This window comes from Eulemur rufifrons, chromosome 30 (assembly GCF_041146395.1).
Source record: "Eulemur rufifrons isolate Redbay chromosome 30, OSU_ERuf_1, whole genome shotgun sequence".
In the NCBI taxonomy this organism is placed as follows: domain Eukaryota; kingdom Metazoa; phylum Chordata; class Mammalia; order Primates; family Lemuridae; genus Eulemur; species Eulemur rufifrons.
The window spans coordinates 116,092,982-116,381,339 of record NC_091012.1 but is presented as its reverse complement, the minus strand read 5'-3'; the positions used below and the strand labels follow the sequence as shown (position 1 = coordinate 116,381,339).

Below are 288,358 nucleotides of genomic sequence, written 5' to 3'. Positions count from 1 at the left end.
TATTAAAGTCCCCTGAGTTATTAATAGTTACAACAAATATAATTACCAATTTGACAGGAAGAAACATCAGCAGAGATGACTTAGTTTGATCACTTAGCTATTTTATTGGCGGCAAAACCTTCATTTGGAATTACTTAATCCGCATTCTCACAACAACATTCTCCTACCCCTAATTTCCAATGTTGTAGGCTATTTCCCATGAACATGCTATATAACTGGAAAAAGTCATAAGTACAATTGACCAGCTGAAATGATAAGGACATTGCTCATTGCATTTGCTACTTCTTTCTGTGTCTATTTTTATTCTTTTTTCCCATTTCTTAACCACTCTATCTCCATTTTGCTTATTTTTTTGCAAAAAACGTACATATGTATCTTTTGTTTTGCCTTAGAGTAAAGTTATAAGCTTCCCTTTCTTTCTTTTCATTCTGGGATGGATTACAGTCATTTTAAGACCTCCCTTGTAAGCAATTTTCCTCCTTTTTATAGCCATTCTTCAGCATTTTTACTGGTACTCATAACAGTTCCCCTTTCCTTGCTAGCTTCCAGCACTGGTTTGTTGCTATTTCTTGTTCTTTGATGTTTCCCATATCTAACTGTTCCCTTTCTCACCATTGCTTTCTGCCACATTTATCCCTCTGCTAATATTTTTTCCCATTTGGAAGGCTGGCAACTCAGGGGACAGTTTCATTCCTCAATGTGTTTCTCCAGCTTACTCATGAAATCACCAGCAGCCTCCTTCACATATAAAATGTCTAGTCTGAGTTGGAAGATGAATAGCCATTAGGGGAGTATATACTTTAGAAACCTCTGGACTCTCAGCTTTTTCATGTGCTTATCAGCCTTAAGGGATAGTGGTTCTGTTTGACTTTTTAAAAGGGCAGAATAAAAGCCTTATATATTATATTAATATTATATCATGCTCCTGCCATCAATACTTCAAAGCTTTTTCTCTGAATTAAAGGTATCATGGATACATTCTTGAGTCAGGAGTCAGTTCATTTCATTAATTAGATCTTGGGACAGTGTTCTACAAATGCTGTTTAATGTCTATGAATTTCAAGTGGGTTGCCCAGCAAGCATATTACCAGTATGTATGCTAAGTAGGTAATTTGCCTTTAACCTTATACATGTTATTCTCAATATTTTAGATCATTTTTATAAGGGACAGTGTGCAGTTTGGGCTTTTGTCTTAGAGGCTGAAAAAGGAAGAAGGGAGTTTTCCAACATCCTTTCTAGGTTTTTCTGAATAGTACAAAGATGTTCAAGAGGGGAAAAAATGCTGCTATTCTAAATGGAATATTTTAGACACTTAGATGTTAAATTTTATGGAAATAGCTCAGGATTTATGTAGCTACTTGAATATTTTCCTCATCTCAGACAATAACTATTACCTGGGACAAATTGATCCATTTTCTGAGTCACCATTTTTTCATCTATAAAATAAGGGGGTTGGACTAGATAGTTTTTAAGGTTCCAAATAGCTTTAGAACTCACTCTATGAATTTTAGCCATTTACTTATACAACACTGCCCCTGAGAATCATATATTCATACAATTACAGGGATGAACACTGAGGACTCTACATATTTTCCTGTTACAACCACTGTACTGTACTGTTAACAGGAAATTTCTCCTGATATAAGTAAGCTATCCTGCAAATGCTAATGGAAGTGACCCCAAAAGGTCTTCCAACAGAAATTAAAGAAACTTGTCAAAAACAAACAAACAAAAAACCCAGCAAAAACTAGCTTTGGCATACAGAAGCAGTATATCTATACCAAGTTATAATTTGCTAGTGATTCCCCATGTAAAATTATTCACATATATGTATATGTGTATATATAATAAATGTTAGGTATCATCCAATAATCACTACATGTTGTACATATTTTAAATTAATGATATAAATATTTCCAGCAAAACTGAAAAGTAAGTACTGTTATTATCCTCATTTTCACAATAAAGAAAGGCAGAAAGAAGCTAAGCAACTTGCTCAAGACCACAGTTATCAAATAGCAGCACTGAGATTCAAACCCAGCAGTCAGCCTGGTTCCAGAATCCATGCACCTAATAATCACCTCTTATAATATGGTTGTTTTCATCTATTTTCTGGTTTGCCTATTTACTGTGAGATCACCAGAATGATTTCCTTAGAAGGCCTACTAGAGTAGGGAATATAGCCCTAGGTCGCAGAGTACAGGACATTTCAGTAGCCTAAAACTGCACTCGATTCTCATGAGCAGTATTTTCAGTGTGACTTTACTACTGGTCAAACGTTTTAAATGAGTGGTTACAGACTTTTTGATGCTCACTGCAAATATTAATATATGCCTTGCTATGCATATGAACCAAAGGAATTGACTTGTGTACTCAAATTGAAAAAATATATAAATATTGAGTATAAATGGAGATTGTCCATAGAATATGAAAATTCATTTTTTTAATACTTAGATTTCAGAAGTTAGAAAGAACTTCAATGATATTCAGTATGATCGGCGAGTCTGGATAGTGCAAACTTTATTAAGGAAACTAGATAGAACCTCAGCAGACAGAGTTTTCATTGGTTGCATGATACTGCTTTCATATTCTTTGCAATCATCATCCAAGTAAAATTTTATAGGTTCCACAAACTCCACATACATCTAATTGCTCTCTAGGGTAGTAAAACAACCAAGCAGTGAATCCACCAAATCAGTTCAGTGAGTTTCATTTAAACCATGCATATACTCTCAAAAAGTGACTCAAGGCATGGGAAATTAATTTACTAGCTATGAAAACACAACTCTTAGTGAACCAATACTGGTACCTAAAATTTCGTGTTGTGTACACATACGTATTTGCATACACTTGAGAACACATTTTATAGAAACAACATAAATATTTCAAACTGAAATGCCTAAATAATCCTTTTTGGGGGGTGATATAGGCTTTATTAGCTCTTTTGTTCCTAGTTTGTACAGAGTTTTTTGTTTTGTTTTGTTTTTCTTTGCCAATTTTTATTTTTTTTTTATTTCAGCATATTATGGGGGTACAAAAGTTTAGGTTACGTATATTGCCCTTGTCTCCTTCCCCCACCCCTAGTCAGAGCTTCAAGCCTGTCCATCCCCTAGATGGTGCGCATCACACTCATTATGTATGTATACACTCATCCCCTCCCCCCCAAGTAATTCTTAAATATAGGTCTTGTCAAGCTGAAATCTGGTCAGAAAATGAAAGTCCAGGCCTTTAAATCGGTGAAAATGCCAACTAGTCAATTTTTGCTTTGAATAATCAGAACTGAAGTGATTCAAGTAGTGACTCATCACCCAATGTTGTCTAGCACAGCAATAGAGATTTTGTGTGAAACAGACCAAAGGAATGGTTTGGGATTTCTTTTATTGTATAATTGACTAATTCTTGGACATTCCCCTCCCTCAACCACAGATCCATTATCTAAATTGTTCACAGAATCCCCAAAAGAAATGAAAGTGGCAGCCTCTGCACTCCTTAATTTGCCACGTTTCAAAGATAAGGTTAATGGAGTTAAGTTAACCATAAAGATTATCGTAAATTGCACATTGTATTCTTAGATGTCTGAGGTAATTTAATGCATTTCAAAAAATATGATGTTGGGAAACATAAAAAGGAAAATTTATGGTACTAATTTAAATGGTATCTTTCTATATCTCTTGTGCACGCTACAGTATAGCCTTTCATGTTTGTCAACTCACAAATATTATTGCAGAGAAGAGACAGGCGTCCCAACTTGTTTAAAGAATGTGGAGTCAAATGCTCCATATATTGGGAACGGCGATGTGAAATGAAATAGTCATTTCAAAGTAATTCATCTAGGAAATATTTTAAATGTCAATAGAGGAAAAGTACATAAATGGAAATTAATCATGAGTAACCAAATAGTGATTATTTTTATTATCATAACCATCAAGATTAAGTTTACAGACCAAAACAAATGGTTTTCTATGGTGGTTTAGCCAGTATTTTAACAGTTATATGTGTTCGAATTTTTCTTTCAATTTTTATTTTATTCATTTAACTAGAACACAATATAAACTGGATTTTTGTATTATAATTACATTTTGCAAATCATTAACATTACAATTTTTATAAAGAAACAGTGATTGTGATGATTGTTATATTATCAATATTGTGCATCATAGAAACTGTGCTAAATATTTTTCTCATAGCATTGTTTAAAGTACTTATTATTATAATCATTTTATGTGTAAGGAAATTGAACCTTAGAAAGGTTAAGTAGGTAGTATAAGGCCATCCTGCTAGAAAATGAGTGATAAATTTAAACTTAGACTATTTTAAAGCTGATTCTAAGCTTATCCTTTTAACTGCAGCATTGTATTATCTTCCTTTAGCTAGAGAATAATATAAAACAATGTCCAAAAGTTAGAAATAGTTTTATTCCTTAGGTTTAAGGTGGAGGGCTGATGATAACTTTAGCGGGAAAACTATTGTCAAAGTCCTTATTGTTGATGGTTTTAATAAAAGAGAAAATGTCTTCAATATTTCCCTTTTATGTGGTATGTGGTACTAGGCCTATATCCATGATTTATATAGAGCATCCTAGAAAATTAACCATATGATAAAAAGTTTATTTTTATGGCATTAACTCCTCCTAACTTTGTACACATTTCCCTGCATAATTTGAAGAATTAGAAGAGAGAAAATAAACACAAATAATACACACAGAAAAGAGAATACAAGTTACAAAAAAAAAAGCAAGGAAATGCAATTTGATGCCCAAACCAATTAATATGAAGACCAGGGAAAATCTGATATCCAAAGATTTGGAATCTAAAGGAAATGATGAAGATATTAGTAACTTGTTTTCTAGTAAATGAATTCTTCTTTGTTACCTTTGCACAAAGCATACATTCAAAAAATGTCAAATCTCAACTGTGTCTTGTTTTATTGGCAGTGATGCGAAGGGTAAGGTATTCAAATAATTTGAGTAAATTTTAGAAATAAGAGATTATCCTATCAAAACATAGCTTAGTAAGACAAATAGTATATATTCTCACTCATATGTGGGAGCTAAAAATTGAGTTCATGGAGATATATGAGAGTAAAATGGTGATTACCAGAGGCTGGGAAAGGTGTTGGGGAGGGGGAAACGGAGAGGTTGGTTGATGGGTACAAAAATACAGTTAGATAAAAGGAATAAGATCTAGTGTTCGGTAGCACAATTGTTAACAATAATTCACTGCATATTTCAAAATAGCTAGAGGAGTGGATTTAGATTGTTCCCAACACAAAGAAATGATAATTGCTTGAGGTGATGGATATTCCAACTACCCTGATTTGTTCATTCAAATTGTATGCTTGTATCAAAATATCACATCCTCCATAAAAACATACAACTATTATATACCCATAATGATTAAAAATAAAAAAAGAGGAAAAGAATCAGGTTAGAACATGAGGTAGCTTGATAGATGGATTAATAGGGTATGTATTACATCACTGGAGAGTAGACTGTGGTCCATAAAAGGAAAATCAAGGTTTTCCCAGAGAGCAAAGATGGAACCTTTGTATGATTCCAACCTGCCTTTGAACTCTCTAGCTATATATATATATATATATATATATATACACACATACACACACACATACACACACACACATACACATGCTTGGTACCTTGGCTTCTCTTACCTCATCAGCTCACGGGTTCCCTTTAATTTCAGTGCCAGTGGAAAACCTACCATTTGTTTTCTCATAAATTAAGAAAGTATAGTTCATGTATAGGAATTACATTCATCGGGCATCAGGCAGATGGGAGGGGGGAGGAGGGGGTGGGTATATACATACATAATGAGTGGGATGCGCACTGTCTGGGGGATGGACACGCTTCAAGCTCTGACTCGGGGAGGGCAAGGGCAACATAAGTAACCTAAACAATTGTATTCCCATAATATGCAGATAATAAAAAAGTATAGATTTCCCTGAAGCCCCCAAAGTACCATTGTTAATGGTTTTAATCTGCTGTCTATTTCCCATGCCTATGATTGTGCCAGTCTAAGCATAACAAACTGTTATCAATTTGAAACATGTTCACTGAGGTTCTTTTTTCCTAGTACCTGTATAGAATAGATCTATGCTGATGATTTAATGGGGTAGCAATATTTTTAAAATACTAACCATGGGTTAGATACTATACTAGGTATTATTCATATATTTTAAAAACTGTACAACAATCCTCCATGTTATGTATAATTATTCATTTTATATATGAAAAAATTTGGAAAGGCTCCTTCCAGGCTAACTCGCTATCACCCTACCCCTCTCCCATATTCTTCACTACATTTCATGGCCTACTTAAACACAGAAATTCAATCATGTTTCTGGGTCTTTGAAATGGCTATTCCTTCCTTCCAGAATGTTCTTTCCCAGTCTTCACATGACTGGTTCCTTCTAGAAACACACATCAGCTGACATAGCTCCTCAGCAAAGCTCTTTACTATGAAAGCTAGAGTAACCACCTAATCAGTCACTATCTCAACACTTTTTATCCTCAATGCAGCACTTATTATTATCTGATATGTTTCTTGTTTATTTATAACAAGAAAGTTTCTTTTTCAAAAATGTAAGCTCAGGGAAAGATATGTAAGATCCAATTATAGCTCAACAATAGACAAATCACTTATTTAAGTTCTAAGTTTCATCATCTATAAAATGAGATAGTATTTATTAGATGTGGGCTGTTACATAATGCATATATATATATATATATAGAGAGAGAGAGAGAGAGAGAGAGAGAGAATGTGTGTGTATGTGCGTGTGTATCTTGTAATGTCTAGTAGAAAGTGTGCTTAGTAAATAGTAGGTGTTTTGTAAACATATTATAAAAATGCTATTCGAAAATATACCTGTATCACCATCCTTCTCATTTGATTTTATAACATTTTATTGAGATATAATTCACAATACCATAACATTCACTCTGGTAAAGTATAAGATTTGGTGATATATAGTATACTCAGTGTGCAACTATCACCACTAATATAAAACATTTTTATCAGCCCACAAAAGAAACCCCATACCCATTATGAATCACTCTCCCTTCCTGACCTCCCCAGACCCTACTAATTTTTTTTCTCTCTGTATTGATTTGCCTATTCTGGACATTTTATATACATCTCATAATTCAAAAAAACTCAGTATTTTCAAATTTTCATAAATTAAAGGTATTGGGTTAATAATAAAAATATCTAATACTTATTGAGTGCTAACTAAGGGTTAGCTGACTTCCAAAGCATTTTTCATACATTAGCTCATATAATCCTTATAACAAACATAGAGAGTAGGTACTATTACTATGCTTCTATGGATGCAGATGGAAAAATTGAGGCATATGAGTTTAAGAAACTCCCAGGATCACAAAGTTAAAAGTATAAGAGTTAGGATTTAAAGCTAGGGCCTCATAGCAGTTATAATTGGTTTGTCATTTTGTGTCTCTCAGCTCTCACCTGAGTAGTGTTTTAGAAGTAGAGTGATGTGCTCACAGCAGCCTCTACTAAAGGTATTTGGACATAGATAATGAACATTATTTCCACCAACAGAAACAGTCCTAGCACTCCATGAGCAAGGAATCAAGGGAAGGGCACTGCAGAGTCATTATTTCATTGAACACAAATTAATAAAATGTAAAGCATTCCTCTTTCTGCTCTCATTTCTTTTATCTGTTACATCCCTGGTTGTCTATGGTGAAGTACTGTTGTCTCATATCGGAACCAGGAAAAGTGAGAAGAAGTTGCATTTTGATTTAAATACAGAACTTCTAATAATAACAGTTATTTTAAATGTATAGAGGTATCAAAATGTATATAAATCAACACTGAATCATTTGATTTAGCCTTACATTTGATTCATTGCATGCATTTTACTCTGCTGGCAATCAAGATTAGTTCAAAAGGAAGGTCCAAAATTATTTGGCACATTCCCCTATTCAATAGCCCTGATGATATTTATATTTATGAACCGAATAAATTTTATTGGGATAGTAAATATTTAATCATATTTAGAGAAATGATGAACAAACTATTTTAAGCATTTTTTGTACTAACTTTACAACCAACAAATATGCAATTTTCTAAGTAGAATAACACACACCAGGGAGTAATATTTGAAAAGATTGTGAATTTTGGTCTCTGGATGTTCTTGGCCTTTGCTCATATGATTCACCACACCTTCTAGGCATGCAATTATCTCTTAACACCTCACAACCTGTCATGCAGTATGTCATTCCTTAAATGAGAATTGGACTCAAGTATCATTATATACTTAGATCTTAATAATATTAATAGAAGCCTCAACCAGTAATATCTGAGGGGCACAAAGTATAAATTTTACCACTTAAATATATTTTTCTTTCTCTAACAAAACTCAACTTCTTTTATTCTTTTCATAACTAGAATGATCCTTTAAGATCATTTAACTCCTATAATTAAATTGCTCAAGTTGAAATATGTGCAACTTAAAATTCAACCTAAAATTCAAAGCTGTGTTTTAAAAGTTTGTGTTGCATTTGTCTTACTGCATCTGCCAGAGAATGCACCACAAAATCCTTTATAGATATTCAGATGAATCTCTCTACTAGAAATGAAGAAGGAATGCAGCTAATCTTGGGCTTTCATTGGTATGATTGCCATTTCAACTCTAAATGGCTGGATGATAATTAGTGGGTGTGGAATAACCAGTACTGCTCAAGAAGCAATTGCTTTTACTGAAAAACAAAGTTTTGAAAGAAGCACAGTAAACTCCAAGAGACAATCAAGTCAGACTTACACACCTCCCTGCCATAATTTTAAATGGAGCAGATGTGCTAAAAAGCCAGCGAGAAGATGGTTAATATTTCTTAGGGTTCAAAAAGAAATAGACTCTCCAACACTTGACTGCTCATATTTTTCACAATGATTTATTGCAGTGTATAATCTACACAAGCATCCCAATTTGGGAATTTTTCATATCAGTCAAGTATTTAAAGCCTTAAAGTATACTTAAATTAAATAAAAAAGAAGGGATGAGTTTTATTAAAATTTAGAGAGAACAAACAACAATATTTACTAGGTATTAAGTAAATGCATTTATAATTATCCTATGTTTAGATGGATGTACATTTCTATATGAATACTAAACCTTTATGATTTTAGAGGTCATTGGCCAGAAACACTACCAATAATTAAAAATTAGAAAAATGTGAAATAAAAAGAATGAATGGAATTATAGTAGAATCTATTTTAATAGACCTCCTTTTAACTAAATCATTGGATTAACCAAAACTTTTCATTCCCTCTGTTAGATTCACTGATGGATCAAGATGAACTGCTAAAAGATCTTACTAGAAATCTACTCTCTATTAGAGTTGAACTGTATACTTTGATGGGTTAAGGATAGCTGCAGAATTTTTTGACACTCCTGCACTGGCGAAGTGAAGTCTTCGTTTCCTCCCTTGAATTTGGGTGGGCTCTGTGACTGCTTTGACTAACAGAATGTGGTGGAAGTGATGTTGTGCAATAGATAACCAGAACATATGCTTACTAAGAATCAGCTGTGATTGACTCCATTCCTGCTCATGTAATGACCTAATTATATACAACAAAATTAGATGATATATGAGTGTAAAATAACAGTATGTGTTCTTCCTATAAAATCCAATTGAATTCATGGAAAAAAAAACTCAGTAAAAGTGAGCTGAAGAAAAAACAAGGCGTGTGGGTGAGGGATATGGAAAGTATTGAAGAAATCTCCTCTCAGATAGTTTTTAAATTCCTCTATGTTCTTTCTCCATTACACAGAAACCAAAACGTACAAGAATGTGTACCTAAAACACCCTTAATTTTATTATCTCCTACTACTTTCTATCTTGTAATAATCACAGTCTTCATTGTTATTTCTTGAATGTATGCCCACCTGAAAGCGTTTTGTTCACTCGTTGCCTTTACCTGGGACAATTTTCCCTCAGACATGTAGCTAGCTTCAAGACTTGTTCAAATATCATTTGCTGAATGAAACCCATCCTGACACTTTATTTTATGCTCTTTTCCAGGCCCTGGCACTCTTGAGTTCCCTTACCCTACTATTTTATTTTCCATAACAATCATATCCTGCTAGCATACAACATACTTTATTAACCTGCAAAATTATTACTGTCCTGATTTCAGGGAATAAGAGAGCTTCCTCTCTGAAGCAAATCACAGAAGAGAAATAGTTTTGAAGCACAGCTTTGAGAGATCACACAAAGCAGTGAAAAAACACCAAGGCTTTTAAACTATACTCCAGACTATTAAGAAGGAAAACTCAAGGTAATCAGCAAGGGCAGTGACAAGGAGATGTTAGTATGCTTTGCTGTGTTATGCTGCCCTCTGATATGGAATTTCAATGGGCCAAGATGAAGCCCTGTTCCTGTATTTATGAAAGGACAGACAAAACCCCTATAGATGAGTACAGCATTTGTTTTTTCAGCTATATGCTCTTAGGTAACCAAAAGCTTCTCCTGTCTGAAACATATAAGTTATTATAAGTCGGACCCGGAGTTAGATCTAGATGCTGGGATCAGCAAGTATAAGGCAAAAAGTATGCATTTCATTTTTTCTTGTGTCTCCAAACATCCAATACCTTTTAGCTGGTAACTGACTTTTCAACACTGTATTTATACAAAATATTGCTCCTGTTATTTTTTTTTTTAATTTTAGCTACAGGAACTGAATCTTGACATTTGCTATCAAATTTTCATAATGTCTTTTCTTTAAAAGACACAAAAGGAATTCAATATATCCATTAAATCTGAAGAATGATAAGATTTTATTTGTCTAAATACTAGGAATGCAAATCATGGACTCGACCCTCAGGCTGCTTATGGTCTTGGATATAAAGATTGGGGTCAAATCCTTGCTCTGCCACTTACTTGTAATCTTAGGCAAGTTACTCAATTTTTCTGAACCTCAATTACATTGCCTATAAAAGGGAATTGGTTTATATGGCAATCATATGTCAATAAAGCAATTTTAAAAATAAAAGAATAAATTATTTCTGAAAAAAGTATTGTCAAGAACTCCCTTATAGGACTGATAACAAGAATCTATTTAGAACTCAGGAAAATCAGTAAGAAAAAATCAAACAACCCTATCAAAAAGTGGGCAAAGGACAGGAATAGAAATTTTTCAAAAGAAGATATAAGAATGGCTAACAAACATATGAAAAAATGTTCAACATCCCTAATCATCAGGGAAATGCAAATCAAAACCACAATGAGATATCACTTAACTCCAGTGAGAATGGCCTTTATCAAAAAGTCCCAAAACAATACATGTTGGCGTGGATGTGGAGAGACAGGAACACTCATACACTGCTGGTGGGACTGTAAACTAGTGCAACCCCTGTGGAAAGCAATATGGAGATACCTTAAACAGATTCAAGTAGACCTACCATTCGATCCAGCAATCCCATTACTGGGCATCTACCCAGAAGAACAAAAGTCATTCTATAAAAAAGACACCTGCACCCAAATGTTTATAGCAGCACAATTCACAATTGCAAAGATGTGGAAACAACCCAAATGCCCATTAATTCATGAATGGATTAGTAAAATGTGGTATATGTATACCATGGAGTATTACTCAGCTATAAGAAATAACGGTGATATGGCATCTCTTTGGTTCTCCTGGAGAGAGTTGGAACCCATTCTATTAAGTGAAGTATCCCAAGAATGGAAAAATAAGCACCACATGTACTCACCAGCAAATTGGTTTCCCTGATCATCACCTAAGTGTACATTTGGGAATAACACCAATAAGGTATCGGACAGAGGTGGGGGCTGGGGGAAGGGGATGGGTGTATACCTACGTGATGAGTGCGATGCACACTGTCTAGGGAATGGACACGCTTGAAGCTCAGACTCGGGGGGATGGGGGGGCATGGGCAATATATATAACTTGAACTTTTGTACCCCCATAATAAGCTGAAATTAAAAAAAAGAACTCCCTTATATTGTGCAATAATTAAATGACAAAAAACCAAAACAAAGTGTAATGTGTGGGGCATGGTCCATATTAGGAGGTAAGAGGAGTATATTGCTGTTTTTATTTTCCTGAAATGCAACATTATTTCCAGAAGATAAAATGAGAGAAAGAATAAAAACAATGAAAATATTTTCTTTTAACAATACACAATGCTTTAAAATTATCAAACATTTGAAAACAAAATTTTGAAGAAAATGATCAAATAGATATTTTGTACTATGGACTACATATGGTCTTTATGTCTATGTGTTTTTGTCTTGTTTTTTTATTTTTTTAAGTATTATTAGGCTTTCTTTAAAAAATTAGGTAGAGAATTGTAGAGTTACTTGTTTTACTATTTTACTAATGAGAAAATGGTAGTAGCTTGTTGAGAACCACACAGGGAGTTTGTGACGGATTTGTTTTTCCTCTCAGGAAATGTTCCCTTTATATTGTATGTATGTGTGTATGTATATATGTATGTATTAAAGTGTGTTGAAGCCCTCTGGAGATTTTTACATGTGGAATATTACTATAGGGTATCCCAAAAGTCACCATACATAGGGAAAATGAGAAATTGTAGCTAAATATACCTTTACTTACAAAATATTCATTACAAAATTTTACAAAATTTTTCCTTTGTATGGAGACTTTGGGGCACCCTGTAGTTATTTAGTATTTCTCTGTAGGAAAGAGGTAAGTTCACATACAGAAAACCATTAAGATGCACTGCTGTAACATAGGGAAGGGTATTACTAGTAAATGTTTTGCCATTTTATGATCATTCCAAACATTAAAAGCTGCTTTATTCCAGCAATCATATTACTATCATAATTTACCAGAAAACCTACTCTCTTTTTCCCTCCAATACACAGTCACTTAAAACAAATGTACAAAAAAAAAAATACACAATGGGATATGGTTTAGGAATAATGAAAATTAAAAAGCAGTGATCCCATTGAGAAGACATAAGGCAATACATTTATAAAACTGCACATTATGGCAAGAAAAATTCTAGCAATTTTTAAATGAGTTCCATGTTGTTTCAATTAACAAATGTAGATGGTGCTGCATTTACTACATACACTTGATTCAGACGTAAATTTTTGGGCTACAGATCATTTACATTTCAGAAAAAGCAATACAGTAAAAAATAACTGTATCTCCCACTAGAGACACTAAACTCTTTTTGTTTTATTTACTACAATAATGCTATGCAATTTTTCAAAATGGAATGCAATCCTGTAGACTTAAAAAAATTCTAAAATGTATAAAAACAGGAATACATCAATTAGCTTAATGGAGGTATTCCTAAAAGCCATTTAAAATTTAAAATTGAAACATATAATTGGTAAAAAAAAATACACTAAGAAAATTACTGTATAAAGGAATTCTGTTAAAAGCTATGTGCCACATTATGAAGTTAATACTTCTTTACCTTTGTTATAAAATTAAACTCTGTCAAATTCCATCAATCAAGATTCATCTAGACTCTTGACAATTCAAATCCACAGGTGTCTCTAAAAGGTAGCATAGGTATTTTCTTTCTCTTTTAATAGATGAAAAAGAACTGCAGAAAGGCACAAAGCTCTTCATACTAAATAGTTCATAATATACAAACAATGCAGCTAATTGATGAAAAAGAAAAGGTAATCTTGACATATTGCTCCTGACTAGTTTATTTCTAAAGCTATAGCCAAGAAACTTGCTTAAAATATCAGTTGTGTTACTGTCATTTCATGTATTTCTTTCAAGCATTCTATTTTTAAAAACTTAAGTTTCCTTTGAGCATTAATAACTTCAGAAGAAAAAGAATACTTAAAAAAGCTCTAAGCAAAATCTTAGTAGCAATGATCAAAGTGGAGTCTGAGAGCTTCTGGTGCTTCTAAATGAGGGGTATCTCCACAGTCTTTGAATTCACCCTAAATAAGTTTATAAACAATAATTCTGAATATTTCTAACCCCTGCCACGAAGAGAGAATGTTTCACACATACACACACACACACACAACCCAAAACAAGGAGGCAGAAACATGTTATATCTTCCCCGACCCTATTTTTCCTCCTTAAATCTTGCTACCAGTTACATTGACCTTTGGTTGTAGGCATTTCTTTGTATTTGTTTGTTCCTTTGTACATTAACTCCTTTCATGGGGTCTTTTGCAAACTCATTATATTATCCTTTTAGAATATGGTCAAAGGCAAGCCCGTATTACAATCCAATTATAATTTCTAAGAGGATGTTGCAATTGTTCATGTACAGTTTAAAAGGATATCTTCCCTCACCTTTCACTTATCAAAAGAAAGTGAAAACAATGACATTCTTATTTTAATGATTTAATTACATTTCCCTAACCACGTGATTTTCCTCAACAAATTTAACAAAATTATCAAAGTCATGGCCTGATTACATATCATTTTTTTTCTTATTCCAGAAGTACAATTCAAAAGCTAACCTTGATTTCTGTTTATATTCTAAGATTCTCCCCACAGATTCACACATGTGTATCCTGGCTTACGGCTAAAAACAGCAACTTCAACTTTTCCATTCTTTTAAAGAAACTGATATTTTTCTTTCCTTTTCTTAAAAATGAGTAGGAAAGGCAAAAACCTCATTTGATTTTTACCTTCCCCTTAAGTTGATCAAAGCTATTATTAATCTTCACAATATCAATCGTTGTTGCAATTTAGGGACAGACTATAAGCATTTCAAATCCAGATGCTACCACAAGAGGGTCTAAAAGAAATGCAGACACTTGGAACCAATGCTGTCCTTCAAGTCTTTGAGCCTCTCTATAGTATTAAGTTAAAACCCTGGTGAATAAATATACTACCTAGTAGCAAGAATAATTGGCTGCCAATGGCTGAATGCTTTATTATTTTCACTTTTATATTCCTTTTTAATAGAAGATTTGGGGCAAACCAAGGCATTAATCAAATGAATAACAATAATAATGACAACAGCAAGCATCCATTATGTTCATAAAATCATAAACTTGTACATATACATAAAACTGAAAAGAATCTCTTTTAATTTCTGAGAATAGCCCCAGATGTGTCCCTCTTAGCATCAATGGAAAGGGAATCCATCTATTTTCATGCTCTTTATTAAAAGGAAGTCTTCATTAGCAGTCAGAAAAGCTAAAGAGTGTACTTACATAACTGTCAGAGTTTGTGCTAGTGGCTAAGATATCTTAACACTCCCCCAGGGCTCAAATATTTTAGGGCTCTGGAATTCCAAGATGAATAAAATAGGGTCCATGTCTTCAAGGAGTTCACACATAACTTCCATGTATACGGTATGTGCTAGAGTGGGTGACAGAAGAGTTTCACTTAGCTTTAACCATGGCAGGAAGATTAATTGGGGGAGATAATGCTTTTTAAAGTATAAGCAAATGAGCCCGATTCTTTAAAAAAATGAATTTGGGGAGGATGGGTGTTTTAAGATGAAGAACAAGTATAAATAATATATCCTTGGTGATGGTTAATTCTCTGTGTATTTTCATACCTCTATTTATCAATACCTATTTTTTCTCACAGTACATCTAAATGTACTTTTATCTGACTCTTCCAGGTCAGTTTACATCATCAAATATACAATAAGAAATCTATTGAGAAGATTCATTTCTTTAAGTGCACAGAATTTTATTGTGAGAAACTACTAGTATTGGTCTGATCTACAATTCAAACTTTTGGGTAACTTCATTAAATTATTCCTTCTTTTTTAATGTCCTTTGAAATTATTACTCTAGTGAAGCATTATATGGTATAAGGTACATAAAACTGATGTCCAGTGCAAGAGTAGTTCTGGCAGTTAAAATTCTTTATAGATAATATAATATTTAAATAATTTTCCATGGTGTATTAGTTTCTGGGGCTGCTGTAACAAAGTACCATAAACTGGGTGGTTTTTACAAAACCAGAAATATATTTTCTTTCTGTTCTGAAGGCTAGAAATCCCAAATAAAGGTGTTGGCAGGGCCATGCTCTCACTGAATGCTCTAAGGGAAGAATTTGTTCCATGCTTTTCTCTTAGCTTCTGGCATTGCCAGCAATCTATGGAATTTTTTTGGCTTATACACACATCACTTAAGTCTCTGTCTCTGTCATGGCATTCTCCTTGTGTGTCTTTTTCCTCTGTATCTCTTTTCTTCTTCTTATAAAGAGACCAGCTATGTTAGATAAAGGGCCTAGTCTGCCCCTGTATGACATCAACCTAACTAGTTACATCTGCAAAGACCCTGTTTGCAAACAAACCCACGTTTTTCAGGTTTCAAAAAGAACATGAATTTTACTGGGGTTCTATCCAACCCAGTACAATGGTAACACAGTCCTCAATAAATTGGCTCCCGTCAATCTCTCAGTTTTCAACTTCACTTCCCAACTCCCACATCCAGCTTAGCAGGCAAACAAATATATTTATTGAATGAAAAGAAGTCCCCCAGTTGATAAAAGTAGAGTGCAAGCCAAAGAGGAAATAAGTAACGATTTGTTGGACAAAGAAATTATGTTCAGGCATAAAGCTCTAAAAATACACAGACATCAAACATAATTCATTTAGATCAAGCATAATCATGATAATAAAAAGTCATTATCTTATGGCCTCATGCAAAATTATTGCCTATGTATTTCTGTTCTGGTTATTCATAATGCTTGGATTTACCTGTGAAATTTTATATTTCCATTTCATGTTTTAAATGCTCTGTAGTGCACTGATTATTTGCTTACCTCATGTAGACTACAACTCTCTAGCCTGTTAGTTCCAGTCATGCGACAACATAAACAACCTGAGGGATTTAGGAAGTCTCAAAGGAGAAGCCTGTAGTGGCTACTTTCACTGGGAACGGGCTCTGGTCTCTAGCCATGCTCTTTCTTTGTTCCTTATGACTCATTCTCTGCCTTGCACTTCAATAAGTTGTATTCCTATTTGGTCCCCTCAAGCCTGAACTCCCAGCTGGAAAGAATTCTCTTTATTTGCTGTACGTAGACTTCTACTGACCCTCCACTGGCCACGCTTAGAACAGGAAATTTGCCATAATAGATAATCCTGACGCTCTCTTCTATTTCTTCACATTACTTGCTACACTAAGATCCTGAGGCCTTCATCAACTGCTGTTTTTTACATAATATGTTGTCATTTTTATAAAGAAAAAATAATATATATTTGTAAACTTATTTAACCATATAAACTTACATATAGAAAAGTTTGGAAGAATACACAAGAAAGGTAACAGTGGTTCCCAGGATGGGAACTGGGTGACTAGGGAACAGAAGTGAAAGGGAGACTTTCCCCTTTATGGTCTTTTCTATATTTGGATTTTTTTTTTAGTTTTTATTAAAGTATGATATACATACAGAAAAATTGCAAATATAAACAACTGTTCTTGAATGTCATGTCTACCTACCTATTACCTGTTATGGCACAGGCCTGTTGGTGACCAAGGCAGCATAACCTTCCACCTGTTGCTCAAATCTCAAACCCTATTGCCCCAATTAATTGTTCTACCCTTGGTCTATCCAGTCTCCAGAACCCAGTCATCATTTCTTTGGTCTGTATATAAACCAAATCTCATTTAAATCCCATTCATCTACCCAAGACTCTCATTTGTCAATCAAACTGACATTTTAAAAATCACATGAGTTATGGCATAACACTTGAGTGATCATGACAACATATTCCCTCATATTTAGGAGATGAACTATCTGCTTACATCAATATTTTTAAACACTGAAGGAAGCAAGTGTCATAGTGTGGAAATTAATGATAGAATTTATCACTTGAATATTTTGCATGCCTAAAAGATAGAAGTCACATCTCCAATAATACCCACCTTTTGGGAACTTATTATAATCACAAAAAATGACAGCTAACATTCACTATGCATATATCATATAACAAACATTTTAGAAATATTGTCTCATATAATATTCATATCACTGTTATTTTTCCACTTCACAGACAGAGGCTCACTGAGGTTCCAGAACTCTTTCAGCACTACAATGGAAACTATCTCTCATTCAGGAAAATAGTGCCTTTGCTCTATCCCTTTCCATTTCATACCTTGATTTTTAATTACAATTTGAAAAATATAATCAATATTTCATTTATATAACTTCAGTATTTTGTACTTTTCACTTTTCAAATTCTGTTCATATTTCTGTATGTATTGATCAGCCTGACCAACAATGGCCCACAGCCCAGCACTAGGTACTTGCGTGCAGGCCTGCAGAGGCAGCAGCATCCACATGCTTCCACAGAAGCACCCTGTGTATGTTCAGACTTAAAAGACAGCTTCTCAGACTTTCCCACAAACTTACCTTTTCTACCTATGCCCACTTGGGGCTGACAGCAACACTGACTCCCTTCTTTCAAACTTCAATTCTCAACCTTTAAATCCCACATTGAACCTTATTATTTCCATACCATCTGTAATGCCTTTTTTTGACTGAACTGTTCACTTCCTATTCCTGGAAAACTTAACTTGTAAAGTTCACTTTAACGAACTTTTTTTTATTAAAACAACAACAGCAGTCCCACCTCTAAATTATATACAACCAGTTTCTGAGATACAGTGGCTCCATTTACAATAGTTTGACTTTACAAAGGTGTGAATAAAATACATGTTCAGTGGAAATCATACTTCCAGTATGCATACAACCATTCTGTTTTTTACTTTCAGTACAGTAGTCAATAAATGAGACATTCAGCACTTTACTATAAAATAGGCTTTGTGTTAGATGATTTTGCTCAGCTGTAGGCTAATGTCAATGTTCTGAGCATGTTTAAAGTAGGCTAGGCTAAGCTATGATGCTCAGCAGGTTAGGTGTATTAAATGCATTTTCAACTTGTGCTGGGTTTTTCAGGAAATAAGGCCATTGTAAGCAGGGAACATTTGTAACAACTTTGGGAGAAATAGAGGAAAGGTGCCCCTGCGGTGAACTCAGCCACTGGGGCCACAGCCTGCCCAGGGACAGACAGTACATTTATGTGAAGAAAGACTCTACTTCTTCAAGACAGATGCACCTCCATGCTAGGGAGCATGGCTTGCATGCCTTCACAAAGGGCTGCATTTCAGTTTTCACCAGCCCCCTCAGCTGAGCATGCCTGGGCAGTGCAACAGTAGCACAATGGGACATGGCATCCTTAAATACATTCCATTAAAATAAAAATAAATAAATTTGGTAGGGCAAAGTCAAATTTAGAAATCTATTATTCAAAAGTCAGAAAGGATTCTAAAGTCCTTCAGCGATCTTAGATTTTGCCCTCTTGAAGAAGACATTAAATATAATATCAGTATCTGACATCATTATCAAGGGGAAATGTGAGTTTCTCTCAAAGGATGTTGAATAGATATCAAGAATTTAATATCTCTAACAAACAGGACTCATTCTATAAAATACAGATGATAACATTTATCTTGCCTGCCAGTGATGATCTAGTAAACTAATAGAGAAAGCTGATTTTTAGAAGATTTAAGGTGGTATGATAAAATTTAAAGACAAAACTAAATTTTTTTATATGTTTTATCCTATCTGTATTAGAACTATATAAATGAATTAAATGTCCAACCTAGGTGTTAAAAAGTCTCTTTTACTTTAATAATTGTAACAGATTTTATATTACAGAATACTTTGCATTGCCATAGCATCTTATTACATACAAAGCACTTTATATATCTCATTTAATATTAAAGCAAAACATTAAAGGGGAAATGACTGACCTAGTCCTACAGATGAAGAAAGTGAGTTTCAGCACCCTTAGATAACCTTTCTCTGGGGAACACAGAACATTTGACTTTATCAGTTAGCCACATCATTGACTTCATTTATTGAGCACTGTTCCTAAGAGCATTATACATGGTGGCTCTTTTAATCCTCAACAGTCCAACAAGGTGTAGGTACTATTATTTTTCCCATTGTTACAGAATAGATTGAGGAACAGAGATGTTAAGTGACATGTACAAGGTCATGTTGGGAGAGAATAAAACTATTTGCTATTTATGAGTACCAATTACACAAAACTCTTTATATACATTATCTCATGTAAGTGTTTCAGTAACCAGAAAGGAGTTTTTTATTTTCATTTTATTGTCAAGAAATCTGAGCTTGAGAAAGGTTAAACAACACAACCAAGCTTACATCACTAATGAGTGACAACCAGAATCTAGAATTCCTGCCCACTTTTTGCTATTTCCAAAATATGTATTCTTGCAATGATATCCTTTAATTTCTCATTGAAGATCATCCAATTCCTCCTTCCCATTTCACAAAACCTATTCAGAACTCTGTCTACCACTGATATGTCCAAGAATGTAGAGAATTTATCTCATAAAGTTTTGCTGTCTATTCCTTTTCCTTAATTTTGCCATATTATATTCCTTTCATTTCCTTAGTCAACAACATTTAATTTACTCTTTCTACACTGCTCTGAAGGTATTCAGTTACTAAGTTATTTTCCATTCATATTTCCAAAATTAAATTTTAAGGTTCTTCTCTCATCATGGAGGAATTAGAGCTGGAAATGAGCCATGACATACTAAACCTTTGGATGGGGAATCTGGAAGCACATGATTTGGACAGTGAGAGGTGGATAAAGAAGGAACCCTCTCAGGAGAGACTGACCTTGGGGAAAGCATTGTTTTACAATCTGAGGATATGAGTCCATGTTCCACAGCTAACACCTGGTAGATTTGTAACTTGTGAATAAATTGCAAAATTTCAGAGTGTTACATTCCTCTTTGATAAGAAATAGGTAATAAAAACTACCTGTCACACATGGTTTTGTAGAAAATCCACTTACTATGGAGAAACAATGAAATTATCAAGTGTCATTCAAATATCAAATACCATTTTAATAATTAGCCTGTGATCAAATGGTTGGTGACTTTGCCAAATATATACTCAAATCAATGCAGTGTAGGCTTTAGAGTAAAGCCAAGACATGATTTCAAATACATTTTAAGAAAAGTAATCTAATAGGATTCTTTGAAAGGAAAAGAAAGAATTAGTAAGAAAATGGAGATGAAGCCCTAGACTAGGATAATAGCACTTAGAAAAAGAAAACAGGGAATCAGATATGTCAAATACAGATTTAATAGGAAATGACAAAAAAGGAAGGAAGAATATTTGAAACTGACTCCAAGATTTTGAATCTGAGGAATTGGAAGAGTCAGGACACTGCTGTTGGAATAGTGGAAGCAAATGACAGAATCAGAAAATACACACACAGACATACATGCACACATATACACATACACACATAAACCCCCCAAAAAACATTGTTTGGTTTTATGTATTTTGAGAGGTATGACCTAAAAGATATAGACTGTTCTATGTTGAATTATCAAAGTTACTTTCTGACCTCAGTTTTTTATGCTTTTTTTTGTTTTGTGTTTGGCATTTTCAAATTCTTACTTATTTAACACCCTGTAAAATTGTTATTGCTTATAAGCTTGTGTAAGAAATTCATATCATGGGATTGTGCTACCAAAATTTTTAGTAGCATAATGTTTTACTGCTCCTGAGAATGACCTGCAACATTAGGTTATTATTTGTTATATTAGATCTAAAACAGTATAAACTATTGACTGAAGTTTGACATTTAAAAATTCTCTAATAAACTGGAGTAAAGTCCATTTCTGCTGGAACTCTGCAGTGCACAGAGAGCAAATAGACTTTGTCATCTTCCCTAGGCTTCACTTAATATAAATTTGAAAATATATGCAATTTAAAAAGGAACCCATAACATTTCTATCTTCACATACAACACTGTGATATGTCAGACCAATAACAGTTATGAAAATGATAGAATCAAATCCTCACAGAATCGATCTTTATAGCAGACTCCTTCAGTAAAGAGGCCTTTTAAAAATACATACAAATTTTGGGAAAAGTGTGTTCAGGATTGCATTCCCTTCTTATTCATAATGATAATAGGATCCTGTAACTTAAAGAGTATTGTATAAGAGGTTAAAAGTTCTTCAAAGTAAAAATATTCTCAACTTCCAAAACACAAAGTGTAATTGACCTACTCATGTGTTTTCCAAGCTAAAAACTTAGAAAGTTGTTGTCAAGTCCTCATGAGCCTCTGCTACCCACAGTCAATCTGTTGCTAAATGTTGTGAGTTCTTTTTTTGTTGTATTGTATGTCTTAATAATTTTTAGCCAAAATGAAATCCATATGTTTTTTTCTCTACATGATTCTCCAATAAAGACTATAACTACTTTCCCTGCCTATTTTTATATATTGAATAGATTTTCATACAATAATTAAAAAATCACTTTGTCTTTTTGAAGTTACAAATTATTACAGACCAAGGCTGGTTCATGTCCTTAAAGATTGTTTAATTAATTTAATTTGATAAGATAGAGTATTCCACACACATAAAAGTAGATAGAATATTCACAAAACACATTTTTCACAAAAAGTAGGCAAAATCATATGCCAAATTCATCTGTGTAGCAGCTAGAAATAAAGATTTTAAAAATATGCTTATTTCTTAATTTTTAAAAAAAATTGGTTATTTCTGAGCTTTATGCTATCATTGGAGACTTTGCAATTTGAGTATTTATCTACTTGCATCTACTTTCTCAACATAATTGGGCTGTTTAATTGAAATCATCAGCCTTAACAATTTAGAGCTTAATGAATTAACCTCTAGATTATCAACAATAGACACACATGATAAAATTTAACAATATAGCAATCAAAAAAAAAAAAAACCTGGTTTCCTTTCTAAAAGCAGATAACCAGAGTTATAAAAGAAGAATCATGTACCTATAGTTTAGAGGCATAAACTCTTTTTAGGGGTAACTATTACTATACTATTTTACAGTATACCTTTAATAAGGTATCAAAAATAAAGTAGGATAGATCATAAAATAAGTGGTTCAATTAAAAATTGACAAAGCTGAAATGAAAACCTTAAGTGCTAAAAATGTTCGGGCACAATAGGGTCCACAGACACTCAGCAATCCTGCCCTCTTCCTTCTTGTGGGCTGACAGCAAGCATGGCTAATAGATCATTGCACTCTCCTACCGAGGCCATATGGGACCTTCTCAACATTTTAGTTCAAGAAGATACTACCAATTAATTAGAGTTGGCACTTGAGGTTATTATTTGCTTTGATTTACTTTCTTTTTTTTTTTCTTTTCTTTTCCTTTTTGCATCCAGACTTAGTTAAATTAAAATCATATTAAACATTTCCTTTAATGTGATATTGGGAAATTTTTAGAAGTGATTATTTAAATCTGCAGATTTTGAGCTATAAGGGACTTAAAGTTATGAATTAAATTTAAACTTGATTAATAGTGTATAGTTTTCTAGTTCAGCCTAATAAACACACTGAATTTAATAAGTAATTCTCAAGACAACATGTCCTTACCATCCTCACAAACCCACAGAACTTCTGTTCCTTCCTCCTACATGTCAGTTTGGGTTTCAACATTGCATGACAAAAATCTCAATTTTCTTTCTGTGTTACAAGTTCATAATTGGAAGTGTGAATAAAAAGTTAGGGTAAAAATTTCTTAAACTTCTTCAACAGGAAAAGATCATCTTTTATGTCTGCTTAGTTTTAGAGCATCCGATAAACAAGAATACCCACCAAAGACTACTTCTGTGGCCTGAGGAAATATGGAGAATGCATGCTAGCCTTCTTGTAAAATGTTTGATAATACATGTCTATCTAGTATAAATATGATTCATAACATTAACTAAACAATTTATAATTTCAACTTTTTCAGTTAAACTAGACAGAGGTGCATTCAGAATACAAGCAAAAATAGGCGGTATGAAAAAAATGCATTCAGAGAAAGACAAATAATAAAGTTCAGGAACAAAATGTTTCTCAGCTCAGGGACAAGATAGGATCACAATGCATCTAGGTGTTTTTTCTCCCAGTTGCTCTGTGTAGTTATTTATACAAACATATTAAAATAAGTACCAGAACCAAATAAGTAGTAAACAAATGGGGGAAGAGATGATTTTGTAATTTGCAATGCTGTGTCATACACAGAAAAGAAAATGAAGGAAGTCATAGCATAAAAAGAAAACAAGGGCATCAGGTAAGAAGAGGATTAAATAAAAACACACAGGACAAGATGTGATGTTAAAAGTCAAAACAAGAAAGCTATAGGGGAGCAGCAATTAAGGATAAGGTAAGCTCTGAGGTCTTGATGTATAGGAAGAAAAGAAAGTAACTGAAAGTGATTAATGATGCTGTTTCAACAACAGAATAGCAGATTAAGGGCAGCTTTCTGAACTGATTGGAAAGGATGCAGAAGAAAGGAAAAGTGCTCAGTGTGGGAATTGGGAGATGGTGAGATACAGGAATACCAGGTCAGCAGAGATCTCAGCAGTGGAGTTCAGATTTTAAAAATATGAGTGGGTGATTGATACAGTTTGGATAGTAGTCTGGGTGTTAGAAAGAGACACATCTCAAAATTATCATTATCAGTCACCACAGAGAAAAGGCAAGGAATAATTTAACAGGAATGATAAGTTTGCAGGAAATTAAAAGTGAAATAAGATATATGAGAAGATGTGAGAAAGAGGTTAGCAAAAGATTTTTCTTTAAAACATGGAAGTAAATTTGAGAAATATTTCCCTTCCCAAACAGTAATCAATACTCCTAAAGTAAATCAAAACTTCTAGTGAAATAATATAGCATGATTTCCTATATGCAGATGAATTCAATAAGGAGAAAAACTCAATTTCTTGAATTTGAGAGCATGGAATTATTTTGATTTATGAAATTTTCAGGTCACTCCTCTATTAAATATTTCAGTAAATTTGCTTCCTACTTTCTTAGGCATAATGAAGTATGCATCCAGCAAATTGTGTTACCTGATTTGTACATTCACGTCTACTTTTAAACAAATTGCTTTTCCTATAATTTCCTTCTTTACAGTTTAACTAATGGAATAGAGTGCAAAGAACATTTCACTAAAAGTTGTGGCTGGGCTTTATTTCTGAATATATATGTATGGGTTTATACATATACACACACTTTGTATATATTTTTTCAGTATGCATTCATTGAGTGAACTTGAACAAGTCATTTAAACTGCCTAGGTTGTCTTTTACCAGTCCATCAACTAATTAATTTAAATTAATTTATACCCAAATAAATCTAGGTTATTAATGGAATATTAACACACATCAAAGTAGTTTAAAGTAGAAAAAGTACCATCATCATCTATGCATTGTTCACTGATTTGCTTATCCATTCCACAAATTAAGTAACTACTATGGACCAGGTGTTGTCTTGGTTCTGGGGTTATGTCGGTGAATGAGACTATCATTGTCCCTAACCTCCTATCAGGTAATGGTATTATTAACAACTGACATATTTCTTAAAGGTCCTGAGCATTATTCCTGTGGTAGGAAACAATGCTTGAATAATTTCTGCTGAAGAATATTTAAAAACATGATTATGGAAGCTGGAGGGTAATCCAGAGTATTGTCTTTTGTTCAGTTTATTTTTCTATTGTTATTCTTTTATATCTTTAATGTAAAGGAAACAACTTTACTTTAGGTATTCCTCATTGCACAACCTTAGGGAGCACTGTTTATAGAAAATATAACTTAAATATTGTGCCCTTGAATTTATGCATTAAGTGGTACTGCTCCAATTTCTATTCTTCAATTTTACTAGCAATTCTTTGACATATTTTCAACTTTATAGCTTAAAAGAAATTCAGACTTACATGAAAGTTGCAAAAATTGAATCATATATTCCTGTATATCCTTCATATCTAATTTTTTTAAAGTTTACTTCACCTTAAATATAATTATTTTGTCAGTATTTTAGGGCAAATTTCTACTCAGAGGAACAACTGTATAATGAAAACCTGTTAAAATGTATGTGGCACACAAAAATGATATGGAGAGTAAAGTTTGAGTATGGAAAGGAAGACTTAATTATTATATTTATCTTCAAGCATGCAGGACCAAAATTTCACTCAGCAATACCACGTATGGAAAAAACAAGGCAAAGAATTAAAAACTTGGAATTTGGAACAAGATGGCCCCAGGGCAGTTCCCATTTGCTACCATGAGCATGTTCATCAATCATCTAGTGTCTTAATTCCCTTGTCTATGTTGTGAGAATAATACTATGTATCTTTTTAAGGTTTCATGTAGATTAAATGAGTTAATATTTACAAAGCACTTAGAAAAGTGTCTGGCACACAGTAAGTACCATTAATGGATTAATAAAAATAATTTGACAGGTAAACAACCAATACGCACTCTATTTTGTAATGTAAGATCATGGTTACACTTGAACTCTAAAATAATAGGAAAGAATGGTGATATGGGGGAGGAACGTGTGTGTGTGTGTGTGTGTGTGTGTGTGTATACCTATGTGTCTAAATATTTTATCTATGTTTCCAGAGTTCTGAATAATGTAGTGAAATGAAATTGTCTGGTTAAATCAAGCTTATGGTTAAAGGCAATCATACATAAAATGTGGCAGTTACAACTGCCAAAGTATTACTGAATAATAAAAAATAGAACTAACTTTATTCATTAAACACATTTTTTAACATGAGAAGGAACTTTGGGATCCTGCAATACTGCCAAATCTTAATTTTGACCTAAGGCTATAGTGGGTTCAGATGTTTGGTTGATCTTTGGATCATAAGTCATAATCTGAAAGTTGGTTTTGAAATTAAATCCTAGAAAATTTGTGATCTGTAGATGATTTCTTATAAACTTGAATTCAAATAATTTAGGTCTTAAGATAAATTTGAATTTATATTTGGAAACATCAGGGTAAGTTAACCCATTGAAGAGATACTGGTATCACATATACAAACTATATACATGAACTCTCTTCAGGAAGAAGACAAAACAGGTAAATTGAAGGTAGAAAAAATGCCATTGTAGAAAACAAAAAGCAAGGAAGTGAAAATTATCAAAATAGTTACAGGATCCAATGTAGTACACTGAGATCTACTGAAGATGACTTGAGTGCAGCTGGGGTTTTGCCAGGATTGCTGATGGGGAGAAATCTTTGATGGTAATGGAGACAAAATCACCTTTTGCAACAATCTGGATGGAACTGGAGACTATTCTCCTCAGTGAAGTATCTCAAGAATGGAAAAATAAACACCGCATGTACTCACTATTAAATTGGAACTAACCGACAAACACACATGTGCACAGAGGTAAGTAAAACTCATTGTAAATCGAGCATGGGGGAGAGGGCAAGAGGGGATGGAACAGAAACCTACCTAATGGGTACAATGAGCACTATTTTGGTGATAGGCACAACCATAGCTGGGACTCAAGCATTATAAAAGTGATTCATGTAACCTAAAACATTTGTACCCCTTTAATATTTTGAAGTTAAAAAAATAAAAACAATTTAAAAAAAAAACAAAAACACAAAATCAAAGGGAAGGGATGAAGGATACAGTTAGCTTCCCTAAGTGAAATAATTAATATTAGGACTGATCATTTCAAATAAAAGGCAATATAGAAAAGGGTTTATTATATAAGCAACACAACTAACCTAGAACACAGAAACGCCTGAATATGTTTTGAAATTCCAGGTAAGACTCCTGTCAAGTCTCTAGAAGATAGTTACTTTTTCAGACTCTATTGATTCTCTTACATTCACAAAAACCTTTTGAACATTTGTTTCTCATCAAAACTGCCTCTAACATTATCAGGGCCTCCTAATTACATAAATGCTTATATTATCCAATGAACAAAAAACCAAATCACTATTCATATCATTTCAAGTGAATGCAAGCTTATTTAAAGCTCTCCCAGAATTCTCAATTCTGTATATTTACAAAAATCAATGGCGAGAAAATGTAACATTCATCGAGTGTCGGGCAGGTGGGAGAGGGTGGAGGGGATGGGTAAATTCACACCTAATGGGTGCAGTGCACACTTTCTCGGGGATGGGCATGCTTGTAGCTCTGACTCAGGTGGTGCAAAGGCAATATACGTAACCAAAATGTTTGTACTCCTGTAATATTCTGGAATAATAAAAATAGAAAATGTAATTGTAAAGAAAACTGCTTTTGTTACTATTTATTAGAATAAATTTACTAGACATTAAGGCCACTGAAACAATATAAGTGATCTTTATGCACTAGAGCTGCCAATTTATTGATAATAGCAGCAATCTTTGGATAATAGCAGCTTACTTCTCTTCTGAATCCAGCCTAAGGATCCTATTAAATATATTTCTAAATGACAACAAAAATGTCTCAGTGAGAGTATAAAGTGATGTCAGGTGTTGACATCAAAGGATCAAACAGAGATAGATGCTTCCTTCTAGGTAATGAGTAAGACATCGAATCAAACATTGAAGTCAATAGTCATGATATACCAGGTTTGGCTGATCTGCCCTGGATGTGGCATTGACTGGTTTAAAATTTGAATTAATGTTCTTAAAAATATTTTTTTCATCAGATGATTTATGTATTATTTATTATTTACCAATTACTGGCATATGTGCTAATAAGTAAAAATTCTTGATGAATTAAAAGTCTAGGAATAGAGTAAGAAAAGCAATAAGTCAATATGACAAAATATAGGGAAGATCTCTGAACAGACCTCCATGTAACCCATGCCTACTTAATACCAATTTTCTAGATTAACAAACACTGCATTCCATCTGAAAAGTATGCTGGCTAATGCCTAAGGCAAGATGGATAATTTTAGATAATACTCAATTCTCTGGTAAGCCCGCAAGATTTTGCTCCAACTAGTTGAGTATGTATCCAAGCCAACTTAGTAAAGCCAGTTATTTCTATAGTTATGCAGGTTAAGAATATCAACTAAAAAATATAATCTCCATGAAGACAAGGGCTTTATCATTCCAAAGTAACAAAAATAGATCCTGCTCAATATTTACTCTGTAAGTGATATAATTACAAAATAGTTTTTACTTATGCAAAATCTAAATTGAATGCTTTAGAAATAATAAATATGGTTGTAAAATAATTTGAATATTTGGTCAGACAAATGTAAAACTTTCAGGAAAATAATAAAAATATTTAGTTCTATATGCAGATTGCTTCACAGGTATCTTTTATTTTTCATTCAAATATAAAGAAATGGAAACCAGAAATTATAGACTAGACTATTTCTGATCAATAGAAATATGATGCAAACAACATGTGCAACTTTAAATTGTCTAGTACTCACATTAAAAATAAAGAGAAACAGGTAAAATTAATACATTTTATTTAACAAGACATATCCCAAATATTATCATTTAAAGATATAATCCATAAAAAATTATTATAAGATATTTCACATTTTTATACTAAGTCTTCAAAGTTGAGTGTGTAGCATACATTTATAATACATCTCAATTTATACTACCTACATTTTAATTGCTCAATGGCCACACATGGCAAGTGGCCACCATATTGAACATCACAGAAATAGACAATATGGATGTGATTTCCATTAGAAAGGGAAAAACAATCTCACTCTAACCTGTGAATTTTTGTACTACATTATGAGGTCTAGGTCTAAATAATTTTATTTACCTATGGAAGTCCCATTTTTCTAGCACCATTTGTTGAAAATACTATCCTTCCTCCAGTGAACTGATTTTAAACCTTTGTCAAAAATTGGTTGGGCATATTGGTATGGTGTATTTCTGGGCTCTTTATTCTGTTCCATTGATGTATGTGTCTATCCTCCTGCCAATATAACACAATCTTGGTTGCTGTGGCTACACAGTTCGTCTTAAAATCAGATCTTATTGTATAAGCTTAACAACATCTAATGTTACTAAAATAACTTTGGTAATTTTGGAAAACCCAGACCAGATGGATTGAACACTCTTTCTTTAAACTATCTCTCTCAGCTGTCTAAATGCCTCAAAATGGAAATACAACAGATGAGACCTGCTTATTGGGGAAGGGGAAGTAGTAGGGGAATTTATTTTGACCCTCTCTCTGGTTTGAAACCTCTGGGGATTTAAGAGAAAAGGAGACTCAAGATATGGCTTAGTTTTAATGTTAATGCTATGGTACAGCTGGGACTTGTCCTACATTTACCGAGAACTCTAATTTACAAAAACTAGATCCCAGCATTTTGAAAGCAGATTTGAGACCTCTAAAGCTACTTCTTTTACAGTTTTTTCCACCTTTGCTTGCAGTCTATCATATTGTCCTGATTCTGTTTTTACCTACTCATAGGTTATTCTTAATCCCTTGAAACCGACAACTTCTAGGTATGTGATTTTTGCCTCCCCTCACAGATCCCCTAAATGCCCTGTCTCGTGCTTCTTGTAAATCATGCAAGATAATAAGAAATGGTCATACAATTTAATGCTGCACATTATCAAATTATAATGGTCAGATATACTTTTTTTCTGATAAAGATTTGTATTTTTCCCCCTGAAACAGAAGAGAAAGCAAAAATTTCCAAGAAGGAAAATATGGCAGAAGGTGACAGGGAAATGAACTAACATTTATGTAGTGCCACATTATATTGATGATGCTATGCTTCTGAACCAATGTTCTAATTCAGGTCATCCTGACTTGGAATTCCAGATGTTTTCCTCCTGCATCTTGAGACAAACCAAAATGTACTAAATGTATCACTGAAGACTACTCAAAGGAAAAAAAATGTACTGAGTATACAATTACAAATATGAGTAACTTGAAATTTTGGAGGAAAAGGATAGGAAAAGACTAAGAAAGAATGTTAAACAAATTTATTCAACACATCTTCATTGAATGTCCACTATATGTCAGGCACTGTTTTAGCCACTGGAGGTATGGTACCTTGGAAAATGCTATCAACATATATTATAATCTTTTCTGTATGATTCCCTGCAGTAATTTTCTTTCCTTTCTATTCACAGTTCTCCTTAAAACCATTTATTGAGTTAAAGCCTAAAGCAGGGACTGGTAACCTTTCAAAGGTAGCACCATAAGTCTTCATTTACTCATTTCTGTAGGAAGGACTGTTTGGATGCTGGCCATAAACAAGGGTTAAAATTCTGTCCATCTTTCCATTTCCACTGATAGATGTATGGAATTGCAATGAAGTTAACTGACTAGGCCTCTTGATAGAGGCTGAAGATCTCTCAGGAATAAACAACCAACAATAGATAATGGAGAAGAATTGGAACAAAGGTAAGGAGTGTTTTGGTCCTCTCCATTCCCTGTCCACCACCCCCAAACATACCTATATAACTCTGCTCACTCAAACAGCCTAAATGAATCAACTTTCATGAAATAAACACTATTAGGAGAGATTACACTCACAAGGTAGTATCAAGTAAGATCTTATCCTGCATTTAACATGTTAGTAGGAAGTATACCAGGAACTAAGCACATGATTGGTCTAAAATTAGCTGTTTCTATCAAAACAATGTAATCACATAATACACATACAAATAATGTTTTTTTTTTCAGATCAAACACAAAAATAATAAAACAGATAAAGGACAAAGTGACAGAGTATGAACATTTAGATACTTTCCATATGGTGAAACTGATCGGCACTATTCTTCAAGGGTATAAAGGCTTAATTTACTTAGAAGGGGCTTTAGAAACTACTATTTGAAATATATTACTTAACAGATTTTTTTATATTAGAAAAATTCAGGATTTGATAAATTCTCATGTCACTGTTAGTAAAATAATGTCAATGAGCCCAAAACATTTTTTAAATAATTATATTATTGAAATATAAACATTATATTTTTCTGTAATTCAGTCAATAACTCAGTTTAGTTACATTTTTCTATAACTTAGTTTCTAAGTTCACTTAGGGAAAAAAATTCTGAACTTGTAGCCTAGAGATCTTTGAATCTCTTAAAGCATATATAAAATTGTGTGTGTGTGTGTGTTTGTGTATGTGATTATTTGAAGTATCACACACTGTGTTGATATTTAATTTTTAAAAGAATATATGATCACTCATCAATTAAAAATCACTAATATATAGTTTTAAATTTAAAAATTTCCCAAATGCCTATGATTAAGTGTTTTGGTCAAAAGTATAGTTGTTTGTGTTTTATTTCCCTGAGTCTATGACTTGATGAATCAAAACCTTTATGCTGAATCAAAAATGTATACAATTTCAACAGAGATATGGATTAGAAAATAAAATGAAAAATTTCAGTTTAAAGTATCCTCTCAGTGGTAGAATAAGTGTTTTCATTACTTTTGCTTCTTCCAGACATTAAAGTGCATAATCTTATCTCATAAATGGTACTCCATTTCTACTGTCTTACTAGGATATCAGCTAAGAATGATAAGCTTGATGAAATAACATTATTAGATACTGGAATTCTCAGAAGAATTTGTCAATCCAAGCAAGAGAATTAATATCAATAAAATATTCCAGAATAAAGAAAAAGTCAAGATTTATTGTAGTCTATTTAGATTTATATTATTATGTCATATAATACAAGTTCTCATAATCCATACAGTTTGTTCTACATTTCAGCAAATCTTCACTGAATGCCTAAAGTGCTAAAAATTGAAAATACTATATTGGAAAATGAAAGCAGAGAGAAAGGACCTACAATGATGAATAATAATTACCTCTGATTTATAAGGACCTTAAAATCTGGTTGTTGAACAATCAATACACAGAAAAATTATTGTAGATATATAACAAGATTGGTAACTACAAATAAAAACAAATAAGAATCCCTAACGCCTGCAGAATTGGGAGTGATAGGGAATGACAGGAGTTCTTATACCTGACAATCACAGGGAAATCAAGGAGAGCAGAAAACATCCCACTCTTCTCAAAGACACTACTACCTGTTTTGAGGATCACCTGTCATGAGTGCATCTTCTGTGAATATGCAGAGTGGTCAGGGAAAACAAAGTTACTAAAATAAAGGATGGTGTTGAGGAATGGTGAGTTTCTGGGGCATTGTAAAATGAAAGTCTCCTATGAATTTGAGGAAGAGAGAGAAGAATACTGTAATAAATGTTGCTGTGAATTTCTTCATATCTACTTTCAAAATTTTTGAGAAATTTAAGTGCTTGATTACAAAATTCATTTTTGTAATTGTTTTCTTCAATGTGGCATTTGCCTAAAATTAGACTCTATAAGGTTTATATTTGCATACATTAACTTAATGCAATACATAACAACCAGATGAACAATAAAGACGAGAAGTTCAGGGGAAAGAGACTACAGTTTGTACTGGGATAGATAAAGAGAAATTAATTAAGGAATTAAGAAAAGCTCAGTTATGAAATTAGGGTAAGCTTCAAGTAAGGAAAAAAAAACAATAAAGAATGGGTTGAAATTAGGGAAAGATTCAAATAAGAAAAAGAAAAGGAACAGATATTAGGTATAATCACTTAAATGAAAACATAAAGTTGAAAATATCCTGTCAAGGAATTTATGCATGAAATTATATCATGCCTATTGACTTGTTAAATATAATAGCCTCAAGTATTCTCAAATTGCCATGCTTTGAATCATGTGGCCACCAAGGTAATCATATCCCAAAGGGAGCTAAATAAAGTAGGAGTCTAGATGTCTATTGCAATGCAGTTCTTCCAAATTGGCACCCATAAAGTACCACTGATAATTTGATGACTTCCTTCAGGGTTAGCTTAGTTTTCTGCCACAAACCCCAAAAGCTATCAAGTATCCCACCTAGTTCTTTGAGGCTATTGGTCTGTTGTCAGAGGCGTTGCAAAGGAGATGTATATCTAGTTTCTATATCAGACATATTTCCTCTTGGGTCATTAGAACAATCAAAGAACCCATCTGATTATGGGAGGAGAGACTGACATTAATTGTGCTCATTCCCTTCTTGTGACTGTTGTGAGACTTTGACTCTCTGCATGCAGGATTAACTAAGAGCAATCTTCCTTCTGTGGCTTTGAAATCCTTCCATGTAGGGACATCTGAAGGGCCCGTGATTGTTGGAAGAGCTAAGCAACAGTTTAAGGAGAGCTAGATTTGGTACCAAAATCAAAATGACTGCCTAAAAATCAACATAAAGGCCTACTTAATTCTACTATGTCTAAGGCACTTGGCTGGTAACACAGGGGCTAAAAAAAGAAGGAGCAACTATTTCTTGCCTAGGGAAGTTGGAAAAGGAATAATTTATTGAATAACTATTATATGCTATGCATTTTATGTCATCCAATTCTCAAAGAATTATGATTTATGGAATATTATTCTCACTCTACAGGGAAGGAGTGCCATGAATTGGAAATAACATCGACTTTAGAGTTAGATATACCTGAGTTTGAAGTGTGGAATAGCCCCTTAATAGTTCTGAGAAAGGCATTTATACTCTTTTAGGCTCAGTTTCCTCACTGATAAAACAGGGAAACATTACATAGTGAATGAGCAAATACTGGTTCTGCTCTGCTTTGTAGTTAACTTTCATATGAAAGGTGTAAAGGTAATAAGTAAATTTGTTATTTTATTTAATTCATATGATGTGCCAGACTTTATTATATGCTAGACTTTTCCATATGTTATCTCATTTAATCCTCATAGCAACCAGGTGGGGAAGGCCCAGTTTTTTCTCCAGTATTTTCCAGGTGAGGAAACTAAAACTCAGAGATAGAGATAAACCTGTCTAAGACCATAAAAAGATTAAGTGGTTGTACTGGCACCAGCCATACAATACTATCATCCCGGACAGCCCTTCACATAGGCATCTGAGAAAGAACAAAGGATAACAACAACAGTTTATGTTTCGTGAGTGTTTCTGTCAGATTCTATTATAAGTAGTTTATTTTAAGGGCCCCATCTATTTCATACACTAAATTTATGAGAAAGATACAGTGATTATCTTTATTTTACAGATGTGCAAACTGAGGTGTATTTATATCATGTAATAAATTAATGATGGAGCTGGAATTTGAACTCTAGAGCCCTTCACTACTACTGTATGCTGGGTTTGGTCCTATTCTGTCATTAACAGTTATGAGACCATGGGCATGTCACTTAACATCTCCTAGGCCTCAGTTTCATTATCCATGAAATACTGGTATGGACTACATAATTTTAAGAGCTGAGACCTCTAATTTTATTAGGTTACATTTATAAACTTGATACACTCTCTGCTTAATGCTGTTCACATATGCAGCTCTTCCACAGCAGCCACCCTTCACGCTTGTGTTTTACTCTTGCCATCCAATCATTTAAAATTAATCATTTTCTCCCTCTCATTAGCCATTCATCTACTACTTCCTGAACGGCAGCTGGGAGCAAGATGCAAGCTGCAATGCTGTGTCTCCGTCTGCAAAGACTTTGACCCTCCTGATTTTCAACTATTTATTCCAAGCCACCCGCTTCCCCACACCCACTTCAATCCTTGCCAAGATTTTGTGTATGAGTAATTTTGTTACCTAGTCTTGTTTTGTATGAATCCATGTCACACCCTGTTCCTCTTCAGTATTTTTTTAGCTCCAGGATTTCTAATCTGGAGGTTTCTGTTTCTGAATTAGACCTGAACTAATTCAGGCTGTCAAGAGGTTTGCGTCCTGAAAATTCCCCTGCGTCAGAACAACAAATATTATGTATAAATAGAAGCTCAGATGAAATAGGGTACAGAGTTAGTGTAAACAACAAGAATGCAGACAATTTTACCTGTCAAGTTTTGAAAATAAAAAAAATAAAATAACGCAGTTTTATACATGGGATTCAGAAATTCACCAGAGAGCAGATTCACAAGCACTGAAAATGAGCAGAGAAGTGTGTGTATATGTGTATGTTGTGTGCATGTGAGCACAAGAACACACTCCAGCTGTTGATGGAATGTAGAATTTGTGAGTGACGGATGACTATTAGGAGAGGAATAATACCAGAAACAACTATCATTCCTTTTCATTTGCTATGGCATTGATAATTTTGATAAGATTATGATTTCTGATACATTCTCTATCAAAATACTATTTTTCGTCATTCTATATTATCCATATCCAACACATTCTTTCCATTACACCACCTGTCCATACAAATAAATCAATAACCTAGGACCTCTAACTGAATTCTCCAGGTCATATTCTTCATAGATACATATACTTACACATGTACCATACATATGATGGCTCATGCAGTTTTTGTCTTTCTTTTCTGTAACTCCATGTAATTTCTTTTAACTCTGAATGGAGATATTTGCAGATCTATTGAGAGGTTATCAACGAAGGAACATATAACTTTTAATAGATCAATTTCAAATAATGGATATATTTCAAGCATTTCCTCTATGCAAGTTTTTATGGCAAAAACTATGTGTGAAGTTATTACTTTCCAGAAAGCTATTTGGTATGTACAAAACAGACTGTACAATCACAGTTATTTAAAATCAGAAGAAAACATCAGGCTTTCCAAAGGTAGAAAAGTTAAAATGGTAATGTAGAAATAATATCTCCTCCTGAGATGTCCATAATCCTCCTGAATGGTTTTAACTGTACTAAAATCTCTCTCACCTCTCTCCTTTTAAGCTAAATTGAAGTTCTAAGTTTATCATACATTAAATGACAAGTATATTTGGGCAATTTGGGTTTCTTAGTAAACTTCTATCTTAGGTCAGAATTTCTACAAGCAGAGATGAATGAAGACAGAGGTGCTTGCAAAAGTGATATACTGAAGAAGTGATCAAAAGAGAGTGTACAGGTGACAGTTTAGGGGAGAGGGAAAACTAACCAAGAATGTGATTCCACTTAGAGACTGATTTCAGCCTGATCCCAGAGAGCTCTGGAGGACAAATTGCACAACAGAATTGGTCTCAATCTTGTTGCAAAGGGGCTGGACTCTTGAGCTCCCACATCCGTCAGTCATTGGCTTCAAGCTAACCTGGGGTGGGGAAAATGTGGTCTTTCAGGCTCCTGGCTTCCTTCAGAGTAATGGCAATGCTCCAGAAAAGGAGGCAGCTGTGGGCAGCCAGCACTTCCAGCAACCAGGGAATGGGTGCTCTGACCTGGTGAAGGGGACTTAAGAGGAATAGACCAGCACCTACTGGAGTCAGCAAAGAGAAGCAATTTGATTTTGAAGATGGTATAGAAAGAGAATTTTTTTAAATTTAATTTTATTGTAGTAAGAAGACTTAACATGAGATCTACTGTCTTAAATTTGTAAGTGTACAATACAGTATTGTTAACTACACGCATAGTGTTTTGCAGCAGATATTTAGAATTCACTCATCTTGCATAACTGAAACTTTATACCCATTGACAAAGGAAAACATTTTACATTTTCTTTAGTCTCATGGTATTAAAAATTTATCTGAATTTATAGTTGATTAGATAAAACACTCTTATGGATTATTGGGCAAAATGTGAACAGATGTCTCAACTTCTCCAAGTGTTCCAGATTGAAATTTCATAAAACTTGAGTTAAAATTCGTGCATATTTAGTAGCAACCTAGTGACATGGATTTATGCCCCCCAAAGAATGGGAATCAGAATCAAAATATCGTTTCTAGGGATTTAAACAAAGCTTTCGACACCAATTGCTGTAACAGAAGCAATTAGACTATTTTGACACAGTCCACTACAAGGGAAAGTAAACAGAGGTATTCAATGGGATTTGGAGGAAAGCAGTTTAAAGGGAGTCCACAAAGCTTAGACAAAACTCTTTTACTCTGCTGAATTCCTTCTTCCTGCCACCTGGAAAGAGGCTGGAGGTCCAGCAGCCATATTAGACAATGAGGTAACAGTGAAGTTAGAAAGTGCCAGGTCGCCAGGTCCCTGACCACCATGGCCCTGATCTGCCAGCAATGTACTTCTTACAACTGGACTTCTTTCATGTGACAGGGCAATAAATATCTCTTATTTAACACACTCCTATTTCTGGATTTCTGATACATGCAGCCAAACCCCAATCCTAACTGATGCAGTCATTTTTTTAATACTCAGAATATAAACTGCTTACCATTATCACTTTTTGTGTACCTCAAATTGTCCTATACAATAGCTAAAACACATTGTTAAAACATATCATTACTTTTAAAACAAAGGGTATATAAATATCTGAAATTCAAACTAGACAAAGGCTCATAAATTAATGCAAATCTCTGGAACAGTTTCATCACCCAAGTGAAAATTAAATTGAACTACTCTGCCATAATAAAGACCCATTTGCTTACTTGGAAATGAAAAGCATCATGTAACTTTTACTGCTCCATTTCTTTGAACAGTACCAAATCTCTTTTCTAAGTTGCTCTAGTCCTTTTGAATGTAAGGTATTCATTACCACTGGGATAAAAACAGAATGTTTAGGGTCACATGATGCAGCCAGCTGGGATTTCAACTCAAGGTCAGTCACTGGACCCTCAGGCAGCCAAATAATTTTTATTGCCAAATTGACTGAAGCCTGTAGCCTTAAAATAAGGAGTACCGACTGAGATTAAATTTTGTCCTTAAGAGAAATGTCATACTCTAATACATAGGCTATACCTCATTAAAAATGTAACAGAGTAAGAAAAGCTGATTTCAGAAATAGTTAAGAAAAATTGGAATACAGCCTGAAGTTATCTAAAATAATCAGCATGGAACTATGCAGATGTGAAATAAGATGGTAAACATGTACTTTCAAAGAATGAGCATTTTAAAAGAGTAAATCTCATCAGTTGTTAAATAGGTGATTTAATGGAACTATCAGAATAATCAGTGTTAGATACTGAAATATGAAAAATTTCATTTGGCCTTTAGAATTACAAACTTAACAAAAAGGCAGGTCACTCTAGAAATGTTACCTTAGAATTCCTACATGTATATGCCTAATTTAGAAACTGAATAAAAGATAGTAGGTAATGCAAAGTTTCTAAAACAAAGGATTCAATAGCCAAAAAATAAAGCAAATCAATATATCAAAACTATTAGGATCTTAGAAATCCATTAGGACCTCAGAAAAGTACACATTATGTTTCCCTATTGTTAATTATTCTGAAGGAGGCACATCACCTGTTTAAACATCTAAATAATAAACAAACTTTCTGGGATGATCACATTTATCACATACATTTTAAGGGAAAACAAGCATGGTTTTATTTATACAAATGTATTCTACTCTAAATATCTACTTTATGAACAAAATACTTTCTTATATTCCTGGGCTACAGAAATCATTAGCAACAGAAGGTTATTTATTTGTAATTACTGGCAGCACAATATTTGTTGTGTATTTTCTAGGGTTATTGAGTACACATTCACACATACAGAGTTTGAAGCATACAAGTCATTGTAGTTTATTATGCCTGCTATCCATTTCACCTTCTTCTCTTTTACTGTGTTTATCTTGGCCTACCCATCCCTGCTTTTCTCTGATGGTTTTGAGTAGAATTTACCTGGCTATGGCTCCAGGAGTAGGCCTGTGATGAAACCTGCCCAATCAGAACACTGCATTCCAGGACTATGTTGACTGATTCAGAAATGTGTAGGTGATTTCATCATATTCAATCAGAGCCAATCCCAGGTCTTCTGTTGGAGTGAATGGTATTTTTATTTTCTGTTGAAATTGACACACAATGATGTAAGTCCAATACTAATCATGGATGCCATATTGAAAGATAATGCCTTAGAAAAGCCTTTGAAAACACAGTGGACAAAGAATGAGAGAGCTATTGGGCTAGGTGACATCACTTGAGCTCCAGAATCCAATAGTGTCTATAGTAAGTCCTACTTCTTCTCATTTTAGTTATATGAGCTAGTAAAACTCCTTGTTCTTCTTTTTTTAGCTTAATCTGGTTGTTAGATTTTTGTCACTTAGAAATAATCCTGACTTACACTTATGTATGTATGTATATGTTGGTTGAGATTAATAAATAGAGATCTAGATTCTAATAATGTGATTAACTAAAAATAAAATTGACCCAAGTATTTAAAGTTTCAGCCTTTCAGTTTCTTCTTTGAACAATGAGGAAGTTTTATTACATAACTGATAGGTTTTGTCTACATCTAAAATCACTGGATTAAATTGTTTTTGATAAATGAACAAAGACATTTAAATCTGGAAGGAAGTTGGATTTACTTAGAATCTTTATAACCTCAGGCCAGAGAAAACTGTCAAAAACATGCCTGGTCTCTATATCAGTCAATGTGTACCATTCCATAGCCAATTCATTTCAGGAACAAAACAATTATAACATAGGTAACTATAGGACAAGCCGGTAAACCTCCTTGTAGGTAATCACTGAGCCCAGAGAGGTAGCATGCTATGGTGGATAACAGCAAGGGCTGGGAAGCAGGAAGTCTGGATTTTGAAGTGTAGCTCTAACTCAGAATTCCTCATCTGTAAAATGGGAATAATAATAGCTCCCTCACAGGTTTGTCCTAAGTATTTACAAATATATATCAAGCTCTCATCACAGTATGTGGCACAAAGGAAGTGCTCAAAATTTGCTATATGTCATTATTAGCTGCAGAGCTATTATAATGATCAAACTGCTTGAAAAAATGTTTCCCTTGGGCATGAGTATTAATTTACAGATGTTTTGAAAAATACTATGTGGAAGTCATTAATAAAAGAAACAAACAAAAACCTCTCAGCACATTTGTTCCATTCAACCTTTGTAAGATCCTGCTTTTGATTGCCAACCCAATGTTTTATAAACTTTCTCACATACTGCCTGTTATTTCTGACCAGGAAAATAAATAAATAAATAAATACTTGCCCATCTGGCAAAATATTTCTCCACCTATATATGAACCAGAAAAAATACCAATTGTTTCTAATGTGTATTCCCCAGATGCAATAATTATCCTCTATTTACAGCTAAACCACTGATTACTGTGGAAAATATTGTCAGCAAACCATACCCCAAAATATATTGCTGCAAAAGAAAAAAAAATAATCACAAAACAAAACCCAGAACACAATCCAAAACAGAAGTACATCTTTGATAGATTCACAGAAAGAGAAGACTGTACTTATTTTTATTTGTTAAGATATACTGCTTTTTTTTACAGTAAAAATGTTGAAAACTAGTTCTCTTGATTTCTGATTCTTAGTCAAATTGGCAAATTTATGAAGCAGTGATTAAATCGCATGCCAATATTAGCAATAAAAAAGGGAGAATAGGAAAAAATAACTTTGCAACTGATATTACAGAATGAATATTTTTAAAAATTTGCATAAAGATATCATCAGTTCTACCCTAACACATTTACAAGATGAAACAATTAACTAATATTTACATTTTAATTCATATGACCAGTTTGTAAGAAAAATAACCTTATTAAGAAAAATAAGCCTATAGAAAACTAATTTTTGTGATTAAAATAATTTTATAAGGCTAACGACAAGCATCTAAAGAAGGACTACAATTTGAACCTTCAACATAAATCCAGTTTTTAATTTATACTGTTTTTAAAAGAAATTAAGAATGAGCTTTTCTTAAAAAATGTATGCAATGAAATTCTAGTTTAAATCTGAATATTCTGGCTGGACACAGTGGCTCACGGCTATAATCCTAGCACTCTGGGAGGCCAAGGTGGAAGGATCACTTGAGGTCAGGGGTTCGAGATCAACCTAAGCAAGAGTAAGACCCCGTCTCTACTAAAAATAGAAAAAATTAGCTGAGCAACTAAAAATAGAAAAAATTAGCTGGGTGTTGTGGTATCTGCCAGTAGTCCCAGCTACTCAGGAGGCTGAGGCAGGAGGATCTCTTGAGCCCAGGAGTTTGAGGTTGCTGTGAGCTAGGCTGATGCCACGGCACACTAGCCTGGGCAACAGAGTGAGCCTCCATCTCATAAATAAATAAAACCTGAATATCTTATAATCTACCAAATGAAGAGATGACATTTTTATATAGTGATGTAAGGGACAAGAGTGTATCTTCATATTTGTAGGAACGAAATTATTATTTCCTGAGTAATTTGAAAAGTATATGATACATCTTTTAAATTCTATTACATTTAATAAGGAAATAAAATTCTAGTTAGCCACTTAAGTATGGAGTTTATTACTTTGATAATATTTTAAAAATTGCCTTTGGTGTCAATCACTAAAAGGGCTAGAGAAATACATATGTATGTATATACACTCATGGGCAAGGATGGGTGCTTAAGAAAAGAGAAAAATTTCCTAGGGTCTGGTGAGTCATTGGAATGAAAGTATGAAATTACCTTGGGCAGTGTTGACAACTAAACTCAGCACTTGCTGTCTCGACAGGTGCACACTCAAGCTCACCATCTCTTAGCTATTTGTCAAAGCTAAGGAAAAAGTTAGCCAGTCCCCACACAGCTGCGCCTCTGGCTCCCACTACAAAAGAATGAAGCTTGGCTATTTTTAGGTTTGGGGTAGGCAATTATCCAAAACTCAGCAGCACCAAGAGCATATGCTGAGATAACTGAGACTAGAGATGCACTAGGGCTCCACCAGCATCCCAAATGCCTGCCTAGACACCCAACCCTATTTTCTGTTTTCTGTGGTCACCAGACTGCCTATGGCTTTCATCCTTCTGCTCAGCGTCTACATTTGTGTGCCTTTCCCTGTTCCTCTTTTAGTACAACTTTTATGTTTCATTTAGCTATAGACCTTGAAGCCATGAGATTTTCCTTATTAGTACTTACACTGAAAAAGGAAAAAAAAAATAGAAACACTCTGCCGCTGCTTCTATACAGAAAACAGTGGATTTAATTTGTTCATAATCTGTCCTTCAATTCATTAAGCCTGTAAGTCATGGCCACGGCTACCAATGCGCTGGAAAAAACAAAACAAAAAAAATAAAAAAGGGAAAAATGCTTATAATATGAAGAGTGTCAGGTAAAACAATTGATGTACAATGTACAAAGGAGGAAAAGAAAGACTTTTGATAGTTTTGATAGTTCAAAGGAAGCCAGAAAAGGGAGCTAGGGAGTCTGATTTTCAATGGTGTGCATTATTTTACCTTTGTTGAATATTGATATAGAAGGTTAATATGTCTCAGAGTGTACTTGTATGAAGTTTCCCTCTGTGCTAGCCTAATCTCACTGGGTTTGTGTCATTTCCAGGTAGAAAGCTGGGATTTAATGGAATAAATTATTGTACATTATATCCTGCTTTCTCTTCATAGCTCTTTCTAATTTGTAAACCAAAGTACATGCACATATTTACATTATACTCTTAGGTACTGCTATCAAAACAGTAATAAAAGAAGACACTGTTCTTTTTAAAATGATGTTTTGTTGTGAACTGACATGAGCTTTTATATATGAAATCTGATTTTGAAATATATGGTACATTTATTATAAAATTAATAAGGAATCTAGATCAAATAAAAGCAAAACCAAACCTTACTTTTATAGAACTGTTTTACCTCTACATGAAGTCATTTGCAATAAATGCTTAAATTTTGTGACATATTTACCTTGAAAATGCATTTCAATGTGTTTTATAAATGTGATTTTATATATCTAAAGTGCAAAATAATTAAAAAAACAGAAGAAAATTGATATTTTATTTTGTATTTTAATTTTATCTTCAATATTCCAAACCAAATTCAGTATAGCACATGTAATTGCAAGGGCTCATTTTTAGGAAACCAGAATTGTTCAGAGATAAGCCTGGTTTAGGATGAAGCATCTCCCATGAATGAGGGCACTGTTTGCCAAAAATAATGCATTGGATCTTTCTCTCTGGCCAGTAATTAAAAATGTATTATACTCCAAAGAAAGACATAAATAAAAAAGGTAGTCTTATAAAGTTATATGGTTATTGTGCCTATACAAAAATATTTTTTAATATTGTAAAAATGAATTATTTACTTATAGGAGGGCTGTCTGGAAAGTATCCAGCCATGTAATATGAAAAATATATTAACACTGGCTAGATACTGTCTGGACAGCCCTCATATATGCGGAAGCACTCAAACTCAGGAGCAAGTTTTAGAGTAGGGCTCAGAATCTCATGTCTGCCACTGATTGGTTACATGACCTTGAGACAGTTACTTAAACTCTTTGCTTTAGTTTTTTTTTTTTCCCATTTCAAAAATGGGAATGATTCTTTCCTCACGATCAGGTTATGAAAATTAAATGAGGCACACACATTCACACTTCCCCAAGGCTCTCTAATGCTTTCACTGATAGTATATTCCCTCCCTTAGGAATCTTGTTCTCTTCAATAATTTCAACTATCATCTCCATGTGGATGATTCCCAAGTATTTCTTCCTAGGTCTAAATCTTTAACCTCGGCCCTCTATCACAAAAGCCTGTACTGTACACCCACCTGCATAGCTCATTAACAATTCTAAGTTAATATCTCAAAACAAATGACCCTCTTCCCATTGCTCTCCAATTTTGATCCTATTCCTGGTTTCTCTGCTTCTGTTAATGTTATCATCACCCCACCAACTATTCAGGCCGATTAGCTATTTTTAAGAGTTGCAAAATATACTTCATAAAACTTTAGATAAATAGGCTTTTATTGGCATATGTAAAAGAAGTTCCATGGTGAAATGAATTTGGAAAACTAGGTTAAAAAGCTAAGCACTTATTTTTATTGCAGGATTCCAAAGCACCTTGAATATGCAATACACTGTGAAACTTTAAGAAAAAGATTTAGTAAGCAGCATTCCACTAAGTTATGTGACTACAGAAATCATTTTTCTGTAGTCACAGAAAAAAAAGAGGGAGGAGGCATAGGGAGAAATTGGGGCGGTGTCACATTAAATAACTAATGTTTCATAGAACTCTCGTTGGGAACTACTACCATGGTGTCTGCTATCACTATTTCCTTTTCCTCATCTCCTACAACTTACCAGCCACATATTACCAAATAATTTTTATTCTCCTTGTCGAATCCCTGGCTCATTCCAAACTAAGGCCTCTATAAGTCTGGCCTGGACTACATATAGACTTTTCTTCCAATATCTTTCCTTATTCTGTCATCTCAAACTCTCAATTAAATATCTTCTATAGAATTTGAATCTATTTTCCTCTAAGAGATACACAGGTGTATAAGACATGATCTTTATTGTCATGCAATTTGTAGGTGATGGGAATAGGCCAGCAGAGTTCAAACATATATATACTCAATACCACAAGTATACACATACCACATAAATGTGGTATACCAAGAAATAGCATTCAATGCTTATATGGGAAAGGTTAAGTCAGGTTTTTTAAGGAAGTGGGACTACAAACTTTTAAATGAAATATTTAAAATTATTGGTCTACACTGAAGTCTATTTCTCATCTTAAACTAAAAGTAAATTTAAAATGTAATTAATATTTTCATAATAGAATGCTCACTGGAGAACCTTTGAAAAAACACAAATGTATAAATAAGAATTTTAAAGTAATGCAGGGTATAATCTTACCCTAGATACATCCACTGCTAATAATTGCTAAAATTTTATTTTGGCTATCTGACTTGCCTATAAGTCAACAATTCCAAGGATTTGTCTTCCAGAGCTAAAGTTTTCAAAGAATAATGTTAAAGAAATATTTCAAAAGTTTAATAAAAAAGAAGATATGATGACTAAGTTTTTAAAATCTTATCACCTGCTGTTCACATTTTGATTTTCATTTCCATATATCTTTAACATGCAACTGAAAGCTATGTGAGTGTTGTAAGTTGTTAAACTGAGCTTAACAAAGTATAATTTATGTAAGGAAAAACTCATTAAAATGGAATCTATTTCTTAATTTCTAAAACAGTCATCTATATGAATTGAACATTTATTTAATATCATTAGATATTTAATCCCCATACACATGATAGAACATTTCTAGGATTTACATTGCTTATATCACAGACTATTCTCCAATATTATTCTGAGAGTAAAGATATGACTCAAAAGCATCAATATTTATTTCAGTAAGTGTAAAGCTCTATATTAATTACAATAATCTTTTCATAAACATTTCTTGCTCAACATTGCACCAACATTTCTTGTTATCCAACTGTTTACATTGTGCCTTCTGTGAATAGGAATATGATAGGAAATGGTAATAATTGATACTAAATAAGTAATTTCTACAATAGGGTAACTTCTATTCTAGAGATATGTGCAAGGTTCCAATGACACTAGACTCTGTCCAAGTCAGGCCATAGGTCTTTAAAGAAAAATTTAGGAATTTACTGAGCCAAAAGAAGGGGAAAGGGAAAACAAAAGGGGAATTTATAAATGCAGAAATGTGAAGGAAGATGGCCTTTTCTAGAAAATTAAGATAGTTTAGCATAGTCAGAACGTGTGGAACATGGGTGGGGCAAAAGATAAGGTAAAAAGCACAATGGGAATGGAAAATCAGACAACATATGTTCTCACTAATAAGTGGGTGCTAAAGGATGGGTACACATAGGCATAAAGATCAAAAGGACATTAGAAACCAAGAAGCAGGGAAGCTGGAAGGGGTGTTGTGAGATAAAAACTTACCTATTGGACACATGAACACTATTCTGGTGATAGACACACCAAAAGCCCTGACTTCCATGTAACAAAATCATTTGTACCCCTTTAATATTTTGAAGTAAAAAAAAAAAAAGGACAAATACTGTACCAGTCATGAAGAACTTTTGAAAAATTATCTATTTTAAGTCTGGGAGTGATGGTTTTGACTTATTCTTTTCCTAACCTGCTCTAATACTGTTTGTTGTTATTGTTGTTTTTTGCATATATAGAAAATTGGTAGGTAGATGATTACTAGAGGGATAATTTTTTGTTATAAACAGATGTGATGTTCATAAATATATATAAATGTATACATATGTGTTTATATGTACATCACTCTCTATTTACATATTCATGTATAATTACATATATGCATATATAATTGTTGAATAATTAAGCTGCAATCAAGTGAATTTATCATTTTGTATGATGTTGTGGGAATTATGGAAGCATTGTGAGGTACTACCTTGGCTCTCTTATGCCACAGAGTTTTTCTAACTCCACAGTTATAGAGCAGCATGGTATGATATGAAAGTCACCTACTGGAAACCAGCAGGGTCTTAGTTTTGTATCTAAACATAAGAACTTGAGTCTCACTTTCCGTATCTGTGAAATGAGTGGATGAAAAATATTCTCCATGTCCTTTCCAGTTGATGGCCTATGACCTTGTTATTCACTAGAGGGTGTTGAGTTGTTGCAATAGCAAAACTGTAGACTAAATGTCAGCTTTCTTTTAGCCATATTTATCTGTTTATCCAGCTTTTAAAATCTTTACTCTTCTTAATGCATACCTTAATTTCTCCTTTTTCACACCCCTCCAGCCCCTTGTTATTTTCTGATCACTTTCTCTTTACTATCCCATAGTTCTTTTGCTTTCTGGCTCTTTGTGGTTACAAATTGCTATCCTACTTCACACAAAGGATCAATTTGCACTACAATCACACTATCAGCAGTCCTTATTAATTCAAGGGAAAAAAAAGAAACAGACGCTCAAATTACCAAATCCTAGTAGTGGTGGGAATGGTAAAACCATTTCCCAGGGATCCAACTGGGTGAAAGGAAGTGTGGGAAAGCCCTGAGTTATTTTCCTCTTCCTCATATTCTGCTCAGATTCTAATTTCTTTTGCTCAATTTCCTGTTGCTCAAAACTGTTTTTTTGACATGGCTCCTAGTTATGTGCTGAATTTTGTCCCCCCAAAATTAATTTGTTGAAGTCCTAACCCCCACTACCTCAGAATGTGACTGTATTTGTAAATAGGGTCTTTAAAGAGGTAATTAAGGTTAAATGAGGTCATTCTGATTGGCTCTAATCCAATCTGACCAGTGTGCTTATAAGAAGAAGAGATTAGAAAACAGGCGCAGAGAAAAGACACATGCAGGAGGCATCCAAGGAGAGAGGCCTCAGAAGAAATCAACCCTGATGATACCCTGATCCTGGCCTTCCAGCCTCCAGAACTGTGAGAAAATAAATTTCTGTTGCTGAAGACACCCAATATGCTGTGGTACTTTGTTATAGCAACACTAGCAAAATAATATCATCTTTATCCTCCATTTGTAATGTTTTGTATTTGAATTGAAAATATTCTCATTTTTTTCTTTTGGAAAAACAAAATACACACGCACACACACATATAATTTTTTTGCTACTAGAATAATTAAAAAAAGATAATTAAGTGTAATCATAGTGTTTAAATGACCTTTTTTCCTTACATGCCTTTAGATATTTATTTGTTTATTCTAAATAACTTTATGTGCTAAGCCCTGTGCTCATCTCTAGGTATAGGGCAGAGGTGGGAAGCATGACAATAAAATAAAACTACCACCTTACTATTGATATACCAAACATACCATGGTATTTGTATTCTAACATTAAAATAAATTAATTAACAAAATATAGTGAAATACATTGTGCATTTGGCTGGAGTTATACCATGGCAACACTTTGAAATGGTATCTAACCTTCTTTGGTGGAGTGAACAGAGATGGAGAAGAGAGTTTTGGAAACGATTTCTTTGGAGATGAAGTGGAAACAAGGCTCTCATAAAGTGATTTGTAAAGGAGAAGAGGGGTAAAGGGAAGACCATTTCAGGAACATTCCTGACAACACAAAAACATAGTAGTTTGGGGGCCTAAATGTAGGACACTTTAGCTAAAATAATGGGAGTAGGGGGTGAGGAGATGGGTGAGAGAAGAGGTAGCAGCAATAAGCTGGGTCTAGATAACACATGACCTTGCATGTAACATGGAGTTGACATCAGTCTATAGCAGGAAAAAGTGTTTTCCAATTTGTAAGTTAAAGGTAATTTTAAATGTGTCACCTGTAGTAATCTCTTTGAATGAATTAAATTTTCTTATATTCATTTGTAGTAATCAGTGTCTTTCGGTGCAAGGAATTTCTAAGTGAATGTGAATTTTACCCAACTTCTAATTTCCTTTAGGAATCTAAACTCATTCAATATTTTCACAAGATGATAACTATAATCAAGGCAGAGAGCTTTATTTCAGCCAACAAAGAATAGTCCTTTACAAAGGAATTGCAAATATTCTAATTAATGATTATTCTAATTGTTTTTCCCTGTTGGAGGACACTACTTCCTGTTCCATTTTTAGCCATAATAAACAAATTATGGTATCTCTATCCTTTTAGTCCAGGAAATGGGCTGTTTTACATAGATGAAATATTATTATAAAGTCTGTCTTACATTTCAAACCCAGCCTGCAGACTGATTTTATAATGAACGTCCCATGCTAGATATCACACTATGATGTGGTATGTATGTATGCTGTATTTCTGTGAGCTCAATTCATAACTATACAACCCTCCTAAAACATAACCTTGGCTACATCAAGATTGCAACAGATTAGGTCTAATGTTTGTCTTTAAACTTAAATTATAAATTTAGATTACTAATCTTAAATAATTCACTGGACCTTTGGAAAGGTAGCATGTGTGTATATGTGTGTATATATATATATATATATGTATGTGTATATGTGTGTATATATATGTATGTATAATGTGTGTGCATATATAGAGAGAGAGTATAAACCTATATCTGCCCTAATCAGAAATCAGGGAGTCAACAGTGATGATTTTCTCTCCAGTACTTTTCCGTCTTTCTTCATTACCTGGCCAATTCTATTACTAAATTTTACCAATTACATATCTGAATATTTCTTGTTACATTCTGTCTTTTCCATTCCTAATGCCAAGTATGGATCTTATTTAGGATATAACCACAATCTTCTTACACCTACCTTTAGAACAGTAGCTCGCAACACAATCTGCACCTGGTGTGCTTTTAAGTTCTGATTTAATTGGTCTGGAATCAGGGCCCTAGATATACGTAATTGTAAAAGTTCCCTGTGTGATTATAATTTTCAGCCTAGAACCATTGCTCTAAGACAGGGGATCTGGATATGTGGTCCTTGAACCAGGGATATCAGCATCACCTTGGGAACTTGTAAGAATGCAAATTATTGGACCTCACTCTTCTCTGATCTAGTGAGGGTGGAGCCCAGGAATCCGTTTTGATAATCATCAGGTAATTGCCATAAAAGCTCAGGTTTGAGAACTACTGCAAGGGATTTGTACTCCCACTTCCTCTCTAATTCACAATCCATCAATATGGCATTAGAGTCCTCTCTATATCTTAAGGCCTAAAACACAAATATTGAATTGTATTAATTCCTTGATCAGCCCAATCCATTCCACCTTTTTAAAGTCTTGACTCTCCTCCCAGACTAGGAGGAGTCTACATGCTGCCATTGACACTTATATAAACCGACATCATAGCAATCTCCTAATGTCCTGGATGTGTTATTTGAATAATTTTCTCCTTCTCTTTTGGGGAGATAGGAATTGTATTTTCTTCAACTTTTTATCTTGAACATTTACTGTGATACCTGAAATTCAGTATGTGTTTGTGAATGTGTCTATATATGAATGAATGAAGATGCTCCTAAATATTTTGAAAAAATGTTGCTAGATCATATGATGTGTCTTCTGAGTGAGAGAGTTGGACCACATACAGAAGCACAGATCTTAATGAAGCAAGAAGGCAGTGAGTTTTTCTTCATGGAAAATCCCTTATATTTTCACAGTACTTTATAACATGCAATAATTTTCATAGATAATATAATTCACCTAGGAAAGAGGTATGAATCTTCTTTAAAATTTTCAGAATGCAAAAATACTGTTTGACAACACATATTTTGTTTTATTGTTTTATCTCCCTCTCTGTCTAAGCTACTACTAGGTATAGGGTAGATGCTAAAAACCTATTTGAATATACTGCTCCGAGCTAGCCACTTCTCTTTCTTCCCACCATTCATAGGACAATCAGAACCAAATGGGGATAACATCAGAGGTCAGCCATGCTAAGATCCATTCATTCAGTTATCATTTATTAATCATCAATCACTAGGGACTTAGGACATGTGATGTATAAATAACAGTAGTCACTGTGTAAGTAAACTCACAGCCTATTGTGAGAAACAGAACTATAAACAGTGGATACGGGACAAGAATTAAGTACAATAAAAATTCACACCAATTGGGTATTGGACAGAGGTCGGGGCTGGGTGGAAGGGATGGGTGTATACCTACTTGATGAGTGCGATGAGCACTGCCTGGGGAATGGACACGTTTGAAGTTCTCTCTGGGGGGGATGGGGTGGGGGGAGGGGAGGAGTGCACACCTATATGATGAGAGTGATGTGCACTGTCTAGGGAATGGACACAACTAAAGCTCAGACTCGGGGGGATGGGGAGGCATGGGCAATGTATATAGCTTGATCTTTTGTACCCCCTTAATGAGCTGAAAAACAAACAAAAAATAAAAATAAAAACAAAAAAGAAAAAAAAATCAGGCACAATAGTCTGGGAATTAAGAGGAAGGAATGCCAATCTACCCAGTTTGCCTACATCTAAAGAAGGCTTTATTTCTTGTTCAACAAAATACCTATGTTGTAACTAGCATGAAAGATGGCATTTTACCTTCTTTGGCCTTTTTACGCTTTTGTTTACAATAAGATTCTTGATTCAAGGCTCAACAGACATGTTTGATTTTATTCTATGAGTAAATTCATTAAGAATGTGAAAGCATTCCCATTCATTCCAATTAGCATTAAATGACACTCTCCCAATCAATAAGATGTCAAAAATCATGCTAGTAATTGCAGTCAATGAAATGAATGCTCTGCTCTCGGGCTGCATTCACATTTGTTCTCATCAGTTGAGTGCTAATAACAAGAAATACACACCTAACTGAGAACTGAGGAAGTAGCAGATGCTATGATATTTCTGACTAATGCTTAGTAATATGTGGAAATTTAATTTCAAATATTGAACTTCTTGGCCCTGCAAATCATATACACAGGTTTTACAGCCAATGAGCATTGTTTAGACATATTAAGTGTGCTGAGATTAAAATTTCACAAGTTTTTAAGTTTAAACTAGAGGGGAAATATAGCCTAATGCTTTGAAAACTGTCCCTTTAAATTCTAGTTTATGTAACAATGATCTTGCTTACTTTAAAATTATTTATAAGCAATATATTATTTTTTTCTTTTAGAGACAAATATTATAATAATAAATTCAAAGGATTAAGATATACCCATTAACAAAAACCAATTCGCATCTCCAAAGTTAACTACACAGTTGAACAATATCTTTATCTTACAACTCATGCTATTAGATCCCTGTGTTCATCTTTCTATACATCATACAAACATACAGGCACACAAACAGACACACTCACATATACACTACAAAGGTTGAGTTTCATCTTAAAGAAAAAAAGTCTCTCAAATGGGTCCAAATTAATTCTAACTGTAGAATTAAAAGCCACGTGTTCTTTTCTACCTCTATGCACAAATAATCTTATTCCCTTTTTCCCCAATCAGAATTTAAATTTGGAACTAATCTGAAGCTAATGTAACCATAGCAGATACATAAATATTTGAATATTTATAGCAATTGATTTTATTATAGTATCTTATATAAAAGACAATACAGTGTATGTATACAAATTTAATGGTTTCCTGCAATTGGAAAGATAACTGGCAAATGCTTCATGTAGTATAATGTTTATTAAAAAGGCTATGTTTTTGTTTACTATAAGTACTCAATGGGTACAAAGTATGTTATTTGGGTGATGCGTACCCTAAAAGCCCTGATTTGACTGCTTCAAAATCTATGCATGTAACAAAATTTCACCTGTACTCCATAAATTTATACAAATTAAAACAAGATTCCAAATGGAATTTATATCTGGGAATATGTTTCAATATGAACAATTGAAACACACATGCAAAATTCAAATGGATTGTATACCTGCCTGGGCTGTAGGTTGAATCAATAGCATATGTCATTTGTAGAACTCTGGGTATATGTGTTAATAATTCTATTTTTTGAGGTTCCCTGATGTTCTTTCTATACCATATTATTTTTTAAATTATTTATTTTTAATTATCATGTGTACATAATAGTTGTATATATTTATAGGTTATATGTGATGTTTTGATATAGGCATAAAATATGTAACAATTAAATCTGGGTAATTGGGGTATTTATCAACTCAAGCATTTATCATATCTACACCAAATCATTTCCAAAAAATTAGATGTCATTATCATATAGTTTGAAACAAAAGAAATTTAGAGATAACTATTCTTTCTATCACTTTTTGATGTTAATTAATCCAACACACCTTTTTTGAACTGCTTTCTAGTACAAGGTAATATTCTAAAATCTGTGAGAATACAAACACATATAAGATGTAATCTAGTAATAGAGATAATATAATTGATAAAATTATATCATATTTCAAATAATATAGACTTAGTTACCTCAGTCATCAAATGGAAATAGTAATGTATTTATTTGACACAGTTGTTATAAGACAAATTATATATATGAAATGTTATTCTTATGGTCATTATCATTATTGATCACTATAAAAGATAATGGATATATGTAAATTAATTGCTCAATGGTAGAATTTGTTTTCTAGCTGTCACAGATTAGAACTCAACTCTCTTCCATTTCTCATTTAGAGTCTGTATTTTCAATTTTAAACATTGCACATCACATTTCTATAATATGAGCCCCAGGCAGAAGAATTCCTATAAGCTTAATCTAGGCTCAATGTGTTATATAAGGCCTGGATTGTTTTCTAACTGGGTGGTTCTTTGTTTTTGGTATACGAAGATAAAAATTGGTTATATAATGTATTTTAGTTTAAGACAATACAATAATATGCACCTTCATTAAAAATAATTTAATTATGGAGCGATCATCATAAAAAATTATCATGGAGAAAAACAGAGTATATCATGTCTTTTATTTGGTTAAAATTTTACAACTCAAAATAGATCGTCATGATGTCACATAAAAACCTTTATAACAAATGTACTCAAAGACAAAACATTAAAGAAAAAGGTACTACAGTTATATTGGTTTGCAAAAACTTAATTTCATTTTAAAATTGGGTCAGGGGCCTACTACTTCAGTAAATCAATATTATCAAACTAGTTTTTCTCATAAAATGCCTATGCATAAAAGATCTATGGATTTCTGTAATGCTCTGGAAATTGGAAAGATTCAAGACACAAATATTTGAAAATTCATTATTACATGAATAGTATATTAACATAATGCACAAAATATAGTTCATATTCACTGCTCTATAAAATGCTTATATACATTTTAGTGCAAAAATAATAAATACGAATAAGTATAAATAGGCTGTTAGATTGAATCTGTAGATCTTAATTTTGTTTTAAAAGACCCTTCAATTCTATGTTTGAGTCATTCAATAAACATTTCTCACTTTGAGTTTGAGCATGTATGTAGTGGGGCTCCATGCTTGTGCACACATACTTAACCAGCAACTAACTTTCTTTTTATAAATGAGCCCTATCCCAAATTAAACAGATGAAAGATTTTCAATCATTGTGGCCAACCCTCAGGGTGGAAAATGAGCTCAGGAAGGCAGCTATCTGAAACTGAATACTCTTTGCAGTGGACATTCCGTTCTAAGTTCCCTCAGGAAACCTCCAACAATAGCCCAACTTGAAGCAAACACTTGTCTTCAAGTTAGTCCAAGCCAACCATTCACTTTCTTAAGAATCTGTTCTCAGACGCCCACTGGACTTAGAGTTCCTGTGCCCACATCAAAGGACAGCAGGTCCAGGACGCATACACTGTATGAATGGAAGAGAATCTCCCAATTTCTACCCTCTTTGCCACTCTACCACTTCTTATCAATTTGACATCTCCAAAGATATCTCAATTTTGTAGCCCCTCAAAGGAGTCCCCACAAGTTAGTGTTCCTTTTTAACTCTGGCATTTGTTTTGAAACTAAGAAAGAAATAGAGAAATGAAATTACTCAGGTAAACCAAAAAAAAAAAAAAACACTGATTACATGAATGATCTAGATTAAACAACCAATATTTAAGTCTGAGATTTATAAGTTTTACAATACACTGACCACTGAAAATAAAAAAAAAATGTACTTAGGATTATCCCATTCTGTTCCATTAGTGAGTGTGTGTGTGTGTATGTGTGTGTGTAAAATAATACATGCCGGTATTCACTGTTAGACATAAAACATTTTTAATCTGGATGCTGCCAGAGTTTCAAATACGTACATAGTGATTTAATGACTAAATTATAGTCAGATTTTTGCTGTGGTAGTTAGACATTCATTTGTGTATCTGCAAGCTGTTAGGCACAAGGAATTCATAGATAACAAACACAAGCCCTCCCCCTCAAAGAGCAAGGGAGTCAGAAGCTGAGAAGGAAACTGACAGGGACAATAGAGGATATAATTGCTTGCAGAGAATTATCTATATGAATTTGCAATAAGAACACATACTAATGACACCAAATTCTGACCTAGGTTAGTGAGAAATATTGTTTTTAACAACATTCTATGAGCAAATACAAAAATAATACTATTAATAGTTATTGGTGGAAAGGACATGGTAATAGTAGGTTTTGTGAAAATATTCCAAGATGTGGAAACAAGTCATAGGTATGGAATTACATGACTTATTAATATTTGCAGAATAACAAGTAATTTTATGCCTAAAGAGAAGTGTTTCTGATGGGGAATAGCAGATAAAGAGGTGAGAGACACGAGCAGATGCTTTCCTGTGAAGGATCTTGGGTAAGGCCTTGGATTTTTTACCCTGTAGCTAGAAGATTCTCTAAAGGATATGTTAGAGGTACATAATCTGATTTGTTTTAGAAACATGACTGGGGCAGCAATTACAAGGATGGATTTATTTAATACCAGTTTAAATGCAAAGAGATCATTCACATCCTCACAAAAACATACAATCAGGGATTGTTTTTTGATCTATGTATCTGATTATAGAACTCGATGTCTGAACATATTATCTTTTGGAGTTATATTAATTAGCTATGTACTACTAATAATATTTAAAATAATACAAAGAACAAAAAATATTTTCAACACTTTCACACTCACCAAGCAATCTCAGATAACCCCTTTTTAATGCCAATAATAAGTAACCTTGTGAAGCAGCATTATTTTTCCTAATTTACTTTTGAGGGCAGTCAGTAGTAGACACACTCATCTCAGTGCCAGACATATGGTAAGTACTCAATCAATATTACTTAAATAAATGTTAGCTTGTCCAGTATTATTTGCCTTGGTAGGTAGAGTTAGGTTTAAAATCCAAGTAGTTTCAGGCTTTGTCAAGTTACCACACCCATGGACCACCATAATTTCTAGAACACCAGCCCTTCCCATTTAGGCTTTTTGGTCATAAACAACCTGAAACACAATATCTTACAAAGTGGGACACATAGAACACAGCCTAAATCATCATGACACTTTGTTCAATAAGTGATGCATGTTCCCATATAATAGAAATGGATTGCATTCCAGTGGATTAGCATTAAACCATCCTTTGTACCTTGAGTGATGGACTTATTAATTTACAAGACTTATCCCTTGATTAGGTCTGGTGATGATGCACTGGCCTTCAGGACACTGAGGGCTTGTTAAGGTGTAATGCTACATTTTCAAAATTTTATTTTTTTAATAGTTACAGATTTATAGGAAGTTGCAAAGAAATATGCAGAGATTTCTTGTGTAAACTTCCCCCTGCCTTCCCCAGTGTTGACACCATGTATAACTATAGTACAATATCAAAACTGGGAAATTGTCAGTTTAATTCACAGAGCTATTCAGATTTTACCAGATATACATGCATTCACTTGTGTGCCTCTGAGTGTGTGTATCTATGTGTAGCTATGCAACTTTATCCATGTAGCTTTGTGCAACAAACACCTCAATCAAGATATAGAACAGGTCCATCACCAAAAGGCTACCTTTTGGCACCACTATATAGATCACCCCCTTCCCCATTCCTAACCTCTGGCAACCAAAAATCTGTTCTTAATATCTATAATTTTATTTCAATAACACTATATAAAAGGAATGACACAGTATGTAACCTTTTGGGATTTTTCACTCAGCATATTGTCCTTGAGATCCATTGGAGTTGTCAATATGGAGCATCAATAGTTCACTCCTTTTTATTGCTAAGTAGTATTTCATGGCATGAATAGATCACAGTTTGTTTAATATTCACCCATTGATGGACATTTGAGTTGTTTCCAATTTCTGGTTATTACATTCATATACAGGTTTTTGGGTGAGTACATATTTCCATTTTGTCTAGGAATATGCCCAAGAGTACAATTGCTAGGTCATATGGTGATGACATGTTTGATTTTAGAAGAAACTCCCAAACTGTTTTCTAGAATGACTGTACCATTTTATATTCTCACCAGCAATATATGAGAGACACAGTTTTTCTGCAATATTTTCAGCTTCTAGTGTTGTCACTGTTATTTTTTTCTTTTTTAACTTAAGTCATTCTGATAGATATATAGTGAAAACTCATTGTAGTTTTAATTTTAATTTCTCTACTAACGTTGAATATCTTTTTATGTGCTTATTTGCCATCCATATATACTCTTCAGTGAAGTATCCATTCAGATCTTTCCATCGTTTTATAATAGGATCATTTGTGTTTTTAGTGTTGGGTGTTGAGTAATCTCTATATATTCTAGATACTAGTTCTTTGAGATTTTAAGGAGATAGATGAAGGAAAGAAAAATGTTAAAAACAGTAAAAAACAAAACCAAGAACCAAGCCTCTATGGTGAAAGGGAGTATAGAAAATAAAAAAAAGGTAATAGAATACAATTACATAAAGCAACTCTTTATTATTTCTTTATATATATTAAGTTTCAACAACAACTAAAGTGCTTTTGTTGTCATATGAAGTTTTCATAAAATGTGGTCAAATTATCATTATTATAACATGTTACTATATGTAAATGTCTATAATTATATTTTTCATTAAATTCTTAAATACCAATTAACTTATTCAAAAATATTGATTGTGAAATCTTATAATGTGTCTGGTTCTGGGGAAACCATGATGAACAAGAACAATTGAGGTACCTGGGTTCGTGGACCTTACCTCATAGTATGAGTGGTAAGTATTAATTAGTCACTTACATACATATGGAATCATAACAGTGCTATGTGTTATGGAGGGATGTAACGTGGTAGGAAAATTTGATTAACTCAGTGAATTCTGACATCTATCCAGAGGTAAGCTTGTAAGTAGAAAATGGTGCTATCAAGGTGAAAAGGGAGGGGTGGGTTCTAGAAAACTAGAAAAGCATGTGCAAAAGTCCTGTGGCAGAAAGAAGCAATGCCTATTCAAGGAACAGAAAGAAAGCCAGTAAGATTGTGAAGCAGGGAAAGCATTATGGAAGAGGAGATAGGAGAGATAGGCAGTGTGTAGGCCTTTTTGTTTTTTTTTAATTTGTTTGTTTTTTCTGTTTTCCTTTCCTAGCAGCCAATGGAAACCACTAACGTGATTAAATGGGTGGTAGTATCTCCAAATTTAACTGACCAGATGAATTTTATTTTTTTATTTCTTGTATTTACTTTTTTATTGACAAGTAATAATTGTACATATTTATGGGGGTATAGTGTGATGTTTGGATATATGTATACAATGCAAAATGATCAATCCAAAGTAATTAGCATATCCATCACCTCAAACATTTGTCATTTCTTTGTATTGGGAACATTCAAAATCCTCTTTTAGCTGTTTGAAACTATATAATATATTATTATTAACTATAGTCATCCTACAGTGCTATAGAACACTAGAACTTATTCCTCCTATCTAGCTGTAAGTTTGTATCTGTTGACCAACCTGTCCCTATCCCCTCTCTCACCTCCTCATCCCATCTTCTGGTAACCACTATTCTACTCTCTACTTCTATGAGATCGATTTCTTTAGCTCCCACATATGAGTGAGAATATGCGGTATTTGTCTTTCTGCATGTGACTTATTTTGCTTAACATAATGTCCTCCAAGGTTATCCATGTTGCCGCAAATGATAGGATTTTATTCTTTTGTAATGGCTGAATAATATTCCATTGTGTATGTGTACTACATTTTCTTTATCCATTCATTTGCTGATGGACACTTGAATTTTAAAGAATGGGTTAGAGGGAATAAGGAAGAGAGGATGCAAAGAAACCAGAAAGGAAAGCAAGAAAGTATATTGGGCTACGGTAATGGTAGAAGAGATGAAGAGAAGTGGATGAAAATGTATTGGAGGATAAAACCCACAGTGATTGGAAATGGTTTAGACATAAGTGGTAAGAGTTTTAAGAATGAAAATAGGTTTCTGGTTTGTGAAACTGGATGAATGGTAACATCATTCAGTGATAAGAAGTACAATGAGAAGGGAGCAGGTTTTTTAGGGTGAAGGGAAAGTTCTGTTTGGGATATTAAGAGTGGCGGTATCTTTGTCACATATGAATGGAGATGTCAACCAGGCAGTGAAATTACAATTCTGGAATTCACTGGAGAAATCTGAGCTAGAGGAATAACATGGTTAGTTAACTGCCAATAGGTGGTAAATAAAGCCGTGAACATGGATGCAATGACCAAGGATGAGATTATAGAGTGAGATTATACAGAATTATGCTAGGACTCAGCTGTGAAGATTTCTAGTATTTAAAAACTGAGAAGAGAGGATCAGCCTGCAACACAGACTGCACAGAAATACCCCCCAAAATGTGAACAAAATCAGGATAGTGCCATGCATAAATCTCAAAGAAGACAATGTTTTTAAGAAGGGAGAAAATGTTCAACATTGATCACTGCTGCAAGTTCAAGAAAGATGAAGAAATATTGTGAATTTTTTTAGAGACATTAAGTTATTTGCTTCACTTGAATTCAGCAAGGTGAAGCTTGAATAGAAAAACTGTGAAAGAATAAAATTTTAAGAAAAAAAGGAGAATCTCAATAACTATTCCAACAAAGTCATATAAAGAATAGAATAAAGATGATATCTTGCTTTTTGCATTTTTTACCATAATATAATTTATAATACAATTTTCTTAAAAAATCAAAAAAGAAACCACTAATACAGTTATTTCTAAAGTTTAATATTGAAATGATATGACTACTCTCTTCTTAGGGAATAAATAACATACTAAACTACAATTGTTTATTATAATTAGGGAATGTGACTTGGATATAATAAATTTTTTTCTCCTTTTATAGTTTTCTTTATATTTTCCAAATAGAATTGATTTCAGCGTTTAGTCATAATTTTACTGATTTTATAAATATTAGTAAAGCCAAATACGTTCATACATAAACCACTTAATTTCTATGTAATGTGTATGTATGTATGTATGTATGTGATGTGTGTGTGTTTATGTGTGACAGAGAGAGAGAGAGATCTATGCACTCTAGTAATATTGAAAGAAATGAGCTAATTTATTTCATTCACCATACTAAGCCATAGACTTTTTTCTCCAAGCAAAATGGTAACTCATACAACTTCAACTAATCCCATACACTAGAAAAACATAATAAAGGAGATGCAGGGTTGATTAAAATGAAAAAAAACATATCATAATAATTCCCTATTTTTATATCATCATACATCTTAGTGACATAGCAGTAAATTATTTTTAAAAAGTGATTTGTGTATTTAATATTATAGAGTAGTGTTACATTTGGTTGAACCCAATTTCCATTGTTTGACTGGAAGTCAACATACTGGATCTCTGAAGTATATTTCTGATGGAAGATTTATTTCTAGAGCTTATCCAGAGATGAATGACCTTACAGTTAAGAAGTAGAGACACGTTTTAAATAAGAGTTAAAATTTATATTATCCTGATATTTTTATTTGCTGGTCAGTTATTAAATAATACTAAACAATCAGTACCATGGAAACAGACATGATATCATCAATAGAGTTTTTATCTTAAGGTAAATTATTGGGCGGGTATTTCTGATTCTGACTTCCTCTTACCTCTCACTCTCATCCATACATCTTGAATCATTCTGCTCTATCATTATCTCTGGATTTTTATCTTTTAATGTATAGATATGTGTGCATTCATACTTATTTATGAGATGAGAAGGAAATTGTTTATGAAGTCAAAGAAACACTTGATATTATTTCTGATTATGGATATGGGAAAGCCAAAGTTTACAATGTTGTGCAGGGTGCACATGCTTAACTCCAGGAGTGTCATTTACTTCATAGCCTGATATTCACAATGCATGTTTCTAGTATACTCTAGAATTGTACTGTATACTTTATATACATATATATATAACTATATGTTAATACATCAACACTGTGGATAATTAACATGAAGTAAAGATAAAAGAAAATTAGTTTGTCTATGTAAAAAAGCAGTAACAATTATAGTAATTTAAATAAACTAATGTTTAGGCCAAATACTATTCAGAATATTATCATTATGTCATATTAATCTATGTAAATTATTTTGTTTATAGTATTAAACCTTGTTCATGTGAGCCCAGTTCTCAGTTTTCTGTTCATGTAGCACAGTTGCCTGTGCATGACTGAAATAAAAAAAACAACAACTAGTGATATCACTCTGAGGAAGCTAGCTGTAGATTATGCAGATTATTACGAACAGAGCAGGGCCATGTTAGTTCTGTTTTAGTGGGGTTTTTTTTATCTTTTTCATGTTCACATAGTAAGAAGATTGAGATAGAAATAAAATAGTGAAGCAAGTTAACAATTATAGATGTCATCATAGACAGCTCCCTATGTAGGTCCAGAGGATAGATGTGGATTATTCAGGACATCTCATTTTTTATTTAAGAAAGTATAATGTGCCGAGGTCTATTCTCTTTGAGTAAACAACAAAAAGTTTAATGAGTTTAATTTTTAAAGAGCATTCTCAATGGAACATGTTTAGGTCTTTTTAGAAGATATTATTATTTCTACCATTTTATGTTTTGTTCTATCTTCTCTAGAATTTTATTAAAATCTGAGAGGTCATGGCAACTGACTGGTTAAGAATCTTTAATCCTACTGTCACTGTACCACCTTTCAAATCCTGACTCCACCACATACCATCTGAGCTCCCTTAGGCAAACTACTTGACCTCCCTGTACCTCTATATGTTCATCTATTAAATATGGATAATTATATTCTCCCACCTCGTAGAGTTATTTATGGGAGTTAACTTAGATACATGTAATGTACTCAAAGAAGTGCCTGGTACAGGCACTTCTTGTACAGGCTTGATACATGGCATGTACAGTGTTATCATTGATGATTAGGTGAAGCTAGAATACTCCTATGCACACACAAGATGCTGTCAATAGCTGTATATGTAGAAGAAAGCAATGCCTCATGAATTCTTGTCTTTGCATCACTGCTCCTTCCAACCATTTTGTAATTCATGTCTCCATATGCCAATACTCTAAGGCCTATTTATAAAAGTAGATTCTTCAATGAAATTTTCCACAATCATGTCATTCATAAGGAATCATTTATGGTTGATTTATACCATATTTTACAACTTTCTTGACATCTTATCATAGTTGTATACATATACATATGTGTGTGTGTTCTTTTCTGACTTATAGAGTTGCAATCTCATAAAAGGGAGAACATAGCAGGTGTTCAACAATGTTTAGTTACAAGCAACTAAAAATGTTGCTCAATATTATATTAATATTCTATCTAGTTTTACTTCCCCCCAAATTAACACATTACACTCATCCATGACTAAATTTCAGTTACTCAAATGTCTTCTATCTCTTCATTACAACTCTAGTTTTATTTAAACTGAATTGTCAGTGTTTTCTAAGTATTTTTGCAGATTTAAGAATAGTCAATTTTACTAATGGTTCTTAAGATTTTTTAGACATTTCTCCAATAAGCATCTATAGTAACTAAAATAGCATTAAATAAAGTGCAAACTTACCTTGTCATATCTATGCAAGTCTGTGTTCTCTAAAGGATGATTTTTCATATTACTTAACAACTCTGACTGAGCAATTGAAATTCAGACTATGATAAATGTTTTACACTGAAGGCTCATTTCATTATACAGTAGTCAGTTGAAATGGGGTTTCCAAAGAAGGTATTTTTAGGAAGTGCAGAGTACAGGAAAAAGCTGAATACATTAAACAATTTAAATATTTATTGAAGCTTTTCTACTAAGGCAACATTTTGGTGATATCTCACAGAAATAGCAATATGGGAGAGAGGAAATTAGAGGTAAATAGATGGCAGAGACCATGGAAACAAAGACACCTGGTGCCGAAAGTGAGATTCTCATTCACAAAGTCATTAAATTGGAGATTGAAAGGAACAACCTTCTTTACAAAAATATTATTTTCCTTAGAATTTCAACACTTTATCTAAATGCTTCTTATCTGATTTTTTGAGTGCTTTGTCTTCCCTATTGAATTCTTGACTTCCTCTTGTCATACTCTATGATCTTTCTAGCTGGTCTCATCCATTCCATGGGCCACATATTTAAATCACCCAAAATTACTTCATTTCTAGGCATCAGATCCCCATAGCCACAGTACTTGCACTCTCCCCAAAAACCTTAGCATCCACACCCAAAATCGATTCCATCATTCCACTTCTAATCTCCTTGTAAATTTCACCATTAACCATCCAATCGTGCATGTCATGGAAAACTCTGAATGCATTTCAACACCAATTCCTATTAATTCTATCTCATAAGTAACTATACTTCTCCAGTGTCACCATTCTAGTCAAAACCAACTTCTTCTGCACCTAGAGAAGCTTCACAATAGCATCAGATTGGTAGTCCTTCATCTACTCTTAACATTTTCTAATCCATTCTTTACAAAACAGAGTGATATTCTTAAAAAAAATATATATATATATATATATATTCATATCATTACTCTAACTGGAACCCATAAAAGGCTATCTATTGATCTTACTATAAAGACAAAAATGAATCCTATGACCTTCAAGGCTCTGAATGATTGGACTCCAGCCTGCCACTTCAGCTGCAGGCTTGTTCTACACTTTCCCTCACTCACTGTACTCTAGGAAAGCAGAGCTTCTTTTAGTTCTTTCTCCATACCAAGTTCCACCTTCACAAATGTTGTTCCCTTTGACTGAAACATTTTGCTCTCTCTCTCTCTCTCTTTTTTTTTTTTTTTGGACAAATATGTCCTAACGCCATTGTTTTGTCTTACTTTGAATATAGTTTTCTTAGGACTACCTCCTCAATTTCTAAGACTGGTACAAATCTTACTATTATACCTTCTTATGACAATGTGTGTTTTATTCAATAACTCTTATCCCAAATGCAATTTAAATAGTGTGTGCATATTTAATATGCACATCCTCCCTTAAATGTTAATCTCTATGAGTTCACTTGTTTAGAATATTATCTCCAGAGCACAGCACAGTACCTGGCAAAAGGTTGACACTCAATTTGTTGCATGGATAAATGAATGAGTGAACCTATGAATAAAAAATCATCAGTTATAAGTTCTTTCTTTAAACAATGGTCACCCAAAAAAAAAATCACACGATGCAAATTTTAGGGAGTCACTTATTTTCATAATTTCATTTCTGGATTTATTTTGAGATTCAATCTATTTCCAGACATTTAAAGTAAAACACTGAAAAAGCCATAGGCTTGAGCAAAGTGAACCTCTGTGATAACACTTGGTGCTCTAACATAGCCCATTAAAGACAGGGTGTGTACACCTAATCCAAAGGAATCCTCTAGCTCTTCAGCAGCTGTTCACATGGCTCCTGCCCTGCCCTTCAGCCTCCACTAAATCAGGATTCCCCAGCTGGCTCAGCTTCCCGTAAGCTCTTTCATTTAACCACCTACAAGCCAGCATTGCTTGCATCTGATTACGCCCTTTTAAAGTCTAATTTCCCCTTTTCCTTCCTAGGTATTTTCTAACATGTGAGAGATATTTGGATTCATCACTTTCACAGATTATTTTTTCACTTTTTCAACTATTTTGATCATATTTTGTCCAGTCACCAATTTATTTCTAATACTTCCCTCTTAAGCATCAGCATAAAAATAAATTACTCAACTTGCCTTTGATGAAAATACTTGGGCAGTTCTGACTCTGTGATTTTTCTCTTTCTCATTCTTTGAACTTTTCCTCATAACAGTTTGCAAAGCTAAAATTTGCACTTTTAACAGTGTGATGACTCTCCTGCCCTTTAAGTCAGCACTTAATTCAAGCTAAGGTGCTATTGCTACAGTAATCTGATAAAGGAGGAGGCAAGTTGTGTGCAAATAAAGATGAGTGCCAGGAATGAGCAAAAAGCTACTGATGTTTATGCCCTTTTATAGTCCTGCTTCTGTGACAGCCTTAGCCAAAAACAGAGTGGGAGAAGGGAAAGCTATTTAAAACAAAACAAAAGCCAAGGAGAAGGTGAAAACCTTTAATGTGTAACTCCTTTATTTGTCCATAATTGGGAATAATATGGGACACTATAACGCCAACTGTGCTCAATACTGGCCTTTTTTAAAAATAAATTTTTTTTCATGAGGGTGAAGGAATAAACATCTAAAAGTTGAAGATAAATTGGCAAAGACTTCATTTTATTTTGGCATATGTGAATTCCTCACTACTATTATGCCCATGTATGGTTTTAGTATTTATTAAATACAAACTGAAAGAATGGCAATTCTAACATCTGATTTTTAAAAGTTTCTTTAAAATTATGTTAACTCTATTCATAACCCATGTAAGCAGCTATTTACATTCTCACTTTATTACATGGATAAGCATTGGGTTTAACAATACATTTTAAAATCCCTTCTATTAATTAAAGTTACCACATTTTTCTACTAAAATAAAGAAGTAATGAACTAAACTAAAATGAATAATAAACAAAAATAAAGGCAAAGCTCTCCCAGAGATTCTTTTACTTGAACAGTAATATAAGACTAAATATTTTAACTAGCCTTCAATATATTCTAGCTTTTGAAATTGAGATAATAATTTATTTTTCAAAATTTTAAATTTATGGAAAATTATTTCATTAAAATTATATGGAAGTAATATGCGAAATTAACCATTCTGGAAGAGTCATTTAAGAACAACAGAAACAACAACAGCAACAACATTTCATCAGCATAGCAAAGAGGTGATGGTTCCATTCCAGCTAAAGGATAATTGTCGATTCTCCCCTTCTTTTTATTACTGAAGAATGGGGAGCATAATGACAGAGTAAAAGTGAGGCATTGAGGCAGAAGGCAAAAGATAATAAAGGAAACCAGAAAGAAATTGTTTTTAAAACTGAATCCAGGCTGCTAGGAACACTTGTTTTCCCAGGGCTTAATATCATTACGTATACTATGCAAAGTCACCTTTAGAGATTGTAGGGCTCCAGAAAATTGCTCTGTGTGTTCCTTCACCTACTGAAGTTCCCAAGTATTTTGAATGAGTGATATCACATTAAAATAAAGATTGAGCTCAGAGTTGAATGTAAATTATCTCTTAAAATGGCAGCCTAAGTGGAAGATGTGAAGTACAGGAGAGGGAATACTGCCTTATGGGTTTTTAACGGGCATGAGGTGCAGGTTGTGTGGTCATGAGATGAAGATTCTTAAGTGAGCCATTTTCTTTCCTCATCCTCATCTGCCTGCTGCCTATCAGAATGATGGTTGAGAAATTTCAGATACTCTTAAAACACTGGAGCCAAGGTTTTCCTGTTTTTTGTTTTTTTTTCTTTTTTGTTTGTTTTATTGTCTTTTGGGGGGGGGCCACATTCAAGCAGTTATCTTGAATGGGGAAAGAGAAAGGCGATACCCTGGGTGTTAAAAGTGTTTTCAAATCTTTAGGGAAAGCCATCTGACTTATATTCTGTAATATATGGGGAAAATAAACTTTTCATAGCATAAATTTCAGGAAAAAGTAAACCTGTTAATCTTGGAACTATATTTTGCATATGAATGATTCACGAATAGTAGAGTGACTCTTCTATTCTAAGGCATTATTAGATGTCTGGAAGACACATTCACTTTTATCAAGTAGAGGGAGTTTGAAATTCTACAAAGATTTTTAGGGGCAATTCTATGTATGTCATAAATAGAAAAAAACGTTCCAAAACTGGTAAAATAATAAATTACACTATGGCATTGCCATTTTAACTTTCATATCTATATTAAAATGAAACTTTGAAAATGCAAACATGTGTCAATATTTTATTGTGTGTAACATCAAGGAAGTTTAACTAATAGATGTTTTAAGTGGGGAAAACATAAAGACTACAAAACACATATTCGCTTGTTTGTTTGTTGAAGATCAGTACACTGCAAGGATTATATTCTTCAAAGAGAAATATTTTCATGAAATTCTGCTATGCAAACTGGTTGCATTTAATAAAAAAAAGTCTTATTTCTCATATTGCAACCCATGACCTTCCCCACAAAATATTCCAATATGAACCAACTGCCTTGGTAACGGAACACAAACCTCTTAGGACTACAGCAGGACTTTTTGAGAAAGAAAACCATTGCCTCTCTCTGAATCCAATCAAAACCTGAATGTACTGTATAAAAATAAACCAAGGTCATCATTATTCCTTGTCATTGTGATTTGGCTTGCCTTCAAATTGCATACCCTGTATATCTGAAATAACTGCACCGCCTCCATTAACTGAGTTTGACATCACTTTAATCAATGTATCTTTTCAGAATGAAAGGCAGAAATGTCAAATTCCTACCATTATAAATTCTTTTAACTCTCTAATCTGCATTAAATAAAAGGCTGTCTTTGAGAAATAATATATGCTTTAAAGAAATATAACTAGCATCAATTTCATTTTAAAATCTAACTGGGAAAACATTCCACCTCAACGAATCTCTTCATACAGGAGTGATTTCCCATAAAACTATTAAAGCCTCATGTACATGGGCCCTTCCCAAGGCCCTATCTCATTTTGTATTCATAATTTTGCATTATTTTTCTTAAAAGTTCCCCCCAATTGTATAACCTCATTCTCCATAAATCCTGGGCTTGCTCTTTCCTTCATGGTTTGTTATGTTTTATTGGACAGAGGACCTATATTAGTATTGTCAATTCCTTAAATAAATGTGTTTTTAAAATAGAAAATATAAAAACATAAACAAAAGATAATCTTTAAAGAAAGATTAATTTTCAATTAGACTTTTAGGAGACTTAGTGTCCTGTGATTTAAATGTATATGTGTATATAAAAACATATATATTCAAACCAAATGCTTGTATTTGCAATGAAATAAAGAATTGTTTGCCAAAAAACATGATAAATCATTTTTAATAAGTTAGGAAAATATTACAGTAGAGGTGGAAGGGAAAAGAAAGTTTGGGGAATCACTTTGTTTTTCTCTTGAGATAAAGCCATGATGAAAGATAAAGTAGAATTTTAAAAAACACCTGATGTTTCCAGGACAATGATTTTAATCTATTTTATTAAATCACACAAGTGGTTAAAACCCTGACAATTTGTTTCACATGTAGCAAATGACTTGGACTACGAGGATTTCAAAGGAATACTATAGGACTAAAGATGAAGCTGGATTAATATATCTGCCCAAATTATGAATTTTCATTTCAGTACTGTCTAGCTGGAATAGTGTCAACCAACACCTTTTTTTCTGCTTAAATAATGTAAATATGCATAAAACAGTTTGTAGTCTTTTCTTAAAGGTTAGAGGAACATCTACATGACACACTCTATTGTATTTTTTATAATGTTATGTCATGTAAGAGACACCAAAAGCTTCTTATTAAATTAAAAAGTATATCATCAATTTAGATCAGCAATCTCTTTTTCATAGTTAAGATGACCTTTAAAGATTCTGCAAATGAAATTCTGAAAGTTGACTTTATTAGATGTCAAGATGATTTGCATCATTTAAAATATTCAAATGAAATGTCTATTTGCAATGAATTATTTGAATAATTCTTTACAATGCATTATTTGAGGAATTCTTTTTCTAACAATACAATATATCTGTTAATACAGTGATCTCTTTTAAAGGGTAACTATTTTGGTTAAGAAACAACAAAATGTACTCTTTTAAATTTTCCAAACTAAGGCAAATTTTAAAACTAGATTCAAATTTCAAACATTTGAATCCAAATAGTAGTATATTGTCAAACAGTAAAAATGTAATGTATAATATAACCCTTAGGATATTTCTATCTTCTCTTAACAAACTTATTTTAATGTGGCATAAGTATCACTTGATGGTTTTAAAATTTAGTCTAATAAAATTCTACAGGGCATGTCTCAGAAAGGTTAGCATTCTTCAAATTCTAAGAATTTAAAGTTATTTGAATATCTATGACAAAACAGAGAATAGATTTGCTTTCCTTCATTCCAGAATTACATCTTTGCTATTCTTTCAAAATTGCTCTATACACTGGTGTATGATTTTAATTTTATGGAGTATATACATATATAAAATCACTAGTCAATATTTTGATAGTATTTATAAGTTAATTATATCAAAGAAATGGAAATAGTAAATGAAAAATATGTGTGTATTACAAAGAACATATATATTATATTTTGTAATAGTAGTAAATATATTTTCCAATCAGAAAGCAATAGTGATGTTTAGCAAAGAAATTTATGATGTAAAGAAAAATATATATAAAAAAGAAATAATATAAATGTTATAATATGAAATCAGATAGAATCTAATGTGAATAAATTGACAATGCTAAATTATTTCCACAAATTTCTGTAAGAGGCAAAACCCCTGACTCTTTTGGAGGAGTTTTAAAGCATTACTTATTTGGAGAGATTTATTTTTTCATTCTTAATTATAGGTATTACCCTCATATCTATTTTGGAATGACTATAATCTACAAGTCAAAGACAGGGAGAAAAATAATCTCCTTCATCCATCTCTTTGAGACACACAGTCCTCATCATATATTATTTCTATAGTTTTGCCACAATTTTTAAAGTCTTCTTTAGTCATTACAACTTTCTTAAAAAGAAACAAATAGTTGCATTTTATATAAAAGCCAAATAAAAAGCTTTATTGAAAAGCTAGGTCATCATAGACATGAAACATCATGGTGACTTTATTGTGAAATATGATTGGAAGTTCCTCAAGTTTTTATGTTGTTTTCTTAAGAAGAGACTGGTCATTTGCCAGCACAGATCACATCATTATTTGAAAGAAATCTCATGATATGCTACAGAAGAAAGCATTCAAGATAGTAAATATAATATGAGAAAGAAAGGTTGAAATTAAGTATTTATCAATACTTTTCACACCCACCATTTATCTATCTCAACTTTTAATCTTTCTTTTCCTCATGATATGCGAGATAAAAATTTTTCTAAACTTTAGGCCTCCATGTCATTCCCATACGGCATTTAGTTCAACTGAGATTATATGTCAGGTCACTACCCTACATATAACTATTATTAAATAAAGAGGTATCAACTAATTAAAATAATAACTCAGATATACAAACTATTTCAGAGCAATCAAAATGGCCTGTTACAAATATTTGAAGCCAATTATGCATAGGGTATTACTTCAGTGGTTTCTTAAACATGAAAGAATGCATTTGATATTATTACAAAGAAAAAATTTTAAATTCTACCTTGTTTCCGTTGAAAATTTTTCCCAATAAGAAACATATACACCTGCGTATATACATATATATGCAATACATATAACATTTATGTTTATTCACAAACTACTGTAATAATTTAAAATCAATCTGCCTAATCAGTGAGCTTGTTACAAACTAAATATCATGCTACAGTAAAATATATTTTTAGTTGCTTTGTACTTACAACAGTCCTCTGCTTCTTCCCACCAAAGCATTTGGAAAAAAAAAAGAGTATATCACGGCAGTGATAAAAATCTTGGCAAAAATTTCTTCTAACTTTATTGCTCCAGTAGGCTTAAAAACGATGATAAACCCACAAATTTCAGCAGCCTTAAAAAAATAACACTTCAGTTTTTCTCTGAAGGTAATTGCCTCTAAGATTTGAGTCTTGTAGGGGAAAAGTGAGTGATCCCAACACTGAGTGAGTCAACATAGTAACTGATGCCAGGATTCTGTAGAGGCCCCTGGATATTTCAAATTCCAGGACCTGCGCACAAGCAAGTGACCCGCCTTTTCTCTCAAGTTGGTTTCCCATAATAGGACTGCCCATGGACACTACATATAAGGTTGTGCTTCCAGCATGGCAAGCCCTGTGAATTCAAATAATGCTCAACTGTGTTCTGATTAATACCCAAACCAGAATAGCACAGTGGACAGAGAACTTGCTCTCAAAGACTTCTAAATGTAAAAACTCTTCAGGACAAAACTGTAACAATATTTTCTGTAACTTTAATGTAAATTTCTAAAATAGAGCAGAAAATTCTGATCTAAAATTGACCTTTAAATGCCCTTTTCCCCTCCTCTCAAAAAACCCCAAAATTTCACTCTACTGAACAAAAAGAAATGCCCAGAATAATGTATGCATTTGTTATGTATCCACTGTCTACCAAAGCTATTTTTTTTACCCTTGGGATCCAGTCAAAAGTCATGTATTGATGATGCCAACAGTCTGAATAAGAGAGGCAAGAGCATGATGTAGCAGCTGAGTTCTGAAGGCAGAATGTGTGTAGGTCTCATTGGACAAGTTTTTTGCTAAAATAAAGAACACTCTTATGACGGAACAAAGAAATCCTCCTAAAATGCTAAATTTCAGTTGTGTGTTATAATAAAACTTCTTTACTAACAAATTAGTCTTTCTTCAACTTCTTTGGTGCCAGTTATTAAGACACTATTCTCTTAGCATTGAGTTAATGATCATTTGATTCTCAATAGAGGCTTTTTTTCTGTATTAAATGAACACAGTTGTATTATTTCATTCAGCATATTTGTAAATCATTATTTGCCAATAAAAGGCTTCTTCATCTTCTCCCTTATTTTCTATGCAACAGGTGAGCAAATATCGATAGGAAACATTGGTAACACTTTTTAGAAAGATAATTCCTTTCACAATTATAACAATGACTACTAAAATTAAGCATTTTAATAGTACCATTTGTTAAAGTGACAGATTCATTTTTCTATGTCAAACATTCAACTGTGTGGCAAATAAATCAATAATAGATAAAAATAGAAAAATTGACATATTGAGTCAGACTATAATATTTACCTTAATAGTTAATTATACATTTTATATTTTAAATATCATTATAATATTACTATCCACTATTTTCTGCAACAAAACCTATATGAAATAAAACATAAAGCCTAATTTTAATTTCAGGTAATTGTATTTAAATTACTATCATCCAAAATAGATTTAAAATGTTCTTTTCCATAGGTTACCTCCTTCCGTCTCTTTAATGTGGTTGTCTAAATAAGCATATAAGCAAAAATTTCATAAAATAAAATGAAAAAAAGCATTTGGGATTGACTTGGCTCTAACCCTGCATGTTAAGATCAACACCCGCCCCCAGGCTGTGAGGTACATTATTTCCCAGAGTATATGTCCCTTTGTATTTTGTACTTCTAGTTTTCTAAAGACATAAACCCATGTTTCAGCCAAGGAATATATACAGTTTATCAGTCCTCCAACAAGCAGCATCAATATCACAAGGGAACTTCTGAGAAATGCAAGTATACAAGAGGCCTAGAAAATCAGAAATTCTGGGGATGGGACTCAGCACTCTGTGTTTTACAGATGATTCTAACCCATGATCAACATTTAGAAACTCTAAAGTATGTTTCTAAAAACACCTGTACTTCCAAATATATCTAAAACATGTCCTGGGTAATATCCAAAGCACCAAACACTGTTAGACCAGAACACGCTCAGGCATATTTTAATTGTCATTCAGCCTTAGTCAATAATCAGAATTTATTTATCACTTATAACAAATTCTACATTGTGTGGAATGCATTCATATCCCTTAAGCTTTATAATCCAGTGAAAAGACATGCTTTAGATAACTGGAAAAAGTGGAAAGCATGTAAAATAAAATTTAGCCCAACAGAATAAATTTCCAGTTCATACTTTAACACTACAATATTTTCCTCTGGCCTTTAGTCACCTCTCTCATTTATTACTCACAATAACTGCATTGGGTAGGTCTTACTAGTCCCATTCTAAAGGTGACTGGTCAAGGAACTTGCTCAAGTTTCTAGTGTTAATAACCGGCAGGGAATTTTTTAAATTTTAGCTTTTCATTTTGAAATACTTATAGATTTGCAGGAAGCTACAAAGATAGTACAGAGAAATTGCATGTACACTTCACTCAGTTTTTCCCAAAGGTTACATCTTACATTAACCATAATTCAATATTAAAACCAGGAAACTGATATTGATATGTGTATATATATAAAATACACACTTGTCATTTTATCACAAGTGTAGATTTGTGTAACCACAACCTCAGTGAAGATAAAGAACTGTTCTATCACCACAGAGATTTTCCTCATGCTACCCTTTCATAGGCACAATAACCACTCTTCCCAATCATCCCTAAAGACCAGCACCCACTGATATGTTCTTCATTGCTATAATTTTGTCATTTCAAAAATGTTAGATAAATGGCATCATTCCATATGTGAACTTTTGAGACTGGCTTTTTTTCACTCAGCATTATGTCCTTGAAATCCATTCATGTTGTTATCGATAGCTTGTTTCCCTTTATTCTTGAGTAGTATTACATGGTAGAGATGTTCTTTTTTTTTTTTTTTTTTTTGAGACAGAGTCTCACTCTGTTGCCCAGGCTAGAGTGAGTGCCGTGGCGTCAGCCTAGCTCACAGCAACCTCAAACTCCTGAGCTCAACCTATCCTCCTGTCTCAGCCTCCCGAGTAGCTGGGACTACAGGCACGCACCACCATGCCCGGCTAATTTTTTCTATATATATTTTTAGCTGTCCATATAATTTCTTTCTATTTTTAGTAGAGATGGGGTCTCACTCTTGCTCAGGCTGGTCGCGAACTCCTGAGCTCAAACGATACGCCCACCTCGGCCTCCCAGAGTGCTAGGATTACAGGCGTGAGCCACCGCGCCCGGCCAAGATGTTCTATAGTTAGTGTAACTCTTCATCTACTGTAGAACATTTTAGTTGTTTCTAGGTATTGGCCACTACAAACAAAAATGCAAAACAATAACATAGTTTTTAAAAAATATCTTTATTATATTTACTTATTAATTATTTGGGATTAATGCCCAAGCATGTAATTACTGAGACTTATGGCAAGTGTAAGTTTGTTTGTTTGTTTGTTTTTTTGAGAAACTTCCAAAATATTTTGCAAAATGCCTATACTATTTTTAATATCCACCAGGAATATATGGGTAATCCAGTTTCTCCAAATCCTCACCAGCATTTGGTGTTCTCAATTTTATATTTTCTTTTTTTAGTCCTAAACATGTAGAGATATTTCATAGTGGTCTTAATTTAAATTTCCCTAATTGTTAAATGACATTGAACATCTTTCTGTGTGCTTAGTTGCAGTCTGAATATGCTTTTTAAAATTGCACTTTATTGTGGTATGAATACCTAACAAGAAATCTACTCTTTTAACAATTTTTAAATGTACAATACAAATGTTATATAGTAGAACTCTAGAATTTATTCACTTTGCTTAAATGAAACTTTATTCCCCTTAATTAGTAATTCCCCATTTCCCTCTTCATCCTAAATACTCTTCAGTGAAATTTCTGTTCATATCTTTTGCTCACTTTTTAATTGAACAGTTTGTTTGTTTTTTTCCAGCTGAGTTTTAAGAGTTCTTTATATATTCTAGGTATGAGTACTTTGCTAGATATGTAATTTACAAATATTTTCTCTTAACGGTATTGGAAAAGCAAAAGTGTTTAATTTTGATAAAGTCTACTCTATTATTTTTTTTTCTTTTATGGATGGTGCTTTTGGTGTCAGTTCTAAGAACTGTTCACCAAGCCGTAAGCCATAAAGATCTTCTGCAATTTTTTCTTCTAACACATTTATTATTTTCTATTTACATTTAAATCTATGATTTGTTTTAAGTTAATTTTTGTATAAGGTGTAGGATTTAGGCTGAAGATGTTTTTTTCTTATAGATGTCCAATTGCTCCAACACCATTTGTTAAAGACTATCCTTCCTCCATTGAATTATTTTTGAACCTTTGTCAAAAATCAGTTGGGCATATCTGTGTGGATTTATTTCTGGGATAGCAGTTCTGTTCTACTGATTTATGTGTCCATCCTACTGCCAATCCAACACCTTGTTAATGCCTAAGCATTAAGTACAGATATTGATCCTACTTTATTATTCTTTTTCAAAATTGTTTTAGAGATTCCAGGTTCTGTGTATTACCATATAAATTTTAGAATATGTTTATCTGCAAATAAGCCTACAGATCTGTCTACAAAATATCTTTCTGGTAGTGTTTTGACAGGAATTGCATTAAACTTATGGATCAATTTTGGGATCATTGACATTTTTACCACATTGAGTTATCTCAATCATCAACACAGTTCTAATATTTAGGGCATCTTTAACTTATTTCCTCATGCTGTGCTTTTTTTACCGGCACTTTGTATCATGAATACATTGTGTTTTCATATTTATAATATACCTATAATGGTATTACTGTCTGTTATGCATGTGATTGTACAAAGAAAAATAGCAGAGGTTCCCAAACCAGTTTTGAATAAAAAATACTTTTAGAAATGTCAATAATTAAATATGCGCATATGTGCATGCTATTAAAATAATTTTTAAAAAGATTTTAATTGTTTACACATGATTTAATCAGACCTATACTTTTTCAAGAATGCGAAGCATATTTTTATTACATTGAAGTGATACATAAGCATTTTAATTACTTTTTTGCCTACTATTATATGATACATGTTTTAAAATGAAGACTTGTCCTTGCTTATACTCCAATGTTAACCATTAATATTTGTATCATAAAATTGATGGCATGTTGGGCGCGGTGGCTCACGCCTGTAATCCTAGCACTCTGGGAGGCCGAGGTGGGCGGATCGTTTGAGCTCAGGAGTTCGAGACCAGCCTGAGCAAGAGCGAGACCCCACCTCTACTAAAAATAGAAAGAAATTATATGGACAGCTAAAAATATATAGAGAAAAAATTAGCCGGGCATGGTGGCGCATGCCTGTAGTCCCAGCTACTCGGGAGGCTGAGACAGGAGGATAGCTTGAGCTCAGGAGTTTGAGGTTGCTGTGAGCTAGGCTGACGCCACGGCACTCACTCTAGCCTGGGCAACAGAGTGACACTCTGTCTCAAAAAAAAAAAAAATTGATGGCATGTTAATTAGAAAGAACTGAATATGATAAACTTAAAAGTGAAAAAGGAGTGAATTCTTAAGTAATTGAAAACTCTAAAGACATTATTTTATATTAATTTGGAAGGGCAGGGTCATTTTCCCAACTTATTCAATTATTTAACATAGTTTCAAGCATTATGATTAATACAGCTTCACACAATAAGCTGGAAAGAAAACAGACTTGATAGGTAAAATATTTATGTAAAGTTCATAAATTTATTGATTTAGAAAAAAAATATTCTGTGCTGTCTCTGCTTCCCTTCTTTACAGCAGTCTCTATTGGTTGAAATGTTACATATACTATAAAGGCATATATTTCTTAGGTGTTTAAAAAAATCTCAGTTTAGGTAAGTCTAATGGTAAAATGTGCTAGTTTATGGGCTAGTTTATAGGCACTGGGCCAGAAAAAATAAGATCATTAGGATTCAGGCAATTTGGTGATTGCCCCCCAAAACAAATAATTTTACCAATGTTTTGATAGGAACATCATTAAAACCACAGATTAATTTGGGAAGAATTGACATATTTGCTATATCTCCCAATTCCATGAACACAGTATTTACCTCCATTTATTTAGGTATTTAATTTATTTCATCAGTTTTTTAGTTTGTAGCATATGAATTCTATACATGTTTTATTAGAATCATAAGTATTTTACTTTTTTGAGTAACTGTAAGATATTACATTAAAAATTTTAGCTTACAGTTCATTGCTTGTATACAAAAATACAATCAATTTTTAAGAAGTTATTTCATTGTGGTAAGAATATTTACCATGAGATCTATTCACTTAATAGATTTTTAAGTGCATAATGCACTATTATTATCTATAGATACAATGTTGTACAGATCTCTAGAACTTATTCATCTTGCATAACTGAAACTTTATATCCATTTATTAGCAATTGTTTTTGTATGTTGATCTGAGACCTTGCTAAACTCATTATTTCCAAAAGTAATTTGTAGAATATGTGGCATTTTCTCATAGACCATCACAACATCTGCAAACAGGGGCAGTTTATCTCTTCCTTCCTGATTTGTATGTTTTTATTTACTTTTCTTACATTTTTCACTGGCTAGAACTTCCAGTACTATGAATAGTAGGGCTAAAAAAGCAGATGTGTTTGCCTTGATCCTAATATTAGGAAGAAAGCTTTAAAATCTTTCACCATTATTATGATGCTATATAATTTTCTTTAGATGTTCTTTATCAAGTTGAGGAAGTCCTCCTCGATTCCTAGTTTTCTGAGTTTTATCATGAGTGTCGAATTTTGCCACATCTTTTCTCCCTGTATCACTTGATATGATCAAGTGATTGATCAAGTGATTATTCTTTAGCCTCTTATCACGATGTGTCAAATTTTGTTGAGGTTTTTTTTTTTTTTTTTTGTCTCTATATCCATGAGCGATCATGGTCTGAAGTTTGTTAACTTTGTACTGTGCTTGTCTGCTTTTGATATCAGAGTGCTTCTTGCCTCATAAAATATATTTGGAAGTGTTGCGTCCTCTTCTGTTTTCTGGAATATAAGAGTTCTTTTCTTTCACCACAAGTAAAATACCATGCCACTTCCTTCTGGCTTCCATGGTTTCACATAAGAAATCCTCTGTCATTTGAATTTCTTTTGCTTATACAAAAAATATCCTTTCTCTTTCACTGCTTTCAAGATTTATTTATTTTTATCACTAGTTTTCAGATGTTTGACTATGATGGTTCTAAGAATGGGGTTCTTTGCATTTATTCTATTTGTTCCCTCAGCTCTTTGATCTGTAAGGTTTTGTCTTTTAACAAATTTGGTATTGTTTATTCAGCATTTCTTTGAGTATTTGTTCAGCAACACCCTCTGTTTTTCTCTCCTTTTAGAGAGAAAAACATCTCCTTTTAGAACTCTGATGCCATTTATAATAGATCTTTTATTATAAACAGGTCACGGAGGGTCTATTTATTTTTTATCATTTTATTTTCTTTCTTATTGATACTATGTAATTTCTATTGCCCTATCTTCTTGTGCACAGATTTTCCCCTCGGGTCCCTCCCCCCAAATTCTGTTGAGATCATATATTGAATTTTATGTTGATTACTATATTTTTAATTTCCAAAATTTTATGTTGTTATATATGTATTCTATTTATTTCTGAGATTTTCTATTTTTTATTTCTTACGGGGAAGTTTGTAATTGTTTGTTGAATAATTTCCATAATGGCTACTTTAATATCCTTGCCAAATTATTCTATCAGCTGTGTCATGTCGGGATAGGTGAGTATTGATTGTTTTTTTTTCCTTTGAGTTAAGATTTTCCTTTATGGCATTTGGGATATTTTGTTATCAGATTGTGGATCTATTTCAATCTCTTTTAGCTGCCCCCCTCTGACTTCTCTGGTTGAAGATAGAGGTAGTAGGGTGCTACCTTATTGTTCCCAGGTGGGTGTAGAAGTCCAGGTTTCCCATTCAATCTATGTTGATAGCTGAGATTATTTTTTCTGTGTGTGTGTGTATAATTAAATTAAGTAAACTCAAAACTAATTTACCTACAATATGAAAATAATGGCTACCTAATTTGTATATTGATTCCCTACCATTTATTGAGATAAATGTTTAGGAATTAATTAAGGCTTTTAAAGATCTCTGAATGAAACAAAGGTATTATGAGTACAAAAAATTAAATGTATTGATGTCAGTCAGGTGAGAATTGGTAACATTATTTAACAGTTACATCTTTTATTATGTATTAGTGAAGATCCTGGTAGAAAATAAGTGGCAGATTAAAAAGCATTTAACAAAATAATTTGAATAAAGAACTATGGACAAATGGATAGGCAGGTTGATGCGAACAAATAAGGGATGGTGAGTCACCCAGGAAGTAGCAAAAGGGAATTTATTTCCAGCTCTAGGCCTGAAATGTCAAGGTGAAGGAGTACTGTAGGTGGAATAGCAAGAGAAAAGCACAGTCAATATGAGTACCTTAGTGAGGCTTGTAGGAAGTGAGAAATATTAAGTAATTAAATATGTAATGTCCAATTTCAAATCAAAAGTGCAATATGTTACATCTCAAACAAGAAGCAGTACAACTAATCAAGGTAAGCACCTAAACTATCAACACAGTTTTGTCATCTTAAGAGTAGCTTGTTTATTACAGCAGTGAAGAAGCCTAGAAACAAAGTGGTGATGAAATTGTGAAAGGCCTTTTCCACAGCTTGTTGAGGAATTGAATATTTTTCCTTGCAAAAAGTGTTCATCAGTTGGTACAAGGTCTGGTAAATATGGTGGAAGACAAAGAGTTTCCAGGTCCAGACTCTGTAGTTTGAGCAGCCTGGTTTGCATGACACATGCTTGAGTGTTGTCATGCAAGAGGATTGGTCTGTCTCTGTTGACCAACCTCAACTGCTTAATCTTTTATTTTATTTCAGCATATTATGGGAGTACAAATGTTTAGGTTACATATATTGCCTTTGACACACCTGATTCAGAGCTTCAGGTGTGTCCATCCCCCAGACCATGCACACCACATACATTAGGTGTGAATATACCCATCCTCTCCTCCCCGCTCCCACCTGCCTGACACCCCATGAATGTTACTAGATATGTGCACACAAGTGTTCATCAATAAGTACTAATTTAATGGTGAGTACATGTGGTGCTTGTTTTTCCATTCTCATGATACTTCACTTAGCAGAATGGGCTCCGGCTCTATCCAGTATAATACAAGAGGTGCTAGTTCACCATTATTTTTTTGTGGCTGAGTAGAACTCCATGGTATACATACACATATTTTATTAATATACTCATGTATTGATGGACACTTGCATTGTTTCCACATCTTTGCAATTATGAATTGTGCTGATATAAATATTCTAGTCCAGATGTCTTTTTTATAGAATGTCTTTTTTTCCTTTGGGTAGATACCCAGTAATGGGACTGGTGGATCAAATGGTAGTTCTACTTTTAGCTCTTTGAGTTATCTCCACAGTGCTTTCCACAGAGGTTGTACTAGTTTGCAGTTCCACTAGCAGTGTGAGTGTTCCTATCTCTCTGCATCCACGCCAACATTTATTGTTTTGGGACTTTTTGATAAAAGTCATTCTCACTGTAGTTAAGTGATATCTCATTGTGGTTTTGATTTGCATTTTCCTGATGATTAGAGATGTTGAGCATTTTTTTCATATGTTGTTGGCCTTCAGTCTGTCTTCTTTTGAAAACTTTTTGTTCATGTGCTTTTCCCACTTTTTAATGGGGTTGTTTAATTTTTTCTTGTCGATTTTGCTGAGTTCTGTATAGATTCTAGTTATCAGCCCTTTATCAGATGTGTAGCATGTGAATATTATCTCCCATTCTGTAGTTTTCTTGGCTGTGCAGAAGCTTTTTAAATTGAGCTTCTTGTACCTGGATCAATGTTTCTCTGTCTCGGGGTTTGCCCTGCTCTGCTGGAGTCACAGGGCAAGCAGCACTAGGGAGGGCTGGCAGGTAGGGAGCTCACAGTCCATGTACCCCTCAGTCCCTTGCAGGGTCCCAGAAGGAAAGGTCCCATTTCCTGTGGATGCCTCCAGGTGGTGGTTAAATTGTCTCTCTCAGCAGCCACGGTTAGGGGAGTAGAAGGGGAGAAAGAAGCAATATGGCAGCAGCTGTCTCTGGGCTGGTGTCAGCAGATCTCTCCAGCTGCCTGGGAGCCCACCAGCAGTCTGAGATGCAAAGGAGGGGAAATTTAACCTCTCCACCTACCCTTGTTGCTGGTCTCCAAGCGTCTAGGGGTTTAGACCTTGCCAATGCCTTTCTCCTTCCAGTTCTGTTCCACAACCTCTTCCCGTGGAGTCTCCTGTAGGTTCAGGCACCCTTCCTTCTGACCCTCATTTGATCTGTTTGTCTGCCTGTTTGTTTTTTTCAGTTTCATCTAAAATCTTTTCTTCTTGCAGAGACCTGCTGGCTAGAGATGTTTCTTGTGCACCATCTTGCGCCACACTCCTCAGCTGCTTAATCACAACCATCCTCATCATTTCATCTAATTGGTTGCAGTAGACATCCGCTGTAATCGATTGACCAGGTTTCATGAAGCTGTAGTGGATAATACCAGCACTGGACCACGAGACAGACACCATTAGAGTTTTTTCATGAATATTTGGTTTTGGACTCTGTTTTGGCACTTCATCTTTGTCTAGCCATTGTGCAGAATGCTTGTGATTGTCAAAAAGAATCCATTTTTCATCACACGTAACAATATGGGGTAGAAATGGTTCACTTTTATATTGTAAAGGCAATGAAACGCAAGCTTCAGGGTGATTTCTCCTTTGATGCTTGTTTAATTCATGCAATACCCATCTATCCATTTTCTTTACCTTGCTGATTTGTTTCAAATGGTCCAATATTGCTGGAATAGTAACGTCAAACCTTGCTGCTAATGCATCCATAGGTTGAGATGGATTTGCAGGAAGAAAGTAAATCTGACCATAAAAGGACAATATTAGGGATCCTTGTGGTGACAAAAGTATTCTGTATTTGACTGTACTAATGTTAATATCCTTGTGATATAGTACTATATAGTTTTGTGATATTTTACCATTGGGAGAAACTGTGTGAAATGGTACATGGGATCTTTCTGCATTATTTCTTATAGCTGCATATGAATTTATAGTTATATAAGAGTAAAAATAAAAGTTTATTTTAAAAATGATGGAAGGGAATGGTTAGCCCATGAGCCAAAGTTTGCAGACCTCTCATAAAGGATATTGACATATATGCATACAAAGAAATATAAGGTAAAACCACATTGTAAAGCCTAAATGAGATTATGTAGCATTAATGTCATATTTACAATTGTTGCACTGCTCCTTTTAGTTAAAAGTCTACTGTGACTAGGTTATATAATATAACACAGTTAAAAGTTATGATTTTTCTCTAATTCAGGAATATTCTAAACCTGCAAATTAGAATTCTAGATATCTTTTAAATAAAATATTTAGAATGTCAGAAAAACAGACTCTCCATGCCACTTTGCTATTACTTAATATTCAGAATCATTTCATAAGTTTATTTATTGAAAGCCTGGACCAAATTATTATTGTGCAAGAAAGAATAACAGAAACAATATAAATCTGTGTGGATGACATTTAGATTAAAACTTCAGCAAACTTCGAGGCTCAAATTAAAATCCTTTCCTAATTTATTTCTTTAAAAAGGTTAAAAAAAATCCCCTACCTGTTAGAATACTTTGCTCTTAACACCACCAATTTTTTGTCAATAGCAAGGCTAAGTTTTTATCCTGATAAGGTTTTTGTGAATGTTGAGTGTGTCATCCTAAGAAACAAGTGATGAGAACAGAACTTCATCCAGCAATTTCAGTGCCTAAAATTTAAGGACCTTCTTAGTTCTACATATTTTTAAGCACATGATTATGTGAAAGTGCTGCAAGTATTTTTAAAGAGTTTTATGAAATGGAGAGGCCCTAAAAAGCTTCATTCACATCCTGACAATTTGTTTAGAAAGAAGAGAAGGTTTGAGAGGATTTGTGTGGCAGATGAAGCTGCACGTTCTATTGTAGTATATATTTATATATGCTAGAAAGAGAAATAGAGTCTTTGATTGAGTGACATACTATTTTCAATATCTTACTATAGAACACATGAAAAAGAAATGAAAAAATGCACAAATAATTATCATTTATAATTTGGTTCAAAAATTTTCCTGAGCCCCATAAACTATATACTTACTCACTAAAGCCTGAACGTGAGAGCCTGTTAATGGAAACCAGAGAAAATCTTTTGTTTGACTTTAAGTGAGGTCCATTTATCTTATTTTTTCTGGCTACTGTACCCCTGAAATAGCCCATAAGCTAGCTTATTTCTCACAATACTTAACTAAAGAGATACTTTAAAAATATTAAGAAATTATGACTAAAGTCATGACTTTATAGAGATTATAAAACTTCAACAAATATGGATCATTGTAGGGAGGGGAGGGAAAAATGGCCAAAACCATTTTTTCTCATCTCATTAAAGTTGAGAACTTTATATAAATATGTTAGCTATCAAGCCTGTTAATTGACATCTTATTAAATATGAAGCTGTATTATTTGAATATTTGAAATTATATTAAATAATTGAATAAGTGGGGAAAATAACCCAGCACTTCCAAATTTATCTAAGATCATTCCTTTAGGGTTTTCAGTTACTTAAGAATTCATTCCTTGTTCACTTCTAAATTTAGCACAATTGGTTCTTCCTAAGAATTTGTCATCTGTTTTATGATACAAGGGTTACTGGCCAATATTGGAATATAAGCAAAGACCAGTCTTCATTTTACAACATGTATCATAAAACTGTAGGCTAAAGAAAAGCAATTAAAAAACACACCGATGCATGACTTTAATGTAATTAAAATATGTTTTGCATTCATGAAAAATTGTAGGTCTCTATCAATCCCTCTATAAACAATTATAATCTATCAGTTAAAATTATTTCAACATCATACTTGTATAGTGTATATTTAGCCATAGTCATTTAATTTTTTAAAACGGGCTTCCCTTTCAAAAGTGTAATCTTAGAACTTTTGTTATGTTTTCTTTGTGTAGTCACATACATAGTAGACAATAACACCCTTATAGGTGTATTAGAAATATGAAACACAATCTAATCTCAATGCAAAGCACTGTTGTAAAACAATGTGAAGAAAAAAATCAAAGAAGGCCTTATAAGTGGAGAGATATCCTGTGCTAACGGATTGGAACACTCAACATGGCAAAGATGTCAATTCTTTCCAACTTGATCTACAGGTTTAATGCAATTCCTGCTAAAATACCAACAAGGTCTTTTTTTGTAGGCTTAGATAAGCTTATTCTAAGATTTATCTAGAAAAACACAAGCCCTATAACAGCTAAAGCAATCTTGACAAGGAAGAATACAGTGGAAAGAATCACTCCACTCAGTATTAAAGCTTACTGTATAGCTATGGTAATCAAGATGGTATGGAATTGATGGAGGGAGAGATTATAGTTAGAAGCTACAGAACACAGAACCTGGAAATAGACCCGCACAAATATGGCCAACTGATTTTTGAAAAAGTAAAATAAATCCCAAGGATGAATTTTAATAACCTTTCAATTTCCATAGCCTTTTTTTTTAACAAATTGGTATTTGAGCAAGTGGACATCCAAAGACAAAAAATAAAGAAATAAAAAGGCTGGACTTAAGTTTCACACCTTATGCAAAATTACCTCAAATGTTTAAAGTAAAACATAAAACTATAAACCTTTTAGAAAAACGTGTATAAGAAAATTTTGTGACCTTGGGAAAGAATTTTTATGCTTGACACAAAAAGTATAATCCATAAAAATAAAAACTGATAAATTGCACTTCATCAAAATTAAAACTTTGTTGTGCAAAGGACTCTGTTAAAAAGATGAAATACAAAGTACAGAATTGGAGAAAACATTTGCATATCACTTGTATATAAAAGGACCAGAATCTAGAATATATAAAGAACTTGTAAAACTCAAAAGTAAAAAAACAAATAATTCAATACAGAATGGACAAAAAACATAAAAAGACATTTTACTGAAGAATAAAAACAGATGACAAACATATGAAAAAAAATTCAATATCACTGCCATTAGGGAAATGCAAATTAGAAACACAGGGAGAGAAAAACTATACAACTAGCAGCACAGTTAAAAGAAAAAATAGAGACAACAAATGTTGGCAAGGATGGGGAGAAACTGGATCACTCATACATTGCTGGAAAGAATGTAAAATGCTATAGTCACCCTGGAAAATACTCTGTCAATTTCTTAAAAATAAACGGACCGGGCGCGGTGGCTCACGCCTGTAATCCTAGCACTCTGGGAGGCCGAGGTGGGCGGATCGTTTGAGCTCAGGAGTTCGAGACCAGCCTGAGCAAGAGCGAGACCCCATCTCTACTAAAAATAGAAAGAAATTATATGGACAGCTAAAAATATATATAGAAAAAATTAGCCGGGCATGGTGGTGCATGCCTGTAGTCCCAGCTACTCAGGAGGCTGAGACAGGAGGATCCCTTGAGCTCAGGAGTTTGAGGTTGCTGTGAGCTAGGCTGATGCCACGGCACTCACTCTAGCATGGGCAACAGAGTGAGACTCTGTCTCAAAAAAAAAAATAAATAAATAAATAAACGACCATTGTGTATATATGCCACATTTTTATTATCTATTCATCTGATGATGGACAGAATCTAAAAATTTGAACTCATAGATGTAGAAAGTAGAATGATGGTGACCAGAGGCTGGGAGAGGGGGTGGATGGAAAAAAGGGAGATGCTAACCAAAAAGTACAAAGTTTCAGTTAGGGGGAATAAGCTTTACTGATCTATTACATAGAATGATGACTATAATGTATAATGCATCATATATTTCAATATTGCGTAAAGATTAGATTTTAAATGTTTTTACCACACAGAAATAAGTACGTGAGGTGATGGATTTGTTAATTAGCCTGATTTAATCCTTACACATTGTAAACATATATCAAAGTATCACGCTGTACCCTATAAATATATAGTTATTATTTGTCAATTAAAAAAAGTTTTTATTTATTTCATTTCAGCATATTTAGAAAATGAACAAACAACAAAATATGCAACTATCGTACAGTCTAGAAATTGCACTTCTGGGCATTTATCCCAGAGAAATGAAAACTTAAGTCTACACCCAAACCTGTACACAGTGTTCACAGGAGTTTTTTTAGTAACACCCCCAAACTGTAAATAACAATAATGTCTCTCAACCAGGGAATAGTTAAACAAACTATGGGATGCCCATAACAATAAATGAATCAGCAATACATGTTAGCAATAGAATGTGACAAACTATAGCCATGTGCAATATTTAAATGGATCTTAAGAGAATTATGCCAAGTGAAAAAGTCAATTCTAAAGGATTAAACACTGTATCATTCCATTTGCATAATATTCTTGAAATGACAAAATTATAGACATGTAGAATAGATTAATGGTTACCAGAGGTTAGGGATGGGATAGATTGACAAGACAGAGTTCAATGTTGTTATAAAAGGCCAACAAGAGGGATCCCTATGATCATGAAACTGGTCTATATTTTGACTATCATGGTGGATGCACTAATCCACGTGTTAAAATTGCATTGAACTAAACACACACACATATACACCCATGAGTACAAGTAAAACTTGGGAAATCTGAATTAGATGGGTTGATTGTATCAATATCCTCGTTATGATGTTATAATTTGCAAGATATTACCACTGGAGATAACTGGGTAAAAGTCACACATTATTTTTTATAACTACACATAATTCTACAATTATTTGAAAATAAGATGTTTAATTAAAAAAATTCCTTAAGCTCACTCAGCTTGTGCCATAGCTCAGAGTCAAATGCAGGTACAAGGCCAATGCCCTTGCTTCTTGTCATTGCTCTATACTGGCAACAGAAGCCGCTGGATGCAGAAAGGTAGACTAGAATTGGACTAAATGTACATTTCAACTACCATACAGATTTCCTAATTCTAAGCTACTATCAAGTTTTAAAGGTGCCATTGGTTTAGAATCAGCTTTTGGGAAGGAACACAGATACCATGGTCTTGTCAAATAGTATGAGAATGTAATAATTAGGATAATGCTGCTCACTTCTGTCACATAATAGGTAGGGTGTTTTTTTTTTGTTTGTGTGTGTGCGTGTGTGTGTGTCTGTATCTGCATGTCTGTGTCTATGAAAACCTGACACCTTGGAAAAGTAACTTTTCTATGCTTCAGTTTCCTCAACTGTTAAATGTGGGATAATAAATTGTACTTAACTTACTGAGTTACAAATGTGTTAATACTGGTAATGCACTTAAAATAGCACCTGGAACATAGTAAGGTATATGTGTTAGCTATTATCATCATCATCATTATTATTACTATTATTGTATATTCTAATTTCAAAAAAAGAAGATAGACTAATGACCAAGAAACATATGAAAAAAATTCTCAGCATCTCTAATCATCAGGGAAATGCAAATCAAAACCACAGTGAGATATCATTTAACTCCAGTAAGAATGGCTTATATCAAAAAGTCCCAAAACATGGGACTGCAAACTAGTACAACCTCTGTGGAAAGCAATGTGGAGATACCTCAAAGAACTAAAAGAATTACCATTTGATCCAGGAATCCCATTACTGGGCATCTACCCAAAGAACAAAAGACATTCTATAAAAAAGTCATCTGCATTAGAATGTTTACAGCAGCACATTCACAATTGCAAAGATATGGAAACAACCCAAGTGCCCATCAATACATGAGTGGATTAATAAAATGTGGTATACATATATCATGGAGTTCTACTCAGCCACAAAAAACAATGGTGATACAGCACCTCTTGTATTATCCTGGATAGAGCTGGAACCCATTCTATTAAGTGAAGTATCCCAAGAATGGAAAGACAAGCACCACATTTACTCACGATCAGATTGGTATTGACTGATTAACGTTTAAGTGCACATATAGTAGTAGCATTAATCAGGTGTTGGGCAGATGGGAGGGGGGAGGAGGGGACGCATATGTACACACCTAATGAGTGTGGTGCGTACCATCTGTCTGGGGGATGGACACGCTTGAAGCTCTGACTTGGGTGGTGCAAAGCAATATACATAACCTAAATATTTGTACCCCCATAATATGTTGAAATAAAAAAAATTAAAAAAAAATAGAAAAAAAGTCCCAAAACAACAAATGTTGGCATGGATGTAGAGAGATAGGAACACTCATATACTGCCAGTGGGACTGCAAATTGGTACAACCTCTATGGAAAGCAATATGGAGATACCTCAAAGAACTAAAAGTAGAAACACCATTTGATCCAGCAATCCCACTACTAGGTGTCTATCCAAAGGGAAAAAAAGACATTCTATAATAAAGATATCTGCACTCGAATATTTATAGCAGCACAATTCATAATTGCAAAGATGTGGAAACAACCAAAGTGCCCATCCATACATGAATGCATGAATGGATCAATAAAGTGTGGTGTATGTATACCACAGAGTACTACTCAGCCACAAAAAAACAATGGTGATCTAGCACCTCTTGTATTATCCTGGATGGTGCTGGAGCCCATTCTTCTAAATGAAGTATCACAAGATTGGAAAAACAAGCACCACTTGTACTCACTATCAAATTGTTACTAATTGATCAACACTTAAGTGCATATATTCAAGTAGCATTCATTGGGTGTCGGGCAGGAGTGAGGGGGGAGGAGGGGATGGGAATATTCATACCTAATGGGTTTGACACCCACTGTCTGGGCATGGGCACATTTGTAGCTGTGATTCAAATGGTTCAAAGGCAAAATATATAACCTCAATGCTTGTACTCCCATAATCTTTTGAAATAAAAAAAAGAAAAAAGAAATTATAAAACAAGAAAAAATGTGGACTTTTTAGAAGTGAAGAAATATGGCAAAGGCACTGACATGATTTAATGAACACCAGTCTAGATTGTGTATGTTGTCTTATAATTTTATTGTCTTTGTGACCTAAGTATTAGCTACCTCTGCCATCTCAAGAGTCACCTTTTTCTAAAACTCTTGCAAAAAGATTTTGTCTCTCACATTTATTCCCACATCAGGAGTCTACTGAGTAGTCACTTCTCTAAATTTAGTTTCTGTCTGGCCACTCTCAGCAATTCCACCACCCAGGCCACTGCTCACTGAGCTTGTTACCACATGGGGCTAAAGTACAATGGCCTTTTTTGGTGTGGTGCTGCCCCTCTGCCTGGGCTTCAATACCACACTGAACATGGAGCAGGCCTTCCTTTCCTTACTACTCACCCTTGTACTCTCCAAAACATTATCACAGAATTCTGTAGGAATATTGGCCTTTACTGGAGGATTAATATTGCAAGTAAATAAGAGAATTAGACTGAGGGAGGGAGGAATGCAAAACTCTACACCAAATGGGTCTTTTTGTTATGAAACAGAAATGCAGAAAAAAATTAATCCCTACCCTATCGTCCTTTTGGAGCATGCCCCAACTCCCAGCCTTGCTCTTTCCTATTGAAGCCTATGGTCTTCCCTTCTCAAAGGCCTCCATTTTCAAGGTAGAAATTACTACCTTCTTTTAGGGAAATTCTAGCCCATAATAGGAAACATTGAACACTTAACCATATACCAAGCATTGATCTAAGAATCTAATCATAATCTAATTAACTACTGTGCATAATCAACTCTGAGATGGCATATTTCACATTTTAACATTTCTCAGATCAAGTTGTGTCTTAAAACCATTCGTGTGTAGGGTTTAGGGGGAAAATGGTTTTTGTTTCTATTTTAGTGCTACACAAAACAATGGCCTATCTTATAATTGATGGTTTCTTACATTCAATGAAATGCAGCAATTTAATACTCACAACAACCTCATCATGTAGGGATTGATTTTTATCAACATTTTATAGATGACATAATTGAGTCTCAGAGATGTTACATCTCAATGTTGCTTAAGGTCACACAACTAGTCAATGACAGATTTAAACGTAGGCAGCCTGAGCCAAGAGCCTGTACCCTTAGCATATAATCTGTTCCTCCTGGATTAGCACATTTCCTGTGGGTTCCCATTAATTATTAAGGACAGTCTACTCTAATTCACAATGAAGAAGAGAAACATTTTCCAAAGTTTGCAAATCCTACCCAGCTGGCCAACTTACATCATTAAGCAAAGCAAATGCCAGCATGTTTCTTTTTCCTCTTTCAGACTCTTTCCTGGGTGTGGGTTGCAGGGGGATGGTTGCCTAGAGGCATAAAAAGTGGGCCCTTTACAGAGCCACCTACCACAAGAATGGCCATACTTTGCCTACACTAAAAGTTGGCAGAGCATATTTTTTCTTTATTTTGGAGGCCTGATCAAACACCAGGGCAGGATGGTCTCCTGCAATCTCTGAGAAGGTAGGCTAAATGCAGATTAACCATTTTTCTGTTCTAGCAAAACTCCCTGAATTGTGAGCCTGGGGGGAAGAACAGGGTGGGGGATTTATTGTTCTTCCAGTTACATATATTTGTGATATTATTCAATGTATCTTATCTATTAATTACATGTATTTTACCATCTCATTCCCCATTGATCAATGTCAGAAAGAGGAAAGTTTGACACAAAAAGCAGTGATTAAATCTCTCTCAATATGTTCACCTATCAAGTAAGCAAAAACCCAGACTACTTCAAAGTAAGGGTAGAATATGTTAGCTCCATGACCAAAAATTTGAGGGAAATAGTTGTACAATAAGAAAGCATTTGAGTTTGGGAGCAGTTAAATATAAGTTTTCCAAATGCTACAAAATTGCTGTAGCCTTTTTTTTTTCTTTTTCTTTTTTTGCTACACAGACCTTTTCGAGGTAGGATTTTAATATCACTAGGCAATAACAACCAAATATAAAAATAAACTTAATGCTTTACTGACATGAGGATTATGACATTTCATTTCTAATGTGAAGTGAGCATAGATATTTAAAAAAAGAACATCTCACTGTTCTCATTTTAAAATGTTTCATGATACATGGTATGTTTTGTATAAAATGAAAATATAGGTTGCTTTATCTTGATATATTATGTGCTTTTTATTGTCAATTAAAATAACTTAATTTCTCTCTTTAAAAATTAAGTAATAAATACCAGTTGAGCATTTAACCCCCCACACACACACACAAAAGGATGCATGGTATCTATAATTAGCCTATAGAGTTCTTTTAATTTAAACATAGCGGTTACTAAAAAGAATTCATAGTTCTTGAATTGATTTAAAATTAACCTGCCAGCCAGTTTCAAACGAATTTCCATTCCTATAACATGAAAATTGTCCCATGACAAAACTTTCAGCAGGAACAAATTCAGTTCTTCTTGAGTCTATCATTTGCAAAGCACTATGGTGTGTCACTTAGAAAGGGATCTAAATTAGAATTTTTCCCAAAAGCCGAAACCAGGTGTATAAAATATAGCATTTTAAAGTATAATAATGAATTCACCTTGATGCCCGTCCTTGCTTGAACCCATACATTTTACAACTTTGAAGACCACCCTCTTTTTGGTTCTAGCTCACACGCATGCTCTAGCATTGAAGATCCTCTAGATCAGAAAAATAAAGTACCTGTGTATACACATATGCGCGTGCACACACACACACACACACACAGATGATAATACCTACATAGTACTGGGTTGATGGTTTATTAAACCACAAGAAGCATCTATAATTCCCTATAACTATCATGTAAATTTAGAAATACCAGATTCATTCTACGTACCCCATGGATTCTTTATATTGTACTCTCTCCCCATTGTCCCCCCAACCCTGTGTCTGTAGATGTATAGATGGAATCTGGTATTTCTAAATCTGCATAGTAGTTGTGGGGTATTTTTGATGCTTCTTGTGCTTTAATAAACAATAAACCCAGTATTATGTAGGTATAGCCATTCACGTTTTACAGATAAAAACACAGATTCAGTGAGTTAAGTAATCTGTCCAAAGTTAGACCTAAGATGTATGTATCCTCTTATTGTCAACTCTAAACTCTATACCTTTTACTATCATAAACTTCATGAGTTACCATATGACACAAAAAATATGCTGAATTAAGAATTGGGCAAAAATCACCCAAATTATTTATTGCTATCTAGGTTTAAGTGAGGACTTCCATCAACTCTGAGAAAACTCTGTCTACATGCACCTCTTCTACTCACTAACAGCAGCATATGGAAGATTGTTAAAGATGTTGAATCTCAGGCAAACCCCAAAACTACTGAATAAGAAACAAAAATTCACATGAAACCCAGGTGATATGAACTCACATTAAAGTTTGAGAACCACTTATAAATATGCAACTGTTATTCTCCAGTTGTAGCAAGGGACAGATAAGTAACTGATAACCAACTGAATATTTTATAAGAAAAAAATGAAGAGAAATACCTAAATACCTTCATATATTCCTTTATTACTTCAGAAGAGATGCTACAATGATCTGCTAAGTTCTGTTAGGCCTGATCAAATATATGCCTGAGTTTAAGTAAAAAAATTCCAGAAGTAAAATCAAATTATGTTTACTTACTTTTAAAAATTTATTTATTTTTTAATTGCTAAATTAAATTGTATGCATTTATCGTGAACAACATGATGTTTCGAAATATATATATATATAGTGTAATGGTTCAATCTAGCTAATTAGCATTTATTAATAATCTATGCATTACCCTCCATAGTTGCCATTTTTGCAGTGAGAATACATAAATCTACTCTTAACATTTTTCAAGAATACAACATACAAATTTTAAGATTTTTTTCTATTTCTGTTAAAAATGTCATTGTATTTTGATAGACATTGCATTGAATCTGTGGATAAGTTTGGGTAGTATAGACATTCTATTTAATAACAATATTAGTTCTTCTAACCCATGAACACAGAACCTCTATTTATTTATATCTTCTTTAATTTCTTTCATCAATGTTTTATAGTTTTCAGTGTAAATATCTTTCCCTTCCTTGGTTAAATTTATTCCTAAGTATTTTTGTAGCTACTATAAATGAGATTGGCTTCTTTATTTCTTTTTCAATTAGAACACTATTAGTATATAGAAATTCTTCTGATATTTGCATGTTAATTTTGTGTCCTGCAACTTTACTGAGTTCATTTATTAGTTCTAACAGTTTTTGGTGGATTCTTTAGGGTTTTCTATAAGATTATGCCATTTACAAACAGAGAAAATTTAACTTCTTCCTTTCTAGTTTGGATTTTTTGTTTTATTTCTTTCTCTTGTCTAATTGCTTAGATTAGGACTTCCAGTACCATGTTGAATAGGAGTAGAGAGAGTAGGCATCATTCTCTTGTTTCAGATCTTAGAGAAAAAGTTTTCAACTTTGTTTTCCTCAGTACAATTCTTCTTCTTGTTTTTTAAGATGTCATACTTCTGTTAACCACCGGTATGAATAGTTGAGCACATAAGTTGTATCTTATGAATGAGTGAGATGGTCAGCAAAATTAAAGGTTTGTTGCTTCTTTTATAATTTTAAAGCATCTGAAAAAATACAATTATCATAAAATCTGAAAGAAGTACTTGGACACAGATGCCAGTTTGTCTAAAACTGCCTAAGTATGGAGTCAGGTTAATTTGTTTGAACACAAGTAAATAACAGTAAAAGAGAAAAATAAATATTTTTTAAAACTTTGAGTTCAGCTCAAGCTATTTCTACTCTCAGTTTACAAGTTTGCTCATTTGATTTAAAATGATACTTTAGCTTGGTTTGATTTTCCCTGAAATGGTCAATTGTGAAATAAATGTTTGATTTGATTAGTAATTTTGTAACTGAGTAGGCAAAGTCTCAGAATTTACTTTTTTCAAAGACTAATAATGAAGACATCAGTATCCATCCTGTTTACAAGAACACAACTTCTTTAGTACAACTAAGCTTAATCAAATGCTATAGAAACAAAATGAAGTGAAAGGAGGTATAAGGTTTGAGTGTATTTTAATGTGACCAAACAAAATTCAAATGAAGCTTCATTTTATAATTTGCTACACAATTAAATATATTGGCAAGCCATAGTGTCTTCAAGCGAGGCATAAAATGCTTTCAAAACAAATTATCAGCATGTTCTTATGAGTTAAATAACTTTTCCAAATGTTTCACAAGAAATGGGGCTAAACACAACTTTTTGACCTATTTTTCCTGCCACCACACAGAAAAGTACATAATTTGTGTGTTTTGTTTTCAGATATGTGATTTTTTCCATTCATTATTTAATTCATTATATTTTTAACATAAGAGAAACTACCTTAATTTTTATAATATAAATTTTTTTGGAGTTAGGTTTTAAATACAGACCTCTTTGTTTATTCATCATTGTTTTAAAATAATGCATTTCAATAAGACTAGCTTATTATATACATTGTACTGATAATTAGGCTAAGTGTGAATGGCTATTTTTCAGGGCTCTGGAAAGTGAGAAAGAACAAAAAGAATCAATGCTTTAAATATAGTTTTTAGACAAAAGCTAGCAGTGAATTAGAAAGTGAATAGAAACACTCACTCTGAATAGTCAAAACCAATTAAATTAATAAAACTGCCTGTGATGCATTTATTTATCTTCTTTGTTGATAATCATTCACTAAAACTATAATTTTTCTATTATTCACTGACTGAAACATAAAATGAAAATTTAGAAGATGAACCGGATCTATTCCATGTAGTCTAATACTAATATTCTCACTTTGTTCTCCTTACTTTTGAAGTTTTGAATAGTTTGTGGTGAGGTCCAAGTATGGGCACATCAGTCTAGAGAGCTGGCTGGCCAAAACTGCTAAGAATTTTAACAGAATTGCTTGCAAGTATTAGAATCTCAGTTTAAGTGAGTACAGAGTGACTCTATATCACAGAGATAATATTTGTAATTTTCCAAATTTATTGTTGCATTTTGGGTGATTCCAACATATTCAGGAAAATTCACAAAGTCTAGCATATTTCTGTAATACATGAAGAACACAACAAAGATTTTTAGTGAGAATGTGGCCTTTGTTGTTATTGGGAAGACCAAAACCCAAGGCTAAATATATATTTTTTTTTTGTTAAAAAAAGCAATTAAGAAAGATTATAAGTCTCCCTTTTGCAACTAGAAACACTGGAACACAAACTGTAGAATTTCTAATTTCAGGGCTGATGAAGGAATACTCTTCTATACTAATGTGTTATATTATTCTAGGAATTGATGTTAGAAGTATACCTACATGATGGTTGCAACGCGCACTATCTGGGGATCAGACACGCCTGGAGCTCTGACTTGGGGGGAAAGGCGGTACATGGGCAATGTATGTAACCTGCAATTCTGTATCACCCATAACAATAAGATGAAATAAAAATAAAAAAATTAAAAAAAAAAGTGATTTTTCCAGCCAAACAAAGTGGAATACAAAAACGAGCTAAAAAAATTGTGGAAGGGAAGTTATAAAAGAACAGGCAGTCAACATTATAAGTAGTGACAAATAGAACCATATAAATTCTAATCTTATTTATCTAGAGTACTACACTCCCACTCCTTATTTTTTATCACATTCAATTAATTTTCTTTCTAAAACTGTCTATTTTTAAAGATGTTTATGATTATTAGATTAGTCTCCACTAAATTGCAAGGGCCATGAGGACAAGAAGTATATCTTTTCTTTACTACTTTATAGTCAAAGCCATGTTCATTGTGTCAAAATGTATGCACCCAGTGTATATTTACTGAATTAATTAATTTATTGACTTCTAACTAATGGCAAGGGAAAGTGAAATTGTACTTCTAAAGAGCATAAATAAATGTGCCATTAACCCCCTCCCAAAAAAAGAAGTATTTCAATGAATAACCAATGTGTTAATTAAATGTAGTAGCTATCCACAATTTGTTGTGACCCAATAGCTTTTGATATACATATATATATTTATGTATATGTGTGTCTGTGTATGTATATATATATTGAATGTAATATATGTATATTACATTTATATTACAATATATACATTACATAACATTACAATATATACACTTGATAGATGCTCAATTGTGAATTCTGCTTTGTTAAGATAGAATACCCGGCAAACTGGTTTCACGGATCCAATGCCCTGATGTGATACTAAGATGCAGCACCTAAAAAGCCTGAGGCCATGAGCATTTACTCTAATCTTCTGGACAGTGTAGAACACATCTGGGTCTCCTGGGGTTTCTGTGGTTGATATTCTGCCATCTAGTCCTGACAATTAATTATGGTCAATGAACTAACAATGGCAGCAAAGTTGTTTCAGTTACAATGATCCACTGATATTGCTGCCTTTCTGGCTGTGTTGTGCTTCCAATGTTGCTCCTGGCTCTTTGCCACCATTTCTAAGTCTCCTGCTCTCCCAGAAATTCTTTGAGATATTCATATTTTTAGTGTATCCCTTACTGCTTACTCTAGAGATAGTGGATTCTGTTATTTCCAGTTAAGAACGCTGATGAAAAAAACAAAGTACAATTATATCAATATCTAGAAGTAGTCATTTAAAAATATACATATAATAGTCATTCTCTCAGATACTAAATGATATTAGAGAAATTATCCCAATCTTAAAACTTTGTTTCAGTGCTTAAATAATGCCTTAAACTACCCTCTGGACACTGAATGATAAATGAATTATTCTATGTAGAAAATGAACTTTTATCAATCTTAGTTAAATATGTTTTTTTCCTAACTTGAACCCAATTAAAACTAGCCTGGGGACAATATTCACCTCACATCACATGGAGTTAAACTTTTATATTCTGAATAAATCCTGTATGTAAGACAGCCAGGGGTTGATAAGCGAAAGAAAATCCTATCTATAACATCGAAGACAAGAAAACAGTCATAGGAAGTCAATCTATATCAAAATTTCATGTGTACTGGTAATTGGTAATACATAAAATGTGTTTCTCCTGAATAAAAACATCTGTGCATCATGTCCTAACAGATATCTAAATTTCCTTATATATTTTGATTCTTGTATTTTTAGATTTTAGTAACAAATATTTGCTCATTTAATATTTGTCTATTGATGATATATCATATTTAGCTTTGGGAAAATTTTTTATTCTAAGATGAAATATAAAATTAAATATCTGAACAATCCTTAGAATATATTCAACTCTTATATGCTATATATCTTTAGGAGATTTTAAATATATTAAAATTATACTTTATAGCTGTTCTATAAAATCAATTATAGATATTAACGGATGGATTATTATTATTGTTATTGAATCCCCAAATGATCTATTTAATGTAGCTGAACTTTATTATAGAATTTTTAAAAAGATATTTTGTTTTCAGCTTTTTGTGCTAATTACTTGTGATATTTAAAAATATATATGATTCATCCTGAATAGTGGTTTTATGGATTGCTGTAGATGCGAATAGAGTATAATTATTAACCACCAAAAGTTATAAGAATTTTTATGTTGGTTAAGATTGGGTTGCATGAAGCTTGCATTTAATTGATAAAAAAACAATTATCAACTGCCCTAAAATAATTTACATATCCTACTATGAATGACAATTGATGTTGAAATTTACTCTTAAGTCAGTTATTCATAATAGTCATTTTTGTGGCTATTTTGTATAAATAACCCTGATTGTCACACTGTAAGATATATGCTCACAATAGAGAAGAAAAAGTATTTTCTATATATTTTATAAGAAAGTTAACTTTTAATTTTTCTTTTTTAAATTTCAAAATATTAAGGGTGTGCAAATGTTTTTGTTACATGGACACCTTGTATAATGCTTAAGTTGTGTATTTTAGTGAGCCCATCACCAGAATAGTGTTCATTGTACCCGATACATAAGTTTAGACCCCTTACCCCTCCTACCCTGACCCCTTCTTGGATTCCAATGACCTTTATATCTCTTTGTGCCCACATGCGCCCATCATTTAGTTCCTAATTATTAGAGTACAGTTGGTGTTTGTTTTACCATTCCTGAGATACTTAGCTTAGGATAATAGTGTCCAGTTCCATCCAAGTTGTTGCCAAAGACATTGTTTCATTTCTTTTTATGGTTGAATATTACTCCATGGTGTATGTTTGTGTGTGGCGGGTGTGTGTGTGTGTGGACACACCCCACACACATATTCTTAATCCACTCATGAATTATTGGGCATTTAGGTTGATTCCACATCTTTGTGATTATGAATCGTGCTACCATAACATTTGAGTGCAGGTGTCTTTTTGATATAATGGTTTCTTTTTCTTTGGGTGGATACCCAGTAGTGGGATTGCTGGATTGAATGGTAAGGCTACATTTAATTCTTTGAGGAATCCCCATACTGTTTTCCATACAAGTTGTACTAATTTGTAGTCCCACTGACAGTATATAAGCGTTCCTTTCTCTCTACATCCTTGCCAGCATCTACTGTTTAACTTTTTAAGAATGACCATTCTGACTGGGGTAAGGTGGTATCTCACTGTGGTTTTAATTTGCTTTTCCCCAGTGATTAATGATGTTGAGTATTTTTTCATATGTTTGTTGACTATTTGTCTATCTGCTTTTGAAAAACTTCTGTTCATGTCTTTTGACCACTTTTTGAAGGGGTAGTTCATTTTTTTCTTGCCGATTTTGTTGAGTTCTTTGTAAACTCTAGATATTAGCCCTTTGTTGTATGCATAGTTTGCAAATATTTTCTCCTATTCTGTAAGTTGTCTATGTACTCTGTGGATTATTTCCTTTGCTGTGCAGAAGCCTTTTAATTTAATTAAGTCATATTTATTTCTTTTTATTAATGCTATATTTGTCTTTGGGTTCTTAGTAATAAATTCTTTGCCTAGGCTGATGTCTAGACAAGTTTTTCCTGTGTTTTCTTCTAGAATTTTTATGGTTTCATGCCTTACATTTAAGTCTTTTATCCACCATGAATTAATTTTTGTATATGGCAAGATATAGGGGTCTTGTAGCACTCTTCTGCATATGGCTATCCTGTTTATCCAGCACCATTTATTGAATAGGGCTTCCTTTCCAAAGTGTATGTTGTCGTCTGCTTTGTCAAAGATCAGTTGGTTGTAGGTAGATGGTTTTACTTCTGAATTTTCTATTCTGTTCCATTGGTCTATATCTCTACCTTGATACCAGTACTATGCTGTTTTGGTTACTATAGCCTTATAGTATAATTTGAAGTTAGGTAATGTGGTGCCTTCAGATTTGTTCTTTTTGCTTAATTTTTCACCTCAAAATCTTAATTTCCTATTTTTTCTATGAGAAAGTTATTATTATCTTTTTATTTAAAAAAGTAATTTTCAAATATGGGTGTATGTTCCATTTTTATTTTCACATTTTATTTTTAATGAGAAAAACTGTCATTCTTTTTTATAGACAGAAACTTTGAAAATTAGAAAATGACATTCATGAATGTAGTCAGTTTAAAAAATACTCTACATCTTTCACAGGAATAAATGCTAGAAGTATGCTTATTTATGGCATAATTATTAAAAAGGAAATTATTCTATAAATTGAAATTTTTCTACTATACAAAATGAAGAGACAATAATTCCCCAGTATATAATAAACCTATAGATAATAATTTATAACTTTAACCTCACGTATACTTTCTAAGCTTGTAGCTGTAACCAACCCAGAAATGAACAACAGATTAATCTAGGGTCATGACAGGATTAGATAGATGTTTGGCACCAACATAAAAAAACAACAATTTGAAAATTTAAATTATATGTACCACGTTAGGTGCCAAACACAGTACTAAACATAAAGCCAATAAATTCTATGCAGCATGTGAAAATATAACCTTGGATTTGGGATACTACAGAATGCAGAGGGTTGTATTTATCACTTTTTATTCTTCTACAATCTTATTATTAATAAAAGTTTACATGTGTAGAAAGTTACATTAAAGTGGGTAACTTTCTACAGAAACCACAGCTATCCTTTATTATTGTTCTAATCTAAAACCAAATTATGTAGCCATTATGCTCCATATATCATTATTGTACTTACATCATAATACATACATACTTATATATAATTGATTTGATTGGGACATTGCTTATATTATGTTGAAGACACATTGTTCTGGTCTGCCCCTCACTCATTCAGTTAATTATTAGAGGATACACAAACAGATATATACATAGACATATATTCACAAATCACACACACACAGACACATATATATACACAAACACACATATTGCACTTTTTTATTTAATATATTTTTGGGAAACTCAAAGCAATTCTTTCTTAACAACTGTATTTATTTAAATATATGGAAATTTCCCTCCAAATACCAATTTTGTTAAACAGTAGAAAAAAGAAAATAACTAATCATGTCAAACCATATCAGATAGAAATATAATTATAAGAACTCTGATATATTCTAAATATTATGTATTCTTTCTTTATGCAGAAGAATGCAGTTGTGAAGAAAAATAAATTTATCCTTTGAAATGGTGCATAAAAGATATCATATCTTGAGAGATACAAAATAGTACTAGAAAAAAGATGCTTAGATAACCCTAAGAATGAGAGTAATCACATATTATACGTAAGGCTAAGCCAGTTCAAAGATATATTTTGTGGCTGACTAATGAGCAACGGTAAAGATCAAGTTTTACATAAATGCTTTGGAATCATAGTGCTTACTTGTTATTTCTACTAACTAAACCTGGACTTTGGAATTGTACATTACTGTATTTGGTTGTATACCCTCTTGAAAGTATTTACACATGTAGCAAAAATAAAAATCGATGAATTAATTAATAAAATAAAATAAAACTAATGATATAAGATTAAGAAAATTAACAGAAACTGAGACACTGACCTAATTCAGTACACAGTATAACAATACCTATTTATTTCTACATCTAGGTCTAATAATGCACAATTCAAATAAAAATAATCTTTAGAACTGTCCATACAGTTTCCTCATAATCTTTGCCAACAGAACTCCAATTCTGTTCAGATATCAAGGGGCACTGTGCTCAGGGAATGAACCCATCCCAAAGAACAAATAACAAATTATGATTGGCCCAGGCTAATCATGTTGATCCTATTCTTTTTCTGAAGTGATTGGACAGAACAGTCACATTAACATGCCTAAACCAATGACAAACAATCTACCTCTGGCCCCCTTACTACATGCGATAATTCGCCATTTTTCAAAACTACATTTACTTAGTATTCAGGTATATGGAGTTATATGCAATAGATGTATGACCAATCTAGTTTCTCTACAGAATAGTATATTAGCAGATAATTTTGATAATACCCAAGGCTTCTTCTCCACTGAGATACTGACTGAGAAAATCTGCGGTTGGCAATGCAGGTGGTTTGTGGGTCACATTTTGAGAACATAATGTATTAAAGTAATTCCAAAGAAATAAATAAAATAAATAAAAATTGGTACTTTAACTTGTAAAGGAAGAAGCAAACTTTAATGTGTGAGATAAGAACTTTCTTTTTTTTTTATCATCTTATCTTCCCTTCTAGATAAGATTTAATAAAATCTTTTTTTTTTTCAGAATCTTTTTTTTTTTTTTATTTATTTATTTTTTTTGGGAAATATTCATGATAAATTATTAAGTGAACAGTGCAAGTTAAAAACAATAGTTTCATATTTTTTTCCCCACCCCCCCTTTCCCGAGTCAGCACCTTCAAGTGTTACCACTCCCCAAACAGTGCGCAATGCACTCATTGTGTAGGCATACCCCCATCCCCTCCCCCACCCCCCACCTCAGTCTGATGTCCAATTGGTGTCGTTTCCAGATTTGTATTTAGGTGATGATCAAGGAAACCAATTTTCTGGTGAGTACATGTGATGCTTGTTTTTCCATTCTTGGGATACTTCACTTAATATAATGGGTTCCAACTCTCTCCAGGAGAACCATCATGGATGCCCTTAGAGCATAGTTTGAATTTACTGATGACTCAAATAAGTCCAGCTGAAATAGAAAGCAACTTATCGTCAATGCTTAAACTACTAAAGTATTTGGAAAGTGTTACTAAAATGTTAGTTCATAATCTCTAAGGTAGCCTGGAAAAAGGGTTTCAGGTTTCTTTTAACAAATAGAAACAAATAACTTGAAGCTGAAGCTAGATACAGCATTTTCTAGTACTTAAAAGGCATAGTATTTTTTTTTTGTTTTTGAGACAGAGTCTCACTCTGTTGTCTGGGCTAGAATGCCATGGCATCAGCCGAGCTCACAGCAACCTCAAACTCCTGGGCTCAAGCGATCCTCCTGCCTCAGCCTCTCGAGTAGCTGGGACTACAGGCATGCGCCACCATGCCCAGCTAATTTTTTTCTATATATTTTTAGCTGTCCATATAACTTCTTTCTATTTTTAGTAGAGATGGGGTCTCACTCTTGCTCAGGCTGGTCTCGAACTCTTGACCTCAAGTGATCCTCCCGCCTCGGCCTCCCAGAGTGCTAGGATTACAGGCTCGAGCCACCGCGCCCAGCCCAAAGGCATAGTATTGAGAAACTATTTATGGGAGTAGATGAATGGAAGACAAGATAATGGTAGGCCATTTTGAGATTATTTACAGGAAATCATAAAACACACCAAAAAAACAAAAATCAAGGTGGCTTCCAAAGAGAGGCATTGACAGTTTTTCTCAAGTATTACTCATTTTTTTTCTTTTCATTATATCTGCCCATCTCACTCACTTTCTTCAGCTTAAGTTGCATTCCCTTGAACACAATTTGCCTTTACCCCTCTTTTCCTTAAAAACTACTCATCTGATCTCTGCTCTCCACAGCTCTTTCTATGTTTCTCATACTTGCAAAGGGACAATTAACTAATCTCATTAATGAATAAGACATTTCAAAACTGGTGTTCTACATCCTTCACTTTAAAACATGGCATTCAATGGGCCTTGGTAAGAAGGAGTCCTCCCTGAGAATTCAGGGAAATTTGGAGCTAAATGGAAGGTAAAAGGAGACTGAAGATGGGTTAGAGAGGAGATATCTAATGGCTCATTTGTCTTCAGTTTGCTATTCACAAAGTCATCCTGAGAATTTAGTTACTTAAAAAAAGAATTATATAACATCTGAAATTTTCATTAAAGCAACATGCAAACGTTTAAAAGGCTATCATGTAAATAGGTACTTATTAATAAGTTATTGTTATTTAGGTATTTTCTCATAAGGTAAATAACCCATGATTAGCCAATTATATTCATATATAAAATGTGAAATAAAACAGTTGCATGTTTGTATTTGGACAAGAACAATGCTAAATTTTTTTATTCATTTTAGCCAATAATAGGTTCTCTCTATTATGATTTAGTTGGATAATTCTGAATTATGAGTCAGTTTGAAATGAGGACATGACAAAAATAAAATCAATGTAAAACTAAAAATATTGAACATGAAGACATGGTCCATCACCTAAATATTTTAGGTGATGTATATCCCAATTACTCTGATTTGATCATTATACATTATATGGCTGTATCAAAATATTACACGGACCCTAAAAATATGTACAACTCTTAAGTATCAACAAAAAAGAGCATCCATATCCTATGGAGAAACTATACTCATACCCATTTTAGTATGTACATGCCTAGTACATTCTGCAAGCAATAATTAATTGGAAGTTTGTTATAGGTCAAGAATAATGAATGGGAATTTATCTACAAGTTTATTTAGATATATGAGGCCCTTCATAACAATTCTTTAATAATAAAGACATGAACTATTTCTTTCAATTTAATAGAACTAAAAAAATCATGGAAAGACAAACTATAAAGAATTTGAAGAATTGATTACAGAGTTAAAACCTCATTTCATTATTGCTAAAATATATGTTTATCACTTCAGACTGAACAAAGAAATTTCAATGAGTGAATTTTAAACTACTGGGTACTAAGGAGATATTGAAAGTTTAACTGAAAAAAATAAGTTTAGCTCTACCTCTGATCCATAAAACAGAACAAGTTTGCTTGGCAAAAGAATAGCTGAAACAATTTTAAGTCCCTCATCTAAGTGCCAAAATTCCAATGGAATCTTGACATTTCACAGCCATTGTCCGTGGTCATAACGAAAAAATATCAGCTTCACAAATGTTTCTCTAATGATGGAAACCAATAAATCCATAAAGTGCTAATGACATTTTTTCAAATTCTATTCAAATTTGCATTCTTATTTACTAACTTTTGTTAGTGTAATAGTAATTTATTCACAGAGACAACCATAAAATCCCATCAGTAATTAGCTATGGCTCTTGATTAATATTTTAATATATTAATAGTTTTCAAACTAAAATTTTTATGTACCTATTTTCCCTTTAATAAGAAGCTATCCATTAAAAGAAAACATCTCATATTCCTTTCCATATGAATACATATTATTTTGTAATCAATAGAAAATTTCACTATTAAAAATAAAATATTTTCCATTTTTGCATTCAAATATCAGATAATATGTTCCTGGTATTCTTGATAGTTTATAAATCTGATTTTCAGCAGTACTAGTACTTAATTATATACAAATTCACTTTATTTCCCTTCACATAGGTTTATTTGTCTGGAGCTTACACTATTGTTTACATTACATTTCTTTCATTTTTGTTATAATTTAGGTAATTTTAAAGTGGACTTTAAATATTTTCTCTTAGGATAATAAAAAATCAAAGACTTGAACAAAGTTGTGATACATCAGATTATAAAAATTACATTAACAAATTCTAAGAAGTTTATCATTATCCTAAAAATTTGGGGGGCTCGGGCAGATTAGATATATGCAAAAATAGTTATCAAGTTTTTTCATGTGTCTTAGGAAAGAACATTTTCAGTTCTTCCCTTAGGCTTTTTTCCCTTATATTTGATGCAGATTTGATAATGTACTTCTTTTTTTAGTGAGAAGATGATAACACACATTTGAAATCAGTTTTAATATTCAACAATTTTAAGGTTCATTATTTGATGTGATGCTTCATAAAAGGAATAAATCAGAGAAAAACAGTTATCAGCATGCTAAAATATAAATCATATACAGAAAGGTTGCTTTGGTGAGTAGATAAAATAATACAGCTTATTAAAATTTGGCTGGAAAAATCCAAAATTTGAACAAGATTGGAGGAACAAAGTTGGCTTTGGATAAAGGTTTTGACTTCATAAAAAAATTTGTCTTGTTTTCTTTCTTGTTTCAAATCAAACCTTGATTTGATTATTATACATCATATCCCTGTATCTAAATATCACATGTACCCCATAAATATATACAACTATTATGTACCCAACAAGATCTAATATTTGATGGCACAACAGGGTGACTATAGTTAACAATAAGGTATTGTATATTTTAAAATAACTAAAAGAGTGAAACTGAAATATTTCCAACACAAAGAAAAGAATCTGCTTTTTTATTTTTACTGCTGACAGCTTAATCATGTGTTTGACTGACACTTTAGATTTTGTGGAAATTTTAGTTTTTGATACTCTCATCAATTGTGTTTTATAATATTTATATTCACAATCAAGAAAGTCTTTTTATATATTTATGTACTAAACTATACATATTATGTTTTCTGAATTGTCTATTTTCCTTGTGCATACATAAGCTAGCATCCTATATCATAAAGATATTGACACAAATTTCTTGCCAGATATTTTCAAACTAGTTTAAAATATGAACAAATATATTAAGTACAATTGAGGACAAAACATTAAGTAGTCATTATATAATAGAATATGATAGATATTACCTAATGTTTAAAAATTAATTTTCTATTGCCATAGACCGAGAGGAAATTATATTATAGTTTGGTGGTAACACTACCCAAGCCTCAAGCATGGGTATATTTCTCTAAATATTTTTCCTAGAAAAGTATGGCTTCTAGATTATTTGATTAATAAAAATCATTCAAGATCTTTTCATTCTGTTCTAGGATGAGAGGAAATATAATATTTATATTTTAAATTAATCATAAGCTACATACTAATCTTGATTTAAAATAAAAACTGACTTTTCAACTGAGAATGTATATGTCATCTCAAAAGAAAACAATATTCGTATTTTAATTTTATATATTAGATATAAACATTTACTAAATTCCCTGTTTTTCTTTCACCTGAACTAATGTGGTTTGAGGAATACATTTGAGAAAAATTAATAGTAAATATACCTTACTCAAAATTATTCACTCTAGATTTTCTCAGTTATTAAATGACAAGGGCAATGTTTCATTTTTTAAATAAAGGACAGAGCATTATGATATTGTGACTCTACAGACCACTATTCATTTTCCTGTTACTTATAAATGAGTTTCTTCTTGGGTATTAATAAAATGTTACATCTAGAGCTTTTCAGCCCCTTTATAACCATATAACTGAGAAATACATCTTGAACAATTCTTAGTCATCAATTTATAGTATATGCAAAAATTCAGATATTTTAAATATAACATACCCACAATTTTTCTATTTTCCAAAAAGCATACCCGCTCTCTTGGTGTGATCAAGGGGTTTCTGGAGATCAAGATGGGAAAAGGTATCCATTTCTAAGAAACACTGCAGGAAAAAAAGGTGCTATTTGCATTTAATATAAATACCACATTTATTCTCTTTAATTAAAACAAAATAGAAAAATCTTCTGTATTCCAAACATAAAAAATAAAAGTTTCTTCTCAATATGGTAGTTGATTGCAAAAGACCATTCAGTGTGTAGAGATGGTCCTTCCGCCAATTATTTTTAGCATCATGCTATTTTCATTTAGAAAGGTCAGATGAGTTCTTTGCTGAAACCAATGTGATTTTCCTAATAAGCTCACCACGCTAAGTGATCCAACAGAATTGCTCTGTACGTTAATAAGGAGAGTAAATGGCATTACTTGACGGAACTGTTCTTTCAGTAGTGGTTCATTCCAAGAGAATAATTTAGCCTTACTTGTCCAGTGTCACATACACACTATTAAATATGCAATGTAGCATCCTTCTCATTCAATTCTTATACTTTGCTGTTTTTAATATTCGGAAACAAAATATATTACCCCATTACTAATCATGATGATGAAATTATGTCATACCATATTAGAAGAAAGTCCAAGTTATTAGAGATTCATGTACAACTTATTTTACAAAATGTTGAGGTAAAACTCCATTGTACACAAACATTATTCTTCCAGGCCTTTGCCCTCCTTCACATTTAGTTAGCAATCAATTCACTATCAGGGGAATGTGATTGTTTTTTTTCTGGTGGGCACTGAGGATGAGTAAAACAGGATCACCCTATCACTAAAGATGCCAAAGCCTCAAACACCCTACTCATTTACAGAGATTCCCAGCAGCAAAAAAGATCAAACTATTGTATCTACAGATGCACCCTTTCGAATATCAGATCCTTCCTGCAGTAGTTCTTCCTGTAACCAAAAGAGTCATAGGAAACTATTGTTTCCTATGGTTATTAGACTTTTGGGTCCTAATGACATTATGAATACACAACTCACTATTGTTTCAGCACAATGTTTTATGCATGATATTTTAAGAACTGTACAAAACACAACATTAAAATTCTAAAGTGAAAAATAATAGCATTATGGCTCATTACATTCTATATTGTGGTAGTCTCAACTGTGAGTAACTGTACTGTCATCCTGTCAACTCACTTTAGAAGATCTGCTATAATGTTTTACACAATGTCATTTATTTCACAGATATAACCATACCAATGTGTTCCAGTTTGGAAGCATAGTGTAAATGTCTAAAAATATTTCCACACAGTCACCTGAGAAATAGTTGCACTGAAAACTAATCATTAATTACCACAACACCAACAAAAGTCCTGCTGCTAAGAATAGTTTTGATTAAGCACAAGACATTATTACTACTTTCTTAATTGTTCTTAGAGGCAGACTTTCAAAAAGGACCTAAAAAATTGGAGGAAGATGATGGAAACATTTATCTAAAAATAATGCTTTTATGATAAAATGACTGGCAACTAAATGACAGCAGATAGCCTTAGAAATGCCTTTCTCTACTTTAGCCTGTGATGTCCTTAGAGCCCTTATATTATTATATCACATTATATTCCAAGGCCTTTTGCTGTCATTATTTCATTATCTTTACATAGTCACTCCCACAGAGGCTTTCCTCATAGCTAAAGGATCATCTGCCATTGATAATTTGTTCTGAATTTAATTCTATTATGTAGTACATATTCAATTATAACACATGCTGGAGCAGGAATCTCTTGACTTTTGTAACTGCTTATTAAATAGCCAAAATGTTGTATAAGGAACAAGTGACAAATTAACAAACATGTATGAGACTTTGAATAACAGCCAGAGTAATACCAGGCTGAATTAATTACCATGTTAAATATATGCAGAAAGGGGAAATAAAATACCTGCTATTATATGGATAAAACTTATTTAAATATACACAGTTGAAAATAAGCACTTCCAAAGGAATCACTGTACATTCATGAGCATATGGTACTATGTGAAGTATGTTTTAAAATTTGTGCTTTAAAAACATATTTTGTCCTAATAAATACTCTAGTTTAAATAGACCTTTATTTTTTCAAGGAGTTTTAGGTTCATAGAAAGATTGAGTGGAAGGTAGGAAGATTTCCCATATACACCCTAGCTCTACATACGCTCAACTTACCCCATTATCAAAATGTCATATCACAGTGGTATCTTTGTTACAACTGATGAGCCTACATTCATACATCATCACCCAAAATCCATAGGTTACATTAGAGCTCACTCTTCATGTTGTACATTCTATGGGTTTGAAGAAATAAATATGTAAAGACATGTATTCACCATTATAGTATCATACAGGTTGACTATACCAAATCCAAACATCTGAAATCCAAAATGCTTCAAAATCCAAATTTTTTTGAGTGCTGACATAATGCTAAAAGGAAATGCTCATTGGAGCATTTCAGATTTTCAGATTTGGGATGCTTGACCGGTAAATATAATGCAAATATTACAAAATCCAGAAAAGTCCCAAATTCAAAGTAGTTCTTGTCCTAAGAATTTCAGATAAGGAATATTCAACTTGTACTAAGAAGTTTCACTGCTCTAAAAATCTTCTACACTCCAGCTATTCATTTTTCCCCCCAACAACTCCTGGCAACCACAGAAACCACTCATCCTTTTACTGTCTTCATAGTTTTGTCTTGTCCAGAATGTCATATAGTTGAAATTCAACAATATGTAGCCTTTTCAGATTGGCTTCTTCCACTTAGTAATATGCATTTAAAGTTCTTCCACGTTTTTTAATGGCTTAATAGCTTATTTCTTTTTAGTGCTGAATAATATTCCATTGTTTGGATGTAGCAGTTTATTTATCCATTCATTAACTGAAGGACAACTTGGTTGTTTCCAAGCTGGGGCAATTGTAAATAAAGCTGCTACAAACATTTGTATGCATGTAAAAACCTGTGGATATGTTTTCAGCTAATTTGTGTAAATACCATGGAGTGCAATTGCTGGATCGTATTATAAGTGTATGTTTAGTTTTGTAAGAAACTGTCAAACTTTCTTCCAAAGTGGCTATACCATTTTGCATTCCCATCAGCTCAGCAATGAATTAGAGTTCTTGTTCTTCCATATTCTTGCCAGCATTTGGTGTTGTCAGTGTTTAAGATGTTGGCCATTCTAATAGGTGCTTTGTGGATACATACTTTTAAGCAACGATGATGTTGCTTTCCTAAAAGGATATTTTTGTTATTCTTCAAAAAACACTGATACACTCATAAAACCCAAAGATTGAACAGGAGTGCATATTCACCTTCTTTCATACATTCTTTTCAGTAACAGAGACAACAGCACTGCCCTACTGAAAATCTTGAAGTGCTGTCTTTTAAAAAAATCATCAGAGAATTAAAAGCAGAGAAATATAATAGGCCCTGAATTGAGTAGGTAGCTTTTTAAGAGATAACTTTATGTATCTGAAAATGTAGATGATTATATCCACACATTATATTTATATCAATATTATTAAGAAATTCATCATATTACTGAGAATTAAGACAACATTTTATATCAGCTTAATATGAAAGTCTATTGAAAATGAAATGATACTAGTTTACTCTTATATACTCTTAGAGAATACATGCAGTTTTCTTGCTCATCACTGGCCAACTTGTGCAAGTTTTTTTTTTTTCTTTTAAAGAATATATTGCCTGTTTATATTGTGGATGATAGCCTGAAAGGTACTGTAGTATAGAAGTTGCATCTATGCCAGTATGCCCCCAAAATGCTCATTGATTCAATTTGTATGTGTAGACCTAATTTTCAGGTATCATTCTAGTTTTAAGGAGTATGACAGAAAATTACAACAATCCATACTTATACATAATAGTCCTATACTTCAAGAGCCTATATTCTAGATGATGACATAGATACATAAAAACAAATAAAATTCAGCTTTTACAGGGGAAACCATTAGTGTTTTGTTTTTAGGTTAATTTTAGTGTGCCATCTTAATATGTGTATATTTTTCCCAAAACATAATGGTCTTAGATTATCTTCTATTAAAATATTATCAGTATATGCCTGAATGTGGATTTTCATTTAATTGACTTTGTGAATTTAATGAATAACAGATTAAATACAAAACACTGAAACCTCTCTAGTCAGATGGCATGAAGATTTCATGCCTTGATACATGTTACCTGTTTAAAATATAGAGCAATGATAAAGAAAACAAAAAGAGAGGGAAAATCATAACACCACAGCAGGGCTTAGACACAAAATGGCACCTCTATGGATCAGTAACTGCAGTCCAGATAGGCTCTTTCCCCAGACTGACATTGGCCCTGTAGTTAGCCTTCCTCACTAAGAGTCCACATGTAAGAAAGAAAACAGAGTGAAGATCACTGCTTGAAGGCACAACTTAAGGTAAAATTCATGCAGCAATCATTCTTAAAAGGAGAAATTTCTTAAAAATTGTTCTGACCTGCTGCCTGAGCCTCTATTATTTTAGAAATCTAGTACACTAGAGATATGGGAAGAAAACACACACACACACACACGCACTCAAACACACATCATGAAGATGGAAACAGCCCAAAAGAAACTGATTCAAGTATTGAATCATCAATATCTCTAAATAATTATCACCACAAACAGAATCCCTGACATGCCATTAGATTGTTTACATCTAGACTTCTGTTTCACGGGCCAGATGGGGATATCAGCAAAGTGAGGAACAAAAAGAGTAGAATAGAAATGACATACAATGATATAAAATCAAATACTTTCACTCTAAATGACCCAGAAATTTATGAATAAATAAAAGCATAAAAAAGGCAGGAAACCACCAGCACCACCATAATAATTCAATCATGGATTCAGCCTAGATGAAATTATTCTCATAGACGTGTCTGAAGAACACTTAGAAAAAATATGTTTAGGATTCTCAACAATAAAATCAAAAGGTGAAACCCAATAAAAAAGAACAAGAAGTTATAAAACAAAAGTTGGTAGAAATTGAAGTAAACAATTTGATATTGAGAAGAAAAAAAGCTATAAATACTGGAAATGACAAATGTAGTAAATGAATAAATTTTAAAGAAATAAACAGGTTAAGTATCTGGATGGAATGAGAAGATAAAATTAGGGAATTAGAAGATACTAAGGAAGAACTCAACCAGAACACAATGAAGGGCAGAAAATAATTTTAAAAACTAAAAAAAAATGATTTAAAAGATACAAAAGATGGGCAATATTATGAAATGATTAAATTCCTAAAGAAGAGTGGGTGAGACTACAGAGAAGCAAGATTTAAAAATAATAACTGACAATTTCACAGGACTGAAGATAGTTGAAAGACTAGGATTATCTAAGAAAGTTTTGAAGAAGAATAAGATAGAGTATTCTGCCTTACCACGTGTCAAGCTAATTATAAATCAATAGTAATTGATATGGGTGGTGTTGGCAGAGGAATCAGCAAGTGAAGAACAAAACATAAAAGGATGCCCAGAAATACATGTGTGTATATACAATATTAATCTTGATACAAGATAAAGGTGGCACTACAGATGTGTAGGGAAAAGGTAGACATTTGTATATAATGATAGGAAAATTGCTTATTCATTAAAAATACTAGTCATAAAAAAACCTAAAAATAATTTCAAGGTTTATTAAGAGACCTACAAGTGAAAGGGAAAATCTTAAATACTCTAAAATAAAATATAGGTGAAAATAAGAAATAGACCCACAAGTCAATTGAAACATTGGCAAAGGACATGAACAGATGATTCACAGAAGAAAAATTTAAAAGACCGATGAATATAAAAGATCTATTAATCATTGAAAAGCAAATGAGACATAATTTCACAGTCATCACATTGAGAAGAATTTTAAGTGTCCATAGCTAGCTGTTAAGGATGTGAAAAATAGAGGTTGCCTACAGCACTATTGGAAGCATTAATTGGTAGAGCCATTCAAAGAGCAGGTATAGCAAAATGTTATATTACATATAGTCCTCTTCTGTTTGCTTGACATATTTCATAATAAACAAATGATACCATGTACAAAAATAGCTCCCTTTAAATAAGAAAATGAATGTACATTACTGATCCTTAAGAATTAGTTGATATATTTACCATGTACATTTGAAAATTCTTTATTCATTCCTCATATAGATCCTGTGTATTGAGTATGTTCTTGCCTTCTTTGTGACATTAGACCCAAAGACACTGTATTTAAAAGACAAGATAGAGATTTGTCTTTCAAACACAGTGTCTTATCAACATGCATCATTCCAGATTCACAAGTGACATTACCAGAGTTAGACAGCTGGGTTATTTTTATTATAGAAAATTGCTCCCTTTTATTTTCTGAGCTACGGATTTTGAGCTATGTGGTTTTGAGCTGTGGAATCTTGCTCTCAGTGAGTTTATCATTTTCCTTTGGTGCTAATTAAATTTCCATTTGTATATTTTCCTTTAGCCCTTTAAGCAAATGTTCAGACTTAAGGACACCATTCATAGTACTATTATTACATATTATTAGTCAAATATCTATAAAAAGATGAATAGGAAACCAAGTGATAGAATGTCATCACTCTCTCTAAAATAATAATAAAAAAGTAATATAATCCTCTAAGAAGTTGTTTACTGAGGTTAAATTTAATTTATATCCCCAAATAATAGAATGACATTGCTTGGTAACTCTGGGAAATTAGAGCTTACAAAAAAAGGAAACTGACTTATAAAGTACTTACAATTTAAAATTATTTTAAATGTCCTATTTCTCCTTTCTTCAGCAAATTGCACAAATATATGAGATAAAAACTGTGTATAAAAATCTTACACTTAAAATCTTCTTTCAAGTTTAAGAAAAAATCTATTGGAAAACCTTGCATAGTATTCTATTGCTAATGCTAGTGCTTTGCCTCTACTGGATGGAATAACACAACCAATATTTAACACAGTGAAGAAAACATGAACATATTGTAATTGTATGGCTTATATATAAATTTTGAAACTATTTTTGCCAAATTTACACTTTTTTAATGATAGAAATGCATTGGAGTCCATAGATAAGGTCTCATCCCTACCATAGAAATAGAATGATCTAAAAACAAGAAACCAAATATCAAAAATGAAATTTTGATAGGAAATAAAACTTCATGCACCTTTCAAGGGATTAGGTGATGAAGATGTGCTAGAATGACACTCACCTAATGTTAATGTGCTACAACATAGAAAGGATGAGATCTTAGTCTCTGCAGGTCAAGTGGTAGTTCATTACCAAAACTTATCTAGTTCATTGTCATTTCCTTGTTTATTTCTCTTTTAGTTTTTACTGCTTATGTTAGAGTCTTGTTTAAAAATTTTGACCAGGCTATAACTTGGATTACACACATCATTACAGGGAAAGGAAGATCCTAGGTTGCTCTAGGGTTAGAGTGTTAAACCATCAAATAGTAAAGTATCTCTAAGGGCAAAGTTAAGTCAAAGGAATTAGAACTGAAGGCAAGGAGTCTCCAGTATTTTTCCAACATGGAATCTTCTACTTCATTGTGAATCTGGAAGATAGATAGGATTTTAGCAAATATGAATGTAATTTCTTTAGGCATATTGATTAAAGGGCATCTGTAAATTAATAGATTTTCAAATAAATTAGAATTGAAGGCAATAAGGAACAAGTTATATTTTATTCATGGTGATAGTAGGCTGTGAGAGAGATGCTGGACTATAAACTCACTTATGCTGGACTTACACAGAAAAGAAATTATGATGACTTTGAAAAAAAATTTTATAATACATTCCATTAAATTTCATGCTTAAATTATGGAAACACAGGGGCTGTGATCACAGAGGGCTAGAGTAGGAAAAAGGGCAATCAATAAAGAATAACGAAAAATTATACAGGAAGTAGGAAGGAAATGATACTTGGTAAGAACAATACATTCAGTGTGAGAACCAGGATGGTGTACCTGTTGTCCCCAACCCCCAGGGCCATGGACCAGTACCAGTCCATATCCTATTAGGAACAGGGCCGCACAGTAGGAGGTGAGTGAAGCTTCATCTGTATTTACAGCTGCTCCCCATCACTCGCATCACCACCTGAGCTCCACCTCTAGTCAGACTAGCAGAAGCACTAGATTCTCATAGGACTGTGAACCCTAATGTAAACTGTGCATGCAGGGGATCTAGGTTGTATGTTTCTTATGACAATCTAATGCCTGATGATCTGGGGTGGAGCTGAGGTGGTGATGCTAGCACTGGAGAGCAGCTGCAAATACAGATTATCATTAGCAGAGAGGTTTGCACAAAGACCATAATGAATCAATTGACTGAGTGGCACTATCAGTGAGTGGCAAATGGCAATTAAACTGCAACTGGTGGCAGTCTTTATGGTAGCAAGTGAGCATATCACTCCGATTGTAAAGCTGCATCTGGTGGCAGGCTTTACAGTGGCAAGTGAGTTAATGTACTTCAATTGTATAGCTGCATCTGGTGGCAGGCTTTAAGTCAGAATCTGACACTTATTTTAGTCTGCGCATGGCCGGCCCATTATATTACTCACCACTTCTGTCCATGCCTATTTTCTACACTGTGCACTTGTCTCAGTCACAGTTTTGGGAAGCCCACAAGCTAACCCCAGCAAAAATGACTGAAAAACAAACATCCCTGGAGAGCTTCTTTGCAAAGGGGGAAACACCCAATGTTGAGACAGAAGAAGACTCTAAGACTACCAACAAAATGAAAGCAGCATTTAAAAGAGAATACCAAGAGTCCTACTTAAATTATGAGTGCATTGCAATAGGTGATTCACATTTTCCAAGTCTGTTTTGTATAATACATAGTGACTGCTATTCAAAGAAGCCATGAAACCTTCAAAACTGCTTTTCCACATGAAGACCAAGCACTCCACATTTAAAAAAACAAGACTTTGGAATTTTTCAAAAGAAAAAAAAAACATGAACATGAAGAATAGAATCAATCATTGAATACCACCACTTCATCAAATATGTCTGCACTGAGAGCATCATTCTTAGTGGCTAACACATTGCTAAAGCTAAGAAGCCCTTCACACGGGTTAAGAGTTGATCCTGCCTGCTGCTAAGGACAGTTGCCATGAACATTTAGGAGAGACAGCAGTTCAAAAGATGGCACGTGTTCCTCTTTCGGCTAGCACCATAACTAGAAGAATTGATGAAATATCAGAAGATATTGAGACACAATTGTTAGAGAGGATTAATGAGTCACCCCGGTACATAATCCAGGTTGACAACTCTACAGATGTTGACAAGACAACAATGCTTGTTTTTGTGCAATATATTTTTTGGGAGGATGCGCCTGAGGATATGTTATGTGCACTTTTGTTGCCAACCAACACTTCAGCAGAAGAACTATTCAAGTCTTTGAATGATCACATATCAGGAAAACTGAATCCGTCATTTTGTGTTGGTATATGCAGGGACAGAGTGGCTGCCATGACTGGATGGCTTTCTGGTTTCACTACTCAGGTCAAGGAGGTTGCTTCTGAATGTGAGTCTACATACTGTGTTATCCATGGAGAAATGCTGGCTAGCCAAAAAATGGCCCCAGAACTAAACAACATTTTGTAGGATGTGATTAAAATTATCAACCACATTAAAGGACATCCCCTTAACTCACATCTGTTCACACAGCTCTGTGAGGATACGAACACAGAGCACACACGTCTTCTCTTGCAAATAGAAGTGAGATGGCTTAGTAAAGGTAGATAACTGGCCAGAACTTTTGAGTAATGAGAGCTGCTCCAGACATTTCTTTTAGAAAAACAGTCAACACTGGCAGCGCATTTCAATGGCACAGAATGGGTCGCAAAACTTGCTTACTTGCGTGACGTATTCAACCTGCTCAAAGAACTCAATCTGGCACCAGGGAGAATGACAACTGTGTTCCAGTCGGCAGATAAAGTGGCTGCATTCAAAGCCAAACTGGAATTATGGGGGTGACGAATGAACATTGGGATTTTTGGCATGTTTCAAACATTAGCAGAGCTTTTGAAAGAGACTGAGCCAGGGCCTTCTTTTTCCCAGCTGATGCATGATCACTTATCTCAGCTTTCAAAAATGTTTGACATTACTTCCCAACCACAGAAGACCCCTGAACTGGAAAGGAATGGATCTGTGACCCATTTGTGAATAAGCCAGATGAATTGACTTTGTCCATGCTAGGAGACGGTCAACTGCTTGAGATCACAAATGACAGTGGCCTTAAAAGTTTGTTTGAGATGACTTCAAATCTCCATATGTTCTGGATTAAAGTCAAGGGCGATATCCTGAGATTGCCAAAAAAGAACTGAAAGCCTGCTCCCATTTTCAACATCTTATGAAGCAGGGTTTTCTGCAGTGGCAGCAACCAAAAGGAGATTATGGAGTAGACTGGACATAGGCAACACAGTTTGGGTGTCACTGTCTTCCATCACCCCTAAATGGGACTGTCTAGTTGCAGGAAAACAAGCTCAGGGCTTCCACTGATTCTGCATTATGGTGAGTTATTTCATTATATATTACAATGTAATAATAGAAATAAAATGCACAATAAATGTAATGTGCTTGAATCATCCCGAAGCCACCCCCCCACCCCCAGTCCATGGAAAAATTGTCCGCCATGAAACCAGTCCCTGATGCCAAAAAGGTAGGGGACCACTGGTGTACCTAGTTCAGATTGTTCAGTCAGTTCAAATAATTAAACTTTGAAGCTTAGGAGGCTTCTAGGCTATGTCTAGGGATTTTATTTCCCTGGAGGATCTCAGACTGGGCAAGTCTGTATTTAGTTTGTCAACTTTTTTTTTCCCTGAATTTTGCCTAGATCTGACTGCCACATGTACAAATGAATTCAATCCACACTGAAGATCTTATTCAGAACTCTGAAGGATTTCTAAGAATGCTCCAAAACTCAGAAGATGCCATTATAGAAAAACATATTACAACACGCAGAGGTTGTCAAATTATTACATTATTTTTTTGCTACAATTGAAAATAAAACTAACATGTATTCTTCCATAAGCCCCTTGTGGATTTATTTATATAAAACTGCTGAAAATTTATTTTAAAGTCTCTTATTTCTTCATTTTGCATTTTGTTGAAATCCTAGGGAACTTTAGCAATAGAGGATCCAGTAAATTATTGTTCATTTAAAAATGTTTCCACAACATCAACAGAGTTATATTACATTCCAATATCTCATCAAAAATTCAGCTTGCCAAATATAACTTTGTGATATAAAATAAGCTGAAAATACCAACACGTCCAACAAAACACATAAATATAGATCTCTCAATTTATATATTATACTTTCTAGGATATTTAATGAAAATCACTTCAAGTCCTAATATTCTATATTAATAGAATTCTCAGTTAAAATTCCTGAGCTTATATCAGCTTAATCAGCAACATAGCTTTACAGTAACATAATATAAATAATATTGATGGGCATTTAGCACTACATATTAGTGCTTTATAAGCCACTGAATTATTTAGTTAGCTTTCTTTTTCAGATAAGAAGGCCCTCAGCATTATGGATTTAATACTGATATAGCTAACTATTTTTGAGAAACACTGAAGTTCCATTATATCCAGAATATTGCTATTTTGCTGAGGTACATATATAAGTCACATATGCTGGTGAGGGATCCAAGATGATCCTTCATCTTTCTCTTTAAAGAAGCTTGGGCCTCCTCTTATTTTTTGTAGCTATATATTCCCCTGATTTGAAGCAAATTTTTCTCCTTTGAGAAAAATATACCATAATTCATCTCTTACCATCTCTCTAACGTCTGCTTCTCTAAAGATATCTAATAGTGCTGGTAATAGAAAGGTAGGGGAATTAAAGAGTCTTACAAAATAGATGATTCTTGGTTCAGTGAGGTAGAAGCTTAGGGTAATTAAAATTGCAATGTTAAAATCAGCAAGGGTTTGGATTTGGATTTTTGAAGTTATTCAACCCCACTATGTTCTTTATAAAAAACTTAGAGAGAGAGAGAGAGAAGCTATAAAACCATTTCATTGAGTGCAATATTCAATATTTCATTAAGTAGGAGGCAGAGGTTTAGTGAAAGTTAAAAGAGTGGTTACCTTGAAAGAAGATAGTCACAGGCAACAAAAATATGAATTTTTATGTTCACAGATTTAAGAAGAAAGACAAGGTATTGGGTATATATTTTCATACACAAGTGACAGGTGAGAGAGGTACTAGTTCAGTCACAGGAGTAATCATAACAGACTATAAGTTGAATGAAGAATATTATGAAGCATTTTTATTTCTGCAACAAGAAGTGTCCAAATTGTCACTTGGGCATTTTTACTTGAGAAGAAACATCTCATCAAGTAAATAGGAGATAAGAAGAAACAAGATTTAAGCAGAGAAAAAAGTATCCTATTTTAGAGGAAACTTGCCAGGCACTTATTGCCCAGCAACTATCTTCATAATTCACTCATGATAGTTCTTTTGAGGTTCAGGTGAGTTCACGGTTAAAAATTATACTGAGGTGACAGAATGTAGTGTGTTTTTTCAGTAGTAGACTTTATTTTAATAGGTTTATAACTTATTTGGATTTATATAATCATTAAGGGTATAACGGGTGTCTCTGTAATTATGCAGTTATACTTTACTAAATTTTATGAGTGGAATTATATGCTTTAGTGGTGTTTGCAAATTTGGAGTTTTGCAAAGTTCTCAGGGCATATGCCCTGGCCTGGGTCTGTTGAGAGTTTATATATATATATATATATATATATATGTCATAAAAGAGGCTATAGTAAATAAAATTATGTGTTCCAGCTCATATATATATGTGTGTGTGTGTGTGTGTGTAAGCTTTATAATTATTACCAAATGGATGGTAGCTATAAGTGATTTAAGGGGGAAATGCTTTCTCTATCCTTCCCTGATTAACACAATATTTGGTTTATGTCCCTAATGAGAAAATGCTTATGTTTTTATCTTTGTCCTTTAAAATTCCCACCTCATTTCTTGGTTCTTATTTTTTCAAAAATTATTAATGAGTTTTCAAGAAAAAGAAAGATTATTACACAAAGTTGAAAATACTAAGAAGCAGTAAATAGTCAGATTTTTAAACATTTTCTCAAACTGTCTTGAAAGCCAAAATGGTAGATCTTCATAAAGTAAGCCTCAGAGTTTATTCTGAAGCAATAAAACAGAAAAGAAAATAGAGAAAGAATGACAATCCTGTACCTCTTTTCCCCCAGGCATAGTAGAGAAGAACCACTGAGGCTGAGGATAGGAGATACCCACTGCACACAAATTATTTGCCCATTCTCATTTGAATTTCCCTACGTGGGTCCTTCTACTTCTGCAATACCATGGGGCAATTATAATCAACTCCTTCACAATTGGGAGTAAGCACATCGGCTCCTAGACCATGGTGATATTTAGAAGGAAAAGCCTTAGCTTAGGCACCTGGGAAGAAACTGGACAACTGCAAAATACATCCCATTGCACATGTCCTCAAGTAGAAATGTTTAATGCATTCCAAGAGTATCTAATAATACAGTCAATAATTGTTCTTTAGGAAAAGAGAGCAAATATAAGAGAATAGTATATAAACAAAAACAATTTCAATGTGGAGAGCTGAATAAACTATAACTTGAAGAGAAAGAGTCAATATAAGATCAATATATTTTTATTGCATAAACAATATTTAGTCCCCAAACATTAATGAACATAATCTTGGCTGTGTTTATCTTTATTATTTTAAAAATGAATTATTCAAATTATCTATAGCTATAGCTAAAGAACAAGGACTTTTGCCACCCAAACTAAGACTTATTTATTACTCTGATAATCCAAATTATCTTCAAAAAGGTGCCACTTGTGGCAATACTTTATTGCTAATCCTAATTATCTAACTTCTCAATGATCTAAAAAATAGCAATTACTTTGAACATTTATTGAATATGGAGTAACTGTATAGCATTTGTATTGAATGCACTGCTAATATTGGTAAATTATAATTACAATATTTTCATAGTGTTCAAATTTTCATTTTATATATTTTTTTCTTTTTTAATACTAGAAGTACCAAGAACTTTTTGAAACAATTAAAATTATTTTATTGTTATTATTATTGCTTATTTTTTAATATTTTGCATGCTAATATTATTGAAGGTCTAAATGATTAATATCCTCATTTTTATCTGAAACTAAAAAATACAGCAAATATTTATCAAATACTCAATATTTTTTAATCACTTTGCTAAATACTGTGAGTGATTATCTATCTTTCTATTTATCTTAAAATCTCTACTCTGAAGATTTCATTCTATTTGATGAAACTTTGGGTATGAAGACAAATAAGACAATTCAATAATATAATTCAGAACATGAATAGTGACCAGATGAATGGCAAAAAAAAATGCATTCTAAATTCAGAATAGGATGAGTTCATTGGAGTTGGAAAAAGCTGGGAAGATGTTGAGTTGGTTCGTATTGATCATAGGGGAAATCCATAGGGGAATCCATGTATAATGAGGAAATTATCATAATTATTTGTGGCTAAAATTAATTCAGGAGAACATTTATGATTCAGTCACACTTTAAAGAACAGACAAAAGAAAAATAAAACAGATAGAATAATGAAATGGGTTACATTATTTGAACTATAAAGTTGAAGTAACTCATCAACTTATTGGGAGTATTTTGAGATAGAGTTAAAAGTCTTTCTCAAGAGTTAAATTTGAAACTATACATGTTGTGAGGAGCTGATTGGAACTATTGCCCTGTAGTGGTATTCCTCCTTATGGTATGCTGTTAAAATGAAAAAAAAAAATCACAAGCAAATGATGCAAACTGTAATTAGAAGTGGAGCTGCTCATGATCTGGTTATCTTTACATTGGTCTGGGAAAGAGTTGAGACATTAGTGGGTCAAATCACATCTGTGGGATGAAATGAAAGGTAAAAATAGTGAGCACAAAGAGAAAGATTAGAGACAAGCTTCAGCTACTTGCTTTTGCTTGCAGTAAGCCCTTGGAAAACTGACAAATCCGGAAATAATTACGGGGAGGGGATGGGTGTATACCTACATGATGAGTGTGATGCGCACTGTCTGGGGAATGGACACGCTTGAAGCTCAGACTCGGGGGAATGGGGGGATGGACAATAAATATAACCTGAACTTTTGTACCTCCATAATAAGCTGAAATAAGAAAAAAAGCCAATGGGTTTTAATAACCATGAAGGTAAAAATTGTCTTGTTCACCAGTGTATTCCCAACACATAGCATGGTATCTGACACTCCCCAGATATTCATTGAATGATTGATTGCACATTCTAAACTACTATGTCAATATCTCCTACCTCTAAGCATTGTCCAGAAATGGTAGCTGGGCAATATAGCAATAAAGGTAACTGGTTACAACTGCCACCTCAGCCCAGACCTAATACACGGAACATCAAATACCAACCCTGTTGTGACATGTTTTGAATATGTCTAAGTTAAAGTTCAAATATGATACTTTTAACCTTGGTTACAATCTCTGAATAATGTATTTTATAAATAGCAATAGATTTTTTTTTTACAAAAGAAGCATTTATCATGCAAGAGAAAGGACGTTGTTTCAAGAATAATAATCAGTCAGTGGAGTTAGTGGCACTCTTCTTAACGAGAGGATTTATAGCCCATTGTTTTCCATTTAAATGTCAGTGTGCATACATATAAACATTTGGACAAACAGGTTTCAGTAGATCATGCTATGTAAAGGTCACGTACACCCTGCAAATATTCCTGAATCTCTAACTAATATAATCCAGTTTTTGAGTTCAAATATCAAATTATATCCCTTTCTGCCACTTAGAATTTTGAACTTCTGATATTCAGTGGAACCTAAAAGTTTCACATTTTTATATTTTTAAGAGCCCATATGAAGCCATATGCAATTAGTATATGCTGTACTGTGGCATGTTCTGTTAACATCAGCTCTTTGATTGAGGATACACCCTAACTGTTGAATCATCAAAACAACTGCAGCAGTATTTTACAACTTCACTTATGCATAATGTGAAGTAATACGCATGCCTGCCCTCTGTAAATATGAGAGGCAATTTGTTTGGCTCCACATTTTATTTTACTTTAAGGATTACACTACTCACTAACTTCAACAAAAGCAATATAATAAGAAATATTGCCTCACAATACCATAGCTCTGTCCGTCAATAACAAAAATTCTCAATCTTAATGCCAGGAGATGAATCTCATTACGGTAATTCACTGATCGTATATGGATTCACATTTCCCAGCATACATAAGAGAATACAGAACAAACACAAGTCAGATAAGTAATCCGATAACTGAAGTGTTTTTTTTTTTTTTTTTGGTCAAAGATATTGAAGTGTATGTTAGAAATCCTCATATCATCTCTTCATTGGTGAAAGAAATGTAAGCACAGAGTTTATATAATTAGTTCTAGGTCACACAGGTAGTTCAATGGTAAATTCTAGAGAATTCTGCCATTCATATTTCTTAACTATTCTTTCCATTATATTTTATTTATTACATTGATATTAACTACCACCAAATCAGCATTAACTATAACTTGATAGCTTTAAAAAAACTAAACTAAAATATTTAGAAAGCTCATATTGAGAATATTGAGAAATGTGGCAGGATCTAAGGTAGTCTAAAGGGTCAGAGACTCTGAGTGTTAACTAGATTACATGCACGTAAGACATATCATGGAAATTTATGTGCAAAAGTAGAGGGGAAAATATATTTTTAGTAAGGTTCATTTTCTATTAATTTACAGGATAAGGTGAGGTATAAAAAATCATTCCAGGAAGATCAATAATAGAGAATTACATGTACAAATTCATCAGCTAAAATGAGGTTCTGTGATTTGAGGGTTTCGAAAGAAATGACTTCCCGATAATTATATAAACACTGAATTCCACCTTTAAAACAAATTTTTAGTAGTAGTCTTCAAAATTTGGGGTTTACTAAGTACGAACTGTGTGTCTGAAACACCTCTAGTGGAATTTGCCACTGAGAAGCCCATGATGGAGATGTGTTACACGACTGGTTTGTGGTACATCCATACATCTACTTCCTCCATGAAGACTGAGGGCTTGGAAACATTGTTAAACTTTTATAGCGAGGATTCTAAGACTATTGCCTTCATAGAAAAGTCATTACTGGGGCTGAGTTCTGGGCAGCATGTCAGCCCCTAACACAGACGATGTATTAGACCAACCACAGGGCCTAATTTACATAGCCTTGACTCACCACATATTTGCGTTCTTCTACACAATGGCATTGGAGCAGGTTTTTGGTTTTGTTTGTTTTTGTTGTGTTTCTTTTGTTTTCTAAGCAAAGGACAGTCTCCTATCCCATCCTGAATATAAAATCCAGGCTGTATGGAGTCTTAAGAGATTTTACCTAGATTTTGTGCAAGTCACTTGGTTTGACTGAATCAATGTATGGTACCACCTAGTAAATGTTATTCTTATATGCATTTAAAAGAATAAACACTTCTAAAAATGTGCTCATATGAAATACCTAAAATTATCAATGAATACTGGTGGAGAGTCAAGCTTGGGAATAAGACAGCCTGGGTTTAAATCTCAGCTCTACCATGGAGTAGTTGAGCCACCTGGGTACTTTATTTAGACCCTTTGAACTTTGGTTTTTCTCATCTGAAAAATGGACTAAGTGTTGAGTTACTGCAAGAAACAGAATTAATCCTAAGCAAAATTCCAGATATGACTGTTTTAAATGTCAGCAATTATTTTTCTATTTAAAATAGTGTATATGTTTATGTACCACCAAATATTCTTCCTAGGACAAGCTGAAACATACCATAATTAAGTGTCAACACCTGTGGTACATGTAATTAATGTTACAGAAGGCCAGAAAGAAGAGAGATTAAGGTTGGCATTTTGGTATTTAGGAAGTGTTTCAATGAAAATGTGGGATTGTGCTAGACTGTGGAATGCAAATATGACTTGGACTAAATGAAAAACATTTTAATGGTGAATTAAACAGAACTAAAAGTAAATATGGGAATGAGCAGGACAGACTATTAGCATCCTAGAAAAATGGGAAAATGTTGAAACAATCATGTACCAATAGAAAAACATATGACATGTACTTGCATAAATACATATTCCATATACTCATGCATGTCTGTGTATATTTACATACATATACATATCATTTGTAGTCAGAAAACACTACTACTAACACTGCAAGTCACATTTTTGTGATGAGACTATAAAATTATATGATTGTTTCTTTGAAGTTCATTGAAATCACAGATATTACTTGCAAATTTCAAGTCAGTGTACATACATACTTCTTAAAATGGGATCATTAATATTTCATTTAGCAAGCTGAAATTTTTGTTATACTTGGAATCCAAGAGATTTTCCTGTTACATGTAATATTTCTTATTCAAATGTACCACTGCTAGTTAAGTTTCTTTCAAGCCTCTATGATTTGGCAAATGCCATTGGAGAAGTTCTCAAACACTTATTTAAATACAGGTCCTAGTGCATGTTAAAGGTCACATCAGGCCATGGTGAAATAGGAAACACACAAAGACATTGGAGTGTTTTTTTTTTAAAAAAATTCTTACTCTTTAAATTCTGTGATCAGGTCCTTCCAACTTTCTATGCTGGTAAAGTGTCTTTTTCTTTTATATTACAATGGTAAAAGTCCCTATTTAGCAAAGTAATAATACGGCGGCTCAAGGTCAATCTCTGATTTGTTTCTAGCTTGTTTTAAATTTAATTGAACCATGAAGCCCAAAAGCCCAGAGAAAACAAAACTAAGCAATGTTATTTGAAAACCTTACATAAGTTGAACTAGCATTTCTCAAGTTCTTTTCTATGGATCTCCCCAATTAAATTCAGCAAACAGATGCTGGCATTGCAAATGAAATAGAAAGTAAAAACCTATGACATTTCTTATTTTGTCAAAAATACATAAGGTTCATTTGGGTGAACATTAATATTATAATAGGAACTAAAATGATGGCTCTAATTGCGTTAGAATCGAGTTATAAAAAACTGAACTAAGCCTGTTTTAAAAAACTTTTTAATATTTAATTTCACAAGAAGTTTTTAAAAATGTATGGGGTGGTCCTGTGCACCCTCCCCTGAGGCTTACTCAGTATCTACATCTTGCAAAACTATAGTACATTCATCATTTCTTTGTGTTAGGAACATTCCAATTCCTATTCCACTTTTCTAGTTATTTTGAAATACACAATAAATTATTGTCAACTATAGTCACCTTATTGTGCTACCGAACACTAGATCTTGTTCCTTCTAACTGTATTTTTGTAACCATTAAGCACCACCTCTCTTTATCATTATACATTATATGCTTCTATCAAAATATCACAAGTACCATATAAATATGTACAACTTTTAGGTATCCATAAAAATTAAAAATTTAAAAAATCCACAGTACAATAACAAAACAACTGACATTGGTATAATCTATAGACCTTATTCAGATTTCAGCATTTATGCATGCACTCATTTTTGTGTGTATAGCTATACTTAATTTTACCACATCACTTCATGTAAACACAAACACAATCAAAGTGTTAGATAAATGTACCATCACCGCAAGACACCTCATATTTTCCTTTCATAGCCACACCCACCGCCTTCCTCCCATCCCTATAACATTTTCCTGAGTGAAAGAAGCCAATCACAAAGGATAACATATTGTATAATTCCTTTTATATGAAGACTAGAATACTAAAATCCTTAGAGACAGAAAGTAGCTTAGTGGTTGCCAGAGGCTGGGTGAGGGAGGAATGTAGACTGACTTCTTAATGGGTACATTGTTTCCTTTTGAGGTAATGGAATACTTTGGACCAAAATAGAGGTGGTAGTTGCACAACATCCTGAATGTCCTAAATACTACTGAATTGTACATTTTAAAATGGTTAATTTTATGTTATATGAATTTTACCTCAACTTAAAAAATCTAATCTGAAGGCACCCTGACTGTCCCTGGGGGAAGCCAGATGCAGAGCAGGCTCCGTAGTTTCCTGAAAACCCACAAACAGATATCCTCTTAAGAGATGTATCCCCCGGAAACTCCCTTTTGTGATATGTTTGTAAATCTTGGACATGATGGGCTGAGCAGTCACAAAAGAAACCAGCTGTGCTCAAATGTATTTTGCTTCCAGGCATTTTTTTCCACGCTCAGCCTCCTACCCTCTCACACAGACACAAGCACAACCACAAACACACAAGACATACTCAGTTCTGTATCAGTGGATCCAACCTCTGAGCTCTTGAGGTGGAGAGGTTCACAAGCTGGCAACCACTCATCTATTTGCCATCTATCTCTATAATAATGTTACTTCACAAATGTTATGTAAATGGAAACATGCAATATGCATCCATTTGAGATTTTTTCCATATAGCATAAATTACATGAGGTTTATCCAAGTTGTTGTATGCATTAATAGTGTGTTCCTTTTTATTGCTGAGTAGTATTCCATGCTGTGCATGTGCTACAGTTTGTTTGGTTTTAACCACTCACATATTGCAGGATATTTGGATAATGTCCTGTGTTTGGCTATTATGAATAAGGCTGCTATGAATATTTGTGTATAAGTTTCTGCATGAAAACAAGTTTTCATTTCTTTGGAATGACTAAGAGTGCAATTGCTGAGTCATATACTAAGTCCATTTTTAGATTTAAAATGAACTGCCAAGTTATTTTCCAGTGTGGCTGTACCATTTTATATTCTTACCAGCAACATATGAGTGATTTAGCTTCTCTGCTTCCTTGCCAGCATTTGGTATCTATTTTCTTATTTTAGCCATTTTGACTGATTGTGATGACAGTCATTAATTTTGTTTTTAATTTCTATTGCTAATGGCTATTGATGTTGAACGTCTTTCATTGCACTTATATATGCCATGTGTACATCTTTCTCCGTGAAATGTCTGTGCATGTATTTTCTTTATTTTTTGATTGGATTTTTTAGTGCTGAGTTATGAGAGTCCTTTATATATTCTGGATGCTAGTCCTTGGCCAGATATGTGGTTTGCAAATATTTTCTCCCAGTCTGTAGCTTGTATTTCATCTTCTTAACATCATATTTTGTGGAACAAAAGTTTCTAATTTTGACGAGGCATAATTTATCAATTTTTCTTTTTATGGATTATGTCTTTGATGTCAAGTCTAAGAACATTTTGCTTAGCTTTAGAGACCAAATATATTCGATTAATATTTTTCTGTAAGTTTTATAATGTCATATTTATATTTAAGTCCCTCTGATGTTTAGGTTGTGGTTCTTTTTTCTTTCTTTGGCTAATGGATGTCCAATTACCACAGTACTGTTTAATTTTTTGACAAATTTTCATTGATTCATTCATCTTTTCATTCATTAATTTATAATACACAAGTATTATATGAATATACGCACAATGAAAAGATGAAAAGGCTACCCCTCCTCCACTGGATTTCCCCTTTGTTGAAAACAAAGAGGCACAATGAAACATTGAAATTTCTGTTACTTGACTGTGGTGATGGTTTCACAGGTGTATGCATATGTCCAAACTCATCAAACTGTATACATTAAATATGTGTAGGTTTTTGTACATCAATTATACCTCAATAAAGCTATAAAATAAACTGAGCCTATTTGAATCTATTTCTGGGTTTTCTTTTTTAAATTTTTTAATTTCAGCATATTACGGGGGCACAAATGTTTAGGTTACATATATTGCCTTTGCCCTACCAGAGTCAGAGCTTCAAGGATGTCTATCCCCAAGATGGTGCACACTTCACCAAATAGGTGTCAATAACCCTATCCCCTCCTCCTCCCCCCACCTGCCAGATACCCTATGAATGTTATTATTATATGTGCACTTAAGTGTTAATTAATTAATACCAATTTGATGGTGACTACATGTGGTGCTTGCTTTTCCATTCTTGTGATATTTCACTTAGTAGAATAGGCTCCAGCTCTATCCAGGATAATACAAGAGGTGCTAGATCACCATTGATTTTGTGGCTAAGTAGCACTCCATGGTATACATATACCACATTTTATTAATTCATTTATGTATTGATGGGCACTTCGGTTGTTTCCATACCTTTGCAATTGTGAATTGTGCTGCTATAAACATCCTAGTGCAGATGTCTTTAATAATAAGGAAATCATATCTAAAACTTAGCTGATGTAATATAATGATCCAATCACTTTTCTTCTCATCTCCCTGTTAAAATCACAGTTTTCAAAGAGCTTAATTTACTCCTTAATTGTGTGTGTTGTAGTGTAGTGGAGAAACAAATTTATTATAATCATGCTTTAATATTACATATTGGTATATTGCTAATTCAAAGTTACATCATAACAGGAAGAAACATACATGTGAAGCCATTAAAGCACATTGTTGTTTGTAAAGATTTTGAAAATCAGAAGATCAAAAACAACTCAAAATTCTTTCTGTCAAAAATAGTGTGGAGCATGAAATACACCAAATAAAAGAGATATTTAGGAAGTTCTACCCCATCCATAATTTTTCTCCCTTCTCTGAGAACTACCATCTTTCCCTTCAACACATTCATAAGCAGCGTCTCTGGTATCATGTTTGTACTGTGTGACATTGCCTCCAGGTCAAGGATGATTGCACCAACATTGAATCCTGAGTCAAATTTGGACAAACATGCACTTCCTGAAAATTTTTACATAAGACTTATAAAATAAGGACACGTGCAATGAGGTATACCCAATAGCATGCAACTAGGGGGAACGAGAGGGAAGGCCCACGGCTCCACAATTTCTATGGTCTGATTGTTCAATTTTCCTTTGATTCTACTTATAAATAAACCAGAATACACACACATACAGCTTGAATTTTGAATTGTATTTGGTTTGGGTTTCTATTTCTTTCATGGAAGGTAGACAATATCTACAAGATAGTTTAAAAAATCAAGTATATTTCAGGAAGAAAAGGTGATACTACATGAGACACTGAAGTATACAAGAAACAAGAATATTATCTACAAAATATCATGATGTAGATATAATTTTTAAAGAAGTTCGACAGCATGTCAGCATTGTATTTTGTATATGACTCTGAATAAAACCATATAATAAGGAACACTGCATAATATTCCTCCAAAATATACTTTTTATCAATAAGAGCTTTATAAAAATTCTTGTAATAGATAACTAAGGTTTTTAAATAAAATATGAAAATAATATAGAAGTTATACCTCATGTATATATCAATTTAAAAATAGTTGATATAAAACACATTTGATTTTCTCAACTTATTTATTTCTTTGAGATAGGTAAAGCTAGATAGAGAAGTCCACAGAGTTATACAAGTACATATATACGCATCTCTGAGAAATCATAATCACTAATAACTTGTCCTAATTTTGTGTTCATAATCTAACCATAAAAGAAAACAATTCAAATACATGTGAAGATACTTTTACTTCCTCATCTCCAGTCCTATTCTTCTCTCCTCTTTATAAATGGCCACCTTATATAATTTTTACGTTCAATTCATTCAAATAGATCCATTTTTCATACACATTTCTATATCAATAAACAATATATAATATTGTTGTCATGTGTATGTGTGTGTTTATGATCGTTACAAATTTACATAAGTGCTAGGTATCCTTCACAGAGCTAATGATCTGTGCAGAGAATCCACATTGTTCCACTCCATACTGAAGTAGTATTGCCAAAATATAAACTGTTCAGCCTGTAACTACATTTCATAGCCCTTCTTTCATCCAGATATTGTTATTTGATTAGTTTCTTGCAATGGAATATGAGTGAAAGTAATTTATGTCAATTCCCGGCTTGGGACTTTTAAAAGCTAATATGCCTTTTCTACTTCCCCTTTGCCATGCAGTGACTGAAGGCAGAGAATTCTGTTATTGAAATGATGGAGGAGCAATAAGATAAAAGAAGTTTAGGTCCTTGCATCACCATATGTAGGAAAGCTACATGCTGTCATGGATTGTCAGAGACTGTGACATGAGCAAACAATAAACATCTATTGTGTTAAGCCATTTTAATTTTGCTATAGTATAATGGCTAACATTAAAATAATGAATGTACATACTGTCATACTTTCCTGTCGTTCTACAACTTTCCTTTTTTCACTCTACATTATGTATTTGGGGCATATCGTTACTGTTATATGTGGAGCTAATACAGGGTTTCCCAAAGGTATTATTAACACCATGGACTGAATAGTTCTTTATGAGGGAGGCACTGTCCTTTGCATTATAGGGTATTTAGCAGCATCCCTGGCCTCCATCTACCAGATGTTAATACAATGATCACCACCTTCCCACCCCATTCATTACAATAAAAAAAAAGTCTCTAGACATTGCCAAATGTCCTCTTGGTGGCCAAAATCATACCTGGTTGAGAACTACGGATTTATTACATTCTTTTTATCTGCTTGATAGTATTCCACCACATGCATCAAGGATATTTATTACTATTTCACTACTGAAACATTGCTGCAATGAACATCCTTGCAACTGAATTTGAGCTAAGTTATGACACTCACATTAACTACCTAAGAAGAAGAAAATCCTTTTCTTCAATACAAATAAAAATAAGAACATAAAATTATATAGAGCTGAAAAGTCAAGGTCAGTCAAAAAGGAGGGGAGTAGAATTTAGAGCACTAAGCCAGTGCATAAAAGAAGCTGAACTCCACACTGGGACACAATCATTTTAGTCATTAATTGATGCAATGGATGCATTTTAGTTAGGAATATTAGCTAAATGTCACCACCATCCACTATCAGGTAATCCTTTAAGATTCTTCCCTTCTCCAGAAAAATCCCTACCATCCAACTAATCAGAAAATCCTGTCAGTGCTCCCTGCACATCATACCTCATATGAGGCTATTACATTTTTCCATCATAACTGCCACCATCCTTGTCCAAGTCACCTATAAAAGTGAAAGAGCCTCCTGAAGGGAAATGGGCTTTCTAGGCTTCTGGAGAGCAGGATGAGCCACTGATGATGATGTGGCCTTTTGATTCTAAGTTTAATTTAAGGATCATAAAAACCAGATATTTGTATAAATATCCTCTTAAATAGAAGTACATAGATTATTAGTTCTTTTGAAATGGTGATGTTAAGATCCAAGTTCAACAGTGCAAGGTCATAACAATGATTGTAAATTCTATAACTGGACAAATTTTACCTTTTGTCTTTAGTGTCATGGGTACCATTCCACTGGGGGATCTGATGGGCCTAGGGAACCTATATTGCTGAATAGGATATCTGTTCCTGCTTATGTGGTCATCCAGTTTCTCAAAGTCCTTAACTAACTTAATTGGAAACTTTATTTAACCAGATTTCATAGATAAGAACATTTTCTTTCAGCCAATCTGCACCCAGTATGAAACTCTGTACCTCCGGAGCACTTACCTTCTCTATGTCCTTCTCACCACAAACAGTATCAGAGTGATGCTCTTAAAACTGTGTACATTCCCCCAAATTCTTTAATGTCCTCCTACTGACCTTGGAACAAAGTTAAAACTCTAGATTCACAAGTCTCCTGTCAAATCCTCTCACCTCCATTTCATGACTTCACAGATAACTGGCCTCTTTCAGTTCCACAAGTATACCAACTCTTTCAATATTAAGGGCCTTTGTGTTAATATATGTTATTTCTCTGCAATAAATGCACCCCTTTTTCCTTCCCCTAATTTTCATAGCTCAAAGCTTCTAAGCATAAATATCACCTTTTCAGAAAGGTCATTAGATAATTGAGTATTATAACCAACAATGGTTTTATTTTTTATTCTTGTGGCATATGCCAACTGTCTTATATAGTGCCTGAAGTACAAAAGGGCTCAGTTTCTGAAGACACAAGCAAATGTGACCTAAGCTACAAACAAAATTGCACCCAAAGACTCAAGAGAAAGATGAACTTTGAGGTACCTAAGTCTGTAGACTCAAGGTCAAACAAGAAAGTTTTTAGGCTTAGGTCTGCCAATTTTGAGCAACAAAGTTATTATTTCTATCTTGCAACAACAAAATACACTTATAGCTCTTTATTAAAAAGTCTTCATTGTTGAAATTGCTGCAAGATAAATAACTTTGTATTGCAAGTGTAAATAAAATTTTCTGGATCCAGATTCTTTTTCTTTTTCCCTTTGAAAGTAATTGTTTTCATGAGATGATTTTTGAAAAGAATGTGCAAATGATCTTTCACAGAAGAGCGCTAAGTCATGCTGCAATAAATATGTGGGCAGAATGTGGGGTTTGAGTACTGTTTTTCAATCTCAGGGAAATTTCAGAATAAGGTATTTTTGGAGATACAAAATATTTGCTTAGTTTCACATAGAAATACACTACTTTTATTCAATATATTTTTAAATTGTATATATGTTCTATAATATTTTCAATGCAAATTTATTTTTTTTAATTATATTCTACATTGGTTGAAAATAAGGAAATTCTCTGGGGTGGTTTCTCAAGGAAGACCACATTTTTCAATATGACTAAGTTGAAATCAATTCATAGCACAAGACATTTTTATATCTGTCAACAAAGACTCTTTCATTGAAAAATAGTCATTCAAGGTCTGTATCTAAACACAGCTTGCCAGATGCCTTTTTATTTCATACCCTAAAGACTTCCTGTGGATTCTGTATGATAATTATTAAATTAATAATTCACATCAAGTGATTGTTTCCTGGTATGACAGAGTTTGGATGTCCATCATATCAAGGAAAGATTTCCTGGAAAAACAAAAACAGACGATTTTCAGAGTCAGTGCCACTTTTCTACAGAAAGATTTGAGGGAATAATTTTACAGAGAGCTTCATCTACTACTGGAACAATTCTATTGTTTACTGAATAAGTCCACCTCAAACTTAACATGACCCAAATTAAAAACAAAACAAAAAACTAAAATCCACTTCAAACCTACTCCTCCTCAAATATAGATTACCTTAGTAAATGAAACCACCATTTACTAAACCTCTCCTTTCAGAACTTTTGGGTCATCTAGGATCTCTGTCTTCCTTGTTTTCATTTAATCAAGTTTCAAAACATGTAGATTCTACAACAAAAAAGCTTTTATAAAAATGTGTATTGTCACCATTCTAGTCAAAAATCACAATGCTTTCATGACTTGACAACTACTATGACCTCATAGCTGTTCTTGCATCCTCACTCAGCCTATTGACCCTCCAATCCCTGCACAAATATCCTCCATTTCCAATAAAGTCCCTTTGCCACGTGGGAGTCATAATGAGCTTGAAAAAGATAAAGATGGTTATGCATCTCCATTTGACTAAAACTCCTCAGTGGCTCCTTATTTCTCTTAGGATAAAATCTAGAATACTAAACACGATTTATAGGCTGCTGCATGAGGTAATTCCTATTTACAGCCTCCCCTTCCCTGGAAGACCCATGGTCAATCTATTCATCTTTCTATATGCTAACCATACTTACCTTTAGTACCTCAAATATACTTGTTCTTTTATGTCTGTCTTTAATTCATGCATGCATTATAAGCCAGAAAACATTTTACCACCATCCCTAAGTAATATAAACTGGACAAGTACATCCAATATCTTTACTTTGTGGTCAATTTTTCTCTTCAAGTGAATTCATTACCACCATCAACTGTACTATAGGTGAAAGCTTTTGTTCACTTGGTTTATATAATCACAAAATAACGTAAAGCTTCCAGAAAGTTGAATTTGTTTATTTTCAGATTAAAAATACATCAAAAACTTCATCCTTAAAAAAAAGAAAATATATCTTCACAGAAAAAGTTACCATTGAATATAAAAGTGATGTTTTTTAAATTAGTAATAATTTCTCAATATATATACTTTCCTATCAAATATGTTATTAATCCCTATATGCTACCTTTAAATCATATTAATTTTCTTTGTGAATTCCCTTGTTTTAACTTGAATTAGCCATTTTATTATAAAATTTTACTTTAAAACTATAAACTTAAAAATTACCCATAATTCTATCACCAAGACATAGACACTCAATTAAATGAAGATCATTTCCATGTGTGAGTGTCTCTATCTTCATCTTGCCTGCATTCTGCGTCAATCTATCTTATAAAAACCATACTACATACACTGCTTTGTAACTCACTTTAAAATTTTTTTCAATAGGTGATATCTCATTGTGGTTTTGATTTGCATTTCTCTAATGATTAGAGATGTTGAGCATTTTTTTATGTTTGCTGGCCATTATTCAGTCTTCTTTTAAAAAGTTTCTGTTCATTTCCTTTGTCCATTTATTGATGGGGTTGTTTGATTTTTTTCTTGTTGATTTTTTTAAGTTCTAGATAGATTCTTGTTATCAGCCCTTTATCGGATGGGTAGACAGCAAATATTTTCTCCCATTCTGTAGGTTGCCTATTCACTCTAACGATAGTTTCCTTGGCTGTGCAAAAGCTTTTTAATTTGATCAGATCCCATTTATTTATTTTTGTTGCTGCAGTGATTGCTTTGGGGGTCTTCTTCAAAAATTCTTTGCCTAGGCCGATGTCAGAAAGGGTCTTCCCAACATCGTCTTCTAGAATTCTTAAGGTTTCAGGCCTTAGGTTTAAGTCTGTTATCCATCTTTTTTTTTTTTATTTATTTCAGCTCATTATGGGGGTACAAAAGTTCAGGTTATATATTGCCTATGCCTCCCCATCCCCCCGAGTCTGAGCTTCAAGAGTGTCCATTCCCTAGACAGTGTATATAGCACTCATGATGTAGGTATGCACCCATCCCCTCCCCCCATCTCCATCCCCCCCAGTCAGAACTTCAAGCATGTCCATTCCCCAGGCAGTGCGCATCACACTCATCAAGTAGGTATATACCCATCCCTTCATCTTGAATTGATTTTTGTGAGAGGTGAGAGGTGGGGATCCAGTGAGATTGGCCTTTAACAAAAAATCCCAAAACAACAAATGCTGGTGAGGATGTGGAGAAATGGGAACACTTTTACACTGCTGGTAGGACTGCAGATTGGTGCAACCTCTGTGGAAAAGAATCTGGAGATACCTCAAAGAGCTGGGAGGGGAAATACCATTCGATTCAGCAATAGCACCATAGGACATCTACCCAAAAGAGCAAAAGACATTCTATAATAGAGACATCTGCACCTGAATGTTTATGGCAGCACGATTCACTATTACAAGGATGTGGAAACAACCCAAGTGCCTGTCAAATCATGAGTGGATTACTAAAATTTGGTGTATGTATACAATGGAATATTACTCAATTATAAGAAATGACAGTGATCTAGCACCTCTTATATTTTCCTGGATTGGGTTTGAGCCTATTATCCACAGTGAGGTATCACAAGATCGGAGGAATAGTCCACACGTATACTCGCCATCAAATTGGTACTAACTGATCAACATTATGGTGCTCACACGGTAGTGATATTCTCCAGGGATGAAGGAGTTGGGGGGGGGTAAACTCACAACTAATGATCACAGACACGATGAACATTGTAGAGGGGAAGAGCATGCCTCTAAACCTCACTGGGGTGAGGCAAAGGCATAAAATGTAACCAGAAGATATTTGCACTTCCATGTTTACTGCAGCATTATTCACAATGGCTAAAATGTGGAATCAGCTTAAGTGTTTAACAAGGGATGAATGGATAAAAAATATGTGGTGTATGTACACAATGGAATATTATTTAGCCATGAAAAAAGAATGAAATTTTGTCATTTGCAGAAACATGGATGGATCTGGAGGACATTATTTTGAGTTAAATAAACCAGGCACAGAAAGACAAATATTGCATTTTCACACTCATATATGGGACCTAAAAAATATTGGTCTCAAGAAGGTCATGAATAGAATGGTGGCTACTAGAGATTGGTAAGGGTGGTGGGAAGGGGTAATGAAGAGGTGTTGGTGAATGGGTAATTCTGTTAAATAGAATGAAAAAGTTCTAGTGTTCAATAGTGCAATAGGGCAACTATAGTTAAAATTAATTTATTATATTTCAGAATAGCTAGAAGTTTTCAAATGTTCTCAACATAAAGCAATGAAAATTGTTTCAGGTGAATCATGTCCCAATTACCCTGATTTGATCATTATATGTTGTATGCTTGTATCAAAATATAACATGTACTCCATGAATATGTACAATTATTATGTATCAATAAATTTTTTTTTCAATAGGTCATGGACATGTTTCTATTTTTATATTTAGAAACACTTCAGTCTTTTCAATATTTTGATGGCTGCATAATTTGCTATTTTATCAATCTGTCATAATATATTTAACCACACTTTTATTAGGGATACTACCCATTTAACTATTTATACAAATTTAAGATATATGCCAATTTTAAAATTTAATGCATGTTGTCCATATAATTCCAGTCAACTTATAAGAATTTGTAAATTCTCCCACCAATAGTGCTGAAGACTTCCTATTTTTATTTTTGACAACCTTGGAAGTATTGACCACTGTGGGTTGATTTCCATTTCCCTCCTCAAAAATATTCTATAAAAATCACATGGGTTTTTGTCAATTCCCCTTTCACACCTACATCACTTTTGAGACAAATTAATTTAGGACTCACTTTGAAATTCTTTCTTATAGGGCTCAAATTCAATTACACTACATTCACTACCAAGAGAAGATGCAGATTCCTCTCAACACTTTCTGGTTGTTGGAACTTCAAAAATATTTTAAAATAGTAGCATAGACAAAATATACGTTGAAATGAATTAAAGAGCTTTATCCTGAATATTATGTTCCATCAGATAATTAGAAATGCATCAACAAAAGATCATAATTTAACACTTTAAAATGTATGTTATTTATAAACAGATATATTATACATATTCAGAGGATCCCCAAAGTTAACACATTGCTTCTTATCCAAAAATTGATTTAGGAGTCATTTGCTTGGAATTTGTAATGCAAATTTTGATGAGGAAGAATTGCCTAGGCTAGTTCTTCATATACAATTGAATATATACTATCTACAAGTAAAATAGTAGAATATAATCCTGGATTTTGGATTCTGGAAATAGTAGACCACATTTTACAGGTGATTGGATGAATAAAAAGAAGACAGAAAGATGAAGGAAAAACAAAAGAAATATATAAGGAAGCAGAAAATTAAACAAAGAAAAGATGCCAGAATAAAATTCTGAAATATGTGATTTTGGTTATCTTTCATGCATTACCTATTAAACCCTGTTTTGTCTGACTCATATCCTAGTCTATAACCTCATTTCTCATTGTTACTCTTTCCATTGCCCTCTCTACTCACCACATGAGTCAATTTTTCTATTTCTTGATCATGTAAATTCATCTCTCTCATTACACTTCCTCTTCCCCTCTTTGGAATTATTTTAACCAGACCATCACATGTATAGGTCTGTCTATTATCTCAGGTATCAGCTCAAGATGACTGTCTCATAGTGGCCTTCCATTCTCTTTTAATTGAGAAGAAGTTCTAAAATTCAGACTTACTCTCTATAGGTAATATGATTATCAATCATGATCATATTTTTTAAGTATTTGTTTATTATGTATCTTTCCCTACTAGAATGTAAGCTCTGTTCAAACAGGGAATTGTATCTTTTTCACCTCAGACTGGCCAGTGCCAAATATAGTGCTTGGGCCATAGCAGGTTGTCAGTTATTCTTTCTTATATTCATTGAGATTGGAGTTTGGCTATCAGTGACAGAAAACCCAAAATAACTATGTTAGGGACAATGAAAGCTTGCTTCTTTCTCAGATAGGAAGAGACAGTAAGAGCCAGTTCAGCAGCTTCATGATCATTAGGGACATGGAAAATTTGTGTATTCATTTGTCTTCTTTAACATTTTATTCTATTTTGTAGTTCAGATGGCTACTCCATTTCCAGCCATCACATTCCCATTCTAAGTAGCAGTGAGGAAGATAAGGGACAAAGATCATGACTTACTTGTCTTCATAGAAGCTTAACATATTAATTCTGATTTTGTCCCAATTGTGGAAACAGGATGACATGATTACACCTAGTAGCCAGGGAGGATAGAAATGTAGACTTTAGGCTGGGCACAGTGGCTCAGACCTGTAATCCTAGCACTCTGGAAGGCTGAGATGGGAGGATCACTTGAGGTCAGGAGTTCAAGACCAGCCTGAGCAACAATGAGACCTCTGTCTGCACCAAAAATAGAAAAAAAAAATAGTCTGAGTGAGGTGGCATACACCTATAGTCCCAACTACTTGGGAGGCTGAGACAGGAGGATCACTTGAGCCCAGGAGTTTGAGGTTGCAGTAAGCTACAATGACGCCACTGCACTCTACCCAGGGTGACAGAGTGAGACTCTTCCACCCCCCTGCCAAAAGAGAGAGAGATAGAAATGTAGACTTTATTCTTGAAAGCTAGTGGCACAACTAAAAATTAGGCATTCTATTTCTGTATAAGAGGAGCAGGATGGATCTTGGGGTACAATTGGTAATCTCTGGCTCGTTTACTCATGGTTGAATGGATAAACAACATTCTGTAATACTCTTCTCACAGCTAGAATCCCTCAGATTCCTAGTGTTTGTAGACTGTCTATTTAAGCCCTCTCCTGACACCTGTCTCTAGGCTAAGCACACATTCTCTCTAAACCCATTTTCCCTAACTCCCGCAAACCAATAATTCATAGTGTAGCTGGCATAAATTATGTGTCCAAAAGATAGATATCTGCCCAAACTTTTTTCCATTCTTCCTCATTGAGAGGTAAGGGGCCAACTTCTTTCTTCTGCATGTGAATCTCAAGTTGTTCAAGCACCATTTGTTAAGAAGAGCACTCTTTCTCATTTTCACGGCCTTGACTCCCCTCCCTCCATTTGTGAGAGAAAAGATCTGCATTAGATTTGGTGGTTCAGGAGATTCAGAAGCAGCCACATCTCTTCAGCAATGACCATAGATGGTGATATGCCACAGTGGCCTCTGCCAATATAGTAAAGGACAGAGAATCACATAGAAGTACTCTGTCTTTTGGCCATGTTCACCCAGAATAAAGCTTCTGTCACACAGAGCTAGGGGGAGAGAGGAGTACCTCGTTACTCAAATGTCATAGACTCTCACTGTTCTGAATGATATTTAGCAGGCTTTCTGGAATAAATGTTTCTCTATTAGCTATATGCTCTTAAGACAATTTCCAGAAACTTTCAGTGGTTGTTTTATTACAATTTTCACCAGTTATGGTTATTTTGCTAGGGATAGTGTCCATAGAGCTCCTCACACCACCATTCCATCATTTCAAGATGTTCATGTTTATATTTTGCTTACCTTGGCCTTCATGGTTGCAGTGGCACAAGCTACCATTAGGGGTAGAGCGGATTAATTTAACTTTAATTTAGAAAAATGAACTCATGTAAGTAGGTTAAAAAAAATGACATTTATACTTTGCATTCTTAGGCACTGTTTTCTTATATTTATTCTAAGAAAGCATATATTTAATGCTAAATGGTAAAATGGTTACTACCAAGAAAAATTTACAAAGAATGTGTCAAAATCTTTATTTCACAGTAGATATTTTTTTTACCTAATATATAGCTTATCTTTGGCAAACAAAATTATTTTGGCTGCATTAAGAGAAAAATAGAATCAAAGGATAATAAAATGCCTTTGTGATTTGGAGACTAGCTTTTATGAACCTTGACAATAGATTATAGAAATAATTCAGGCAGGGTATACAATTTCAAGTATACAAACAAGTATCAAATTCTTGAACTGTTTCATAAGTTTCTACTTATGAATAGTCACTACAGAAACATACCAAACATCAAGAGTTTAAAGGACATAAGGAAAGAATCCAAAAAGAGTTAAAGCATGGGTAATTTTTGATTTTGGAAATAGAAAGCAATAGAGGCTTTTCAATTAAAGGGATTTTTTGGAGCCAGGTTTTACAATGGCTTGTGAGAGCTGAATGTTAAACTTTAAGACATTTTGAGGGCCTACTATTAAACATAGTCCTTGTTAAAATTAAATTATATAAGCTTACTAAATTATATTAGAGCAACTGTAATAAATACTAAAAACTCATCACCCCCTAATTATTTTACTACATTTTACTATTATCATCTATACCTTAGATAGTTATTTACAGCTTTGTATCTGTATGGTGAAAATGCCATTTAATAATATGACACTACATGTCTCTTCCCCACTCCACACTCAGTAACATCATGTTGAAAGCTTGAAATTGATCATGGTAGAAGTTTTTTACACCACATAAATCAGCAAACACTTCAAATCAGAGCTTGAAATTTTTCAGTGAGCTGGTTGTTAAAAATATACCTACACACCACAGGCACCAGAGAGACAGATATAGAGAGACACAGATATAGGTATAGGTAGTTTACATATATGGAGATAGAGAAAGATAAATATAGATATGTATATTCAGCCAGGTATATCAGCAAGGTAAATGAATAAAAACTGAGAATTTGTTAGCAACTCAAGTTAATTTCTTAGTAAAAATAATAAACCACATAAAAATAAAGTCTTGTTCTAGTCTTATCACTGGGTATAGAACTTCGGAAACAAACAAAGTGGCTAACCAGTGAGTACAATTGTGGCATACAATAAACATATCCACATCTATGAATGTCTACATAGGGCTGTTGTGAAATACATTTATGGGACAAACATTTATTGAGTTACTGACTACTCCCTATAACTTTCTATGACAGATAAAATAATGAGTAAAAAATAGTCACTATTCTTAGGGATCTCAAATTATGCAAATGGACATGGAATTCTACAAACCATGTGACAAGAGGCATCCATGGAGGATGAACTAATATTTGCTGATAATCTATTATGTGATAAAAATAATAAAATATAATATATATTTGTGTTATCTCACATAATTTCTATATGAATTCTGATAGCTAAGTATCATTACTCCATTTTATGTATCAGATTCAGAGAAGTTAAATAACATCACATAATTTAGATTCTTTACCCAGTAAGCTACTGACTTTTATTGACGTTTCTTATTTTCTTTCATATCTTTATTGGCATCTCCTTTAGTAAATATTTATCCCGTGAAGAGTATTGCATATAATTATTAAACCAAGGTTATTCTAAGTTAAACTAATCCATTGTGGTGATGTCTCCCACTGAAAATATCACTGCTCAAATGGAGAAAGCTGAAAAGTAAAAATAAAAGGCAACTTCTTAAATCTAGGCAACACAGGAAAAACAGATCCTAAAAATAATAACAGTTTTTTTTTTAAAGTAAAATCCCATGATGACCTCCTCAGAACTATTCACATCTTTGAAATTATGTCTTCTATGGCATACTGGAGAATGTAGTTCAAGAGGGCAAAAACAACAACAAAAAAAAAGGTTTTTAAAATATAATATGAATTCCAGATTTATCATCAGAGGAGACTATAGAGTATAAAAAGCATAAAAAGGCACCAGATGCTCTTTTTTTTATTTCAGCTTATTATGGGGGCACAAAAGTTCAGGTTACATACGTTGCCCATGTACCGCCCATCCCCTCGAGTCAGAGCTCCAAGCGTGCCCATTCCCCAGACAGTGCGCATCGCACTCATCATGTAGTTATACCCCCATCCCCTCCCCCAACCCCCCACCCCAACTCAGCACCTTCAAGCGTGACCATTCCCCAGATGGTGCGCAACGCACTCATCATGTAGGCATACACCCATCCCCTCCCCCCACCCCCACCTCAGTCTGATATCCAATTGGTATCATTCCCAAATGTGCATTTAGGTGATGATCAGGGAAACCAGTTTTCTGGTGAGTACATGTGATGCTTGTTTTTCCATTCTTGGGATACTTCACTTAATATAATGGGTTCCAACTCTCTCCAGGAGAACCAAAGAGATGTCATATCACCGTTATTTCTTATAGCTGAGTAATACTCCATGGTATACACACACCACAATTTACTAATCCATTCATGAATTGATGGGCATTTGGGTTGTTTCCACATCTTTGCAATTGTGAATTGTGCTGCTATAAACATTCAGGTACAGGTGTGTTTGTCATAGAATGACTTTTGTTCCTTTGGGTAGATGCCCAATAATGGGATTGCTGGATCGAATGGTAGGTCTACTTGAATCTGCTCTTATTTATAAACTATAACTATATTTTAGAAAATAATTTATATTTTTTGACAGTCTTCCAGATTGAGCACACATTTTGGCGTGCAATTTACCTCACACAAAGATGATAGCTACATTATAAAGTTAGACTCAATGAAGTTTTTCAAATTGATGATAATCAGAGTTATCCCTTATTTGGTTTTATATAACATACACATATATACCCCATATATCAAAGGAAGACACAGAGAAATACTTCTACTCCCTAGGGAAAATTTTTGATAAAATTATTTAGTTGACCTTTGAGAAATATAATTGAATCTAAACTTACTTATATAATCTTACATTCACTTTTGCTTATTTGATATTTTTAAAAATTACCAATTTTATTCTAGAAGGAGGGCTGAATAGTGTTATGGTTGAGAGTAGCACCTCTGAAGGTGACACTGCCTGGTATCAAACACACTTACTGTTTTGGGTAATTTATGCTGCAGTTTTTATCTTTGTAAATGGGGTGGGATACGCTAATAATACATAACTCGTAAACAGTCTGACACATTTTAAGAATTTATTATACATGTGATTTATAAATAAACCAAATTTATAGTATATACCATATTGGGAAATATATAGATACACAGTAGTGTACAATTATCTTTGTTATCATTCTTTAAAATATACCTTAAGTAACAGAACATAAAGTTTAAAAAAGTAGGCTTTTAACAGTAGAAAAAATTCTTTTAGATGAATTGGTAATATTCATTCCTGTCCTATACTTTTAAATAAAAAATTTAAATCTCAGCATAGCTTTAAAAACATATCCTTAAATGATAGATAAGTGTTGGTGATGATATGGAAAAAAGGTAACCCTTGTACACTGGTGGTAGGAATGTATATTGATACAACCATTGTAGAAAACAGTATGGAGGTTCCTCAAAAAATTAAAAATAGAATTTCCATCTGATCTAGCAATCCCACTTCTGGGTATTTATCTGAAGGGCATGAAATTAGTATCTTAAAGCGATATCTCCACTCCCACATTTATTGCTTCATTATTCACAATATCCAAGATATGGAAACAACCTGTGTCTGTCAAAGAATGGATGGATAAAGAAATAAAAGTGTATATACTATGAAATAGTATTCAGTCATAACAAATAAAGAATTCTTGCCATTTGTGACAAAGTGAACTTGGAGGACCTTATGCTAAGTTGCTAAGTGAAATAAGTGAGACAGATAAGGACAGATATTACATGATATCACTTATGTGTGGAATCTAAAAAGTCAAAATAGAGACTGTAATAGTGGTTGACAGAGGCTAGGAAGTGGAGTAAATGAGAAGATGTTGGTAAAAGGGTACAAACTTTCAGTTATAAGATAGATACATTCTAGATATATAATGCATAGCATGATAACTGTAGTTAATAGCAATGTACTACTATACTTGAAGTTGCTAAGGCAGTAGATATTAAGTGTTCTCATCACACAAAAATGGTAACTATGTCAGATGATGGGTATGTTAAAAAACTATCTTTAAATGATTTTAATAGCATTTCATCACAGCAGCTACAAAAGGACAAACTGATATTTAGTCACAAGCATCTGATAATCAACTGATTGTCATTATTATTCACTATAGTTAAGTTACCTTTCTATTACTGCAACAGGAAAATATTTCTCTAGTGTTTTTATAATCATATTTTACTTAAAACATAAACATAATCAAGTGTGTTAGTCTCACATATCTCCGTTCTTAGTCAAAATTTACTTCATCTTCAATGATGGAAAACAATTTACATCTGTTAAGACCACCTTATTGCTTGATATCTTTAATTTCAAGAATGGTTAACAAAATTTCAAATAATTTGTTATTTGTATTTTTCAGATATTAAAAATTTTAGCATTATATCAAATGTGGGCCACAGAAGCAATATGTCATTCTTAAACACATTTCCTAAGTATGTATGACATTTCAGTTGTAAAGCAGTCAGTCACTTTAGGCTAATCTGTTGTAACAACAAATTCCCAAATCCTAGTATCTTATTTCTTGCTTATACTCTGCGTCCATCACAGTATAGTGGGGGACAGCCACGTATTGTGGTCACTCAGGAGGATAGGGAAGCCACCCTCTTGAATGTTGTTGGTAGCTCATTCTGAGAGAAAAGAGAAGAACATGGTCCAGAAGTGACACATGTGTCACTTCTACTCACAATTCATTGATAAACATGTCACATATCCAAACTTAACATCAAGTGAGTGAAGAAGTGATTCCATGTACCAGGAAGGAGACAGAGGCAGAATAGCCACAAACGGCCCTAATGACCACCACCTTGATCTTCTTTACTATATAGCTACAACTTAACAAAATATATTTCATAACTGGTACAGAGAATAAATAATTTAACACAAATTTAAATTTTTATATTTTCTCTATTTATTTTAAATGATAAATTAACTAAATCTTTATAAGTAAAGTCTATAAATTTTGATTCTAATTTTTTTTACTGAGAGCAAGTGATAATTATGTTACTCTATAGTTGAAAATCATAATGAGAGAAAAAAAAATTGACAGAATCAGAATCAGAGAGATATAGGTAAAAATCCTGGCTTTTTCTTTTGGTAGTTGTAGTACTTTGCAGAAGATTTTTGATCAAACCAGTCCTAAGTTTCCTCAGGATGGAATTAATACCATCTAGCTTAAATGAGTGATTGTAGTGATTAAATGAACTAATGTTTCCGTATGTGCATAGCCTATAATAGTGCTTTGCAAAAGTTACCTACCCGTTTTCCCTTTACCCTCCTTTTGGAAAAATGTTGATAAGGAGTTATACCTTTTCAAAGGGACCATGAACTTGACTCTTTGAGCAAATTATAGGGAAAGCCTAGTGAGGTTAGAGGGGTTAGGCAGTTGCTATAGTTCTCCAAGTTATAGGCAAGAGCCTTAAAATGAAACATCTTAAAAAAAGATTTGTCTGGGAGTAGACAGGTAAAGTACAGTGAAAGCTAAAGGTGAGAATATGTGGATGGATAACTCAAACATGTCTTCCTAGCCATTGTGACAATTAGTGGATTTTTTACATGTCCTTTTAAAATATACTTGCGATATTTTCCACTTAACTTTTTCTCCATGCCATTTTTACACTTATATTTTGAATAAATTTTAATAATGTAAAATTTATCTTCTTGGATTTTGGCTCTCTCCAGTTTCCCATTAACTTTGATGTTTCTGATAATTAACTGCGGTAGCAGATGCACTTAAACAGCATGTTGCAAATCCTACAGCATGAGAGCTCTTTCTTTACTTATGCTGAGTTCCTGAACTGTACCCACTGAAGACAGCGAAGAAGAGACAGTGAATACTAATCAAAACAAAAAGAATGGCTTAGTTGTGGTCGTGCCTTAACAAGAAACTCTTTTGCCAGAAGAGACATCTGTTTTACATGCTACCTATTTTTTTCTATTGAAAATAGTCATTTCACATGACAGTAAGAATGTTGATGAATAAAAGTTTTACCATTTGTATTTTGTGGTACATAAACTATATCTGAAATTCTCTAGTATTTTATATTTATTGCAAAGAACATGAAAATTGGTACACATGAGCTTTGATTAAAAACAACATCAACACCCTTGCACTAGTTTAAAGCCATAGATGGCAAAGGTTAGAATTCTTATTCTTAATGAGGAAAATATTCGAGTAAAGACATGAAATTATCAAGCATCTACATCAGCATGACCAGGTTAACACTTCTGGTTCATCCTTGACTAAGGTTTTCCTTTTTTGCTGATAAGGGAAATTTGATAGTAGGCTAACAGACTACTTATAACTCTTACAGATGTTTGGGTGATATATTATGAATGTTTGTTTTCTCCCAAAATTTGTATGTCACTTTTTTTTCAGACTGAGTCTCGCTCTGTTGCCTGGGCTAGAGTGCCATGGTGTCAGTCTAGCTCACAGAAACCCCAAACTCCTGGCTCAAGTGATCCTCCTGCCTCAGCCTCCTGAGTAGCTGGGACTACAAGAATGTTCCACTAAGCCTGGTTTTTTCTGGTTTTAGTTGTCCAGCTAATTTCTTTCTATTTTTAGTAGAGATGGGGTCTTATTCTTTGTGAGGCTGGTCTTGAACTCCTGACTTCAAGTGGTCCTCCTGCCTCAGCCTCCCAGAGTGCTAGGATTATAGGCATGAACCACCACACCAAGCCTGTATGTCAAATTCTAATCAGTGAGGTGATTATATCAGAATGTGTGGCCTTTCGGAAATTATTAAGTCATAAGGGCTGTTCCCTCACAAATAGGATTAGTGCCCTTATAAAAGAGACCCAAGAGAGCTTGTTTAGCCCTTCCACCATGTGAGGTCACAGCAAGAACTTGCTGTCTGTGAGGAAGTGGGCCCTTAGAAAACATTGAACCTTCTAACACCTTAATCATGGACTTCCCAGCCTCCAGATCTCTGAGAAATAATTTTCTGTTGATTATAAGCCACCCTGTTTATAGTATTTTTGTTATAGCAGACCAAAAGGACTAAGATACTGAGTTTTGAAAGATTTTGGCAGTCATTACTGTCTCTTTTATTTATTATTTACCAGTGTAAACTTCTACAATCTAGTCAAGGGAGTTTGAATATAATAGCCACCTAGCAGATACTGTATAGAAAATCAAAGATTTCTAAGATGTGGAACTAGTCACATCATTATTGTGGTTTCAGGAACAATGTCTTTCTTACAGCAAAGAGACCAACTACAAAGGTGCAATAAAGCAATATTCATGTACTCTCTTTCCTCTGGGACTTTGCATGAAGCCAAAGGTAGAATCTGCTAGACGTGGCAAAGTGAAAGGCAAAATAACTATTATCACCAGGACCTTGACACCACACAAGATCAGGCATGTCTGGTTTGGAGAAAGCATGAGTTTCCCTCCAAGTATAATAGTATTACTGGTGGAATCCAATTAGCAATTAACTTTCCAGGCAAGGCCTTAGGAAACTTATACATGTTTCCATCTCAATTTTGCAAGCACCTTCTCAAAGTAGTATATAGGGACCCCTACCCACTTTAAACAGAATTAGGTGCCCCTCTACATAGCACTTAGTAATTATAATTTTGGTGTATATTTTTCCCAAGGAAGATATACCAAGCATAATGATATTATGACCTTGTGAAAGTTTTTTTTTTCTTTTTTAATTGTGAACAGAGCATACCTCATTCCATTTGGATTTTACAAAATTATGTTGTAAGTTTTTCTCTCCATTATTATAAGAAAATGTTTGTGTCTCAGTTCATTTGTGCCGCTATAACAAAATACCCGAGACAGGTAATTTATAAACAACAGAAATTCATTGTTCACAGTTGTGGAGGATGGGAAGTCCAAGATCAAAGGCACTGTCAGGTTCAATGTCTGCTGAGGGCCCAGCCTCTGCCTCCAAGATAGTGCCTTGAACACTGCATTCCCTGGTGGGAACGTATGCTGTGTCTTCCCATGGAAGAAGGCATGAAAAGATAAAAGGGCCTAGTTAGTTCCCTTCATCCTTTTTATAAGGTCACAAAGCCCATTAATTAGGGCTCTGCCCTCATGATTTAACCACCTCCTAAAGGCCCCACCTATCATAGTAGCAATTAAGTTTCAACATATGAATTTTGTGGGGTACATTTGGACCATAGCAGTTTGTAACGTAATTTACAAATACTATAACAGATTTCACTACATAAGGGAATAAGTATTACTATTTTGGAAATTATATTTTAATATTTTCTACACGTATATGTTTTAAGATATTAAATATACTTGCCATAATATATTTATACATATATTTTCCAATTATGTGACCAATTTTTATTCATCTTACTAAATATTATTGAAAACATAATTTCAATAATTGTATAATGTTCCATTGCAATGGCTATATCAAGATTTGTTTAACTGACTCTTATGTGCCAGCTACTTAGGTCGTTAGTTGTTTCCTTTTTTGTCCTATTGAAAATAACATAGGAAAGAATAACCTTGTTCATACTATTTAATCATATCCTTAGGGAAGAGTTTCAGAAGACAAATTGCTGGGTCAAAGGATCAAATATGCTCTTTATGCATATTGCCAAAATGCTTTCAAAAACCATTAGACTGATTTATAATCCCACCAACAAGAAAGGGCATGTCCACTTCACTGATTCTGCCACTCTATTCACCATTTCTAATTTGATAGGATAAAAACTACTTTATTTAGTTTTTCTCCTAATTCTTTGAACATATGTTCAGATTCATTAGAAAATTGTATTTCGTTTTTGGTGAGCTATTTATTCTCTTTACTCTTTTCAATTTTCTATAATGGTGGTAAAAAAAAATTGTACATTTTCTTAAAGGCCTTAGTTTTAGGTCCACAGCACAATTGAGAGGGAGGTATGGAGATTTCTCCTACGCCCCCACTCCCATGCATGCACAGCCACCCTCATTATCAACATGCCCCACTAGATTGGTACATTTGTTATAATTGGTTAACCTACATTGACACATCATTATCAATCAGAGTCCATAGTTTACAGTAAGGATTCACTCTTGGTGTTGTGTGGTCTATGGGTTTAGACAAATGTATAATGAAATGCATCTACCATTTTACTGTAACACACAGTATTTTCCCTACCCTAAAATTCCTTTGTACCCTGCCTATTCATTACCTGCCCCCATCCCCTGGAAACCACTGATCTTTTTACTGTTTCCATGGTTTTATTTTTTCCCAGAATGTCATATAATTGTACAGTATGTAACATTTTCAGATTGGCTTGTTTACTTATTAATATGCATTTAAGGTTCCACCATGTCTTTTCCTGGCTTTATAGTTCATTTATGTCTAGCAATGAATAGCATTCCATCATCTGGATGTGTCACAGTTTATTTGTCCATTCATCTACTGAAGGACATCTTGGTTGCTTCCAAGTTTTGGCAATGATGAATAAAGCTGCTATAAACATCCAGGTGCAGGTATTTGTGTGGACATAAGCTTTTAACTCCTTTGGTGTTATACATTTTTATATTTAAGCTGTGTGGAAAATAAAATAAACCAAAATATGCCAAAGATAAAAGTGAATTTCAACTAAGAATTATGGTTTTAACAACTTCTAAGATTAAAATGATAAAATAATGCCAACATTCAAATAGGACATTCAGCTTGGCATACTATCCTGGGTAGTCCAAATATGAGGAAAGAAGAATTATAAATGGACTATGTGGATAGTTTTAGTGTCTAGATATTTAGCATTTTAAATTGATTCAATGTACTTTGTTCCCTCTCTACTCAATGCAATTTTTCTTTTGTTAACTATTCTTCCATTAAATCTATGAATTCTTCTGCAATTATTTATTATAAATACTAATCAATTCCTTTTCAACTTATTAATTTTAATATAACCCAAAATGATATAAAAAGTTATAATTCTGACCTATTTATAATGGGTACCATTGTGTAAATGGATTCTCTCTCCAACAATTAGAAATCTACACCTCTTTTAAGAGACAAAACAAAACAAGGTCATAAGTTCATTTACACACTTCTCTAACTACAAATGTATATTAGAAAGTTTTCTCTTTTCACTTAATTCTATGTTATAAAAAATTCTCAGAATGAGTGGCATTATGGATCGTTAGTTTTTCTCCCAGGGTTAAAAGGATTAATTCTTAGCAATAATTTAAGAATACAGCTTTTTCAACATCTCTGAGAAATAAATATCTCTTGGCTGAATGTTTACGTATACAGAGGAAAAACTGCAGAAATCTGTGCCCAAATGTAACTTCCATAAACTTGAAAAATATAAAAAGGAATTTAGTGAGGAAGTGAGACAGAGAGTAGCTCCTTTTGGACTATAATGCAAACACATTTTATAAGAACTAGGCCCTGGGGATCATAATCAACTAGCCTGAGCCACACACAATGGATAGGTATTTCTGACTGGCACTTTTTAGCTGTAAGGCATGACATGAAATTGAGATGAGAGACCTAAAAAAAGGCCATAGAGACAAGTATATAGCTTAACCTTTATGCCATACAGGAATCTCCTTTACTATAGTAGTGATGGCTGGTCATTTAGCTCCTGCTTGAATACTTACCCTGATGAGAAACTCTTATTTATATTACATGTGTGCCATTCATTTAGACAAATTTTGAATGAATTTACTTATTGAGGTCTGAGGGTGCACAAATGAAAAAGATGTGGTTCCAGACTTCACAGAATTTCCCGTTTATAACAAGGGACAGAAATACACATGACCTAATATATTATATGCTCATAATAGAGCTGAAAATTTGAAGTTTTGGCTAAAATTAGGAAAGGGTATCTAATTGGGCCTGGTATTTGCAAAAAAGTTTTACAGAGGCAGGAACATTTCATTGAGAGCTAAGTAGGAGACTCACACTGAAAAAATGTTCAAAGCAGGGCTATGGTGGGTATGAGTGACATGGAGAGGGAAGGAAAATGGCAAATGGACTTGAAAATTGCTGGCACATTCAGATGCCAGAACATGGGGCAGATAACAGACTCCATGTGGCTGGAAAACAGGAATACAGGCAAAATGTTGGAAAATTAGTCTGGAAGAGAGAAATGGGGCAAACAATGGAAGTCTTAATTAGTTCTAAGACAAGGGAACCCAGACTGTCTCTGTGCTACTGAGTATAGATGCAACAGAGTACATATTAAAACCAAAACCAAATACCATGAGGCCAGACTGCCTAAGTCTGAGAGTGCCATCAAATAATCAGTGACTTTGAACAAACTTTATTTTTTTTTTCATTTCAGAATATTATGGGGGTACACAAGTTTTGTTTACATAATTTGTTTTTGTATAGTTTGAGTCAGAGCTATAGGTTTGCCCTTCACCCAGACAGTGTGCATAATCCTTGTTAGGTGTGAATTTACCCATCTCCTACTCTCTTCTGCCACCTGCTTGATTTGTGTTGAGTTTTACTTCCATATGTGTATATAAGTGTTGACTAATTAGTTCCAACTTAGTAGTGAGTACATGTGGTGTTTGTTTTTCCATTCTTCAGATACTTCACTTAGAAGAATGGCTTCCAGTTCCATCCAGGTTATTACAAAAGATACTGGATCACTATATTTTATGGCTGAGTAGTACTCCATGGGATACATATACCACATTTTATTAATCCACTCATGTATTGGTGGGTACTTGGATTATTTTCACATCTTTGTGATTGTGAATTGCACTGTTATAAACATTTGAGTGAAAGTGTTTCCTTTTATAAAATGTTCTTTTTTTCCCTTTGGGTAAATACCTAGCAGTGGGATTGCTGGACAAAATGGTAGTTCTACTTTTAGTTCTTTGAGGTATCTCCATACTAATTTCCACAGAGGTTGTACTAGTTTGCAGTCCCACCAACAGTGTATAAGAGTCACTTTCTCTGTGCATCCACACCAGCATCTGTTGTTTTGGGAACTTTGATAAGAGCCATTCTCATTGGAGTTAGGTGGTATCTCATTGTGGTTTTGATTTGCATTCCCCTGATGATTAGAGACGTTGAGTATTTTTTCATGTGTTTGTTGGCCATTAGTCTATCTTCATTTGAAAAGTTTCTGTTCATGTCTTTTGCCCACTTTTTACTGTGGTTGTTTTGTTTTTCTTCTTGCTGATTTGTATGAGTACTTTGTAGATTCTGTTTGTCAGCCCTTTATTGGATATATAGCATGCAAATATTTTCTGTAGGTTGTCTATTTGCTTTATTCATTGTGTCCTTGGCTGTGCAGAAGCCTTTTAATTTGATCATGTCCCATTTATTTATTTTTGTTGTTCCTGTGATTGATTTGGAGGTCTTCTTCATAAATTACTTGCCTAGGCCAATATCTAGAAGACTTTTTCCAACATTTTGTTCTAGAATTCTTATAGCTTTATGCTTTAGGTTTAAGTCTGTTTTCCATGATGAATTAATTTTTGTGTATGGTGAGAGGTGTGGATCCTGTTATATTCTTACAAATGTGGCTATTCAATTTTCCTAGCACCATTTATTAAATAGAGATTATTTTCCCCAGTGTATGTTTTTGTCTGCTTTGTCAAAGATCAGATGGCAATATGAGGATGGTTTCACATCTCGGTTTTCTGTTCTTATCCATAGGTCTATGCCTCTGGTTTTGTGCCAGTACCATGCTGTTTTGGTTACCAAAACTTTGTAGTATAGCTTGGCATCTGGTAAAATGATGCCTCCCAATTTGTTCTTATTGCATAAGGTTGCACTGGCTATTCAGGGTATTTTCTCATTCTAAATGAGGTATAGAACTATTTTTTTTAGATCTGTGAAAAATGTGACATTGGTATTTTAATGGGGAATGCACTGAATCTATAAATCACTTTGAGTAGTATGGACATTTTAACAATGTTGATTCTGCCCATTCATGAACATATGTTTTTCCATCTGTTTACCTCCTCTGTGATTTCCTTCTTCAGTGTTTTTGTATTTCTCCCTATAGAGGTTATTCACCTCCTTAGATATATTCCTAGGTATTTTATTTTCTTTGTTCCTATTGTGAAAGGTATTGCCTCTTTGATTTGATTCTCAATTTGACTGATGTTGGCGTATATGAAAGCTACTGATTTGTATACATTGGTTTTGTAACCTGAGACTTTTCTTAAATAAATGATAATGAGGATACAATCTATCAAAATCTGTGGGATGCAGAAAAAGCAATCCCAAGAGGAAAACTCATAGCCTTAAAAATGCCTACATACAAAATACAGAAAGATTACAAATCAACAATCTAATAAATGGCCTCAAGGAACCGGAAAAGGAAGAGCAAGCCAATCCCAAACCCAGCAGAATAGAAGAAATAGCCAAGATCAGAGCAGAACTGAATGAAATCAATAACAAAAGTATTATACAGAAAATTAATGAAACAAAAATTTATTCATTGAAGAGAAACAAAATTGACAGGCCTCTTGCTAGATTAACCAGAAAGAGAGAAGAAAGGACTCAAACAAGCTCAATCAGAAACAGAAAAGGAGAAATCACAATTGATATTATGAAAATACAAGACATCATCTCTCAATACTACAAAAATCTCTATGGTCATAACCTTGAAAGCATGGAGGGAATGGACAAATTCTTGGAAACACACAAACTCTCTAGGCTTAATCAGGAGGAAATAGAACTCCTGAACGGATCAGTATCAAGTACCTAAATTGTAGCAGCAATGAAAATCCTTCCAACAAATAAAGTCCCAGACCAGACAGTTTCACACCGAAATTTTACCAAACCTACAAAGAACTGGTACCTATGCTGCAGAAATTATTCTATAATCCTGAGAAAGAAGGCATCCTCCTGAACTCATTCTATGAAGCCAATATCACCTCAATACCCAAGCCAGGAAAGGACACAACAAAAAATGAAAACTACAGAGCAATATCCCTTATGAATATAGAGGTAAAAAAACCTCAATAAAATCCCAGCAAACTGAATTCAGACTCCACATTAAAAACAATAATTTACCACGACCAAGTGGGTTTCATACCAAAGATGCAAGGATGGTTCAACATACACAAATCTATAAATGTAATTCACCACTTAAATAGAAGTAAAAATAAAGACCATATGATCCTTTAAATAGATTCATAAAAAACACGACAAAATTCAGCACCCTCTTATGATAAGAATGCTTTAAAAATAGACATATATGGGACATACCTCAAAATTATAAATGTCATATATGACAAACCCACAGCCAACATCATATTTAATGGGGAAAAATACAAATCATTCCTGCTTAGAACTGGAACCAGACAAGGTTGCCCATAATCACCACTGTCATTCAACACAATAGCCACAGCAATCGGAGAAGAGAAGGAAATCAAGGATATCCAAATGGGGAAAGAAGAAGTCAAACTATGATACAATCTTGTATCTGTGAAATCCCAAAGATTCAGCCAAGAGACTCCTGGAATTTGGCAAATTGTTTATTCTTTCTATGCCTCAATTTATCTGCAAAATGTGGATATTAATAACATTTATGTCACTGAATTATTTTGGGGATTATTTGATAACATTTTTATAAAATACTTAAATTGTATATTTTAATAACAGCATTCGTTAAATACGTTCTAGGGGGTACTGGAGCAGAAAGAGTCCTGATGATGAACTCTGAAATCCAACAGTGACCAAAAATGAAAGAGGAGGGCAAAATGCATGATCATTACAATTCTAGAAAAATTTAGATGCTTTAAATTTGTTTTATATGTTGGACCTAAATTTTCTCCCCTTTATGCAAAAAAAAAATCAATTTCTACCCACTGGCCCTAGTTCTACTTTCCACCTATTAGACTTACATATAATACAAATTCAGATGTTGTTTGTCTTTTAGATTATACTTTCTTTTTTAATTTAGAAAAAAAACATCAAAAAATAAAAGAGTTTGACATTTCATTTATGAGTTGTCTTTAGGAAAAAAATAAGAACAGAAATGCCATTGAAAGTATTTATGGTTCTAGTATACACAGCAAGTGACACAAAATGCAGAGCCTCTAGTGTCAGGGCTGATAGCAGAGTCACAGACAGAAATTCAAGAAAGATAAGAACAAAAATATTTTAGAGTTCAAAAATCCCATTTCCTTCAATAGATCCTTCTCCAACATTCACTTGTATGGACACAAAATTTTAAATAAAAATTGCTAAAATGTGGGGCAGAAACTAAACACAAATCCAAATTTTATCCACTACTATATAACATTCGGCTACCATCTTACTAGAAAATACATGAATAAAGTGAAGGTTTAAACGGTCATGTCTCTGATATATCTACCAATCCACAGATGATATATACTGTTATTTATCGTGAATGTACCAAACACTGTGAGCTACTTATAACATTCAAGTGAACTATTATACCCATCCCCTTCTACTCCTCCCCCGACTTGCCCGATGAATGTTACTACTATATGTGCACGTAAGTGTTGTGAAAATCCTTTTTAAAGATTTCCAAATGTTGCTCCTTAAAGGAGGATGCCATTATTTCTTTCAGGAACATTTACAACAATCTGTTAACTGAAGTAGATCTTCAAGGCTCTTACCAATTCTGTGTCTTTCAAAGTCCCAATTTGGAAATCCTTTTCTTATTAATTTTTTTCATTTTGTCCTTTCTATAAACAGTGAACATACTTATGGAAATTAGTTAAAGCTACTGCATTAAATTATCTGTTGTTCCCTAGTACTGGGGGAAGTTTCATGATATGTTAAATTTAGGAAATTCTAATATTTTATTACACTACAAGACTATTACGTGTAGTTTAGTCTCACAGCAGGGAGATCCATACAGTGTGCCATTAGTGAATAGGACGTCAGCTACCACAGGCCAATATTAGCCTAAAAGAAAGATATATTTGATATAAACAAACACGTGGGACCACACAGTCAGTAAACATTGTATAAACAGAAAGAGAAATCTAATGACATTCATTTGGCCTTTGGAGAAGATGCATTTGGGGCATTTTTCATTTTATAAAGGAGAAATGAATCCAAACATTGCTCATAAGGGAACACTAAAGCTCTAACAGTACATAATAGAGCCAAGTCAGACTTTTTAATATTTATATGTTCTTTTAGGGAAATTGTTCTGGTTCCTGCAGATGATTAATAATACCTGCTGCATTTGCATAATTCATGGCTTTAAATAATTAACAGGATTATAATTATATTCATAATTCTTTATCAATTGAAGTTAATAACTTTGGTCTGTTGTAATGTGCTATGTTATTGAACTAAGATCTGTATTTCAAAACAATGATTCTAGTTAATATTAGCAATACAGATTACATATCTAGCCCTTTCTTTACATGTCCCAGTCAATTTTGATAAATTGAGTATATAGTTTAAATCCTTTAATATTCAATGAGAAGAATAGAGGCATTTTAAAATTGGATATCTGCCTGTATTTAAGCATAAATCTAAACATACATTTATATATATACTGAGACATATACTCTGTATCTCTATATTTCTATAAATATAAAGATTTTTTTTATAAAGAATTGATACACTTTTTATTTCAGAAGAAGTACCAGGTAAGAAACAGAATTTTTTTTTTAATAGTAAGAATTTACAGGGTGCAACAGTTTGTATAAAATCTACCAGGAGGTGGGTCACTAACTGGCCTTTCGTGAAAAGGCATATTTACTTTAGGAGTTGACCAATTTGTCCAAAAGAATATTACTTTTTTATTATACATGTATGTTGTAACTATATTGTTATAGTAAATATATCAGCAATATAGAAATACCATATATAGGAAGCCTTTAACTTCTATCCTTCACTTCTACTTCCACCAACAATGAAGTATGTAAATATTTAGAGTAATGTTTTATTCATTCATTAGCTATAATGTCCTTATCCATGCTTGGAATTCAAAAACCAAATGCACTTTAAATTTATAGGAGAATGTAATAAAAATTAATATGTATATGTTCAGGGAAACAAAGCTAAAATTAAGGCATTGCTTTCCTACTGAAAATATGTATGAGGTAAGATAACAACAAAAAGCTTTTACATAATTCAGTCTTCTTTCAAATAGCTTATATTATAAAATACCATAGATGATTCCTTAAAACATCAATATTATTAAGAAGATATTTTCAACAGAAAAATATTTTACTCTGTATAAACTGTACTTAAAAATGGATGGAGCCTATTGTAGTTGCCTAATGGTTTTATAATGTTTTTGTTAAAGTGACTTCATAAGTACACAGTCTTAATTGCTTATTACAAAAGACTAAATATTTTATGTCAATGAACTAAATTAAAAAAATGTAACCTGTGATAATCACAATAGTCCAGTGGGTTGTAGATAATCTGTATCAATTTAATTCTCTTATCAAGAGATTCTGCCTAGAAAATTAGCAACCATTATTATGTTCTGAAAGAACACATAAGGTCTATAATAACACATGAACCAATGATTAAATTATATATTTTTCTTCTTCCAAGAGAATTTCACTTCTTTAAAATTTGGATTACCATACAGAAAAATCACCTAAATTATGGATTTTAATTAAGTCATTTCCTGATTCTGTCTTAGCAGATACAGTGAATTAAGAAATAATCCATATTAGATTTGCATCCTAAGTGTGCTCTAATTCTCCAAAAATGGAGTATTATTTCATTTCCTGCCTCCAAGTTGGCAAGCCACAGAAAGTCAAATCAAAAATACAGACTACAAGTCTAGGTTTATGATTTTCATTTAGTTGATATTTTAATTCAAAGATCTCAAGATGTTCCAAAAATATTCTAAAATGTTTATAGCTGTAATATTGACAGTATCTGGTATAGGGTTTGGGGAGATTAAAGACAAGGAGAGGGACTTTTATATTGATTTATGCACTGGAGAAAATAAATGTAAAAGGATTTTGAAAAGTGTAAAGGAGTTTGGTTGCTCTAAGTTACCAGATCAAAATAAAATTTAAAATATTATAAATGTACATATGTTATATATGTAATTTTATACATATATATCACATATGCATATATATATACTTATTAATGCATGTGTACATATGCATGCTTATACACACATATTCATTTTATAAAAGCATACCTTCATATATATATATATATATATATATATATAAAACACATACACACACACATACACACCTTTCTCTTCTTACCATAGATATTCCTGGGAGGGTTGTAGTCAACGTAATAAGGTAGGGTCATGGAAAATGAGATTTTCGTAAACTTGAGAAAGCTTTGGAAATAATCTGTCTTACTTACATAAAAATCATCATAGTGAAAAAGCAAACAAAATGATTGTGTGACTATTAAGCCAAATATTTACTGAAATGGAACATGAACATTAGAATCAGATTTTTTATATTTTCTATGTTCACAATGCTGTGGTACACTATGGACTGAATGGCACAAGAAATTTCTTGAAAGCATATTTTGGAAAGAGGTAGAAGGCTCTGCAATTTATAAATGCCATTAGTTACTGGCTACCCACTCCTATGCACAGGGCTCTGTTTTAGACATAGACATGAAAATGATATACACACAAAAAGATTAATACAAAAAAACACCAAACAGTACCATTTTCAAAGTGCTAAATGGTGAAGGAAGTTGAAGGTTATGGATTTTATCACTATCATGGCCATGGCTGGCATAATTAAGATGATAATAAGAATGAGACACAAAACAGGTGGCCAAAAAAAAAAAAAAAGGACTAACAGCAAAAGTAAAGAGAAAGACCACTTAAGATGAGAAATCATAAGATGAGAAAATCAGATGATGAGAAAAATGTTTTTTTTTGTTTTGTTTTTTTCAGTAAAAGTATTTATTCTTCATAGAACCTGTGTGACTATTGTTTAAGAAACACAGAATTGTGTCATTTCAACTTCATGACATTCCTGGTCCTGGTGGTACAATTTTTATACACTGGAATACAAAAATAAAAGAATAAATAATATATATCATCATTGTTTCTTATAGCTGAGTAGTACTCCATGGTATACATATACCACATTTTATTAATCCACTCATGTATTGATGGGCACCTCTTATATTTTCCTGGAAAGAGTTGGAACCCATTCTACTAAGTGAAGTATCCCAAGAATGGAAAAATAAGCACCACATGTACTCACCATCAAATTGGTTTCACTGATCATCACCTAAGAGCACATTTAGGAATAACATTGATCGGGTGTGGGGCAGATGTGGGTAGGGGAGGGGATGGGTGTATAAATACATAATGACTGTGATGCGCACTGTCTAGGGGATGGACACGTTTGAAGCTCTGACTCGGGAGGGTGGGGGGGACAAGGGCAATATACGCAACCTAAACTTTTGTACCCCCACAATATGCTGAAATAAGAATAAAAAAATAAAAATTAAAAAAGAATAAATATATAATTATAACCTTTACTTATGTGTAACTTCACTCACCCCTTAGAAATCCAAATATAGCTAAATAAAGAACTTGCAGCATTTATACATCACTGTGGGGTTTTAGTACCATTGGAAAGTGTAGACTGACTCTACAGGGTGCAAGTGGCTTGTAAGGAAGGATGACAACAATATACAGTCCATTCTTGTTATTTACTGTAGTTCTGCTCTATAAAGTCACTGTGAACCCCAAATTAGTGAACACTGAAGCATTCCTCCCAGGGGAAATACAGTGCTAGGTTCCTCAAAGCCTTTGACCACGACATTTTTGTGAACCAATCAATACATAAGCTTGTTTTATATGTATTTCTGTTTAAAGAAATTCAATATATATTGTTGCTCCATTAACATTGAATGCACAGCCAACAGTACTGTAACTCAAACCTGAAGGAAGCTTATCTAACATGCTGATGTTCTCTTCAAGGTACATCCCAGCCTTCTTGAGCTTAGGAACACTAGACAGCAGTTCATCATCATGTTTGAGGGCCATTTGAACAGCAAAATCACCCCAAAAAACAAAAAAATGTAGCATTAAACAAGCCACAAAAAGGACACTTGTTTATAGTATGAGACTGAAGCAAGAAGGTAGCATGTTGTTTTGTTTGACCTTAACTTGGAATGTGTGTCCAATGACTCAAATTTTTCATCACTCTGTGCACATATTGCAAGCATAAATTTTGGAGCTACAAATAAATTTCAGCAAGTAGGAGAATTCACAAACATGAAATCTGTGAATCATGAGAATCATCTGTATAAACTTTCAATCAGTATACTGTTTTTAGTTGCAAATGGTTAATGGTTTTCATCTCTTTTGGTTATGGTATTTGTACAGAAATCTAAATTATAGACTTATATATGTTATTGATTCTAATTACCCTTTTGAATGATCTGAGGAGAGACCAACTGCCAGGAAAAATTGTATACTGAGATTGTAATATCTAGGTTTTGTCACGAACTGTGGTTAAAAAATATTATTTGTTAAAGTGTATCACAATTTTAAACAAAAGATTTAAAAAAAAGTTCTATCTAGCAAGTAACTAGGCAAAGGAAAAAGTGCAAGATACTTAGAAGAGCATTCCTGTCACCAGCTGAAGAACTGTATTATTAATTCAGTCCCATACAGTGCTACTCAAAACTTCAGTGTCTTCTTGTTAAGCAAAGTGGATGTAAGAAAAATGCAAAGGAATGTAATAAATGCAAAGAATACAAAGCTGAATGTCTAAAAAGCAGAGCTTGCAAAGGGACTGTATGTGCAATTTACTTTGAAATAGGTATAAAACCCAAATTTTAATAACAACTGTCACTCTGTATACCAAAATCTGTACATCAATAAAATGAAATGCCTAGATATCCATCTGCCTTGATGATGTTTACCATGAATTTCATAATTCCAAGTCAAACCCAATGTAGTCTAGTCACAAATTTGTGAGCTGTCCTTGAAGGAAGATAGAACTGAATATAGTGTGTTATATATGTGTATGTGTGTGTGTGTGAGAGAGAGAGAATGTATACTTGTGCATCTGAGTGTGTTTATGTGCCTTGAGATTAAGATCTTCACATAGCAAGATAAGCATTTAAAATATTTTCTTTTAGATTACCTAGAGAAATACACACATGTGCGTGCGCACACACACTCATATATGTACACATAGACATACACAGATATAATGCTTATATTCTATTGTATTAGTTTCCTATTGCTTGTATAACAAATAAGAATGAATTTAGTGACTTAACTCATATTTATTATCTTACAGTTCTAGATATCAGAAATCTGACCCTGGGCTAAAAGCAAGGTGTCAGGGGGTCTGTATTCATTCTGGAGATTGTAGGGGAGAATTTGTTTCCTCGCCTTTTCCAGCTTCTAGAGGTCCCTGCATTCCTTGACTTATGGCCCCCTTTCTCCATCTTCAAAGTCAGCAGCATAGAATCTTCCAATATATTAATACATCACTCTGACACACTGCAATTCATTCTCACATCTCCTTCTTTTGACTCTTTGAAGGATCTTTGTGATTTTATTGGGCCCATCTAGATAACCTAGGGGAATCTCATCATCTCAATGTGCTTAATTTAATCGCATCTGCAAAGTACCCTTTGCCACTGTGCAGTGAAATATTAACTTAGGCCTGGGTTGTTGAAACCTTTCACATCCCAAAGAAAGATATAGCTCTTAACTGGCTTCTGGAATTTAACCTCTAAGTCCTTAAGGCCACATATGACCTTCTAGGTCCTTAAGTGCGGCCTTTTGATTGAATTCAAATTTTATAGAACAAATCCTTTTATTACAAGGGGTGCAGCAGAGAAAGATGAAGCTTTCCTTACCTCCTTTGTTGCTTAAAAAAGAACAGTCTTGAAATCAGAAAGCTGTAGGTTCCTCACCCCTTTCTGATAAAAGTGTCTGTGTTTACCTCAGGCCTTGGGCCACACTATGTGGATAGTTTATGCTAAAAATGTAATTTATGGTGTAGCCCTTGAGTCATGCTCTATCAGTTTGAACTCTGGAGTGGCTGAAGAATTAGGGACTAAAAATCAGCCATGTGAGCACTCTATTGTTCTGTGACAAACTGCAATAAAACTCTGGACACTGAGACTCAAGTAAGTTCTTGTTGGTAATACCTTATATGTGTTGTCACACAACATTTCTGGAAGAATTAAGTACTATTCATATGATTTCATTAGGAGAGGACAACTGGAAGCTAACACCTAGTCTCTCCTGGCCTCCGTGGTGTGCAACTTTTTCCTTTGTTGACTTTAATCTTCATCCTCTTGTGATAAATTGTAATCATGAGTGTAACAGCTTTTATTAAATCTATGAATTCTCCTAGTAAATCATTGAACCTGAGAGTGGTCTTGAGGACCCCTAACTATAGCTTTGTAAGGTGACATATTCATAGGTTCTCAGGATTAGGACATGCATATCTTTGAGTGACCACCATTATGCTTACAACAATACATAAAACATATGGCTACTTTGTAAAAACTTCTTCAATTTCTTTGACCAGAAGAATACTTTTTAAAAGTATTATCAAAAGAGTTTGGAAATGTATGTTCCTTTATTGAGTTAAGATTAGGTTTTCTCAAGAGATTTTACCAAGTGTTTTGTAATGTGCTACTTTTTGCAAACTACCCTTTCCTGTATATAGAATGAAAATTAAAAGCAAAAAAATCTGTGATATTATTTTCATGCTGGTTATATAGTAAATGACTGTGGAATGAACTATTACCTAGCAATAAACAGTGAAAAACATACTCCGCTTTCACCTATGAGGACAAGAGGTAATCAGGGAAATGAGGAAAGCTCACTTAACCACCAGAGACTGGAAAACATCTGTTCTGAAAACCAAATTACCCCCAGTCTATATCAATATCTTTAAAGACGTAAAGATTATTAATGTAGAATGTAACTAAGAAAGATAAAAAAAACCCTGCATTAATTCCCAATTATATTAAACTAAAGGCAAGAATAAATTATTAATATATATATTCATATATGAGAAATTATCCAGGTACACATTATATATACATATATGCATTTCATATATATAAAATATGAAATCTATAAATTTTATAGCTTTATGTTTTACATTAATGTCCATGATCTATTTTTAGTTAATGTTTAAATCAAGTATGAGGTGTTTAGGTTGGGGTTCATTGGTCTGCTTATATATATCTACTTGGGGGCAAGGGCAATATACGTAATCTAAACTTTTGTACCCCCATAATATGCTGAAATAATAGAAGAAAAGAAAATTATATGTTTCTCCATTGAATTGCTTTTACACCTTTGTGAAAATCAGTTTGGCATATTTATTTAGGTTTATTTCTCAGTTCTCTATTTTACTAATATTCCATTGCTCTGTGTGTATGTCCCGCCACCAATATCACATTGTCTTGATTACTGTGGCTATATAGTAGGTCTTCATATTGACTAGAGTGATTTCCCCCACTTTATTTTTTCTCAAGCATGAAATCTATGGATCAATTTGGGAAGAAATGACATCTTTACATTGCTAAGTTTTACAATCCATAAATGTAGCATGTCTCTGAAATTATGTAATTCTTGATTTCATCAGCATTTTCTAATTTTCAGGATACTTATCTATCTATCTAAATATTGTTATATTTACATACTAGTATTTCATTTTTGGAATAATTATAAATGCAATTGTGTTTTAATTCTAAATTTTTAAAATAGATGTTAAGATTCCCTAAAATTTCAAACTTCTTTTAGCAATAATAAAAAAATAACCAATATATTCATTTTGAAATGTTTTTTTCTTCCTCTGACAAGTAATGTTGAGTCTCACCACAACTGGAAACAACAATAAAATGAACAAACCTTGGTACTGGTTTGAAGTGATTAAGGGTTCTATATGCTCTTAAAGTGATTATATTGCTCATTTGCCAGAATCAATGCTATAAAAGAAGATGGCCACAGGCAGTCCTTGGAATTTAATCATCAAGTATATATTATCATATATAAAACCCTTTAATTCTTCAAATATTATAATATTTTTCTATAATATCCACTAATAATTTTGATTTCTTACATTGTAGAAAATTACAGCATTTTAAGGTAACAACTTTCAAAGACGGTAATATTTCCACCAAATATGGTATAGTAACCAAATAACTCCTTTTATTCAGATTCCCACAGAGTATAACAACTTACAATACATCTGCATTTAATAAGATATGTTATCTAAGTATACTAAAATATGGATAATTGTACCAGAAACTGAGGTTTTACTCCTCTTTTTGAGAATTATAATTTGTATCAATCCCGTTTTCATTAGTCTGTTAGTTAAAAAGCATATTAGGTGGCATTTTCAAAATTAATCATAATGTTGTCTAGGTAAATATAGTGCTTAATAGAACCCACTGTCTCAGTAAGCAAGGAGTCTGTCTAGTTTCAGCCAAATTTATTTGATTTAGAGTAAGGTAAATTTGATTAAATATACAAAAATTTATATCCATAGTTAACTCCCCAGTTGTCTATTTCTTCACAGTCCAGTCCATTACTAATAGTATAAAGATCACATGGGATTAATAAAGTTGCAGCAGAAGGGAAATTTTTCCCTTATCTGATTTCAGTGGAGGAGCATATAGATTTTATATAAAGAAATTATGATCTTATTTCCCAATAATTTCTTTGTTTCATGTTTCTTGGGCTTACTGTTCTGATTAAGTGCTGATAAGATGCCAATACAGCACCTTATCACCCTACTTAATCAGCACACTAATAGTGAAGCTGTTAGTTTGAACCATAAGAAATTACTATTTTGGGGTTAAAATGGTCAAATAATAGCAATTTCATAATTCAATGTACATATCCATCATATATATATATATATACACACACACACACATACATATATATGGAGAGATGAATAAATGGCTTGCTGTATATAAGATAGAATGAATTGAGGAAAATTGTGTCTTGAGAAATAAAGTTCTCTGGATACAATTGCTCTGTTGAAACAATTTATTTTGGTCTTTATGTGTTTGATTAAATAATTTAAAGTACAAATGCATTAAATTATAAAAATAGTTTTAAAAATTAAAAAATATATATATTTATACATTTACTTCTCTAGTCTTTTAGAGAATTAGCCTTATTCTATTCCAAAATCCAAAGATTCTCTCCTTAACACACTCATGTTATTCACACAACACTGCTAATACATTATCCTGGTTTTGCTTGCAATGTTGCTATATGGTCTGAATGTTTGTGTTCCCCTAAAATTCATATGTTGAAAGTTAACCCCCAAGGTGATGGTATTAGTAGGTGGGGACTTTAGGAAGTGATTAGACCATGAGGTTAAAGCCTATGATTGAGATTATTGCCCATATAAAAGAGACCCCAAAGAGCTAGGTTGCCTCTTCCAAAATGTAAAAACACTGTGAAAAGGTACCATTTATAAACAAGGAAATGGACCCTTACCAGACACCAGCATCTTGATCTTGGACTTCCCAGCCTCCAGAACTTGGAGCAATAAATTTCTATTGTTATAAGCTACCCAGTTTATGATGTTTTGTCATAGTAGCCCAAATGGATGGAGACAGATATGTTATTCAATAATAGCTATTTCACAGCAAAGATTATAAAAAAATAATCAGTACACACATAATTAAGAGAAAGGGAGAGAGGTGATAATTAACAAGAGAGTCTAAGTATAATGTACTTGGGAATCTGGGGTAAAAATCACATAAATTGAGTTGAGTACACCCCTAGCCACAATAGATGTATATGAAAATGCACTAGAGAGACAGAAAAAAATAATTCAGGGTCATCCTCACCCTGATCTGAACTGTTAGATTTATCTGTCATTGTTTTTTAGAACTTATGTTCTAACTGATATTATAGTTGCCCATTATGAGGAATCATAATCATCACCTTTACTACCATCATCATACACAGAACAGATGTAAATCATAGGAAAGACAAATATGATAAGAAAATGGGACCTGGACTCAGATGAGTTAACTTTGAAACATTTTCGTCCATCAAAATCTGACAAGTTGACTTAAATGGGTAGGTATGTTCATAAGGGTCTTTAATTCTTTCAATTTCATAGCTAATTACACTGTGATACCCCAGTTAAGGTGAGAATATAGTATTGCTATGGTCAAATATAGGCCCTCCATAAACAATAATCTAGATTGAAACAGGTGAAATATGTATATTTCCATAGCTCATCATATATATGCAAACACAGTGAGTTACACTTTTTGGTGTATGAGAGGTCAGTTCAATGCCTGTGTGGAATTAAGAAATATTCAAATCATGTACACAGAAGTATCATGAGATTTCAGCAATTCAGTTACATCTTCAGGTTCCACTTCTAATTCTAGTTCTCTTGCGATTTCCACCACATCTGTAGTGGCTTCCTCTACTACAGTCTTGAATCCATCAATGTCATCCATGAGAATTGGAAACAACTTCTGCTAAACTTCTGGAAATATTGCTATTTTTGACCTCCTCTCATGAATCATAAATTTTCTTAATGGCATCTCAGATGGTAAATGATTTCCAGAAGGTTTTCAGTTTACTTTGCCCAGATGCATCAGAGCAATCACTATCCATGGAAGCTATAGCCTTAAAAATGACTCGGGAAAGGGGGGGTGGGGAAAAAAATATGAAACTATTGTTTTTAACTTGCACTGTTCACTTAATAATTTATCATGAATATTTCCCATATTATTTCATATCATTGTACAAGAAAAAAAAAGAAAAACTAGTCTATAATACATATAGGTATATATTTTAGGTTTTTCCAGAGTTTGATTATTTTTAGTAAAATTTAAGCTTATTTTAGTAATAAAATGGAAATTGTTTCTATTGTTTTATAATAAGAAAAAAATATATATATATTTCTTATAAGACTTGAAGGTGAAATTACTCCTTGATACATGGGCTATAGAATGGATGTTGTGTTAGTGGCATGAAAACAACATTAATCTCCTTGTACTTCTCCATCAGAGTTGTTGGTGACCAGATGCATTGTCAATGAGCAGTAATATTTTGGAAGTAATCCTTTTTCTTAGCAATAAGTCTCAATAGTGGGTTTTAATATTCAGTAAACCATGCTGTAAATAGATATGCTGTCATCCAGGTTTTGATGTTACATTTATAGAGCACAGGAAGAATAGATTCAGCATAATTCTTAAGGGCCCCAGGATTTTTGGAATGGTAAATAAGAGTTGGCTTTAACTGAAAAGCCATCAGCTGCATTAGCCCCTAACAAGAGAGTCAGCTTGTCCTTTGAAGGTTCAAAGCCAGGCACTGACTTGTCCTCTCTAGCTATGGAAGTCCTACTTGGAATCTTCTCCCCATAGAAGGCTTGTCTACATTTAAAATATATTGTTTAGTGTAGCCTCCTTAATAAATTATCTTAGCTGGATCTTTTGGATAACTTGCTGTAGCTCCTCCATCAGCACTTGCTGCTTCACCTTGTACTTTTATGTTATAGAGATGGCTTCTTTCCTTAAACCTCATGAACCAACCCTGATAGATGCCAACTTCTCTTCTGCAGCTTCCTCACCTCTCTCAGCCTTCACAGAATTGAAGAGAGTTAGGGATTTATTAGACTTTGGCTTAAAGGAATGTTATGGCTGGTATGATCTTCTATCCAGACCACTAAAACTTTCCCCATATCAGCAAGAAGGCTGTTTCACTTTCTTATCATCCATGTGTTCGTTGGAGTAGCACTTTTAATTTCCCTTAGGAACTTTTCTTTTGGGATCACAACTTGACTCTTTGGTGCTAGAAACCTAGCTTTTGGCCTATCTCAGCTTTTGCCATTCCTTCCTCATTAAGCTTAAACATTTGTATTAATAGTTTTTGATTTAAATTAGAGAGACCTGTGACTTTTCTTTTCACTTGAACACATAGAGATCATTGTAGGGTTATTAATTAGCCTAATTTCAATGTTGTTGAGTCCCAGGGAATGGGGAGGCCAAAGAAAGGGAGACAAATGGGGAAACAGCCTGTTGGTGTTTGCTGTCTTATATGGGCATGGTTCATGGTGCCCCAAAACAATTACAATAACATCACAAATCACAATAGCAGATATAATAATGATGAAAAAGTTTTAAATATTGTGAGAATCACCAAAATATGACAGAGACAGGAAGTGAGCACATGCTATTGGAAAAATTGTACAAATAGGCTTGTTTGAGGCAGAGTTGCCACAAACTTTCAATTTGTAAAAAAACACAATATCTGTGAAGAGCAATAAAGTGAACACAATAAAACAAGGTATGCCTGTATCACAATAACCACATATTCTCTGAGCATGACTTTTCTCCTCTAACCATTATCAGCTTTGTGAGGGAAGAAATCATTTCTGATACTCCTTCTACGCACTGAGTGCACAGAAACCATTCTCATAGTGTGGGCCCACAAAAAACTTATTAAATGAATGATACCTGAACTGGATAAATGTAATGAAATGTTAAGAAATGACAACTAAATCAAGAAAGAAGATACTTCTGTGCTTTATTCAAAAAAATTATAGATAAAATAGTTTAAATTTGTAAATTTGCATAAACTAAATCAATACTACTATGTTACAAGGTGCTATGACACTGTCTACTGTGATGTAAATATATTAATAGTTGAATTTGTAAGACATTTTTCAAAGGCAAAATAAAGCTTGGTGGCTAGATTATAATCCCTAAGAAAATCAGCCTTTAGTATCATGTATTTTTCTTTATCCCCATTAGTGGTCTCAGACATCCTGTCTTCATCAACATTATCCTTATCACAGTGCTACTTACAGATTTTCTCAATTTATCACCAATTCTCATGTTAAACCCAGCACAAAGTCACTTACCTAAAGCATATACTTGTGAATTTGGCTTCTTCTTCCTAAAACTAAGGTCTATTTACATATGATGCTGGTATCCATCATAAGCTTGTGATAACTGGCAGCCAACAGATTAGGAAACTAAATTTCCTAATTAACTGATTTTGTTATATCCAATACTGGTTATGAAAACTTGTGCTGTTGGACTTGTGCTTGCTGTACTCGGTCTTATTTAGTATATGTGAGCACTACAAATTTAAGGTTAGCCATTAGCTGTTTCCTGGCTGTAGTTAAGTAGGTGAAGAAACTCATTTATTCATTGATAGGGTTGGAAGTAATCATAGATATTATGTAATCCTGTGGCTTTCTTCAATTTCTAAATGTACTATAGGTATGTCTATGGGGTTACAGGACGGAAGTGACTAAATTCTCCTCTCATTTTTATTTTATCCAGAATCCCTACACCTCCAATTATTTTTTATTTCCTGTTAGGCTTTCATGTAAGTTTTTTTTTTTTTAAAGAATGTGTTCTGTGTATTTTAAAAAATGAAACCTGATCTACTCTATTTTAAGTTGGCAAATATATGGAACGTTTACTACCATTTCCATTGCATGCATGCTGAGAAAACATGGCATTAAATAAGGTTACCTTTTCCCCCCAGTTCTGGACAGACACAGTCTCAAAGTTTGTTATATTAATCATGGAAACTACTACCAAGTAATTGCACATGGTGTGATGAACATATTTTTATCGTTTCCATCACTTCAACTCTTTTTTTTTTTTAAGAATTTGTGGTCTAATGCTTCCATTTTTTAGAAGAGAAGACAAGGCCCAGCATGGTAATGGCTGTGACTAAATCACAATGTGGCACAGCTTTCTATTTTCATTGATAGAGTTGGAAGTAGGCATGGATATTATCTAATAGAGTAGCTTTCTTCAAGTTCTAAGGGCATTGTAGCTATGTCTACGGGTTAGGGAAAGTTTCAGAAGTTCCCTGAAGCAGAACCAATGATCATTTGATAATAGCTCTCACTATTTTCTCAAATATCTTTCATTGTCAAAAAATGATTATACGATTAAATGATAAAAAACTATTGATAAAATATCATGCTGTCTTGGGTTGGGTTTCTCCAGAAGGAGACCCTAAGAAAAGCATCTGAGTGCAAGTAACTTATTTCAGAGGTGATCCCAGGAAGCACAGTAAAGACGTGGGTGAGACAGAGAACATAACAAAATTAGTATGGTATCAGTTGATGAGCATGTTACCACTGTGATCAACTGAGGCTCAATATCCCTAGAAAGCACTAGAAGACTGATTTGTCTCACAGGATATTTCCCATAACCTCCCATCCATAATGGGTTAAGAGCTATTCCCATTATAATTAATCAATTTATTATTAACTATCACAACATTGTCATTCTATTACAATGAACCTTAAAGCATACAGATTTTTGCAAACTTCAGGGCAGATTCCATTTTATATTTGAAATAAATTCCTGATTGTATAAACGTGAGACCCTCCTTCAATCAAAAACAATATTAGCAGATTCATCTGCTTGGAAAACCCTTCTACCTAGACCTACTACTGATGTGTCCCATGTTGGTTGACACCATCATACTGGATGAAGCAGTGATGAAGGTCGTTGTTCTACTAATACAATCAATTCTCACACTTTTTCCACATAGTCCATACCAGTATTTATTTTCCATCTTAGCTATATTAGATTGTAAAGGTCTTCACTTGATTTATTTGATAGCAGAAAAGAATATAAATATGGTATTATTGTCTCAAAAATGGAAAAGGAAAACAATCGCATGTTCCTTTAATATACAATTACAAGTTGTGAGTTCATCGCCACTACTCAGTATAGTTCTATCTTCCTCCTTCTCTTCCCTTTCACTCAGTGCCTTGTTATACCCAAGTTCAACATGCTTATTTATAAAATATGTAACAAGTGTCATCATGTTTACAATGTTTGTAAACATAGTCACAATGTTTAATTTTCTTGAATTATATAATAAAATTTCTCTGCTCTGGCTAATATAATCCCACAAATGATTATTTCACTCCCTAGTAAATTAATACTATAATGTGCACAATTGAATTCTGTCAGCCTCAATGTGTTTTTTAAACACATTGCATTAAATTCCATTATGTATGAAAAGGACTGTATATAATGTCAATAAAAATGAATAGAATTGCCATAAAAAGCACCAAAATAAATAAATAAATAAATATATATAACTCTTAGGATGTGGCTTTATGCCACAGAGAACTGTGATTTTAAAGAATGGATAAATTTCAAAACCAACTTGCTATATACTTACACATCTTTGAGATTTTCCCTCCGCAAAGAAGATTTAAGAGATTCTGAAATAATTAATTGGTTCACATTTTTATTAATTTCCTAATATCACAAAGCTGTGCATTAGAGGAAGTGGATGTTAACACCCCATATCATTTGTTATATGCACTGAATTCTTACTCCCTCTGCAGTTTCAGGGCATCTGTGAGCTGGCAGACTTTCCAGAGTAGACCTAAAGTTTAGTTTGTAAACCAATCACATATTTGCTTTGCTTTCCTATTCCTGGCACTGTACTACTCACCATTCACCAACCCCAAATCTTTCAGAATCTAGTTCTCATTTTTAGATGAAAACTCAGTGTAGAAATGAAAGTGGACATTTAATTTTTGGTATACTTTACAGTAGCCATTCTGCAGAGCACAATTGGGTGATTAGTGAATGCCGTCATTTTCTATTAGTGATGAAAAAAGTAAAAAAGGAGCCACACCGCATTTTCACTTTCTGTTACTTTACCAATATTCCTGAATTTGTGTACCTCATAAAATTAACTATCAATTTATTCTTTTATGATTTTACTTGATCATGCTATTATTTTATTTGTATTATTTTATCAGTGAATTATTTGAATACATTAAGACCTCAGGGGGAAGCGATGTGTAAATCACAAAGAAAAGAAAACTTTACAGTACTTTTTTAGGGCGACTATCATATTATCATAACTAAATATCCCAACTTCTGATAGTATGAAATAGACCAAAATGGTAACTCGGCTCAACTCATTTCCATAAATTCAATAAAGAGGAATCTTGAAAATAGTACTGTTTGTGTATGGTACTAGGGTAGAAGGATGCAATGGAAATAATACTACAATAAGACTCAAAAAATGTCTTACTACCCCTGGCTGTGTAACCCATTACAACCTTAAGTAAAACTTGAATCACTCTTTCTAGAGGTGCTGTGCAAGGGGCAAAAAATCAATGGAAAAATCATGGTCCTCAGGCACTTATAATCTATAAATAAATAAATAACTTGAAAAGTATAGTGCAACAAAATAAACTGTTGTCATAAGTATGAGGAGGTTGCTATAGGAGTGTACACGAGGGTGCATGATTCAGTCAAAGGTGAAGAAGAGGCACTAGCTACACTATTTCGGGGGATTATAAGACATGAAACAAGAGAATATGTGAGAGTAAGAATTGTTTAAGAGTGTCGGGTAGAGTCCACATTTCCAAAGGCACATGACAGGGAAGTGTGTTACATTTAGAGAACTGTTTGTGTGGCTAGGGTGAGGCACTCATATGATGGATGAAAGATTAGACCTGAGAACAGGTCAGGGAAAATGCTGTAAAGTACTTTTTCTTCCACACAAGTTGTTTGAATTACAATCTATAAACAATGGGGATCCATTTGTGGATTTTAAGCAGGGGAGTAACATATTAATTTTTATCTTTGAGAGAGATGAGCCTAGCAGCCATATGAAGGGTGAACTGGAGAGAAGCATGACCACAAGTAAGTTAGGAAGCTATCACTGTATGCAAAGTGAGATACAGTGATCAGGACTGAGGTGGTGACTGGCAAGAGGTAGGGAGAGGAGATGACAGAGCTAAAAGAAATTTAGTATACAAATGAGGCAGAAAAAAATTACATGGTTATATATGAAGAGGAAACAATACCTCCTACCTTGCTTACCTCATATGGTTGTCATGTCAATAAAGTGAACATGAAAGTATTTTGTTAATTGGAAATCTGTGTCCATTTAAGGAATTAATATTATCAAATGCCTATGTATTAAAGGTCCCCTTGATTTAATGACATTCCTATTTGTTTATACACACTCAAACAACTATAAAAATGTGCTTCACTTACTCCTTAAAACAAAAATAAAATGCTAGGCAACTCATTTGGGTTAAAATTTCTAGATGGAGGCACTAGTGAACATCTGCTCTACATGAAGCTAGGGAAGTGTGGCAAGGGGACTCACTTTGGCTAAGGACTAGAAGCTAGAGCCTGGGAGCAAATCGGTTCTCAGGCATCTGTGGAAAAGTTCTTTCATGAACAGGAAGGAAAAAAAAATATTTAGAACTAAAATAAAGGTGAGAAATAATAAATCCTAGAATAGATTGCTGAACAGAATTGAAATCAAATATCTTATAATAGGTCTGGCCTCTGAATGTAACAAAAAATCAGCTACAATCTGGTCTCTGAATATGAACTTATCTAACCAGTATTCAGGTTGTACACTAATAAGAGTTCACTATCAAAAGTTGTTTATTCAATAAAATTAATAAAATCAAAGCCAAAAATGTGACTTCCATGATTACTATTTTGATTATTTAATCAGAACAAAAGGGCATCCCTAAGACCTATGGCAGAAGCACTAAAGGCAGGTAGTGACCCAAATCTGTATCATTAAATCTGTTTCTTTCCAAGCAGGTAGAAAGGTAGACCATGGAAAGAGAGTGATGTTTAGAATTGGATAAATCTGGTTCTGATTCCAGTTATCCCATGAGGAGCTTAAACTCACTGAGTCTCAGTGTCTATGTGTATAAAATAGAAATAATAAAACATATTTTGGGGGTTGCTCTAAGTACTAGCTAAAATAATGCCTTAAAAGTACTTAGTACTGTACCTAACATGTGAAAAAATCAGTAAATAGTAGGTATTATTATTGCATTAGCAATTATGTTTTATAACCTAAATTTTTTCTCATTTGAGGGAAGAAAATATTATAAAATTGATATTCTTAATCTACTGTAGAAAAACAGAAATTTCTTGAATTAGAACCAAATTTGGAATGGGAACAGAAGTAACAAGAATAAATGTGAGAAGAAACTGAATATAATAATAAAGCTATGGAAGAGGAAAAATAAAATCTTATGCCAAAGAAAAAATATAAGTTTAAATATTGGATGGCCATGCTACATAACAGTTGGTTAGTTGGGGATATTTTTGTTCACAGAATCTATGAGATTAATCATGCACCACTCTGTACTTGCTATTGTAACTACTATCATTTATGTTATGCATTTCTTGGCCTTCCCAGAGAGACAAGGAGTGTAAGTCACCATATTAGAAAGGACTAAAGACTCTACATGGTCTAATTAAAAAAAAAAACTTGCTTCATTATGGAGTCTTATTTTATATTTCTTGTCTTAGTAGTAACTGAAAGATACTTTAAGGAAGTGACATTTTCTCCATAGGTCTAAGTTTCTTCATCTGTCAAGCTAAGAGGTGAGACTAAATATTCTTTAAGGGCCTCTGGTTTTAGAATTCTTGGCTTCTATAAAACGTATCTGTCTAGATGTTTGCAACACATGTAATAAACATAGGGGCCATGGCCAGAAAATATGCAAAGAATTCCTACATATAAAAAATAAGGTGGCAACTCAATAGAAAAATGAGCATGAAACTAGAACGGGTTCCTTACTAAAGATAACATCCACATGATTATATAAAGTTATGAAAAGGTTCTCAAACTCATTCATTAGGAAAAATGGAAATAAAAACCACAGTGAGATACTACAGCACAACAGCCAGAATGGCTAAAATTAAAGACTAATAATACTAAGCATTGACAACAATATCTAAAACTTTTATAAAAATTTTTAAGGGTTCTCATGTGAAATCAATTCAAATGCCCACCTGGAGTAAATGGGATAAGTAAATTGTGGTATATTCATATGACAGCATTTTACACAGCACTGAAAATTATTAAATCACAATTACAAGCAACAAAATAGATGAATCTGACAAACATGATGTTGAGATAAAGAAGCAAGAAACAGGCCGGGCGCGGTGGCTCATGCCTGTAATCCTAGCACTCTGGGAGGCCGAGGTGGGCGGATCGTTTCAGCTCAGGAGTTCGAGACCAGCCTGAGCAAGAGCGAGACCCCATCTCTACTAAAAATAGAAAGAAATTATATGGACAGCTAAAAATATATATAGAAAAAATTAGCCGGGCATGGTGGTGCATGCCTGTAGTCCCAGCTACTCGGGAGGCTGAGACAGGAGGATCCTTTGAGCTCAGGAGTTTGAGGTTGCTGTGAGCTAGGCTGACGCCACGGCACTCACTCTAGCCTGGGCAACAGAGTGAGACTCTGTCTCAAAAAAAAAAAAAAAAAAAAAAAAAGAAGCAAGAAACAAAACAATACATACTGCATGGCTTCAATTACATAAATTTCAAAAACTATCCTAACCTATGGTATGTTAGAAGTAAGATGGTGCGTATTTTGGGGAAAATATTGTCTGATAAGGGGTAAAATGGGGTTTTTGAGTTTAGCAATATTCTTTTCTTGCCCTGAGTAATTACAAGGGTGTGCCAACTCTGTGAAAATTTAAGTTTTACACCTATTGATTTATATACCTTTATACAGTTGTGTTATATTTCAGTAAAAATTTTAAAAATCAAGCCAGACAGAATTGCTTTCTTTCATCTGTAAAGGTAAACTACTCTACTAATGAATGTTGGGTAGACAATTTAGTTGCCTTTGAACTATATATCCAAATTACATCAGAGAATCAGATATAAAAATAGAGCTAGTCATAAATATATATATATGCACACACATCTGTACATGAATACAAATACATATATCTATATATGTAGGAAGGGGTAGAAGGAAGAGGGGAGAGAGAAAGAAGGGGAGAGAGAAAGAGAGAGAGAGAATTTCTGGACAATTCGATTCTTCAGAAAATGTCCTGCTTATCTTTTATTCCAAACTAAAATGTAAATCTGCATCTTTTTTTAATTTCCTAGGAGAAGTTGGGAGTGAAGCTGAAGATCATTTAAATTGGGTGATGTTAAATTTGGATGAAACCTTACTAATGATGATCTAACACAATTTTCTCATGTTTCAGGTCTATGTGGCAACAGGCCTATCCTATTATATATAAGATGTCATCCTTTTAGCTCTCCTGTGTAATTTCTGAGGTCTGATTCTGTGATGAATTTAACTTTAAACAAAGGTGAAATATTTTCCGGTAGCTTCTAATTAAAGAGACATAGACATTGAGATAAATTAATATGACAATTTCTCTAAAGATAGCACAGGGAATAGTTTCCAGGGATAGCTGTACATAAACTACCAAGAAGAGGTAATTGTTTGTTTTGAAAACCTCCTGAGAGAAAGTTTGTATGGCCACACTCATGCTAGGTTTAAAAATATTTAGTATTATTGTCCGTGAATGGCTTTTGCAACAGTCTAAACTTCTTAATTCTAGGTTTGATTTCAGTGAAGATGATCAACAGCTGGTAGGAACGCTCCTCCTTATTTCAAGTGACCCTTCAAATATATCACTTCACCCTTTACTTTGAATGCCTAACAGTTTTTCACTGAATATGCTTTCTTTCCTTTCAGCTATCATTTTGCTCTTTGATGGGCTTGCCAGTGCCTCCACATCACTCAAACTAGGAACCCTGGAAGCCTCTAGCTCAGTCCTAAGCTGGCTTTTCTGTCTGGATTCACAGCTGCTGTTGCTTTCTGGTAAACTGTCACTGTAGATATTTTCCTCTTCTCTTCCACGTAAAGCACATTCATCTTTAAATTCCTCAGGGATTGTATCTTAGTCATCTTGCTCTAGCACAGAGCCTGGCAGTTAGAATTTATCAATAAATATTTGTTGGATGAATGAAAAGCAGCAGAAACAACCTGTCACTTCAGCTGGTGGGCTTTCATCCTGTGTGGATGACCTAATGGAGAAATAGGCTCTGCCTCCTGCCACTGTGGCTGCCAAAGCCAGTCCGTGAATGGGTCAGCAGCCAAAGGCAGAAGAACTTGAAATTCCTACTCACCAAATTAATGTGTCTATCATAGGTAGGCTTTTGCTCAATCTTTTCCTTTTCACACTTGTTTTAGAACATAAAGGAATCCCACAACTCACCTAAAACCTATACAATTTCAGGTTAGCATTAGTATCACTTTCCATAATCCAGCACATTGTTGCTGTACTGAATAATTCTACTCATAATACATAAAAAAAGAAATCTGTGCTAGTGAAATCAGAATATGTTCAGTCCTTATCATGTTTTATCCTGGGAGTATTAGAATCAATGTAACAATGCCATAACTAGAACACAAGGCCATTGATGAGTTTATTTTCCCTACTGTTCTTTTGGGCTCTTTGTATTTATAATCCTGTCTTCAGATTGCCAAGTAATGTCAATATTTCTTTTGGAAAGTTGATAATCAGTATTTATCTTCAAGTTCATATGGACAGCGATTAATCTATACAGACCACCCAATCTTCCAGTTCAGCCATCCTCCACCTCCTCTATAGATGTTTATGCAGAAGAACATCTCCTCATCTTTACCTCCCACAGCACTTTTATCTAGAACATCTTTTTACCCATTTTCTTATTTTTGGCAGTGCACTTTGGACTGTAACCACAAAGACCAACAAAATAAGAAGTTTTCTGAAGGCTAGTCATGACAGGCATACTTTGTATGTTTGTAATTTAAGTTGAAGTCAGGTTTCCCAAGGTAGTATCTTTATATTTAGTATTTAAAATAGCCTTGCTTTAGTCATAAATCACATTTTGTATTGCAATTACTATCTATACATCAAAATGTATGGAGTTATAAAAAAGGTTTTCTATTAAAAAATTACTCTCCAAAATTACTAAAAAAGGAGAAACTGAAACATTACACCTAAATCTATTTTTGGTTAATCTTAAAAGACAGTGTGAACAGGTCCTGAAGAGTACAAGGAGTAGACTAAATTTATGAAAAGTTACATCTTCACAGAGAAATTATAAATTTCTCGAGATAAGAAAATAAACCATAAAAAACTTAATTCCTCTGAAGTTTTAAGCACTATGGCCTGTGAATAATAAACACTAAGTAAATATTTGTGAATTTGATCTTATAAAATACCATTTGAAATGTATTTGTGTTCAGTTCCTATTCATTTTTCTTGATCAAGTATAATTTTTGCTCACTTCAATACTTTGCTTTTTTCCCATTGACCCTAACATATAACATATGAAGACATAAGAACAAATTCACACCAATATTCATGTTAACATTGAAAATACGCATAAGACCTCACACTAACAGCCATTTCACCCCTCTATGACTTATATTTTCCTGAAGGACATATAAATTGCATGAATATTTTAACTATTAATACTTTTGGCTATTTGATAACACCTTGAATATATACTTTGAATCTAAGAGAAAGGAAAGTCATATTTATCTCCTTTCTAAAACAATTCATATGTGATGAGTTCTTATATGCTAAGCTAAAACTAAGATAAAGTGAAATAAATGGAAAATCAAATATTTTTAAACTTCTAGGCACTTTTTTGAATAAGAGAAACAAAGTTAAACATGTAAAAGCACAACATGTTGATCAGCACACTCTAAAAACCTGCTAAATTTTCAAATAAGCAGTATGCTTGTTATATTTATTACCTGGTCTTTAGGGGAAAGAGACCAAAAAAAAAAAAAAAAAGAATATCTCAGAAGGTCAGTGTACTTTCCTAATTCCCTGAGAAGCTCAGTGATTATGAGGAATGAGAATCAGAGCTCAATATTCTTACCCTTGGAATCAGAAAAAAAAGAAAGTCCTTTAAAAGATCAAGATCTTTGATAGCAATAACAAGAACTAAATTTGCCAGGGGTAGAGCCCTCTTCTTATCAATTTCAGGCAAGAAGCAATCTTTTTCTGAATAGCAAAAAGCAAGCCAACTAAAAGAAAAATCTGTGTGACTTCAATTACATAAAATCGACTGGGTGGTTGAAAAACAATACTTTTAAAGAATTTTTTCTCTTTTGGTAAAACTTTTACTTGTATGTTGGTTGTTATTTCATTCTGAGGTAGTTTAAGAGCAAATTAAATTGTTTTCAAATACAAAAAAGCTCTCCCATAATAACTTTCTCTCAGTTGCCTTTTTATCCTTCCCTTGGCTTTATCCTCTTTTTCAGTGATGCAGTGAGTCTCCTTCATTGCTCTATATTCCTAATCCAATAGGAAGACTTTCCTTCAGATCCTTAAGCCCTGTATCTGTTACCATAGAGACAGGCATCACAAGATAGCTGCTCAGTAACATCCTCATGGAAATACAATAAGAATCCTATGGATTAGGTTGGAATTTCCAGTGCTACCAGTGAGCACGAATGATATCCTTCACTGGAAAAATGCAAGGATTTTATTTTCCTATTGTGGAACTATGGAGATTTTAATATGTGATAGTAAATACAAAATCCCACAGTTTTATGCTTAGAATCTGATTATGGTTTCTCTGATGACTTAAAAGAAAAATCCCTTCTCTTATATCCCTATTCAGGAAAATATAAATATCTCATTGCTAACTTTTAATTCTAGCGTGTCTTATCAATTATTTACTAACAGCTTCAACTGTTCTTTTATAGTGCAGTACATTTATTTATAGCTTGATCCCTTTTAGAACATATGTGATCAAGAACACTCTCATCTTTTTTTTATAAAAGTATCTCTCTAAACTCTGCAATGTAAAAGCTGCTTTCCTAGTATATAAATCTATGGAAAGAGAAAAGAGTAGCTTAAAGAAGTGAATTCTGCTCACTTTAACTTGTTTTCAATTGACTTTCATACTTTTGTAAATCTAGCGAAATCACACACTAACTGAACAGCAACAGTAAAAATAACTGAATCTTAGCAAATAGGTAAGTTCAGCAAGATCCATGAGCTCAGGCAAATCAGATATTATACTTAAGTCAGTGATTACAGAGACTTCAGTTTTTCTTAAAGCAACATTAAATAAACATTCCTCAGCAAGTAAACTCTCTCAATAGATCAGAAGCCAAAATGGATCTGTTAGGCTGTATATTTAACTGTTAGGCTGTATATTTAAACCACTTTTCAATGAAGAGATGTTGGTGAAGGGGTAATTCTGTTTAATAGAAGGAAGAAGTTCTGATGTTCACTGATATAATGGGGCAACTATAGTTGACAATAGTTTATTATATTTCAGAATAGCTAGAAGTTTTCAAATGCCCCCAACATAAAGCAAAGCAATGATGAATGTTTTAGGTGAATCTTGTTCCAGTTACCCTGATTTGATCATTGTATGTTGTGTGCTTGTATCAACATGTAACATGTAATCCATGAATATGTACAATTATTATGTATCAATAAAAAAATCTAAAAAAAGAAAAAAACACTTTTCAAAGTCTCTAGTACTTAAATATTATGGGTGGTTGCAATTTCTGTTTATAGTGTTCAACTCACATTTAATTGTAGCCTCATTTGTTCGATATACTTGAGTCAATGAGCAAAAAGTGAAATTTCCTTATAGTATTAGAGATGAGGTCAGCAAACTTTTACTATCAAGGGCCAGATAGCAAATATTTCATGTCTGTGGCCCATATGGTCTCTGTCCAACTACTTTAACTGCTGTTTAACATGAAAGCAGCCATAGACAATATCTAAACAAATGGGTGTGGCTAACTTCCAATAAAACTTCATAGACAATTACATTGGAATTTCATATAGTTTTCATGTGTCACATATATTCTTCTTTTAAAAACAATTTAGAAATGTAAAAACCAATTTTTGCTGGCTGGCCAAATAGAAATAGGCATGGCATGTAGGCCATGATTTATTGACTCCTGGCCTGAATGGTTCTCGTGGAGTACTAGAAACACTCAAATATCTAAAAGGGGAAATTTTTTTAAATGAAATCATTAGACTCACAGATTCTTAGCATTTGAAATTAGCTCAGACATCTCCTTCTTCAATTTCCCTTTAGTACAACTCCACTCTCAGCACTGAACACTTTAGGAACAAGGAATGCAGTGTATTACAAAGTAGTTAATTCTCTGCTTACATCATTAATTGGCTGAATATTTTTCCTTCACTACCAGAGAGGTACGAATGAGTCTAGTATATATTTTATATGCGTGCGTGTGTGTGTGTATATCATTCTAAAATTTGTTCTATTTTTATGTTTCACTTTTCAGGATACATGTACAAGATTATTGTTTCATTATGTTTTGATACCATATGAGACTATAAGTGATACTGAGATTATTGCCAACAAAATCATTGTCTCATTCAATGAATTATTATTAATCTTTAACTCTCTCACATCTTGTACTCATTGGATTGATTTTTTTTGAACCATAGTTCAGAATGTTATACTTATTCCTATTAAAATTCATCTTTTTGGCCTCACCACAGTTTTTAGGTGGTCATAATCCTTTGGTACCTTAATAATTCAATGTAATTTTTCTCTTTTTCAGCTAGAGAGGCTATTTGGATATTCCTTTAGGTTTTGGATATTAATACTTCACAGGCCAAGCAGAGCCAAATACAGAATCATAAGGCACATTATGGGAGAATAAGTTCAAGTCAGATGGAGTCAGTTTTATAGAACTATACAATAATCCTGTTAGAGAGTCTCTTACTAGTTTACAATGATTCATCAATCGATACACCAAAATCAGGGTAATTTAGCAAGCTGATTAATCCACCAGACTCATATCAAACAGCAAACATTTCTCCATCTTGACCATATGGGTCTCATAAAAATCTTCACCAAAGTCTATGCTATAATTAAGATATCTAGCCATATCACATACTTTTTCAAAGAACATTGAAGGATCATGGCATATATTATCTTTCTACACTTTCAAAACCATCCAATCTTTCCCAGGAGTTCTCAGTTATTCCCAGTGATGAAAAAATATCTCTGAGTTTTCAAGGAAAACATATTTCCATGGTTATAAAGAGATACATACTCTTTACACCCTAATTATGGACTTTCATTCCTATTTTTCACTTTAGTTTATTACCTCTAGGACCAATTAAAATATTGTTGTTGCTCTCTCTTTGTAAACAGTTTTAAAATTTGTTTTCAAGGGGGTGTGTGTTTGCATGTGTGTGCACAGGCATAAATGGTTTTTTTTTTTTTTAATTTGCTTTTTCATTCTTAAAAGATGGATGACATGATATTGGCAGAATAACAGGATGGAGCAAGCTTCTCAGGAAGAACATTTCAAAGCATGTTTTTTAACCGATAGTGTTTTCCCCTGCTTATCTTTCTGGATGAAGAGCAATACACCTGAAAGGCAGCCACTCCATCACATGTGGGAAATTTCACTTGACAGTTTTATCACTAAAAGAGAATTAAGGGATGATTTTGACCTAAGAAACTGTGATGCTTAATAGGATTTTTACCTAAAACAGATAGTTGTTTTTATAGTATAAATTCCTTAGGAAAAAAATAATCTCAGTTTATAGAGAATTGGGGGAAAATCTATAGAGATTTCTAAAAGTCACCAACTCTAGAATTTAAAATATATTAAAATATAGTCTATTTCATTTTGTTCCACCTCTCTCACATTCTATTTTTATGCATTTCTTCTTCATCTTTTTTTTCTCCCTCGGATCACTTCAGAAAACACAGAATTGAGCAACTGGGTTTTAAAGACTTCACATGATCTCATCCCTTTGCATGCTTATCATGTTTCACAGCCAGAAAGATCAGCAAGCGTTTCCAACTCTTACAATGCATTTATCAATAAAGGTATGCCTGCTCTTCAGGTGTGTGGCCCAAAGCCTTTAAGATTTCATTAATAATCAACAGCTGGTGCCACCTAGTGTCTGTCCTCTCCATTCATCAGTGAAATCAAATACAGAGCACTTCCTAGTCACAGACGATGCAAGCCTAAACTACAAACTAACAAACAAAACAACATGGTCTGGGGAGTCCGGTGGCTGATTTAAATTACACTATCTTCATTGAAAGAAAACCCGTCTTTTAAAAGTAACTATGGTAACAGTAGTTGTGAGGCTAGCAGGAAGCGAACATTTTTCTCACAGAAGACAATTCATAAAAGGAGAATCCTACTAAAGACGCAATGTAAAAGAGTTTTTCCAGACTTGAATTGTCACTTAAAGTGTTTATAAAAAGTTGAGAAATAAAATTGGCAAAAGAGGGCTGTATTTTAAACAATAGTGTAAATGCAGCAGATTTTTGTCAACCAACCAAAAAAGAACTCTATATCATTTGGATGCAAAATTCTCTGTCAGTCTTTGAGCTCCTCAAAGATTAACAAAGTACTGTAACAGACTATGCAAAAGCATATACAGTACTTTAAAGCTATTAAAGGGAAATAATAAGATTTCCTGAACCACATTATTAAAAATAGTTTTGCTGCTAAAACTATACATCTAGAAAACTATTTTCTTTCTTGCTCTATGTATGAATTATGAATGATATATTGAACCACAGTCATGTACACTTCAAGGTTAAAAAGTACTCATCTAAATCCTTGAGTATTTTTCAAAACATAAGTTAGCAATTATTTTGGAGAACTCCAAGTGGTATAATTAACCCACCAGTTTCTAACTGATTCACTGATATTTAAATATAATGTTGTTTTAACTCACTCTTTCTAAGAGGAATACGTAATTGAAAAACATGGACTAACACTCAGGAAAAAAGTTACATAACAGCCAGTAGTGTTCCTTAACCAGACTGACTGGGGTATTACAATTACTACAGAAAAGGCACAGCACATACGAGCAGCACTGTGTACAATGAAAGGTAATATTAGATGTTCATATATGATAGTCCATTAACTTGGATGATTTAGCTGCCTAGGTAGGCTATTAGGGAGACGGGGTAGAGAGCTGAAAGATTTTGTATTTTATATACAGTTAATAATCAAGCTTTTCACGCTCAGGGAAATCTATTATTTGACATATATTTTAAACAATCACTTGTTAAATTTGTTTTATTTTCTTGTTACCCTAGTGGTGATTAAAATTACTTCAATATGTTTGGTCCAATATACACTCACTGACAGATCCTCATGACAGCATATGAAGACAGGATATAGAAACGATGCATAGTTTCTACAAAAAGCATAAATTGTTCCCTCTTTCCCCAAAACTTTATTTTTGGAGCCAAATACAGTCTATCCTCATACTCCATTGGTTTAAAAGTACTTATAAGTATAATCTACTGATTCTAGGTGAAAGAAATATTGCAAAACAGAAAAGGGGTTCTAAAAATTGTACGCAGGCAAGAAAGAATGTAAAACAAAACTCATTAAGGTTCCAAAATATATAAATAAATATATGCTAAAATTTTCAACAATTTATCATTTTCTGTCATTTTTCATTAACAGCTTTCAAAGCCCTATCTGAAACAAGCTGATACAGAGAAATTAAGAGCAGTAATCAAGCGAGAAATGACAGACCAGCTGGGTCGACATCAACTTGGCAAAACGTGAATACAGTTCAATAGCTGAAACAGATGCTAGAGTTGTTGAAAAAGCCTGCAGGAGATATTGATATATTTTCTCCATATAATGCAGAATGACTGAATAAATGTCAAAAGCTAGAAATTGAGGAGGAGAAATGACTGACAGCCAAACTCTTTATAAAATAGAAACCAAGTGTAACAATTTTCAACCTATCCAAATATTCTATACATTCTCATTTCTCTCAATGTCTGAATATGCCAATATATCAATCAGTCCTTGCAACTAAATTACATATAACTGAGCTGGGGTAGATTTCCCCATAGATTTTTTTCTCCCTGTCATCATCTACCTGGAGAAACATAGACTCTTGAAAAATACTTTATTCTAAAATCTTCTAACACTGATTTCTGTCCCAGAAGTGTTTCCCTGAGGTTGGAGGCAAGCACACCCCCCAAAATATCTAAAGCAGTACAAGGTAATTTTAAAATCCTTTCTGTAAAAGCAACACTGTTTGCAGAGTTTGAAGAGCTCGGCAACAAACCCCAGCTACCAACAGCTGCTTGTTCAAACATATGCTTTGTCATGGTCAGCTTCTAATTGTATTCATAATGATGTAATAGCTTTAATAATCCTACCTTCCATGCCAGCTGTTTTTTCCTGTCACTCCATCATGCCAATAAGTTGGCTGCTGTAACAAATCAAGATAGTGCAAAACAGCATCTTTCTCCTGATTCTGTCATCTTCCTGAAAGCATTCTATTACTGCCGACTGCTGGGAACCAGAAAGTCTATTTGAATTCCAACAGCTCCCCTTTCGCATGATTCAAGTTAGGTTAGGTGGGCATGCCTAACATGATTCTCTCAGTCATTTCTTATGCAGCTGCTACAACGTCGGTGTGGTAACCACTCTGACTATCTGATACGTCAGTCGAACAAAACCTACACCTCGGAGCAAACACATGAGCCAGAGCAGCGTTCTGCATTTAACTAGCATTCTCCCTGCCTAAAAAACAGTGGATCTGCAAATCTCTTTCAGTATCCACTCGCTCCTCTGTACAGATGCAAAGCCTTTGGATTAGGTTATTTTCCTAACTATACCAAGAGTAGAGTTCCTTGCCACAAATCATATTATTCACACTGAAATTTTAGCTGATTTTTACTTTTCTTCTCAGCCCTTTAAGGGTAAAAACTCTCTCTTCTGATTGTACTTTTGAAATAAGGATATTGTATGTTTAGCTCCTCGTCTCTGCTTTATTATAACATATATAATGCACTCTCTGGAATTTGCCTCTTGTGATTCTATAGCAAATTTTCAAATAAGAGAATTTTTCAAGAAAACGTTATTTATTTTTCACATTGGAAAAATTTAATGTCTGATACTCTGTGTGTTTCTCCCAAAGGAAAGCTTTATTTATGCTTTGATATTTTGACTTGAGAAGAGTACTTTCTTCACAAAGTAAGAAATTAGATTAGCTGAGTCTCTTACAGAAATTGTTTACCAAGTAAATAAGTGCCATTTCAGGAAAATGCATTTTGTATTTTTAAAATAGTATTTATGAATCAGTATTTGTTAAAAGGAACTATAATTACCATCAATTAATACAGTATAATTTTATCTGAAACTTCTAAGTATACCTTTCTTTTGGGCACATTTACATATGGTTTGAAATTATTAAATGAGACTGTTTAAGTGTTTTCAAGAAAAAATATTTTTAAAAAGGGGGGATTCATAAAATCTTATGTTTTCTCTCAGTCATCTATTAGCTATTCAATTTAGTAGGGAATCTATCCTCCACCACCACAAAAAGTAAACAGCTGGTATAGTAGCTGCATTATGAAACTATAAGGAATAACCATTTAGCATATGTATAATATGCCAATATATCACTATTTTGAAATATTGTTTTCCTAAGGGGTGTATGTGTGTGTGCACACATACATCTTAGCTATTCTGTCTCCATTTTAATTTTCATGTAACCAATCAAATAAGCCCCATATATTAGGGCATACACAAAATCACTAACTTACAGTTTATTACATTTAAATTATAAACTCTGGAAATAAATCAGAAAGATAAATGGAGCCCATTTGAACCCACCAAAGTTTCTTTAAAATAGTATACACCTCATTCCATATAACAATTCTGAAAACACTGGTTTGTCAATTAATATTGTTTTACAAAAAAATAATCTTTTGAGGTTAGCCTGTCTATCTTAGATAGGTTAGCCTGTCTATCTTAGATATTGCAAATGGCATAAACACCAAGTGATTTTTGTTCTACCCTTGGCCTCTGCTTAATTCTCTAGCTTCAACTCTTGCTTCTCCTTCCCTTCTCATGTTGCTCCAGCCACAATGAACTTCTTTCTGTCACTCTAAATTACTGAGCTCCTTCCTGTTTCATAGATTTCCCATATTCTGTTTCAACTATTCATAAGCCTGTCCTCACTTTTTAATTTTTACAAAAATTTTTATAAATTATACATGATGTTTTGCTATGCATATACACAGTGAAATGATTACTATAGTCAATCTAATTAATATATCCATACCCTCATATGTTTACCTCTTTTTTGTGTTTGGGAAGAACACTTAAGATCCACTCGCTTACCAAATTTCAGGCATACGATACAGTATTATTAACTATAGTCCCTTTGCTGCGCATCAGATCTCTAGAGCTTATTCATCCTATATAATTAAACTTTGTACTGTTTGACCAACATCTCTGCATTCTCCCTCTCCCTCTGCTCCTGGTAACCACCAATGTACTCTCTACTTCAGTGAACTGGACATTTTTAGATTCCACATCCAAGGGAGATAATGCAGTATTTTTCTTTCTGTGTTTGGCTTACTTCATTTAGCATAATGTTCTCCAGGTTCATCAACATTGCCACAAATGGCAGGATTTATTTATTTTTAAGGCTGAATAATATAATATGATTATATTTACTTTATTATATTACACTTTGTATTATATATGATATTATAAATACCACAATTCCTTTATTGATAATCTATATGCACTTAGGTTTTTTTCCTATCTTGTCTATTGTGAATAATGCTGCAGTGAACATGGGAGTCTAGATGTCAAGGTACTGATTTAATTTCCTTTGCATATGTACCCAAAAGAGGGAATACTGGATCTTATGGTAGTTGTATTTATAATTTTTAAGGAACCTCCATACTGTTTTTCACAATAGCAAATTACTTTTCTATCAATAACGTATAAAGTTTCCCTTTTCTTCACATCCTCAATAGCACTTGTTATCATCTTTCACCATTCTAACAGGTATGAAGTGATATCTCATAATGATTTTATTATTATTTTTTTAATTCAGGATATTATGGGGGCACAAACATTCTGGTTACATGTAATGCATTTGCCTCACCCAAGCCAGGGACACAAGCGTGCCCTTCCCCAATACAGTGTGCTCCGCTTCCATTAGTTGTGGGTTTACCCCATCCCCACCCCCTCCCACCTGACTGGCACCCAATGAGTATTACTACCATGTGAGCACCTTATTGTTGGTCAGTTAGTACCAATCTGACAGCGAGTACCTGTGGCGCATGTTTTTCCATCCTTGTGATACTTCACTTCAAAGGGTGGGCTCAATCACTATCCAGGATATTATAAGAGGTGCTAGATCACCATTGTTTTTTGTAGCTGAGTAGTATTCCATGGTATACATATACCACACTTTATTACTCCACTCATGTATTGATGGGCACTTGGGTTGTTTCCACATCTTTGCAATTGTAAATCGTGCTGTTATAAACATTCTAGTGCAGATGTCTTTATTACTGAATGTTTTTTCCTTTGGGTAGATACCTAGTAATGGGATTGCTGGATCAAATGGTGTTTCTATTTTTAGCTCTTTACGATATCTCCAAATTACTTTTCACAGGGGTTGTACTAATTTGCAGTCCCAACAGCAGTGTCAGAGTGTTCCAATCTCTCCAAATTCACGCCAGCATTTGTTGTTTTGGAACTTTTTGGTAAGGGCCATTCTCACTGGAGTTAGGTGATATCTCATTGTAGTTTTGATTTGCATTTCCCTAATGATTAGAGATGTTGTAAGGACGAAACACCTTTCACAGTAGCATCAGAGAAAATTAAACATTTAGGAATATATTTAATGAAGGAGGTGAGAGACATATATAGGGAGAACTATGAAACACTGAGAAAAGAAATTGTAGAAGATGTAAACAGATGGAAATCCCTACCATGATCATGGATTGGTAGAATCAATATTGTTAAAATATCCATACTACCTAAAGTGATCACAGATTTAATGCAATCCCTATCAAAATACCACCATCATTCTTTACAGATTTAGAAAAAATAATTCTCATAATGGTTTTGATTTGCATTCCCCTGATGAATAGTGCTGTTGAGAATTTTTACATATACCTGCTCGGTATTTGTATGTCTTCTTTGGCAAAATGTCTATTCAGAAGCTTTGCCCATTTCTTAATCAGATTATTTGGGTTTCTTTTCTTTTTTTTTTTTTCCCCCTGGGGTCTATGAGTTCCTTGTATATTTTGGATATCAGTCGCATATCAGATATACAGTTTGCTAATATTTTGTCCCATTCCATAGTTGTCTCTTCACTTTGTTGTTTCCTTTGCTGTGCAGAAACTTTTTAGTTTGCTATAGTTCTACTTATTTATTTTTGCTTTTGTTGTCTGTGCTAAAGTATCTAAAATATCACTGTCAATATCGATGTTAAGAAAGTTTTTCTTATACTTTCTTCTAAGAGCTTTACAGTTTCAGGTCTTACATTTAAGTCTTTAATCCATTTCTAGTTGACTTTTGTTTACAGTGTAAGATATGGGTCCAATTTTATTCTTTTGCATGTGGATATTGAGTTTTTCAAACACCATTTATTGAAGAGACTCCTTTTCCCCACTGTGTATTCTTGGTGCCTTTTTCGAAAATTAGTTGACCATATATGCATGGGTTTATTTCTCGGCCCTGTATTCTGTTGTATTGGACTATACGTCTGCTTTTATGATACTACCACATTATTTTGATTACTGAAGATTTGTCATATAATTTGAAATCAGGAAGTGTGATGTCTCCAACTTTGTTCTTTCTCAAGATTTCTTTAGCTATTTGAGCTATTTTGTGGTTCCATAAAAATTTTAGAATTATTTTTTTATTTCTTTGAAAAATGCCATTGGTATTTTGATAGGATTTATGTTGAATTTGTAGATCACTTTCAGCAGTATGAACATTTTAACATATTAATTCATCCAATCCATGAACACAGAATATTCTTCCATTTATTTGTATCTTCTTTAATTTCTTTCATTAATGCCTTTTAGTTTTCATTGTACAGTCATTTCACTTTTTGGATAAATTTATTCCTTAGTATTTTATTCTTTTCAATGTTATTGTAATGGAATTATTTTCTAAGTGTCCATCAATGGATGAATGAATAAAGAATATATGGTAAATATACACAAAGTAAAATTTAGCTATATAAAATAATAAAATCTTATCATCTACAGCAGAATGGATGGAATTGGAAGACATTATGATAAGTGAAATAAGTCAAGCAGAGAAATACAGATATTACATATTCTCACTCAAATATGGGAGCTAAATTGTTGACCTCATGTAAAAAGTGAGTAGAATCATGGTTATCAGAGGCTAGCAAGGTTAGGGGGGAGAGGAATATAAAGAAAGGTTGGTTAATGTATACAAAATATAGTTAGAAGGAATAAGTTGTAGTGTTTAATAACCCAGTAGGAAGACTATAGTTAACATGGATTTATTGTATATTTCAAAATAGCTGGATGAGAAAATTTAGAATAGTCCCAACACAAGTGAAAGATGAATGTTTGAGGTCACGGATATCTGAATTACTCTGATTTGATCATTACCCATTGTATGTGTGTATGGAAAAAATGTACCCCATAAATATGTACAACTATTATGTATCAATGCATAAAACTAAATCTGAACAAGTTTATTGATTTACTTTTCTGATAGTTCATTGCTGGTGTAAAGAAATGCTAATGACTTTGTATGCCGATTTTGTTTCTTGCAACTTTACTGAATACCTTTACTCTAACAATTTTTAATGGAATCTTTAGGATTTTCTACATATAGGATCATGTCATTTGGAAACAGAAATAATTTTACTTCTTCCTTTCTGTTTTGAATGTCTCTTGCTTCTTTCTCTTGCCTTACTGCTCTCACTAGGACATTGACTACTATGTTGAATAAAAATTTTGAGTGTGGGAATTTTTGCTTTGTATAAGATCTTAGAGGAAAAGCCTTCAGTTTTCCCCCATTGCTTATGATGTTAGCTGTGGGCTTTTCATAAATAGTCTTTATTGTGTTGAGGTAAGATTCTTCTATACCTAGGTTGCTGGGAGTGTTTCAAAATATATTTATAATGAATGGGTGTTGAACTTTATCAAATGCTTTTTCTCCATTTCTTGAGATGGTCATGTAGTCTTTATCTTTCATTCTGTTAATGTGGTGTATCATATTGGTTGAATCATGTATGCTAGACTAACATTACATCCCAGGGATAAATCCCAACTGATCATAGTGTATAATCTTTTTGATGTACTGTTGAATTCATTTTGCTGGTATTTTATTGAGGATTTTTGCATCAACACACATCGTAGATATTGGCCTGTAGGATTATTTTCTTGTGGCATCTTTCTCTGGCTTTGGTATCAGGATGATATAGAACTCAAAAAATGAGTTTGGCTCAGTATATGAGGCCTGTGTCACCCTCACACCAAAACCAGACAAAGGCACAATGAAAAAAGAAAAGTATAGGCCAATAACTATGAAGAACATAGATGCAAAAATCCTAAACAAAATACTAGCAAGCTGAATTTAGTGATACATTAAAAATATTATTCATCGTGATGAAGTTGGATTCATCCCCAGGATGCAAAGATGGTTCAACATATGCAAATCAACCAATGTGATATATCATATCAACAAAATGAAGGAGAAAAACAATATGATCATTACAACTGATGCTGAAAAAGCATTCAATAAAATTCAACATGACTTCATGATAAATAAAATACTCTAAAAAATTGGGTAGAGAAGAAACTTAAATGATAAAAGCCATATATAACAGACCCATAACAAGTGTCATACTGAATGGGAAAAAATGAAATCCCTTCCTCTAAAATCTGGAAGAAGACAATGATACCCATTTTTACCAGTTATTCACCATAGTACCGGAAGTTCTACCTATAGCAATCAGACAATAGAAAGAAGTAAAGGGCATCCAAATTGGAAAGGAAGAAGTCAAATTATCCTTGTTTGCAGACAATATGATCTTATATCTAGAGAACCCTAAATACTCCACAAAAAAAAAATATCAGAACTGATAAATTCAATAAAGTTGCAGGATTCAAAATCAACATACAAAAATCAGTAGCATTTCTGTATGTCAACAGTAAACAATCTGAAAAGGAAATCAAGAAAGTAATCCCATTTATAATAGGTACAAATAAAATAAAATATCTAGGAAGAAACTTAACCAAACCGTGAAAGTTCTCTATAATGAAAACTATAAAACATTGATGAAAGAAATTGAAGAGGACACAGACCAAAAAAATGGAAAGATATTCAATGCTTACAGATTGAAAGATGCTTGATGACTCAGGTGGAGGGGGGGTAAGGGCAATATACGTAACTTAAACATTGGTACCCCCATAATATGCTGAAATAAAAGAAACTACAATCAGAGACTACTTCACACCTAATAGGATGGATACTATTAATATTAGAAAGATAGAAACAAAATAACAAGTGTTGGTGAGAATGTCAAAAAATTAGACCACTTTTGCATTGTTGATGGGAATGTAAAATGGTGCAGCCACAGTATGACACTTCTTTAAAATACTAAAAATAAAATTATTATATGATTCAGCAATTCCACGTCCAGGTATATGGCCCAAAAAGGTTGAAAGCATTGTCTTAAAGAGCTATTTGCACACCCATTTTCATAGCAGCATCATTCACAATAGCTTAAAGGTAGAAGCAACCCAAGTGTCCATCAACATATGAATGGATAAGCAAATGCAGTACATACATTCAGTGGAATATTATCCAGCCTTAAAAGAACATAAACTATGACACATGCTACAACATGGATGAACCTCGAAGACATTATACTAAGTGAACTAAGCCAGTCACAAAAAGACTTCATGATTCTATTTATATGAGGTACCTAGAGTAGTTATATTCGTAGAGACAGAAGTAGAATGGTGGTTGCCAGGGACTGGGGTGAGGGGATTAATGAGTTTACAGTATCAGTTTTGCAAGATAAAGAGTTCTGGAGATGGATGGTGGTGATGGTGGAATGTTTATAATATGAATGTACTTAATAAATGTAGTTAATACCACTTTAACTGTACACTTAAAAATGTTAAGATAGTAAATTTTATGTTATGTGTATTTTATCACAATAAAAAAAAATCAGAAAAAATAGTGTTAAAATGTCCATACTACCCAAAGCAATCTACAGATTCAATGCAATCCCCCTCAAAATGTCAATGTCATTCTTCACATAAATAAAAATAATCCCCCAAACCTAAAATGTATATGGAACCAGAAAAGACCCAGAATAGCCAAAGCCATCCTAAGCAAAAAGAACAAAACTGGATATATCACATTACCTGACTTCAAATTATACTACAGAGCTGTAGTAACCAAAACAGCATGATACTGTCATAAAAACCAACACATAGACCAATGGAATAGTATAGGGAACCCAGAAATAAATCCACACATCTATAGTGAACTATCTTCAACAAAGTTGCCAAGATCATACAGTGGGGAAAGGACAGCGTCTTCATTAAATGGTGCTGAGAAAACTGGATATCCATATGTAGAAGAATAAAACTAGACCCTTATTTCTCACCATATACAAAAATCAAATTAAAATGGATGTAAGACTTAAAACTAAGACCTGAAAATATGAAACTGCCAAAAGAAAACTTTTGGGAAATGCTTTAGGACATTTGTCTGGGCAAGGAGTTCTTGAGCAATACCCACAAAACCCAAAAAGCAAAGCAAAATTGGACAAATGACATCTTATAAAGCTAAAAAGCTTCCGCATAGCAAAGGACACAATCAACAAAGGGAAAAGACAACTCACAAAATGGGGGAAAATATTGGCAACCTACCTGTCTGACAAGCGACTAATAACTAGAATATATAAGGCACTCCAACAAGTCAATAGGAAAAAGTCAATCCAATTAAAAAATGGGCAAAGAATCTGAATAGACGTTTCCCAAAAGGTATACAAATTACCAACAGGTATATGAAAAAATGCTCAACATCATTAGGCATCAGAGAAATTCCAATGAAAACTAAACATGATGTCATCTCACCCCAGTTAAAACGGCTTTTATCAAAAAGACAGGCAATAATACATGCTGGCAAGGATGTGGAGAAAGAGGAACCTTCATACACTGTTGGTGGGAGGGAATGTAACTTAGTGTAACCACTATGAAGAATGGTATGGAGGTTCCTCAAAAACCTGAAAGCAGAATTACCATATAACTCAGCAATCTCACTACTGGGTATATATACAAAGGAGGAGAAATCAGTATACAAAAAGATATCTGCACCCCCATGTTTATTATAACACTGTTCACAATAGCCAAGATTTGGAGTCAACCTAAGTGTCCATCAGTGGATGAATGGATAAAGAAATTTTGGAATATTATATAGCCACAAAAAGAATGAAATCTTGCCATTTGCAACAACATGGATGGAACTGGAGAATGTTATGTTAAGTGAAGCCAAGCACACAAAGACAAATCTTACACATTCTCACTCATACGTGGGAGCTAAATATTAAAAACTATTCAGCTCATGGAAACAGAGAGTAGAATGATGGTTACCAGAGGCTAGAAAGTGAAACATGTAGGGTGAATAAATTGGGATGGTTAGTGGGTACAAAAATATAGTTAGATAATTAGACAGAATGAACAATATTTGATAATACAACAAAGTGACTATTATCAACAGTAAGTTAGGGTGTACTTTAAAAGAGTAGAATTGGAATATTTCTAGCATACACAAGAAATGATAAATGCCTGAGGTGATGGATAGCCCAAATGCCTCAATTTGATTAATTCACATTGTATGGCCATATCAAAATATCACATGTACCCTATAAAGATATACAACTATTATGTACCCATAATAATTTAAAAGAAAAAAAAAGAAAAAATGAGTTTGGAAGTATTTCTTCTTCAAATTCTTTTAAGAAAGATTGGTACTAATTCTTTTTTTTTTTTTTTTTTTTTTTTGAGACAGAGTGTCACTCTGTTGCCCAGGCTAGAATGCCGTGGCATCAGCCTAGCTCACAGCAACCTCAAACTCCTGGGCTTAAGCGATCCTACTGCCTCAGCCTCCCAAGTAGCTGGGACTACATGCATGAGCCACCATGCCCGGCTAATTTTTCTATATATATATATTTTAGCTGTCCATATAATTTCTTTCTATTTTTAGTAGAGATGGGGTCTCGCTCTTGCTCAAGCTGGTCTCGAACTCCTGAGCTCAAACGATCCGGCCGCCTCGGCCTCCCAGAATGCTAGGATTACAGGCATGAGCCACCGCGCCCGGCCCCAGTATTAATTCTTCTCTGAATATTAACATACCTTTGAAGTCATCTTGTCATGAGTTTTTCTTTGTAGAGAGATTTATTTTTTATTACTGCTTCAATCTCTTTGTTAATGGTCTGTTCAGGCTTTCTATTTCTTCTTGATTCAGTCTTTGTAATTTGTATGTTTCCAGGAATTGATCCATTTCTAGGTTATCTAATTTTTTGTCATATAATTGTTCACAATAGTCCCTTATGATCCTTTTTATTTCTCAAGCATTGGTTGTGATGTCTCTTTCATTTCTGGTCATATTTATTTTAGCCTTCTCTCTTTTTTTCTTAGTCTAGCTAAGGGTTTGCTGATATTGCTAATGTTTAAAAAAAAAAAACAACTTTAGTTTTGTTTATTTCTTTTCTATTTTTTTTCATTTTCTCCTTGATATATTTCTACTCTTATCCTTATTATTTCTTTCCTTCTACTAACTTTGGGCTTAGTTTGTTGTTTTTCTAGTTCCTTGAGGGGTACAGTTAGATTGCTGATTTGAAATCTTTCTTCTTTTTTAATGTAGGTGTTTCTAAAAATATCTACAATCATCCCTCTTAGTATTGTTTTTCCTGCAACTCATAAGTTTTGGTATGTTGTGTTTTCATATTTGTTTTTTTCAAGATATTTTTAAAATTCCCTTTTAACTTGCTCTTGAATCCAATGGTTATTCAAGAGTGTGTTGTTTGGTTTCCAAGTATGAGTCAATATTTACATTCTCTTATAATTTTTGATTTTTAGTTTCATTCCATTGTAGTCAGAAAAGATACTTGGTAAAATTCTGATATTCTTAAATTCATTAGGACTTGCCTTGTGACCTAACATGTAATCTATCCTGAAGAATGTGTATTCTTATGCTGCTGAATGGAATGTTCTGTATATGTCTATTAGGTCAATTTATTCTATAATGTTGTTCAAGCCCAGTTTTTTATAATAATTTTCTGTTTGGATGTTATGTACATTCCTGAAATTAGGATATTGAAGTCTCCTACATCAGTTCCAAGAATCCATGAAAAGAGTTGAAACATCTATTGGGATGAGAGAAATATTACATCTTTATTTTCATTAATATCTAATTAAAATGTAGCATTATTTTATTCATGTTTGTAGGCTATAAATAATAGTAGTATTAGAAGTACCTGTGACTTTGATGTTAATAAAAATAAAAAAATATTTCACATCATTTTATAGATGCTGCATATAGCTCAACATATTTTTATATTCATTACTACTTTGACATTATGTTTGTCATTAAGCCCATTATCATATGTTGTTATGCAATATTTTAATAAGTATGTATATGATTATGTCATAACTTTTAAATATTTAGATCCCAATAACATTCTGAAATATTTCTAGAATGTTACATAAATGGAATCATAGAATGTGTGACTAATTGGCTTATTTTTTTTTACACAGCATAATATGCTAGATCTACTCAACTTGTATTTATTAATACTTGGTTCCTTTTTATTTGAGTAGTATTCTATGGTATGCATGTACCCAATTTGTTCAACCATTTACTATTGTAGAAAATTTTAGTTATTTCTAGTCTATTATTTATTTTTAACTTTTTTTTTTTTTTTTTTTGTTGAGACAGAGTCTCACTTTGTTGCCCAGGCTAGAGTGAGTGCCGTGGCGTCAGCTTAGCTCACAGCAACCTCAAACTCCTGGGCTTAAGCGATCCTACTGCCTCAGCCTCCCGAGTAGCTGGGACTACAGGCATGCGCCACTATGCCCGGCTAATTTTTTCTATATAGATTTTTAGGTGTCCATATAATGTCTTTCTATTTTTAGTAGAGACGGGGTCTCGCTCAGGCTGGTCTCGAACTCCTGACCTTGAGCAATCCACCCGCCTCGGCCTCCCAGAGTGCTAGGATTACAGGCGTGAGCCACCGCGCCCGGCCTATTTTTAATTTTTTTTATTTCAAAATATTAAGGGGTATAAATATTTTTGTTACATGGATTGCTTTTGCAATACTTGAGTCACGGCTGTGAGTCCATCATCTGAATAGTATTCCTTGTACCCTTTTGGTAGGTTTTTGTCCTACCCCTCCTCCCACCCCCCTGGCTTAATTTCCAAGTTTTACTTCTCTCTGTTTGCATCTATGCCCATTAGTTAGTTCCAATTTAATAGACAGTACATGTGGTGTTTGTTTTTCCATTCTTGAGATACTTCACTTAGGATAATAATCTCCAGTTCCATTCAAATTTTTCCAAAAGGCATTAATTTATCTTTCTTATGGCTGTCTAGTATTTCATGGTATACATGTACTGCATTTTGTTAATCCACTCATGAATTGGTGGGAACTTGGGTTGATTCCACATCTTTGCAATTGTGAATTTTGCTGCAATGAACATTTGAGTACAGGTGTCTTTTGATAAAATGACTTCCTTTCTTTTGGGTAGATACCCTGTAGTGGGATTGCTGGATCAAAACATAGGTCTGCTTTTAGTTCTTTAAGGAATATCCATACTGTTTTCCACAGAGATTGTACTAATTTGTAGTCCCACCAAGTGTATAACCATTCTTTTCTCTCTGCATCCACACCAGCATCTGTTGTTCTTGGACTTTTTAATAAAAGCCATTCTAACTGGGGTAAGGTATTATCTCATTGTAGTTTTAATTTTCATTTCCCTGATGATTAGTGAGATTGACCATTTTTTCACGTTTGTTCCCCATTTGTCTATCTTCTTCTGAAAATCTTCTGTTCATGTCTTTTGCCCAATTTTTAATGGTGTTTTTACTTTCTTGCCGATTTGCTTGAGTTCTTTCTAGAATCTAGGTATTAGCACTTTAACGGATGTATAGTATGCAATTTTTTTCTCCCATTCTGTAGGTTGTCTATTTGCCTTCTTGATTATTTAGCTGTGCAGAATAATCAAGGTAATCAATAATTACCTTAGCTGTGCAGAGCTTTTTAATTTAATCAAATCTCATTTATTTATTTTTGTTGTTACTGTAATTGCTATTGGAGTCTTAGAAATAAATTCTTTGCCTAGGCCAATATTTAAAAGAGTTTTTCCTCTATTTTCTCCTAGAATTCTTATGGTTTCATGCTTTACATTTAAGTATTTTATCTACCTTGATTTAACAAATGGAACTAACAGACATTTACAGAACATTCTACAAAAACTACTGAATATACATTCTTCTTACCAGCACATAGGATCTTCTCCAAGAGTGATCATATCTTAGGCCATAAACATGTCTCAACAGAGTCAAAAAAAATTTAAATAATACCATGTATCTTATAAAAATACAGTAGAATAAAACTAGGAATCAATTCCAAGAGAAACACTCAAATCTACACAAAGGCATGGAAATTGAACAACCTGCTGCTAAATGATTATTAGATCAGTAATGAAATTAAGATGGAAATCAAAATATTCCTTGAACTGAATGACAAAGGGGATACAAACTATCAAAATATATGGGATTCAGCAAAGCATTCCTAAGGGGGAAATTCATAGACTTAAATACTCACATCAAAAAGGCAGAAAGATCACAAATTAACAAACTAAAGTCATATCTCAAGGAACTAGAAAAGGAAGATCAAACTAAACCTAAAACCAGCAGAAGAAAACAAACAACAAAGGTGAGAGCAGAGCTAAATGAAGTAGAAAACAAAAAAGAAAAATACAAAAGAGAAACAAAACAAAAAGTTGGTTCTTTGAAAATGTAATCAAAATCGATAGACCTCTTGCTAGATTAACCAGGGATAGAATAGAAAGAACCCAAATAAGCTCAATCAAAAATGAAAAAGAAGATATTAGAACTGATACTATAGAAATACAAAATGTCATCCATGAATACTACAAAAATCTTTATGCACATAAAATAGAAAATGTAGAGGAAATGTACAAATTCCTGGAAACACACAACCTCCCAAGACTCAATGAGTAAGAAATAAAACTCCAATAATGAGAAGTGAGATTGGTGCAGTAATAAAAATTCTTCGAACAAATGAAATTCCTGCAATAGACTGATTCATAGCCAAATTCTACCAGACCTACAAAAAGAGCTGGTAGCCATACTATAGAAATTATCCCATAACATCGAGAAGGAGGGAAGCCTCCCCAACTCATTCCATGAAGACCATATCACTGTGATACCAAAGCCAGGAAAAGACACAACAATAAAAGAAAACTTTAGACCAATATCTCTTATGAATATAAATACAAAAATCCTCAATAAAATACTAGGAAACTGAATTCAACATCACTTCAAAAAGATAATCCAGCATGATCAAGTCAGCTTCATCCCAGGAATGCCAGGTTCAACATACAGTAATTGATAAATATGATTCACCACTTGAAAAGAAGCAGAAACAAGGACCATATGACCACCTGAAAAGATTCAGAAAAATCATTCAACAAATCCAACATCCTTTCATAATAAAAACCCTCAACAAGCTAGGCATAAAAGGAACATATCTCAAAATTATAATAGCCATATATGACAAGAGCCACAGCCAACATCATACGGAATGGGGAATAGTTGAAAGCATCCCTCATAAGATTTAGAACAAGACAAGGAGGCCCACTGTCACCATTTATATTCAACATAGTACTGGAATTCCTAGCCAGAGCAGCCAGGCAAGAGAAAGAAATAAAGCATATTCAAATTGGGAAAGAGGCAGGCAAACTATCAGTTTTCACTGAAGATAAGATCTTATATCTAGAAAATCCCAAGACACTACCAAGGAACTCCTGGAATTCAAAAATAAATTCAGCAAAGTCTCAGGTTACAAAATCAATGTGCAAAAAATCAGTAACATTTCTACATACCAATAATAGTCAAGCTGAGTCAAATCAAGGAGTCAATATCATTCACAATAATTACAAAGAAAATAAAACTCCTAGGAATATACTTAACCAAGGAGGTGAAAGATATCTGCAAGGAGAACTATTTAATATAAAACACTGAGGAAAGAAATTACAGAGGACAGTAACAATCAAAAAAACATATCATGCTCATGAATCAGTAGAATCAACATTGTTGAAATGGCCGTACTATTCAAAGTGATTTACAGATTCAATGTAATCCTCATCAGAATACTAACGTCATATTTCACAGATCTAGAAAAAATAATTCTATGCTTCATTTGGAACCAGAAAAGAGTCTGAATAGCCAAAGGAATCTTAAGTAAAAAGAACAATTCTGGAGGGATCAGATTACCAGTTCGAACTATACCAGAAGGCTATAGTAACCAAAACAACATACTATTGGTACAAAAATAGAGACATAGACCAATGGAACAGAATAGAGAACCTAGATATCAAACCATCTACCTAAGCCAACTGATCTTTGACAAAGTAGACAAAAATACACACTAGGAAACGAAGCCATATTCAGTAAATGGTACTGGGAAAACCAGATAGCCACATGAAGAAGAATGAAATAGGATCCATATCTCTCACCACTCACAAAAATTAATTCAAGACGGTTATTTCTAGTCTTTGACTGTTATAAAAAAAGGCTACTGTGGACAATCATGTACAGGTTTATTAGTGTGGACACATGTTTCATTTCTCTGGGATAAATTACCAAAAGTACAATTGCTGGTCATATGGCATTTGCATATTTAATTTTTTGAGACCCTGCCAAAATGTTTTTCAAAGTGGCTGTACCATTTTACATTCCCACCAGAAATGTATGAGAGATCCACTTTCTCTGAATTATCTTCCAGGATTTGGCACTATTATTATTATTTTCTCCTTAATTTTATTTAGCTCTTATGATACATATTTTGTGATATCTCACTGAGGTCTTAACATGGAATTCCCTGATGGTTAGTGATGTTGAACATCTTTTTATGTGCTTATTTACCATCCATATATCCTTTCTGGTGAAATGTCTTTTCATCCCTTTTGCTCATTTTTAGATTATTTGTTTTACATGTTACTTTTTGAGAACCCCTTATATATTCTAGTTATGAGTTCTTTATCATATATGTGGTTTGCACATATTTTCTCCACTTCGTATATTATCCTCATACAAGAGTCTTTCACTGACATAATTTGTTTTTATTGTATTTAAGTTCAATTCATCTGTTTTTATTTTATGAATCATACTTTACATGGAATGTATAAGAACTCTTCATTCGGCTCTAGGTCCCCCAAAAATTCTTCTATGCTTTAGACTAAAATTTTTATAGTTCTACATTTTATATTTAAATATATGTTTTTAATGAATTGTTTAATAAGGTGTATGACTTAGAAGTTCTCCACAATTCTGGTACTATAGAAATCTCATTATTATAGCACTATTTGTTGAAAAACTATCCTTATTCCATTGTATTGCTTTTACAATTTTGTCAAAAATAAGTTGGCTGTAGTTATATGGATCTTTTTAAAAACAAATTATCTATTCTCTGTGTCCACACATACCACATAGTCCTGTTTAATGTCACTATATAACAAGTCTTCAAATCAGGTGTAGCGATTCCTCCTTTTTATTCTTATTTGCCAAGACTGTTTTAGGAGTCAATGTATTTCACCTAAATGGTCAAATTTATGTGTGTAAAGTTTTTCACAGAATTCCCTTATTATTTATTCTATTGATGTTTTCAGGATCTGATACTGGTAATCTGTGTATTTTGCTCTTTGTTAGTCTTGCTAGAGGTTTGTCTGTTTTATTGATTTATTTTTCAATCATTTTCTGTTTAATTGATTCCCTCATTTTTGTTTTTATTGTTGTTTTCTGATTTTATATTTCTTTCCTTTTGCTTGCTTTGTGTTTATGTTGCTGTGCTTTGTTCTAGTTTTTTGATATGGAAGTTAAGATTTAGATTTGAGACTCTTTCTCTTTTCTAAGGTATGTATTTAGTGCCATAAATTTTCATTTCAGCACAGCTTTAGCTGCATCTTACAAAATTTATGATTTAATATTTTTTTCACTCAGTTCAATGTATTTTTTAAATGTATCTTGAGACTTCCTTCTTATCATGGATTATATTAGGAAGTCTCTTGTTAGTTTCAAAATGGTTGGATATTTTCCTGTTACCTTTCTGTTACATCTAGTTTGATTATATTCTCATCAGAGAACACATTGTATATAATTTTATTTAAAATAAATGTTGACGTTTGGTTTATGGACCAGGAGAGTTTATCATGGTATATGTTTCACGGGCACTTAAAAGAAAAGATAGCATATTCTGCAGTTGTTGATAATTATATAATTATCCAATAGATCCTGTTGATTATGGTATTGTTAAGTTTTTCTACATCCTTGATGATTTTCTGTGTAGTTCTTTCATCATTTGTTGAAATAAGATGTTGAAATCTCCAGCCATAATTGTGGATATGTATATTACTCCTTCTTATCAGTTTTTGATTCACATATTTTGCATCTTTGTTGTTTGGTGCATGCACATTTAGGATTGCTATATCTTCTTGGTGACTGATAATTGTATCATTATATAAAGTCCTTCTCTGTTTCTGGTAATTTTGTTTGCCTACTTTATCTGATATTAATTTAGTCAATCCTGCTTTCTTTTAATTAATATTTGTGAGTTTTTTTATCCTTTTTACTTCAACCTACCTCTATAATTACATTTTAAGTAAGTTCGTCTAAATGGAATATTGGCAGATCATCTTTTCTTTATCCACTCTGACAATATCTGTAATTATTTTACTTAAGACTATTTACATTTAAGTTTAGTATTGATGTGTTGTGGCTTATGCCTGATGACATTTTTTCTGTTTGCTTACTCTGATTATTTTAATGTCTCTTTTTTCTTGCCTTTTTGGGCTAGTTGAATACTTTTTAATCCTATCTTTATTTATTACAGTGCTTTTGAGTGCATTGCTCTATATAGTTTGTTTAGTGATTGTTCTAAGTAAAACACTGTATATACATAATTTTTCACAATCTACTGGCATCATTCTTTTACAAATTCAAGTAAAGTATAAATAACTTACTTCTATTTATGACTCTTTACTCTCCAGACTTTGAAAATATAATTGTCTTACTTATTTCCTCTTTACACCTCATGTACCACTTCAGGCAGTGTTATAACTTTTGTCCATAAAATGTGATTTAAGAATTAAATAATAATGCTACTCTATTATACTAATCATAATTGCTATCCATTCCAATAGTTCTTTCCATTCTGAAGTTCTGTGCCTTTTTCTTAAATGTCCTTTCTCTTTAGACAACTTCCTTTAGTCCTTCTTTAAGGTTAGGCATGTTAATAACAAATTCTTTTAGTTTTCCTTCGCCTGAGAATATTTTTCTCTCCCCTTAATTCCATAAGGAATTTTTTTTCTTTGTCATGGGAGTACATTCCAAAATCTCTTCTACTTGATTCATCATGGTTTGTGTTCTGTTTGTAATTGTTCCCATCATATATTTTATGCTAAATCAGTGTTATTTGTGTAGACTAATGTTCTTTCATTTTACCCATATAATCATTGTTTTAGTGAAGGCTCTTTTTTCTTAGGAATATATTCTTTCTTCTTGATTTGTCCAAATTAAGTACCAGAATACCCATTTTTTGATTCCTCTGTAAAAATTGGTATTTATGCATTAATCAAACAGGTATCTGTTCAACATATATTTATACTTTGGCACTTAGATAACTTGTTTGGAAGCAAACCGCAAACTAAAATGTGCCTTTTATAATATTACACTATAGCCAAAATGAAAGTAAAGAAATTGTTGATTAATATTATATAACAAATCACAACTTCTCCTTACTCTCTTTAAAGGATACTTTAAATAATATTTATAAGAAAAGTTTTGCATGTCTATTATTCCACTTTGTAAGAACATACATGCACATACCTTAGCTCCCAATTATATATATGTAACAAAACTACACTTGTACCCCCTAAATCTATTCAAATAAGAATGAAATTTTCACTTTGGTTTGGGGGTGGTGACAAATTTATGACTCTCATCTTTCTGTATGCATTACTAAATATTAAATAAATGTTAATGTGCTTGAATAAAAGAAAAGGTTTGCATGAACTATCTTCTTTAGTTAAAATCGAAACTAATTCAGAGAATCACCTTACATTTTGCCTTCTAAATATGCTGAGCATTTGAATTCATAAGATTTCTTACCAATGTGATATTGTAGAGATTATTCTCTATCAAAAAGTAAAAGTGTTGCTTCTATAAAGCAGCCAATTTGGTTTTCATAACTGCAATATATGTGACAGATCAGAGATTTGTTTTCCATTTTAAAACAATGTGGATATCCAATTTCAATGATTTTGTGATACGAATCACAAAAACTTCTTGTTGTATTTTTGCAAAGACATAGGCACAGCAGAGACAGTCCTATAACTCTTGTATAGTTCAGCTACCCACAAGTGGAGACGGATCCATCTGGTCATTGAGTAACAAATCCCTGTGTCTATGCCAAGAATCCACTCTTTAAACACAGCATCACAGGATGTTACAAAAACTGAGGGACCAAGATTTTAGATAATTCTGCTACAAAAAGATAGAATCAGAGGATACTAGAAAAAGAAGGGAACGGCCTTTCAGGTCATCTCTTTCAATCCTCTCTATTTATGGACAGAAAATGAAGGTCTATAGAAAAAAAGACAGCCCATATTAGAAAAGACTTAGTGACAGTTCTGCGACAAAAACTCTGAATGCCAGTCCAGTGCAGTTTACCTTTTGGGATCATGTAAAGGCCATAATCCCTTGGACTACTGGCTCCAGGTTTCCACACTATCTTAACTGCATACCTTTTCAAATAGTCCCTGTGTAAATAAACTTTACTCAAATTGTCCTGTTTTGAGTGTGCTGTTTGTTGTCTATTATGACATTATGGATACACTAGCTCCTAACCATATTACAGACATTCTGAGCTTCTATTTTTCATCTGTAAAAGAGAGGTGATAATAATATAGACTTCAGAGAGTTGAAATGAAAATTGAAAGAGATAGTATATGTAATCACTTAACAAAGTACCTGACACATAGTAAACTTTCATTTAATGTTAATTATCACTAGGGGGCATATGTCTTATTCTTGTCTATGTCTTGTTCTTCTCCATAAGTACAGATGTATGGGGAATTTTGATATTTAGCATGGTTAAGAGATATAATGTTGTGGTAATCTTAGTAGCTACTTAAGAAAATTATCCTGTTATGCATTTTCCAATTTTAATTAATAAATAGAATATACAAGATCTAATTTTAATGCATCACCATATCTCACACTGAAACCTCCCCAAATAGAAGCCATTATTATTCCAAAAATCTCATAATATTAACACTTTCTGTGTTGCATTATGAGGTCATGACTTAAAACTAGGATCTATCTATAATATTTCATAAATATTTTTAGAAAAAATAAAATTTCTTAGGTAACACAACAGGCACCAGAGGATTGTGAAAATAATCAATGTCATTAATATGGCCATTTATCACCACATCATATATATATATACACACACACACACACACACACACACACACACACAAGGGGGATTGAAATAATTAAAATATAAAATAAATTCTTTTGCACTGTTTAGAGTTTTAATGTGAACTATGTATATTTCTACTAAATCCAGTTCTTTCAGAAGAATCCAATATCCATTTAAAGCTGTTCTCTTCCAATCAAAGGTTGATATGAATTTAGCAGACTTGGTTTATATTTTGTTCAACCTGTAACTTGTAATAATGATTTAGAATGTGTAAAGTTGTCCCCTATTCTTTAAGTGAACCTTCAAAATCAGAAACAAATATAGGTCCAAAAGAGCACAGTGGTTCCCTTAGGGTAAACCAGAGATGTATTATAAGTTGAAAATAACTTGCAGTTAGGTTAGAGTGTCATGAAAATAATATTATTAAATTAATTTAGCTCACATTAGCATCTCTGGCAGACCACACTTACAAGATGCTCAGGGCTGAAATAACATTGGTGTCTGTAGTTTATATTCAACAGTTGTGGCAGATAATCATGGCAGTGCCTATATGGACCTTAAAAACTACATTATTTTTACTCACCTTCTTGTTTTCTTAAGCATTAGTTTTTTTCTTTGTGCCTAATTAGAAGATAATCATTAGGCCCAGGAAATTATTGTTTTTTTAGTTTTTAACATATTTTCATCTTTGTTAAGGCCCCACAATGTAGTTGTATACATTTACCATTTTAATTTCTTAGTCTTAAGCAAAATAACAATGAATTTTGAGCAAGTATTACTCTCACTAAAAATCAAGGAAAACTTTACTCTGAAAATCCAAATGAATGTCAAAGCCATTAATATTAATATCACAAAGACAATTTAATTTAACTGTAAGAAGAGACATCAGACATATTTTAAGGAATTGTCAGGACAAAGGTAGACAAGTTCAGGGCTAAATGAGACATAGTCAAAAGGTAAAAGGTAATGCTCAGAGTTTCCATGATGATGCTATTAACCTCAAGTTGTAGAGACTGCCTTTTACCCTTGATGGATATAATTTTATCATCCAAAGGTTTAAGTGTGTGTGTATTTGTGTGTGTGTAAATGTTTGTTAAGAAAAATGAGACAGATACAACATTTACCATATGGCTCTAGGTAGCAAGATATTTTGGAACACATAAGACAAATATGAACTCAGACAGGCTCTAGCAAGCATATTACCATGGATTAATACTTACAGGTTCCAAGCAATCAAATCCTTTATGGTTATCATATAATACAAATCCACTTTAAAATTTGTTGTATTGATTTATTCATCATTTATGCATCCATTTATAAGTATTTCCTATTTCTTATGTGGTAAGCACTACTATAGGTACTATGGATTAGTAGTACAAAACCATGGTCTCAAACTTTTGGAGCTTACAGCCTATGGGAGACAGACATGCCAATACACATTAAATAGTATATGATGAGTATTATGAGAAAAGACAAATAGAAGCTATGATAACATGCGACCAATTGAAGCCTCAATAGAAGAATGAAGGATATTGGGTGATAAAGTTATTTGTAAGGAAAAAGTCCTTTTATTATGTATAAGAAGTTAATAATAAATTTGCATGATATATATTTATATTTGTTTACATCATATCATGTTCATGGATCAGCAGAATTGACATTGTTAAAAAGTCTATATTACTCAAAGATATGTACAGATTCAATGCAATCCCCATTAAAATACTGACATAATTTGTCACAGATCTGGAAAAAATAATTCTATGTTTTGTATGGAAATAGAAAAGACCCTGTATAGCCAAAACAACCGTAAGCAAAAAGAACAAATTGTGAAGGATCAATTTACCAGACTTCAAGCTATACTATAAGGCTATAGTAACCAAAACAGCATGGTACTGGCACAAGAACAGAGTTATAGAGCAATGGATCAGAACAGAGAACCCAGATATAAAACCATCCTCATATTGGCATCCGATATTTGACAAAGCAGACAAAAACATACACTGGAGAAAAGAATCCCTATTCAAGAAATGGTGCTGGGAAAACTGGATAGCCACATGTAGAAGACTGAAACAGGGTCTGTACTTCTCACCTCTCACAAAAATCAACTAACTAACGATGGATAACAGACTTAAACCTAAGGCATGAAACTATAAGAATTCTGGAAGAAGAGGTTGGAAAAACTCTTATAGATATCAGCCTAGGCAAGAAATTTATGAAGAATACCCCAAAAGCAATCACAGAAACAACAAAAATAAATAAATGGGACTTGATCAAATTAAAAAGCTTCTGCACAGCCAAGGAAACAATCAATATAGCAAACAGACAACCTACAGAATTGGAGAAAACATATACATGGTATATGTCTGATAAAGGGCTGATAACCAGAATCTATAAAGAACTCAAGCAAATTAGCAAGAAAACAATCAAACAACCCCATTAAAAAGTGAGCAAAAGACATGAACAGAAGATTTTCAAAAGAACATAAATGGCCAATAAACATATAAAAAAGTTCAATGTTTCTAATCATCAGGCAAATCAAGACCACAATGAGATATCACTTAACTCCATTAAAAATGTTTTTTATCAAAAAGCTCCAAGACAATAAATGCTGGAGTGGATGTACAGAGAAAGAAACACTTGTACACTGTTGGTGGGACTGCAAACTAGTACAACCTCTATGGAAAGTAGTATGGAGAAAACTCAAAGAACTAAAAGTAGACCTACAATTTGTTCCAGCAATCCCACTATTGGGTATTTACCCAAAGGAAAAAAAGACATTTTATCAAAAAGACACTTGCATTTGTTTTTTTTTTTTTTTTTTTTTTTTTTTTTTTTTTTTTTTTTTTTTTTTTTTTTTGTTGTTGAGACAGAGTCTCACTTTGTTGCCCAGGCTAGAGTGAGTGCCGTGGCGTCAGCTTAGCTCACAGCAACCTCAGACTCCTGGGCTTAAGCGATCCTCCTGCCTCAGCCTCCCGAGTAGCTGGGACTACAGGCATGTGCCACTATGCCCGGCTAATTTTTTCTATATAGATTTTTAGTTGTCCATATAATTTCTTTCTATTTTTAGTAGAGACGGGGTCTCGCTCTTGCTCAGGCTGGTCTCGAACTCCTGACCTCAAGCGATCCACCCGCCTCGGCCTCCCAGAGAGCTAGGATTACAGGCGTGAGCCACCGCGCCCGGCCAAAAAGACACTTGCATTTGAATGTTTATTGCAGTACAATTCACAATTGCATAGATGTGCAATCAACCCAAGTGCCATCAATACATGAGTGTATTAATAGAATGTAGTGTGTATTTACTATGGAGTACTACTCAGCCATAAAAAATATTGAACTAATACCTTTTGTAACAACCTGGATGGATCTGGAGAACATTCTTCTAAGTGAAGTATTGCAAGAATGGAAAAACAAACACCACATGTACTCACTATTAAACTGGAACTAATCAATCAACATTTATGTTTACATATGGAAGTAAAACTCAACAGAAATCAAGGTGTAAGGGGGGAGGAGGGGGTAGTTAAATTCACACCTAATAGTTACAAAACATAGTATCTGGGTGACGGACACACTTATAACTTTGATTGAAACTGTACAAAAACAATCCATATAACCAAAACTTTTGTACCCCCATAATATTCTGAAATTAAAAAAAATAATAAATTTGCCTTATAAACATATCAAAACAGTTAAGACAGAAGCAGCAAAATTAGCAAATAAATGTGTTTATGGACCTATAAAAACCTAAGAAGTTTCTGGGCTAAAATTAGGTTTAAAAAGTAACTGGGAAAACACCGTTAATGGTACAAATGCCAGTCTGACAAAGACTATGGTTCTCAATATACATGTTCTGTTTATGGTATGCCAGGGAGAACTTAAAATCATAGGACAGAGAATATCGCACATCTTCATTGAATATCAATTTTACTAGAAGGTATATAAAAATTAACAGATATATTGTAAAAAGGAACATGCTATTCACATAACTTGTAAAACGAAAAAAAGAGGCTAATAAATTTTCAACTTCTAGCAACATCAGTATCCAAAATTATTCACCACTATAATAAAGGGATTGAAGGGATAGATATTTGTTCACTTACTGGCAGGGAGGTATTGACTATTTTAGCCAAGCAATGTCATCCTAATGGTACCTAGCAAGACTTCAGTTTATGGACATAAACAGGTTAATTTTCTAGAAACTTTTCTTGATAAAAATTTAGATTTGTTAAATGTTTATTTTCTAACTAAGAAATTGCTTGCCTTTATTCTCATTCTAAGTATATATAAGATTTACCCTGGAAAATGACATATAAAAGAGATTAATCTATATTTTAGTGGTGGTACTTGGCAGAAATTTTTGCACTAAGATGTCTGCCAGGGAATAATAGGCCGGGTCAAGAGTTCATGGTTACATTCCTAGAGAGGAACTCTGCATCCTTGGCTGTGAATGAGAAGATACTCAGCTACCTAGTAAAAGATGTTTATATTAACACCAAAGCAGCAATAGATAGATAAATGACATATAGATTAGATATAGAAAGTGAATAAATAAATTTAAAAATCAAAATAAAATATTTTCAGAAAGATTTAGTTATAATTTCCTAAATTTGCCTTAACTTCAAGCAACACTTGAATAAAAATAACAAGGAATTTTTATCTTGGTAAATCTAACACATGCAGGTGCCTTCTGAACTGTCTGTTTTTCTCATGCATCTAGGAGATGAGAAGCAGGAGGTACAAGATCAATATGTGACAGCCGACCTCTCTAGAAATCTAGGTAATGCCAAAGAATCCAGGAGTGCATCTTTAAGCCTGCTGTATTAGAATTCAAATTATAAGCTTTCAAGGACTAGATACAGCTTCCTTTCAGAGGACATTGAGATGGAAATAACCTGGTCAGTAGTCAAATACAGATTTATTTTAGTCACAATGGTATTGATTTATCTTTTATTATCTTGTTGTAATATTAAAATCAGTAGATACTGTTTTTGTAAAATGGGATTCTCCCAATCAATGTAAATATTTGTCAAAATAGTAACAATAAGTTAATATATTTCAATAAATAATCTCCATTTTTCTTTTGAGAGAATATAATTTTTTGCTGGCATTTCATGAGAATATTGTTTTTACAAAATATTTTTGTAGTTATAAAGAAGTATTTATGTTTGTATGATGGCTTATTTTAAGTATTAACTTGACTGCAGTTGGTAAAGCATTATTTCTGAGTGTGTCCTTGAGGATGTTTCCAGAGGAGATCAGCATGCGAGTTGGTGGACAGAGTGAGATCCACCCTCAATGTGGGCAGGCACCATACAACTACTGGGAGCCCAGATGAAACAAAAAGGCAGAAGTAAAGCAAATTTCTTCTCTCTCTCTCCTGGAGCCAGAGCACCTTTCCTCTCCTGCCTTTGGATATCAGAATTCCAGGCTCTCTTGCCTTTTAACTCTAGGACTCGCACCAGCAGCCCCTGAGGTTTCAGGTCTTTGGCCTTGGACTGAAAGTTGGCTTCCCTGGTTCTGAGGCTTTCGGAGTTGGACTCAGCTACACTACCAGATTCCCTGGGTCTCCAGCTTGCAGACAGCCTGTCGTGGGATTTCTCAGCCTGCATAGTTCCGTGAGCAAATTTCCCTAATAAATCTCCTCTCATCCATCTATCTATCTGTCTATCCATCCATCCATCCATCCATTCCATTGGTTATGTCTCTGGAGAACCTTAATATAGTTTGTAATAAAATAAATTTTGTTGTGATATCTAATAGTGTATATTTACTTATTATTCTAATCTAGAAAACAGAAAAAGTTCCAAAAATCATAACTACTATCTTATTGTATTATTCAAATCATTGCTTCTTTGAAACTTATTACTATCCCATCTTACACTCCTTATCCTTTTAAGAACTTCTTCCCTACCTTCTCAATGGCATATTATATACACATACATTCTGCAAATAGCCAAGTGTTTTATTTTCTAGTTTCTTTACTTGGCTCCACACATTTCCTGTACTCTCGGAACTAATGTAACTCATCAGATCAAACTTAGCCTCTGAGATACAAAAGTCTTTTAAGACATATAGAAGAGAGAATCTTGAGAACCAAGTTATATTATTTTCAAGAGCCAGATATTTTACAACACATAAAGCTGAGTCTTAGTAGAAACTGGACAGAAAATATTTACACTAAATAATAGATTTAAAACAGATAAAAGACCATTCAAACTACCCTATTTTTACAGATTAAATAAAGATTATAGGAGCTGAAAAAATAGTTTCTGAGAGGGGACCTGATGTCATTCCATCCCAAAATGATGAAAACACCAGACATATTTGGGGTGATCAGAGAACAGAGGAGAATTGTGATTCACTCTCTAGGTGAAGTCCAAAGAAGAAACAGGTTTTACACTGAATTTCTTCATTCCTGCATGGCATGATATTTGTAAAGTATAAATAATGGTAGGGCACATATCAAGAAAGAGTGCTTAAGAACAAAGAACATTTATGGCCACAGAGAGCATCTCTACACTTTTGTGCCACCCAAGAGAGGAACAGAAATGTTTAAGAGAGGGGAAGATATATTTTACCTACCAACAAAATGACATTATGGTAAAGTTCCCACAATTCCCCATGTCTCTTACTACAAATCCCCCCAAAGCCTACGGTCAACCCTGGGGAGAAGAGAGGAGGGGAACATTCCCTAAATGGCTGAATGAAAAAAAGAACCAACCAACCAAAGAAAAACGTATTATCATAATTCACATGGAAGTGACTAGATTAAAAATTTTTTCCATGTAGAAGGACAGCAGCTTGAACTAGAGATTATCACGTTATAGAAATTTACATTTTAGCATAACTGAGTTTGTCGCTTTAGCAAATTTTGCTGTATACATATAGAGACTTCAAGATACACAATGGTTGTTCCAATCTTCCCTTTGCTCCTACAATTGCCTAAGCTATGTTTCTTTACAAAAATTCTCATTTCTTGTTTGACCCTATCAAACCTCCCATTCATCTCTGCTCAAGAGCCTTTATTGTACAGTGTATGTAATAATATGATGAACATAATTCACACTAATTTATGATAAGGCTGAATCTGAAGTAATCACACCTGTGAATAGCCACTGTACTCTAGTCTGGGCAATGGAGCAAGACCTTGCCACTAAAAAATACTTTTTTTAATGCACAGATGCCTTCACCCAACAATTCCACTTCTAAGTATCTATCCTATAGATATACTTCCACGTGAAGGAAATGACAAGGATGTTTATTGCAACACAGTTTGTAATAAGAAATGATGAGGAAAAATCCTCATATCCATCAGCAGGAGACTGATTAAATAAATAATAGTACAACCACACACACACACAAAATAAAGAGAATGGTGGGTTTCAGAGCAGTGGGTCTATATACATGCATACTTTGGATGTCTAAATGGAAATAATATATGTCACGAATGCTATGGTTTATAATATCTCTTATTTGCCATGCCTGCTTTTACATTCAAAGGGTATAAAAGCAGAATCATGGTCGCTTCAGCTTTGCAAACAGCCCCTACACCAAACCTTACACCAAAGAATTACCGCTTAGTAAATTTAAATTAGGACCATGCATACTTGATATGTATAATATTATACTAAAACACATCAAATAGATGGCTATTCTCCTAGATTAAAAAATGCAGGTACTTAAAAAAATTCCCTACATACAGATGGGTAATTTGAATATATGAATATCTGAGATGTGTTCTTATCTGTAAAAAAAGATAACGGCAATACCTACCTTAAACAGATTTTATTTTGAAAATCGAATGAGATAAAGTTAGAAAAATGTACTCAAAAACATTGGTTCTCTTCCCATTGACATGTTCCTTTCATATTCAGAAATGTCAAATATATTTATTTTTAATAGAACTAGACATATATTTAGGACTAACTACAAGAATTAAAGGATGTACAGTCTCAATATGTTATGATAAACTAGTGGTGGGCCATGACACAGTGATGATTCTTATGATGTAAACTACTATGTGAGAAGAGAGAGATTGATAAGATATATCTAAGAAAAGTAAATAAGAAAAACATCAAGTATATTTATAGTATCTGAAGAAAAATAAGAAGACATAGCTAAAGAAATTTTTGGATTTCAAAGCATGCTCTTATATTGATTTTTATCTCACAGAAAAATAAAATGCTATTATAGTCATGGACTTATAACAGGTTAGAGACTAGTCTATGTTTTGATTCTGTGAAGCATTATAGCATTAACCTGTCTCCTTTCTGGTCATCCCAGATCCAAAGTCCTGAGGCTGGTGGGTGGTGACAGCAAGTCACTTTAGTATCTCATTCCAAAATCTGCACAGAATTCAGCCAGGCAATGGCTGGATGAAATAATTATTAGTAAAAACTGTAAAAGTGAAGGTATATCAAGGAGAAACATAGCTCTGCGTTCATGAGTTGCTCCCCCATCATCTCCTTCATCTTCTCTCACAATCTTTGATGTTGGGAAAACTTTAAAATTCACACTGTGGAGTAGTGGAAAAATCATGCACGTGGAAGTAAACATTCCAGCTCCAGAATTTTGTAGCTATGTATTAATATAATAATCTTGGTATGCTATTTTGCTACTCTGATTGTCAATTTTCTAAAGTATATGATGGGAACATAATACTTCTCATACAACAAATAAATACAGCCTTCATATTAGTATCAGGCATAGAATAAATGATCAGGTTTTTTCCAATGAATGTGTTGAAAGAATAAATTGTATTAACTAACATTTGCTTGGTGCTTGGTGCATAATAAGACTCAATAAATGTTAACAAAATAAATGGACAAATGAATGAACAAATGAATAAAATAAACCTGGAAAAAAGTTTTTAATGATATGTCATGGAGTTATATCTTTGGCTACTTCCTGTTCTTCCCTTAATTGCTTATACAAAGAGAAGCCATTTCCAAACCAGGGACTTTCATATCTTCTTCTTAAGCTTGTTTGTGGCTTTAACCTGCTGAAGTTTACCAAGCACATTTTAGACTTTTTGACCAACACTGTTTTATAGTCTCTCTCAATTGTTTTTTTTTTTTTTTTTTTTTGTTGAGACAGAGTCTCACTTTGTTGCCCAGGCTAGAGTGAGTGCCGTGGCGTCAGCCTAGCTCACAGCAACCTCAGACTCCTCAGCTTAAGCGATCCTACTGCCTCAGCCTCCCGAGTAGCTGGGACTACAGGCATGCGCCACTATGCCCGGCTAATTTTTTCTATATAGATTTTTAGTTGTCCATATAATGTCTTTCTATTTTTAGTAGAGACGGGGTCTCGCTCAGGCTGGTCTCAAACTCCTCACCTTGAGCAATCCACCCGCCTCGGCCTCCCAGAGTGCTAGGATTACAGGCGTGAGCCACCGCGCCCGGCCTCTCTCAATTGTTAATCTGAAATATTTCACTGAATTTTATTTACTATTTTCTTTGTACCCCTTAAATACGGGACTACTATATATATATGTATATAATATATATATGTATATATGTATATGTATATATGCACACACACAGAAAAGTCCTAATTAAAATAAATACTCAAGGTTTACAAGTTTTACTATATTTACAAGTTTACTCAAGGTTCACAAGTTCTCTATATAATCAACTCGTGTCATACATGAAAAAGAAAAGATAGGCTTTTTATTATAAATATAACAGGTGTGCATGCAGGTGGCACCCATCTTCTAATATCAGTTTTAAGGCAAATCTTAGTGCCTCACTATGTAAACAAAATTTTCCATTTGTGAAACGTGTGTACCATACTTAGGAATGCTGTACCTGTGGAGAGTATTTTTTCACAGCTATCATGAGATAAATCTGTGAGAAGACTGGAGAAGTAGAGACATGTAACTATGGTCATTCTATAAAATATATAAAGGTGAAGATAATATACTAATCATAATAAACATTTCATTGTTACAAAAATTCCAAGTTTCCTTAATTAAAATGCTTTTAAAATTAGCTCCAGTAAAAAATCAGTGACCACTTTCACATCGGAACTGTTCTTTGTGCTATGCCTGAGGCAGCTGCCAAAAATCACACAGAGGTAACAGCTGTCACAGAAAGCAGAGGATGTAGGGAGTCCAGAGCACCAGAGGTCCTACCTTTTAGATGGATTGCCAAATCAGACTAGGGCGTATGATTTAAACATTGGTAGGTCAGACAGGAATATCTGTGTTTGCGTGTGTGTGTGTGTGTGTGTGTGTGTGTATATACAATAGCATTTGACTGACAATTACCATCATACTTGAATTTGATTTGTACTTTTGGATATATACTTAAATAAAATAAATTACCAGTATCTTAAGTTAATGTATAAAGACTATTCTTTACTATTCTTACAGCTGAAGTTGATGCCATGTAAGAAGGCTCTGACAAGATTCTATAAAAAAGACATCTGTACTCGAATGTTTATAGCAGCACAATTCACAATTGCAAATATGTGGAAACAACCCAAGTGCCCATCAATACATGAGTGGATTAATAAAATGTGCTACATGTATACTATGGAGTACTACTCAGCCACAAACAGCAATGGTGAACTTGCACCTCTAATATTATCCTGGATGGAGCTGGAACCCATACCACTAAGTGAAGTATCACAAGCCTGGAAAAAGAAGCACCACATGTACTCACCATCAAATTTGTATTAACTGATCAACACTTATGTGCACATACAGTAGTAGCATTAATCAGGTCTCGGGCAGGTAGGAGAGGGGAGGACAGAATGGGTATATTCACACCTAATGGGTGTGGTGCGCACCATCTGGAGTATGGGCACACTTGTAGCTCTGATGTGGGTGGGTCAAAGGCAATACATGTAACCTAAACATTTGTATCCCCGTAATATGCTGAAATAAAAAAATAATTATATTTCGTTTGGATCAGATTTGTGATCTGTATATAATAGGTATTCATCTAATTTAGGAAATGTACCCTTTTCTACCATGGGCAGCAGAAATGAATTCAGAATAAAGGGATTCTAATTTCCTTGAAAAAAAAAAGAGATATTACTTCAAAAAAGAAAATCACATTATTTTGACATTTTACCTGGTGCTTTGTGTGTGATTAAATTATACACTAGAATTTAAAATAAAAAAGATTCATCTCTTGTTCATTGAATGACCTGATTTTCCAATTTAGAATATCATCTCATATGTTTGGGAACTAAAATAGCATGGTCAGTAAAGCGCAGACATAGATGCCAAGAATCTAGTTAGCAAGTTGACATACTACATAATGAACTATTCATAAATTAAATTTTCCATTATTTTAAAGAGCAGCCTGATCAAAGTTGAGTTTTATTATGTTAATTCTTAAACATACATAGCGTTAAATCAGCAAGTAACTGTGGTGATTATCCCCCAGTACATCCTCTTTTCCTGTGCTCATTTATCCATTTGTCATAGCAGCAAAGCAATTGTTTTATTTCATTTTCTAAAATTAATTGGAATAAGTCCTATCCCAAATCAAGATTTAACAACTCATAAAAATTCCTTGACACATCTTTCTTTTTTCCTCAAGACTATCAAAATAAGAACAATGTTTTTTTAAAGTTGATGTTTAGAAATCTTACTTCTTTGAAAAACTATGTAATAATTTATACTTCATAGGATTATAATGTATAAATCTGATGTAGTACTTGGTTCAAGTAGGCGGTCTTTATTTTTCTCCAGAAGGAACAGTGTCCTCCTCCTCTAAATTCATTTAAGTCAGATACATTTGCCCATCACAGTGTGGTTGTCTAACAATTACCTGCCTGAAAGGAGGACAAACACGGAAAAATGTGAAAGGAAAGAGAAAAATCCAAGTCATACTACTCAATTATTGTATTCAGTGGTCCCACAGATATCGTAAACAGATGATCTCAACAACTGAAATAAAAATGTTTTACCTCTTCTATTCTCTCTACCAGAAAGCATTCGGCTATACCATGACATCTTTAAATATAAATCATCTGGCCGGGCGCGGTGGCTCACGCCTGTAATCCTAGCACTCTGGGAGGCCGAGGTGGGCGGATCGTTTGAGCTCAGGAGTTCGAGACCAGCCTGAGCAAGAGCGAGACCCCATCTCTACTAAAAATAGAAAGAAATTATATGGACAGCTAAAAATATATATAGAAAAAATTAGCCGGGCATGGTGGCGCATGCCTGTAGTCTCAGCTACTCGGGAGGCTGAGACAGGAGGATCGCTTGAGCTCAGGAGTTTGAGGTTGCTGTGAGCTAGGCTGACGCCACGGCACTCACTCTAGCCTGGGCAACAGAGTGAGACTCTGTCTCAAAAAAAATAAATAAATAAATAAATAAATAAATCATCTAAGAGACATGAGAGATTCATGTATTCACACTTGGAACAAGACAAAAAGGTATGAAAATATAAGATATAAAAAGGATGATTTAAGGGTATATATCCCCAAAATATTAATTTGGTAATTTCCAAAGTATTCTCCCATTGCCTTCTCCATCCCTTTCCCCACCACTACCCAGATCCATCTGGGAAGCAGACACCAAATTAGTATCATCTGCACTAGAGATCAACTATGTTGTGGCTATGCAGCCTTTTGTAAGATGACCCAGGAACTTAAATGTAATAAGTTCCAAAAAACTGATTCACAGGTGGAAGCTTCATGCATGCTGGCTGAGGAAGGAATCCCTCCTGGAGATGTGAGGGAGAAAAACATGACTTCCAGGCCTGCCATGTCAGCCAAATTGGCCTCAGCAATTAATGGGTTGGCACATGTTGCATCCAGAGTATCTCCATAACTGTATTGTTTTCCTTCAATTGTAAGCATACAAAATTCAGGGACTAGGATCATGAGAAACAGCAGAAAAATGAAAGCCTAGAAGTCACATCTGCCTTATGTTATAGACTCATGTGCACTGAAATGATGTCACAAATATATACAGCAGCATCACAAAGTCATGTATCAGCATAGCTAAATGCCACAAAATTAATTTAAGCACAGATCATTTGGCAAATACTCCAATATAGATACAATGCATAATAATGCCCTATGCTAGGTATAACAGAGCTCTTTTGCCAAGACAATTAAAACAATCACAAATAAACATGCCTAAATATAAAGATTCATAGAGGTAAGTCCACATTTTAGCTTCTATATTTGGATCATTCATTTATTACAGATCTTAAGATGGCTTCTGTCCAAGGCATCATACATTTGGAGCCAATGATAACAGTTAAGCTATCTCAGAAAAACACACAAGGTTTTATTATAACTCAAAATTCACAAATAATTGCTGGAGTTGTTTATTACGTGGTTATAACATTAGGTTAGAATTCTGAATTTGGGAGTTTCTCTCACCATATTCAGAATAACAAGGCTGTAATGAGCTTTAGTTCTAGTGTAGGGGACACTGTCATTTATGTCCTGGGAAACTCTTGAAAAAACTGATGCCAAAATCAGTTTTTTTGGATGAAACATTTACATTTGGAAAATGATCAATGTCAATGTCTTTCAAGGCATTCATAGAGCCCAGAATCTGATAGGTAACTGATCTGGATATAACTCACAGGTGTTACATGCTCCATGCTTTTGGCCCCTCCATCTGTTCTGCATCAATCTGATTTTGAATAGTTAGCACTTCAGTCAGTTTGTGCTAATCCAATATTCCAAATTGGACACTGGGATCACAGGACCAAATTATCTGGCTTAAATGAACAAGACCAGTAAATCCAGAGAATACATGGCTACATGGCTATATATGCATATCACTGGGGTAGAAATTGTTTTGAACTTTTCATTATTTTTACAATTGAAAAACTAACGACATCATATATGCAACATTAATTTTCAAACATGGTATCATAAAACTCATATTAAGATATAGTTTATAGAAATATAGTCTATGCTCACCAAATTGTAATTTACACTAACCTTATCTAACCCAAACCTAATTCCAAATATTAAATAAACATCATGTTTCAGAACATAAAGGTCAATAAGATATTATCACTGTCCTTTAAGGCCATGGGGTTTTAGTGTGGGATAAAAAGGTAAAAAAATATAATATATATACCCATACTCATACCATATACACAAAGTAAAAGGTAATTGCTAATGTACACTCTCAAAGCATCACGGTGATTCAAAGGAAAGAAAAAGAACACCATATCAGGCTGGGTAATGTGAGAAGAAGACAGATTTCATGTAAGATGTTACATTTAACAGGGTCTTGAATGAGGGATGATAATTTTAAAGAGGTAGAACTTTGAAAATGATAATCTTCTCTGAGGAAGGGACACAAAGGCACACATAAACAAGGAAATATTAACCTACAGTGCACTGGAGAGGGGCAGACATAGTTCATTTCAAATAGAACAGAAAAAAGTATTAGAAAGAGTCCAAGAGCATAAAGATAGCAGCTTAGTTTGATGTCAAGGCATAGTTCATTTCAAATGTAACAGACAAAAAAAAGTATTAGAGAGAGTCCAGGAGCATAAAGATAGCAGCTTAGTTTGATGTCAAGGCACTAAACACCAAAACAAACAAACAAAAAATATTACTTAACACTATAGGCAGTAGGGAGTCATTGATTGTTACAGAGCAGAAGGTTGACACTATTAGATAGGCTTTTTGGAAAGATAGTTTTAATTCCAGGTGATATAACTAAAAGGAATAAGATATTATACTGAAAATTATCTATGTGGCAATGTGAGAGGCTTTGAAAGATTTTGAGGCTGTAATAGAGGTTGATGACATTGGTACTGGTAAGGAAGAGAGAAGATAGGGCAATATTAAATCAGACTCAATGCACTTTGGCAAATGAACTGGAAGCAAAAAGCTGAGGTACATAAATTCTTTGCCTAGGCCAATGTATATATGAGTTTGTTCCAACATTTTCTTCTAGAATTCTTATAGTTTCTCACCTTACGTTTAAGTCTGTTATCCACCGTGAGTTGATTTTTGTGAGAGGTAAAAGGTGCGGATCCTGTTTGTCTTCTACATGTGGCTATCCAGCACTCGAATGTTTATAGCAGCACAATTCACAATTGCAAAGATGTGGAAACAACCCAAGTGCCCATCAATACCTGAGTAGATTAACAAAATGTGGTATATGTGTACCATGGAATTCTATTCAGCCACAAAAACAATGGCAGTGCAGCACCTCTTATATTATCCTGGATAGAGCTGGAGCCCATTCTACTAAGTGAAGTATCCCAAGAATGGAAAAACAAGCACCACATGTACTCACCATCAAATTGGTTTTAACTGATCAACACTTAAGTGCACATATAGTAATAACATTCATCAGGTATTGGGCATATGGGAGGGGGGAGAAGGAGATGGGTATATACATATATAATGGGTATGGTGCGCACCATCTGGGGAATGGACACGCTTGAAGCTCAGACTCAGGTGGGGCAAGGGCAATATACGTAACCTAAACATTTGTACCCCCATAATATGCTGAAATAAAAAAGAAAAAAAAAATGGAAAATAAATAAATAAATAAATAAAGCAGAGGTACAGATGGATTAAGATAATAAGGGGCCCATGAGCCACGATCTCTGATTTTAACACATCACTATGTACTAAGAGTTGTGACAATAGTGGTTAATTTTGTTATATATATGCCAGAATTCTGAACTAGATGAGGCCCTTGTGAGTAAAAAAGGAGGGAGGAAAGATATACACCTCATCTCCTTCCACTCCTCCCCCCTCAGCTTTCCAGACCACTGGAGAAACACAGATACTGAGAAATTACTAGGCAACAAAATATGAAAGACATATTGATAGAATATTCAAGTAGTTATAATGTCCTCAAAAAAGTAACAAACAAAAATATTTAGAAATATGATTAAAAGAGACATTTGTCTTCCAGGTAATATGACATACATTATACATCAATGTGAATAAAACGTGTTGAATCAAGATGGCTTAATTGAATTATCATCATCAAGTGAGTTATGACATGTTCATAGTTTTTGATCTTTGCAAAAAGTACTTGACTTTAATGATTATAGAATAAATAAATAAATATAAACATTATATGTCATCAATTACATATACTGCTCAAATATTCAATGAATCCTAAATATTACATGTATATACCTCTCTATATCTCTCTTACACTCTATGTTTATGAGTGAAAGTCTAATTGAGCCTTTATCAGAACCAAGGTCATGAATTCGAGCTTATATTGGTGACGTGATAAATTCAGTTTGAGTTAGAGTTTGATGAACTATTTGGACATTCTAGAGAAAACAGCCACTAGGAAATATAAGGCTGGAGTTTTGAAAGACATCAAAGTCAGAGATATAAATTAATTTATTGAGACAAGTGGATTAAATCACCATTTAAGAGTGGAGAGAAAAGGAAGTCCAGTTCAGAGGTCAGAACATTTGCTTGAGAAAACATATCAGAGTAAAGGCTCTTGGAAATAGAAAGAACTTTTTTAACCTTGAGTCTATAATTATTGTTATCAAACATATATGCTTTTTCCTTATGGATTTGATGACCAAAACATAATTTAAAATATCTTTTGATGGACATGCCATAATATGGTCTGGCTGTTTAGACAACACTCCTTTATACCAGCAGTGATCAAGAGGAAATCATGCAAAAGAGGCCATGTCCTGACTGAACAGTTACAGGGTACATTTGCAGGCATCTTTCTGGCTCCAGAACTTAATTATTCTCACACAAAAAGATCAAACCTCTGGCAATTAATGCTCTATCTGTGTCAGTAGTTCACAACTAATAGTCTAATGATCAGAATATTGGCTTGTAGTACTACTGTACTCAAAGTGTACAAGCCACAAATAAGGTACAATTTAAGAATTAGGGATCCTGAAATAAAAGCCAAAGATCACCAATCATGTGTATGTGTGTGTGTTTGCATGCACATGTGTGAATGTGTGTTCAGACTCTTTTGTAAATCACCAAAGATTCAATATTAGTTAAAAGAATAGGGTTGGAGGTCAGGTGCATATGGGAATATTGACAGAGAAGACCTCTGAATAAGCAAAGAAGAATACAGGAGGACCTGGTATCAAGGTAAATAAAGCAACTTGCATACAGAAAAATTAATTGTCTGGACTATAAGAAAGAGAAAGCTGTGAAAAGGACTTTTCTCCATCCATCCATCCATCCATTAATTCATTCATTCAATACATATTTATTGAATATATTTTAAGTGTCAGAGACTGTTTAGCACTAGGTTTATAGCAGTGAACAAAGCAAATTTCACATTCTCAAGAAGCTTGCATTACACGTTGGGAGCCATATTACAAATAAAATATAAGGGCTAAATAGAGAGTGATGTGTTAGACAGGATGGTCAGGGAAAGCCTTTATGGGGAGTGATCTAAATGAAGTGAGAGAATAAGCCATACAAACATAAGTGAGAGAAAAGGAGGGATCATCCTAGACAAAGGAAAAATTGAGTGCAAAAGCCTGGAGTCAGAAATATGCTTGGCACAGTTGATCAAGAAAAAATCAACTAAGCCAGTGAACCTGGAAGAGAGAGTGTCAGAGAGAAAAGGGTGGGGAATGAGATAGAATGGGGAGCCAAAGGCCAGACAAAGTAAATCTTACAGGCCAAGGTTAAGAATTAGAATTTTGTTTTAAGGCTGACAAGAAGCCTTTAGACAGACATAATCTGATGTATGTTTTACAAGAAACCCTCTGGTTGCTTTGTGGATAACAGGCTGACAGGGGTAAAACAGAGCAGTAAAACAAGTTAGAATGCTACCATAGCTGGCAAAGTGAGAATGATTAAGGATTGGACCAGGAAGAGACAATGAGTAAGACATCTTTGAAGAGTGTATCTCAGAAAGTGGTCCCTAGACCAGCAGCATCAGCATCATTTGGAAACTATTGACAAGTACAAATTTTCAGGCCCTGCACCACCAAGTGAGTCAGAGATCTGGGAGTGGGACCCAGCAATCTGTGTGTTAACAAGCCCTGCAGGTGATTCCAATGCATGCTAAAGTTTAAGAACTACTGCCTTAGAAGTAAAGGCTCCCCTTGTTCTGATTGGTTCTGAATTATTTCAACACTTTTGTGTCACTGACTAAATGTGTGTGCTCGTGTGTGCCTGTGCATGTGTACTGTAAGAAACGTCTGTCTCAAAAAGCAAGGAATTGTATAGTCAATAAGAACATTTCAATGTGAAATAGGAAAAATTTCAAATATGCAGTATGAAACCTAACTGTATATTGTCTCAGAACCTAAAGATTGAATCTCTTGCTCTAAATTCAGGCCATATTCTGACTCATTTATAATACAGCATCATGCTACTTAGTACAAGTTGTAATTCAAATTGCTAGTACTCTTTCATGCAAAAATATATAGTTGAATTTAATGATCTCATTATCAGTAATAAACAATTACTTTGCAGATTTTCAGGCAAGCCATATATCCAATTTTTTAAGACACTTGTTTTACTAGTGATGGGCATCTACATTAACAAAACTGAAAACCCCAAATCAACGTGAGTTGTATATAATAAATGGGTACCACAGTCTACAATGTAAAATTGAGAATTAAATAAAAACCTGAATATTTTGAGTTACTATTTGGGGCTGAAAGCATAATTGGCCACAACAGAGACTTAAAAACCAAGAAGATTCTAGAAGGATAACTACCAAAAATAAATTCATTGGGGAAAGACTCTCTGATTTGATGGCCTGCATTTCCACTTGTGATTACATCTAAAATATGTTTCAGGGATTCCCTGTGCTGAAAGCAAAAATGCAAATAAACAGAATTAAAAAATGATTAATCTTAATACAATAAAACTTATCTGAAAATGCACACATATATATGCACTTTTATACATACGCATCTGTATACAATGAAATGACTATATATATATATACTGCTCATTGGCGTTCAACAAGTTGGGTTTCAATTACAACTCCAATAAAAAGAAGACAGACTTCAAATATTGCTGTGCACTCCACTATCTTTACACTGTGGATACTGGCAACTCCATAGGATGAGGAACCCACAGGAACAGAAAGGCTGGGTTTTATTAATACTACCTACCTGCCAGAAGATAGTGTTCAAAGGGTAGGAGGGACTCTTTTGATCACTGTGATAATGTATATTTATAGTGTATCCAGGAGACAGGAAAATAGACTTGATGTCATATACATTTCTATTCACACCTATAACTTTCCCAAGAAAGAACTAAAATACAGACAAAACACAACTGATGTATGATTCTGCTCGGTAATCTTCCTTTCCGGCATTACTAGCTATTACTGCCTTTCATGGCTACTATATACGATTCTCCCACAAAGATTTTACAAAAGTCTTCTTTATTATCAGTTTCCTAATATAGTTTCAATACACATTATCAACACACTGGAGGGCCCAGAGTATTATAGAAAGGAGAAAGCTGGAACTAGAAGTTGTGCTTAATGTGCCAATGGCCAATAGTAAGTGACCATCAAAATGTGAGCTCCCCCATGGCATGGCCAATTTTGACACTATATTCCAGCAGAAAAAAATGAAGAACCTCTAGGACCCAAATGGCCCACCACCTTCAGTGTCTTCCATACACTGAAGCTGAACTTCCATGTTACCATAGCTTACCATGATTTGGGATTGCTTTTCTGAAAGAACTCTGAAAATTCCCTATAATGTATCAGATTACATATAAACAGTACCATGGAATTTTACATGGTATATATATTTAAACTTTATCTAAAAATGTTATACATTGTGATGTATTCATATTAATATTTATCCCTTATACTCTACTCAAACTCTACTAATCACCATTCACTGAACATACTCAGAGCTCTTCCCTTTCTCTGTTTCTCAACTCATGGTTCTCATGCAATTAATAACAAAGTATAAATTATCTTGTACAAAGCCTTGTGCTCAATATCTAAAGGAATTTAAAGGGAGGAAAACTACACTAACCAAAATGTTGCTATAAATCACATGAGGGTGGTATTATAAAACCACTGTTTAAAATATTAAAATATTCATTTCAGGAATGAAGAAATTTATATTCAGACAAGTTACTTGCCAATATGTCGCTAGATTACTTGTCCAACTACAAAGTAGTAGAGTGAGATTTAATCTGAAGTCTGAGATGGAAGGCTCTGGATCCTTTCTCTTTTCCATGCTGCTTATCCTATTTTTTTCAAACAGTATATAGTATATACTGTAAAGTCTCAAGAGCATCGACCATCCCTATTGATTTTTAGTCCATCTATGCACCTAGCACATAATATAAACCCAATTATTTACTGTAATTTAACTGTAGATAAAATCAACTGCTCAAGGAATCTAGTATCTTGCACAATACATATAGTAAGCAAATAATAATGTAGAACAGCACATGTTAAATCTAAGAGAAGACCAACTACTACATTAAAGAAACAGAGAGGAAGATTAAAATTAATTCTGACTCAGGGAACAGATCAGACAGGTAGGAGAAACTGCTGATGCCCCATTTGATGGCCTTTTACCAGCTCTGTGCATCCATGCCCTGGTTTCTACACGTGTTGCTGCTAAAGACTCACTGCTGAGACATTCTGAATATTATTCTTGGGCACTAGAGGAGAAGATAAAGACGTGTCTGAGAGTTTTACATCTCTCACCTCCTTAAGTGGCCCCTAGTCACAGAGTGAATGATATAAGAGAATGAAAGTCCTATTCCTTTGCTTCAAGACCTAGACTCTCAAGTATAAACTGTACTCCTGTGGCCCTCATGGCACCAGACTGAGTCTGGAACTTTACCTAAAATTGAACCCTTCCTTGGTTTCTTCCCCTTCTCCATCCTGATTTCTCAACTTGGTTATTGAAAGTAGAGAGAATGGTGAGTGTAGAAAAATACTGATTGTTTTTGGTAAGAAAGCAGAAGTCTAATGTGTAGGTTGCCTTGTGTATAGCAGTAAATGAGTTCAGAGAGAAGGTTAAGGAGATGGTAATCAGAAAATAAGGCATTTTTACATAATGAGTGCATGGCGCACCGTTTGGGGAATGGTCACATTGGAAGGTGCTGACTCGGGAAGGGGGGGTGGGGGGGATATATACCTACATGATGGGTGCAACGCACACTGTCTGGGGAATGGACACGCCTGGAACTTTGACTTGAGGGGACAGGCGGTATATGGGCAACGTATGTAACCTGAAATTCTGTATCCCCCATAATAATAAAATGAATTAAAAAAAGAAAAGGCATTTTGAATGAGGCAATAAAGTCTTCATTTAATAGATAAAGGTAAGACACTGAGGTTATTTTCACCTTTATTGAATAAGGTGAGCAGTTCTCTATATTTCTGTCTCCATACATTTTGTCTATGAACATTCTAATTGTTCTTAAAGGTCATTTGCCATATTTCAATATTATTCTTGATATTTTTTCTTGATTCCACAAACCTAAAGGCATGCTCCTTTCTCTCCCAGTCATTTGTGTGCACCCTTTCTATATAAGAAACTTTTCCCCCATAATTTCTTATGTGTTTCTTCTCTTTCTCATAGTAAATATATGTTTTCTTAATGCAGAATCAATTTCCGGTGACTATATTCCTGGAACATTTGTCACTGTCTTTTCCACAGAATACATACTGAGTATTTGATGAATTAAATTGCAAACTAAATATTAAACCTTAGATTTTATCACACATCACTTTTTTCCACATCAGCACTCACTTTGTTAGGAATAGGAGAGCAGGTACTCAAAAATCATTCTCTCTTTACATTCTCAATACCATCTGGGCTTCTATTTTGACATTCTGCAGAATGACAGGGTCATTCAATCAATGGTTATCTGAATATCCTCTCATATCTATTAATACAATCCTCTAGTGGTCAGGGAGGGGAGAAATAGGAGATAGGAGGGAATATTTCACAGTTATTTCTACCATTATAAAAACAACCTAATTTAGGTTCTTCTCTAGTTAAAGCACTGATTTAAAAATAACAGCAAAATAAATCAAATATGACTCATTTTTAATTATTCATAGAAGTGGTCTTGTTATTTACAAAGTCTAAAAAAATTGGCCAGTAAATTAAATCATAAATTCTGAGAAAAATCCCTTCTAATTACATCTAGATGACAAGTTGACTCAATGTTGAAGTGACTATTTAGGGGTGTCGGTAATACACTTTTTAAAAAGTTATGCTACCAACAGACTATATTTTACTTTCTTTTGCATCGGAAAAAGTTCTTTATAGTCACCTTGGTAGTGACTACTACAAGAAACATGGCAGTTTAAAATGATGCTTTAAATAGATTTAATACTTTTTCTCTATTTTGTCTAGATTACTCTGCTGCCCTGCTATATTATTTTTTATGCTAGGAAATGTAAATGTCATCTATAAAATTTTAAGAGGACACATTTTAGAACCAAGTGTATCTGTCTCTATAAAGAAGAACATAATATATGAATTTGAAATCATTATGAGTTTCGCTCTTGTGAAAAATTTCAATGAAATATATAATGTTGATGATTCATTCTAAAGACCCTTAATATTTTCTCATTGTATGCTTTCATGTTAAAATATAGCTGAAAAATTATTTTAGTTTTGGCACAAATATCTTTTTCATGAGGCCTTCTCTAGAAGAGACCATTGGTGTGATCAAATATCCCATTTCCTCCCTTACATTTCCCAGCCTTCCTTGCAGTGATGTTGGGGTCACATGACTAGTTTTGTTCCCGGGATTGTGTAGCTGTAATTTTCAGGCTTATAGTATTAAGAGCTAGTGGCCTTCTTTCACTTGTATTTTCCTGTGACAACCTGGGGACTAAGTGTAACAAATAGTGTAACCAGGACAGGGAGAAGAGCCAGCAAAACTACAATCAGGAAAATAACACTTGATTGTAGTAAGTCACTGGGTTTTGAGCCTTTGCCTATTTTGGCATTTAATTCTATTTATCGTAAATAACATCCATTCCCTATTTTAAATGGATCTTCCCCCTTTCCAGGTCATTCTATCCCCCCTTCCTGTTTGATTTTTTCCTTAGCATTTATCACCATCTAGCATACTATAAATATCACTTATTTATTTTATATTCTATAACCTTCAACTAGATCAAATGCTCCATAAACCAGGAATGCATGTTTATTTCAGAGTAGTTTACTATTGTATCCTTAGTGATTTGGGCTGTGCCTGGAAAATAGTAGATACTCCACAATTTTGCCACTTGGGGAAGTTATATAATTTCTCAACCCTCAATTATACTTCTTACATTGTACTTGGGAAGATGAACACAGACATGTGTAAATCTTCTAGTTTCACAAGTAGCATACATTCAGAACCTTTAATAAAGTATCCCTTTATGAAAAATCACCATCTGGTTATTGAATAAGGTCTATCAGGAATTTTCTCAGGATTACCTGAGAATAAATTTTGAGCAATACATCATGATAACTTAAGATTGGGCAGTAAATAACATTCACCAATTTTTATTCATAACATTGTCCATTGCAATTTACCAAGACACATGCATGCATAAACACACACATGTATTTTTACACACACAAATATAAACACATAAAAATGTGTATATATGTATACGTATATGTATGTATATGAGTATGTTTATATATGTTAATATATATATGAGGCAGAGAAGTAAAACTATTTTTATAGGTTTCATCTAATATATCTGAAGTTTCAATTCCCAATGCCATGGAAGGACAAAGAAATATAAACGTATGCTGAATAAACATCTGCTTTTTTTACACTGGGATAAAGGTGAGGAGCAAGAAAGGTAGAGAAAAAGTAGCTATTGTGACAGTTATACCTCTGAGCGCAACTTATATACTCTGGAGTTATCTCTGTTCATTTTGTGTATCAAATGCAAGAAGCATTTTGCCACTCTTCTAGCAGATGTCACTGCCTATCAAAAGATTTTTCTTGAAGGGTGACTCAACCTAAAACGAAAATCAAAGTAATTCAACATTATCTGCAGTGACACCAAAGACATTTTTTTTCCTGCTAAAGTATTCCCTGAGAATATTTTTCTACCCCAGAAATTTTCTCCCAGACTAAACTCTAATATCAATAATATAACAAAAAATTAGTTCACGATAAAGGGGAAAATGCAAAGAAAATAAATAAAATTATTAAGAAGCATGGTGCTTTAAGAGGTTCTGAACAGGCCAGAACAGAAATAAACTTTCTAAATTTACCCAAAGAGAAAACAACTGTACAGATATATATTTTAATTTTGACTTTTTATATATTTTACATAATTGAGGAGAGAAAATTCAACAGAGAACAAAAATAAAGCAAACATTTATGAGTCACGCATTTTATTGTGTGCAATGCCTTAATTTTCACATTGTTATTTACAGTTTTATTCTAGGAGATAGGAAGTTGCTGCATCTTCACATTTCACTTAACCATGGATGAAGGAAGTGGGAATACAAAATAATAGGAATAAATGAAAAATGTGTCACTGAAAAAAGAGAATCTTTGGTGCACTTTCAGTAAAGATATATGGGTAGAGAGGAAGATATCATCCGGGGGTGGGGAACCTGCAGGCTTAAGGCCACATGTGGCCTTCTAGGTCCTTAAGTGCAGCCTTTTGACTGAAGGATTTGTTCTGTAAAATTTAGATTCAGTCAAAAGGTCACACTTAAGGACCTAGAAGGCCACATATGGCCTTAAGGCTGCAAGTTCCCCATCCCTGTAAGATGATCACAGAAAAAAATAGTTGAGGAAGGGATCAGAGACTTACATATGTTAAATATTATTATTTATTGTAATTATATATTCTAGTAACGTTTTTAAGACCTCACTTTTACCCACAATAAAATTCATAAAGAGATTTTACTATTCTTTTATTTATAGAATTTCAAACAATAACTTTTCCTAAATCGTCCCTTTACTACAAAGAAGTGGAAAATGGAAAACCCAAAAGCCTCATGTGACTGATTTTTATAAGGGCCACTGCTGTATTTTTTACCTGCCAAGTGTTTTCAAAGGCAATGTAACACCAGAAATGAAGTACTGAGCCAGCCTGAAGCATTTAAGTGCCCTAGATTTTCTATTCAAGAATTGCAGTGTCTGATTCCTGGGTTACACATTATTCTCTGCCTTGTTATAAATACTAAAACCCAAAATACCAAATTTCAGAATTCACAAATAAACTTTAGTTCTCATAAGAAAAATCAAGGTGAAGAAGAAAGATCAAAAGTACACTTATGCAAATACTTAAGCGTTTTTGTGTGCCTGTAAAAATAAAACACATAAAGTCAATCTGTAGAATAAAGAAATTACAAATGACATCTTGTTGGGCCCCTTTTAACACTTGCTTCATTGACAATTTTATTTTTCTTTATAGTATGTGCTGACGATTCTCACAAGCTTTTCTACTTTCATTTAGAGCATGGTTATTAAAATTTAAACATATTTCTTCTAAATGCATTTTCCTTTCTGTCAACTTGGCAGTATTCACCCCAATTTTATCTCCCATCTATTTCTTGCACATTTCATGGACACACTTCAGTTTTAGCAATTCTTATAGGTTTCTATTGACTAAAATAATCACATCAATGAATGATACAAAATATTAGTGTTGAGGGGAAGTGCAGGAGTGAAACGAGAAGAGGAAACAGCAAGATCCATCACTTTTTGTGATGTACAAAATGATATGGTAATAGTGGTTTATTTTGCTATTCTGAATAATTTGCTATTACGCTAGGCTCAGTTTGAAATGTATACAGTTAAAATAGTATACCAAAGTAGATTTTACATATTCTATGATTTTCACTATGGTAATTTATTTTTGCTGCATCATTAGTGCATTGGCTAGTCACAACATATCTTTTTTAACTCATATAGAGAAGATAGAGAGAGAGAGCAAAGAGGAAAGAGAAAACAACTTGCATAATGTTGTTAAGCACACTCACCCCTCCACTATGTACTTACCTGTCCCCAAAGAAACCAGAAGAAAAGATCTATAATTTCTTTGGGGATTTTGGCCCCCAGGCCCTCTCTCACCTGGTGTGCATCTATAACTGTGAACCTCTTGTGCTATAATTTAGGGTAGTTTAAGAGTTTTCAGGAGTATTTTTCACTGTATTAGTTTTCTATATTACTCTCTGACTTTAGAATCTAATTCCTACTTGAGATCTGGCTCCAGTATACTTTCTAATCTTAAAGAATATAACTAAGCATTTTAGTGATAAAATAGATAGGTATGATTTCATTGTCTACTGGTACTAGAATATAGCACTGCAATTTCCTAATGTGTAAATTAGATGAAACAGCTTCAAGTTATTCTTCTGAGGCTGGAATGAGATAACATACGTTAAGGCCCTGGTGCAGTGCCTGACTCATTACATGAAAATAAAAATTTGGAGCTAATATTATTATCTGCAGGTTTTATATTTATTTTTCTCTTCTCTATAACAGAATTAAATCTTTACATTATTATAGAAAGTTTGCCTAATATAAAGGTACTATTTATACCTAAGCAGGTTGTATCTTTAAAGTTCACTTGCCAAAAACTTTTAAAGAATTCAAAATATTAATTCCCATAAAATATTTTCAGTTGTCATTATTCATATTTATTGAAGGTCTACTATTTTTTAGCCTCTGTAATAAGAACTCTATATTTAATATTGTTTAATCTTCACAGTGACTGTGGAAATAAATCATTATTGCTATTTTGTAGATGCAGCTTCTGAGGTAAAGAGAGTTTTAGTAACACATCGAAGGTAGAATTGTTAAGCAGCATCTGAGGTATGTCTGAGTTTAAAACCAGTGTTTGGTCGGTTTACAACTAGCCCATTGTAGTTGATTAAATACACAATAGAGCATATAATGATTATGTATCATATTTGGGTTAGTCTCAGCGCTTCCTGGTATCTTTTATCCATGTTATTATTTGTAATATGAAGTACCTTTTATTACATTGAAAATAAACTATGACAGCACTGTTGAAACATGGCTTTCATTTTTGTAATTCACAGAATGACCTATTTGTAATTTAATAGATATTTTCCCATGAAGAACAAAATAGGCCTGACCATACAATAAAAATCTCTGATAATAATTCTCATATGCACTTCAAGGAAGCTGTGTACATTTGGTTCTTCTGTATTATCACCAAAACTTGTTTGATTAGCAAAAACTAGTCAAACCCAGTCAAAGCAATAACCATAAATGTTGTACTTTCATTAAAGAATACATGTATTTTTTTTAAAATAAAGTTAATTTTCCTTTTCCTGGAAGCTACTGAAAACTATGTGTGCCACTGAAACCAAAGATGTCTGATGTGGGCAGCACTAGTTATTTTTGTTTTCCTCCTTCCAGAACCACATTAAATATAAACTGCCTACTCAATTCAAGTTAGTTAAGATTGCATGATTTTCTTTGACCAATAAAATGCAAATGGAATTTATGTACATCATTCTTGATCTTGTCTTTCGTCTGCTATGGCCCTCATGGAAGTACATGTCAATTCTGTGGAGCATCCCTGAGCCTTCACATGGAGGGTAGTTTCCCAGGATTGTTACAAAGAGCCACACAGATTTAGTGTAAGGGAGGGAAAAAAATAAATGTTTTTGAGACACTAACATTTTTGTTTAAATTTTTATTATTATTTCAGCATATTATGGGGGTACCTAAGTTTAGGTTATGTATATTGCCCTTGCCTCCCCCCCCGCCGAGTCAGAGCTTCAAGCATGTCCATCCCCCAGACAGTGCGCACTGCACTCATTATGTATGTATACACCCATCCCCTCCCCCCCTACATCTGCCCGACATCCAATTAATGCTATTCCTAAATGTGCTCTTAGGTAACGATCATGAAACCAATTTGTTGGTGAGTACATGTGGTGCTTATTTTTCCATTCTTGGGATACTTCACTTAGTAGAATGGGTTCCAGCTGTATCCAGGAGAACATAAGAGATTCTATAACCCCATTATTTCTTATAGCTGAGTAATACTCCATGATATACATGTAGCACATTTTATTAATCCACGCATATATTGATGGGCACTTGGGTTGTTTCCACATCTTTGCAACTGTGAATTGTGCTGCTATAAACATTCGGGTGCAGATGTCTTTTTTATAGAATGTCTTTTGTTCTTTTGGGTAGATGCCCAATAATGGGATTGCTGGATCAAGAAAATCATCCATCACGACCAAGTGGGCTTCATCCCAGAAATGCAGGGATGGTTCAACATACACAAATCTATAAATATAATTCACCACATAAATAGAAGCAAAAACAAAGACCATATGATCCTCTCAATAGACGCAGAAAAAGCATTTGACAAAATTCAATACCCTTTTATGATAAGAACGCTTAACAAAATAGGCATAGACGGGGCCTACCTAAAAATACCAGCCTTATATGACAAACTCACAGCCAACATCATACTGAATGGGGAAAAATTGAAAGCATTCCCACGTAGAACTGGAACCAGACAAGGCTGCCCACTGTCCCCACTGCTTTTCAACAATAGTCCTGGAAGTCCTTGGGAGAGCAATCAGGCAAGAGAGCAGAATCAAGGGTGTCCAAATAGGGACAGAAGAGATCAAACTCTCACTCTTTGCTGATGATATGATATTTTATCTAGAAAACCCCAAGGATTAAACCAAGAGACTCCTGGAATTGATAAATGAATTCAGTAAAGTCTCAGTATACAAAATCAATACACACAAATCAGAGGCATTCATATATGCCAATAACAGTCAAATGGAAAACCAAGTTAAGGACTCAATACCCTTCACAATAGCAACAAAGAAAATAAAATACCTAGGAATATATTTAACTAAGGAGGTAAAAGACCTCTACAGGGAGAACTATGAAACACTGAGGAAGGAAATCGCAGAGCACATAAACAGGTGGAAAACGATACCATGCTTGTGGATTGGAAGAATCAACATTGTTAAAATGTCTATACTACCCAAAGTGATCTACAGATTCAATGCAATCCCTATTAAATTACCAACATCATTTTTCACAGATATAGAAAAAATAATTTTATACTTTGTATGGAACCAGAGAAGGGCCCATTTAGCAAAAGCAATTTTAGACAATAAGAACAAAATGGGAGGTATTAATTTACCAGACTTCAAACTATACTATAAGGCTGTGGTTATTAAAATCTTTACATAACTAACTGATACACTTGACATAATAGGATAGCACATTAGCAGTGAGAAATGTATTTCATTATTAGGTAGGAAGATAAAATTTTCAATAAGATATTTACCAATGACTAAAACTGGTGCGTATAATCATGTTTCCAATATAGATATTCACTGATTACAGTTGTTTCACAAGTTGAATGCTATATTAAGGTCAAAATACTGGGAATATCTTAGGTTTTATATCCAGCAATTTTCTATGTGAATCATGGTTTTTTTTTAATTTCCTCCCACATCCTTAATATATTTAATAAATTGTTTTTTCTTGATAATTTTACATTTGCTGCTACAAATTTTCTCAAGTATGGTATAACGATTTAAAATCAAAGGAGACAGTATTCTATTATATACATGTGTATATATATAAAATATTTATTGTATAGTTCATATATTACTTATATGTATATAAATTGTATATATATGCACATATATATAAATTATTTACAAAAGTAAAACACCCTGATTATAAGATTTTTGTTAACAATTATATCACAGTGAAAATTAACACTAATATAAAATAAACAAATATTTGGTGTGATAAATTGTCAACAACTAGCTATGTCCACATAAACTCTGATACCTTAATTGAGAAAAGTAAATCAAAATAGACTACAGTAAAATAAAACAAAGCACAGTGATTTCTGGATTCTGAATAATCACAATCTTAGATACTTAAAAGTCACTGCATGGTAGCAAATTACTTACTGATATTTTCATTTGTAAGCATCACTTATCAATATACTGAATTCTGTTAAAAATATTTTTGGCCAAAATGCCAAATTACAAATAGCTTCAAATTCTATCTCATCCACATATGGAAAAGGAACAAAAAATATTCATGATGAAGTAAAGCTAGTACCTGCTAGTTAGCTCTCCAGTGGGTTCCTCCTGGTTATTTTCCTTACACTAACAATGCCATGGCCTCTCCTAATACATTCTCCAAAAAATCATTTGTTATAGAAAGAAATCATTGACTTGCTTCAACAGCCGTCTCATAAGAATTAAGTATATTATGATGGTTCTATCATGTACACTGAAGGAAGCAACCCATTTCTTACCACACAGTTGATTTCACTGCTTGAGAAAACTTGAATCAAATAATTATTTCAGCTTTCAAAAATCCTTCATGACTGCATTACCAAATTAATGCATCCCAGTTTAAATGTCACAATAGTTCATGCAACATTTGGTAAGTGAAATTTCATTTTTCCTATATTAATGACTTGCCACTAGTTTACAAGTTTAAGTTAGGTAAGAGTGAATAAAATCTCTTCACTAGAAATTGCATTGAATAAAGCTAAGAGATTTTACCAAATCTTTCTTAAATATCACATGATATTTGGCGGATATTCGTGTTTGGTGGCAAAGAATGATAACTTTTGCTCAATTCCTATGTTGATTCTTATGTTAATTCCATTTTTTTTACACAATTTATTTGGCAAATAGATGAGACCATATATATTGTAAATTATCATCAATCCCTAAAACAAACTCATTGTTTATCACATGGCTGAATCTTTAATTATTTGACTCAGGAATACCACTAGGAATTATGATAGAATTAGAGAATTATTTCCCTATTTTTCCCCTTTTCTTTCATAGCAAATGGGCTCCTAACATGGCTAAAGAATCCTTGGGCTATTACCCTTCCTTCCCCACCCCAAATTTGGTCTATCTTCTAAATGAGAAGTATGTAGTTACCGTGGAAACAAGCTTTATATGAACAGGTCTATAGAGCACCTAGTGTTGTCTAGCATTTGCTAATAACCATCAAATGAATACAAAGCAATATTGAGGAAGTCATATTTAAGAAAGGAAATCATATATTCAAAATTTATTTCAAAAATCCATACAAATACACGATATAATACAACAGCAAAAACATCAATTATTCAATTGAACATTAATTGTAAGTAAATCTGAGCCTTGTTATTTTGGTTGTTATAATCTTTAGCTTTTCATAAATAAAAACAATGGGATTATATGTCCTTGAAGGGCACATGGGGATAGATTTGAAATCATGGAGGTCAATATCTGTTTATATCACTAAGTCAATGAAATATTAAAATAAAACCAAACTTTATAATACAACATAGCACTATTTCTAAGCTAAGGGGGATTTTATTTTTTTATTTCAAAATCAAAAGACAACAGTTTGCAAAATATTTTTGAAAAGAAACAATCCAAAGTTATTTCAAGTCATTAGCCTGTATTTTGGTGCCTCAAATTTTCTGAGTATCATACATGCAATGAACCACCAAGATTTCAAGAAAGGACCTTTTGTTCTAGCTTTCACCTGTTATCCTCTTCAGGGAATCCTTTTACCGCAAAGAGACAAATTGTTCAAGGTGATATCCTTCCTGACTCAGCAAGTATCTAATGACTGACGGAGGAAAGAGTGTAAAGTTCTGGCCATGTAGGCCCAATGCAGATTGATCCTGACTGTCTAGAGCTTCTTGTGGTGATGGCTGAGGCCCAGTATCACAAACTGGCTTTCTGCTGCTGCTTCCCTTACACAGTGTTTGGTCAGTAGGTCATCCCTTAATAAATATCCTGCAAACTAAAACCCACCTTAGAGTTAGTTTCTGGAAGACCTGAGTGAATTAGAAGAAGTGTAATAAGGCAGGTGCAGGAACAACTCCATTACTGTCAATGACCATTAAAAAAAAAAAAAAAGAATATTTTGTACTTTAGTACCTGGCATTGCCAAATATTAGGTTATAGTCATAAAGGAAACCTCATTCATTCAGACACACTGGAGTAAAAGACTTATCTGAGTTTAAAAGTTTAAAAGTGATAACAGGTGGGATGCAGTGGCTCATGTCTATAATTGGAGCACTTTGGCAGGCAGAGAGAGGCAGGAGGGGTGGGGGAGAATCTCTTAAGGCCAGGAGTTCAAGACCAGCCTAGGCAACATAGGGATATCCCATCTCTACAAAAAAAAAAAATGTTTTTTAAATCAGCTAGGGCTTGTAGCATGAACCTGTAGTCTTAGCTACTAGGGAGGCTGAGGCAAGAGGATCACTTGAGCCCAGGAGATCTGCAGTCCCCAACCCCTGGGCTTGAACCAGTACCAGTTCATGGTCTGTTAAGAACTGGGTCGTACAATAGGAAGTGAGTGGCAGGCCAGTGAAGCTTCATCTGTATTTACAGCCATTCCCCATCACTCCCATCATGGCATAAGCTCCAACTCCTGTCAGATAAGCAGTGGCATTAGATTTTCATAAGAACTCAAACCCCACTGTAAACTGCACATACAAGGGATCTAGGTTGTGGGCTCCTTATGAGAATCTAATTCATGATGATCTGGGGTGGTGATGCTAGCAATGGGGAGTAGCTGCAAATACAGATTATCATTAGCAGAAAGGTTTCACTGCACAATAAATGTAAGGTGCTTGAATCATCCCGAAACCACCCCTGCACGCTCACACACACACCACTACATGGAAAAATTGTCTTCTATGAAACCAGTCCTTGATGGCAAAAAGGTTGGGGAATGCTGGAGGAGATCAAGGCTGCAATAAGCTGTAATTGTGTCACTGTACTCCAGGCTGGGTGACAGAGTGAGATCCTGTCTCCAAAAAAGAAAAAAAAAAAAAAAAAAGATAACGAAACCACCACGGGAGACACGTATGATGGTGGTCACAGGATAGGCAAAACTATCTATGCCATTATGGTTTCCATCTTGGCCTAGGAGGACTGAAGCTACAGGGGTCAAAGAAGCATTGTGCTTTTTGGTTTTGTTGGGATGCTTCTTTCCCTGCAAATACTTAACCCCCAGACTGCTTTTCCCTGTTTTCCAAATGTAGGCAGATATACCAGAGATGTCAGTAGACAGCAGAGGTGTGGATTGCCAACCACATGACATCCACCTTCTTGGGCCTTCTTCCCCATTCCTTGCATTCTTAGCCAACCACAGTGGTGTTTGGAGGCTACAGCTGCTCCTGCTGATGCTCAAAGGACTCATGCATGGTACATCTCTTCAATATTTATAGTAAAAAATGGCTGCTGAATAACTTGTACAATGCACACCTACTCAAGCTACCTTCTTGGCAAACTACCATACTAAAAAGGGAGATAAAAAATGTGAGCCTGGCCGGGCATGGTGGCTCATGCCTGTAATCCTAGCACTCTGGGAGGCCGAGGTGGGCGGATCGTTTCAGCTCAGGAGTTCGAGACCAGCCTGAGCAAGAGCGAGACCCCATCTCTAGTAAAAATAGAAAGAAATTATATAGACAGCTAAAAATATATATAGAAAAATTAGCCAGGCATGGTGGCACATGCCTGTAGTCCCAGCTACTCGGGAGGCTGAGACAGGAGGATCCCTTGAGCTCAGGAGTTTGAGGTTGCTGTGAGCTAGGCTGACGCCACGGCACTCACTCTAGCCTGGGCAACAGAGTGAGACTCTGTCTCAAAAAAAAAAAAAAAATGTGAGCCTCAACCCACCATCTAATGTATAAGTTGAATAGCAGCTTTTGTGGTAAAGAAAATGCTTCTTACACTAGTCTAATGATTGTTTTTGGAAGAGGATACACGTTGACCTTTACTTTAATAAGAAATACAACACTTTGTGGTGTTCAACTGTTCAGTTTTGTTTATAACTTGGCAGACATAATTATCTTGCACAATGAAAGCTCAAAAGGAATCAGGGCTGTGGAATCCATACCTGGCATCAAGATAGACAAAGATGAAAAACACAGATGTGCCAGTAGTAACCAGGCACACACAAATAATGTATTAATAACTATTGAACCCCATGAAGTAACCATCCAGGAATACCATTCAAATAACTTCAGCAAAAAAGAAACACTACAAAAGCAAGAAGAAACTTTCCCAACAATACCTCTAAGGCTCAAACTTACCAGTTCCCCAACTTCTTCAGGGACAGAAAGTCCATCTGCCTCTAAGTAAAATATAAGTGGCACAAATGGAACCAGTGTGCTTAGAGAATAGGTGACAACTGGTCATCATCTATGAGAAAAGCTGTAAGAGGACTGTGAAAAGAGTAAGATAAAATAAGACCACTGAGCCATAATGCTCATTTAGTGACACTGGAACTCTGCAGTAAAAATGTCATTCTTCTTGTTTTCAATTTTGGTATGAATGCAGGTCCTGGCCTGTTTTTCCTTCAAGTATTCCAGTTCAATACAAATCTAAATGACACCAAAAATCCCACTCTTAAAGCTTCCAATGACTAACAGAGAGTCTTTCAAACCACCACTAGACATTCTTATAAGTTTGATGCTAAAGAAAAAGATCAAGTCACAAATGCCTTTTCGGTCAACATATTCAAAGTTTGGATGGGTCCACATTTTCAAGTTCGAAGGTGACAAGTTTGGATCTGTGGAATAACATCAACCACATGACAATATGCTGAGTTCTGCTGCCATTGGTAGCTCTCTTATAGGATTTGTCCTCATTGTCTTAGTTGCTTGTCTCATTGGCAAGAGCAGAAGTCATGTCTGGCATCAGACAATTCAGCATTCTAAATTACTAAATTAGTTTCAACTGCTATAGATCATCAGCTGTTGGAAGAGGCCTATATTCATTTTCCCTGAGCTTAATTTGATATTGAAATAGAGGCATACTTTCTTGTAAACTTTTATTAAAAGTCCGCTTTATGAAATATGAAGTTCATCCTGCAACATTTACTATTCACAAAAGAGTAACTATTGAAATAGTGGTGTTAGTTTTACTAACTGATTAAATACTAATATTTATAAAAGTACAACTCTAAGGTAAGGATAAGTAAGAGTACTTTTCCAAATTGGCACTGACTCCTCCATCATTTAACCTTTTGAGATTCTGGTGCTTGGTTTCTTCATTCTTTATTCAGATTTAAGCCATACAATGGGAAAATATTGGGCCCTAACATTTTATAACTGATGAAGGTTAGATAATTGTTATAATGACATGTTTAAGAAATCCAAAATAATAGATGAAAGAAAAATATACAACAAAGTTACTGCAGATATAAAATTTGAAATGCTTAAATTAAGATTTAAGAATCAGGATGTGCATGGCCCATACAGGGGATAAACAGTGCAACATTCAAGTGTTATGTAGTTCATTGTATCTATCCTTTAGTATGTTTATGTTCTCCCCTTAAAACCTGGCATGTTTCTAAAATATTAAAATAAATTCTATTTTTTTTTACTATTTCATAAAGTGATTTTCAAACTTCTATTTTAAGCTCATCCTATTTTCTGTACTTGTGCAAAATATAGACTTCACTATACTATCTACTTAAAGTTGGTTAGGGTTGTAGACTTAAAGGATCAGTACATATGCAATTGCCCATAACAGTGCTGAAAAATTTTCGTTTTTGTTTGTCTTAAAGCAACAACAAAGATTGACAATTATAATTTATTAATGGGTCAGGCACTGTATGGTGAGATTTACATTTATTATCTTTGGTTATTTCCTTGTTATTTAAATATGCTTCTTGTCATTTTACAGATAAGGAAGTAACTTACATGTGGTTACATAGCCAGCAGGTAGGATGACCAGAGTTTGAATTGCTACCCTATTGACCTTACCATTCAATATCTAGGTTTGGCCACTTCACACTGCTTCCTTCAGTGTTAGGAAAAAAATTAAATAAATATATTTCTACTATATTAAATATATATCTAATTGTTTTTGTGTATATAAACTTCCTATTCACTTGGCCTGCTATAGGACTCTTTTCTCAGGGTATACCAAGCCTCCACTAAGACAAAGTCCACAATAGACACCTCCTATTACTCCTTCATCCACTGGACTGTTTCTATGTACCTGCATAATCTTTCCTCTCTGTCATATGCCTCAGCCCAACACTGACAGTGCTCCACTTCAGTAGCATTTTCCCTGGCATTCCAGGCTTCTTATGTCCTATTGTCCTGGCTTGCTGCCTATTTCATTTCCTTACCCTCTCAAAAATATTTTGTTTCTAGTGGAAACAGAGTTGGTATAAAAGCAAAGAAGCTCCTACAATATGTATGTTTCAAAGGATTACAGTACTTCATGTGTGAAAGTCTGCAAGTAATGCAAAGCCATGCCTCTTTTTGCTATTAAAGAGGGATTTTTAAAGTAAAAATTATGTCACTTCTACTTTTTTATTTTTTTACTTATCCAGGTCCATTCTTCAGACAGTGCAGGCTGAAGGACTGTAAGGTTTAGGATTCCACACTAATATATTGTCAAGGCAACACTAATCAATAATAAAGGTACCTAGTGTCAGCCTGTCTGCCTGCATATCTATCAATCCATTTATCATCTATTTCTCTAATTTCTTCTGTTAATCGTTCAGTGTTAGGGGGTAATGGTGGCAAACAGGGTAAAGAGACCAGAATAAAATGCGTGGAAAAATGAATTCTGCCACTGAAGTACATCATGCTCTAGGTCTAAAATTTACTACTACATAGTTGACTTCTTTTTCTTCTAAGTGAAATATCACAAGAATGGAAAAACAAACACCACATGTACTCATCATTAAATTGGAACTAATGGATCAACATGTATGTGCACATATGGAAATAATGCAAATAATTCAGAAATCAATTAGGTGGGAGGGGAAAGGAGGGCATAGATAAATTCACATCCAATGGGTACAATGCACACTATCTGGGTGATGGGCACACTTATAACTTTGACTCAAATGGTACAAAAACAATTTATGTAACCAAAATGTTTGCATCCCCATAATATTCTGAAATTAAAAAATTAAAAATTCTTAAAAAGTAATAAAAGGAAATCATTTGCATAAGGAGATAAATTTTCCTCATCTTAAAATGCTTTAAAAATAGAACTTCGAAACATACTTGAAGACAAGCATACACCTTTTCTATAATAGTGTTGGGAAAACTGGATATCCATATGTAAAATAATAACTTGGACCCTTACCATATCATATCTACAAAAATTAACTCAAAATGGATCAAAGATGTAAACATAAAAGCTGAGTCTCCAAAAGTCTCAGTAGAAAATATAGCAGGAAAGCCTCATGACATGGGATTTGGCAATGGTTTCTTGAATATGACATTAAAAATACAGGGCATTGGAGAAATATTTGAAAATCATATCTTATAAATGGTTAATATGCAAAATATACAAAGAAGTCCAACTCAACAATAAAAAACAAACAACTCACCAACTAAATTCAAAATTGCGGAAAGGATTGGAACAGATAGTTCTCCAAATATGTATAAGCAGTCAATAAGCACATGAAAATATGCTCAACATCACTAATCATTAGTAAAATGCAAATCAAAACCACAGCAAGATACAATTTCACACCCATTAGAATGGCCATTAAGAAAAAAACAAAAATGAAAAATAATAAGTTTCAAGAATGTGGAGAAATTGGAACCCTTGCAGATTGCTAAAGGGAATTTAAAATGGTATAGCCACTATGGAAGACAGTATGGCAGTTCCTTAAAAATTAAATATAGAATTACCATATGATCCAGCAATTTCACCTCTGGGTATATATGCACAAGAATTAAAGTCAGGTATTAAAAGAGATATTTGTACATCCATGTTTACAGCAACATGATACACAATAAGTGGAAGCAATCTAAATGTTTATGAATGGATGAGTGGATAAACAAAGCATGGTGTATGTGTGTGAGAGTGTGTGTGTAGAGCTGACCCTTGAATAAAGTGACAGGGGCACCAACCCATGTACAGTCAAAAATCTGTGTATAACTTTTAACTATCCAATAACTTAACTACTAATAGCCTGTTGACCAGAAGCTTTACTGATAACAGTCAATTAACACGTTTTGTATGTTACGTGTATTATATACTGTATTCTTACAATAAACTAGAGAAAGAACATGTTATTAAGAAAATCATAAAGAAGAGAAATACATTCATAGTACTATACTGTATTTATCAATACTGTAAGTGTATTTCATCTGTTTACAAGACCAATTGTCTGTTTGAAATGGTAAGCAATCACAACTGTAGACCTCAATCTATGGTACATATCAAGCAATTCAACTTTCCCTTGTAATGTCATGACTTTTCTCTGCTGCTTGGGAGCACTTCCAGCATCACTAGAGGCACTTTGTATGAGTCCTATGGCATTATTTAAGGTTTATGGTATTCCATTAAACATGATAAAAAATACATGAGTACTGTGAGAGATCAATTTTTACTGTGATGCACACATTACTGAAGAGATGAACTGCTCACATGGAGATGATTAGTGTCACACAGTAGTTTAAGTGGATACTTGCAACATTTGAGCTCACCACCACAGCAACAGGAGGTGGGCACAAAATTATTACAGTATAGCATGTACTACAATTATTTTTATATAGTTATGATAGTTGTGATTTAATATGGCATCATTATGTTTGTTTACACTTCTCTTGACTGCAAATGCACCATGTATGGCATGTGTAAGTTTTGATAAATTTTAACTTTTTATAATAGATTTCTGTATATTTTATGGTAGTAAATGATAAAATGGACTAGTATCTGCATATATTTTATGCATTCATGACATATATAACTTTTTCTTATTGTTTTGATATTTCTAGGCTACATGGTTCATCTATGAGTTTTTTTCAAATTGCAGAAAATCTCCAAAAATTTTTCTAATATATTTATCAAAAAAAATGCACATAAGTGGACTTGCACAGTTCAAACTCGTGTTGTTCAAGGTTTAACTCTATATATAGATAAATTATGACTGAATGTGCATATAGAGTATAGGCATCTCTATATTTATACAATGAAATATTGTTCAGCCTTAAAAAGAAGAAAATTCAGATGCATGCTGTAACATAGATGAGCCTTGAATATTTTGTGCTAGTGAAATCAATCAGTCCTAATTAAACAAACACTGTATAATTCTACTGATATGAAGTACCTAAAGCAGTCAAATTCCTAGAAACATAAATTAGAATGGTGGTTCCTAGGGGCTGGGGGAAGAGGCAAATGAGAAGTTATTGTTTACTGGGTATATAGTTTCAATATGTAAAGATGAAAAAATTGTAGTGATGGTTGCACAATTTGAGTGTACTTAATGCCATTGAACTGTGTACTTAAAATTGGTTAAAATGGTCAATTTTATAAAATGTATATTTTACCACAACAAAAATGATAAGCATAAGATTGATATTTAAACATAAAAATTATGCTATAATAGTTGACCTATATATGAAGAAGGGAAATATTGGAATATACAATCCTCTGCTTCACTTCAAGGACAAGATTGGTAATCATTCAATTAAGTAAAATGTGAATAAGTTATAATTTAACTACATCCAGACCTATTTCAAGATATAATTTGATGCACATACACATACACATACAAACATCCCAGCCAAGTAGAATTAGATTAGAAGTCCTTTCTACTTTTGGTTTATAAGATCTTTGAGAATCAGATACCGGAGATAGATTCTCTTTACAGAAAATTATATATGTGAAGATATTAATAAAATAGTACCTTCCATCTTCATGGATAAGTCCTAACCTCCATGAAGTAGAAAGGAAATTGTTTTCATAGTTTCTTCTACTGCTTGCTTATATGTCATAGAATGCAAATTAATGATCTGATAAAATTAGAATACTTCTTATTTAACAACTAGTTGTATTTAAAACAATTTCATATCTTAAACAATTAAGGTCAATGTTTATGTTTCAACTTGTTCTTTAAAATTTAATTGTATTATTTTATTAATTATATATCACTCTCCTATGTCATTTATGAAGTATAGTATATGATATCATTTCTCAACTAATAAGCTAATAAAAACATAATATTTCAGGAATGAGTCAAAAGTGTTCTTTCAGTGGTAATCGGATTTGTGATGGTGGCCACTCTCACCTTTCTGCTAAGATACACAAGTGAAAATTTAAAGAAGTTCATTTCCAGAACAAGAAAAATCAGTATATGAAAGTAGAAGCAGGAAAAAGCATACATGTAAGAGAAGGGAAGAGATGGACATAAGTAAGAGAGAGGAAGAGGAAGAGAGAGGGAGGGAGGGATAAAGGGATAAAGAAAAAGAGAGAAAGAGAAGTAAGAGGTCATAATGTTTATAGCAATACAATTCACAATTGCAAAGATGTGGAAACAACCCAAGTGCCCATCAATACATTAGTAGATTAATAAAATGTGGTATAAGTATACCATGGAGTACTATTCAGCTATAAGAAATAATGGTGATATAGCACTTCTAGCATTTTCCTGGATAGAGCTATAACCCATTCTACCAAGTGAAGTATCCCAAGAATGGAAAAATAAGCACCACATGTACTCATCATCAAATTGGTTTCACTGATCAACACCTAAGTGCACATATAGGAAAAACATTTATTGGGCATCAGGCAGATGGGAGGGGGGAGGAGGGGATGGGTATATACACACCTAATGGGTGTGGTGCACACCCTTTGGGGGATGGACACGCTTGAAGCTTGGACTTGCGGGGGAGGGCAAGGGCAATATACGTAACCTAAACATTTGTACCCCATAATATGCTGAAATAAAAATAAGAAAGAAACAAATTAAATTATAAAAAGAAGCCATAATGTCAAGTAGTCCCATATATATTTTAGCTTTACAAATTCAGTTCTTTGACTCTTTACTGGAGGACAAAATTATTTCATCTCCTGTTGTAGCTTCATCAATCTAAAATCACAGTGGTGCTCACAAATCAATTCTGATGATACCAACGTTTTGTGACATTTTAATTTAATAATATCACCATAATTAAATTTTCCAAGTCATTAAATCATCTTTTACAAAGTATGTTACTTTTATTTCAATTCTTAATTCAATTTAATGAACACTTCAAGCTCTCTTTCCTATATCTTTCCATAAGCTATACTATGTGCCTCCTTACACTCCACCAGTTCCCCTTAATTTTCAAAGAGCAATAGATTCAGGATGCAAATGTAGTAAAAATTAAGTTCAGTGTATCTTGAAACCTGTCCATGAAGAACAATCATTTGAATAGAACAGATCTTAGATAATATTTAAAACTAGAATGTGAGTAGATATGTAATTCCAAGGACAAAGAACATAAATGTTAATTCTGGTGTCATACATTTTGACTGGCAATGAAACTAATAATTTAAAATTGTAAACCTCAAATGTCAAAAAATGAAGAAGACAAAGAAGAAGAGGTAGGAGAATAAAGGAGTTCTGCCACCACTTCTATAACATTTACTAGAAGAAATTATGAGAGACTTGAAAAAATAATCACAGAATCAGAATGATACTTTTAAGGGTGACACCAAATGTAGAAGCCATGACTAAAAAGGTTAATATATTCAGATATATAAATAAGCTATCATTTTGCAGAATAAAATTCACGATAAGCAAATACAAAATAATCAACTGGAAAAATCTTATGTTTAACTCACTTGTAGCAAATTGATAGTTTGTCCCCAAAGCCATTACATCCTTCTTCTATAGTATTAGTTTCACTATGCAAAAGGCTGCCAACCTAAAGACTATATTCCCCAGGCTCCCTGACATGTAGATATGGCCTGAATCAAAGTTCTGGCAAAGAGTGTTTGACAGTGAGGCATACTTGCTTTCAATCTTGCCTTTAAAAAAACTGTGGGTAGGCTCCTATGCATATCTTCATTCTTTCTTATCTCTGAGGACAGTAAGAACTAGAGCATCAACTTGCACTCATAAGTGAAAGCCATGTGTTGATCCATGGGTTCTGTGTCTCTGTCAGAACTATTATATGATACAAAGAAAAAAACAATCTTCTAGTTCATGTAAGCCAGTTTATTTTGGGGATTTTTGAATAGAGCAATATAAGCTATCCCCTGAGCAACACATTATTTCATGAAGTAATAATTTCTATACTATCTAAACATCTTTTATTATTAGAAAATATGATTAACAATAGAAAAAATAGTAAAGGAAATATTTCACAGAAAAGGAAATAAAAATGGATCCTAAACATATGAAGAACTGTTAAATCTCTCAGAAAAGCAAGGAATGAAAATTGAGAATCTATTGAAAAGGGCATTATAAATTATCAGATTGCCAAACATTTGAAAGCCTGGTAACACACTATGTTCATGAGCATAAGGGGAAAAGTGGCACTCTCATGAATTATTGATTGGAATATAAAAGTATAAAATGCACACAGACACAAACCCTTTGACCTAGCAATTACACTTCTAGGAATTCATCACACAGATGTATATGCAGAAATGGAAAGTGACATATGTAGAAAGTAATTTATTTTTTTACAGGATATATTAGCAAAGAATCACAAATCAACTAAATATTCATTGGTGGGAGACTGGTTCAATAAATTATTGCTATTAGATGCTACAGTTTGGATGTTTGCTGCCCTAAAACTCATGTTGAAATTTGATTCCAATGTTGGAGCTGGGGGCCTAAATGGAGGTGTTTGGGTTTTGGGGGTGGATACCTCATGAATTGATTATTATCCTCCCTGAGTTGGGGGGTGAGTTATCACTCATTAGTTCAAGAGCTGATTATTAAAAAAAGCCTAGCACCCCCACCCTTCTTTTTCTTATGCTTCCTCTCTCACCATGTGATCTCTGCACATGCCAGTTCTTCACCTTATGCCATGAGTAGAAGCAGCCTGAGGCCTTCCCCAGAAGCTGAGTGGTTGCTGGCACCATGCTTATTATACAGCCTGCACAACCATGAGCCAAATAAACATCTTTTCTTTATAAATTACCCAGCCTCAGGTAATCCTTTGTAGCAAGACTAAATGGACTAAGATCCTAGAAAATTAAATACTATATAGTAGTACAAAAGATTGAGGGAATTCCTTATAAACTAAAATATAATGATGTCCTGGATATATTTTTAGTGAAAAGAGTATAGAACAGTGTATATAATATAGTTCAGTACTCATGTTAAGTTAGAAAAAATGTTAATTTAGATCAACTGTAGTAGTAGCATATTTCTATATTTCTAAAAGGATAAGGAAAACACTGGTAACCTTGTCTATGTCTAGTGAGGGGAAGTACGTTATTGGTTGATAAGAGTGGAAGGTACCATATCACCAATTTTAACTTTTAATTTCAAATCATGTGACTATATTACTTAAGTAAAAAAATAAAAATCAAAGAAGTAGTATGATCTCATTTATATTTTTTCAATATTAAATAAAATAAAAACTTTACACCACGGAACAAACATATTCCAAACACTAAAAATAAAATACACCAAATACTACATCAATCATAATGTTGACTGTTTTCATTGATAAACTAATTACTCGTGCAATATGCAACAAAAAATAAAGCCATGGGAATGAACATATTCTTAAAACATTGTTTTAAATATATTAAAATGAGAAAGATAATCTTTATAAGTTTCAAGAGACAAACGATTTTTCAAGTGGGTAAATACATGAAAATACAAATTATCCATTTGTCCTCTGTGCATTTTCACCCTTATGTTAAAGTGTTGACGTGGAGTCTTATTTTCAGGATTTGGAATTAAAATTTTGTCTACTTACACTGATTTTCAGTGTAAGTGTATGCAATATGTTGAATGCTAGGTTTTCACTATCATATTTATAAAGAATCAGCAAAGCCCAAGAGACTTCTGAAATTTTAAATATCCATGTAACAAGTGATATAACTGTCTTTAGATAACCCAGAAAGTTTTCCAAGTTATACATGTTTTTTTTTAATGTCTATTGCCTGGAAAATATACAATAATAATGAAACTATTCTATATTTTGCTGGGGGAACATCCTACAATATAATAAAGCAAAATGATCACACCTTATGATCTTTCTCCATTTAAATGTCTTCAGTTGCAAAGTTTAATAAAGAAAAATCTCTTGAAACACAAGTAATGCATATCATGAAATTCTCAGGTCCCATCCCTGACCTACTAAATTAGAAACTCTGAAATTAATACCCAGAAATCTGTGTTTTAACAAGTCCTCCCAGTGATTATAGTTTGAGAACTATTATTTTAGCTTAATAGTAAGAATCAATATTAAGTATCACCAAGTCAATATTATTCTTTGGATTCCTACCAAAGTAAAAAAATCAATATCTACTCAAAACATTATTTCCAAGTTGTATAGTATGACTGAATTGAAATCATCTGTCTATCCATATATATTACATCAACCAATCATACATAACTATTGTGTACATGCCATATACATATATACATGTGTGTGAAAAAAATATATATATGTGTGTGTGTGAGATATAGGATATTTCAGAAGCAGCAGTTACCCAAACTGGGGTTAATATTACTTCAAATAATTATTTTCTTATGCAATGTTATGTACATTAGTTTATACATTTAGTTATTCTATTTTATATATTTGTTCAAATTGCTATAGAGATTAATTGCTGCGGAAGGAGTAATGAGGTACTCAAGACAGTTGAGACTTCCAATTAGTCGTACCACAATGTTAGAATCCCACACAGTTACTCCCAAGGTCCATCTAATCAATAATAATAATTTAAAACAATTTCTTCTATTTGAAAGAAACAATTTACTTTCAACATGCTATTTATTCTCTCTCTCTCTCTCTCTCTCACACACACACACACACACACACACGATTCATTTGAACATTTGAAGAGCTCTTCTGAAAGTATTCTATCCAGAAAAAGCTTGCTACTTAAGCATTATAGAACAATCTTTAATAAACACTATGACAAAGCATTATCAAAAGAAACTTCAAAGCTTAGGGCCAACTCACTTTAGAATATATTTACCTCTAGCTTTTAAGAACCACCTGATTTACCTTTAAAACTACTATTTGTTTTCTTGTATGGAGTGGGGATGGTTGGTGGACACCATTGTAAAACAGGTTGTTGCTGTCAAGGCTAGTTCTGTGTTCTAACAACTAAATTAGTTAAAGAATTCATATGGCTGCTCTAGTACAAAGACTCAACATTCAATTGATCCCTCAGTGCCTAAATAAATATACATGAATTGAAATAAAATATTACAACAAAAAACAAACTCAACTTCACAAAATATAGGCTGAATTTATTAACTCAAATGGTCAAGTCCAGATACAGCATGGGAGGGCACAGATACAAGGAGTGGAAGATTTGGGGGCAATTTTATTATCATCTAATACAAGCTCTGTTTCCCATATAAACTTCTTATTGGCATAATTTTGTAGAGGTTCTGTTTTTCTAGCCAAACACAGATAGAGTCAACAGTTGATTCAGGGTAGGTTTGCTCAAGAGAACTCTTCTCTATGTCTTGTTTATATTGGTTTATATCGTTTTTCCTATTTTACTTATTATACCTTCCATTCACATGTTCATTACTGATATTACCCACCTAGCCCTATCCCCAGGAAAACCAAATTAATAGAAAATAGTATGACTTATTTATATTATACAGGTGAAAAGTTGATAAGAAATAGAGTGACCTAACTAAGATGGTAGAATAGGAAAGCCCAGATGCTCATTGTTGCCATGGAGATACAGATTCAACAATACATGGAATCAATTCCTTTTATAAGAAATCCAGAAAGAAGTTAAGAGGCTTCCATAACTCAGGAGAACATGAAATCAGTCACATTAAAGCTGGTAGGAAAACAGGTGGCACCCTTTCATCATATTCCCTCCCCTCATTATAATGCCATGTGATTAGGAAGAAACCCCCAGCTCCCAAATTCTTCTTGGGGAAGGAAAGAAAAAACTGGACCCTGCATCCCCATGTTCTGACTTTTTAGGGAGGCTTCCCAAGGGAATGATGTCTATATCACTCTCTTAGAGAACTAACGGGATCCAGCATATTCTAGATGCCTGAGGGCTGCTGAGAACCAAAAACAGCTGGGTGATATGCTGCTGCTCCAGAGGAACCATGGTACAGCATACAGAGAATGATAGAGCTTAGTATTCTTTCCCTTAGAAAGAAAGAAAAGAGTGGAGCATGTTTCCAACATTCTAGCTTTTTAGGAGATATGTGAAAGACTAGATTGTCTTGACAATCTTGGAAGGCACACAGAACTTGGCATACTATAGATGCCTAGGGGCTGCTGATATCTGAAAAGAGCTGAGCAGTGTGCTGCTGCTCCAGTGGACTTGCAGTACAGCAACTAGACACCAGAGGGTGCAAGAGATTACAAGCTCCTGAAAAAAAAAAAGAAATCAGTAAATTCTAATTAGGAATTTACGTGCACACATTCGGAGAACATACACCCACAGAAAATGGTTGAGAGGCTCCCAGAATCTCTAATTGGTCTGAATAGCGAAGGGTTTCCTTTACAAAGCCAGTCCCTAAAGACCATTAGAGGTGGTTGTTTTTTCAAATGCAAAAATATCAACCCAAAGTTACGAGGAATGTAAAAAACAGGGAAAATTGGCTCAATCAAGAAACAAAATAAATCTCTAGAAAATCAACTTAAAGATATAGAGATATAAGATTACCTGACAAATAATTTAAAATACCCTCCATAAAGGTACACAACAAACTCTGGAAAATGATGCATTAATAAAATGAGAATTTCAATAAAGAGATAGAAAATATTTTTTTAAAAAAATAGAAATTTTCAAGGTGAAAAATGCCATAACTGAACTAAAAAAAATATACTAGAAGAGTTAAACAGCAGACTTGATTAAGCAGAAGAAAAACTTAGTGAATTTGTAGAAAGGTCATTTGAAATGACACAGTCAGAACTCAAAGATAGGTCATCTGAAAACAAACAAACAAAACAAAGATGAAGAAAAAATTTTGAAGATAGCCTAAGGAACTCATGGGACACCATTAAATGGACCAATATATGAATTATGGGATTCTCAGAAAGAAAAGAGAGAGAGAAAAGGTCAGAAGTTTACATAAAGAAAATCTGGTCTAAAACTTCCAAAATCTGGGGAAGGAAATTCAAGAAGGCCAATTAATTCCATACAGAATGAACCCCAAAGACAAATACAATAAGATCCATTATAATCAAATTGTCAAGTTTAAAGATAGAGATAATTTTGAATGCATCATGTGAAAAGCAATCATTATATACAAGGAAACCCCATAAGAAAATTGGTGGATTTTTCAACAAAAACCTTGCACGATAGAAAAGAGTAAGATGTTATATTCGAAGTGCTTAAAGACAAGAACTACTAACTAGTTCAACTGTATCCAACAAAACTGTTGTTCAAGAATGAAGAAGAGATAAAGACTTGACCAATAAAAACAAAGTGAACAAGTTCATCACCATTCAACTTGCCTTAAAAGAAATGCTAAAGTTAGTCCCTCAAGCTGAAATGAAAAGGCACTAAACAGCAACATGAAAGCATATAAAAGTATAAAGCTCTCTGATAAAGGTAAATATACAGACAAATACATAATACTCTAATGCAGTAAAGTTAGGGAATAAATCACTTTTACTTCAGGTTTAGAAGTTCAAAGACAAAAACACAAAAATAATAATTATAAATTATGTCACTGGATGCACAATAAAAAGATAAAATTTTTGACATCAATAACATGAAATGGGTGGAGCACGTAAAGGAGTAATGTTTTGTACGCAATTGAAGTTATCAATTTAAAATAGATTTTTATAAGATACTATATGAAGAAAATACCTATGGAATATATACAAAATAAAATGAGAAAGGAATCAAAGCCTGTTACTAAAAAAATGAAATATGAAATATATAAAATATAAAGAAAGAGAGCAGGAAAGAAAAAGACGAACAAAAGAGACACAAGAATAGATAGCAGCAAAATAATAGTAGGACATTTCAATACTTCACAGTAGCAATGGTAAGTCCTTCCCTATCTATAATTATTTTAAATGTAAAAGAAGTAAACTCACCAATCAAAAGACATAGAACAGCTGAATTGATCAAACAAAAAAGATAAGATACTGCCTACAAAAGACTCAGGTTAGATTTAAGGACACACATAGGCTAAAAGTGAAGGGACAGAAAAAAGATATTCCATGCAAATAGTAACTAAAAGAAAGCCGAAGTGGACATACATATATTAGACAAAATAGACTTTAAATTAAAAAATTGTTACAAGAAACAAAGAATGATGTTAGGTAATGATAAGAGTGTCAATTATCAAGGAAGAAATAACAATTAAAATATATATAAGACCAACATAAGAGCATCTAAATATATGAAGCAAACACTGACAGAACAGAAGAGTAGATAGCAGCAAAATAATAGTAGGACATTTCAGTACTCTCCACAGTCAATAATGGATAGAACAACTATGCAGAAGATCAATAAAACAAAATAAAGGGTTTAACGTTATAGACAGAATGGACCTACAGATATATACATAACATTATATCAAATAGTAGCAGAATCCATTCTTCTCGAGAGCCCATGGAACATTCTCCAGGATAGATCATATGTTAGGCCACAAAAAAAGACTTAATAAATTTAATAAGATTGAAATCATACCAAGAATTTTTTTCTGAACAAAATGGAATAAAATTAGAAATCAATACCAAAAAGAAAACTGGAAAATTCACATATATGTGGATATTAAACAACACAGTCTTGAACGGCCAATGTGTCAAAACAGAAACCAAGTGGGAAATTAAAAAATATCTTGAGATGTATTAAAATAAAAACAAAACCTACAAAAGCTTATTGGATCTAAAAAAAAAGCAGTACTAAGTAGGAAGTTAATAGCAAGAAATGACAACATTAAAAAAGAGTAAAGATCTGAAATAAACAACCCAACTCTACATTTCAAAGAATTATAAAAAGAACTTAAGCCCTAAATTTCCATAAGAAATAAAATATCAAAGACTAGAGCAGAAATACACAAAATAGAGAATGGAAAAATGAGAGAAAAAATCAAAATGCCTCAGAGTTGTTTTTGTAAAAGATAAACAAAATTAACCTTTATCTAGACTAAGGGAAAAAAAAGAAAATCAAAATTCAAAATGAGAAAAGAGACCATTACAACTGTTGGCATAGAAATAAAAGAAAGGATTATATGAGACTACTGTCAGCAATTATATGCCAACAAATTGTCTAACCTAGAAGAAATGGCTAAATTCATAAAAACATACAAACTACCAAGACTGAATCATAATGGAATAGAAAATGTAAACAGATCTATTTTAGTAAGGAGACTTAATCAGTAACCAGAAACCTTCCAACAAAATAAAGCCCAGGACAAGATAGCTTCGCCACTGAATTCTATTAAATATTTAAGAATTAGCCGGGTGCGATGGCTCACGCCTGTAATCCTAGCACTCTGGGAGGCCGAGGCGGGCAGATTGTTTGAGCTCAGGAGTTCAAGATCAGCCTGAGCAAGAGCGAGACTCCATCTCTACTAAAAATAGAAAGAAGTTATATGGACAGCTAAAAATATATAGAAAAATTAGCTGGGCATGGTGGTGCATGCCTGTAGTCCCAGCTACTCTGGATGCTGAGGGAGGAGGATTGCTTGAGCCCAGGAGTTTGAGGTTGCTGTGAGCTAGGCTGATGCCACAGCACTGTAGCCCAGGCAACAGAGTGAGACTATCTCAAAAAAGAAAAAAATTTAAGAATTAACATCAATACTTCTTAAATTCTTCCAAAATATTGAAGAATAGTAAGCACTTCAAACTCATTTTTGAGTCCTGATTTGTCCTAATACCAAAGCCAGGTGAAGACACTACAAGTAAAAAAAAAAAAAACTATAGACCAATAACCCTAATGAATATGGAAGCAAAAATCCTCAATAAAATACTAGCAAAGTGAATTCAACCACATATTGAAATGACCATACACCATGACCACATGGGATTTAACCTGAGATTCGAGGATGATTCAACACATGAAAATCAATGAATATGATATACCACATTAATAGTATGAAGAATAAAAATCACATAATTATCTGAATAGATGTAGAAAAAGGATTTGACAAAATTCAACACTGTTTAATAATAAAATACTCTCAGCAAAGAAGGAATAAAAGAAGATTATCTCAACACAATACAAGCCCACAGCTAACATCATATACAACGGTGAAAAACTGAAAGCTCTTCCTCAAAGATCAGGAACAAACAAAAGTTGCCACCATCACTTCTATTCAACATAGGGCTGAAAATGCTAGCCAGAGCAATTAAGCAAAAGAAAGAAATAAAAGACATCGAGATCAGAAAAGAATGAGTGAAATTGTCTCTGTTCCCAGATGATATGATCTCACATATATAAAATGCTAAAAAAAATCCCCCCCCAAAAAAGCCTAGAACCAATAAACAAATTCATCAAATTTTCAGGATACAAAATCAACATGCAAAAATCAGTTGTGTTTCCATACACTTACAATGAACAATCTGAAAAGAAAATTTTAAAATGACTCCTTTACAATAATATCTGAAAGAATAAAATACTTAGTAATAAACATAATTAGTGAGGTGAAAGACTTGTGCACTTAAAACTACAAAACACTGATGAAAGAAATTGAAGATACAAATAAATGAAAATAAATCTTGAGTTCATGGATTTGAAGACTTAATATAATTTAAATGTTCAAACTAAATAATTAAACATAAGACCTAAAATTGTAAAACTTCTAGAAGAACCTTGGGAGGCGGGGCTTCATGATATAGGTCTTGGCAACGATTTCTTGAATATGACATCAAAAGCACAGGAAGCAAAATAAAAAATAGACAAGTAGGAATACATCAAACTAAAAAGCTTTTGAATAGCAAAGGAAACACTCAACAGAGATAAAAGGCAACCTATGGAATGAGAGACAATATTTGCAAACTATATATCTGATAAGGGGTTAATATCCAAAAGATATAAGCAACCCTCATAATTCAATAGCAAAAAACCAAAACACAATTTAAAAATTGGCAAAAATTGGAATAGACACTTTTCCAAAGTAGATATGCAAATAGCCAACAGGTATATGAAAGGGTGCTCAACATCACTAATCATCAGGGAAACGCAGATCAAAACCACAGTGAGATATCACCTCACACCTTTTAAGATGACCATTATCTAAAAAACAAAAAAAAAATCAACTGTTGGCGAGGACTGTTGAGAAATTTCAGCCTTAATGCACTGTTGGTGGATATGTAAAATCATTTAGCTCTTATGGAAAACAGTATGGGTGTTTCTCAAAAAATTAAAAATAGAACTATCACATGTTCCAGAATCATACTTTTGAGTATTTATCCAAAAGAATTGAAATCAGGATATTGAAGTGATAGTTGCACTTCATCGAAGCATTATTCACAGTAGTCACAAGGCAGAAACAATCTAAATGTTCATGGACCAATAAATGGATTAAGAGCATGTGGTATATACATATAATGGAGTATTATCCAGCCAAAAAAAGAAGGAACTCCTGTTATATGCTACAACATAGATGAGCTTTGAGGACACTATGATAAGTGAAATAAGCCAGACACAGAAGTAAAAATACTGCAGGATTTCACTTATATGAGGTATCTAAAGCTGTCAAAATCATTGAAACAGAAAGTTCTGGTGGCCATAAACTGGGGGGAGGAAGAAATCAAGAGTTCCTGTTCAACAGGTATAAAGTTTCAGTCATTCAAAATGAAAAAAAATTATGGAAATCTGCTGTACAACACTGTATTTACAGTGAAAAATATTCTACTGTATACTTAAAATTTGTTAAATGAGTAAATCTCATGTGTTTAACACAATAAAAAATTAATTAATAGGAAATAAAACCCAGTCACAGCCTTACTACTAAAGATAATGTATGTCTGCCCCACCTTCTACCCTAAGACTTCAGTAAGTACAAAATAATTCAGCCTCTGTAGTAACAGCTCTTTTTCTGGAAAATAGATGCTAGCTACTTCCTCACAAATCCCAAACAAGTATTCTCTCTAGTTCACTGACACTTCAGTGGAGAGGGCAAATAGATGAAATTCAGCACTTTAAAAAAATGAGATGGGTCTAAACACAATTTAAAATGATACTCATTGGCTACAATAATAAACAATGTTAAGGACCACAACTTCACCTAAAAATAAGTGTGTGTTCTTGAAGATGCCTAAGAAGGTTTAATATAAGTGTTGCTCCTTCTTTCTGTTGAGGGACTCTTTACATTACAGCAGTGTCATCAGCTACCTTCTTTTCTTCCTGTTTAGATGACTGGCAAGGATCTGATGCTAACTACAGAATAGTATTCTTTTTCAAATAAAACCCAAGATGAAAATACTACAATTCACTTAAAATGCTATGTGACATGAATGATTTTACTGGTAAGACTAGCATAAAAGCAATATATATAGGGTGATTGTAAATTACCAATTTTTGTCTTAACCATTCTATTTTCCCCTCTAATTGCAGTGGCATGTTTTATATTATAATGGGTAAATATAAGGTAATAAAATTGCTAAAACATATTGAAAATCATTTGAAGAACAAAAGGATAAAATGGGGAGAGAAAACAATAAAGATAATACTATATGGTAGCAAGAATGAACAGAAATTCTGAAGGACATGTATTTTCAATATATTTCTCAATATGTACTTAAACTCACTTGAGAAGACAGTGTGGTACAGAGCAAAAACGTGCACACCACAGAATCTTGCCATTTGGTAGTCATCGGATTTAGACAATTCAACTAACTTCATAACTTCACTTTCTATAGCCACTGAATAGGGATATTACCAGCTAAGCCATCTGCTTTTTATGAGAATTAGAGATTATTTTGTGTTATTGGCACAGTGGCACACCTAGTGATATGTATTTGCCTGGTATACACAGAATGAAAAATGTATAATTGTCCATATAATAATAGCTGATATTATGGTCATATTCATTATGATTAATTTATTGTTTGTATGAAGAAATTTTTCTCCATTAACAGTCTTTCCTGTCCTTACTCTCTACAGTGGTCCCTAACCCTTAAAAAGACACTTGAGAAAATAAAAGCTGCCGACATTTAAAGAAATATTTGTCACCTCTGTTGGCTCTCCTATTACATAATCTTCTCTCATTCTTGGTTTGTAGCCATACACACATTTAAGTAATGCTGCCTGAATCTAATACCCTTTAACATGTCTGTTTTTATTAAATCACAGGGGAAGTAGATGAAACTTTTATGTGGACTAACATTTATACAATTTTTCTAGGACTGTTTTTAAAAAGGGATGCAAAATGTTGATTATAAAATTAATATGCAGAATATTTATAATGTGAAAGGAAATCACAAAAACATTTTAAAAAGCTGACATATATCTCCAAAAAACAGTCCAGAAAAACATTTTTATTAATTCATTGCTTGAAATGACTGAATATTAATGAATTAATGAAAATCCTACAATTTTGGCTACATATTATGATCTTATTTTCATATGAAAAAGATTTAGTACCCTTTGCCAGAGACAACAACATGAGGATTCATTCTTTCCATTAACCTGGTGAGATTTTTTTTTCCAATGGGTAGTATAAATGTATTTTTTCAGCTTTACAACTTATACTGATAATGCTATTTAAATGCTTAGGATTTCTGTAAAATTTGGCAAATCTCTTCTTTATGAACTGTGAGAATTCTGTATATTTTAAGTTTTCTTATTACACAAGTGATCTTAAATATTCTTTCAATTGATGATGCTCATTAACCAATTTGCTGTCAATAACTCACTGTGGTGGCATATGTGCTATGTTATCTTTGTTGATGACAACATTTTCAATCAAATCAGCAAGAAAGTTAATTATGTTTCAATATAATTCATATAACTCACTTCTCTTCATTAATTGGCTCATCAAATACAAGAGCCTGTTCATTACTTCTAATAGAGATTTATCTCTTCCTGTTAATCACTATTTTGATTTATGATCTGAATTTTTGTTACTTTTTGTTATATTAATATTTCTTGATATAATTATTTCTATTGAGTTCATTAATTTATTGTTTTTGTTTCTTCTTTTGATTTTTTAAAAATTTTCTCTCATGTCCTTAATAAAAATTAATATGACAAAAAAGATACACTTGTATTCCAAATCAGAAACCTATTATTTATCCTTTTTCTATCAAGACAATAAAATCGTTTCAAATTGCAGGTAAAATGACAAATTCTCAGCTCTACTCCTCTCTAGCCACATCTTCAACATGTGCATAGCCATCCAACATGATTAGAAGTATGCATGTGTGTGGGAGGATTCATAATGGAAAGAGATAGTTGTGTTAATGGGTCACAATGTATTACTTTTATATCTTTTACAAACACATATAAGGAACATTTTGCTAGGGCCCCCATCCAGTTCTTAATATTTAGGCTTGATTAGTTAGCCTCATGGTAAATTTTCCTCTATTGCCTCTATTAGACTAGAGACTTCAGAGGTATTTATATACCTTATATCCAAGATAAAATGCATTTTCTTTTTTTTACTTTTTATTTTTTTATTTCAGGATATTATGGGTGTACAAACATTTTCTGTATAGCAAACCTTTTAAGCCTTCTCACAATCCTTTCTTTCACAGCCAAACTTCCCTAAACAATAGTCCTGCTAACCCTGTCTTCTGATCCTGATGTTATATATGAAACTAAACATATACATATATATGTACCACATTTTCTTTATCCATTCATCCACTGATAGAAACCTAGTTTGTTTCATTGAAAAATGTGTTCCAATATGGAAACCACTCTGTATTATCCTTTCCTTTAGCCATCTTTATTTTGGGGGGGGGGCCATATAGAGGTCTCTATTCAAAAGCATAAATATCCTTCTATCCTGATCAGTTGCAAAAGGAATATGTTTGAGAATTTACACTGGGATCCATTTCCTTATTCTTTTTTCTGTGAATTAACTTTCAGTTTTATACATTGGGTGAAATAAAAAGTTTCAATAAAAATCAGAGGGATATTTTTAAGCAAAAGGATACTTCTTAAAATAACAAATGAGTTTCCTATTAGTTAATTCCAGCTCCGAGCTGGTAGTCATAGGCCTCCCCTAAATGCACTTGGTCTATCATGGCTACAGTCATCACAGGTCTTGCATAAAGCCTCTAAGAGGAGCCAGGAAATAAATCAGAGTCAGTGCTCTATTGATAGCACAAAGAGGTCAAATCTCTACCTTGACTGCTTATCCAGTTTCTTACTGGCTGTCAAACAACAGGCTGGAAGCTCACAGAAGAAAGTAGCCACCCTTAATACTCAATCTGGGACAACTGACTGGAGTTTAGGTAACATTGAAAGTTTTGAAGTAGCACGTGTAGCTACTTTAGTATATGATATGAGCAGATGATAGGATTATAAGGCCTTGTTGAGAAATATATCTTCAAGAAAATAATAAATTTTTGTATTTTAATATTTTCTGAAATAAATTCTTTTTTTTTTTTTTTTTGAGACAGAGTCTCGCTTTGTTGCCCGGGCTAGAGTGAGTGCCGTGGCGTCAGCCTAGCTCACAGCAACCTCAGACTCCTGGGCTTAAGCGATCCTACTGCCTCAGCCTCCCGGGTAGCTGGGACTACAGGCATGCACCACCATGCCCGGCTAATTTTTTCTATATATATTTTTTTAGTTGGCCAGATAATTTCTTTCTATTTTTAGTAGAGACAGCGTCTCGCTCTTGCTCAGGCTGGTCTCGAACTCCTGACCTCGAGCGATCCACCCGCCTCGGCCTCCCAGAGTGCTAGGATTACAGGCGTGAGCCACCGCACCCAGCCTTGAAATAAATTCTTAATATCAATATCATGTTTAGAACAAGGGCCATTTTCTTAGTCATACTTACTGAAGCAAAGGACAAGATGGATTTGCCATCCTAGTAATTCAGGATGAAAAATGTCAAAACTGTGTGGATTTTACATGTATGTGTATGTTTGTGCAATGGGAAGTGGGAGTGGAATGAAGGAGAGAAGTAAGAAGGGAAGGAGAAAGGGAGAGAAAAAAAGAAGTAAAAGTAATAGCAATGAAATGAAAGAGAAAGAGAGAAAGAATGATTTCAAGCTGACCTCCTGTTACTACCACATAATTCAACACTGCAACCATCTTTAACTGTTCTGTATCTGTTTCTAAACAATCCTCTTTATTCTATACCTCCTGCTTCTGCCTTAATTGAAGCTTCCCCCATTATATTGCCCTGAGTGTTGGAAAAAATCAAATACCAAATGCCCTTGCTTTGTTATTTTATCACCTGAATAAATCTATAACATTCATATTAGCTTGAACTTTAATAAAACAAAAATGTGTTTATATTACTCCTCTTTTAAAATGATTCACTCTATCTCTACAGATAGATTTGATTTCTACAGAAATAAAAAATCAACATTCCCTCATAAGACAAAATATGAATGGCCAACAAACATGGAAAAATGGTCAACATCACTAATCATCAGGGAAAAGCAAATCAAAACCACAATGAGATATCATCTCATTCTAGTTAGGAAGGTTATTATCAAAAAGGAAAAAAAATGCCAGTGAGGATATGGAGAAAGAGGAATTCTTATATACTGTTGGTAGTAATGTAAATTAGTGCAACCATTATGGAGAAGAGTATGAAAGTTCCTCAGAAAAATTATAAATAGAACTACCATATGATTCAGCAGTCCCACTACTGGGTATTTATTCAAAGGAAAGGAAACAAGTATTTTGAAGAGAAAGCTGCACCCCCATGTTTATTGCAGCACTATTCACGATAGCCAAGATATTAAATTAACCTAGGAGTCCAACAACAGATGAATGGATACAGAGGATGCAGTATATATACACAATGGAATACTATTCGGCCATAAAAAAGAAAAAAAGTCCTGTTATTTGCAGCAACATGGATGGAACTGGTGGAAATTATGTTAAATGAGATAAGCCAGGAAAAGAAAGTTAAATAGTATATGTTCTCACTCATATTCAGAAGCTAAAAATATGTTTCTGTCATAGATTTAAAAAGTTGAACAGAGGCTACTAGAGTCTGAGAATGGTAGGAGGAAAAACAAGATAGGAAGAGATTTGTTAAAGGACACAAAATTATAGCTAGATAGGAGGAATAAGCAAGCCCTAGTGTTTTGTAGCATTGCTGATATATTATATATTTTCAAATAGCTAAAAGAAAGGATATTAAATGTTTCTAACACAAAGAAATGATAAATGCTTGAGATGATGGATATGCTCATTACCCTGATCTGATCACTATACATTGTACATATCAAAACATCACTATGTACCCAATAAATACCTACAGTTATCATGTGCAAATTAAAAAAATTAATATCTTAAAACTTTTGCTTTGGCCCTTACGTGAGACTCAATTAATGAAGTGCATATGAGATGGGTGAAGGCAGATACCATAAATATTTGTGTGATAAAATACTTGTTTTATTTGGTGACAGATATAGAAGTAGTACAGTGAAATTGTTAGGAAAACATAAATATGTGTGTGAATAGTTTCTGTATATTTCAGGTATAAGTATTTGAACAACAAAAATAGGCTATTTACATTTTCACCATCACAACATATTTTATCTGTACAATGTAAGGAAGAATATGAGCAAAAATGAAATAAGAAATATAGCATGTGAAAAAATAAGTACGGGGATGAAATAAATTATAATTTAACAAATGGGAAGCTGACAATTTATTTTATATGGCTACTATACAACGTTGGTTCCAAAGTATGTAAAGGATAATAAAATAAAATTATACACTTACTTTTCCCATAAACATAGAAATCATATATTAGTTAAAAATAACCAATGATAATACTTAAGACACATGTTTTCAAGTAGAATGTTTGCTTTTATCAGGAATGTATCAGAATATCTATATAATTTCAACATCAGGAATTCTATAAATGTAATTCATATCTCATGTTAAAGGAGAACTATCATAACTATCTTAGTAAAATCCTCATAGTAATTCAAATCAAAGACAATATGCTGAATTTTTAAGTACTTACATACCAAAAATCTAGAGCGATCATCATGCTTAATGGACAAACTTGAGATATATTCCTTTTAAAATCAGGATGGAGGCAGAAATGACTTACAGCATTATTGTTCTTTAACACAGTAATTGTCTTCCTAATCATTATTATAAGACAAAAAGCGGGGAGTGAGAGAAGCCTAAAGATTAGACTGTAAGAATCTGTGAGTTTTGTACATGTTATGATAATCTACAGAAAACACATACAAGGCATTAGGATTAATAAGAAAGTTCAGTGAAACTACTAAATATTTACTCAATTCAAACAAATTAACAACTTTTTCCATGCTAATAAAATGAAGTATAAGAGCAAATATGGTACCATTTACAAAAGCAACAGAATCTATAAAGACTCCATTATTTAACTTAAAGAATGCAGATTATGTTGTAGGTATAGAAACAGGTAAAAGGCTAATGAAATGAGTAAGCTCAGAGGGGAAGTTTAGTAAAGAATAGAAAGGACTCTATTATTTTTCAACATCCTGTGAATATATAAGTATTTGAAATATAAAATTTAAAAAGAAATTTTAAAGAAACACACATGCATTTAAGGTGAGTTGATATATTACAAAACTGATGCTGCAAATCAATTGGGAAAGAAATAGACTGCTAAGTAGAAATTGTTGGGAAATTGATCACTAATTGACAAAAGATAAAAATTATTTCTGATTTAAAACTACATGTAGCTTTCCTGTCACTCCCTGTACAGATTTGACTCGTGGGTTTCTGAGACCCAAAAACTGAGAGCTTCTCCCTATCCCAGAGGCTGTTCCCAGCAGTTCTGTGGCTGTCACCATGCCACAAAAATGAATATATTGAATTACACTGTAAATGCTATGAATATTGTTTGGGGTACCATGAGAAAAAGTGAAAGAAGGAAAGTGGAAAGGCTCAAAGAAGGGAAAGATGATGATTGGTCTGCAGATTAAGCTCTACCATAAACAGTGCCATGCTGAGAAAATACAAATGAAAAACACTATCAAGATGCATGAAAAGAGAACAACTAAAGAAAAGAACAATGAAAAGACTCCACAGGGAGCAGTACCTGCCTATCTGCTGGACAGAGAGGGACAGTCTGGAGCTAAAGTACTTTCCAATGTGATTAAACAAAACTGAAAAGAGAAGTGGGAAAATGGGAAGTCCCTCTGCCCAAAGTTTGTGCCCAGGGAGAAAAAGAGGGGTTAAAAGTTATTTGAACAAAAAAGAGAAAGGAGGCATGAAAGAGGATGTTTAATAAAATCTGACTTGTTGGAGATGGCTTTAGGCAAAAACCACCTACATATGAAACACTCATTAGGCCAATGGGCTTACATTTAAAGAAGGCCCATGTAGCACATCCTGAACTGAAAGCCACCTTTTGCTCGCCAATACTTTGCATAAAGAAGAATCCCTCATCACCATTATATACAACTTTGGGTGTTATTACCAAAGGTACTGTCACTGAGGTCACTGTGAGAAAACTGGGAATTAAGATACAAGGGGGTAAGGTTATTTGGGGGAAATACAGCCAGGTTCCAATAATCCTGAAAATAATGGATGTATAAATACAGTCTTACTGGTTTGACAGCAGTTTAATACAGGTTATTCTTGTTGAAGACTAAACACCAGTCCGGAAAACCACAATTACTCTGACATTTCTGAATACTACCAAATAGCCTTACATGCCTGCAGTCATCAAGAGAACTATTTATTAAATTGTATAAAACATTAAAGAAGCATGTAACTGCAGACGTCAAATGGGAAAAAGAGAAAAAATATCAAAGACAATGTTATAACACCACAAAATCAAAATTTAAAAATATAGGCCTTCAAGAGGTACATACCTAGGAAAAGAATGGAATTAACAAATTATTTTGCAGGCTAAATTCAATGAAAAATCCTACCAAGAAAATTTTTACATATTTATGGTATTCTAAGATTTTGGTTGGTAGTATAAAATTTATCCAGAAATTTGAAGAAAATTAAACAAAGTTTTCAAATAAAGCTATTTTTTTTATTTCAGCTTATTATGGGGATACAAAAGTTCAAATTACATACGTTTCCCATGTACTACCTATCCCCCCGAGTCAGAGTGGAAACTAAATTTTTACTACAAAAAAATAAACTTATAGTAAACAAATCAGCCCAACAGACAAAAAAATAATTACACAGTAATAATATAACTATTGAACACGAATTTTTAAATGTCATATAATTAAATGGAGATGATAGAAAGAAAATTGTGGGTGAAAGAGTTGAAATTCTCATCTATAATTATAGGAAATCAACCAATAATGTGAAAAATAATTAATCAAATATAGTATACTTTTTTCTTTTAACTATGTGGAGGTAATTACTTGAAGAAAGAGTTAAGGGAAATATAAATGATTGCCCTGGGGAGTAAAACTCAGAGGAAAGGAGAAAAGAAGGCTAAGCTTTTATGATAATAAAAATAAATTCTTTTGAACATTAACATTATAAACTAAATGAAAACTAGTATAATTGTGCACTTACCAAGTTTCAGAAAATATTCTAAACATTTTAGATGTTTTAACTAATTTAATACACACAGAAAAGCAATGAGTTAAGTACTATTGGTTATCTCTGTTTTACAGATGAGAAAGTTAAAGTATGTAGAGTTTGCTACTTGCCCAAAATCACAGCGTTGGTTAGCGATGAAGTCAGCATTAGAGCTTACAGGCATAAGTGGTCAGACTCCAGAGACTTCACTAAAAGTTATGCTACACTTAGATAAAAACATAAAAATTAATTTATAAGATATATTTTGAAGAAAGGCCAAGATCAGGAGAAAGATGAGACAATAGCCACAGGGGGAAATTTAAAAATGTTGGCTTTCTTCAACCAAGAGTTTACTTGTATAGTGATGGGAATTGATTTGGGATGAGAAAATGGCAAAAGAAAGAATTTGAGACTGAGATCAATTGAACCATATCAAAGGTGAAGGAGCATGGACCTGTCACTGAAAGAAGATAAACATGTAGATAAATTTGTAGATATGCCTCTATGTTGTGAGAAGCTCAAACTAAATACACCGGCCAAATATAGGTGTTCCATTAGACAGCCACAGCTGAGTTTCCAGCTGACAGAAGGCATCAGCTAGCACCAGCCATATGAGGAAATCATCTTGGACATCTATCTTAGTCTAGCTTCATATGTCTCCAGTCCCAGCAAATGTTATTTTTTTATTTCTCTTTCATTAGTTTCAAACTGCTAAATGGATTATTCAACCACACTAGCTCCCTTCAGGTTTGGAAATGGATTAGAAATGGGAGGGGGAAGGATAAAATGGGAAGGCAGCCTGATGAAAAAGACATGTGTCAGGTTTCAGAGTCTAATTCAGTTTTACAATTCACTTATAATCTGATGCTCATCTACCTCTTTTTGGCACTCAAAAGCCAAGATCTTTCCTGGAAGCAACACAGGCATCTCATTACCTTCTTGGGTCCACAAACAGATCTGCTGAGCCAACTGTCAAGAACCACTGAGTCAGCTAAGAAAAGCAGTTGGACCAAAAGCAGTCAGCAGCCACAGGGAACAGAGGCACAGCTCATGCACCAGGAGCCAGGGGATGAGAGCCATGCAGAAACCAATATAGTAGAGACAAAAGACCAAGTTACAACATCTTATATGGTATTTCCTCATCTGTTATCCCATTAAAAATAAGATATAATCCATAAACCACAAAACACCTATTTAAAGTATATAATTCATTTTTAGAATAGCCACAGAGTTGTGCAACAATCACCACAATATACACAACATATTCATCACCCCCAAATAAACCTCATACCTATTAGGAGTTACTCTCCATTCCTCCCTCCACCTTGAACTTTAGGAAACCACTCATCTACTTTCTGTCCTATACATTTATCTATGTAATTTCTCCTTTTTCATTTCTGATAGAAGTTATCTGGGTCCTTTCCCTTCTATTTCTGATTAATCTGGCTAGTGGTCTATCAATTTTGTTTATCTTTTCAAAAGACCAACTTTTTTCCTTTGATCTTTTGTATTGTATTTTTGGTTCCATTTTATTTTGTTCTGTTCTGGTTTTTATTTTTTTTCTTCAGCAGGCTTTGGTTTTGGTTTGTTCTTTTTCTAGTTCCTTGAGATGTGACATTAGATTGTTAATTTGTGATTAACAATCTCTCTGTCTTTGTAATGTAGGCATTTAAGGCTGTAAACTTTACCCGTAGGGCTACTTTTCTGTATTCCATAGATTTTGAAATCTTATGTCCCCTTTGTCATTCAGTTTCAGGAATCTTTTGATTTTCATCCTAACTTCATCATTGACCCAAGAATCATTCAGTAGCAAGTTGTTTACTTTCCACAACTTTGTGTAGATTTGAATGTTTGTCTTGGAATTGATTTCTAGTTTTATTCCACTGTGTTCTCAGAAGATATATGGCATGATTTTGATTTTTTTAAAATTTGCTGAGATCTGTTTTGTGGCATAGATATAATCAATCTTGGAAAGTGTACTATGTGCTGATGGGGAAAAAATGTATTTTCAGTAGTTTTGAGGTAGAATGTTCTATAAATGTCTGTTAGGTCCATTTGTTCTAAAGTCCTGTTTAAGTCCAGTGTTTCTTTATACATATTCTGCTTTAATTATCTGTCCACTTCTGTCAGTGGAGTGTTAAAGTCCCTGGTAATTAAAATGCTACTGTTGGCCGGGCGCGGTGGCTCACGCCTGTAATCCTAGCACTCTGGGAGGCCGAGGCGGGTGGATCGCTCGAGGTCAGGAGTTCGAGACCAGCCTGAGCAAGAGTGAGACCCTGTCTCTACTAAAAATAGAAAGAAATTATATGGACAACTAAAAAATATATATACAAAAAATTAGCCGGGCATGGTGGCGCATGTCTGTAGTCCCAGCTACTCGGGAGGCTGAGGCAGTAGGATCTCTTAAGCCCAGGAGTTTGAGGTTGCTGTGAGCTAGACTGACGCCACGGCACTCACTCTAGCCCGGGCAACAGAGTGAGACTCTGTCTCAAAAAAAAAAAAAAAAAAAAAATGCTACTGTTTGTTTCTTTGCTTGGACCTAGAAGATTTCCTGTATGAAAGTGGAAGTTCCTGTATTAGATGTATATATATTGAGGGTTGTTATATCTTCTTGGTGAATTGCTCCCTTTATCATTACATGATGACCATCTTTGTCTTTTATTACCATTGTTGATTTAACCTTCTATTTTATCTGATATAAGAATGACTATACCTGTTTGCTTTTGGTTTCTTTTTGCATGGTATATGTATTTTTTCCATCCCTTAGCTTGAGTCTGTGTGAGTCCTTGTGGTTTAGATGTGTTTATTGGAGACATAAAATAGTTGGGTTGTGTTTCATCATACATTCAGCCAATATATGTGTTTTAAGTGAGGCATTCAGACCGTTCACATTGAGTGTTACTATTGATATGTGGGATGCTGTTCTGTTCATTATATTGGATGATACCTTATTGTTTTATTTGCCCTCTTGTGCTTTGATTTGAGATCTTTCTTCTTTTTTTAATACAAGTGTTGACAGATATAAAATTTCTGTGAGCACTGTTTTAGCTGAATTCTATAAATTATGTTGTTTTTTTCATTTCCTTCCTCAAAGCTTATTTTTCCTAGTTTTCCATTTTTATTTTATGAAAAGCCACCTATTAATTTTATTATGATTCACTTGTATCTGATGAGGTATTGTTTTGTTTTCTGCTTTCAAGATTTTGATATGCCTTTGTCTTTCCAATTTTTGACTGTGATGTTTCTAAGTATGTATCCTGTGTTTATTCTACATGGATTTTGTGGAGTTCTTTAAATATACATTTTAATGTTTTTATCAAATTTTGAAGTTTTCAGTCATTTCAGAACATTTTTTCTGTTCCTTTTCTGTCTTCTTTCATTCTGGTACTCCCATTACTAGGACATTGGTGTGCTTAATGATGCCCCATATTCCTCTGAGCTCAATTACTTTCCTCATTTTTTCTCTTTGTTTTTCAGATTATATAATTTCTATCAATCTATTTTGAAGGTTATTAATACTTTCTTCGGTCACTTCAAATCTATTGTTGAGTCCTATTACTGAATTTTTTTATTTTGGTTATTGTACATTTGAGCCCTAGAATTTCCTTTGGTTAATTTTAAAATAATTTCTATTTATATTATTCATTTGACAAGATATTGTTATGGCTTCCTTTAATTAAACATGATTTCTTTTTGTTTTCTGAACATATTTATAGCATTTTCTTTGAAGTCTTTTTCTATGAAGTCCAACATCTGTGCATCCTCAAAGGCAGTTCCTATTACCCATTTTTTATTCTGATTATGGATCAATATTTTATATTTCCATGCATGTTTCATAATTGTTTGAAGTGGGCATTGTAGATAATATAGCTACTCTGGATATGAATCCCTGCATGGCTTCTTATTGCTGGTGTTTATTTCTTTATTGATATTGTTAGACTAGTTCAATGAGGTCTCTTTCTCCCATAGTGTGCAACCTTGATATGGTCCTCAAAGGGCCAAGCTTTGGCATGCACACAGTCTTCCTGATCTTTGGGGATGAGTCTTGTGTTAGCTGTGTTTTGACTCTGTCTTTCCTTGATCTTCCTGCTAAGCTTCTGGTTGGTTTACTCTGTTATCCAATTGAGGCATTACCCCCACTAACTGCCAGCTGATTGGTCTATTGTTTTAAACAATATCCTCAGGCATAAATTGTTCCACATTGATTTCTGACCCCTTGCTAGGGACTGGCTGTTGCCAGTCTGTGAGGCTTGCTCTAACACACCTCTGGGCAGATCTCTATGCTATGGAGCAGGAGCTGGGTGGGGGGAGACTTGCTTTTCAGCAGATACCACCCCTATAGAGCAAGCGCATTATGGCGGGTGCTGGATAGGCAGACCAGTGTTTCTGTCTGGGTGCTGCCAACAACCAGAATGAAACTTCCACAGCCCAGAGTCACAGAGAATGGAATATGCTGATGTTGACCAGCTGCTGAATCTACATGGAATTGTTCTTTGAACACAGACAGCTGTAAGGAATGGGAACTGCCACTAGCCTACCAAGCCCACTGGAGCATCTCTCCTGAAACAGAGAGCTGTGTAGTTAATGGATGTTCTCTCTTTACCTCCTTCTCGGCCCAGATTCATCCTGCACAGCAAGAGTTGCAGGTGGGGAACTGGGAGCTACCCAACAGCTAATAGCTACATGATAGAAACTTTCCATACTAGAGAGATATGAAAACAGGATCTGCTGATGTTCACTGGCTACTGAAACCACTCTGAATGGCTCTCCCACTTTAGAATGCTGGGGGTGGGAACTGTAACTGCCACCCAGCCACCAAGCTTGCTAGAACAGCAATTCTGCAAAACAGAACCATGGGATTATAATTAATTATAGTCATTAGTTCAAATACCAGGGCTTCCCATAGTTTCTACCCAATTTCCATGGATTTTTCTCAATTTGTTGTTAGCCTTTGATGAATCTCTAAAGAGATATCTTTCCAGGGAAGAGTTTTCCCTAAGCTCCTCTTCCCACCATTCTAGAAGTTAAATCCAAACACTACTAAGTATAACTACTAAGTTATCCTAGTCAGAACCACCCAGTTAAACCTAGTTGAACCACATAACTGTTAGAGATGATTTAAAAAGTTGTTGTTTTAAACAGATAATTTTGGGGTGGTTTCTTATGCAGTGAGAGATTACCAGAGCATGTTGCTGGATTTATTTCCCTATTTTTCTACTGCCCATCATTGATATTGTATAAGTCAAGGCTGTAAGTCCTTACTAAGAAAGAAAAAGGCAAGATGATAATTATTTTGCAGACATAAACATATTTGTAAAAATAGCTATGTTCAGATATTTTTGGAAATGACATGTGTTATTTCGTCATTACTAGTTTTCTTTAAACATCTTTTCTAGAATAAAGAAAGTCTAGACAAAAGATATTTATAATCTTGTTTTAAACAACACACTCTGGGTTGCTTCTGGGATCAATCATATGAAGTGCCAGAATTCTTCAGAATAGCCATCATTCTTTATTTTCTATCCATCTTATATCATCCATTACAACAAAGGGCACAGTGACAATCCTCTCTTTGAAAAATAAAAAAAGAGAAGAAGAAGACGAAGAAAGAAAGAAAGCAAACGAAAAAATGGCAAAAAGAAAAAAGTTAGTCCTTCTTGACAGTCCTTTTTGTCACAGGTTTCATGTATTTTCTTCCTCCTTATTGTATCCTATTGATTTAAAGGCCTGCAAATATAATTTCCTACATGTATCTGCCCACCACTTTAATGGAGTACACATAGATTTTAACTGCCCATTAAATGTAAATGGACTCCAACTTGGCAGAAAATAACTCATGTATTCAGCTTGAATAAAATGCTTTACCAATACTTTCAAATCCCTGCAAATCTTAAGTCAGTATACAATCAAAATGCTCTTTAGTAATTCTAAAACTAAAAATACTTGTCGAAATTATTTAAAATTCCATGCATATATTTTCTATGGGGAAATTTCTGATATGTAGAATACATTTTGTGTTTTTGTCTGACCTTACATTTCTCGTTTGAAGTAAATCAAGAGCTGGGTCTTGTGCTGTTAGGGAGTTTGCTAGCAAGTCTGGGAGCAAGATATCTTTTTTTTTTTTTGAGTGAAGATTTTAGATCATTGTTTGGAGTATAGTTTCCAGTTTACAACCTTTTGCTTCTTTGACTATATAACTTCACTAATGAGAAAAAAATATACTTTGGGATTTTTGTACAACATTATTTATAATCTGTGTATGGGTAAATAGTGGAAATTATTTACTTTAAAATGTGGATGAAATATGAGCAAATTATGTGAGTCAAGTGATGCCAAACTGTAATAAATATGAATTTCCTAAGAATATAACAGTTTTCAAAATTCGCTTTCAATACCATTATGAAGGACCTATTTAAATTGAGAAAGAAAAGCATAATTCAATGGCTGTCAACATAATAAACACTGAGCCGGGAGAGATGATATTGAAAATGATAACATCCCTGGTTGCCTAATAGCAACATATATCTCCCTTAGTTTCCCATTGTGCACTTTTTCAAACTTAGTTTTCATAGCTATAACAATAAATGTATAAATTAAAATTAATGTTAAATTTATAAGGAAAAGTATTATATTGTAAAAATATTTAAAAAATGACTACAGTATGCTCTCCCTCTGTAAAGAAATTTGACTTCTTGTAATTTTTTAATGACAACATTGGTTATAGGACATCTGTTAAAGGCTTAGGTAAGAATCCTCAAATTTTGTGTACAATCTCTGTCAGATTGTAGTTTTCCAAACTTACACTTAAGGCATAAAAGCCTTCAGAAATACCACTAAATCTGTCAGCTAGGCCTATAGACCAAACTCTCCCAGGAGCCCTCTGAATGTAGAATGGTTCATTTTGAATATTTTCTTGAGTTAATTCAGTGGATAATAAATTTGATTAATAGTTTCATAACTCCAGAATATCATGTATAATTTTAAAGTAGAAATAAAATTTTAAAAAAACACTTATTTTTCAATTAAAATGTCTTAAAAGACCACAACTTTCAAGTATAAAATTATGTGATACTTTCTAAAAATCATAAGAAAAATCCCCAAAACTAAAAAACTTAATAGAACACACATACTCTCCCTCACCTTCCAAATTTGTCACTTTAAAAGTCTATATCCTAAAATCTCAATTATGCTCGGAAAGTCATAAATAGCAATCTGAAAATAAGTATGTGAATTCATAAGACAACCATGTTTTTTCTTCCCATATCAGAAATCTTCAAAGTGAGGAGTTTTAGAAAAAGATATCTGATTATTTGATAGTTTTATTTTATATTTTAGAAATTATAAACTTGATATGTAAATGTTAATTAAATCTTCTTACTTGGTTGGTATGAATAGCAAACAGACTCTTTTGCTAGCCTACAGATTGATTTACTCATAAATATGGAAAAACAAACTCACAGTTTAAAATGTAATTTAAATAATTGTTATATATGTCAAAATATGTACCAGCTTGCTTAAAAATAGATTAAAAAATAAATGTGATTTTAAAGATAAAACATACAACTTGAACTGGTGTTTCATACTTATTTTGTGTATACTTTGTGATAGGCCCTTGAAGTACTAAGGACAATATATATTCACTTATAAATTCCATGAGAGATATCTGGGCAGGGGAAACAAAACAGATAACTAAAGCATTCACAAATTTTAACTCTTTTGCTTTAAAACATTTTTAAAGAGAATATTTATTTTCTGAATACTAAAGGCACCGAATGTTTACCCATGAAGTGTAGATTTGAATTTAGAAAAACAAAAATGAATTAAAGATTATGGAACAACATGAATGATTAAGTCAGGTAAAATATAGTCAGTGTAATTTATAGTAAAGTGCTTATTTTTCTTATATGCATCAAAATAATTCTAAAAATAATTTCAGTACAGGAATTCCAGAAATATTGAATAATTTTCACATCACTGAAAGAAGTAAATAATATTTTAAGGAAAATATTTTGAAGATGAATGATTCAAACACTTAAGCTGAATTGGTTTAGTAGATGGTCAGTGATTTATTATTTTAATTTCACTTGTATTATAATAACAATGAAAATTACTATTATTGTTGTTATAATTATTATTGAATATGCAGTGTATATGCATGTACTCTAAGACTCACTGCCATGTAGGCATTTTTGGGACATAAGTTTCACCTATGTCTGTCCAACTGAATCATTTTCTATATTCACATCTGTTTCTAAATGACGCCCCTAGCTGCTACAGGGTTCATTACTCTTACCAGTACATTGTATTTCATTGTGCAACGTGCACTGCACAACAATTCTTATTTCAATATGCTAGCAAATGTTTCATGTATATAGACAATTTTATGTTCATTTTAATGTAAACTAGGTTAATTGTCACAGAAAAAAAATCAGATCCTAGAATGTTATCAGTTATTCTCACCCAGATAATTCTGTGTGTTCATGTCTCTAGGTAGGTTTATAAAGGATGAGATTCTTGAGGATATTTTCCTCATCCCTACCTCCTCTATGTTTCCAGTTTTCTTTTATCTCACTCTCTTTGACTTACTGTGGATAAACGCCTTCCTTCACTTTTACAAATCTAGGCTCTACCACAAGTACATATGTGGATTTGGAGAAAAACTTTCTCAATGAAAAAGCCCATTATAGATCAACAAGTTATCATCTTTAGCAAGAGAACAACACTCCTAAAATTTATTATACCATACTCCACACACACACACACACACACACACACACACACACAAAGATTAGCTTGGAATCACTTTGTCCTTTGTTACTGTTCTGTTACCGATATATGGATTAATTAATGCATTTCTATATTCATCTTGCCCTCCGTGGTTCAGACAATATGATAGATGCTAGCAATACATAAAACCTGATCTCTTACTTTTACCTCACATATTGTTGCCCAAGGTAGAGATAAACTACAGTACAACGTGTCTAATAATACAACTTGATGAGTGCTATTAGAGAGGTATAAAGTGTGAATCCCATTCCAGAACAGAGAATATAAGTGTTTAAAAATCAAGACTTCTAATTTTTTTCAAGATGGAGTAACAGAAACTGGACTGATCCTCCTTCCTGAAACAAATGAAAATAGATGAAATATATAAAATGTTAATTTTGAAATCATTGGACATCAAGCAACAAAGGAGAGTGATCTTTGAGAGTAAAGAAACTAACAATGTGAGCCTTATGACTGCCCCCAGCTTAGTTCCTGGAGAGTTTCCATACTGCAGTACGAGATTGAAGATTCCAATAGGAGTCTGGCAATCTTGCCAATATAAGGAAATGGAGCTGTGATTCTAGAAAGACCTATATGACTAATATTGGCAAGGAAGAGTACTGTGAAAAAAAAGAGAATATGCACATAGACAGAGATATGGAGGTCAGCAGAATCCTTCTTGAATGTTTACCCACTTATTAATCTATATCCAATTAAGAATAATAACAAAGGCATAGCAAAGAACAACTCAAAAGCATTAGAGAAAATAATAACTAAAACTTACACAAGGCTAGAAATAGTTCATGTTCCAGCCAGGCAAAGTATAATGCCTCATAAATCAGAGGTCAATCAAGCAGATTATTCAGTAGGATTTTGCAACAGTAGTGAGGCAAAATTAGCCAATGATAGAAGGTTCCTCTAGTTTTACGAAACAAAGATTGAGATTAATTTTAAAAAGAATAAAAAACTCTTCTAGAAGTAACAACTTCATTCTGTAACAAAGTTGAAGAAAATTCATAGGTGTCTTTGTCAGTTTCAGCTGCTATAACAAATAAACCATAGACTAAATAGCTTAAACAACAATTATTTCTCATAGTTCTGAAGCCTGGAAAGTCTGAGATCAGGGTACCAGGTTCTGGTGGGGGCCCTCTTCTTGGTCTCCTCACATGGTGGAGGGAGAGAAGAAACAAGTTCTTTTGTATCTCTTCTTAAAAGGACACTATTCCCACCGTGAGGTCTCTACCCTCACAACTTAATTACCTCTCAAAGATGCTATTTCTATATATCACCCCATAGGGAATTAAAGTTCCAACATATGAAGTTGGGGGACACACATTCATTCCATAGCAAAAGGAACATGAAAATATCTAGCACCTAACGTGGAAAATCTCCCCATATTCAGGTACAAATAAAAAATTCATCAGATATTCAAAAAAGCAAGAAATATAATACATAATGAGAAGAAAAATCAATCAGTCAAAACTAAACCACAGGGAAGTCTTTCAAAATGGCTGACTAGAGGCACAGAACACTTGATTCCTCCACAAAGTGGAACTAAAATAGGGAGTAGATAATTACACTTTGAATAGAACATCTAAGAGGGAACAAAGAATTCAGCAGAGAAATGACAGGAAACATCTGAGGCACCGAGGGAGAGGGAAGTGAGGTAGACAGCCCAGCTCGGATCAGCTGGAAGCCCAGAGACACTTCCCAGTGAGGGGAAAAGGTAAATGAGAGATCCCCAGTGGTCAACATTATCACCACAGTCTCCTGTAATCCTAGCTACAAGACAGTCACTTGATCCCCATGATCACTGAGACTGACAGAGAGATCCCTGGAGTCGGTATAATGGCACTGTTCCAGAGAAGGAGCTCACACTAGGTCCCATGTACCCCACAAGTTCCAGGAAGCTGAAGGATGACACCTTTTTGAGAACCCAACACCCACCAGACTGAATCCTACCCTGAGGCCCAAGAGCCCCTGTACCTGTACAGCCATGGAACCCCAATGACATTCCCCCATGTCCACCCAGAAGGCTGTAGTGGTGAGATTACAGTTGGACCCAGCAGAACAACAGGGTCCCTGGCAGTCTACCTCACAGATTGTCCTGTACACTGGAGAAAGAGTGGTGTAGCACACACTCCCCAGAGCCTGAAACCCATCTGCCTGGAGCCATTGTCACCAACAGCAACTACTCCCAAAAAACAGCAGGGCTTCTGAGCATGTGCACATAACCTAAGCACAGGCTCTCCTTGCCAACTACCACAGCCAGTGCTGCCACCCCCTAGGGCCAAAGCATATTCCCCAAAGCGGGAAACCTGCCTGCCTAGAGTGCTTACTACAGATAATAAGTCTGTTCCCCCAGTAGCAGAGCCACCACATGTCTGCACTCACTCTGAGGATAGGCTATCTCTGCCCACTGCCTTAGCTACAGTCACCACCTGAACACATTGCTGGGGCTTGGGGATTGCCCTGCCTTGCTCACAATAGCCTGTGCCTGCGTGTAACACCTGGAGGCCTGAGGACATACCTGCCCAACCTGGTACCATCATCCCAGTGCCTGAGCATGCTGCCCAGGGCCCTAGGGTTTGTCCCTCCCTGTCAGTTGCATGTAGGAACACACACACAACAGGGGTGTCATAACAGCCCTAGAATTACTGTCACAGGCTGTTTGCTAGCATTCTTTGCCCTCCCACATCCAACACAGCCTATGAGCATGCATACCCTTGGGGGACCAAAAACCAGGCTTGCCTCAGGTGGCCCCATGTCCCCACTACCCAAGCATGCCACCTGGAGGCCTGGGGGTTTCCTTGCTCACTTGATCACCCCAAGTGTGTGGCCCACCTAAAAACCGAAAAACAGGCCCAGAATACCTACCACTGGTGCTTAAATATGTTGTGTGTAAGGCTAGTGATTGCTTTGTTCTGTCCACCACCACTGGCATCTGGAAACTTTTTCTGGCTACCTGAGGACAGGCCTGCTAACCTACCACCACCAATGCTGCTGACACTCACTTGTACATGTCACCTGGGGGCCTGGGAACTGGCCCAACCAGCCCATCACAGACACCACTAACATCAGTAAGTACTGCCTGGAAGCCTGAGAGTTTTTTGCCACCACTACTACCATCACCCATACCACACATGCTGCTCAAGGTCCCAAAGACTTGCCCACCTACTCAATTCACTACTGCCAACACTGGCTCAAGAGCCAGTTACATGGAGGCCCAAGAATCAGCCCTCTTGGACCCACTCACACTGGTGCTCACATATTTGTATATCAAAGGGATACCTGCACCCCTATGTCTATTGCAGCACTATCCACCATAGCAAATATGTGGAATCAACCTAAGTATCCATTACCAGATGAATGGATAAAGAAAATGTGGTATATAATACACAATGGAATAATATTTGATCATAAAAAGGAATGAAATCTTGCCATATGCATTAAGATGGTTGGATCTGGAGGTCCTTATAGTAAGTGAAAGAAGCCAGACACAGAAAAAGAAATACCACACGTTCTCACTCATATGTGGGAGATAAAAAGGTTGATCTCCTCGAGGTAGAGTGTAGAAAGTTACTGGAGGCTGGGAAGAATCTGAGTGTGTGTGGGGGGGGCAATAAAGAGAAGTTGGTCAATGGGTACAAACAGTAAGACAGAAAGAATAAATTCTAATGTTTGATAATAGAATAGGCTGACTGTAGTCAACAACAATGTACTGTACATTTCAAAATAGGTAGAATTGAGGACTTGAAATGTTTTTAACACATAGAAATGTAAATACTCTGACTTGATAGTTACATTCTATGCATGTAGCAAAATACCACATCCTTCCCCATAAATATGTACAAATACTATGTATCAGTAAAAAACCTGAACCAGAAATGACACAACTGAGAAAATTAGTAGCCAATATGTTCAAGAGCTAGAGTAACCATAGATAATGGTAAGTAGAAATATAAAAATACAAAATATACCCTAAAGCCAGTTTTACTGTTGAAAACTTCAATGACTGAGGTGAAAAACATACTGGGATAAAGGCAGACTAGACAATGATAATAAAAGATTAATGAACTCAAAAAGTTATTAAGAAGGATATAAAATGAAAAATAGAAAAAAGGCTGACAAATATGGAAAGGAAAGATTTGGAACAACTTAAAAAAAACTAATATACATTTATTTAGAATCTCCAAAACAAAGGAGGTGTGACAGAGAAAAAATCTGAAAAAATAATAGGCAGATTTTAATTGATTATTATAAAGCCAATGTTTGCACAAAAGCCAGGCACAAGAAACCTGAAAACAACTAAAGCAAGGAACATACTATTCAGACTATTTTAAAAGAGTGATAAAGAGAAAAATTTTAAAGCAGCAAGAAAATAAGACATATTACAAGCAAAGAAACTAAGATAACAAGGAAAGAAAGATGAGAATTATAACCAATCTTTTGTTGTGAGAAACAATAGTATTAATAATAGGTAGGCAGTGGAGTAGTATATTTAAAGCACTGAAATAAAAATAGTTGTCAATCTGTAATTCTGTATCCCATGAAAATATTTTTCAAAAATGAAGGTGAAATAAAGGGATTTGTGACATAAAAAAGCTTCAAGAATTGGGAACCAAACTTCACTACAAGAAATCGGAAAGAAAATTCTTCCGGCAAAAGTAAAATATTACCAGATGGAAATCTTGGTGTATGTAAAAGAATGAAGAACACTGGAAATGGTCACTATGTTGGTAAATATAAAATAAGTATTTTTCTTATTTAAATATCTTCAAAATGTAATTTATTCTTTAAAGCAAAATAACACATTGTGGGGTCTATTATATATGTAAACATGTGACAATGATAGCATAAAAACTGGTAAGAGAGAAATGGAAAGATAATGCTCTAAGTTTCTTATATATGAAGTGTTATAATATTACTTGAACATAAATGTTATAATGTTAAGAGGTATACTATCAATCATAAAGCAACCACTAAAATAACAGAAGAAAGAATTATAGTTAAAAAAAACAAAGGAGATAATATTAAATTATAAAAAATACCCAGTCAAGAATAAGGGAGATAAAGTAGAAAATGAGAAAAATAACAAATGAAGCAGATAGAATACAAAAAGATGGTCATTTAAACCCAATCCTTTCAATAATAATATAATATATAAATGATCTAAATTAAGAAATTAAAAATGGGCCCATAGAACTGGATAAAATAGAAAAACCTAACTATATTCTGCCAAGAAGAAACCCATTTGAAATATTAAGTAGATTAAAAGTATAAAAAAGACATAACCTGCTTACACCAATCATAAGAAAGCTGGAACACCTATATTAATAGGAGAAAAAATAAATTTCATAGCACAGGATGTTACCAGGGATTAAAAGTGTCATTTCTTAATGATCTACATGCCAATTCATCAAGAAGATATAATAATCCTAAACATTTTTGTACTTTATAATAGATTTTCAAAATAAGTGTTAGGAAAAGTATTTGAATTTCAAAGAGAAATACAAAAATCCCAATTGTAGACAGAAATTTCAACATTCCTCTGTCTACATTTCACAGGACAAGTAGACAGGAAATCAGAAATGATATAAAAGTCTTATAGGACACAAGTACAAAGACAGAATAATGCATCTTATTTTCAAGTGAACACAGAATATACAACAAAATTGAACCTACTCTGGGCCATAAAACAAGAATCAAATTTAAAAGGATACAAATAATACTAAATATGTGCTTTGACCAAAATGGAGTTCAATTAGAAGTCAGTTACAGAAAGATAGCTCAAAAATCCACAAGTATTAAACTTTTAAATAACCTATGCAACAAAAGAAAAAAGATAATTAAAAATTTTGAACTATATGAAAATCAAAACACAGCACATCAAGATATGTGGATGTGGCTAAAGAAATTATTAGAGGGGAATTTAAAGCACAAGATGCCTGTATTAGAAATGAAGCAAGATGCCCAGCAATCACCTCAGTTTTCACCTTAAGTAACAATCAAAAGAAGAGCAAATTAATTTAAAATATACAGAGAGAAGAAATGAGAAAAACATTGAAAATCAATGAAATATATAGTAGAAAAACAAAAGAAAACATATGTAATAGAAAATTTTGCTTTTGAAAACATAAGTGGAGAGCAAATAAGCATATAAAAAGATGATCTACAATGCAAATTAAAATTACTATGAGATACCCTGACATAACTATAAGAATGGCTTAACGTTTTTTAAACCGACTACATAAAATATTGTCAGGAATATGAAACCAGTGAAAGTCTCGTATACTGCAAGTGGGAATTCAAAATGGTATAACCACTTGCAAAAGAAGTTCAACTCAGTCCCGAAAAAAGTTAAACATATACCAATCATACACACATCTATACAAAGACTTGCTTACAAATATTCACAGTTTTATTTATATGGGCAACAAACAAAAAACACACATACAAAAAAGAAAAAAAAAAAACTCCAGGAGGGATGTGGTGGCTCACACCTGTAATTCTAGCACTCTGGGAGGCCAAGGCAGGAGGGTCGCTCGAGGTCAGGAGTTCGAGACCAGCCTGAGCAAGAACAAGACCACATCTCTACTAAAAATAAAAAATAAATTAGCTGGACAACTAAAAATATATAGAGAAAATTAGCAGGACATGGTGGCACATGCCTGTAGTCCCAGCTACTCGGGAGGCTGAGGCAGAAGGATTGCTTGAGCCCAGGAGTTTGAGGTTGCTGAGAGCTAGGCTAGGCTGATGTCACGGCACTCTAACCCGGGGAACAGAGTGAGACTCTGTCTTAAAAACAAACAAACAAACAAACAAAAAACACCTCCAAATATCCATCCACAGGCAGGTTAGTGGATAAAGTAATTTTGGTATATCCATATAATAAAATATTACTCAGCAAAAATAAAGGAACAAAGTATTATATAGAGAACACATTGATGGAACTCAAAATATGCTGTGTGAAAGAAGCCAGACAATATAAAGGGTACATATTATTATTACATTTATATTAAACTCTAGAAAATACAAACATATAGTGACAAAATGCAGAACCATGTCTGCCTGGCATTAGAGCTGAAGGGTAAGGGTAGTTGGGAAGCACTTAAAAAAGGGGCAGGAGGAAACTTTTATTTTATTTTTAAATAGAATTAGGGGGTATAAGTTGCAGTCTGGTACATGTATATATTGTATAGTGGTAAAGTCTTGACTTTTGGTGTCCCCATCACCCAAATAGTGTACACTGTGCCCCATAGGTAATTTCTCATCCCTCACCTTCTCCTACCCTCCAGCCCTTGTGAGTCTCCTACGTCCATTATACCACTCTGGGTGTCCTTACAAAGCCATAGGTTTTTTTCCCATGTATAAATGAGAATGTGCATCATAAGTGATAGATAAGTTTATTATTTTTATTGTGATTATAATTTCACAGAAGTATTTATTAAAACTTATGCAACGTTACAGTTCAAATATGTACAGTTCACTGTATACCAACTATACCTAAATAAAGCTGTTAAAATTCATTTATTTTTTTACTTTCTTTTTTTGAGACAGTCTTACTCCGTTGCCTGGGCTAGCGTGCCATGGCATCAGCCTAGCTCACAGCAACCTCAAACTCCTGCCTGGGCTCAAGCAATCCTTTCCTCCCAAGTAGCTTGGACTACAGGTATGCGCCACCATGCCTGACTATTTTTTTCTATATTTTTAGTTGTGCAGGTGATTTCTTTGTATTTTTTCAGTAGAGACAGGGGTCTCACTCTTGCTCAGGCTAGTCTCGAACTCCTGAGCTCAAACAATCCACCTGCCTCGGCCTTCCAGAGTACTAGGATTACAGGCGTGAGCCATCGCGCCCGGCCAGCTGTTAAAATTTAAAAAATGAATCAATCACAAAGCATAATCTTTATATGTATAAATCTACAAATGTCACAAAATGTAATGAAGTGGTACAAGATGAGATGCAGGCTGTGGTATCAGCAATAAACAAGGAGCTAACTGCTTTTGAAATTGTATATATTCACTAAGTCTAGGTAGTATGATATAATTGAATGTACAATATCATAAAATTCAAAACACCAGAATAATATTCACTACTCTCAACTAAATACCTAGGTAAATTTGGTCAGTTTTTATTTATCCTTTCAACTCATTTTTAAAATGTAGGGCTTTTCCTCAAGTAACTTTAAAGCACTTCCCAACCCTCTAGTTCCATATCTAAGTCTAGGCAAGAAACTACACTTCTGGTGCAGCCCCTAGGCCTCAGCTGATGTATGACCATGTCAACAGTTGTCCATAAATTAGAAACAATCATACTCTTTCAAAAATGCTGTATTTCCCAAGGCCTTAAATATTCAGAATGTGAGATTAATAAAGGAATCAAGAAGATTTTACATACTGGCCTATCTACTGTAAAGCAACTCTCTAATAATCTTCACATTTCCCTCTGTTCCTTCAAATAATTTTCTTGCTTATATGTAGGTTTTTGTGGGGTTTATTTCCCCATTTACATCACATTTGAAATGTTATTTATTATGACATTAGGTTTCAAGTTCAACGTTTTAGGAGTGATCACAGAACAAGTCACTAATTGTTACTCTAAAGTTTGACCATCTGAGCATCTCATGGTCAAAGTCTATTCTTACAGATATTTAAAATTAATTGACAATTACAACTTTTTAAAATTTTAAGAATGGCACAAAACTATGAGGTAGGAATTATTTAATTAACTGGGTAGATGCTAAAACTGAAAGAATAATGATTAAGTTATAGTACTTATATGTTACTCTACAAACCACTCACATTTTTGCTAGATTGAAATCAAATCTATCTTTGCACAGTACTTTATTTTCTCTTACAAAAATCACTCATATTTCATAAACTATAATAAGATAAAAGATTATGGATTTTGATTCCTAGCCTTCACCTTTTCTATCGCCATTATGTACAAAAGAAAAATTGATTCTGACCTTGAAGTCAGAGTGTTAAAAATAAATCTCTGTGGCACTGATGTTTCTTTTCTCTGTTTCTGAAATAACTGTTTAAGGTCACTCAGGGGATTACTCTAATGATCCACTAGCTTTTTATAAGTACTGAAAAGAAGTAAAAGAGATGTTTGTGTAGGGAACTGTTTATCAGTTCCTAACACATTTCAAGGAAAAAGTATATGTGTGTTTAAATGATGCTGACCATCACCACGCAGATATCCCATGTGGCCTCTATCACTCAGTATAATATTCACTATTGAGAGAGCATATATACTTTGATCACCTTGGTAAAAAAATAATGTTTTATAATCCACAAGACATATATAATTCATAATGCTCAAATATTTAAAATATTTACCTACAAGCAAACTTGATTTTCAATTGATGACATACAGAAAAGATATGAAAAATCAAGCCTAGTGAATAATAAATTCTATTTTTTCAATTTTCTTATTATAATCCTTAATTAAATCTTGATGCACATTTAAATTAATAAGTCTCACTAATATCTGTATAATTGATCACTGTGATACACATTCATAATATTGAGTTTTATACAAATTATAAATATTTTTTTATAGATAAATTACACCAAAATCATTAAAAGACAGGGAAAAATACAAAACAAATTCTTGTAATATGTCAATAATGGGTGTATGACTGATTTTAACTCATACATAAGTCAATTGAGATTACAAAGAGAGTAAAAACTGTCATAAAAAAGTTACACAAGCACCATCTTTGAGACAACTATGCCTTTAATAAGCAAATTTAATAAAACTTGAGGATCTTGTTCCACTAATGACATAATAAGATCTTATCAGAATGGTTCCTTCGCAGAAAACAAAAATGTCGGCTTTATACCAAAAGTAGACAGATGAAGGAAATAGAGAGTGAAGAGAGGCTTTCAGAATCTGGTTGTGAGTACATGTTCAAAGGAGGGCAGGGTAAATGAAGTGAAAGTTTATTTTCATAAATTTTGCATTGAAGTCCTATGTATGAGGTAGCAGGGTAACTTGCAAAAACTGCAGTGTTTCTGGTCGGAAAAGGCAGAAAACTGAAGCTGTGAAAACCATGACTGAAGAGTAGCATGAGGGAATCCAGAAAAGGAAAGTTCCAGAAAGGATAACATCCAACTCTGTCTCCTAACATCTGTGTCTGATCTCTGACATATGCATGAACAGACAAGACTCAAAGCAGCTCACCTAACAATAGATATGAACTGAGGCCAGAGCTGTCACTCAAAAATCAGAGTTTGGAATTAAAGTCCAACCAAGATAATTACATAAGAAATAACACTCATTTGAAAAAAAAAATAACAGAATTAAAAATCCCCAAAACATAATATCCGCATGTCCAAGATACAACACAAAACTATGCGGAAAGAAGTAGGGAACTAGGGAAATGGAACAAAGAGATCAAATTAAACAGAGACCAACTCTAAGTTCACCTGGATTTTAGGAATTAGCAAACAAGAATTTTAAAGTGACCATTATAATGATTCTCAATGAAGTAAAGCAAAATATACTCATAACAAATGAAAAGATGGGAAATGCCATCAGAAAAATAGAAGCAATAAAATAAACTAAAATAGGAATTCTAGAACTAAAAATTTTGAAATTAAAAATGAATTATTTGATGAATTTAACAAATGGAGTTGACAAAGGTAAGACTAAGTGAATTAAAAAATAAGTGAATACAAATGATCTACGATGAAAACAGATATAAAAATAATTTAAAAAGTAAACAAAGCCTGAAAATAATATTAGGTTTTAATAAAAAGTCTTCTCTAGATGCAGTTAGAATTCAAGAAGAAAAAGAAAGACATAATAAGGCAGAGAAACCTCTAAAGGAGTAATTTCTAAAATTTTCCCAAATTTGATTAAAGTTAGCAATGTACAAATATAACATGAAAAGAACACCAATAACAGTGTTGAAAACTATAGAAAAGAGCAAATCTTGTAAGCCGAAAAACAAACTATTACCTATATGAAAACAACAATTCAAATTAACATCTGACCTTTTCACTGGACACTATAGATGTCAGAAGAGGGACGATTTCTGCTTAAGTGCTAAAGAAAGCAAGCAAACAAAACTGTCAAGCCAGAATTCTATATACAGAATATTGTATAAGATACCCAAGAGTCACAGCAGATTAACCAAATAAATAAGGAAATAAACAAATAAATAGAATTTGCTGCCAGAAGACATATATTATAAGGATTGATAAAGAAAGTTTCAAATACTGAAATGAAGTACCACAGAGAAACTCAGATGCTCAGAAAAGAATCAAAATATTGGAAATTATAAATACCCAGGAATATGTAAATGATTTGTTCTTTTTGATGCTATTGTGCTTTTTTTCTTAATTTCTTTTTCAAATAGTAAATGGCTAGGGTATATAAATGCAATTTATTTTTATATGTTGATTTTGTATCCTACAACATTACTGAATTAATTTATTAACAACTAGCCAATTTTTAAATGAGCAAAATTTTAAACAGACATTTCACAAAAATATGTGCAAATGGATAACAAACACATGGAAAGCCCAAAGTCCCTAGCCCTCTGGGAAATAAAAAACTGTCCATGATATGAAAACATGACACACACAGTCATATGGTTAAAGTCAAAGCTATTGACAATACCAAGTGCTACTAAGGATGTGGAATAAGTGGATCTCTCACACGTGTTCGATAAGATTGCAAAATGATCAGCTACTTTGGAAAACAGTGAGGTTACATCTTATAAAGTAATTCAAATACCTACCATAAGTCCCAACAATTTTACTCCCAGGCATTTACCAAAAAATAAAAATAAAAATATGTCCCTATATTATTCATCTACAATTCTAGTAGCCAAAACCAGAAAACAACCCAAATCTCTATCATCTGCTGAAAGGATAAGCAAACCGTGGTGTATCTACACTGTGGATTATTACACAAAAAGGAAAATAAATTAATTACTAATGCATATGAGAATATGGATGATTTAGTGAAGGAAATAAAACATAAAATCATATTTATTATATGATGCCATTTATATGAATTTCTAGAAAATCCATAGTAACATATAAAGGATAAGTGGGCCATCCCATTTATCTTGGGGCCATTGGCTGGTGGAGAGAATCAAAGGGCAGAAGAAAAAATTTAGAGTCATGAAAGTGTCTACATTTTGATTTTTTTGGTGGTTACATGACTATATGATTACTAAAATTTATGAACTTTATAATTACAATGAGTAATTTTATTGCATATAAACTATATCTCAGTAAAATAAGAAAACACTTTGATGTCTCAATGTACTCTTGTTTGCTATTGGTTCTAGATTCTTTATATACTAGTCTGAATATTGTGGATATTTTTGTATTTTTAATTCTAAGTTTCCTACCTTCCCTATCTGGGTAACCTCATTAATTCTAGAGCTTTAACTATCACTTGAAGTTGTTATGTTTAGGTCATAGGACTCACATAATAATCTTGGCTCTTATATATCTCTCAGGCATTTCAAACTCAGCATTAAAAAATTGAAACCAGTCTAATACCCTCTGATTTATCTCCCCAGTGTTGCCAGTATGATCTTTTCAAAGGGCTGCTCTCATCATTTAATTTCACTTGTTATAAGCATCAGTGGCTTCCTGTAGCTTTCATGATACAATCTGTACCCCTCCAATCACAAAACGTGGGCCATTTATGACTTGACCTTGGCTTAATTCTTTATCATCTACTTCAGCTACTCCCCACAGAATCCCTTTCATCAGAGGTCAAAAACTAAAACACTTTTAGGGTGTGTGTGAAGGAGCCAGCATGAAAGGAAAACAGTAGCAAAAATGCATTTTATCAGTGTCTCCAGTTAGAGGATTCTACAGGTGTGCTGGCGAAATGGAGAGTAAAGGCATATCATCTGATGACGTGAGGAAGCTATCCCTACAGCTCTGCCTGCTGCCATCTGGGCCCAGGTTTAAAAGTTCTGACTTTTAGGTCAGATTTTCATGTGAAATGTGATAACTAAATATTAGAGAATATTTATATATATTCAACACTGAGTATACAAAATGAAACTTTCTACCAGTCTGGATTGTAGTTCATAAACTTAGCAAAACATTCAGTCTTTATTAATCTGGAAGGTTCCTATATATGTTCCTTAATGTTTAACTTAGTTATCATCACAACTAAGGAAACCGTCTCTAATTTCCTCCTTAACAAAATAATGCGATTTAGATGTCCTTCGTTTATATTTCCAAGATAGTTAATACTTACTGTTTACTCTGCCAGACAGAGTTATACGTACTTTTCAGATAGTAATTCATTTTATCTCCTCAACACAATGAAGTAGGTGCTTTATTACCACTTTATAGATGGTGCAAATGGGAGACATAGAGTTTTAGTAACATTCTTAAAATATGCAGCTAGTAAATAATGAAGTCAGGATTCAAATCCAAACAATATAACAAGAGAACCCACATTATTATTCATAATACTGTAATGAATTTCAGATATTATAGAATGGTACTTTAATCATTGGTGTGTATATGTTTGCTCTCTAAACTATTAAGTAATTAACAATAGGGATTGTGTTTTCTTTTTTAATTCATCAGAGCTAGAACTTATTAAACATCTATTAAATATGGGTTGAATGAATGAATGCATAAATGCATAAATCAATGAAGTGAGAAAGTACAGAAAGTTTTTAATACTGTTCTTATGATTATTTTAGAAGGTTATATCTGCTCAAAGTAAAATTCCAAAAAACACAGAAAGTTGTATAGATTTTATAAATTAAAATTCCTCCATTTTCCTATTCTTTCTTCCCCTGTTCCTTACAATAAATCCCAGGGATGAACACTGTTAAGAGTTTTAGAATTTGCTAGTCTTTAAGAAATTTTATAAGAATCCATATAATTTGAAAAAGGAACTACAGAATCGGCATAACTAAATATTAGGCTCTATTTGAAGAAAAATAAATTCTGTATCAAGAGCAACGAGAATTAAAGTTCTATAGTTGTTAATTTTCTCCAAATCTGGTATAAAGCCATAGTGTACCTCATCTGGACTATATTATATGTAGGGGAATTAAACTACAATGTTTATTATATTATCAATGTTATTAAATTTAAAATTGAATTTGAATTGATTGACAGAAAATTGGTTAGTATAAACCACTCAAAAAATCAGCCTAGTGGGTGTGCTGCAACATGGAAGGGAAAATTAGCAGGAAATATCTTTAGACCAGATGCTGTTTAGCAAATTCTAACAAGTTAGATGGTGGAAAGGAGATCAATAGACTTTTTTATATACAAACACTTATAGGGAGGTGACTAGTATTCCACATTTATGTTCAGGATTCTTAATAGCTTGATGACAAGAGA

General features: G+C 33.5%; 1 pseudogene; it reads left to right on the top strand.

Moving 5' to 3' along the window:
* The first annotated feature begins 116,603 nt into the window (after positions 1-116,603).
* Positions 116,604-264,302, top strand: LOC138379038 (ribosome biogenesis protein NSA2 homolog pseudogene; annotated as a pseudogene).
* Positions 264,303-288,358: the final 24,056 nt, after the last annotated feature.